This window comes from Gopherus flavomarginatus, chromosome 3, assembly GCF_025201925.1.
Source record: "Gopherus flavomarginatus isolate rGopFla2 chromosome 3, rGopFla2.mat.asm, whole genome shotgun sequence".
Lineage (NCBI taxonomy): Eukaryota > Metazoa > Chordata > Testudines > Testudinidae > Gopherus > Gopherus flavomarginatus.
In genome coordinates, this window is record NC_066619.1 from 125,669,862 (window position 1) to 125,958,219 (window position 288,358).

Sequence of the window (288,358 nt, forward strand, 5' to 3'; positions counted from 1 at the left end):
GTAGCAGAGCTGTTCTGAATATACTGTACTTGCTCCTATTCAGTAACTTGTACTGTTTGTGAACAGTTTCTCTTGCTTGCAAAATAAACATTTACTAAAGCAATTCAGTGCATTTTTTGAAAGGCGATAGGGTGCATTTTTTCTAAATGTTAAGTTCTATTCTATACTTCTAACAGAACCACATAGCTCTTTACTGCACCATTTGCTTCCAGTCCTAGCCACTGCTTCAACTTAATGAAATAAATTAAGATTCTCAAGTATTGCATCCCTTTTAGGGGTGAAAAAAAACCAGTCATTGACTGTTTGTTTATTTTTCTGAATCTCCTTTTTGCACACTGTATTTGCTAAGCTATTCTCACAGCTTTTGCCGATAAGTCTAGAGAAGGTGCTGGAGATCAGAGATGTGGCATCTGGTACACTACTGTATCTCCACTTCTATTAGATTGACTCGTCTGATGCAATCTACATAGCATACAATGCTGGCAATTAGAAAATTATGTATTTGAGTCTTGCCATAAAATGCATGTAACCCCAGGAAAGGCAACCAAAAAACCCTGTGCACGTTTATTCAGATTAATCTAATACCAAGAATAGGTATAAACATTTAAGTTGTTCACCAAGATGGGAGTAATAACTTAACAAAATTTAATCAGAAATATTTTGTAACAATCTTCCACAATGCCAATTTGTGTCCATCAGTATGTTTTGTAATATCCCATGTAATAGGAGGATATGTCTGAGTCAGTCCACTAATAGCTGAGTACTCTGCTTTTACTGATTTTCCTACTTCATTTTGATACTGAGCCCAGCCACGAATAATAATCCAGCTAGCTTGACAGCTTTGACTTCCCTGCTTTGGCACATCTATGAAAATGCAGCTTAAAGTCTAAGGAGGGTTCTCTTCTCCCATTCCCCTCAGTGCACCTTAATCCATGCTTCTGTTGTGGGTCATTTGACACACTTCTTCCTAGTGCAATCTAGCCTCTGCAGTAACTAGACTGAACTCCCTGGGAGCAGGGTTTGTGTAAACAAGTATGGTCCCACCACTCCCACACGTGCATCCAATTAGTGTTAAAATGGACAAAAACTATCTCCTTTTGTACTATTTATCTTACTGATACTTGGTACCCATCCCTGTTTAGTAAACTGCACATGCATGTTCCTCCAACTCATATGAAAATAGTAGTCTGGACCCACTCAAATACTAATTTGTTGCATTCTACCACTACCTACCTGTCCCCAGCTTGATACATTGTTTATCATTAAGCTTTGCCAAGAGACTTCAGTCCATCCAATAATCCTTATCAAGTCATTGGACTATAATTTCAGATACTACAGATGTTCATTAAACCCAAGATAGCTCATCTTTTGCATTCCCATTAACTTCACTGACAGCTCTCTTGTACCCAGAGTATAACCAAGTTGTATAATTCTGGTCAGAGGCATTTAGCCATGCCTGATGTCCTCTGAACTCCTGATACTCAGGAGGGAAAAGTTGAGAATGGAAGAGGCTCTTCCCTTGTGAAGTGGTGTATAGTAGCAAACCACCCTGAGGCCAAGCCCCACTGAATGTTCTGTTTTGAACTATAATTGCCAACACTTGCTTTGTTTGCTCCAACTTAGTTTTTTTTTTTTTCTTCAAGTGCCAGTAACAGAGTTAGGAAAAAAATACCTGCTACAAAAAACTAAGGCTAGGGAAACATTTACTTTTGTTTTATTCCATCAAGGAAAAGTTACAAAAACAATACACTGGTAAAATCAGATTCCACCAGTAAACATTCAACAGACAGTATATTTAAATCCATGTAATCACAACATTCAAAATATCAATGTGCTTTATTTGTGTCTGGCCATCTTTAACTGTGAAGCTTAGCTTAGTAGTATAGAGCAATAGATTACAAAAAAAAAGGACATACTTTTTGGGAGTAATTATTTAGGGGCAGTTATGCCAAGTGAACAACTGAAATGAGGTAAGAGGAAACCATAGGCATTTGAAAATTTAAGGATACATAAAAAAAAAGTAATGTTCATTCTAAAATTAAGAAAAAACCCATCCAAAGCCATTTCTGAAAGCTTTCATGTTCACCATAAAATATGAAAATACTTTATGAACCCTTTTTGCACAAAAATATACAAAAGTCATTTTTTATATGAAGACCACGAGTTTGGTCATCACACTTGTGTTCCTGCCCCCTTCTCCAAGGCCTTAAAGCACATCCACCTGAATACCAAGTACAACATTACTTTTGTTTAATATTTCAGAGTGTTTATCAACATGATTAAATGATCACAGAGAAACCCCGAAGCCCAGCGCTTGTATGGTCTTCCTCGCCATAGTATTGGAGTGCCTTTTCCACTACAGTGATATACCCTGAACAAGGTATAAAATGGAGGGTAGAGCAAGCTTCTGCTAAAAATACTGACTAACGTGATCAGTGACGCTACAACCTCACGTGAAGCAAGTAAAAATAGCTGCAAAAGGACATAAGTTACTTTAATACAACAAAAGCTGTCTACAAAGTACTTCGACTCCCATCAGTTTTCATACTACTGTACATTTTAATGTTGCAGAAACCACATCGTCTTTCTGGCACCATGCCTGTTTGCAACAAACTAAGCAGCACAGAAGACAAAATAAAATACTCCACGTTCACAAATAGGTGATATTGTAACATGAAGGACACTTTAAAGCTTTTTAGATAAAATTTGTTTCATTCCCTACCATCCAACTCCAACTGCCTGCTACTCCCTTTTCACATACGTACACATACCCCTACTTTGCACTGGATCAGCTTATGCTGAAGTTGAAAATGTAGGCTATGTCTATACTGTGTACCTTACAGCACCATAGCTGTGCCACTGTAAGGTCCCCAGTGTAGCCACTCTCCTACTGGCAAAATAAAACCACCTCCAACGAGGGGCAGTAGCTTTGTCTCCGGCCAACAAAGCACTGTCCACACCAGTGCTTTTTGTCAGTAAAAAACGCTTTAAAAAGTGCATTGTAGACATAGCCATAGTAGCTACCTTATGTTGCTTGACAAGATGGGATTCATATTAGGAGACCAGCTGGTAAAAATAATTCATGTAGGCTTTGTTGAATCTTAAGGCTTAGTTGAGAAGTAACACCATCCTCCTTAAAAGTTGGCAGTCTGGTTTCAAACTGTAAAGATACCTGGGAAACCTGAAACATTATGGGAGTTCAGAGTACTCTTACAACAACTGCATCAGGTACATAAGCCCTCCCAAGTTTACCAAGTAGGGAAACTAAATAGCTTTTGTCAGCCGCCCTCACTTCCATATTCCACAAAGTGCACAATCGAGCATAGTTTTGATCACCAGGAGTGTTAGGAAAGGTTGAGGGTGACCTGGAGTAAGTTTCTAAGCCAAAGCCAACATTTAAATAGAAAGTAAGTTTCAATTAGTTTATTCAGGTATGGCTGAATTCACCTTCCAGCATCTAAATACTTTAATAAAGAGAGCACTTTTGAACAAATCAATTTTTCTTAAATTAAGTTCTAGACACAATGCCAACATTCACTCCATAAAGACTGAAGACCATTAATAAGATTGAGTGTAATTACCTTTCAGACTAAGCAGGCACTGGTAAAACTTACTTCTCTCCCTACTGAAATGTAACCACCATTTTGCAATTAAACTCTTCAAATTTCAGTGTTATTCATGAACAGGTCTGATTATGACAAATTCAATCCTAGGAAATAAGTGATCTCAATGTGCCAATACCCAAAACTGAGCAGAGAGACTTCACAGAGGGTAACATTTTTCATAATAACTTAAGCAAGAATTCATATGTTGCATTGATTATGCCCCACGATATAATAGAGCGATGGTAATTCAGATGGGCTCCTCTGAAAAGATGTGTCAGTTTTCTATCACGTTCTAGCCAAATCTTCATGAACACTTTTGGAAGAGACTGGAATTCCCCACCAATTTGAGACTGCATGCGAGCTTTTACAACATTAATTGGGAAAAACAAGAATCCCAACATGGCACCCAACAGCCCTCCACAGATAAAGTCATTGACCAAATGAGCACTATAAGAAGTTGCTTCAGGCAGACACTGCTTGATGGGTCCTCGCAGACCAAAAAAGAGTACATTACTCGGTCCATTTCGGATCAGAATAGGTACCAGACCCCGATAATATTCTTTAATTCCATAGTCTTTTAGCACCTTGAAAGCCTGGTAAGTGTTTGTAAATCTGTCATGATGTTTGTAGTCCTGAAGCAAAGTCTGGACCCGCTCAAAAGGTGTAAGAAGAGCTTCTGAGGTTCCTGCAAGCACTGCTGCCACACTGCAAGTCACAAGTTCAGGTGCATTCGTGTGCCTCTGGAGCAGGGAGGAGAAATCCTCATACAAGCCAAACATCAGGGCAAGAGTTGTAGTTTTCTGCATTAGTGGAGGGAGGAGTCCACGGTACAGGTTTCGAATTCCATCTCTCTGTAACTGACATACTGCCTCCCTTAATCTCACTCCATATAGTTGTTGCCGAAAGAGGACCTTCTGGATGGGAAAGGTGATTGCTATATTGGTGAAGGCTGCACAATATCCACAAAAGTAATGTTTACCTGAGTTAACTTTTACAAAGTGATGAGCAATATCTTGCTTTGAACTTGTTATGACAAGATCTTCTGAATCCATCATACTGCTCTTTCTTTCTTCATACGAGTGTTGTCCTCTCCTACATCAAGAAGGTAAAGGAGAACATGAACAAAACTGCACAGAACCCCCACCCTTTTTTTTTTAATTCGTGTATATAAGTCCCTTGCATGCACAAGGTCTTCAAGCAATTCCATGAAAATTCAGTGGACTAGAACGATAAATGCCACATTTGACAGCTCACACATGTACAAGCGGTTTCAGTGGCTGTATTACAGCTCTCAAAGAACTGAAAGATTTATACATCGTTCAGCTAACTGATACAAAGCAGGAAACTTTTTTGTTGATTAAATGCAAAAAGTTATACACAGAAATAACTTAAATCAAAGCAGCATATTTAGTGCCATGTGAAAGCTGAAAATGTAAGTGGAAGTTAGTAAATTAGTAAATTCAGAAGTTAAGGTTCCTACGCTACGCATTAGTAATTTTGACAATTGTTAATACAAAACAAATCAACAAAAGCTTGTGTTTTTTAAAACTTGTTATTACAAGTCATCTTGACTATTCAGACTCATATTTTACATGACCCTGTAACAGACCAAACCTTATTTGTAAAGAACACATTTGCTATGGAGTAGAAAGTATAGATCACAAACTACAGAAAATATGGGTATAGTCTCTAAAGAACTGTCTACATTATAACAACTTAACTCAGGGAAAGTAAGCGGTTGGGCAGATGTCAATTAGCAACCTACATGATTTTATCCAAAGGCAGAACGTCACAAAAATATAATGGGATGGATAGGAAGGAATCCAAATCAGTGCTGATTGTACAATTTTGAAAGATATTTTTGGTAAGGGTGAGATTCATTAAGGGTTGGGAAATAAAAACCCACACAACCTGATTACACAGAGAAACAGCATTCTGTAAAATACTGAATACATCCTGAACATACAGTGGGTTTGGGGATGGGAGGGGAGAAGTTATCCCACTTAACCAAGCCATAAATTCAAATGTGGCTTGTCAAAATGGTAAGGTAATTTAAGTAACTATGTCTGCATACCTGGTATTATAGCACAGACAAGTAAGTATAAAAGAGCTGACTCCATAATTACAATTAATCAATCCTAGGCGCACACATTGTCCTGTTAAAGATTAGAGAAGAACTGGGACAACAAGTGAATTCTTAATACAAGTATTATCTACAGAGAGTTCTAAATAGCTGCAATTTCAAAGTTTTGTGAACCTGAGAAAAGCTAGGAAGTCTTAGACCCAAATATATTATTTGTGTTTGGTTTTAATATATTTTTTTCTTTTCTTTAACATCTGATCTTAGGCTATATTGTTTGGGAATCTCATTCAGTTCCATAATAGTTAAATATAGCTCAGACTTTTAAAAGGAGATATTTAAAGGTGTCTAAACTCTAAAACCTATCCTGCTTTGCATTCTCCATCAGAAGGCACGAGCATATGGGGTCATTTCCATAAGTGCAGTCACTGCCAGCCTGTGTGTGGTAGGCAGGATGCATGGGAAACCCTAAATAACCACAGCCAAGAACTGATCTGAACCTGATTTACATTTAAAAGTTTTACCAGTGTAATTACTGCGGTTAGGGCTGTGATTTTTTACAGTAGTTATACCAGTAAAAGCCCTACTGTGGATGCAGTTATACGGTACAGTTTACTCCCCTTCCTGTACAGAAATACTAACATCTAGCTCTTATATAAACACTTCACATCAGTAAATCTCAAAGCATTTTACAAAGGAGGTATGTATCTCACTACTATGTGAGCACTTTAATACTAGTATAACTACATCTATACCAGGGGCTGAATGGCTTTAACTATCCTGGTATAGTGTCTGTAGGTCAATTTAGTTAAATCTACATAAAGGTGCCTTATACCCATGTAGCTATTCCCATAAAGAAGGGGAATAAGCTATAACAGATACAACTGCATCCATAACTAGGGTTCTACCAATTTAACTATTTTAGTAGAAAAATTATACCCCTTCCTGAAATAATTAAACTGGAATAAAACTGTGTGTAGACAAGGCCTTAGGCAGCTTAACACCAAATGCACCATCAGTAGCAGTCTGTGGTTCAATAGTCATTTCAATCCTCATTTTCTATTGAAAAAAATCTAAACAACCAAATTTATATAGGCCACAAATTGCTGCCTGAAAAGCAGCTGAATTCATGAGGTAAGGAGCAGTGTAGAACTACCTGACCCTTGTTAAGTTTAACCAAAAAGCATCCCAGTTGTCTCTCAAGCACTTATTACCAAAGCCGGGCCTCTTGGGAAGAGGAGTTTCCTTTGAAGTCTTTATGATAAATCTCTGCCTGCAGCAGTACTTCATAGGGAACCTGCCACTTCCTCCAATAGTGCTCAGAAGTACCTAGGCTACTTTTCAGTTAAACTTTATTGCCAGGGATATAGTCCTCAAGGATTAGGGAGAAATATAAGCTTTGGTTTGCACCTTTGTTGCCAATGCCTGTAAATCCCTACAGCTGTTATACCACCACCCAACTCTTATAGAAAGCTTTTCTCATCAGTAGATCTTAAAGCACTTTAAAAAGGAGATAAGCATCATTATCATCATTCCCATTTTACAGATGGGGAACCAAGGTCACCCAGCAGGCCAGAACCAGCCCTCAGAATGTCAGCTCAGCACTCTACCCACTGGGCTACACAAACGACAGTAGGGTGAGGGAACCATGCAAAGAGGATACTTTGTATCTCATTGCCTTTTACCTTTTTGTACCTATTTAATGTGACAATGGTGAAAGATTAGGAATCTTCCTGACTTTTGGCGATGAGGTCCCTGCTCTGCACTACGGTAAGTTAGTAAGTGAACATCACATCACCAATCAGAAAGTGGGTTTTGATGACCTGTACCTAAAACATCTAATTAACAACCAAGGTAGTAGTACTGCAGACTTCCACGCACACCACCACGCCTCATTTCTAGAGGTGAAAGTGTAGTTCAGTCTCCATGTCTTTAGTCTTAGGTTATATGTCTACACAGGAAGCACATCACCAGTACAGGAATACCTGTAAACTATACAGGCAAAGTACTCCTACTGTGGACACAGCTTTACTGGCAGAGCGGCAACTTGTACCAGTATAGTTAAAAACACCCCCCTGAACAAAACAAGCTGTACTAGTAAAAGCACAGTTTTGATAGTATAACTGCATCTACACTAGGAGTGTCTGCCAGCATGTGTGTGTTATCGGGGTCACAGCTCTGACCAATTATAGCTATGCCAGCAGAAGTCTTTGCTGTAGATCTGGCCTTGGTCTCTCTGCTAAGACCAACTAAAACATTTCCAATTATAATGACAAGGGCTTTTTAATTTTTGTTTAAATTTGGCCGCATGTTCATTAGGAATTTGACTGAACCACCAAATCATTCCATATAGGTTACTCCGGAGCCACTTTGGTAACTTTCGGCTAATACCTGTTTGGGACTGATCTGAACTAGCTGATCTACAAGTAACATGCTCCCTAATTCCCTGCATCACGCACTTCTCCAGGTCTGAGGTCTTTAGGAACTTGTCCATAAAAGCAAAAAGGGTGCCTCCTTTAATCATTTTAGCTTAACATGACTGAAAAACCCTAGTAACATACATGTAGAAGCAGACTAAAACTTCTGAATTTGTGTTAGCTGGTTATATTGTAGCTTTTTTTTACCTGGGTAGTCGAGACCCTTGTGAGAAAATATATAGTCTATTCCAGGGGTCGGCAACCTTTCAGACGTGGTGTGCCAAGTCTTCATTTACTTATTCTAATTTAAGGTTTCGCGTGCCAGTAATACATTTTAACGTTTTTAGAAGATCTCTTTCTACAAGTCTATAATATATAACTAAACTATTGCTGTATGCAAAGTAAATAAGGTTTTAAAAATGTTTAAGAAGCTTCATTTAAAATTAAATTAAAATGCAAAGCCCCCTGGACTAATGGCCAGGACCCGGGCAGTGTGCGTGCCACTGAAAATCAGCTTGCGTGCCGCCTTCGGCACATGTGCCATAGGTTGCCTACTCCCAGTCTATTCCATTTATTATTTTGGTGCAAAGAGGACTAAGCCATGTAAAGGCAGGAAAGGCAGAGGTGGTAACACTGGGATTTGTTAGTTCAAATCCATATCAGGAGATAAAAATGTGTATATGTAAACAAGCAATCATACAGGGAGGATACTGCTGCAAATGGCTGATAAGAAACTCAACTAGTACATGACAGAACTTACATGAATGTTAAAGCCTGGTTCTACTCCAAAAACTGACTCTAAACATGGCATTGTCTCACTGATTTTTGTATCAAATTGCCTAAATTTGCAAACAACAGAACTGTTCTAAATGCCAACTGGATGTTTAATGGGGGTTAGGGGAGAGAAGAGAGAAATAAATGAAAAATCTTCTCAAAACCAAAATTCCACCCACTAAAGATGCTAAAATGGAATGCCACTCAGATTGGCTAGATCCCTTTACTTATTATATGCTTTGATCAAAGTGAAATAGTTAACTTGCATGTCATCATAGTTATCAGGCTTCAGAATTAAATCTCCCTTTAAACGACTAGACACAATTCAGACTTCCCTTACAACTGTTTCTGATCAGGCAGACTTAACTATACATTGGTTTACATTTGAAAATTACCTTCACAGCTACTAAAGGCTAAAGATTTTATTTTACATTCTGGAGCAAGAGATAGAATATCAGGGTTGGAAGAGACCTCAGGAGATCATCTAGTCCAACCCCCTGCTCAAAGCAGAATCAATCTCCAGGCACATTTTTACCCCAGTTCCCTAAACAGCCCCCTCAATGACTGAACTCACAACCCTGGGTTTAGCAGACCGAGGCCATGTCTACATCTAAAATTTTGCAGCGCTGGTTGTTACAGCTGTATTAGTACAGCTGTATAGGGCCAGCGCTGCAGAGTGGCCACACTTACAGCAACCAGCGCTGCAAGTGGTGTTAGATGTGGCCACACTGCAGCGCTGTTGGGCGGCTTCAAGGGGTTTTGGGGAAGGCGAGAGCAAACCGGGGAAGGAGACCAGCTTCGCCGCGGTTTGCTCTCGCGTTCCGCGAACCACCCTGCAAACCGCAGGGAAGGAGACCTGCTTGTTCGGGGAACGCGAGAGCAAACCGCGGCGAAGCTGGTCTCCTTCCCCGGTTTGCTCTCGCGTTCCGCGGACCACCCTGCAAACCGCAGGGAAGGAGACCTGCTTGCTCGGGGGTTCGGCGAACGCGAGAGCAAACTGGGGAAGGAGACCAGCTTCGCCGCGGTTTGCTCTCGCGTTCCCCGAGCAAGCAGGTCTCCTTCCCTGCGGTTTGCAGGGTGGTCCGCGGAACGCGAGAGCAAACCGCGGCGAAGCTGGTCTCCTTCCCCGGTTTGCTCTCGCGTTCGCCGAACCCCCGAGCAAGCAGGTCTCCTTCCCTGCGGTTTGCAGGGTGGTTCGCGGAACGCGAGAGCAAACCGCGGCGAAGCTGGTCTCCTTCCCCGGTTTGCTCTCGCCTTCCCGGAACCACCCAGCAAACCTCAGGGAAGGAGACCTGCTTGCTCGGGGTTCGGGGAACGCGAGAGCAAACCGGGAAAGGAGACCAGCTTCGCCGCGGTTTGCTCTCGCGTTCCGCGAACCACCCTGCAAACCGCAGGGAAGGAGACCTGCTTGTTCGGGGAACGCGAGAGCAAACCGGGAAAGGAGACCAGCTTCGCCGCGGTTTGCTCTCGCGTTCCCCGAACCACCCTGCAAACCGCAGGGAAGGAGACCTGCTTGCTCGGGGTTCAGGGAACGCGAGAGCAAGCCGGGGAAGGAGACCAGCTTGATTACCAGAGGCTTCCTCAGGTATGCTGGGATACCTGCTTATTCCACGGAGGTCAAGAAAAGCGCTGGTAAGTGACTATACTTGATTACCAGCGCTGGATCACCAGCGCTGGATCCTCTACACCCGAGACAAAACGGGAGTACGGCCAGCGCTGCAAACAGGGAGTTGCAGCGCTGGTGGTGCCCTGCAGATGTGTACACCTCCTAAGTTGCAGCGCTGTAACTCCCTCACCAGCGCTGCAACTTTCTGATGTAGACAAGCCCCAATGCTCAAACCATTGAGCTATTCCCCCTGAAAATCACTGGTTAACCAAGCCACTACAAGAAATCCCAATTCAGCATCAACAGCTAGCTCTGCAAACTCAGTCTGAAAGTCAAACTCAGCTCTCCCTAGCACACTCCTCAATAAAGATTCTGCAGTTTGAACTCGCTTAATTTTGTTGATAATGTGAAAACTGCAACAGAATCCAGAGAGAACTCTTTCAGAGCTCTATTGGTTCTGCAGAGCTAACAGAAGTAAAAAGTAGTAATACAATAGACAATTAAGCAGAAACAACAATGAATATACACAGAGAGCAAGTCCATTAATTAAGACATTCATAGAATATCAGGGTTGGAAGAGATCTCAGGAGGTCATCTAGTCCAACCCCATGCTCAAAGCAGGACCAATCCCTAACTAAATCATCCCAGCCAGGGCTTTGTCAAGCCTGACCTTAAAAACCTCTAAGGAAGGAGATTCAGCCACCTCCCTAAGGAACCCATTCCAGTGCTTCACCACCTCCTAATGAAAACGTTTTTCCTAATATCCAACCTAAACCTCCCCCACTGCAACTTGAGACCATTAGTCCTTGTTCTGTCATCTGGTACCACTGAGAACAGTCTAGATCCATCCTCTTTGGAAGCCCTTCTCATGTAGCTGAAGGCTGCTATCAAATCCCCCCTCATTCTTCTCTTCTGCAGACTAAAAAAGCCCAGTTCCCTCAGCCTCTCCTCAACGGTCATGTGCTCCAGCCCCCTAATCATTTTTGTTGCCCTCCACTGGACTCTTTCCAATTTTTCCACATCCTTCTTGTAGTGTGAGGCCCAAAACTGGACATAGTACTCCAGATGAGGCCTCACCAATGTTGAATAGAGGGGAATGATCACGTCCCTCGATCTGCTGGCAATGCCCCTACTTATACAGCCCAAAATGCCGTTAGCCTTCCTGGCAACAAGGGCACACTGTTAACTCATATCCAGCTTCTCGTCCACTGTAACCCCTAGGTCCTTTTCTGCAGAACTGCTTCCTAGCCATTCGGTCCCTAGTCTGTAACAGTGCATGGGATTCTTCCGTCCTAAGTGCAGGACTCTGCACTTGTCCTTGTTGAACCTCATCAGGTTTCTTTTGGCCGAATCCTCTCATTTTTCTATCATTGTTCTGAAAAGTAACTATGAAAAAACTGGTAAAGTCATACTTTACAGCTACCTTTCTCAGCCATACAGGTTTATTAAAATAAGCCTGCTCAGGATGAAAAATACTTCTGTGTTGTCAAAGAACATATCTGTTGACAGTCTAAAGCAGAAATTCTCACTCCATGAGGTATGACCTAAAGTGAGTTGGAAGGGAACACCAGCTGGGCCACACAACAATGGTGGAGAAACCTAAAGGAATTATTAAAACTATACAATCTCTCAGGGTAAGATTACTCCTGGGGAAATTCTGCACCACTGCGTGCATGCATAATTAATATGCCTTGCATAATTTTTTTTCCTCTGCAGAAAATAACTTCTGCTGGAAAGTTGCTGCAGTTATACCTTTTGTCGATGAGAAGATGGATGGGCACATGGGGGAAGGAGGGGCTGAGTGGGGGCACAGAGACACACGTGGTGCAGGGACACAGGGATGGGGGAGGGGGCTGGCTGAGGGGGCACAAGGACACATGGGGGTACAGGGGCAGATGTGCTTGACTGAATGGGAGAGGCTAGGGGTCAGCCAGGGTCTGCATCGGGGAGGCTCCCTAACAATCCCTTCCTGCCACCAAAAATAACCTGTTCCATACTTCTCCCACCTACACCCAACAACCCTCCAGGCTCGCTCCCAAGCTTCTTCCCTCTCCCTCAGCTCCTCCTTTACCCCTGGCTCCCCCAGGCCTTTGCATTGCTTCTGAGGGGGCAGCAAATACAGTTCTGTATTGCAGTTTAAATTAATTACTCAAAGTTCTGTATTTATATGCCTAATAAGGAATCTATTTGACAAAAACATTTCCTGAATCTTTGTCATTGACTGTATTGTTACAGATGTACTTGCTGACAGGTATTTTGAAACAAATTACCAACATAATTGAAACTTGTGTGATTATATTGTATTTTGACAAATTAAATATGCAGAATTTTAAAATATTATGTGCAGAATTTTTAATTTTTTTGGTGCAGAATTCCCCCAGGCGTAGGTAGGATCCATATGCTGCCTACTTCTCTACCGTTCCAACCCATGCAATGGGGCTCCTCAGTCTTCACCACCTATTAGCCCTCAGCTAGAGAAGGAGCACTTTTAAGAGGGTGCACAGCTGCTCACACAATCCCTTGAAGGAACTGTACTCCTCTAAGTGCTGGTACAAGGTGGAACACTGAAAGGAGATGTCCAACCACAACACACCCCAGTGCAATTCCTTGCAGTTACTATAATCCTTTACAACCTTTCGGTGGGTTGTCACATGAAACAGATAATTTTAGGGACCTGATGCAAAAAAAAACAACATTCGAGGACCACTGGTCTGAAGCACAGAAGCAGCTTAGAATAGGATCTAAATTTAGAACAGAAGTACCTCCCAGGGCGAAAAAAAGGCTGAGCCAACTCCTAAGCAGGTTTTTCCTGTGCTTATAATTTGCCTTTGCATTCACTCCCAGTTGAGAGCTTTTTAAAGTTCTCTACTTTCACCAACCAATAAGGATGTTTTCTTTTAATTACCTTGTTTTCTTTATGTTCATTCTTTAAAAGGGCACAATCAACATAAAAGTCATTTTAAAAGTCTGTGTTAACATTGCAGATTAAGTCATCAAAGAACTGTAAAAGTCCAATTTACTTTTCTGCAGGTATGCTGTTTGCTTTGTTACAATTCAATCAGCTAGAACAATAAAATGAGACTCATTCAGTTTCAGCTTTGTTCCCAAGACATTTTTACTTTCTATGGTATGTCTACCCTGCCCATGTTACAGCACAGCCACGCTGCGATGTGGGCAGTGTAGACATGCTTTAGCACCAGGGGAGAGTTCTCCTGACGATAAAAAAAAACCCAACCCAAACGAGCAGTGGTAGCTTTATCGCCAGGAATAAAGCACTGTCTATATGGGTTTGTCTACACATGAAAGTTTTGTCGACAACTTCACACTTTCACAGGTACTTAAAAAAGCCCCCCATGAAAGACAAAAGTTTCGCTGACACAAGTGGCAGCGTGAACACAGCTTTGTCAGCAGGAGCGCTCACATGTCCAGAGACAACATGCTTGTTAACAGCAAAAATGTTTTTAAATAAATATAGAGCTGAGAAATAACAGGCCTCAACCCTATTGTCCCTCTGCAAATTTGTGTACGCAGAGTCAATCCCTTACCTCTCTCTATAAAAGTGCAAAGTTTCAAAAAGTTCAGTGAATAGAAGATTGTTAGGGGGGGGACTAGATCTGGACAAAGAGAAGAAGTCTGGAGATAAATGTGAGAAGGGATGGACAGGCAGCAGAAACAAAAGTGAAACAGTTTGAGCAACATATTCCAGAAGTCTTGAAGTCTTTTCTGAGTGTAGCCTTCATTGATTTGAGAACCACCACACCATTCTCTCACTAGAAGGGAAAACTTATAATAGCAGCAGGCCATAAAAGAGACCCACTTTGGGTCTCATCTATCTCTGAGTTGTGAAGAATATGTATTAAGGTTATAACAACTAACAAGAATGTACTTTTATGTAGAAATCCATGATTAAATCGAGTCTTCCCAACTAGTGATTTAAATCAAATCCACTCTGTTCACTGCTAAAACTTTTGTCGCTTGGGGGGGGGGGAGGTGTTTCCAGACCCCTAACCAACTAAAGTTTTAGCGCTGAATGTGGCAGTGTGTAGACAGCCTGAGTTTCTCCACATAGAGTTTAAATGCCAGAAGAAACCACTAAATCACCTTGTCTGGCCTCCTGTATATCACAGGCCACCCACACACTATACTTACAACTGAAATCAGATCAAAGCAGGATGGATAAAAATTGAATTTTTTAAATTTAAATCAGATTTTTAAAAATTATATTATGATGTTTTTCTTTTTAAAAATAAAGCTGTTTAAAATTAAAGCTGAAGTTACTATAAGTCTCTCAAAACATGTAAACAAAATTGAGACTCTATCAAAAATTTGAGTTAAAGCAGGGGTCGGCAACCTTTCAGAAGTGGTGTGCCTAGTCTTCATTTATTCACTCTAATTTATGGTTTCGGGTGCTGGTAATACATTTTAATGTTTTTTAGAAGGTCTCTCACTATACGTCTATATATTATATAACTAAACTAGTGCTGTATTGTAAAGTAAACAAGGTTTTCAAAATGTTTAAGAAGCTTCATTTAAAATGAAATTAAAATGTTGATCTTACGCTGCCAGCCCGCTCAGTCCACTGCTGGTCTGGGGTTCTGTTCACCTAGGCTGGCAGCGAGCTGAGCGAGGCCTGTGGCCGGGACCCCGGCTGGCAAGGGTCCGTCAGCCAGAACCCAAGACCAGCACCAGCCTGTGCGGGGCCAGGACCCAGAGGGCTGAGGGCTGGAGTCAGGGCTGGAAATGTGAGGGGGTGTAGGTGTCAGGGCAGAGGGGGGCCTGGGTATGGGTGGCAGTGCCGCTGTCAGGGCTAGGGTTGGGGGAGGGATGAAGGAGTCAAGCAGAGAGCTGGGTGTGTATGAGGGAGGTACAGGGCTAAGGGCAGAGGCCTGGGAGGTGTGCGGGGCTCAGGGCAGAGGGCGTGGTGTATGTGTGGGGGTTTGGGCTCAGGGGAGAGGGCTGGGTGACTGTCCCCCTAAGAACTCCCAACCCCGCTGCTCCTTGTTCCCTGATTACGCCGTCCTGAGACCCCTGCCCCCAACTGCCTCTGAGGACCCCACCCCCTATCTAAGCCTCCCTGTTCCTTGTCCTCACACTGGACCCTATCCCCTACCTATCACCTGACTGCCCCGACCCTTATCCACACCCCAGCCCGCAGCCAGACCCCCGGGACTCCCATGCCTATCCAACCACTCCCCGCCCGACAGGACCCCCAGAACTCCCGACCCATCCAACCCCCCCCCCCGACTCCCTACCTGCGCCAACCCCCGTGCACACTCCTGCCTCCTGACAGGACCCCCAGAACTCATACAACCATCCCAGCTCCTTGTCCCCTGACCACGCCCTCCAGAGACCCCTCATCCTAACTGCCCTCCCCCAGGTCCCTCCTTGCTCCCGGTCCCCTGACTGCCCTGACCCCTATCCACCCCCTGCCCCCTCACAAACCCCAGGACTCCCATGCCACATCCAACCCCCCTTGCTCCCTGACTGCCCCCTCCAGAGACCCCTGCCCCTAAACCCCTCTGGAACCCCACCTCTCCATCCAACCCACCCTGCTCCCTGTCCCCTGACTGCCCCCACCCCTTATCCAACCCCCCCCAACCCTAGGCCCTTTACCTTGAGGCTCCATGCAGAGCCAGACATGCTTCCCCGCCAGAGAGCACAGCCACGGCCCTCAGAGCGCTGCGCGCAGCGGTGGCATGGCTCCAGTTGAGTAGGGAGTGTGTCTGCCTCCCCGCAGAGCCAAATGCTGCCCCGCAGGAGCGCGCAGCCCTGACTTCCCAGAGCACTGCACGCGGCGGCCCCGGGAGCGCGGACCCCGTGGCTTGCCGTGCTGGGAGAGTGGGGCCATTTGCCCACCCTGTACGCACGGCTATGCTTCTGCTCCCTGCTCCCACGGGGGGAGAGCGGAGGGCAGAGGAGAGCTGGCGAGGCTGAGCAGGATTTTTAATGGCATGCTGGAGTCCGGACAGGCTCCAGCGTGCCATTAAAAATTGGCTCATGTGCTGTCTTTGGCACGTGTGCCATAGGTTGCCGACCCCCAAGTTAAAGGCTGCTTTTCTATATAAAGGAAGATGTTTTTCCCCATTCTAACTTTTGAGGTCAAGCTTTATAAATATGGCACAATAGCTCAGTCTAAGTAACGTAGGAGATAGTCTCTTCTTCAAGACTAAGGCTAAGGCTACACAAGCACTTTGGTCAGTAAAATTTTACGTCGCTCGGCGGTGTGAAAAACACACTCCTTGGACTGACATACGTTACAATGACAGAAGTGCCACTGTGGACCGTGCTATGTTGGCAGGAGACACTCTCTCATAGCCTTAGGCTAGAAGGAACTTAAGCTCCAGTCACTTTTACTTAAGCATATTTGAAAGTTTTTGCAGGCTGGCCTGAAATAATCAGTTTAGTTCACTGACTACAGTTAATCCCTGTTTAATAAATCATTTAGCTGTAAATGTGAAACATGTTTTCATGAGAAATTTATGTATCCAAACACTTAAGGGGTTTTTTTGGTAATAAAAAATTAACTTGATATGCTTTTTGTGTATTTAAATTCCAGTTACCTGTCTACTCCAGCTTGACACAAACAATGTGAGGGAGTTAATTGTCTGGTAAATAAGCAATATATCCTTCACCATTTTCTAATATAGTAAAAATTTACAACATTTAAGACTCTGAAAATATTAAGCTATATAATAGCTTAAATAAGTGTACAATTATAGTGTACCCTCCGAGATGCAAAAAGATTTAACAAATCTAGTGTAAAGCCTCTATTTAGTGAAACTGAAGACCATTAAAACATGTTATCAACCAGTGAGAACATGCCTTTCTTTGGAAAATAAACTTATCCATTTGTACTTCAGTTTATTAAAAAAAAAATTTGTTTAAATTGAGGCTTTCCATTTGATCAGAGCACCCCAAATCAAAGTCATACAGCCCACGGGCTGTTACACGCCAACACTGAGAATAGGAGAGATGGAGGTGCACCCAGGGCCAACTTCAGGGGTTTTGCCGCCCCAAGCATCCCCTCCACCCCACCCCCCAAAAAAGCTGCAATCACCATCTGCAGCAATTCAGCGGGAGGTCCTTCGCTCCGAGCGGGAGCGAGGGACCCTCCGCCGAATTGCTGCGGAATAGCTGGACGTGCCGCCCCTCTCCACAGTGGCCGCCCCAAGCTCCTGCTTGCTAAGCTGGTGCCTGGAGCTGGCCCTGGGTGCACCCCTGCCCCAGACTGAGATCTAGCCACACCGTCCTGGCAAGTGGCTCGCACCCACTCGCTGGGAACAGGGTGACCAGACAGCAAGAGTGAAAAATCGGGATGGGGTGGGGGTAATAGGGACCTGCATAAGAATTACCCCCCCCCCAATCGGGACTGTCCCTATAAAATCGGGGCATCTGGTCCGCCTCGCTGGGGACAAAGGTGACGCTCCTCCCCCCCCCAAGAGTCCTGCCTGCCCCTCCCCCCGGCGCGCCAGGATGAAATCACTGACACTAAACACGTCACTGGTGCCAGGCTGCTCCCGCGCGCCCGGCCCCGCCCTGAGCAGCGGCTCCCTCCAGCGGGAGGGCGGGTCCCGCGCGCGGCCGCCAACGCTCCCCCCACCCGCGTGCCAAGGAACGGCGGCCCGGCGGGGGGGCGGGGCTCACCCAGCGCCCAGAGGCGCTAACCTACCCCCAGGGCAGGCCCGGCGCGGGGCGCTCGGCCACTCAGCGCCCCGGCCCCGCGGGGGGAGGGGCGGCGACTCACCCGCGCCGGCTCCATGGCCGCTCGCGCCCGCTGACAGGAGCCACCGCCGGCCCAGCCCGGCATCCCCCGCTCTGCGCCTGCGCGCGTGCTGGTCAGTAGCGGCACGTGACCTGGACGCCAGGGCCCCGCCTCATCCCCTCCCCGGGCGGTGGCTCGGCACAATCGCGCCACGTGACCCGGGCATGTGCCCTGCCCCCACCCCGACTCTCCAGTAGCTTCGAGCCCCCAGCCCCGACCCAATCAGCCGGAGAGCCGGCCTCTGCGTCGGCTCGGCCTCGCGCCAGGCCTGTGCGCGTGCGCGGAGCCCGGGGGTCAAGGGAGGGCGGCCGGGTGCGGGGAGCTCCTAGCACGGAGCTGCCCCTCCCCCCCGTGACGGTCTCGCAGATCCCCCAGCGCTGACAAGGGGAGCGGTGGGTCCTGCCCCCCTCCCCCAGCACAGCGTCCCCGGGACCCCACGGCCCCATAGCGCCTGGCCCCGTGTGGGGCAGCTGTGCCCTGGAGCACTAAGCGATGGGGCTGCTACAGCCAGGGTAGGCGGCTCCCACGGGCGGGCGCAGGTTCGCCACTCTCCCGGGCAGGCGCGCCTGCCGACACAGCACTGCCTACCCTGGGGTTAGGTCAGTATCAGACTGTCAGGGTTGGAAGGGACCTCAGGAGGTATCCAGTCCAGCCCCCTGCTCAGAGCAGGACCAACCCTGTTGGAGCAAAAGGGAGTGCCAATTCCTTGCTTTTGGCAACTTCTGCTTATCCGCCCAGTATCTTCCCAGCTAATCTTTGCATGTATGTAACCCTTCTTAATGCACATAGGCAAAATACGTAGGAGAAAGATGTTAAGCGGAACCAAGTTGTCTGTAAAAGGAACTTGAGAAATGGAAGCTCTGCACGAAAAGGATGTTTGTAACCTAGTGTTAGAGCAAGGGTTAACTATCTGAACTATCCGCTTATCATCTAGGCTGCTTCCTCCCCAGTACTCAGGATAGACGCTAGGCAGATGCATCCTGATTACCCCTAAAGAGGAATGTAAACAATGTATAGGCTAATGGAATGTATGCACGCTAACTTGTTTGTTACAGAGTATAAGAAGGCTGACTCTGAGCTTGTAAGGTGTGTCCTCTTCCTTTGGCATTAGCCGAGAAAGAGGCACCCGCTCAGCTGACCGAAAATAAAGGTCTGCTATCCGTCATCCTGTCTTCCGTGCCTCCTTGGGGTAATTGAGTAGCTCCAGGGGGAAACGAGCCTATTTGGCTAACAACCCCAACTAACAAGTATCAGAGGGGTAGCCGTGTTAGTCTGGATCTGTAAAAGCAGCAAAGAGTCCTGTGGCACCTTATAGACTAACAGATGTTTTGGAGCATGAGCTTTCGTGGGTGAATACCCACTTCATCAGATGCATGTAGTGGAAATTTCCAGGAGCAGGTATAGATATATGCTTGCAAGCAAGCTATAGATAACGAGGTCAGTTCAATCAGGGAGGATGAGGCCCTGTTCTAGCAGTTGAGGTGTGAAAACCAAGAGAGGAGAAACTGGTTCTGTAATTGGCAAGCCATTCACAGTCTTTGTTCAATCCTGAGCTGATGGTGTCAAATTTGCAGATGAACTGAAGCTCAGCAGTTTCTCTTTGAAGTCTGGTCCTGAAGTTTTTTTGCTGCAGGATGGCCACCTTAAGGTCTGCTATAGTGTGGCCAGGGAGGTTGAAGTGCTCTCCTACAGGTTTTTGTATATTGCCATTCCTAATATCTGATTTGTGTCCATTTATCCTTTTCCGTAGAGACTGTCCAGTTTGGCCGATGTACATAGCAGAGGGGCGTTGCTGGCATATGATGGCGTATATTACATTGGTGGATGTGCAGGTGAATGAACCAGTGATGGTGTGGCTGATCTGGTTAGGTCCTGTGATGGTGTCGCTGGTGTAGATATGTGGGCAGAGTTGGCATCGAGGTTTGTTGCATGGATTGGTTCCTGAGCTAGAGTTATTATGGTGCGGTGTGCAGTTACTGGTGAGAATATGTTTCAGGTTGGCAGGCTGTCTGTGGGCAAGGACTGGCCTGCCACCCAAGGCCTGTGAAAGTGTGGGATCATTGTCCAGGATGGGTTGTAGATCCCTGATGATGCGTTGGAGGGGTTTTAGCTGGTGGCTGTATGTGATGGCCAGTGGAGTCCTGTTGGTTTCTTTCTTGGGTTTGTCTTGCAGTAGGAGGCTTCTGGGTACACGTCTGGCTCTGTTGATCTGTTTCCTTATTTCCTCGTGCGGGTATTGTAGTTTTGAGAATGCTTGTTGGAGCTTTTGTAGGTGTTGGTCTCTGTCTGAGGGGTTAGAGCAGATGCGGTTGTACCTCAGTGCTTGGCTATAGATAATGGATCGTGTGATGTGTCCGGGATGGAAGCTGGAGGCAACTCACTCATCCTAGCCAGGACTTTGTCAAGCCCAACTTAAAAACCTCTAAGGACGGAGATTCCACCACCTCCTTGGGTAACCCATTCCAGTGCTTCACCACCCTCCTAGTGAAATAGTTTTTTCCTAATATCTAACCTAGACCTCCCCCACTGCAACTAGAGATTATTGCTCACTGTGTCACTCAGAGGTGTGAGTTTTGTAGTGTAGAGGAGAGCAAAATAGGTGTGAAGTGCTATAATTAGGGTGACCAGATGTTCTGATTTTATAGGGACAGTCCCAATTTTGCAGACTTTTTCTTATATAGGGTCCTATTACCCCCCACCTCCTGTCCCAATTTTTTACACTTGCTATCTGGTCACCCTAGCTGCAATTGACAGTAGAACCTAACTTGTGGCTGAGAGAAAGCTTTGCCACGAGCACCAATTCACTGCCCCATAACTTCCTTTCCATAGAGAAGAACACTCAGGGCACCTGTACTGAAAAGCACTATGTAAGTGGTAATATTATACTTAAACCTCTGATACAGAGTTAAATTATGTGTGACCTGTGCAACACAAGCTTACCTCTGCCCTCTTTGAGTGATGCCCCAGCATGCCAATAACATAGGTTAGTACTCTACCCTCCAAGATGCTAGTTAGAACACTTCAGGAACAGAATGCTTGAGCACTGTTGGACAGAGTCTAGCACCTTTTTGCTAAAGGAAAATTTGGGTTTAGGTTAGGCATAGTAAACAGGAGCTGTTGCATGCCTGGTCTACACTAAGGGTGACCAAATGTCCCAATTTTATAGGGACAGTCCCGATTTTTGGGTCTTTTTCTTATATGGGCTCCTATTACCCTCCATCCCCGTCCCGATTTTTTACACTTGCTATCTGGTCACCCTACCTACACTTAAACACTGAGCCTACTCCACACAAACCACCCTTGTCCAAAGGATTCTGTCTGAGACATTGTCTTTGCTTACTCCTTGCTAAGCCTCAGAAGCCAGTTGTATGCCACCAGACTGCTGACAATCCCCATGGCAAGAGGGCCTTGTTCATCTCAGCTGACAGAGCCTGCAGAACTCAGTGCTGGAATGAGTCAGACCTGATCCTTCAGGGTACACATGCACCGATCCTCAGATCACAGCAACAGGTCTGCCAACCGGTTCCAACTAATCCCTCCACCATATAATATACACTAAACAGTGAATGGCAGTTGCATGTACATAAATGCTGGATTTCAACTCTGTGGAACACAAAACAAACAATGACATATTCTTTTAGTCTTTAATCACATCTGCTTACTTTGGCAGCACCTCTGCTGAGGATTTCTTGCCAGCTCCAATGTGGAAAAGTTAGTTAACTCTTTATATCCTAGTTTTCAGAGGTTTAAGTGTAGGTGCGCTCAACCTTCTGGAAGAGTATGAGGCAATGCAACACAACTTGAACTTTGCATCAATGAAGTTTAAGAGCAATGAATTGCCCTCCACCTCATCAGGCTGGAGGGGCTACTACTGCTGGAAGAAAGGTGGTAGCCAAAGGACTGTGAGGAGCACATCTGCCACCAGGAGGTGCCGATGGGGAGTGGAGTGGAGCCCCAGACTCTATACTCCACTTAGGATCTAGTGTAGGGGAAAGGGACTTTGCACAACCCTCTGCAGCACAGGCAGACTGCAGGGGTAGGAAATAGACCATTCCTCTCAATAGGGTGTTCTAAGGATATGTCTTCAGTACCAATATTAAAACACTGCCACGGCAGTGCTTTAACGTGGCTGTGTAGTCGGGCACCAGCTCTGGGAGAACCCACCCTCACGAGGAGAGTAGCTACCAGCTACTGGTGCACTGTCTACACAGTCACTTTACAGTGCTGAAACTTGCATCGCTCAGGAGGGTGTTTTCCCCCAAAACACACTCTCTCTCTCCCACCACATACACACAACACACTCCCTGACACGCTCCACCCTGCCCCCATTTGAAAAGCACATTGCAGCCACTTGCACACTGGGATAGCACTGTTCTTTGTGGCGTCGCAAGACTGTTGCAGGCACAGAGGGTGCCTGAGGCAAGCAACAGTGGTTCGTTGCCCAGAGTGCGTAGCGCCAATAAGCACACCAGGGTGGAGAAGCAAGCAAAGTTTATTTGAGATCTCAAAGCAGTGCTGGGAGACTTAGCATGCCTCAGATCCAGCACCCTTACACAAGCGGCTTCCTCCTTTTATATCCCAGTTGCTTTCTGAGAACTATTTCTTGCTGACTAGCTGATCTCTCACTCCCCCATTCTTTCCCATCCAGCTGCAGTATCTTTTCTCACTCAATCTTTTGTCTTCCCCCTTCCTCCCCCCTTTCTGCTGCTGAGACATGTATACTGTATCTAAAAGCGACCTTGAAACTTGCTTCAATTTAGCTCCAGTGTGTTATAGCAGGGAACTGACTATTACAATCAGAAAACTAACTGCTGACATTACATTTTTGCAGCTATTAGTACATTAGGTTACACTAGGTTACACAAAGTGTTTAACATGGAGGAACATTGGTTCATTGAGGCCTACAACAGGACAGCTTCATTGACACTTGTGGTCTACCACCCTCCCGAGTTACCTAGGGTTATGCCTAGTGACACCAACAAGACCTGCTAATGTGGCCACACCAGTGCCCTTGCAGCTGTCAGTTTAAACACATGGCAGCATTTTCCCTACTGCAGTCTCCGAAGGCTGGTTTAACTCCCAGCGCTCTGCATCTGCAACCACAGCCATAGCCTGAGCTGCCAACAGCAGGACTCGACTTGACAGTGCCTGGGTGCCGTGCAGGTTCAATGGCTGTAGCATGTCACCTAGACTGAGCCACACGTACTCTGCCATCAGCCTGCCTCCAAATGCTCTGGCTTGTGACAGAGCCACAGTCTTGCTTCAGGAGCACAAATGACTTTTGTCAGCATGAGCCACGTTGTAGATCCAACTTCTACCAGGAATAACTCTTAAATGACCATTTTCTCCCAATGGGCAATAGGTGCCAGATGCAAGCCGAGATAAACCCTGACGGGGTGAGATCAGTTTGAGGAGTATCAGAGCCATCGTTTGAGCCCCAGTTGTACCCATCAAAAGCTGTAAGAACCATAAAAAAGTTGATGTCATTATTTTTGTAATGGGGTGGGTGCGTGTACATATCTCAGGCATCTCTAGCTTAAATTAACTCCAGTTTGAACCACTAACCCTCCATCAGAGCTCCGTGAGGCACAGCAGTTTTCAAGGAACTTGAAAGTAAGCATGTGGATTTTAGAACACTTAGAAAAATCAACTGTTAAACAATATGCTTATCTCAACCTTAACTACAGTGGGTGCTACTACCCCACTACCGTTTCCTTCATGCTCAGCAGATCTGAAGTCCACTAAACTGCACCAACATAAGGCAGGACTTTCATTACACTTCCCTGTAAGCGGAGTTTCAATATCTCTGAATTCACCATAGGCACTCTGCTGTATCTTGTTGCTTCAAACATCATTTTTGATTGATCTCAGAGAGGCCTGTTTCCAAATGAAGGAAAAAAGCCATGTGATCTTAGGACATAAATCTTGATATGTGCCACTGCAGTGTTCTGCCTAGTGGCAAAAACCACTCACTTGCTTTTGTGTTTTGCTGCTGCTGAACATGCCTCAAACACGGCATTGTGTTCTTGTAATGTCGATCTCTTCTCTGTTTAGATAGTGACACAGTGCTTGTAAACTGGATATCGGCATACATCATATACTGATTTGTGATGGTTATAATGGCAGTACCATTCTCCCTGACAGAATGAAAATTCTAGGATTTTCATGATTAAAACATATGAGTCATTGGTATATTTCCTCTCTAAATTCATCGTAATTGGAGATTGGCCACACAAAAATTTTAATCCGGGGACTGAACAAAGTTTTATAATTTTACTTTTTTGTAATTTCTGCTCCAGCCAGTGGCACAGTGAACACCTGTGATCCCTGAGAGCAGCTGTTAAGAAAATGTGTATTTGATTATGAATTGAAATTGCCCTGTGATCTGAACCAGCCCTCTCACTGAGGAGTGGGTAGGATGTGCCTTCTCCCTAGCTGCCTTGCACCACTGCCCCTGCAACCTCAGGGGTAGTTCTCATAGGACAAAGGGCGCCTGAGCCCAGGAGATGGGTTGGGACCTGAGTGAACATTGGTTTATTTTGTTTATTCTTGGACTCTTTGTTATACTCTGAAGGGGATTGATTACTTAGCCAGAGGGCCAAGTCAAACCCAATCCCCAGAGCTCTGCCAAGACACCAAATTGCCTAGCCAGACAAGGGGCACATTTAAGCTTTGATGGGGTAGAGGAACATAGGACTGGAAAGGACCTCCTGGGTCATTGAGTCCTTGGGCAGTGATGCTAGGTTTGAAGAGTTTCCCATACAGGAGCTGTGATGTTGGGGATGAGGGTCTCAGCACGCAAGTTTTGGTGCAAACAGGATGTGTACAATTAAGTTTTATTTTGAAATTTTTTAAAAAAGTGTTTCTGACTCATCTGGGCTACTGTATTTTTGGCTACTGGATCTGGTAGTGCTAGCAACTTCCAGAGTTTATCTTAGTGATGTCAGTAACTGGTAGAGATGGCATATCTGGATAAAAGTAGAAACAGCCAAGGAAGAGATCACTGTAATAAGACAGATTTTACAGAGGTGGGAATCTACAAGGGCAGAACTGAGTGGTCAAGATATTTACAAACCAGACACTCCATGCCACTCCTGGTTTAAGTACTTGAAGAAATGACAATTCCAAAGGAAAGACGGTGCCATTCAGAGTGTCTTATCAAAGCGGCACCAGACCCTGCCAGAACAACAAATGCAAAACTTGCAGCCATATCTCCACTGCTACAATGATCAATACTACCCACAACACACCTTTTGAGATCTCTGAGTCCTACACAAGCCTGTCACAACATGTGGTGTATGTCATTCAGTGCACTAAATGCTCCAATTACAACTATGTCAGTGAAACCACACAATCACTATGCTCTCGAATGAACTTACACAGAAAAATTATAAAAGACAAAAACACCCTATCACCCCATGGGCGAATGGTTTTCACAAAACGACCACTCCATTATCTGACCGCACAGTGTTCATCATCAAAGGAAACCTGCACACCACTTTCAAAACATGAGCCTGGGAGCTTAGATTCATAACTCTGGTACACACTAAAATCATGGTCTTAATAAAGACACTGGATTTATGGCTTATTACAGCAATCCGTAACTCACTAGCCCGTCTTTCATCCTATGACTGCAGGGGTGTTAACGGGCCACTTCATCTTGAATGGACCTCGTAGAATATGTGTTAACTCCTTATGCTAAACAATCTGTTGCACCTTGCATTTAGCTGTGACATTCTCAGTATCTTCTGCAGATCTGGAGGGTCTGTCTACACTGTAATAAATACCCACGGCTGGCCCTTGCCAGCTGACCTAGGCTTGCAGGGCTCAAACTGCAGATTTATCAAATTGCAGTGTAGAGGTCCAGACCCTCCATCCCAGAGTTCAGACTCTGGATATCTATACTGCAGTTTTATAACCTCGCAGCCCAAGTCCCATGAGCCTGAGTTTGTGGAAATGGGCCAGCTGAAGGTGTTTTATTGCAGTGTAGATATACATGAAAAAGAGCTCTGTGTGGCTTGAAAGCTTGTCTCTCTCACCAACAGAACTTGGTCCAATCAAAGAGATCACACACACACACCCCTCCACGTTGCCTCTGGAACAATTGGTCATTTTCTAAAATTGTGTAGCAGTTGTAACCAAATTACTGCAAAGTAGCTTTGACAGCAAGTCAACAGTAAAGAGCCAAGCCTGGAACACAATCTGGGGAATATTTTAGCAGGTCTGTGTGGAACAAAGGAGTATCAGAGGTATAAACAGAGGCTTAATTCCGAGCTACATTGCAGAAGAGTGTGTTACAGATTGTTACATTGTTGAAGAGTGTGGGCCTCATACGCAGATTCTTACTCTTAGTTGTGCACAGTATAATTGGCAGGGATTGTATAAACTGCTATTGTGGGCTAAACCAGATAGTCATAATGTACGGAATTGTATCCTTCACAGTTAATTACCGTGTTAGGCATTTTCATCACAGGTTTCATGCCATGCTGCACTTTTTTGGATGAAAAGAATGCTCCATCATCAGAGGAAGCAGAGCATTAATTTTGGAAGGTGGAAAATGCTACTCAGTCATATGTGATTTACCTTCTGCCTAGCAAGATTAAAAACCTGTACCTTAGAAAGCAGCAGCTTCAGCAACATTACTGTCAGACCCTGCAGTTCTAGGGGAACAGGACTAGAACCCAGGTCTGTGGGATAGTAGAGAGCACCACACCACCCATGGTAGGGCTGTGGGGCATTACCCACAGACTCTGTGGAGAGCAACATTGCAGGAAGTGCTACCTGGGGAGGCTGGACTGAGAGCTTCTTCATGGCCCCCAATTGGGCCAGACACCCTGGGCCCAAGAGAAGTTTCAGGAAGGACCTATGCAATGAGGTGGACTCCAATGGGAGCAGTAACGATGGACCTGCCTCTTAGCTCCATCTCTGACTCCGAGCCCCAGCTCAGACCCTCAGCTTCCACCCTTGAACTCTGACCCCTTCAGGACTTGGACTCTGGCTTTGCCCCCTAGCTTCAGTGTTGGGACTCCTACTTTTGGTACCTGGACTCTGACTTCAACCCCGACTTCAGCACTTGAACTCCTACTCTGGCTATGCTCCCTGGCTTTGCCCCTGGAACCCTGGCTCTGTTCTGTCCCCCAGCATCTTTACTAGGAACCCGACCCAGTTCCATGCTCAGGCTACCACTGTTAGGCTCCAACTCTGGTTCTGGCCCCCAACCCAGGCTCCTGGATGCTGGCATCAGCCCTGACCACTAGGTCTCTCCTCCCAAGCCCCAGTTGTGTGACAGATGGTGAAATGCCTGGGTACATTTTATGAGGTATAGACTTGCTTTCCCTCCAAGTATCTGTACAGCACCTAGCACAATGGGATCCTGGTCCATGAGTGGGCTCCATCATGCCACCACCACTATACAAATAAATAACAAGTATGCATGTTTGAATTATCTTTTTTCTACTATTAGACACCACCATTTGAAGGTCATGTCTATGAAGCAGATGCATAACCTTCCACGCAGGTGGAAGGAGAGATTTTGTAATGATTATAATTGCTCCATTGTTTGGCTTGGCAAGCAAACATGATTGTGCAGTTTTTGGCAGACAGTTTTGTAGTTTTAGCTACGTCTATCACCATAGACATCACTGCATGTGAGAGAGCAGCCCTTCATCTCTTTGGGCAAGAGATTTCTGCTAATCAAGAAATTGTCAAAGAAATCAGAGTGCTGGAACAAGGACCCATTGGGAGTGGGGCACAGGAGGCAGCTGAGAGGGGCGACTCGTTTTAGGAAATGTGTGGAAAGGGAGTTTTTGAATTTGAATTCAGAGCATCACCAGTGAAGAGCATTAAAGTGCTATCAGAATCTCCAGCTGATTGCAGAGAAGGAGCCTAATAATCCCGATTTATTAAACTCTAATTTTGGTGATACTTGTTATCCTCAATGAAGCTTGCACTGTTGAAGCCTGGTGTTTGCAAGAGTTGGCTCAGTGGTTTGATAATTCTATCAGGCTGGGTTAGCGTGACCAGATGTCCCGATTTTATAGGGACAGTCCCAATATTTGGGGCTTTTTTAATAAGGGCTCCTATTACCCCCCACCCCCTGTCCCGATTTTTCACACTTGCTATCTGGTCACACTAGTCTGGGTATTTAGCTGGCTACCATCACCATTGCATACAAGCACCTCACAATCCTTAGTTCTTCTTATCTGGTATCCTCACACCCCCTCAGGCAGCAGGGAAGTGCTGTGACCCACAGTTTAGAGCTAGGAACTGATCCACAGAGAAATGAATCAGCCCTGTTTCTTGAGTCACAGACCAGATGTTTTCTAACCATAAGCCCATCCTTCCTTACAACTGAGAGCCTACAATGCTGAGAGCCAAACTCCAGATGTCCTGGTTCTCCCGCAGTTGGGTATTTAAATTCTTGTTTTGGAAGTGTATAATGACTACAAGGCACAGTGTGATGCAGCCACACCCTAAACCCCATTGTAGGGGTGTGTGTCCAATGAAGTTCTCTTATGTTTCTGTCAGGGGAGTTGCTAAAGCAAGTTAGGTAGGAATATTCTTATATAGACACCATCATTGTGTCCTCAGGCTTGATAGAGATCTCGGGGGATTAACACATATGGAACGTTATACGAAGTCTACAAGTCCTTAAAAGCAGTGATGCCTTGTAATTATTATTTGCATTGCAGTAATGTCTCCTGGCCCTAATCCAGGATCTGTGCCTCATTGGGTAGCGAACCAACACAGAACCAAAAAAAAAATCCCTGCCCCAAAGGTGTTTACAGTCATGGATCTTACAGGACCTTAGTCCTCCAGGCTCCATGGATACACCAAACTCCAGCTGTAGCCTTTTCTCAATGCCATGTAAAGAATTTGCACAAGTGCAAATGTGGCTTTGCAGAAGGGCTTGTTTCTTTGTATGGCTCTAGCGCCACCTTGTGGCCAAATCTATTTTACTCCTAGGCCCTCCAACATAAACCGTACAGCTTAACCGAGGCATATTCTGCAATGCATGAGTGCTACCAACCTTAGTACTGCTAATTTACTAGTGCAACATAAACAGAGACCATAGCATACAGTAGGCTAAAAATCTGAATGCTAGCAAACTCCAGCGAGCCTGCACATTGGGACAAATTATCCAAAAGGCCAAAGGATCTGGAGGTTGCCTACACCCTTATAAACAGAGCTCAGGGGTTTGCTGTGGGGTTCTCACCCAGGATCAGACCCTTGCAGCGGGAATGATTTAATATGCTCATTCTAAAGAACCATCCACATGTTCGGCTTCTTGCTGAGCATTATGGGAAAGACAACATGTTCCCACACCAGGTCTGCCTGCTCCCTACGTGACTCAGCTTAGAAAACGTATTTGTAGCTGTGACTTAGAGAGCCCAGGTCAGCCCCATGTAGTGCTAGCCACATGCTTCTTCATTCCCTAACACTTTGGCCCTGATACTCAGGTCCGGCCAAGCTATACTCAATGCAAAACTGCGGAGGTTGGGGAAAGGACCTTACACCACATTTGTATTCCCCACACCTCAAACTACTGTGGGCCAGTTTCGTAAGTGGAATATTACATGCTAGCTTTATAGCTATTGTAGCTTATGGCCATCTCCAACAGACCAGTTCTTGGCTCTGTGCTATTTAACATTTTGATCAGTGATCTGGAAGAAAATATAAAATCATCACTGAGAAAGTTTACAGACGACACAAATATTGGGAGAGCAGTAAATAATGAAGAGGACGGGTCACTGATTCAGAGTGATCTGGATCGCTAGGTAAGCTGTGTGCAAGCAAACAATATGCATTTCAATACAGACAAATGTCCATGCATAGCTCTAGGAGCAAGGAATGTAAGCCATCCTTACAGGAGCGGGGACTCTATCCTGGGAAGCAGTGACTCTGAAAACAATTTGGAGGGTCTTAGTAGATAATCAGCTGAACATGAGCTCCCAGTGTGACCCTGTGGCCAAAAGGACTACTGCAATCCTGGGATGCGTAAACAGGGGAATCTCGAGTAGGAACAGAGGCAGGGCCAGCTCCAGCGTTTTTGCTGCCCCAAGCGGCAAAAACAAAAAACAAACAAAAACAATGGTTGAGCTCCCGGAGTGAAGAACCCGCCACCAAATTGCCACCGAAGACCGACATGGAGCACTTCATCAGCCACCAAAGTGCCGGACATGCTGCCCCAACACCGGATGGAGTGCTGCCCCCTATTGGCCACCCCAGGCACCTGCTTCCTTCGCTGGTGCCTGGAGCAGGCCCTGCAGAGACATTATTTTACCTCTGTATATTTAGCACTAATGCAACTGCTGCTGGAATACTGCGTCCAGTTCTGGTGCCCACAATTCAAGATGGATGTTGATAAATTGGGGAAGGTTCAGAGAAGAGCCCCGAGAATGATTATGGGATTAGAAAACCTGCTTTATAGTGATAAACTCTATGAGCTCAATCTATTTCACCCAACAAACAAAATGTTAAGGAGTGACTTGATCACAGTCTATAAATATCTACACGGGGAACAAATATTTAATAATGGGCTCTTCAGTCTAGCTGAGAAAGGCATAACATAATCCAGTGGGTGGAAATTGAAGCCACACAAAATCAGACTGGAAATAAGGCGTACATTTGTAACAGTGAGGGCCATTAACCATTGGAACATTTTACCAAGGGTCATGGTGGACTCTTCGTCAGTGGCAATTTTTAAATCAAGGTGGGATATTTTTCTAAAAGCTCTGCTCTAGTAATTATTTTGGGGCAGTTCCCTGGCCTGTGCTATGCAGGAGGTCAGAGCAAATGATCACAATGGTCCCTTCTGGCCTTGGAATCTATGAATCAAAGAATCACTGTGGAATGAAGCATGTTCTAGCTACGTGTCTTCTTCTGCAACATCCTCCTACACTCTGGGCAGTGAGGCGGGGCACAGAGCTGGCAAAACCCATCAACCCACCCCCATCCAAGGATCCCTTTGCTCCCGGAGAATCCAGAGGTAGGTCCTTTCAGCTAGCTCTACATTTAAAAATTAGGTCCATGTAGCTACGCCACTCAAAGCTGTGAATAACGTTGTGCCCTAAGCATCGTAGTTAGGTTAACCTAATCCCGATGCAGACACAGCTAGGTCAACTAAATGATTCTTCCATTGGCCTAGCTACCACCTGTCAGAGACATGACTTAGCGACACAGAGAACCCCCTTCAGTCAAGGTAGGAAGCGTCTATGCTATAGCAGCACAGCTGCATCAGATGTAGCGTATACATGGCCTCTGGGTAGGGCTGCCCAGCAAGCTGGAATGTGTCTGGACCAACAGCTTGGGACTAGCAGAGTGCGCTGAACGCAATAAACACAGAATCGTAGAATCTCAGAGTTGGAAGGGACCTCAGGAGGTCACCTAGTCCAACCTCCTGCTCAAAGCAGGACCAATCCCCAACTAAATTATCCCAGCCAGGGCTTTGTCAAGCCGGGCCTTAAAAACCTCTAAAGATGGAAATTCTACCACCTCCCCTAGGTAACCCATTCCAGTACTTCATCACCTTCCTAGGGGAATAGTGTTTCCTAATATCCAACCTAAATCTCCCCCACCTCAATGTTAGAGCATTAGTCCTTGTTCTGTCATCTGCCACCACTGAGAACAGCTGAGCTCCATCCTCTTTGGAACCCTCCTACAGGTAGTTCAAGGCTGCTATCAAATCCCCCCTTACTCTTCTCTTCTGCAGACTAAATAAGGCCAGTTCCCTCAGCCTCTCCTCATAAGTCATGTGCCCCAGCCCCCTGATCATTTTTGTTGCCCTCCACTGGATTCTCCACAATTTGTCCACATCCTTTCTGTAGTTGGGGGTGGAGCCCTAAACAGGATGCAATACTTCAGATGTGGCCTCATCAGTGCCAAATAGATGGGAATAATCACTTCCCTTGATCTGCTGGCAACACTCCTACTAATGCAGCCCAATATGCCATTAGCCTTCTTGGCAACAAGGGCACACTGCTGACTCATATCCAGCTTCTTATCTACTGTAACCCCCAAGTCTTTTTCTACAGAACTACCGCTTACTCAGCCAGTCTCCAGCCTGTAGCGGTGCATAGGATTCTTCCCTCCTAAGCACAGGACTCTGCACATTTCCTTGTTGAACTTCATCAGGTTTCTCTTGGCCCGATCCTCCAATTTGTCTAGGTCACTCTGGTCCCTGTCCCTCCCCTCCAGCGTACCTACCTCTCCCCCAGTTTAGTGCCACCTGCAAACTTGCTGAGGGTGCAGTCCATCCTATCATCTCAATCACTAATGAAGATGTTGAACAAAATCACCTTCAGGCTTCCAAGCTGTGGCACCACCCACACGCCCTCCCCTGGTTTCAGAGCCTGGGCTCCAGATCCTCCACACTCCTCTTTCTAAAGCCTCAGCTGTGGGCCGAGGTTGGGTCCCTGAGGCTGGCTGGACACCCCCTTCACCGGCAGCCACGCAAACAGCCTTATGGGCAAAGCGCTAGACCAGAGCTGGGCGTTATGATGAACGGGCCCGAGGCTCTGGCCCATGTCACTAGCGAGCTGTCCTGGTGCCTCGGTGCTAGGGCAGCCCCTGCACTGCCTGGGGAGCAGTCCCCGGCTCCCCCCGCGCCCCGCTCTCAGGGTGCAGAGCCCTGCACGGGCGCCAGGGAGTCTGCGGCGCGCGCCGAGCGCCCAGCAGCGGGGCCCGGGAAAGGCACGCGCAGCCCCCGCCCACGCGCCGCAGCGCCGCGAGCCCCGGGAAAGTCTCTCTCCTCCAGGCGCTCTATGGTCTGTGCGCTGGAGCGGGGGGGAGGGGCTCCCGGCCGGGGCGTTCGCTCCTCCCGGCTCTGCTGGGCGAGCAGCGCCCGCAGCAGGCTCGGCGCGGCCGCAGCCGGGATGTGGCGGCTCCGCGGCTGCATCTAAGGTAACGGGGGTGGGGGCGAGCTCTGCCCTCCCGCGCTGCAGGGCTGCTGCCCTGCAAACTTGCCCGGTGCATTTCCCGTGGGGCGCCTTGCGGACGGGAGCAGGAGCGGGGTTGGTTGTTCGGGGATGGGGGGGGCGATCGGCAGCCCTGCCCTGGCTAGGAGCCTGGCTTTTCTCCCCGTGCTCAGCCAGGGCTGCAGGCGAGCTGCTGCCCGGAGTTGTGCTTGCACGGGTACGGGTTACCCCTGTGCACGCTCGGTTTTGTGGCTGCAGCTGGGTGCCTGGTGAATGCTGCGGGGAGGCTAGTTTCATAACCATCGCCCTCGGCTGGGAAGGCAACTGGGAGCCCAAACTTGCCATTTCTCTGTAGCAAGGGGAATAACGTGTGTGAACACAGCCTCGAGGGGAGGCTGCTTTCAGGAGGGGGAACCATCTGTAATTTGTACTAATGGTCCCTTCCTTGAGGAAACCGAATTCTGTGGAAACTTGTATTCCGAAAACCGGGGAATTTACACACACTTGTGAGAGGACCGGAGTTATGTAATATTAGTGCTGTGTAGCGTGTGATGCTGCAACCGCTTTTTTACTACCGTGAGGCACCCATCAGAGTGTGTGTTCAGAACCATTTCAAGGCACAGCACGGAAAAGAAAACCAATTTCTTTTAAAGCTCACTTGCAAGTAGGGGGCTGTTGTGTTTTGAAATAGCTTTACAGTAGACATAGTACATTATCTACTTTGTTCTTTGGTTAGGTGTATTTGTCTAGCACATTTTACTCTTTGCTGCATTCTGCAATTTTTCTGCTGTTCATTCAGATATTTGGCCACCAGAGCTCTGCTGTTTCTTTGAATTTTGTTTTGATTTAATACATAGAACGTTTGTTGAAGTCAGTTACTTACCATAGGGGAATTGGGTTGTCTAATGTGTGGTTTTAAAGTTATTTCAGTGCTCTCCCTAGTTACTTGGGCAATATTTTTGCATAAGGGAATTGAATGTTAGTGGAGGTAGGATCAGTCTCTAGAATTACTTGCAAGTATGCTGAGCTAGGTCTCTAACCCATTTTGTGATTGGAAGGGTGGCTAAAAATGAGTGGTGGGACTTTTGGTTTGCTTTCCTCCCTAACAGCAGGATTTTGACATGAGGTGATCTTGGCCTAGGGTATTGTTTCAAAACAGAGTGACTGACCCATGGCAGAAGTAACAAAGGAGAGGAGAGGGCATCATGCAAGAGTCAGAACCTGGAACAGTGCAGTATCTTGGAGCTCTGCCAGTCTTTTGATCAAAACTGCTTGAAACCCCATTAGAATACAAGCAAAAGGGAAAAGTGGTGGTATCTTTCTAACATGGGCATCCAACCTGGTTTTCTGTACTGATGGGTTACTGTTGTAATCTGCTGCATTGTGTATACCAGATTAATATATTTCCTTACACCAAACCCGTTGGATCCGACTGCCACATGGCGTAGATACTTTTTTGGAATGTTATCACAGGGGAATACAAAGATCTACTTTCATGAATATATTTCAGGTTGGGCAGGAGGGAGGGGATACTGCCTGCCTACCAAGGCATTGTGCTTCTGAAACAGGATTCCTCTGGTCCTAGCATGGGCACTAATGGCACATTTAGTCCTGGCTATGGTGGGATTTTGAGACACTGTTCCTAAGGCAGGTCTGTGGGGCGAAGCGGCTCAGGGAGGTTGGGGGTGGGTCTGTGGGGAGAAGCGGCCCAGGGAGGCTGGGGGCCAGTCTGTGGGGAGAAGCGGCCCAGGGAGGTTGGGGGCGGGTCAGTGGGGAGAAGCGGCCCAGGGAGGTTGGGGGCGGGTCAGTGGGGAGAAGTGGGCCAGGGAGGTTGAAGGCAGGTCAGTGGGGAGAAGCGGCCCAGGGAGGCTGGAGATTTCGGACAGCTTTGTGGATCTAATTGTGTTGTGAGCTGTTCCATACCTTTGAGGAAATGCTGCTGTTGGGAAAAGTCTCTCCGCTGTCATGGGGAGTGTTTGTGTTGGTCTCCCTTCCTGCTCACACCATTTTCAATGGTTTCTTGCCATTCAGCTGCCCCATTGAACAGCCCTCATTGCTGCAGCCTGTATATAATGACCCCACCCATGAAACTCCAGACACCACCTGGCTGCTTTGTCCTCTGCAAAGGCACCCGGTAGAGTGCACCAGGAGTGGGATCTAGGGAGCTGTCTTCTTCCCCAGACTGGTTAATAAAGCGTGTCCGATCTCAGGTACTTATCTGAGCCCATCACCCTGGTATCTGAGCAGCTCACAGACTTTAATGCATTTATCCTCACGGTAACCTTGTGAGGTCGGGCAGTGTCATTCCTTCCCTTGTACAGATAGGGAACTGAAGCAGAAGGAAGCCCAGGGTGGATCAGGAATTGAACGCAGCTCTCTCAGCCAGCATCCTGATCAATGAGCCATTCTTCCTCTGCCCTCATCTGTCTGAGCTCCCCCTGGAGACATACTTTTGTAAACGGGTGGGTTGGCAGTAGGGTGACCAGACAGCAAGTGTAAAAAATTGGGATGTGGGAGAGGGGATAATAGTGCCTATATGAGAAAAAGCCCCCAAAATTGGGACTATCCCTATAAAATCGGGACATGTGGTCACCCTAGCTGGCAGGCTCCTGAAAGAATTTCCGGTTGTACCTGTTGTTTTTGCCCTTCTCCTATCTCTGCACTCCTCATTCGAGCCGTTTTTTTTCCAGTGCCCCTCTCCCCCTTCCTCCACACTCAGACGCCAGTGTCTGATCTCTCCTGTTAGGGGGTAGCCAGTTCCTGCTGTCAGGATGAGTCCATTGTGAGGCGTGTTGTTGTTCCAGCCCCTGATGTTCAGCCCCTGATGTATGTGGTTCTGTGTAACCCCTGCGCCTGGTGTCATAGAAGGGGCCGGTTACATAGTGTTTGCTACCTTGGAAAACATGAAATGTTTCCCGGGGAGGTGACCCTACTCATTTGAGAGGTTCCTGCCTATTCGCTGCTGGCTCAGGGGTCATTGGTATAAATGTGGGGACCCCAGGATAGTGGGGTGGGGAATGGGACAGCAGGGGACCAGCAGGAGACAGAGCCTGTATCTGCACTGCCAGAGTCTATCCCCTGTCACTTTATACCCAGGTCTACACTAGTGTGGGAGTCGACCTGAGATATGCAACTTCACGTAGCTGAAGTTGGCGTATCTTAGGTTGACTTACCTGGCTGTGAGGACAGCGGTGAGTAGACCGCTGCTGCTCCCCAGTCGACTCTGCTTCCACCTCTCGCGAGCTGGAGTTCTGGAGTCGACGGGGAGCACGATCGGGGATCGATTTTATCGCGTCTACACTAGACACGATAAATTGACCCCCAAAAGATTGATCACTACCTGCCTATCCGGTTCTAGAGATGGGGGTGAAGAACAGATTGATGGGCCAGGTTTCTGTGCAACTGTTTCTGACGGGGCAAAGACTCTGGAGGCCGCTGAGCTGCTGGCAATGGCTGAGGATGGATCTGTGCACTCTGAGGAGGAGGATAGCATTGTGGTGAGTGGTAGCTCTGTTGCCTGGAGCTCCCTGGCATGGGGAGTTCTCGAGCCACCGATCTTGCACGCTGTGGTGATGATGCTGGGTCCTGGCCTGGGGCTGTACCGCCTGCCCCCTTGGGACAATTGGTACGCAAGCTGCTTCCATTGAATCTCCCTCCTTCGGGAATGAGGAGACTGTTCCAGTGGTGGCTCGATATTCTTTTGGGCTGGTGGAGTCTGGGAGAGAAGCAGAGGACAATGAAGATCTCTGGGACGCTGCCCTGGTTCCGGATGTCCCCACCAGTCAGCAGATAGGAAGGGTGGGTACAGGGTGAAGGGAATCGGTGGCTTTTTGGCTAGCACTAAAGAGAGGTGTGCACAGTGTGAAAGTAGAATGAATTATATAGTAAGAATAGAAAGGATTAAAGAAATGTTGTCTGTACGTTTAAGCAAAGTTGTTGGAATGTTGCAACCAGGTGTCAGGAATACAGACATTAACATAGAACAATTGCACGGTTTAAGGGCAATTGGTGAAGCATTAGCCTTAGATCGATAACAGCTAGTAAGGAAATAGGATATGCATACTGTGCCCCAGGTGAATTTTACTGTTTTGATTTCTTTGTCCCTTTGTCTAATTCCCGCTCTTCTATCTGTATAAATAAGACTGTTTGGGCCTTGCATGGCCACTCACATATTCTGAATGTTATTGGCGGAGCGCTGCGCTAATAAACAGAGTGGTCTGACAAATTGTGAGTCCTGATTCTAACTTTGACAACAGTCCCACTGCCCTCTGGGAGAATTGCTCCTGTGCATGTGGGGGCAGGTTGTGACCCCAGAAGCTTGGGACTGTGTCTGATTGTGATTAGGAGCAGCCAGGCTAGTGCAGTTGTCAAAAGCATTTCTCTGGTGAGAGCTGGGAGGCTCTCTTTGCGCACTGGGAAAAGACTGAACACATGTGTGGTGTCTAATGCCTTTTACCCCAAAGTCCAGCTTCTCTAAAAGTCACTTGTGTCCCCTGATGATGGTGTATGCTGCCGAGTGCTCCTCCTGTTTAGTCAAGCCGCATTTTGCTGCTGCTGATGGAAGTCTATGATCGATATCTGTGAAATCTTTCAGAACCTGGACTGCTATTATCTTCTGTCTCATTTGGGTGGATTCATCCCATGAATACCTCTAATATCAGAGCTGTGAAAAGTAAATTGACCTTTACAAACCCGCTACACCTGCATCCTCTGAAGAAATGAGATTTTTAATTGAAGATTTCACAGGCAAAAGATTTGTTATAATGAAACAGAGCTATGACGCTGCCACACAGCCCCCTCCCCATGGTGTCAGTCATTATATAGACCTTAAGGCCAGAAGGGACCATCCAGAAGCAGTGAGATACACAAGGTGGTCCTTTTTTTACTGCATTTAGTACTGTGGGATATCTGCAGGGCCACGCGGGGGGGGGGGGGGGGGGTGTCAAGTGGGGCAATTTGCCCCGGGCTCTGCAGGGATCCTCAAGAGAACGGCTGAGGCTCCTTCCCCGGCCCCAGCCTGACCCCCGTCTCCGCCCCTCTCCCGGAGCCTCAGCCCATCCAGCAGCGCCCCAGACAGGTGCAACGTGGCTCCGGCAGGGCCCCTGAGCCCTGCCCCGCTCAGAACCCCGTAGTCAGGGGGCGGGGCTGCGAGCTCCAGCTGAGTGGAGGGAGCTGAGCTCCTGGAGTTCCCAGACCTGCACCTTTCCATGCGGCTCTGAGCAGGGTGGAGCTGAGGGGCCTCGCCGGAGCCACGCTGCAGCTGTCGAGTGAAGCGCCTGGATGGGCTGAGGCTCCGGGTGAGGAGGGAGCCTGGGGTAAGAGGCTGGGGCTGGGGAGGTTGGCTAAGGGGCAGGGAGTCCCGGGGACAGGGAAGGGGCAGAGGTTGAGGGGTGCGATCAGGGGACAGGAAATGGGGAGGGGGTTAGATTGTGGGCGTTCCGGGGGTCTGTCAGGACTCAGCAGGGGGGTGGATAGGGGTCGGGGCAGTCAGGGGACAGGGAGGGGGCAGAGGTTCGGGGGGGTGGACAGGGAATGGGGGAGGTTGGATTGTGGGCATTCCAGGGTTCTGTCAGGACTCAGCAGGGGGGTGGATAGGGGTCAGGGCAGTCAGGGGACAGGGAGCAGGGATGGGGTCCTAGGGTGGTGGTGGTGGGGTGGGGTCTCTGAGGGGCGGTGAAGGGACAAGGAGCAGAATGGGTAGGGGATTCTGAGGGGGGGGGTTGGGCAGGCGGGGGGCAGGAAGTGGGTGGGGGTCAGATAGGGGGCAGGGCCAGGCTGTTTGGGAGGCACAGCCTTCCCTACCCTAAAGCTCATTCAGCAGTTTGAGGCTTGCAGAAGAGCCAAGCTGTTAGCTTTTCCATTAGGGCTACCATCCCTTTCACTTCTCAAATGCCAAATTATAGTCTATATTTAAATTCAGTGCCATAGGGAGATTCACGTCAGGGGAGGGCAGCTTCCAGGAGCCGTGCACAGCAAGCCCCTGACCGTGCTACTTGACAGGAGCTCGAGGGACGGATTAAAACGTCTGAAGGGCTGGATGCAGCCCCCGGGCCGTAGTTTGCCCACCCCTGAACTAGGACATATAAAGTGCTATACAAGAGCTTATAGGTGATCTTTGTTATTGTTATGTAAATAATAACACCTGATCCTTAGCGGGCTCCATCCATAATCCCCAGTCTAAACAGACAAGGTGGACAATACAAAGAAGTAGGGCACGAACTGGCAACCTTTCAGAAGTGGTGTGCCGAGTCTTCATTTATTCACTCTAATTTAAGGTGTCGTGTGCCAGTAATACATTTTAATGTTTTTAGAAGGTCTCTTTCTATAAGTGTGTGATATATAACTAAACTATTGTTGTATGTAAATTAAATAAGGTTTTTAAAATGTTTAAGAAGCTTCCTTTAAAATTAAATTAAAATGCAGAGTCCCCCGGACCGGTGGCCAGGACCCGGGCAGCGTGAGTGCCACTGAAAATCAGCTCATGTGCCGCCTTCGGTACACATGCCATAGGTTGCCTACCCCTGAGGTAGGGCATCAGATTTTGCCACTATGACTTTATTCTCTGAGATATGGGGAAACTTCTCTGTAACTATAATGGATAGTAGCTGAATAACAGGGAGCTCAGGAGTAATAAATGTCCCATATAAAGCCCTGGGTAGAACTCTCCTCCTTTAACTATTGTACTTTAATAGTCTTAATCATGGCCGTCACAATAAAATAGCTATCAGAAACAAAAGACTGTAAGAATTCCAGGACCACATACCCTTCAGTCATAAGTGAGAGCTGCAAAGACTTCTTCCTGAATGACCTGGGGAATGGATTTCAGAACCTCCTGCTGCATATAAAGAATTAATCATTAGTTTTGTTAAGGCTAAAGTTTATTAGGTGACTTACACAAAATTGAAATTCTGGGTCTAAGAAATAGAAAATAAAACATGATTCTAAGCATTTTTTATAAAAATTTAATGCAGTTTCAATGCAAATTTGTGTTTGTTTTGCAACATACCCTAGTAGGGCTTGCACCCTTGTCCTAACACAAGAACCATGAAATGAAACTGACTAGAAAGAAAAGTGAAATGTATTCAGTTTGGACAAAGACAATAATCAAATTCAGGATAGTAAATAACTCAGGCTAGTAAATAACTAGGGCTGTTGATTAATCACAGTTAACTTGTGATTAACTAAAAAAAATTGTGATTAATCGCAAGTAACATTTATTAATATTTTTTGATGTTTTTCTACATTTTCAAATATATTGATTTCAGTTACAATGCAGAATAGAAAGTATACAGTGCTAACTTTATATTATTATTTTTATTACAAATATTTGCATTATAAAAGGTAAACAAAAGAAATAATAATTTTCAATTCACGTCATACAAGTACGGTAGTGCAATCTCTGTATTGTGAAAGTGCAACTTACAAATGTAGATTTTTTTGTTACATGACTGCACTCAAAACCAAAACAATGTAAAACTTTAGAGCCTACAAGTCCACTCAGTCCTACTTTTTGTTCAGCCAATTGCGAAGACAAACAAGTTTGTTTACATTTACAGGACATAATGCTGCCTGTTTATTATTTACAATGTCCTCTGAAAGTGAGAACAGACATTCCTATGGGACTTTTGTAGCTGGCATTGCAAAGTATTTACATGCAAGATATTCTAAACATTTGTATGCCCCTTCATGCTTCGGCCACCATTCCAGAGGACATACTTCCACGCTGATCACACTCATTAAAAAATAATGTGTTCATTAAATTTGTGACTAAACTCTTTGGGGGAGAATTGTATGTTTTCTGCTCTGTTTTACCCACATTTTGCCATATATTTCATGTTATAGCAGTCTCCGATGATGACCCAGCAAGTGTTTGTTTTAAGAACACTTTTTGTGCAGATTTGACAAAACACAAAGAAGGTACCAATGTGAGATTTCTAAAGATAGCTATGACACTCGACCCAAGGTGTAAGAATCTAAGGTGCCCTCCAAAATCTGAGAGGGATGAGATGTGAAGCATGCTATCAGAAGTCTTAAAGGAACAACACTCCAATGTGGAAACTATATAAGCCGAACCACCAAAAAAGAAAATCAACCTTCTGCTGGTGGCATCTGACTCAGACGATGAAAATGAACATGCATTGGTCCGCACTGCTTTGGGTCATTATTGAGCGGAACCCATCATCGGCTTGGACACATGTCCTCTGGAATGTTTGTTGAAGGGCATTTGGCATGTAAATACCTTATGGTGCTGGCTACAACAGTGCCATGTGAACACCTGTTCTCACTTTCAGGTGACATTGTAAACAAGAAGTGGGCAGCATTATCGCCCGCAAATGTAAACAAACTTGTTTGTCTGAGCGATTGGTTGAATAAAAAGAAGTAAGACTGAGTGGACTTGTAGACGCTAAAGTTTTACGTTGTTTTTTTTTGAGTGCAGGATTTTTTTACATAATTCTACATTTGTAATTTCAGCTATCATGATAAAGAGATTGCACTGCAGTGCTAGTAATGGGGGAATTGAAAAATATTATTTTTGTTTTTTATGGTGTAAATATTTGTAATAAAAATAAATATAAAGTGAACACTGTACACTGTATTCTGTGTTGTAATTGAAATCAATATATTTGAAAATGTAGAAAACATCCAAAAATATTGAAATAAATGGTATTCTATTATTGTTTAACAGTGCAATTAATCGCGATAGCCCTATGAATAACCAGTGTAAATGGTGAAAAGTAAATTAGATTTCCCAAGTGTTATTTTGAATAATCTAGATTCCTAGTAATAGGGCAGTAATTTGAGGGGTTTTTTTTTTCTGATTCATACATCATCACAAGTCATAAAAATTCTGCAGCCAATGACTTTAGTCTAATTAAAGTCACTGGGTGCAATCTGATATCCTGTGATCCACAGAAAGATGAGCTAGTGGTTCTTTCTGACTTCGAACTTTATGAAACATAGCCTGATTTTTCAAATAGCATGTTGAGCTCATGACTCAGCTGGTAAAGGGTGATTACATTCAAATAAGTAGGTCATTGGCAAAGAGTAAATACCAAACCATATGATGATGTGTTTAGAGCCATTGACCAGAACCACCACACTGTGTTTAAGGCTTTGTGGTCCGGTAGACTGAGCACTGGACTGGGCCTCAGGGCATCTGGGTTCTGTGCCTGCTCTGTCAAAATCCTTCTCCTGGATGTTGGGCAAACCTCTTCTGCTCTCTACCTTTGCTTGTCTTGTCTACTTACATTGTGAGTTCTCTGGGGGCAGGTGCTGTCTTTTACTGTGTTTGTGCAGCTCCTAGTACACTGGGGGCTTGATCTCAGCTGGGGTTTCTAGACACTTCTGTAACATACATCATTAATTCAACACTGTTGCTCTGCAATAAGGAGAGCATAGGTGGGAGATTCAGGACCCTGTTTTTCATTATAGGTTTCTTTCCTGGTCACCAGTAATGACATTTTCAGCCACAGAGCTAATATTAACAGGACAGGTGTTTTAAGCCATTTTCATTCTTGCTGAGAATAAATATTTGTGGGTTGAGAGCTATGGATAGTACAGCGTTATGAAATTATTGTGAGGATTGTGCTTGCAAGTCTCCAGTAGGAGAGAGATATATTGTGGCTTGCAATTTAAGGTAGAAAGTCAGGGTGAAATCCTGGCCCTGTTGAAATCAATGGGAGTTTTGCCACTGACTTGAGTGGAGTTAAGATTTGAGCCAGCCAGCTAGGTATACCTATCTCATAGAGCTGGAAGGGCCCCTGGAAAGTCATTGAGTCCAGCCTCCTGCCTTCACTAGGAGGGCCAAGTACTGATTTTGCCCCAGATCCCTAAGTGGCCCTCTCAAGAATTGAACTCACAACCCTGGTTTAGCAGGCCAATGCTCAAACCACAGAGCTATTGCCCCCCCGCTCCCTCTTATGTCCTATGTTGTTTTTGCACCCAGCCCTCCCATTGGAACAATGCAGAGTTGGGCCCAGTGGAGAAGGAGAACAATATTTAACAAATATAACAATGACCAAAAATAGAAAGAAATTATCTTAAATCTCTAGTGGAGACAGATTTGACATAATGCTTGGCCCCACTAATCCTTGAATGCTGATCTACGTTTGCAACAGTTAACTACTGTCCCTGTTTCTTTGCGACATTTGTGGGCTGTAAAGAGCCACTTCTGTATGTGTCCTGGGCATGATCCAAACCCCAGTGAAATCCCTGGAAAGGTGAATATGGGATGGTGCAAGATGTACTGGGCACATCATTATGGAAGAAATGGAGTCCTCTGGGTTAGCTTCATACAGCTGCCTCTTTATCATAAGAGAACCTGTGCGCATAGTTCAGCTGAGAATGCATCCTAAATCCCGTTCCCCGGGGTTCTTCATGGCTGATCTCTCATCTATTGATCAGGCTACAAATGTTCCATCACATTTAGAAGTGCCTCTTTTACAGGCTTATGATGTTATTTTAAAGTCTGTTTCAGCTCACAAGCCGGATTTCCCTGTCTCAGATCATGGAATCCAAACCGATGAAAGAATTACTCATTTTGTGAAATATGAAGCAGCACAGTTTTAAATTGTTTGAAGGACTGACTCCCCCTCATCCTTCCCCCGAAGAAAATATTGAGCTGATGAAATCAGCCTGCTGAGAATCTCCAAGCCCTTCTCGTTAGCCCTGTGTCCCAAATGAAGAATGAGAAGCAGAGACAAAAGCTCCAGAACTTCATCAGCCATTGCTGGCCCCACTTCTCCTGGGCTTGGCGTAGGGGTATCCAGCTGTTCAGAATCAGGAAGCTGGCTGTGACTGTCATGACTGGGGTGGATTCCAAGTAAATCCAAAAGGTCATGATGGGTTCTCCAAAGGCAAGGCCTGAAGCTGTCATTTGAGCGGCTAAGAGATCAGGCCCCAGAAAGGGAACATCAGTCTCATAAACCATAGTTCCTCATTTAATACAGTTGCCTGTTGAGAAACTTACCTTTGGCATACGCCTTGGCAAGTTCACCTTAGTGCACAGTTCTGCTGTGCCATGTGATCGTGGTTTGTTTGTGAGGTTCCCTGTTTGTTTTGTGTCCATGATGCTAGCCTTGCAAGCGTCTTATATTCTGAGGTCAGGCTGGGTCCTTTTCTCTTTGCACTTTATCTATAGTAATAAAGGCACTTGAGAAAGGCCAGATGCTACCCAGGCCTGTACCCACTCTTGTCTTCAAAGCGAGCCCTTACTGCCATGGTTCTGAACTGCGGCCCGGGGGCCACTTGCAGCCCAATCAGCACACAGCTGTGGTCCATGTGATTCCTCAGGGCCACACAGGTAGTGTATATATTGTTTGGATGTGACAGACACAATGCATAGAGAGCTGCAAATGCGGCCCTCAGTGGTAAATAGGTTGAGAACTACTGCCTTACTGGTACCAGCACAGCCCCAGTGCGTCTGCACCTGAGTAACTGATTAGAACCGAGTGACCCGTTTTGTGGACGATGCACAAGCTGGACTAGAATCCAGCTCACAGACCCATAGCTGCGTTAGGACCCTCAGGCCTCACAATGCAGCAAAAGCATTATTTCTGTTACTGGAGCCAGAACATCTGACTCTCGGTGCACACCAGAATATCTGTCCAGTCAGACGGTGTCATTTCACATCGTCACTTTGCAGAGTGCAGCTGCACTTCACACCAACGATTCAGTGTTCTCTTGATAAATACACTCTCGACAAGCCCTGGATTTCACTCCTTCCTTCAGTTGTCAGCTGTGACCTTCTGCAGACAGTGCCTTCCAGACAGAGATTTTCCTGCTTCCCTAAACCCAAACGCCTTTCATTTCTGAGTGTGATATGCAGTGTTACCTCTTCCTCTGGTTGATTTATTTTACAGCACAGGGGATTATTGTGCTGGCAGGATCTATAGAGCCAGATAGCCCTTTTTATCCCCCACCCTGCTTTCTTGGGAATCCTGAAGCTGCAGGATAGAAATGAAAAGCAATGCTTACCACCCTGGGCATCCTAGAGTGACCGAGGTGCATCTGAAGAATTTAATGAGTGTTACAGGCTACAAGGCTAAAATTCAGCCCTGTTTGTGTTGAGATTCTAAAAGCTGCCTGGATGTAACAGAACAGAGTCAGGCATCTCACACAACATCTCAAGAGCCGTCAAGCCACAGGGCTGCATAGCAGAGCCTTTAACCAGCCAGTAATTACTGTCTGCTTGCTAAAGAGGGATAACGGAAGCATGTTCTGTGCTTCCAGAACCCCTATAGGTCTCGGAGTAGCAGAGATTTATTTTTTAATTCTTGGGAGGGTTAAATGTCCAGTTCTGTTAGGTTCTTGCTGCTCACGAAGAGGCAGCTATATGGGGAAAGTTCTACTGTCTTCCCAAGCATGACAGCTGAGGGCCCAGACCAGAGGTGGGTAAACTATGGCCCGCAGGGTACATCTGGTCCGTGGGACCATCCTGCCGGGCCCCTGAGCTCCTGGCCAGGTGGGCTAGCCCCCGGCCCCTCCCTTGCTGTTCCTCCTCCCCCATAGCCTCACCTTATCACGCTGCCAGCGCTCTGGCCTGCCACTCCTGCTGGGCCGCGTAGTGGTGCGGCTGGATCCAGTATGGTAAGGGGGTGGGGAGCAGGAGGTCCTGGGGGCAGTCAGAGGACAGGGAGCAGGGGTCAGTTGGATTGGGCAGAGGTTCTGGGTGAGGTGGTCAGGGGATGGGGAATGGTGGCGGGATTGGATAGGTGTAGGCGTCCCAGGGGACCTGTCGGGGACAGGGGTGTGGATAGGGTTCGGGGCAGTCAGGGAGGAGGGGAGGTTGGATGGGGGTGAGGTTCCAGGGGGCAGTTAGGGGTGGAGGTTCATGGGGGAGCAGTCAGGGGACAAGGGGCAGTTGGATGGGGCAGAGGTTCAGGGGGCAGGAGATGGGGACCATGGGGGATTGGATATAGGGTGAGGTTCTGGGGGGCCTGTCAGGGGGAAGGGGTGTGGATAGGGGTCAGGGCAGTCAGGGAGCTGGGGATTGGATAGGGGATGGGGTCCCAAGGGGGCAGTTGGGGCGGGGGGCCTCAGGAGGAGGTGATCAGGGGACAAGGAGCAGGGGGGGTTGGATGGGGTGAGGGTTCTGAGGGGGGAAGTCGGAGATGGGAAGTGGGAGGGAGCCAGTCTGTTTGGGGAGGCACAGCCTTCCCTACCTGGCCCTCCATACGATTTTAAAACCCCGATGTGGCCCTCAGGCCAAAAAGTTTGTCCACCCCTGCCCCAGACTATGCCCTAAAGCAGCAGTCTTCAAAGCCCCACAGTCCTAAACACCCAGTCAACTTAACAAATTCAACCTTGTCCTTTGGCTAGCTGAGCAGCCGGCGGCCTGGGTAGCACAGGATCAGGAGGATGCAACCCGAGGCCGCCCTGATCCTCCTTTAGACTTATAAGGGCAAATTCATCACAGGGTCAGGTACAGCCTCTGGTACAGCCTGTCCTAACTTGTGCCTCCTCCTGCTCATAGCCTGTAGAGGATTCGCAGCAGCCCCCGATCTGCCTTCCAAAAGACCCATCTGCTGGAGACGCCCTGCGTCAGTGCTGTTCGGGTAGTTATGCCTGTCCTTATACTGGTGTAACGGCCATAGGGCAACACAGACTCTGGCTCAGGGAACAGGCGTACCTGACTGGCTCCTTGGTCTCCAGGTCACATGCACCAGGGGCCCATCGGCTGCTAGGTATTGACCCTGTTCTTCACATCAGTGCACAATTGCCATCGTTCTGGGCGGGTGGCAGCGGGCTCTGCCTTGGCACTGGTGTAGTTGCCCACATGAGGTGCAGGGCAGTGCTGAAGGAAGGCCCTGATGTGCACTGAATGAAGCCTTGACTCAGATTCTGCAGGGAGCGAGTTGTTGGTGCTCTGCACAGCCATCCAGGCAGGTTGGGTTCACCTTCCAGTCCTGGCCTCTCTCTCCCTGGGTCAGCAGGGGCCAGGAGAAGGGCAGAGGCAGCGCAGCCAGTCCCTGGGGTGGGGTGGAGCCAGTGGGCACAGAACAAACCCACTGGACATCTATGGGGAATGGAGTGAGACTGAGGCCACAGGAAGGGACTGTCACAGATCTAATCAATGCCTGCATTTGGTTGTCTAACGCCTGTCTTTGTGTCCCACTGTTGCTAGGTGACTATGGAGATCAGCGGTCTCCCGGTGGAGTTGTGGCGCCTGATTTTATCCTACCTGCGTCTGCCCGACCTTGGCCGCTGCAGTCTGGTTTGCAGAACTTGGTACGAGCTGATCCTCAGTCTGGATAATACCCGATGGCGCCAGCTGTGCCTAGGCTGCATGGAGTGCAGACACCCGAACTGGCCCAACCAGCCTGATGTGGAGCCCCAGTCCTGGCGGGAAGCCTTCAAACAGCACTACGTCGCTTCAAAAACCTGGACCAAAAACGCCCAGGACTTCGAGTCCTCCAACTGCTTCTACTTGTTCCGAAGGAAGAAGGACCGCCATGTCCTCTGCGTTGGGCAGGGCTGCGAGTTCGATACCCTCCGGGCTGCCTTGGCCTCGGCCGGCGTCTACGACCGGATTGTGCTGCTGCCAGGGGTGTACGAAGAGCAGAGCGAGATCATCCTCAAGGTGCCGGTGGAGATTGTGGGGCAGGGGAAGCTGGGAGATGTGGCCCTGCTGGTCAGCATTGATCAGCACTGCCCAACCACTCGCCTGTGCAATGTGGTCTTTATGCCAGCCTGGTTCACCCCCGTTGTGTACAAGGTGGGTCTGAAACTCTCACAGTATCCTCGTCCCTTGATGGCCCTGGCTGGAGATGGGACACGGGGTGGAGTGGGCCGATGCTCTGAGGCGGCGCTGAGCATTCTCTTCTTTTGAGAGCTGGTTTTTGCTCATGTGTTCAGGGTCTAACTGGTTTGTGGGGTGGGAAAGGAATTTCCCCCCTGGCTCAGGTTGACAGGGACTTGGAAGGGTTTTTGCCTTCCTCTGCAGCATGAGTGTGGGGCATCTGGGTGTATCTCACTAAATCAGTCCCCTGCCATTGCAGGGCTTTGGGCACTGGTGCATCTTGGTTCCTCCTGTTCTCTGCCTGTAGCTCACAGTACTTTAGTCTCCTGAGAGCTGTAATACTTTGGTCTATTTCTGGTTGTTGGGTTTAGTGTGCAGGTGTTGGGTGGTATTTGTGGCCTGTGAGATGCAGGTCAGACAGGTTCCTATGACATGCCTTCCTGGAGGATGCACACACATGATCTCATCATGCTCTTTTTTAGTAGTGTTATCTAGGGCTTAGAGAAGTCAGGACTCCTCGGTTCTGTTTTTGGCACGGTAGCTGACTAACTCTTTGACCTTGCCTATGTTACCTTGGGCCTGGTCCAGACATTTGTACTCCATGAAGCCAACCAGGCTACTTGAGGCACAGCCATGGGAGTAAAGGTTTGAAAATCTGACCTCTTGCCGCTCTTTGCCTCAATTTATCTGTCTGTAAAATGGAAACCTACCTTACAGGAGTTGTGGAACTCTGTTTCTTAAAATAATTTAATTATCTACTTCATTTAACCTAATTGCTTTTAAAATGCTCAGAGGAAAAGTGCTATACAAGTGTTAAAAGGAAAAACTGTCAGGGTAAAAAAAAAAATTGTATTTAAAAACAATAGATTTCCTGCTGTGTATTTATTTAGATTATTGAAACACGGATTCATTTACTCTTCACTGTTGCGTGCTGTTCAGTGACTTTGTACAAATTTCCTTCAGCCTCCACAATGAAAGTAGAAACATTTCCCTTCCATTGATCGTCAGTTTTGCTTTTTGGATCATAATCAGCTCAATGCTTCAGCCTTTGGGTTGCAGACAGTGAATGGAGAATGTTTCCTTCCAAACAAGCCCATTTCCCATTGGTGTTTTTTATTTTAAAAAGAAGATGGAGCCATGAAATTGATCTTAGATTTTGCAAAAGCTTTTACAAAATAATTTGTTTAGATTGAAATTGACTTGACAGTGTCCCTTTCAAGTAGCTTTAAAAAAAGTGAGAGGGGGGAAAGAGGAGGGGGAAAGATGTAGGTGTTAGATGTGTGACATAGCTGATCCCTCACTAAAATACTGCAGTGTTCTCCATTTGTTTATCTTAGCGTTTTGATTTGAAAGGCTGTTCCTATACCCCAGGAATGTGCAGTGTGTGGCTGACGAAGAAAAGGTCAAGTGTAAAAACTGGAGAGTTGTGCAAAATGATTCCTGTGGCCTGGGAGCTCCTGTCCCCAGTCACTGATCGTATCTTCTTATCAAAATCTCCCCCACAGTTTGGGGATCACTGTACCAGATCCCACTGGGTCATGGCTCAGATATGTTGTCAGGGCAAGGTGGGGACACTGTCACTGTCTGTGTCATGCTTGTTGTGGGGATAAGCAGAGAGCTTTGTAGGAGAGCCCTGTCTTTCCTCACCACAAGGTGTATAAAGATTACTGAGGCTGATCTCCAAGGCTTTCTGCACATAAGCTATGCTGCTTTGTGTCACAAAGCTTCCCAAGGCATGGAAGGGACAGCTGACGACATGATAGATGTCAGCGATCCAGTGCCACGTTCATGTGGACAACAGTGAAGAGTGAATGAACTTACCAGTGCTAAGGCAAATCCCTCTGCCTAATGCTGACCCATAGATGTCTGAGAGAAACATTTAACTTTCTTCCAGAATGCTTGAGACCTGGCATACAACAGATGCGTGACAGTATGTAGAGCAGATGCTGTGTGTGCTCCTGGTACATTAATAAATATTTAGGCAAAAAGAGGCCATTAGGATGTCTAGTCCGACCTCCTCTGTATCACTGGCTATTACATTTCACCCGCTTACGCCTGTACTGAGCCCAACAACTTGTGTATACAGGCTGACAACAACTAAAGCTGCCAAGGGAAGGATTCAACTCATAGTAGACGGATGTTGCCCAGTTCATTGGCCTCAGCAGGTCACGTTGAGCCACCTAGTTGTGGGATGCGGCAGCTGGAGCCTGCCATGCTATCTAGCATCATAAAGGTAACTGATAGAGGTTGGGGCAGTTAAATGCATGGACTCTTGGTGCAGAAGCCAATGGGTGTCAGTTACCCATGACACATGCCAGTTCCATGCCCCACTAGATGTGTGGGGGCGGGGGGTGAGGGGGTTGCTTTGAGAAGTGGAATGGGACATAATGGTATGGCCAGGAATGTGAGTTATTTTTGTATTTATTTTGTCTCATGATCGTTCTTCTCCAGACGACCTCTGGCCATGTCCAGTTCGACAACTGCAACTTTGAGAACGGGCAGCTGCAGATCCACGCCCCGGGGACATGCCAGGTGAAGTTCTGCACTTTCAATCAGTCCAGCGTCCATTTCCACAGCGTGGCCCTCGGGGTCCTGGAAAACTGTGAGTTCACTGGCAGCGAAAACGCCTCTGTCACCATAGAGGGTATCCCATCCTCTGAGAGGAACTGGGCCTGCAAACACCTAACCACGCTGGCCAAGTCCCACTGCGTGTTACAGGCGTCAGACCCTGCGCTTTGCAACGTGTCGAAGCGGGGAGGCTGGGGTGGCCCCCCTGCGAGGAACGTAAGAACCTGCAAGATCGTGGTGGGTGGGGACCAAAGTAATTTACTTCCTGCTTCCAAGACTCAGCTGGTGCTTGAAAAAGCAGGCGAGAAAGAGGCTGAAGTCAATAGCAGACTTTATACAGCAAAGGAGGGGGAAGCCATGACCCTGGAGACAGACTCTAGTGACAGCGAGCTGAGCACGAGCAGCGAGAATGAAGATGACGACCGGTCGATGTACAAACTGTCCTATCAGGCCCACAGTCTGAGCCACATGCTGGCCCAGGTGATCCACAGCAGGCCGCAAACCAGTGGGCTCACCGCCCTGCAGAGGAACCTGGAGCTCAAAACTCTGCAGCAGGAGCTGCAGAGGGACAAGGAGGCCCAGTCTCTCGCCAGCTCTCTGCAAGGATGCCTCATTCGGAAGTGCCTCTTCAGGGACGGGAAAGGTGGGGTCTTTGTCTGCTCGCAAGGGCGAGCCAAGCTGGAAGGGAGCGTCTTCAGGGAGCTGACCTATGCAGTGCGGTGCATACAGAACAGCAAGGTGCTGTACAGGCTGGTAATGAAACCCTCCCACGCTGCTAAGGCCACCCGCCTGGGGACTCAGTCAGCAGAGCCTATAGGCCATGTTGTTAACCAGCCTCCTACTTTGCACCTGCACTTAAAGTGTGGGTGCAAATGAAAGCACTTAGATGTCTCCTTGATTGTACCCTCAGATCAAGGTGTTAGACATCCAAGTGCTGTCAGTTCTGGAGGCATCTGACTCTCCCTGCAAAGTTAGAGGCTCGATGGAGACCCCTTTAAAAATGTGCCGCTACCTGTCAGCATTGCCAAGTACATCTGCGAACATGCTGAACATGCCAAGGGGTCACCCAGTTAGCAATGGAGGAACACAGGAATTGCCAGACTGGATCAGAGTGTGATCCGTCTAGCCCAGTGCCACCTGCTGCAAAGGAGTGTGCACGAAACTCTGCAGTAGGTAGCGAGGAAGTAACCTGCTCAAAGAGACCGTTCCTTCCTAGCCTCCAATAGCTGGAGACTGATGCACTTTATCAGCTTAGAGTTGTAAAGTGACCCAGTGCTCTATGAATGCAAAAGAATTCAGAATGTCGAAAAATTAATAGCCCTTCAGAAAGGGTGTAGCAAATGAAATTCACACCCCCAAACCAATTCAGACTATCAGACAGTGAGCTCTAGTGGAGCGATACTGGTGTAAAGGAGTGAAGGATCAGGTCTTGGTTTAGTATACTGGTAGTATAAGATTTCTGGTGCGCTTAACTATTCATGTCCTTGCTCTCAAGTGCCTGGTTCTCTCCCTGCTTTGATAGGTAAGCACACTGTTCTCCCTTAGCAACCGTAACTGTTTTTCTCAAAGGAAATGAGTTTGCCATGGTACCTGTGACCAGTTTTAAATCCTATCTGTTCCATCCAAAGCTGACTTGAAACTATATGGTCAAGATGGTTGTAGCGCTATAGACACCATGTGGAACAGACACCTCTCCCTACAGCAGCACACAGGAGAGGTGACTGTCTGACAGATAGCCCTCAGCTCTTGGCAGTTCACAATTTCTGGCAGGAACAAGAGGACGCACATGTCGTCTAGGCCACGGGCTTGAAAATGTTTGTTTGTTTCTTAGCAATAAGGATGTGGAAAGGGCACATGACCTGAACTGAACCATAGCATTAAACACTCAGAGGAGGACTACTGGAAGCTGATTGGCTGCACTAGAAAGAGAGGCACTAGGTTGGAGATTATATAATGAATGTAATGATGCTTCCCAGATGAAATGCTTTGCAATGGCACCCTGCCGTGCCCTCATCCTCCCTTCCAAGTCATTAATTCCACCCATCTGCTTATAGGGAAAGAGATTTTAGTTGTTTTTTAAGGCAACAGCTAGTTCTAACACCTACCCCCTTCACCACAAACACATTGTAATCCTGGTAGACCCTAAACAAGTAATCTTACAAATTAGGAGTGGGAAGGATCATTTATGTCACTTTTCCAGCCAGGAGAGCAGCATGTGCTGTAGCGAGCCATACATTAAATGTCTTTCATGTTATCGCTTCGATTACTTGAAGTCTGATAGATTAGTATCAAAACGTGGGAGATTTGCAGGAGAACCAAATCTCTGTATGGAAATGGAGAATGTGTATCGGGGCCTTCTCCAAAGGCAATTACAGCCTGTGAAGACTTTCCACAGACTTGAGAGGGCTGTGGTTCGGGTCCTGGTGTAGTAACTAGTGAAGCAAATGCTTACACGGCACATAACTGTGCTAACATGAGTAGCCCCATTGGGGCAGGGAATGGAAACAGAAAGGATGGAAATACCTAGGCTGGAGGTGGAGCTGTTCTGGTGAAAACTGGATGGAATTTAGCATTTGGATTAACACCCCCTGTGACACTTTCTCGCAGTGCCCAGGACTGAGGGGCAGGTTGGCTGAGTTGGAAAATGAAGGGGAGAGCCAGGCAGTAACAGAAGGGAAGAGTGGCTAGTTGTGCAAGAGAAGGGGAAGAGTCAGTGAAGATAGCAGAGTTCAGAGCCCCAGGAGGACAGAGGACAACTCTCAGAAGTTTGCAAGTGAGAACAGAAGATAAGAGGACTTGAAGTCAGAAAAAACAGAAGGCAGGAGAATCACACCATCACCAGGAAGAAGCAGGTCCATGTGATTGGAGATTCCTTGCTATGAAGAACAGGCTTGTCCCCAGAGCTGATGAGGAGAACAGAAAGGTGTGCTTGTAACCCACACACCTCCTGGGTGTGGTGTCCTCTCCCATCTAGTGGCACCAAGACCACTTAATGAGAGAGAGATAAAATGAGTCTGCTCTACAGCCTTAGCTAACAGCCAGTTGGCTTTTAGCTCATGTGGTAAAGGCTCATGCAGTAAGCTCCCAAGGCCCCAGGTTCAATCCTGCCCACCGGTTACCGGGAAGCTGAGATATGGGAGGCGGACCTGAGGCTGAAGATGATCTTAATGGGAGCTGGAAAGAATCCACTGATTGTCCTTCAGGCAGGAACAACTGATACTGCAGATTATTGCTGCAATGCATCAAGGGAGACTCTGCCAGGCTGGGGAAGATGCTTAAAGAAATGGAGGCTGAGATGATCTTCAGTGGGATTCTACTTGTCCCTGGAGGAGGAGAATGAAGGCGAGACAAGATGATGAAGATCAATAGATGGCTCAGGCAGTCGTGCCATAAGGAGGGCTTTGGGATGTTTGATCCCTGGGAGGCATTCACGGGCAGAGGACTGTTCTCATGGGATGGACTCCACCTGATAGGGAGAGAAATAGACTTCTGGGATGGATGGTGGTACAACTGATTAAAAGAGCTTTAAACTAGGAATTCAGGGGAGACAGTTGGGAGATGCTCACTTAATCTCCACGCCTGAGTCTAATATTGAGCGGGAGGAAAATCAAGTAAGAGAAAATATACCAGTGGAGACAGGAACAACAGAGGGTAGGAGAATGGACATGAAGAGGAAAGATAGTGCCACTACCACTAACAGTAACAGTCAGTAAGTGATCCTGGCAGTAGGATCACTCTGTCTAATCGGGTGAGGAATCTGGGCAAGGCCAAAGCAGAAACAACTAAGATGTGTGTACACCAGTGCAAGGGGTCTGGGTAACAAAATGCAGGAACTAGAGCTAGTGGCGCAAAAAGTGAAAGCAGATATTAGAGGGATAACAGAAGTATGGTGGAACAGTTGTCATGACTGGAGTACAGGGATTGAAGCTATGTGCTGTTCAGGAAAAAACAGAAATAAAGGTGAAGGTGGTGGAGTAGCATTGTATATTAATGATGAGGTAGTTAGAAGTGATGGACTGGATAAAACTGAATCTGTTTGGGTCAGAATCACTTTGGGGAAGAAAGGTAACAGAGGCTCCTCTGGGAGAGTGCTTAGGATCTGTTGTAGACTCGCAGGATCTGATTTGGATATGGATAGAGACCTCTTTAAAATATTTGTAATGAAATAAGCACTACTGGGAATTGTGTGATTATGGGAGATTTTAATTTCCCAGATGTAGACTGGAGGACAAGTGCTACTAAGAATGCTAGGGCCCAGACTTTTTCCGGTTACAATCGCTGAGAGATTTCTTCACTAAATAGTCACCAGACCAACAAGAGGTGATGCCATTTTAGAGGTAGGGTTGGTAAGTAGCTAGGACCTCATAGAAGACCTGGTTGTAGAAGACAGACTTGGTTCCAGTGATTTGAGTTAATTCAGTTTAAACTAAATGGAAGGATAAACAAAAATAGGTCTGCAACCAGGGTCCTTGATTTCAAAGGGAAAACTTTACAAAATTAGGGGAATTCGTTAAGAAAGTGGATTGGACTGATGAACTCAAGGATCTGAATGTGGAGGAGGCTTGGCATTAGTTTCTGAAGCTTTGATTTAAAGTATCTGAAGCCTGCATCCCAAGCGGCCGGGGGGAGGTGGGGGGTAGGAGGAATCCTAGGGAAGGGTTGCAGACCAAACTGGACAAACAAGCATCAAAGACAGGTGATTAAGGGAAAGCAGAACGCCTACAAAGAATGGACGATGGGTTGGATCAGCAAGGAAAGCTACCTCTGGGAGGTCAGACTGTGCAGGGAAAAAGTGAAAACTGCCAAAAGCCAAGCGGAGTTGTACCTTGCAAAGGGACTTCAATAGTGAAAAAAGAAAATAAGGAAAGAGAAATTGGGACCATTAAGCCCCAAGGATCAAGATTAAAGATAATCTAGGCATGGCCTAACACCTAACCAAATATTTTGCCTCAGTTTTTAATGAGGATAATGAGGTGAATGGACAGTGGCTAATGGGAACAAGGTTATAGAAATAGAAATTATTACATTTGAGGTGGAAGCCAAACTCAAGCAGTTTAATGGGACCAAATCAGGGACTACAGAAAATCTCCATCCAAAACTATTAAAGGAATGGGCATATGAAATTTTTAGGGAAAAAGGTGATCTAGGAAACTGACCTCAGTTATATGCAGGTCTTGGGACAAATGTTGAAAGAGAGAGTAGTTAAGGACATAGAGGTACACGGTAACTGGGATAAAATACAACATGGTTTTACAAAAGGATCTTTCTTTGAGAGGATAACAGATTTTTTAGACAAAGAAAATGCAGTAAATCTAATCTCCCTGGATTTCAGTAAAGCATTTGATACAGTTCCACGTGGGAAATTGTTTAATTGGAGAAGATGGGGATTAATATGAGAATTGAAAGGTGGATAAGGAATTGGTTGAAGGGGAGATCACAGTGGGTCATACTGAAAGGTGAACTGCCAAGCTAGAGCGAGGTTACTAGTGGAGATCTTCAATGATTGGTCTAGGAACGGATTTTAATTCTCATTTTCATTCATTATCTTGGCACAAAAAGTGGGAGTGTGCTAATAAAATCTGCAGGCGATACAAAGTTGGGACATATTGCCAATATGGATGTCAGCTCCCTAATGTCTCCAGCCTTTCAGCCACTCAAGTTTTCTTCTGAGGGCTATGCCAGCCCCTGCTCTGCCTTGCCGGGTGCACCCCAGTCCCCGAACTCCTTCGAAGCAGCCTCCTGAAGCATCCAGCCCCTGTCACTGGACACTCGCAGGAATTACCAGGGAAGCTGTCCCCAAAGAGACAACACACCCACAAGCTTGTTTGGTTCAGCAGCCCCAGTGTAACACCACAGCACTGCAATCTATTGATTGTGAAAACACATCTTGCCCTTTGTTACCAAGTATGTGTGTTTAAGAGACAGTGAGCAAGGATAAGAACGGGTTACAAAGAAAACAATGGGTATAACATGCTTCTTACAGTCCGAGCTTAACTTTAACAGGCTAAAATCCTTGTCTCACCTAAAGCACTAGCATCTCTGACTAGGATCCTGCTTTGAAGAATGCAAACGGCACTGTCCTTTGTGCTGCCTCAGTGAAGAATGAGAAAATGTCTTTTTGCTTCTCCATACATTTCCAAACTCACTGTTCCCTCTCTCTACCTCCCCCGCAAAAAGGCAGGATGACCCCTGTGGTTCCCTTCCTGGGGTGCTGGCTCCAAGGTGTCTTCCCCTCCTCCTGATTGTTTCACATCCCACCCTCTCGACTTGTTCTTCCTGTTGACTTTCACATGTAAATAGGCTTCCATTGTGTTGGTTTTACAATGCCTCCTTTAAGTGTGACAGAGAGGGAGGTGAATTGACGTATTTCATCTGACAGAAAGCCTGTTTGTCAACTCAGCCTAGTTACATAGTTTGAACCAGGGGTAGGCAACCTATGGCAGGGGTGCCGAAGGCTGCATGTGAGCTGATTTTCAGTGGCACTCACACTGCCCAGATCCTGGCCACTGGTCCGGGGGGCTCTGTATTTTTTAAATGAAGCTTAAACATTTAAAAAACCTTATTTACTTTACATACAACGATAGTTTAGTTATATATCACACACTTATAGAAAGAGACCTTCTAAAAACATTAAAATGTATTGCTGGCACGCGAAACCTTAAATCAGAGTGAATAAATGAAGACGCGGCACACCGCTTCTGAAAGGTTGCGGATCCCTGGTTTAAACCATATTTTAGTAGGAACACACAGCTTCTTACACGCCAACCATACATGCGTCCCACAATGCTTTTGATGATCTGTGTGTCACCAACTTTCATTTGATACTTGACACAACATCCTTTATAGATCTGTACTATGATAACAATGGGTTAGGTGTCGTGAGTTTGTCAGGCCCGATGGGAGTTGCTGATGCTGAGTGGTGAACCCTTTGCCAGCTGGCACCAATGAGCCTCTGGGTCACACACCTCTGCTTGGAAAAAGTCCCATTGTGTCTTTAGTAACAGCAGATGCACATCCCTTGCGCATTATGGTGCCTCAGATCACACGTATATTTAAGCTAGGGCCCATCAAAAGTTTTTCATCAAAACTTCAACAGAAAATTGGGTTTTTGATTAAACAACATTTTTTTTTTCAAAACGTGCCTGCTTTCTGTGGAAATATTTGACTTTGGGGTTTTTTTGGCCAAAACCCAAAATATTTTGATACAAAAATGCCACTGTGGTACCTAATGGGAGTTGTAGGTTGGTTGCTTCTTGTCTCCATTCTCCTCTATGCACCAGCCTTCCCAACAGGCTTCATTTCCCATAATTCACCACCTCTGCCGGCCAAGGGGGAGACCATAGTGTGTCATGGGAAATGTAGTCTGACCAGGGAGCCCACCAATAAAGGAGAATGGGAATATGAGGCACATTAACTACAACTCCCACGCAACAACGAAGTGTTATTTCAGAACTGAAATATTTTGGTTTTCAATTATTTGCCAAAAACTTGACATTTTCCATGGGGGGGAAGGGAGGAGGGGATTCCAACCATCCTAACTTCAAAACATTTTCTGACTAATCAAAACATGGTTGTTTCTGTCCACGCATAATAGTTGTAATGAACTCCTGCTGCCGTCCCTGAAGAGGGAGCACAAAACATTGATTTTATATGTCCTACAGAAACATCTGCTGTTTCTTGATGCTGGAGAGTAGCAGGTTGCTTTTTTGACAGGTATTTCAGAGATGTGGGGCTTTCTGCAACAGACCGTAACAAGTTTAAAGTAAATCAATACTTTCAATTAATTCAGATCAATCTTTTGTAATTTAGGTAACAGGGAGGAGCAAATCTAGGTGGAAAAGAATGAGAGAGACTTCCGTAAAGAGAGAAGTAAATAAGGTCCTGAAATTGTGGCTTATGTAGGAGAAGGTGAACTGTCAGGAGCTTTCACTGTCTCCTAAATTGTGGATTACATCCTGGGGTCCACCTTTTTACCCACTCACAAACATCCCTCTTACCAGCAAGCAAGAGCATTTCACATAGTCTCTTCCCAGTCTGAGCAGTCCAGGTACCTTTTCCCATAGGGTTGATATTGAGTAAACTAATTTGCTCTTGTGGATTTCTTCTCGGCCTGGCATTTGAGACCATTCACTTCCAGTTCATTTTCTGAGCTTGATTTGAATTGATTGCATAATCCCCATTCTGGGAGAGAACGTGCAAGGCTAGAAATCAGCCGGGCTGGCTCTTTGAAGTGGGTGAAATCTTTTTGCTTTAGAACTCGGAAGCTGTACAATAAAATCCCTGCCCCGTTTCCTCTTATTACAGAGCTACAATGACATGATTCTTGGCTAAAACAGGTTCCCTCTTATCCCCGTTGGAGCAGCTGGGCCATGTTATTTGCAGCTGAAAGCCTTCTATCACAGCTCCAGCAGGGCCCAGCCATACACAGAGTTATTAGTAACAGTAAGGGCTTGGCTCAAGGCAGGGAAATTCAGAGTTCAGACTGAAAATGCTTCTTTACAGTTTGTGCTTCGTTCATGCCTCTGTGCAGGTTGTGGGGAGGAAACTGGCTGTGTATAGGGAGGGGACAATGGGCCTCGCTCTTGGTTTGATGGTGTTTGCAAAGCAGGGAGCGTGCCCTGGGGGAATCTGGCCAGATTCTGTGCTGGAGTTAGTGCATGCAGCTCCATTGTGCTCAGTGGAGTCTTCTTCCATTTCTAGTAGCAGAGAATTTACCCAGTGGACTGAGGCCTGGGAGGGTAACCCCAGTGCACAGTCACAGATCCTGTGGTGAGGCCATCACTCTTGTGCCATTCCCCTCTCTGTCATAACGGGCGTGGCTGGAGGAAAGGGGCAGGCCAGCCACACAGCACTATCCCTACTTCAGTTTTGCCACTACAGCCTGTTAGCAGCTGATGTAAATTAGAGCATCCTCTGAGTGAGAACCAGTTGTACATCCAGCAGCCTCAGAGTCAGGGGAGCGTGGGGCTGAGCCAGAGGAAAGCCATGGCAGGCGACACAGGTCCAGGCCTGGCTAAGCTCTTCTGTGGCAACTGGCACTAGACAGGGCCCTTTCTGATGCCAGACTGGAAACTGGATTAGCAGTTCTTACTGCGGGCTCTGCTTAGCACACATTCCCCCCTGGCTCTGATTTGAAAGCAAAGACTCCAAGCTGAAGCTTCCCACTTTGCTATCGGTGCACATTACAGCACCTATGTACTGTACCATGCTGCATGGTGGGCTATACCGACGTGCTGTGTAGGGGTGAAGAGCACAGTATCCTCTGTACCTTGTCCTTGTCCTTTGTTGGATTAACGATTTCTTTGCTGTCCGTCACTATACCACGGAGGAACCTAGGGCCTGATCCAGTGGCCACTGGTGTCTGTGGAATCAGCTCCGTTGACTGTAATGGGCTTTGGATCAGAGCCCAGCCCAGCAAAGCCCTTGAACAAGGTGCGCAACTTTCAGCAGATGCCCGTCTCCCTGTTACCCTGCTCTGCTGAGCAGGGCTTGGCATTGCACGGTGAACTGGCCCTCCCCACCGTGGCAGTGGGGAGTGACTAACCTTGCCCGCCTAGCTCCATGTTTAGTTAACGGATTGAATGAAGCACCTTTTTGGAAAGAGCAAATGAAGGAAGTGTAATTTAATTACCTTCTGATCCATGTTGTTCATTGAAGTGGGACTATGTGAAAGCAATTTGTAGATTATTTCTCTCTAGTAATCAGACATGGAGCTAGGGGATTTTGACTGGAAAGAATTAAATACCGTAACTACAGGATATTAAACTACTTGTTTGCTTAAACAAAACAATGCAGCGATTAGATGGTAATTCGCCTTAACTGTGCTGGCTGGGCTGATTCCGCATCTAGATACCAGGTGTGTTTTGCCTTCTGTGCCCTCTTGCTCAGTACATGTGCTTTCACAGCATGCAAATAGTGCATTTGCTGGGCCAAATTCAGGACAGGTGTAAGCAGACACTGCTCTATTAGTGGAGCGGTGCCCGCTTCTACCAGGTCTGGATTTGGGTCTCTGACTTCAGGGTAGCTCTAAATAGCAGGGACACATGCAAGCATTGTTGTAAGTTCTGCTTTGTACCCTGACTTTGGAACCGCCTCACTCTGAGTGAGAAGCAGCTCGTTGAGTGATGCCCTGGTTTGCTGAGGTGTGTTTGGCTGCTTCTCATGAGATCAGTTACCATGGTGTGGCTCTGCTGTAGCTAACAATTATCCCACATGTGGTTAAGGTCCATGAAATGTAATCTGGAGCACTGAGCACGCACTAGAGGAAGGGTGTAGATGAGCAATACCAGTGAAGACACAGAGCACATTATATTCAAGGTTAGTCATCCCTGCGCTGGTTTGGCATGATGGAGGAGTCTGACCCCAGTGCTACTCCTGTTCCATCAGCTCCTCTCAGCCTTGAAGACTGGAGCCCCCAAGAAGCTGCCAGCTGAATGGAGTCACGAAGCTGGCACAGGAGAACCAAGGTTCCACCACCATGACCTTCGTGCAGGTCACCTCGCCTTGTTGCACCATATCTATGGAGACCTTGCTGAGCAACACCAGCACTTTGGTCAGGATTGCTTTGTGGCTCCACGGTCCTGTTCAGCACTCTGTCTCTCTCCTCTGGGTGTGGGGAGAGGGCATTTCTCCTCTCTGCCCCTCCCCTGGCGAGGTGCTGCTTCTGTTTGCTCCACGTTCTCCTCACAGCCTTGCTTTCAGGTCAGAGCTATGCTGGTCTGGGGCTGGTGGCCTCCAGCAGAGATGCACATGTTGCCCCCCTGCCACGTTGCCAGGTTTGGGGTGGGAGAGGATTCCATTCCCCCACCCCGAGCCTGATGCACGACCCTTGAGAATGATCCATTTACATGGGCATTGCAAGAGGTGTGAGGTGGGGGTGGGAGGCACAGGCTGTAGGAAAGACCTTAACAGACTCCATTTGGTGAGAGACTCAATAATCGTCCCCCACAGGGACCTAGCCCCTTTTATCGGCTGCTCTGGGTCTCCCAGCACCCTCGTTAGGCAGGGACGTGCTCTTACCCCGTTGTAGAGGGGAGCAGACTGAGGGGCAGAGATAATGGGGTGACCTCGCCCAGGGTCACACAGCAAAGTCCTGTCACAAGGACAGGGGGATGTTCTGCCAGATTAAAAGGTGGCAAATTCAACACTGATAAAAGGCACTGCTTTTCCACACAATGCTTAGACAGTGGAACTCACCACGACGGGAAGTGGCCAGAGCCAATAACTTAGCTTGGGGATTGGACTTTTGTGTGGCTAAAAAGAATATCCAGAGTTATAATTAACACTAAACATTTTGGAAGGGCTGTAAAACCTCCTGCTTCACTCTCACCAGTCTCTAACTATTTGCACTCAGACTGCAAGCTAATGTAGGGCAGTTTATCTCACATCTGCTACTGTGGGATTCTTACACCTTTGTCTGAAGCTTCTGGCACTGGCCATTGGCCGAGATGGATACTAAACTAGATGGACCTTGGCAATTCCTGTGTTCCTATGCCTTGCCAAAGGTGGGAATAGCTTCCAGAGTTCCCGAATGGGCGCTCTAACCACAAATCCTGCCTTTAAAATAAAGGGAGATTGTGGACAATGTACAAAAATCCCTCCAAACGAGACCTGACTTGACTGTTTTACAAACAACCCAAAATCTAGTTCTGGGTTTCTGCGTGTGGCAGAATTCCCTCGGCACTGTTTGTCATTCACACCCATCAGGCTTTATTTTAAACACTGTTATTGTTCCTAGGATGACTGTTTTGTGGGTGTTGGTTTGTTAACTCATCTCCAGAATTCTGCACTGCGTCTTGAGTAGAAAGGACCAGGATTGCTGCTCATTTGCTCTGGTGGCATAAAACGGCCTTAAAATGTGTGGGAACCCCCCCCCCCCCCATGGATGCAGCGTGTGCAGGCATTTCCCTGGTTGGTGTAAGGGCTCTATCTCTGCCCCACCCCCCGGCCCTGGCATAGAGAAATGACGTGGGCTGTGACCAGAGGGCACTACACTGTTGCTGTTCTGAGCCTCCTGGGCTGATAAAGAGCCTCGGGAAGCAGTGCACAAGTTAAAGCAGCCCTGAGGCCTTGTGCCCTGCATGGCCACAGAGCTTGGGAAGCAGCAAGGTGGCTTGAAACTACCAGCCAAGCACAGGAGTGGAATAACAGGATCAGGCCCAGGATTTTCCAGAAAGAGTCCATTAAAATATTATTTGTGTGTAAGAGAATATTAATAATATCCAGCTCTTCTCACCAATACTTCTCAAAGTGCTTTGCAATGGAGGCCAGTATCATTACCCCATTCTACAGGTGGGGGAAAAGTGACTTGCCCAAGGTCACCAGCAGAGCTGGGACTAGAACCCAGGTTTGCTGGGTCCCATGCCAGTGCTCTATCCACTAGGCTGCATTGACCATCTGTAGCCATCATGGAGCATCTCAGCTCTGCAGGGGACTGACTGGCAAGGACACTTAGTCAAACCCTAATCCTGCAGCTGTGGGATTTCTCTCAGTGGTATTGTGATGGCTGCTGCAGTGAAGTAGGGAGCAGCTGATAGAAACAAGAGAGACAGAGATGGACGAAGAGAAATTCATGGTAAGGATCTTAAAGTCCTGGCATGACAAGAAATGTTTAGCTCCGGAATGATAACCCAGGCAGTAAGCTGGTCTCTCTGCCATCAGAGCAGATATTGAGAGCTGCCCAAGGGAATCAGGTGTCCAAAGCCTAGTGAAAATGATGGCAGTGTTACTACCTCTTGTGATTTTATTGTGACTCTCACACTTGGGTGGTGTTTTCCTTAAAGTCTCGCCTCCTGGAGTCCCATGATTATGTGAGACTTGCTTTCATTTTAAAAATCTAATCCTCATAGTGATTGAGGGCTTGAAAATGTGACCTCCTAAAGGCTCTAAACACAACAGGAAAAGCAAAAGGATCCAAAACAGATCATTTTAAATAGCATGTGATTTTTAAGTCAATTTCATGATTTCTGAGGACCTTGTGCTTTTTGAACTCTTGGGGTCGGCAGTGCTCTGAGTGGGCAGGAGGATCCCAGTCCCAATAGCCTCCTATGCAAATCCCAGTTTTTTAAACCCGCCCCTCTCTGAATAGGGAATTGACTCTGCTTTCACACAATGAAACAGGCCCTGCTCCAAAGAGATTACACATCCAGTGGCCCTCTTCTGCCTAGGCTGCCAAGTCACGGGTATCTCTTGTGGGGCTGGGCAGATGTCACTGGGGAAAGTGCTGGGACCCACACATTCAGTTTGCAGAAACCTGAGCCAGGGCTCCAACGGTGAAACTGGAGTGGATTCAAGACAAAACTCGCCCCATGACGAACCCAGCCCCATGCACCAGCTGATCCCACTGACCTCCTGTTGGAGGGATTAAGTACGATTTAGCTTTGCATAGAGCTTGTGCTGGGGGAATGTCCCCCAAATGAGTGCAATATCTATCTCCCCCCACAGATGGCTGCACTTCTTGTATCGGAGTGTAAAGCATCTGCAGCCAAGTGTATTTGTTCCTTATAACATCAGGGCTTGTAAATAAGATATGGAAAAAGATAGCTGTGTTTTATCACTGTATGGATGGAGACTGTAGGCCAGGTCCAGAAGCCTTCTCTGGATTTATGCCCTGATCTTGCAAAGGGGCCATGCAGGTTCTGCCTCTTGCACCACAGAAAGGGTGTGTCGCTTTGGGAACACTAACTGCCATTGGTGAGCAGTCTGTCACGAGAGTGTGCCCACTGATATCAATGGGGCTAGGGCTGCAACTTACTGCTCACCAGTGTGAACGAGGGGCTTGCAGTCGGCCCTGCCTCCTGTGAAGCATCCAGGAAAGAAGAAGTCGGACCACTGAACCCAGAGGATGGGGTGAAGATTAAAGATAATCCAGGCATGGCCCAACACCTAAACAAATACTTTTGTCTCAGTTTTTAATCAGGGTAATGAGGAGCTCAGGGGTAGTGGCAGGGCGGCTAATGGAAATGAGGATTTGGAAGTAGAACTTACCACATCCAAGGTGGAAGTCAAACTCAAGCAGCTTAGTGGGACCAAATCAGGGGGTCTGGATAATCTCCATCCAAGAATATTAAAGGAACTGGCACGCGAGATGACAAGCCCAATAGCAAGGATTTTTAATGAATCCATAAACACAGGGTTGCACCCTATGAATGGAGAATTGCTAATATAGTTCCTATTTTTATGAAATGGGGAAAAAGTGCTTGAGGAAACTACAGGCCTGTTAGTTTGACCTCAGCTGTATGCAGGGTCTTGGAGCAAATGTTGAAAGAGAGAGTTGTTAAGGACATAGAGGTAAATGGTAATTGGGATAAAATACAACATGATTTTACAAAAGGTAGATTGTGCCAGTCCAATCTGATCTCCTTCTTTGAAAAAACAACTTTTTTGAGAAAGGAAATGCAGTAGAGCTAATCTCCCTGGATTTCAGGAAGGCATTTGATACAGTTCCACATGGGAAATATTAGTTAAATTGGAGAAGATGGGGATGAATATGAGAATCGAAAGGTGGATAAGGAACTAGTTAAAGGGGAGACTATAATGAGTCATGCTGAAAGGTGAACTGTCCAGCTGAAGAGGAAAGTTACCAGTGGAGTTCCTCTGGGACCAGTCTTGGGAGCAATCTTATTTAATGTTTTCATTCATGAACAAAAAGTGGGAATGTGCTAATAAAATTTGCAGATGACCATGAAAACTGGAGTAATGGAAATAGAATGAAAGTTAGTAGTACAAAGTGCAAGGTCATGCAGTTAGGGATTAACAACAAGAATTTTTGCTATAAACTGGGGACATATCCATTGGAAGACACTGAGGAGGAGAAAGACTTGAGTGTAATGGATGATTACGAGCCGCCAATATGATGCAGCTGTGAAAAAGGCTAATGCAATCCTAGGATTCCTCAGGCGAGGTATTTCCAGTAGAGACAGAGAAGTGTTAGTACTGTTGTACAAGGCACTGGTGAGACCTCATCTGGAATAGCATGTGCAGTTCTGGTCTCCCATGTTTAAGAAAGATGAATGCAATTGGACGGGTCACTTGCTGGTTTGAACTAGTGCAAAGGGTGGATTCTCTGTAATTTGACGTCTTTAAATGATGATTTGAGGAGTTCAATAACTCAGCCAGAGGTCAGGGGTCTGTTACAGGAGGGGGTGGGTGAGATTCTATGGCCTGCGATGGAGGTCAGGAGGTTGGACTAGATGAACATGATGGTCTCTTCTGGCCTTAAAGTCTGTGAATCTAATGAACTTTTTGGCATCATAACACAGAACATAACACTGCTAGTAGTTGAAGGCAATGGGAGTTTTCCATATACCAGGGACTCCTGAGGTGGCCGAAGGTTAAAGCTATGCTTTTCCTGCGAGGTTCCTTCCTCAGACACAGACTGACTAAAATTGCTTTTCCTCTGCCCTGTAGATCATCATGCTGAAGAATGACATTCACCACTGCAAAGCATCAGGGATATTTCTGCGCTTGGCAGCTGGAGGTCTGATTGCAGACAATAACATCCATTCAAACTGCGAGGCGGGGGTAGATATCCGGAAGGGAGCCAACCCCCTGATACTGGTAGGTACATTCCCTCTGCCTGGACCTGTCTGACGCTCCTTCTTTTTTGGGGCCAAAAAGGCACCAAACGTTCCTGTCTGACCTGCCCTGGAGAGTCACCCTGGCCTTTAAGAACTAAAGGATTTTGGCTTCTTGCCCCAAGTCTAACCTTTTTGGGTTCTTCGTTAGTGAATTCTGCCTCAAAATAATCTGCTTGATTCAGTGGGCCTCCTGTTGGACAAACATATTTCATTTGACATTGAAATGGTGACTCAAGGCAAACAGGGTATAGGGCTATTTAAATAATCCCCAAATGTCACCTACCTTGCAGTTGCTATGCTTAAGGAAAGAACAATTACCTACAGGGCATCAGGGCATTCTCCTCATTCTAAATAGCATATCAAATGGACATTGAAATATAGCAGTGAAGTCACCTGTGCAGTCATGCTGTAAATGATGCAGTCGTGATAAATTGCACCTTGCGCTTTGGATCAGCTCACCTGCCCTCTGCCCACCGTTCTATCTGCCCTGGGTTTAAATCTCTGAGCAGCAGCCACCAGTGGGGGGGAAAAAACCCAACCAGCCCCAATAACGTGTCCTCTTGCCCTTCTGATGTGGAATTTCCTCCCTAAGTTGCCACGTGCCGACTTCCAGGATGGGCAGTATTGTTACTATTTATTAAACATTGTTATTACAGTCGCATGCAAAGGTCTAAGTCATGACTGGGACCCCATTGTGCTGGGTGCTGTACAAACACTGCTTCTAATCTGAATTACCTCCCCAAGGCCGCGCTGGTCCAAGCCCCAGCATGGGTAATATTCAGCCCTGCGCCAGGGTCAGGTTTAAAATCCAGTATTTTGCAACTCTGCAGCACTTGAAACAGAAGCTTCCCATTGGGAAGAGCGAACAGCCAGCAGCTCCCATTGCTCTCAGCTGGGGAGAAGGGAATCCCCATTGCTCTCAGCGGGAGCTGTGGGGCACTGAGCATTTCTGAAAATCTATCCCATAGCACTTCTGTCCTTCCTCCCCTCAGCCCATCTGCCCCGGATCGGCTTAGGTTGGGCTCTTATGCTGTGTGTCAGCACTCTGTAACCACTCCCTTGGTTACAGGAAGCACTCAGATGACATAACGAGCTGAGTTGACGCAGGACCAAAGCAGCCTGACCTGGGCTGTGTTCCAGGGCTACCAAGAAGTATGATCTTGCGTAGAGCCCAGAGAGATCTTTATGTGGAGGAAACTGGAAGACTGAGTGTGACACACTCGCCGTCCTTGCTCTAAGCTTGCTCAGCAAGCTCTGTTTACCCCTCTGTTTCTGTCCCCTGAAAGAGCCGGGCCTGGTTGCGGTAAAGGCAGCGTGTTGCCATTTGAGTGCACCTAGCAGGACATTCACATGCGTCGAGATTAAGTGGCGGCCCCATGTATGTGTGTGAGAAGCATTGAGGTGTATCGCTCCACTCACAGATCATGCCCTCCGCGGACAAAACAAAATCCTTTCCATGTCAGCTGTACAGGACTCCTCTCTCCAGCAGCGGGGAGGGCTCCTGACTGGTTCGGGAGTGATAGAGCTTTCACTTCCATGGTGCTGCCCCCAATTCGTATCAGGGCTGACCAGTTTTTTTTTTCCTCCTCTGCCGGCAGTTCGGTGATGATAAACCTCTACCCAGCAGGCACATCACAGAGAGACACTGGCCAGCATGGCACCCTAGTTGGGTGTCAACTGTAGTTGGGTGTCCTCAGGCATGCCAGGGATTGAATGGGCATGAAGATCTCCGGCTCCAGACCTATCCAGGGTCAGGACCCATTGGCAGGGCAGGGTGGGGATGGGTGCAATGCTACTGTAGCAGCTGGGTACATAGAAGGGGGACTCCAGTCATGCCAGAGTTGTACATCCAGCATCTGTTTAATAGGCAACAGATTTAATACAAACAGGAGGAAGTGCTTTTTCACAAAATGCACAATTAACCTGTGGAACTCATTGCATGGGGATGTTGTGAAGGCCAAAAGTATAACTGGGCTCAAAAAAAGAATTAGATCAGTTCCTGGAGGATAGGTCCATTGTGGGCTATTAGCCAAGATGGTCAGGGATGTAACCCCATGCTCTGGGTGTCCCTAGCCTCTGATTGCCAGAAGCGGGGCATGAGAGATGGGGTGGCTCACTCAATGATTGCCTGTTCTGTTCATTCCCTCTGGGGCATCTGGCATTGGCCACTGTCAGAGGCAGGATGTTGGGCTAGGTGGACATTGGTCTGACCCAGTGTGGCAGTTTTAAAGTTATTTCAGTGCGCAATAAATTCATGCAGGAAAATTAAAAGTGCAACAAGACTTTGGTCCACTAAAGGGGTTTCTGTTTTTGTGACCCCTCCTGGCAACTGGGTCCATTGTCCACATCCCTCTCTATACAAGCTGTCCATCTCTCGCCTGCAATCTCCTGTCATGTACTCGTCTGAGTGATCTCTCTCCTGGTTTGCCTTTATTCTCTCCGCATGTGCATAAATGAAATCGCAGTGTAATAAGATACACAGTGGCCTTCGCTCCGGCATCGTTGTCCTTGGCAACGGAAAAGGCATCATCCGTAGCAATCAGATCTATGGGAATAAAGAAGCTGGCATTTATATTCTGTATAATGGGAACCCCATTGTGAGGTATGTTATTAAGCAATGACCTCTCCCACTCCCTCCTTTCATGTTTGTCTCCCTTCCCCCATCCCCTGTTTGTTTTTCATGTATTAACCTCCTTCCCCAGGTAAGGAGCAGAAATATCACTGTCATGGGGCTTTTCTGTGGCTGCCTCTGTCCCCCAAGAGCTCCCATGTGTAGTTCTCTAATGCTGACCTTTGATTTAAAAGGGAAATGGGCTTTGCTAGCGCTGCGTTGTTCAGAGAAGGTGGCTTCTGGACTCAGAGTCGGGGGGAGTGAAGCAATTGATCTTTAGACAAGTAATTGCCATTCTGGTTTGTCTTCCTGCTGAAAATCCTCCTAGCACCTTATTTCTTTTGGAGTTTGCTGACTACAGCCGATCCGTTGGAACAGAAGTGTCAGAGCCTGGCAGGTTTCCTTCAGACTAGCAGAATTCAGCTGACTTCATTCTTTGGCTGTGGTTCTTTGTGAACTCTTCCTACATGCAGCACATGTCCTGGTGAGGAGGGGGGCAGCATGTGCTGTTTTCCAGGGTGTCTCCTGGCTATAGAGAGCAGAGATTGGATCATGTGCTAATCCATGCTGGGACTGATCCAGACTCAGTGCAAAATCACCCCAAGCATGTCATAGGCTCCCCAAGGCCAGAAGGAACTGCTGTGATCATCTTGTCTGATGCTGATCATGTTCTAAAGCCTCTATGTATCCATCCCCCTCTGCCCCCTCATGCACACCCTGCCTGGCAACCCTGTCATGAAATCACAGCAGATGGGTAGTTTGATTAGTCATTGATGCTAGAATTGAAAAGTGAGCTCTGGCCTCCTCCCCTCAGGAGAGTAATCCTTTTAGCCTTGGTAAAATGGGTGGGACGTCTCCTTTGGGTCATATCCTGCCTTAGAATTGTGCACGCAACCCTGCTGGCATGGGAAGCAGAATGTTCCCCCTGAGGGCAGGGCATGGATCCTGCAGGGCACTGCCACCTGGACAGATGGTTTCGTGGTGTGGGAGTGAGAGGGTGCACTCCTCTGGTGCAGGTGACCCACGGTAAGCAAAGCGGCCTCTTCCTTAATCTTGACCTTGCTGCTCTCTCTGGTAAGAAGCGTTTCAATGCCTGGTGCGTTCCAAGGAGGGGCGGGGGATGGATCTATACTCTGCACCTGCCAGAGTCAGTGGGCAACAGGCAGCAAAAAGGCACGGCCTAATGGTACGTGCCAGCCGCCTCTCCTGAGGGGAAACGGAAAGCCATGCAGCTCACCGAGTCCTCTTCTCTTCTGATTTTAGTTCAGAGGTTTGCCCTGGTCATTTTGGTCAGAAATGGCCCTGCCCCTTGCTGTTGGGATGGTTGGTTGCTGCCCTCCCACTCCAGACATGGCTGCATTTAGTATTATTATTTATATTGCAGTAGAACCTAGAGATCCTAACTGAGATCAGGGCCCCACACTGTGCACACCGAGTGGCAGACAGTCCCTGCCCTGTGAAGCTTACAGTCCAAGTAAACAAAGGAAGAATGATCTTCCCAGGTGCAGAGGTCAGGATCAGAGGCAGAGAAACAAGTGTCTGTCTCTCTCTCTCTCTCTCTCTCTCTCACTCACACACACACACTCACACTCACACTCACACACTCACACTCACACTCACACACACACACACACACACACTCACACACACACACACACACTCTCTCTCTCTCTCTCTCTCTCTCTCTCTCTCTCTCTCTCCCCCCCCCCACCCCCCCCAGGATAGGAAAATGAATGCAGCTCACCTGTGTCTGAATCTATTGCCCTAATCATTAGGGAGCCCTTCCTCTCATTCTGTTCATATATATGGACTAGAGCTTGTAAAGCATGTTGGGATGAAAATTGCTGTATTAACATACAATATTAGAACACTTAATGTTGTGAAATAAGCTGCCATATTCCCTTCATTTGCCTCCCCCCACCATGATGCTCTTTTGTTTGACTTTTAAGTACTTTGAGTTTTGTATTTTAAATAGTAATAACCATACTGTGCATTTAGATAAAGTGACTTTCATCCTGAAGGAGCCCAAACTGCATCACAAAGTCTATTAAAGCCACTTCAGCCACTGTTGAAATGTAGCCCCCTCTGGGGTGGAATCTAGGATGAAATGCATGTAACAACTCACAGCAACACTACACACCAATTTAGGCAAGGAGAGAAGAAAAATCTGTGGAATTGTAACTGCAAGGGATGTGTAGTAGGCAGAATGTGATTATTCATGCTAAAAATATGTATAATTAAGCCCAAATCTTCCAGTCCTTATTTAAGTAAAACTCCCATTAACTTCTCATTAGTCCACATTCTGTGCTCAGTGCAGAGCTGAAAGTATTCTTGTATGCTACTTGTAAAAAGGCTTAAGTATCAGTTGCAGAACCACTTATTCCAGGATGGGAGCTAGGGTTGGCAAGTGCAAGACAGATTTACTGTGCTGTAAAACACCAGGGTCAAGAGGGGGGTCTCTTTTATAAAGGATTAAGGAAGTGCTCCATCAGACAAGTAGCAATTTCTGAAATGGACCGGTCTTCTTGGCGATATGGCTAATAAGTCTGGAGAAAGACAGGCTGAAGAGCAAGTGATTAGTTATGTAGCTTTCATTCTCTCCCTAGTCACAGTGTTGTTGACAGGTTGCCGAAGCAGGTTATAATCAAGAGTAATCAGGATCAGTTGTAGATGCAAGAGAGGAGGAAAGGCAAGGAAGAGGCAGGCATAATTTACTCTTGGGTTCCAGTAGGGGAAGAAATTTTATTCTGCCCAATCGTTGCTGAGCAGGCCATGGGAATTTAAAAGGACCCTTGCCTTCACTCCACTACCAGTCGCATGCCTGATTTCTCCTTGCATTCGGAAGCCCTCTTATTCCTTCCAACCACATTATTCTGGGCTGCTCTCACAACGCCGTGGGACAACAAGTCTTCCGTGGCTACTGCTGAAACCAAACCCACTGCCCTGGCTCTATCCCTGTTGTCCGATTCAGTGCCTGAGAAGGGAAACGGAGCTACCCCACCACAGTAAGAACTTCAAAAGCAGCTATGTGATTTAGGAGCATCAGTCCTATTTCCAAAAGCACCTTGACCATTTCGGACCCTAATCCTGGGAGTCCCTTTTGGCCTAGGAATCTATGGGGTGCTCTCTGCTGCCTGCCAGGTGGCTGCAATCTCAGGGTTTGTCTTCCCTACAGAGTTAACTTGAGTTAAAACTCGAGTGTTGCCCCATACCTGAGTCCCATCCACACATCCCCTTGACTCAAGTGCAGTGGTGCTTTTCCCTCGAGTCAGCTGGTCCATCGGCTACAGCTCGAGTTAGCACAACTCGTCAGCTGCTAACAGGGCCACCCTGCAGCGTGGATGCAGGCTAGCTCCACTTGAGAGTTACAAGTCCTCCAGTGCCTTTCCATAATTCCTCCGGTATGCCCAGACACAACAGACAAATTCTCCCATAATTTGCTGGGAAAGAGTGCAGTGCAAAGAACCAGGGGGTGGGCTCCCAGAAATCTCAGCAGCACACCTGAGTGAGGAGCCAGCAGCTCCAGTGTTCTCTTGCGGCCGGGCCATTCTCAGTCGAGCGAGGCTGACTAGAGAGGAGTCGCTTGAGTGAGGCTGACTCGCACTAACTCTGGTGCCGGAGGGGAGACTTTTAATACACTGTAAAGCTTGTAGCTTCTCACAGTAGATCATATGTCATGTTGGAGATGAAGTAACCCTTTCCCATTCCACAGCATTGCCAAAGGCCTCACACATCTTCACTGGCTGCAGGCGAAAGCTCTTTTCATCCTGGATGATGACCCATCGCTGTTAGGAGGCTATGGGATTTTGGCCCTGGTGGGAGATCCTTAATCACACTAGTGTGCAGATGCTCCAGGATGTCATGGTGCTGACATCAGTGAAACTGCTCCTTTGCAAAGAGGCTCTCGGGTGAGAATGCAGGGTCCCTATATCACAGGGCGGGGTTCCGTCTCCCTGGAGTCCTCGCGGCAAACAGGCCTCACGCACTCCTGCATAGGTCCAATGCTATGTGCGTCATTCCCAATGTGTTACACCCCAGAGCTAAAGCTTCTCCCTCAGTGCAAGGGGAGAGATCTGATCGCTCAGAGATCCAGGGCATCTCTGGCCCTTCCTCTCAGCCTCCCTTGTCTTGCGTTTAACTGTCCCCCACTGACAAGCTGAATCTCCTGGGCAAGTGTTTAATCATCCAGTGCAGTGACAAGTCAGCCATAGGTGACTCACAACCTACCAGCCCCTTGTTGGAACTTACTGGTACGGCACCCAGGGGCCTTGGCTTTCCCTGAGTGTTTCCCCTGGCTAGAGTGAAACGATCCCCAAGGGAATGACTCTTTTTGTCTCATCTGCATTCATTTTGAGCTGAGCTTGCTCTGCGGACTTGGAGGAGAAAGGGATATTGTATGCGCACTCTCGGTGCGGTACCAAAGCAGTGGTGGCACACGCTAATGTGTTTGCTGGCCAGCGATGTGATACGACACCGGTGTATTTCAAAGCACGATCCGGTAAGTTCATAACAACCTGGCGAGAGCAGCCCAGGCGGATGAAAGAAGCCCATTGGCAGTGCAGTGCGGTGCAGTTTGGCAGGTACTGAGTTCTTGGCAAATGCTGCGTGCACATCGCAAGCTCTGAGTGCTGCTAATTATGTTCTACCTCCGGCTGTTCGGCCAGGAAGCCCACGTGCTGATCCTGTGTGCAAATGGGAATGGAAGGGCTCTGCTTCTGTCGCTGCCTCCCAGCTCCACTCCCCAGCCCCTCTCCAACAGGGCTGATCCACCATCCCTGCAAACAGCCAGCCAGAAGCCCTTGCCTCCCCCTGAATGGGGAACCCTACGCTCAGTTTAAACCCTGTTGCCACTGAATAACCCCAATCGTTAGCACCACTCTGTGCCTCAGTTTCCCCACCTGTAAAATAGGAGTAATAGTCACCTCTGCAAATTGCTCTGCAATCCTCTGAGAGTAGGCACTGTCAGTGCAAAGGGTGCGTAGTCACACAGGAACCAGCCATCTCTTTTCATACAAAACTCCCATTAACCCCAATGACTGGTTTTTTTTTGTTTATTATAGTTGTATTGCAGTAGCAGCTAGAGGACTGACACCCCCCCCCCCCCGTGCTAGTCACTGTACAGACATTTACCAAAAAGACAGTCTTTGCCCCACAGAGTTTGTAATCTAAGTGTAAGGCAAGAGACATGGAACAATGGCAGGCCATGGCCCCTTAGTATAAAGACACAAGGTGGCACTGACAAAAGATTCAGCTGCCTGATCTTTGTCACAGAGCCTGCACCAGGAGGTCATCAATAAACAGCAGTAATGGTTTTAAAGGATACTATCACGCTGCCAAACAAAACATTTGGGCATAGTTATGTAAGCAGAGTCAGGATGAGCACTACCCTGACATCTGGTGGTGAATTGTAGGGAATGTGGAAAGAATTCCAAGAATTTCAAAGAATGGGTAAAGATTTGCATTGGCATCCACCCTCCACTTAGCATAAGCCCACAGCAGACTGGGATGGTTATTTTAACAGCTCTGGGATCCCCAATTTCTTTGTTATTGGGGCAGGAAAAAAAAAAGTTTGTCACCCTGATTGTGTGAATGGGGAGCTGTGGGACTGCTTTGTGACAGAGATGACTCAACCTCAGTTGGGTGGTACTTGCTAAACATGGGACATGGGTTCCAAAACCCCATGAAGTGAGAGAGGTTGGGGACTGGTGTGTGTAGCTGATGGTATGGGCCCCTTGTGAGGGCCCGGAACACCAATTGCACATCCTCCTCTCTCCACCGTGGAATGTCAGAGTTGATTTTTTTATTCCCTTAAGAATCTGGATACAGGTTACTGAGCTGAACTCACTTTTGGCTAATGGTGCACTAGCACTGGGGCTCCCCTGCTATGAGCCGAAATCACTAAAGAGCTGAAGTTACTGAGCTGAGAGCACTGAGTACTGTGCTAACTAGTGTGGGAGCCTGAAGCTATACTGTGGAACAGAGCAGCTGGCGGAATGAAGCAGTTTGTGGGGACGGCTGGAGCGGATCATGGGACAGCTGGTGGAGCAGAGCGGCTGGCAGAGCGGAGTAGCTGTGGGACGGGTGGAGCGGCCCACAGAGCGAGCGGAGCCGAGCAGTTTGCAGGGACAACTGGAGCAGCTCACGGGACAGCTGGTGGAGCAAAGCAGTTTGTGAGGATGGCTGGAGGAGCAGAGTGGAGCGGTTGGTAAAGTGGAGCAGTTTGTGGAGAAGGCGGGAGCAGAACCCATGGAGAGGCAGGGCAGTTGGCACCGGACCACGTAAGGTGCCCCTTTCTATCCAGGCTGGGGGGAGGGACCTCCGCAGATAGACGCTCGAACTTTGGGGCTGCACTGACCCAGGACAGAGACTTTTGGATTGTGGGACTTTTGGGATTGTGGGTGATTTGGGGGTTGCTGGACTCAAGAGCCCAGGAAAGAGGACACAGCCCAATTTCCTGGGGTGGGTCTTTGCTCACGGTTTGGTCTAGGAACTCTAGTTGAGGTGTTTTCCCAATTTAGTGTTTGTTGTTTATCTCATGTATTAAACCTTTTCTGCTACACCGAGACTCTGTGCTTGCGAGAGGGGAAGCATTACCTCTTTGAGGCGCCTAGGGGTGTGTGTAAGATTTTCCCAGGTCACTGAGTGTGGGCTCGAGCTGGTTTGGCATTGGGTTATTGAAACGGAACCCCTGGATACTGAACCCGGCCCTTGTTGCTGCCAACTCAGAGGGGCAGAAGGGTTACAGTTAGTTTCTCCAGTGCATTTTGAAGTGTGTTATACCTGTGAATGAGCTGCTATTGTCAGGGCCGGTGCAAGGATGTTTCACGCCCTAGGCGAAACTTCCACGTTGAGCCCTTCCCCATCCCCGATCCCCCACCCTGAGGCACCCCCCCCCGCGGCAGCTCCCCCCTTTTGCCCTGAGGCGTGCCCCCCCTCGCGGCAGCTCCCCACCCTCCGCCCTGAGGCACTCCCCCTCCCCCAGCTCACCCCTGCTCTGCCTTCTCCCCGAGCACACCATCACTGCTTCGCTTCTCCTGTCTCCCAGGCTTGCGGTGCCAATCAGCTTAGACGGGCGAAGTGAAGCAGCCATGGCGCGCTCAGGGAGGAGGCGGAGCAGGGGTGAGCTGAGTCGGGGAGTTCCCCTGTGTGCCGCCCTCCCCCCCTTACTTGCTGCAGGCGGCCCTCCCCGCACTCCCCTGCCCCAGCTCACTCCGCCTAAATGCCGGCAGCAACTGGGGTAGCCGAAGATCCGTCCACCACGGTCGCTGCCGAAAAAAATGCCACCTCCCAAATCCTAGCGCAGCCTAAATGGTTGCACCAGTCCTGGCTATTGTTCTAAATGTTTGCACCTCCTCACTGAATTGGGGCAGAACAGAAGATGCATTTTTGGAAAGTTAACTGAATTAAATAGTTGGGTGGATGTGTGTGTGCGTATTTGTGTGTGGGCAGAGGTGTGGTACGTTCTCCCTTTATTGTGTGGCAGCAGCTCTATATATAAATAGCTATTTCTAAATATTGCGTCTTTTGTGAGTACTGCATTGTATTTCAGGGACACAGAGATCCTAATGCATAATGCTGTAATATTATTAAGGCAGTTTTCTCAAAACACACTAGTAATAGAGAAAATGTGGATGTTTCTCTATATAGTACAAATACAATTGCAAATAGGAGTAAATGAACACATGCTCTGAGTGTGCACAAACTGAGACAGTCAATATATAATGACCAAATGCCCATATGATCATTCAGCACTTCCTGTGGCCTTGGACTGTCTGTTATAAAACACCGCCCATTTAGGGTGTAGAGGACCCTAATGATTTTTGGCCCAAATCTTCATAGATATTTAAATCAATGGAAATCAGGACCTTGCAAACCTCTGAGGATCTGGGCTTTTGCACTCTCCATGTTGCTTACTGCTTGAGCACAGTCCATGAACAGAGACGGTGCACTGCACGGAGACGTATCCCAAATGTCGACCACTCATTAATTTACAGTGAGAATAGGGGGAGCAAAAACTGCAGTGTGTTGCCTTTTATGCCCAACGTTGCAAAGATGTGAGACGTAGGGCCCCTTATTCTCGTGAGTAATCCTTGCTCGTGCAAGGGGTCCTGTTGAAATCATTGGGACAGCATGGGTAAGTGTCTGCAGGATCAGACTGCAATTGCTTTTCCAACAAACAACTCTGTGGTTTTTACCCTCTGGCTTACCCCACTGTTTATGACATAGCAAACTGAAAATAATTAAAGTGCAACTTACTGGGCCAAAATCCTCCCTTACTTACCCCTGTGCGACCACGGAAGTGTAAATAACAGTAAGATTTGTCCCCCTGTTCCAGAATAAACAGTGTGACATCTTGTCCCATGGTGCTTCTGAACCAAAATAATTAACTTTTATTTTTGCTTTGAAATAAAATGTGCACATTATGCTTTGATGTATCAGGCCAACTTTTTTGCCAGCTAGGACTAACCCATGTGGCTTCACTTGAATTGTGGATTTGCATTGGAAAGCAGAATCTGGCCTATTCTTTTCTGTTTACTTTGCCTTCCATTGATGCATTGATGTGCGTTATAGAGGTTCTCTCTGCATTGTGTTAATGGAGGATCATCCCATTTGATGCCCGTTACTCAGGTGTGAGGGTTATATTGATGATAATCTGTGAGCAGAGAGCATTTTTCAAACCTGCTGTTTCCTAATTTTGTGGCAGCTTCTTTATGTTTTATAACAAGTATATTAGTGGGACTTGCAATATGATGTACGTTTCCAAGAATAGCTGTCTCTAATGATAGGGTTGCTTCTGTTGCTTTGTATTTCAGCGTGTTTTCCTCATTTGATTGGCATTACAGTTCATATTTTGAATCACGTGAAAGTTATCCAAACTCCTGCAGCTCCATTGTCTTATCAGTTCTGCATGTATTGTCTCCTCTGTCTATTTTTCCCTGATTACACGTGACCATTTTATTGTCACTACAAAGCTTGATGCATTCTCATTAAAGAAGAAAAGGAAATGAACTGCAGCCTAGAACCAATCAAGCAGGCAGCACTTTGAACAGAAGCGCTCTCTGCTGGGTAATGAGTAAAGGATATAAGGGCTATTACGTCAGTTCGTTTAATCCACAAAGTCTAGTTAGGGCAAATGTGTGTGTGATGAACATATAATAAAAAGAGCAACCACGTTGGTAGATAACTTTTTCCTTTCTTTCTACTCTAGTGGGAACCATATATTCCAGGGGCTTGCAGCTGGGATAGCAGTGAATGAGAATGGAAGAGGCCAAATAATAGGTATATAATTTAAAACCAGCTTTGTTATGCATGATAGACGGTGCTTTCTAATGGGCATCAAGCTTCTAAGTCATGTTTAGATGCATCTTTCTTGCAAAGTTATTTTTGTTTTAGACTCAGTGGCTGGGTGCAAACTCCATTGGAATCAACCTTAGACTTAGGGTATGTCTTCACTATCCGCCAGATCGGCAGGTAGTGATCGATCTATCGGGGATCGATGTATTGCGTCTCATCTAAACGCGATACATCGATCCCCGAACGCGCTCCCCATCGACTCCGGAACTCAACCAGGGCGAGAGGAGGAAGTGGAGTCGACGGGGGAGTGGCGGCCGTCGCTCCCACGCCACGAGGACGCGAAGTAAGTCAATCTAAGTCGATCTAAGATACGTCAACTTCCGCTATGCTATTCTCATAGCTGAAGTTGCATATCTTAGATCGATTCCCTCCCCCACCCCAGTGTAGATCAGGTCTTAGATCATCAGACCACATGCCAGTAAGGGAGAATGCAGGCGTGTCTTTTCTATATTGTTTCGCTGGAATCCTTGATCTCTCCTTGGTGTTGTTTGTTCGTAGAGCTGTGCTATGGAAGCAGCATTCCAGATCAAGTGTATTTTTACTCATCCAGTATTTGGTTTTCATGGCAAGCTTGAGTCGTCAATGTGATTCTACTTCAGCGGCATCTTGGAGTTGTTTCCCCTAGGAATTGTTCTGCTGACCATATACGTGGGAAGGAGGGAGGCTAATTACGTAGAACTAGTGATACAACTAAGTGCAATTAAGCTGCTGAATACACTGCTGCCCTCCGTTTGCAGTTACAGACAGTAATTATACTTAATTGAATCTTTTCTGTTGTTCTGTAGGACAAGATGATAATTGTTGCCCTATTTTCCATCATAAAAAAAGTAAATACAGGCCCACCACTGTGGATTTTTTTAAAAAGATAATAGGTTTCTAAAGCTGAATTGCTCCCAAGAGACAGGGCAGGATAAATACTCACTAGACCATAGAAGATAGTAATAGTGTGGCTCATGCTAAAATTAAATCTTTTCTTTTGTTTCGAAACACAGCAGCCTTTTTAAACAGCAGTAATCAGCTTCTGCTGTAATCACGTGTCCTGTCTCCAGCCATTGTTCTTCTTGCATCTCCTTTGTCTTGTACTGCTGCTCTGTTGAGCTGGGATAAGGCCCCTCTGTGATTGGGTAAAAAACGGTGCTTATCCAGGGCCAATCCAGTAAAACTCCTGTTACCTTGGCCGAGAGCAAATTCAGCCCAGTTCTGTGGGATGTTTTGCAAACAAAAAGAGGTGAAATTTGCTAAATCAATGGTGGGTGAAATCCTGGTTCCATTATAGTCATTTTGCTGTTGACTTCAGGATAGAATTCGATATGTTTTGTGAATCTACTCAGCTCAGCTGTAGATGCATCATTTCCCCACTTCCCCAGCTGGGTTCTTCTGCCCCTGATACAAATAGGGACTTTGCTTTTCAGCTTCCTTGGGGGAATGCGGACTTCCCAGCAGTGTGTGACTGCCAGATGTGTAATTGTTTAGCAGCTACACCCTGGGGCGGATAGTGCGTAGGAACGCAGCACAGCCTCCTTTCTTTTCGTGGGGCTCTCAGATGATTTTTTTTTCTCTTCTGCTCTGTGTTAGAAAACGTCATTCGTGAAAACCAGTGGGGAGGGGCAGACATCCGGCGCGGGGGTGACCCTGTCCTCAGGAGCAACCTGATCTGCTGTGGCTACTCGGATGGAGTGGTGGTGGGAGAGAGAGGCAAGGGGCTGATCGAAGGAAACACCATTTATGGTAAGAAGCCAAAAATGTGGAAAATGCCTTGAGCTCTCCACGTCCTACAGTGCTCTCCCGCCTTTTGCTTAATCAAAGGTCCTGTGCAGCTTTAGCGTTGGATTCCATGCTGAGCAAGGGCTGGGGAGGTGGGAAGGAAGTCAGTTATGGCTCCCTGATTCTCCAACCCAGCACAAGTAAGAGCAGCCTGGATGCTGCTCCAACTTGTGTCAATTGGCTGTGGTCTCCAAGGGACCATACCCTAGCTGGGGATAGCCACTCCTCCTTCCCTTTCCCTGTCCCTAACACAGCCCTTGTGCCAGGGGAGGGGTCCCTGGTGATGGGGGGAGCTGGTGTGTGTCCACTGGACTCCTTTACACCAGAGGAATCCATGATTGGGGACTTGCAGCCAATCTCCACTCCCTTTGTTCTGCCTTAGTCTCACATTCTGTGGATTACCCAGACCAGTAAGAGGTTCTGTCATTATCTTCAGGGGCCTTGGTGCTGTGAAAGTTCCTCAACACCAGTAGCCAGCCCACAATCACAAGGTCTCACCTCAGCTTTCACCAGCCTAGCTTCTCCTGGCAGGTTGTTGCCAACAGCCCTTCCGGTCCCATCTCCTCAAACCCGGCCTGCCCAAGTTCTTAATTACCAGACCCTTGGCCCATTCCCCTCAGGTTCATTGTCTGTGCAGCCCTCCTGTTATCAGCTCACTTCAGCACAGATGTTCCATGCAGTTTGTGCAACAGAGACCTGCTTGGGGTGGAAAACAGCAACTGGAAGGGTTCTGCCATTACTGTAAGTTAATCCACCTCCCCGAGAGGTGGAGTCTAGGTTGACGGAAGAATTCTTCTGTCCATCTAGCGCTGTCTACACCAGGGGTTAGGTCGACGTAGCTACATTTCTCAGGGTGTGGGTTTTTAACATCCCTGAGAGACGTAGCTACACCAACGTATGTTTCCAGTATAGACCAGCCCTTCGTTCCTGAACACTGGGGTTTTCTTTGCAGCTTCGAACTATTTCTCTTTGCTTGGATGGTTCCTGGTGGTTTTATTCCTGGGCTGGACAATGGTTAGGTGCTTGGGGCCGCCCTTGTCTGGTTGTGAGGTGCTGCTGACGTTGCACCACATTTACAACTACAGTTTTCCACATGCATTCATAACCCGTGACCATAATGACTATTAAGTTTGGTGTATTACAAACTTTCATAAAGATCTTACTTGATATACTTCCATTGTACAATAACACAGCATGCAATCAGTTGGTTTAACTGCTTATTTGTTCTCCCCTTGGGGTGTCGAAACCCTGATTGTCATGCTTAGAGCCTGCCATGGGGTGTGTGTGTGTGTGTGTGTGTTGGACAGGGAATCTGTCCCTTTATGTATAATGATGTATCCTTAGGGATAGGTGTCTCCTGCAGGGGCTGCAAAACAGCCGCTAATGGCCATCTCTCACCTCACACCAGTGCTGCTGCCTTCACAGTCTTGGGAATACTTCTCTAGGAAAAGTCCCTGTCCACACAAAGCTGAGAGCTGTGGTTCAGTAGGGCAACAATTAGCCTGTTTTGGGCTACAGGGGGTCCAGAAACAAGTGTTATCTGGGATCAGTGGTGGGAATGATAGGAGGACATATGGATTAATAGGAGAAGAGGGGAATACAAATGAGAACAGCGGGTCCCTTTAGGTGAAAGAAAAGAGGAGAGAGTAAATATGCTTTTTAAAATTAAATGCTCAGGTTGGAGCAATAAATAAATCGCAGTTTCACAGGATCAGAATGAAACGGCTACACATGTGAAAAGCTGTTGGAACCCCCGGCGTGGGCTCCTGTGCCTTGCACCGAGTACATACGGCCTGACCCAAAGCCCTCTGAAGTCCGTGGGACTCACTGTGTTGAATGCAGTGTGCGTTGGATTGGTCCCTTACTGAGGTGGGAGGCAAGAGGTGGAACAGGAATGAGGGCTGAAGCAACAGGAAAGGAAGAGAAAAGACAAGAAGACCTGCATTAATCATGGTTTGGGGCAGTTAATTTCCCATGTTTCTTGAGGAAGAGGTGCTAGTGAGGGGCACAATTGGAGGGCACCTGTGAGAGGAGGATGATTTGCCACTTTAGCTACCAGCTCTACCCTCCTCCTGGCCCCACCATGCCCCCAGTAGGGAGGGAAGGGCCCTGGGAAGAAAGGAGGGTGGTAACTGATGGGCTGTGAGGAGCAGGTCCACCAGCTGGAGGCAGCAAGAGGAATAGCAGGGAGCCCCAGATTTTGTACCTACGTCAGGGAGCTAGTGCAAAGGAAGGGGCTCTGCACAGCCCTCTGCAGTACAGGAGTGCTGTTGATGTGTGGAATGGCCCATTCAGTGGGGTGTGCTCAGATGAATTAGGATGCTCCAAAGACACAATAGCTCTGGGCCGTGTGAAATGACCCATTCAGCTCAATGGGAGTTCCCCTCCACCTCCGTTTCAGTTGTGGAATATCACTGTTCAAGGTAATCTCCCTATGCATGTCAGTTCTATAGCAACTGGACTACGCCTCTACCCCGATATAATGCGGTCGTGGGGAGCCAAAAATCCCTACCGTGTTACAGGTGAAACGCCGTTAGATCAGGGTAGCGGTGGCAGGGCTGCAGCGGTGATATAAAGAACCTGGGGCTCCGGCCGTAGGGATCTCCAGGCCCTTTAAATTGCCGGTAGAGCCCCGGTGCTGCAGCCCCAGGGTAGCAGCAGCAGGGCTCCAGTGGTGATTTAAAGGGCCCTGGGCTCCCCACGGCAGCCGGAGCCACGGACCCTTTAAAGCGCTGCCGGAGCCCTGCTGCTACCACGCTATATGTGAACCCGTGTTATATCGGGTCCCGTTATAGCAGGGTAGAGGTGTATTACAATTTTCTTCTTATTGGGGAAGAATATACACCTGAACCAAATTATTCCAAACTCGCACCATTGGCCCTATTGTGACATACGAATATCCTCGATAATCTCATCATGCATGTGGATTTTAGAGTACTCTGAAAATTAAAAGAAGCTCCTAATAGGGGAGGACATGCATTGTAAGCAAGCACATTTATTTATTCTTAGGGTAAAAGCATTTCAGATAGAACATTAAAAACAATGGAAGAACCTAAACACATGATAAAAAGCTTACCAGAGGTCACTCCAACTCCTATCTCGGGCTCTGGGAACTGTCAGTACTTCAAAACCCACAAATGGGTTTTCCCCAGGGTTACCAGTTCAGAACTGTCCTACATTCAGAACCAGAACAACCATGAATAGTTCAGTCATTCTTTATACAGCTTGGGCTTTGATCATGGCCGCTTGTAACAGGCGATTAGCAGACAATGGCCTTCTCCTCAGGGCACAGCTTCCAAAGGCTGGGTTTTCACATAGCTAGAGGTGGGATTTTGCCTTCACCTCTGATTAGATGTTTCCCAGGAAAACCACTTCACACTTTTTGTTCCCAAAGTCCATTCTTATCTGGCACTTTGCTCAATATAGTTCTTCGAACCCCCAGGTCTCACATCTGTCATGTCTACCCCCTCAAGAGCTAACATACAGTCCCAGCCCAATCGATAAACCATTAATTAATACAGAGATACTTACATTTAATTCAATAAGGTCTCCCAAGGATATTGCAGGAAATTGCCAGATCAGACGCAGCAGGTACTGTTCTCCACAGAGTTTCCATGGCAGTATGTTTCATAGTGTCTTTCGAGCGACATTGGTTTGGAGTAACTCGGCTCAAGAGGGAATCATCAGTCATTAGCTTGGCAGCATCTAACAAGGAGAGCAGGAGCCTGGAATAAACCACCTAAATACCCATGGGGGGATTTATTTTCCAGCAGCAAACAAAGGAAAACAGACCAGTGGGAGACATCTATGTAGGTGTTTAATCTTGTAAATGGAAACAGCGGTGTGGGGACAAAGCAAGTAAGAGTGAGGATGACCACAGGGACAGGAATATATGTGCATATGCTGAATGTGACACATCACAGTATATGCTCCCAGGGAACATGAGGATCTGAATTATAAACCACATTTTAGCAATGGCAAAAGGGGATTTTATTACTGTTTGTATTTCACCAATGCCTAGTAGCCCCATTGTGCTAGGTGCTGCACAGGCACATTGTGAGAGACCTTTCCTGAAGCTGCAGTGTAAATAGACACAACAGAGAAAGGTAGTATTGGTATCCCCATTTTAGAGATGGGGAAACTGAGGCACGAGGTGATGATGTGTTCAAGATCACCCTGCAAATCAGTGGCAGATCCAGGAATTAACCCAGTTCTCCCAGATCCCAGTTCAGTGGGTCTTGGTTCCCCATCTGTAGAGCAAGCACAATGATACTTGCTCTCTCTGTCTGGTCTGTTTACACTGTAAACTCCATGGGGCAGGGGCTGTCTCGCACTAGGTGTCTGTGCTAAGAGCTGGGTGAATAACAGATTTTTCAGTTTGCTGGCAAGGCTGGGGGTGGGGCAGGGAGGAGAGGGAATGGTTTCAGGTTGAACCAGAAATGGAATTTTTCAAAATTTTCAGCGAGTCAAAAAGTGGAACAGAAAATCATTTCAGGTTGAATGAAGCATTTTGTTTCTGCCATGTGGCATTTTTTTTGTTTAAATTTTGACCATTTTCATGTGTTTTGTTTTGGTTTTTTTTTTTTTTTTCAAACGAAAGGAAATGTCAAAACACAAAGTCGTTTCAAAGTGAAAAATGGAAATGGTTTGATTTGTTTCATACTTTATTTTTAGGGTTTTTTTCTGACCGAAACCATTTGGTGAAACCGAGACAAATTCATGAAACGTTTTGGTGTCATCAAAGCTGCCTGGTTTGTTGAAAAAAAGTTTTGCCTGAAAAATTGCGCCCAGCTCTGGTGTGCACAGGACCTAGGTTGTGGTTGGAGCCTATAACAATGGCTGTCACACGTTGGTCTGACTCTGCATGTTGCAGGTAACAAGGGCTGTGGCGTGTGGATAATGTCCTCCAGCCTCCCTCACATCACAAACAACCGAATTGGCCACAACAGCATCTACGGGGTGGCCGTGTTTTGCCGCAAGGATGATGCCAACGACTATCTCGCCAACCAAGGCAGCAACGAGAACTTCAACGACGAGGGCGAAGCTGCCAGCTGGGAGAATGACTTGGACAGCGAGGACGAGCGCTTCACCTCCCGACGGCCCATCAGTGTGGCACTGGTGGAGTCCAACAGCATCAATCACAATGGAGGTGAACGTGGCCCCAGCTGGGCCTGCCCCAAACATGCTGTCCAGGGGCTGACTCTGTCCCCCCGCTAAGTTCCCGGAGAGATGTTCTAGGGGTCTCCTGGGGCCTGCGGAGATCACAATCACAGTAACCATGCAGCTCTGAGTATGATGGAGCCAGGCAAATGGAGGAGCACACTGGAGGGGAGTGAGGCCTAGCAGTGGTAGCGCCTGGCACTGCCTTGCAGAGGACAAATTCAGTCTCTAGACCAGGGACTGGATTTTGTCCAGTGCTGCAGCCATTGTATATAGGCTACAAAGGGAGTGGAAGCAACCACTGCAGGATTTCGGTCACTGGGTATTTCCTCTCTGGGCATATCCCAGTAGAACCATGTTACATCAGGCCCTGGCAGCCCCCAGGGTTGAAGGGTGGAAAGGAGTGTGCATTGTACTCTGGCTGTATATGAGCCCCGCAGAGAGAGTTCAGAGGGCCATTACAAGCTGGTGAGGCTTAGAGCAGCCATGGGGCTGCTCTGGGTTGTGCTGAAGCCAGAGAGGGCACTGGTCTGAGCAACAATTCAGGAAGCACAAAGATAGTTTAAAGCCACTCTCTTCACTCCCTGCAGAAAAGGAGCAGGTAGTCAGGGAGTGAACAGGCTGCAGGGTCTCCGTGATCATCCCTTTGGAAGGGAGATGGAGAAAAAGCTTTAATGTAGGGAGCAGCATTGAGCTCCAAAGTGAGCCCCACCCAGCATTCCTTGGATGGAAAGTTGATTCCTGCAAGAGGGTACTTGCTGGAGCTTGTATGTGGGGGGCAGGAGTAGTAACAGAAGATCAGGAAGACATGGGAAACCACAGCTGGGGTATGGAAAATCCCTCTCTCTACAGCCCTGAATAAAGAGTCAGCTAGAGTCTCAGGAAACCAGAGATGTGGCTCCATTAATGAACCCTTGGGCAGCGTCTGTATTACTCCTATGCCAACTGGTAGTTCTCAGTCTCTACCCCAGCTGTTGTTTCTATGTTCAGTGGTGTTGCCCTCTCCCATTCCAGCGTCTGCCCAGTTCAGTGCTGACACCCTGGAGTTTATCACGAAAGCCGGGCAAAATTTCTGTAGCTTATGAACTAGCCTGGCCTTGGGGCTGTATTACAAACGTCAAACCCACTCCGCTTTGTCCAAAGACAGCCTCAGAGTGGAGGCTTACCGATCCGTAGCACAAACCTGAGTGCTGGGTAGCCTGAGTTTTTCTTAGCATTTTGGGGGTTTATTCCTGTCCAGAACTCAGGGTATTGAATGGTTAAGCACATTCAGAGTTTCCCAATCACAGGCTAGTGAAAGACTTGTTTCTCTGGCGACCCAGCAGACCCAGTTGTCTCCCCTGCCCTGTTTCATTCACTCGAATGAGTTCACTGACTTCTTTCCCCGTCTTTTATAGCCGCAGGCTTGTACGTCAAGAGCAGCGAAGCACTTAACATCATAGCCAACGCCATCCACGCCAACCACGACAGCGGGGTTGCTGTGCTTCAGAGCAGCCAGCTCACACGCATCGCCAACAACAGCATCTCCTGCAACAGTCTCGGAGGGGTGCTGATTGAAAGCGAGGCCAGGGTGGAGCTCCGTGGCAATGGCATTTATGACAACAGCAGCCACGGCATCACCTCCAAGGGCGACGGGGTTATCGTTGAGAACGACATCGTAGGCAACCGGGGATGTGGCCTCCAGTTGTTACAGACGGCGGACATGAAGGTGGGTATTGAAACAAATCTTAGATTCCGAGACCAGAAGGGACCACTGTGAGCATCTACTCAGACCTTCCATGTAACACAGTCCGGTTTGCTCTATACTAGGGCCCATCTTAGGGGAAAACCATCCAATCTTCATTTCAAACTAGCCTATGATGGAGAATTCACCACCACCCTTGGTAAATTGGTACCATTGTTAATTACTCTCACTGTTTAAAAATGTGCCCTTTATTTCCAGTCTAAATTTCTCTCTCCTGAATTCATTAGGCTGAATGGATTGGTGCACTTGGAGGAAACCAGACCTGGGTTCAGCGCTGGTGTCTATCCCAGAAGAACGGTCAAAGTCCGTAGGTCTTAGCTTCTGTTCTTTGGATCTGTAGTGAAAGCTGCTAGTCATTTGCAGCATCACTAAGATAATCAAAGGGAAACAGCAGCAGCGAAAATTCCCCCTCCCTTCACAGGAGAGCAGAGCAGCACTGCTCATGTGCAGCAACTCTGTCGCTTAACGAACATGGATGTCGGAGAGGGTAGGAGATAGTGAACAAGAGAATTTCCATTCATGGAATACAGCTGTAATGATAGTAATAGTACTTAGCTCTTTTCATCAGCAGGTTGCAAAGCTCTTTACAAAGGAGGTGAGGATCATTATACTCATATTACAAAGGAGGAAACTGAGGCACAGAGTGGGCAGTGACTTGCCAGAAGTCACCCAGAATAGAGTCCAGCTCTCCAAAGTCTCTGTGCAGTGCTTGTAAAAAGAACCACACCGGATCAGACCCATCTCGCCCAGTATCCTGTCTTCTGACAGTGGCCAATGCCAGGTGCTTCACAGGAAATATACAGATCAGGGCAATTTTGAGTGATCCATCCCCCGTCATCCAGTCCCAGGTTCTGGCAGTCAGAAGCTAGACACACCCAGAGCACGGGACTGCGTCCATGACCATCTTGGCTAATAGCAATTGATGGACCTATCCTCCATGAACTTCTCTAATCCTTTTCTGAACCCTGTTATAGTCTTGGCCTTCACAACATCCTCTGGCAATGAGTTCCACAGATTGACTGTGCGTTGTTTGAAGAAATACTTCCTTTTGTGTTTTAAACCTGAAGCGTATTAATTTCATTGGGTGATTCCTGGTATTTGTGTTATGTGAAGGGGCAAATAACACTTCCTTATTCACTTTCTCCACACCAGTCATGATTTTATAGACCTCGATCGTATCCCCCCGTAGTCATTTCAGAGCTGAACAGTTCCAGTCTCTCTTAAATCTCTCCTCATATGGAAGCTGTTCCATACCCCTAATCATTTTTGTTGCCCTTTTCTGTACCTTTTCCTATTCTAATATATCTTTTTTGGAGATGATGACCAGAATTGCACACAGTATTCAAGGTGTGGGTGTACCATGGATTTATATAGTGACATTATGATATTTTCTGTCTTATTATCTATCCCTTTCTTATTGATTCCCCACATTCTGTTCATGTTTTTGCCTGCCGCTGCACATTGAGTGGATGTTTTCAGAGAACTGTCCACAGTGACTCCAAGATCTCTTCCTTGAGTGGTAACAGTTAATTTAGACCCCATCATTTTAGATGTATAGTTGGGATTATGTTTTCCAATGTGCATTACTTTGCATTTATCAGCATTGAATTTCATCTGCCAGTTTGTTGCCCAGTCTCCCAGTTCTGTGAGATCCCTTTGTAGCTCTTCGCAGTCTGCCTGGGACTTAACTATCTTGAGTAGTTTTGTATCATCTGCAACTTTTGCCACCTCATTGTTCACTCCCTTTTCCAGATCATTTATGAATATGTTGAATAGGACTGGTCCCGATACAGGTGCTTGGGGGACCCCACTATTTACCTCTCTTCATTCTGAAAACTGACCGTTATTCCTACCCCTTTGTTTCCTATCTTTTAACCAGGAGAGGATCTTCCCTCTGATCCCATGACTTTTTACTTTGCTTAAGAGCCTTTGGTGAGGGACCTTGTCAAAGACTTTCTGAAAGTCCAAGTACACTGTATCCCCTGGATCACCCTTGTACAGAAGTTTGTTGACTCACTTAAAAATGTTAATAGATTGGTGAGGCATGATTTTCCTTTATAAAAACCAACTTGATTCTTCCCCTACAAACGGTGTTCATCTAGCCACTAGGCCACACTTCTGATTAATAGCACATTTGTCACTCCAATGTTGATTTTTATTTTACTTTTCATACACTGTTGATCTGACTTTTCCCAGTGTAGGTAGCTCTGTGAGTATTCCTTGTGGGTGGATGGACAATTGTGGCTTCCATGTGGAACCTATTTGCCAAAAAGAGAGCAAAGGAGACAGCCAGAGACTGCAGTAGTCCCCTTGACTACAGTGGTCTCACTTTGCTTGTCTTTCTCCTACCCCACCTGCTTTATTGAGTTAGTTGCTCCACTGCCATTGTTGTATCTAACCCAACGGTAGCCAAAATCCTGCCCAAAAGCCAAATGCAGCCCAAGCAGTTCTGCACTATGGTCGACAGTTGTTTCATGTTTAGTGTATTGGTGTGGCTAGTGAGGACTACAGATCCCAGCATGCATTGCCCCATGTCCGCCTGAACAACCAAGCTACTTGGAGCAAGAGGGAGCATTGCACCTTGAGACCTCCAGAACCTGCAGGCTGCACCACTGCATTAAAAGCAGGAGTTGCTGCAGTTTGCTCCGATGTTTGCAAACTAGATGCTGCAATCCCACTCCTCGCGAGTTGCCAGTGTTACCCTAAGGGTAAAAGTCACCTTTGTTCTAGTCTTTGATGGGGTGAAGCCACAGTAAGGCACAATACTAGTCTGTTGCAATAATCTTCATTGAAAAGGCCCCGACAATGAACACGCAGAGAGCTCTGAGGTTACACTGTCGAGATGGGTGCTCTCTCCTCCGTTCTGTTCATGAACCACAAACTTCTTCTGAAAAACATTCTGATCAGAGAACTGTTGTCATCTGGGCCTAAGGCTAAACTAGACCTATGGAAACCCTAATCACACTGCTCCCTGGGCGCAAGTACCCCTGAGGGATTGAGGGAGAATTCAAATTGTCACAGGCCCCAGGGGACACTGATTGAAGCCCGGGCTACACTAGTTGGTGTTGTTGTTTCTCATGCAGATTCTAGCAAGGATCTATTACCTGTCCCAAGAGTCGCGTGAGAAGAAGTAAACAGTTTGCACTGTCCCTGGTGGCTCTGCCCAGGATAACAAGGACGATAGAGATTGGGACTGCTGCCCATGGGAGACGTTCAGCGGTGAGGGGATCCTAGTTCTCACTCAGAGATTCCAGGGCCAGAAGGGATCATCTAGTTTGACCTCCTATAACACAGGCCAGGGAACTTCCCCACAATAATTCCCACAGTGGATCTTTTAGAAAAACATATACTCTTGATTTATAAATTGTCACTGATGGAGACTCCACCACATCCCCTGGTAAATTTCTAGCAGAGAAAAAGTCTCACACGATCAAATGGCTGAAGGTAGCAGCTGGACAAATTCAGACTGGAAATAAGGTTTAAATGTTTAACAGCGAGAGTAATTAACCATTGGAACAACCAAGCCTCTGGGTTGCTGGATCTCTGGGTGTTTTAAGCTTCAGGAGCTTGAATGGAGGGTGGTCACTGCCCAGTCATAGGGTCCTGCGGCACACTTCTTTCTGAGACCTGTAACCCGCAGTCCAGCTGCCTAGCCCCACTGGGCACAGCACTGACCTTCAGCCAACACCATATTTAAACACACCTTCGCCCAGAACTCCGTCCCCAGATGTGAGCCTTCTGGATTACAAGGACACCTTAATAAAATAGAATTAACGGCCTTCTGAACATGACTCTTTCAAAGTTCTGTGACCACATGAGAAACCATCCTGGAACTCTGTAACCTCCCCAGCCGATCTCTCTCTGGTCCAGTCTGGCCTAAACATGGCCCCTTTGCTTAACTGTACTGGTCCTAGTTGGACATTTATCCCCCAGTTCATCAGTGCATTTAAGTCCATTTCTAAATCTGTGTCTACTCAGCAAAGCACTTCGGTCTGTGGTTACCGCTGAGCACGTGCTATGCTGAATAGGGACAGATTGCTGAATCAGGGCCCTAGACTTTAAGATCTTTGGGGTTTTGTTTGTATTGATCACGGGCAAATAGATATACTAAAGTACCATGTACAACTGCAGCACTTTATTTGACTAGATCATGGAAAAGGCCACGTGGCCCAATATTCTTGCCAGGTTCTGGTTGTGCCATGTTGGGATATTTCCCCCCCAGGTAACCAAGAACAGGATCCAGTCCTTTTGGGATTATGGGATTGTTATGCTTGACCAAACCAAAGGCCTGGTGCAGGAAAACCTGATTTTTCAAGGGAGGTCCAAGAAGACCATTTTGCAGCAGGTGTCGAATGCAGAAGATTGTATTGTGCAGAACAACAAACTTCTCACCTTCAAGAGCAAGTAAGCGCCTCGCGCTGCTCTTTACTGAGTCCCTTGGCCAAGAACAGCCCTTCTCAGAATGTGGGCAGTGACCCCGAGGAGAGGCCACAAGCTGGAGGCTTCAGGCCATGAGCCGGCTCCGCTTTTCTCACCCTCTTCTTCATTTGGGGCAGGTTTGCTCAGCTTCACCAGGCACCGGCTCCTGCAGGGCCAAGCTCTGTGAGGACCTGTGCAAAGGAGCCTGGGCTTCTGGAGACGGAGGCTGGAAGCATCTCACTCCTGACACTGGGAAAACCAGGCTCTCCACTGGGGAGAAGCAAGAGGCTTGATGCACCTGTTCTAATGCCGGCCCCCCCGAATGCTCTTCCATTGGCCCTCTCCTAGCAGGCTTGTTCTCATATGTGGGGGCGGCCTCCTTTTCCAGGGCCAATCAATTTCACCTGGCCTTTAAAGGGAGGTTGGAGAAGTGCTAATGGCTGCTTGTAGGGTGTTTTTTTCTGTTTCTTCAGGTCTGACGTTGCATGGACCCTGGAGAACCCTCCAGCACGACCTCACATTGAAGGATCCACCCGAGGAACCTCCACGGCAACGAACAGTCAGAAAGTTACCACCATGTCGACCAGGATAGCTGCACGGATGGACGGAGGCTGTCGCAACAACGGGAGCATCTTCTGCACTATTCTTTGACTCCCATGTGAGCTTCTTCACCTCTCTCTTAGGCTGGTGCCACTGCAGAGACCAAGCCAGGAAGGGTCTCTTGTGCCCATTCATTGGAAGAGGCTTTCAATGTGGGCTCTTCATTTTAATCCCCCCTTCTTTTACCACTTTGGGATACTGCCACTCCTGAAACATGTTACACACTAAATCAACAGTGGCAGGAGCACATTGCCATCTGCTTTTTGTTTCTTATTTGAGCCATTTGACCAATCTTATAGCAATTGCCAAGCAAATCAGTTGCCTTGGACAGATCACAATAATGCCAGTGTCTAGCCAGTTAGTGACCTAGGAAAGGAACTGGGAATGAATTTTACTTTCCTGCCAGGAACTGGAACTGTTTCAGCCCAGAGGAAAGGCACAGGCTTTGCCTGTTGCAGTGGCAAAATGAAAGGAGCATTGCAGTTACATGAAGCCGTAGACTCGCAGGGCAAAAAACTAAACAGCAACAAAAACGCCACTCAAAGTTCAGTCACAAGCAGGCAGAATGTCATGATGACTTAAAGAGGGCAAAAAATACTCCATAGTGGCTTGTTGGCGGCCACCTGTACGGGAAAAGTATGTAAAGAGTGGAGGATTTTAGAAGCTGATAATATGTCCTGTGTAATCTGGTTTATCTCCAGGAAATAATTGCTTGTAGCAATTCTAGCTTGCAGTGTAAGATTTGCTGCTGCACTCGTGATGCTCAAATGTCCAGGCCTCCTCTAAGTCCTAGTGTTGGAGACGATGCGTTAAGACCCAGTCTGCACTGGAGCTAAAATGGTCTTGAACAATGAGGAATAAATAGTAAAGTCAGAGTTCACACTGCAACTTTTAAATGCTAGGAGTTCATCTCCCCTCGCAAATTCATCCTTCCCTGACAACGGTCACCAGCGATTGGTCTTCCTGAACCAATGCCGTGACCAGGATGAGAGACAAACATTCAAGAACTCTTTAAGTGGCAGGAGGGAAACTTTTCAAGCAGTGGGTCAGGGTCCTGCTGTAGACAGACCCCGAAGTGCTGTTGCAAGGATGAACTGGGTACTGGGAGTTCAGCTGTGCAGGCAAGTGTGAAAGTCACAGTGTGCTGCACCACGTAGTGACTATAACATGAGAAATCAGGACAACTCCAAAACATTTTCTGCTGCTGAATCTTGGAGGCAAGTAAGAAATATGCAAAGGGCTCTTCTTTGCCCCTGATCCCGTGTGCAAACAGGGCCCACCTGCCTGATATACAGTTCTCCCATCTGTGCCCTTGAGGTATAGCATTGCGACTCCAGGCCCAGCAAGGCACCTATCTAGAGCTGGTACAGTTTGCCAATAATGGAAGCTGAAGCTTTTTCTGCCTTCTGCAGGATGTTGGAATTACAGGGCAAAGGAGAGTGTTGCTCTTTCACATTTCAGCCTTTCTCACTTGGGGACGGAGCCTCAGTTAGTCATGTTGACTTCAGTGGATTTATACCAGCTCGGGACCTGGATCTTTCTCTTCTTTTCAGGCAAGGTCTAGGCTGAATCTTCTCTCTCCACTTCACATTGTCTGTGACACACATCCTGGTCCAGACCCCTTGCTGGTAAAAATTGACATGACTCCACTGAAGAACCATTGACTCCATTAAAGTGAAAGTAGCGAGGCTGGTTTACACCCTATGTTTTTTTGTTTGTTTTTTTTAAAGAAAAACAATTGTTTTATGTGAAAACTTTTGTAATTAAAAACTGTATATGACAACAATAAAGTGCTATATTTTAAGGGGTTTTTTAAAAACTTTTATTTTGCAAACATAAGGCAAACATTAGAATTTACAGGTTGTCACTGGCATTTCTTGAAGGGTTAAAATCCATGTGCATTTTATATAACAACCTGGTCTATGGATTGTGCCAGCTCTTTTCCAGACCCAAAGTCCAGAGTTTGGTCAAGAAAGCAGAGGCCTAGCAAACAGCGATCGGGTAAGGGAAAGCTGGGTAAACAGATAATCTTGTTTTGCTAAAATAAGACTAATCAGCAAATTGCCAGATGTTGGAGCTAAGAACTAAATAATTGTCTTATTCAGAGTTGTAGATTGAACAAAGGATCCCTGTTCTTATTGTGTTAGTTTCTTCTGTAGGGAGACATTCTTCCCACTGATCCAACCTTGAGTTTATGAAAAGTTGGCACGTGTCAGTATAAGATATGGCATCCTCCCACATCCCCTTCCAAGAGGCCAGTGCTTGACCTCTACACGGTGTGGATTTATGTCCTTCAATTTTCCAGACATAAGCGGATAAGGGCCCAAATGTTTAAATGTGCCTTGTGATTTTGGGTGCCTGACCTGAGCTGCCTTAAAAGGGACCTGATTTTCAGAAAGTGCTGAGCATTTGTCCTTTGAAAATCACATCCCATTAAGGCATCTCAGGTTGAACACCCAAAAACAGTGTTCTGAAATCATTAGTCGCTTTGGCAAATATAACCAGTGTTACTGACTAGAGAGGATCTCCATACCCACCCACATGCCACAAAGAGGTACATGCACTCGAGATCCACGTGACCTGCTTTAAAACAATAATATGAAAGTAGAGAAATGATTGACCAGAATCATTTAATACTTAACTTCCTCAGAGCAGGAGCTTGCATGCAGGATCCCGTCTGCCTGTACCTGTGTGGCGATGTTCATTTCACACACATCAGGCTCTCAAGGGATTTTCTGAGCTGTAGTAACTTAGTCAGACTCTTCTGAAAACTTTCCTGATTTTTAACACCCTATTTAATTCTCAGGCTTCATTCACACTTGGGGCCAGATCCTCCACTGGTGTCAATGGGATTAGCACCCCTGGAGCGATCAACCAGTCAAATCAGCACTTGTGATAGGCATTGCAAGATCATGGGGCCAGATTTTCAAAGATGTTTAGAAGTCTTAAGATCCCAGGTTGGGACTCTGACTCAGTGTTGCAACAGGTTATGTCTCGGTGCTCTGCTGCCTGGTGGAATCCACATCCTGAATGAGGCTTCCAGGCACCCTGTACAAGGTCCGGGGAGAGCCAGGCCCTTGAAAATGAGATCCACAGAATCCAGCAACCTAAGCCACCTAAACCAACCAGTCGGAAATAATGAGGAGAGGGGTGTGGCCTAAGCCCAGCCCCTCCAAGGGCCTTCGGGGCCTAACTCTAGGCCAGAGGGAGTGCCCCCTTCAGTTCAGGATTCCCAGCCATGGACCCTCCCTGCAGCCAGGACAGCTGTTTTTCAAGAAAAACTGAGAAGGGGGCAGGAGGGGGCAATGCTGCCTCTGTTTCCCCACTAGCCCAGTGATGAGGAGAAAGGCCCTGTGCTTGGCTCTCCCATCTCACAGCTGAGGGCCATGACCACTGGGCTGGGAGGGGGTGTTTTTTTGGGGGGGACAGCGTTGTGTAAACACTTACATTCTGACCTGATGAATATGTGGATAGCTCAGTGATCAGGGCACTGACCTAGGCCAGAGCAGGCCATCTCAGACAGCGTGGGGCTTTGAAAACAGGGCTGTGACGTGCAAGGTGAGGCCTTAACCTCCGGGATAATGGGGCGGGGCATGTATAGGGTAGCCGGGCATGCGGCAATGTGTAATGCTGTTAGTGGTGCTAGCCCACTGTAAACAGGGCCAGTCCGGAGTGAAGCGCACCTGTTGTCAGAAGGACCTGAAAAAAGCTGCTGTCAATCACGGTGCCAAGCAGGTCACGCGCTTAATTCAATCAGCTCGAAGAGCTGGAGTGTTAGGGCACGAGAGGCTGGAGCCAGGCAGGCTTTCAGAGGCGCATTCAGTATAAATTCATTCCGATAGCAATGTTTGCAAAATGCATTTCTCCACCAATTACCAAGAACAGCTGCTTTGGGCAGGCGGAGAAGTGGGTCTGACAGGTTGTAATTTACAGATAACTTCTGCGTTCTAAATAACCAGGGAAACAGGCATGACAGATTGTGGGGGGGGGGCTGTCAGCTGGTAGAACAAAACACAGGTCAGTGTTGACACAGCCGAACTGAACACATTTATTTTTGCCTGGACATGAACAGACTCTGTAATGGGCTGGAGATGGCAGTGGCCACATTTGGGAGACCAGATTATTAGACCAGTGGTGAAGCTTGGTCTTCTGAAGATGTAGCCCTTGATAATCCCACATGAGAAACTGGACTCCCAACCCTACAAAGTGCTTTTGCAAGGTGAAATTTTGGCATGTTCGCTCTGTCGGTGGGCATCATATCACACAGAAGTGTTACAGTACGTATTCTAGCAGGACACACACATACATGCCTTGACCCCAATTATTCTCACTAGGGGGAGAGAGACAAACGTGCTTTAAGCCACTTTTGTGGCCCCATAGTCTGGGGCTGTGTAGGGCCCCGTCTGGCCCTTGTGTCATTTACAGTAGTTTCAGGGCTGCTCTAACTTACACACTGTTTCCGTGGCCCCTAGGCAGCTGTGAACGCTGACCCCTTCCCAGCCCTGGCTCACTCTCGGTGCCAGCAGCAGGGAGTTGGGCTGGTGTATAGCCAGCTTCATGCTGGTGGAAAGGCCCGTGTGCAGGGTCTGTTCTCAGGGCCCTGTTTCTGACCCCCTGCTGGCACCAGAACAGCATAACAGGGCCATAGTACAAGTGGGCACTACGCCCATTCTCTGTAATAGCTATGTGATAACGCTGCCTTTCCCAGATCACCCGGACTAGGTGCTCAGCTCCTCGGCCCCGCTGCCCTGCCAACACCAATAAGAAACAGGACACCGAAATCCTTCCAGTTCCCAGCTTCTTTGATGGGGGCTACGATCCAGCCCAGGGTCCCACCCTGGCTCTTCAGCTGAATTTTGTTCTTAGGGGGCTACATTGAGAGTCACACACATAGAATGTTCCTTGGCTGGGCTAAGCTGACACAGTCCGGGGGGGTGGGTGGGGAGGGGAGATACTTCAATTAGTTTGTATTGGGACCTAAATAACTCCTGCTATTTTGTTCTTAAGTGTTGCTGTCTCATTATCACAACATGCCCCAGGTAGAGTAGTTAAGGGCGGCTAATTAACCACTGCACCATCTTTAGACTAAAAATCTTCCAACTTTTCCCAATTAGATTTTCCACAGTAGCATTTACAGACCTTCAGTCAGAACCTCTGCCTTGATCAGCCCGTCTGTAATCTCTGTGGCATTAATTAGCAGCCTCTGCCCAGAAAGTTGGGTACGTTTTCTATCACTTTTAATGACTGACTGTCTGCTCACAGCACTTGCCAGAGTGTGCAAAAGGCTACATCGGCTCCTGAGAGAGTTTCTATGGGAGCCTCAGAGGCCCGAGTCACTCCCTGAAGTGAATGCACAACATAAAATAACAGGCGTTCACTCTAGCTGTTAAACACTTCCTGCTTCCTCCAGCTTACGCTGGCTTTCCTCCCTGGAGATGGGCTGCAGCCTTTGCCAGGATCGCCCCTCCTTGCTGAATAGAATGGGCTACGATTTTCCAAAATAAGTGCCCCCTCATAATTACTGAGGCTTCTAAGTCCATGTTATGCCTAAGGCCTGGGTCTACAATCTGTGGAAACCAATGGGAGTCTTTCCTTTGACTCCAATAGGCTTTGAATCAGGTCCTTAATAAGTTCCCCATTTACCTGAATAGGAGCTGCTGGGGACTCTGCGCTTCTGAACATATGAACGACCCTACTGGGTCAGACCAAAGGTCCATCTAGCCCAGTTTCCTGTCTTCCGACAGGGGCCAGTGCCAGGTGCCCCAGAGGGAATGAACAGACCAGGGAATCATCAAGTGATCCATCCTCTGTCGCCCATTCCCAGCTTCAGGCAAACAGAGACTAGGGCTGCCCATCCTGGCTAATAGCCGTTGATGGACCTATCCTCAATGAACTTATCTAGTTCTTTTTTTAACCCTGTTATAGTCTTGGCCAGTGGTGGGCAACCTGCGGCCCACATACAGCCCATCAGGGTAATCCATTTGCAGGCGCGAGACATTTTGCTGATGTTTACAGTCTGCAGGCATGCTTCCTGCAGCTCCCAGTGGCCATGGTTCGCTGATGGGCTGCATGCAGCTCGCAGGTTGCCCACCAGTGGTCTTGGCCTTCACAACATCCTCTGGCAATGAGTTCCACAGGTTGACTGTGCATTGTGCAAAAAAAAATACTTCCTTGTTTGTTTTAAAGCTGCTGCCTATTAAGTTCTTTGGTGACCCCCCTGCTTCTTGTGTTACAAGGAGTATTTAATTCTTAGTTACTGTCTCCACACATCATGATTTTATAGCTCTCCATCATATCCTCCCTCAGTTGTCTCTTTTCCAACCTGAAAAGTTTCAGTTTTATTAATCTCTCCTCATACAGAAACTGTTCCATACCCCTAATAATTTTTGTTGCCTTTTTCTGAACCTTTTTCTGTTCTAATATATCTTATTTGAGATGGGGCAACCACATCTGCATGCAGTATTCAAGATGTGGGCATACCACGGATTTATATAGAGGCAATACAATACACCTCTACCCCGCTATAACCCTGTCCTCGGGAGCCAAAAAATCTGACTGCATTATAGGTGAAACCACATTATATCGAACTTGCTTTGATCTGCCGGAGTGAGCAGCTCCCCCCGCACGCCCCAGAGCACTGCTTTACCGCGTTATATCCGAACTCATGTTACATGAGGTTGCGTTATATTGGGGTACAGGTGTATTTTCTATCTTATTATCCATCCCTTTCTTAATGATTCCCAATGTGCTGTTTGCTAAATTGGGTCGTTCATGTAGGTACCTGCCTATGGACTTAGGAGCCTGTGTGAGGACATCTGAATAAGCACATGGGGGCAAAAAACCCTGGAAAAGGTTTTGTTTTCTATGCTCCTGCATCTTCTATTCTAGCTGAGGCTGGAGTTGTGGTTCTAGCTTTCCCCTCACCTCCCTGCAGGAAACCTGTTCCTAAAAATAGGGTTAGTACCTACAAACCAGCTATTCATCCATCTTCATTCTGCTGCCTGCCTTGGACAGGAGAGAGCATTAACAGCACAGGCTAAGCATCCAGAAAAAGCCCAATCCAATTCTTCTTACTTTAGAATACCGTGTGCCAGCCATTAAACAGGCTCCAGGGAAAATGGTGCCTGGTTCCTACAGATGGCCAGCTTCTCCTGCTCTGGGCTGAGTTACATTGTGATTTTAGCTTATGGGATGGAAACAGGGCACAGGATGGGTATCAGGCCGTGCAGCATGACAATGTGAAGAAATGAGGATGTATAACTTTTGTTTTGATTTGCTCCCCACTCAGCTTCCCTCCCCCTCCCCTCCCTCCACATTTCAACAGCCTAGCTAGACCTCCACTTCCAGTAAGAACTGAGTGACTGGCTGGGTTCTGCGATGATGCTTAAAGGATTTCAGCAGAGCAAACAGCACTGCAGCTGTCTGGTTGGGTGACTGGCGTAAGTATGATGATAACCAACGGGCCAGCAGGACATCTTGCCGTGTATATGCTCCAGTCTCTTTTTGTCTGGTGTCCTCTCCTGTCTGTTTTCTGCAAAGCTGAAAATTTGACAGTGGGAAGAATAGGATGGAGAAAAGCTGCAACGTTTTTGCTGGGTGCTTTGGTGTAGAAGAATTAAATCAGCTCTATACGTAATTAGAAAAACGCTGAACCTCCACTGATTCCCTCATCACATTTGGCAATGATGGGAAATTGATGAAGTTCAGAAAGCCAGAGGCACGTGCAGGTTAGTAACAATATGCTCCAGTTAAAAACAACCGAAATAACCCAGCTAACGCTGTTGCCGAAGGTCACACAGCAAGTAAGGGTAGGAATCAAGGTTAGGAATCAAGATTAGGAGGAGTTCTCATTCCTTCATCTGACTAGTTAGAGGGTGAGAGCATCCTTTTCATGTGAATTACAATACTCTCCCAGAGGCACAGACAGCAAGCAAGGAAGAGGAGCTGATCAGCTTAGAAAGTCTGGACTCCTCTTTCCGGATGCATAGCCACAAACCACATTTGTTCAGCAACTTAGGTTAGCCACAGAGCATTCATTCCCCTGTCTTTCACAGACTTGATGGGGCCACAACTGATCCAGGACTAAGGGAAGTTTGTGAGGTCTGCATGGCCTCTCCTATCCTCTTGTCCCTCCTAGCCACCCCATATCACCTAAAAGCAGGGTGTAGCTGTGTTGAAAGAAGGAGAGGGTTTTGGTTTATTTTCAAAAAAGGACTGATTACAGAGACGCACATCAGCCCAAACCTATTCTCATGATCAGCCAAGGGCGTAAGTAAGTGCCACCATCTAGCACTACAGCCCTCCTTGGAGCTCAGATTTCCAAGTGGGATCAGGAAACCGGCGGCTGCTTTGTTCTTGCAGAGGCTCCTGCCCTGCCCTGTCAGCCGGCGTTCTCCTCCGAGGGACATGCACAGTAGTCTGTTATGTCATCTTCTTGCGCTTCCGCTGTCTCCCGGCTGGCTTGTACACAGGTAAGGGTAGAGAGAGGGTGGCCAACTTGTGGTCTTCATTGTCCGTGAGTCCTGAAGGCCCCTTGCTTTTGGAGATCTTCAGCCTCATGGCTTTAGCGATCTCCAGTATTCTGACAAAAATAAAAAAAACACTCGTATCAGTGAATACATTCCTATGTCAAATCACAGACACTCAGTAGCACAAGGCATCCCACTGGATCAGAGCAATTAGGCTTTCACCTCGGAGGTGCAAGAATCAGGTCAGAAGCAAGCAGGAACGTGGCTCTGGGGCTGTTCTCTGGAGCAGTGACTGGCAATATGCATCGCCTTGTGTGATAGCAGATCCAGTTCTAGAAAAGCCCACTGTGGAAACAGCAGGGGTGATTTTGATCAGGAGATAAGTTACAGCAACAGGACTTTGTGGAGAGGGTGGAAAACCATTGGGCTTGGCCTGCCCAGCTTTGAAAATAGCCTGTTGCTTTATTTTAGTGGCTCATTATCCCAAGTGCGTGAAAGTTAATCAGTCCATGCCAGGCTGGGGAGAGATGAAGTAAAAGCAATCTACATTTTGTAACAAGGTCACGGCTCAGGCATTTATTTATTGACAGCACTGCATGCTGCCCTGCAGGACAGCCCAGCTGATTTCCAGACACTCAGCACCTGGAGGAAAGAGAGAGGATGTCCTGTGGTGCTCAACTGCAAACCCTTTTGGCAGTCCAGGGGGCAGCATTGATGAGCTCTAAGAGACCTCCCAGGTTAAAGCAGTAACATGTCAGCAAGGAGAACCTGTAGAACTTTTTAATCAGGGATGCAAAATCCTTACTCAGAGAACTAAATCAGTCCTGAACATAACGATCGCAGCAATTTCTCATCCCTCCCGTGGCACATGGAGCATCTGAATGTGATTAACAATGCTGCCTGTTTCAGCAAAAGTCCTAGACTGTCACTTTAGAGTGTACAGTAACTCCTCACTAAACAGCCTCCTGCTTAATGTTGTTTCAAAGTTACGTCGCTGCTCCATTAGGGAGCATGCTCTTTTAAAGTTGTGCAATGCTCCTTATAATGTCGTTTGGCTGCCTGCTCTGTCCACTGCTTGTAAGATTCTGTGGAAGAGCAGCGACTTTACAAGGGAGCATTGCACAAGTTGTTCTTCTCCACCACCTCCCCGTCCCTCATAGCGCTTCCCCCGCCACCAGGGGTGAAAGTAACTTACAGGACTTATCGGTACTGCCGGAGTCCTGAGGGGGCGTGGCTTCAACCGGAAGAGGTGTGGCCTCAAGATTTAAAGGCCCTGGGGCACCGGCTGTGGCTGGGAGCCCCAGGGCCTTTAAATCAACCCGAGGCTCAGGGGCAAATTAAAGGGCCTGGGACTCTGGCTGCCGTGGAGCCCCAAGCCCTTTAAATCCCCCCTGCAGCTCCGGCAGCTGGGTTCAGGCATGGATTTAAAGGGCCCAGAGCTTCCATGGCTCCCCAAGCCCTTTAAATCCCAGCCCCAGCCTGGCTGCCGGAGCTGTGGGGCGGGATTTAAAGGGCTCTGCGCTCCCCGCAGATGTGGGGAGCTCTGAGCTCTTTAAATCATGGCCCCACCCTGGCTGCCAGAGCTGCAGGGGGGGGGATTTAAAGGGCTCTGGGCTCCCGGCAGCTGCGGGAGTTCCGCGCCCTTTAAATCCGGCCCCAGCCTGGCTGCCGAAGCTGTGGAGGGAAATTTAAAGGTCTCTGGAGCCCTTTAAATCCCTGCCGAGGAAGCTGGTGCAGTCTGGCATAGCATACTGGCTCTTGCCGGTATGCCGGACCGGACCGGCTTACTTTCACCTCTGCCTGCCACCAAACAGCTGTTTGGCAGCAGGGGAAACGCTGGGAGGGAGGGGGAGGAGTAGGGACATGGCATGCTCCGGGGAGAGGTGGAGTGGGGGTGAGAAGAGGCAGGCCTGGAGCATCCCCCAGCAAAGTCGGCACCGGTTCTTCTCCGGGGAAGCTGCCACTGCTGCTGCAAAGGTGCTTCCTAGCATCCTTGCCTGCAGCAGGCTGTGCCTGTGTGGGATAAGCCAGGGGCATCTCCCAGCCACAGTACATAATTTTTTGGGGCAGACAAAAGGCATTATCTTGGAACCTCATCCCCCGTATTTACATTAAATCTTACGGGAAAATTGGATTTGTTTAAGATTGTTTCACTTAAAGTTACATTTTTCAGGAACATAACTACAACGTTAAGTGAGGAGTTACTGTATTCTCACTGATCCCCAATGCAAGCTTTGCATCTGTGTTTCAAAGAATGCCATTTGCAAGGAGATTAAAGAAGTGGCTTTTTTCCAGTCTGAGTCTCACTCTGACTTTTGATTTTCAGGACTTTTCTGTGCTCAGTTTTTTTAGAATCCCCCAAAAAGACAGCTGAGCAAGTCAAGAATCCATCGTGCCTGATGCGGCTCCCAAAAGGCAGCGTGACCTTTCCAAAAGCCATTTACTTCATCTTTAAAAATGGGGTCGAATTGGCTTCAAACACTGCCATTAAAACCATTATTCACATCAGTCCCAAACAGCAAAATGACTGGAATCAGCAATAGCCTCCACTGCCACATGTACAATGGAGTCACCCTGCGAAAAGTCAGATCGGATCACTTCCATTTGCCGTTGGAATTTAACCTTTCTAGTCGAAAATCATTTCATTATTTTCTGCAGGATTTTGTTAGGGGGAATAATTGATTTCATGTTGGAGTTGTTAATTCTGCAGAACACAGATCTCAAGATGGATTTTTCATACCCTGCAATAGCATCTTTAGAGATCTTGTCAGGAAGGGTCATCCTTACCAACCAGGTCAAGCGACAAAGCACGTCCTTGGAGCTGCTATTTCTCCCACCAAGGTGCAGCAAGCCAAGCATGGTTGAACTCAAATTGCTGACCGGGGGCTAATACATTTCAATTCCAGATGGTATTATGCAGCTGCTTTCTGTGCTAACAGCCAGTCTCCCCAACCTGGAGGTCAAGGATTCCCCAAGCGAGTCCATTAGATTAAATCAAGAAATGATCATAATTGTATTCTCCAACGGCCTGAATCACACCCCTCTGAGGTCAGTGGAAAGAGCCCTCTGAGTTTTATGGACTCTGGATCAGGCCCTGATTAAGACGTGTTGATAAAGACAGACTTTACACTCAATACTCAGTATATATGGCACAGACATATTTCTTGTCCCATGGAAAATTAAGCGCTAGAAAGTAACTTCCCAATGAAAATACGAGCAAATGTTCTTCATTAAGGACCCGATCCTGCCCCCTCCAAATCACCACAGTTGTCCTTGGTAGGCCCAGTTAGCCAAACCCTCATTTCCTGAGGCTGGTGCAATTACCCTCCCCAAATTTCAGGAAAAGACGTCTCCTCTGCACCAGGCCCAGGCAAGGCATTTCGGGGGGGACTGGATTACTGGCTGGGCCAAGGGGGCATGTGCTCATGACTGGTTTTGTTTCAAAACCTGAGTTCCAAACTTTATGACAGAGACAGTTGCCTCCTGGCAATTAAATACGGATCATAGACCCAGCAGGGAGTCAGAATTCTGCTTCCCATTGTTGTGAGAAGGACAGAATAGACTGGAAAACACAGAGGCAGTGTTACTCAGTGGACAGAGCACTGGACTGAGACTCAGAGTTCTACTGGCTGTCACTGGCTTGCTGAGTGACCTCGGGCAAGTCACTGTCCCTCTGTGCCTCAGTTTCCCCATCTGTAAAAAGGGACAAGGATGCCAACCTCCTCTGTAAAGTGCTTTGAGATCGGCTGATGAAAAGTGTTTGACAAGAGCTCAGTATTATTTGTTATTTTAAAAATGACCCCAATTACACCCCAATCCTGCACTGAGCACTGCCTGGGTGCATCCCACTGACAAGAACGGGGGGAGCCTGCATGGTACTCAGGGCAGCATCTGGACTAAACATCCAACTGCTCAACTGAGGAACTGAACAAAACCCCCCCAGTGCTGCCTTCTTCCCCCTCCACCCCAATTTTTTTAAAATTACTGCATGGTGGGTGCTCCTACAATTAACAGGAACATCACTCACCTCTTCTCGCGGAGTTTCATGTCCCTCTGTAGCACAGTCAGGTCTGTTTGGAAGTTGTTAATGTGCAATGCTAAGGCTATGACATAGGCTGTAATTTTAGCCTTCATCGAAGCAGAAATTAAATTCTGGATACTGGAGAATAAGAGGGAACGGGAGAGAAACAAAATGTGACACTTTTTAACAGAGCCAAGGCATAACCCTTTGGCATAACATCCAAGACCTGGGATTATATTCCTAGTAAAAGGGATGGGGAATACTGGTGACAACAGCAGCACTATTTCCACTACCAGCCCTTTTGTGAAGGACTGAGAAACTCTGTGTGTCAAATCTGTGAAGTTTTGGGTCGACCAGAACTGCAATTTTCATCAAATAATCGAATGGGCTGAAAGATGTCACCCAGCTCTAGTTATAAATCAACACAGCTCGCAGGGCAGACGGGTTTAGAGGATTGTTTTTCATGCTGACGTGGCAAATTTATGTTCAAAACCGCCTGGCACTTCATAGTAACGCCGATAACATGAAGCTGTGAAGAGACAATGCCTGTAAAGCAAAAAAGTGTGGCCCTTCTGCGCACAGCCACCTAGGTGGAAGCCAACAAAATTCAATAAAACCACAAGCAGCTTCTTGTAAATATTATTTAACTAAAACAGCTCCACAGCTGACCACCCCCCCCCGGCAGATGCTTATTTTAATTACTTTCCGTGTGTCCACGTCCTTTGGACAGCCTTTCCTAAGTCAAACCTCTGCAGTTCTAAATGTGTGTATTCTGGCGCCTCCTGCTGGCAGTCACTCAACTGCTGAAAGGCTGATCGGTGGCCAGCAGGCAAAGAATCCAGTGCCCAAGAAGAGCAGAAGCCAGTGCCACAGCTCTGACCAGCGTCCAGAACTTTTCTTTTAATGCTGCAAACTGGAGAGATTGGTCAGAGGCAGGCCCAGCGGGGGGCTTTGGGGACCCCAACACAGGCACGTACCATGGGGAAGAGGTGAAGTCCTAAACGTGCTTTAGTTTAGTGTTCTGGGACCAGCCTACACCACGTTGGCACCACAGGGTCCTGGCCTGGGAGGTACAATGGCAGCTGGAGCTCCCTGGCAGTACCCTAGAAGGGTACAGTGTGCGCTCTCCTGTTTACCACTCAGAAGGGTCTTCTCCTGGCTAGCCCCGTCTAAGGCACAAGCCAGAACTCCTGGGTTCTAGTCCCAGCTTTACTGCTGCTGACACTGCACAATTCACTACACCTCCACTTATTGGGCTAGCTTCTCTGCTCTGCAACATCATGCTGAGAGGACCAAGGAGATTGGAGAGGAGCATCGCAGTCTGGCTATGCCTCCTGCTAGCCTGACATGCTCCCCGGGGTTGGGCATGGGGGAGGAGGGTGCACAGGGCCTGCACCACTCCCCAGCCAACGAGATATAGCAAGTCTTTCCTTCCACTGTGCTGCAGGAGTGGAGCAGAGAGTCTGCCCTGCCAAGGCAGCAATGATGATGCATTAATGTCGCAGGGCTGCTGGCAGGTTTCATTCACTGCTGCCTGTAAGATGCTTCAGAAAGAGAAGGCCCCAGGCAGATGTGGTATTGGCTACACACACACACACTTCATTAAATGGGGTTAGTTAAACTGACGCCCCTATACAGGCACCCGTAGGCTTAGTCTACACTGGAAAGGTTCTGCTGGCACAGCTACCCCAGCATCGTTATACCAGCAAACCCTCCAAGTGTGGACACAGCTCAGATCTGCATAAAGATCTGCCATCTTAGCTGACACTGGTTCTCCACGAGAGAGAAGCTACGCTGGCAGGGCTCTGACGCCAGTATAACTTCATCCATACTAGGGCTTGTTCCGGCATAGCTGTGTCAATTAAAAAATAAAATAAAGTCACATCCGTAACCAACATTGCTATACCAGTGTAAGATTTAAATCGGGTTCAAACTGGTTTTATCGGTTTAGCTCCCCCCTGAAATCTGACAGAAGCAAGATTTAAACTGACTGAAGAGCTGAGTACAAAGCTGCATTGACTTATTACCTCAGTTTCAAATCACAACTTTAGTTAAACTGGTGCAACCGTGTGTGTAGACAGGGTGGCATTTTCAGTAGTGCCCCAGTGACCTGGGAGCCCAAGCCCCCAGTGAGTTTCAATAGCACTTGAGCGCCCAAGTAGCATGATCTCTTAAACACAGGACTGGGTTCTTAAGTCACTCAGATGCCTGTGAGCATTTTACCCCTGGCCTTTGTACTATGTTAAATAAAATACCTGATTTTAAAATACAAGCCATCAGGTCAGAGTCTCCTCTCATACTGGTGTGACTCTAAACTGGGGGAAGAGGTAGATACGCTGGAGGGTGGGGATAGAATACAGAGGGATCTAGACAAATTAGAGGATTGGGCCAAAAGAAACCTGATGAGGTTCAACAGGGACAAGTGCAGAGTCCTGCACTTAGGACGGAAGAATCCCATTCATTGTTACAGACTAGGGACCGAATGGCTAGGAAGCAGTTCTGCAGAAAAGGACCTAGGGGTTACAGTGGACGAGAAGCTGGATATGAGTCAGCAGTGTGCCCTTGTTGCCAAGAAGGCTAACGGCATTTTGGGCTGTATAAGTAGGGGCATTGCCAGCAGATTGAGGGACATGATCATTCCCCTCTATTCAACATGGGTGAGTTTTGGGCCCCACACTACAAGAAGGATGTGGAAAAATTGGAAAGAGTCCAGCAGAGGGCAACAAAAATGATTAGGGGGCTGGAGCACATGACTTATGAGGAGAGGCTGAGGGAACTGGGATTGTTTAGTCTGCAGAAGAGAAGAAAGAGGTGGGATTTGATAGCTGCTTTCAACTACCTGAAAGGAGGTGCCAAAGAGGATGGATCTAGACTGTTCTCAGTGGTACCTGATGACAGAACAAGGAGCAAAGGTCTCAAGTTGCAGCACGGAAGGTTTAGGTTGGATATTAGGAAAAACTTTGACTAGGAGGGTGGTGAAGCACTGGACTGGGTTACCTAGGGAGGTGGTGGAATCTCCTTCCTTAGAGGTTTTTAAGGCCCGGCTTGACAGAGCCCTGGCTGGGATGATTTAGTTGGGATTGGTCCTGCTTTGAGCAGGGGGTTGAACTAGATAACCTCCTGAGGTCCCTTCCAACCCTAATATTCTATGATTCTATTCTATGATTCTATGACTCCACTGAACTTCAACAGAGCCACTCCTGATTTACACTGGCATAAGGCAGAGGAGAACGAGAGCCAGAGTTTCCACACCATCACCTCCTGAAGTACAGATGATTGCTCAGCATAGTGACAGCCCCTTCCATTTTCTCCACAGAAAAATCTCTGTACCAAAATCTCCAGGCATTAAGCAGGGAAGATGCCAATAATTTAGATTTCTTTATACGGCAGTTGAGAGGATTTCCTGATAACGTGGGGGCACAGTTCTGATCCCCTGATCTGAACTTTCCTGTGTCACGAACATCAATTTCAAAACAACAAACTATTCGCTACCTGCCGTTGTTGTATGTCAGGGCTGTGAAGTTTTTCATGAGTTTGCTGTTAATGACGTGTGGACAGTCAGGGCCCAGTGCATCTAAAAGAAAAAACTTTTTGCAATGAAATGATAAACACACATTCTGAACATCATGGGGCTTCATTCAAATTAACACTTAAGAACTATTATAACGCTGTGCTCGTTTTATACTGCTCCTCTGACATCTTTAAGGGAACAACTTAAAAATACATAAACCAGTATGTTGACAAACTACTGAGAGCATCTAGGGTAAGATTTTCAAACAGTGTCTGAATGATTGACAATCCTAAACCCCATTTTCAAAAGAGACTTAGGTGCTTACAAGCCTAAATCCCACTGACTTCAGTCAGAATTAGGCTCCTAATGACCTGTCACTTTTGAAAATTGGACTTAGAAGCTTTTGAAAATTATACCCCTAGAATGTAGGGCAAGCTTCTGTACCGTCTACGGACTGTCATTTTGTTCTTTGTTTGTCCAGAGCCTCGCACAGCGGAGTCCTGGTCCATAATTTGGACTCCTAAGCACTATTTTTGTATTATTATTAATAAATTAAATTACATTAAGTATTAATATGATACAATTCCTTCCTTATCTGTGTTTCCATTACCAGAAGGTTATTAAAATTTAAATAGTTTTTCAAAAAAACCTTGAATTTCCTTTTCACCACTTCGGGATTGTCTATACTGGAAATGCTCCTGCAGCTGTAGTGCTTCAGTGCAGACATTACCTGTGCTTACAAACAGGGTTCTCCCAACGGTATTGTTAATCCACCTCTCCAAGAGGCAGTAGCTACATCGATGGAAGAATTCTTCCATCAACCTCACGCTGTCTACACTAGGGGTTAGGTCAGCTAAACTACATCACACAGGAGTGTGGGGTTTTTCACACCCCTGAGCAATGTAGCTGGGTCGACCTAACTTTTGAGTGTAGATTGGGCCTTAGAATGGTGAGTTTCACTTTTATTTCACACCACTTTGACTTTTGGACTCCCATGCATCAGAATGTCTGGCTTCCCAATACGACAGGGGGATGTTTAAAGAAAGTTTTTTCTACAGAAAGTCTAAAGCTGAGATTTTCAAACCTGCCCATGGATTGAGAAGCACAATTTCTGCAGAAGACAATGGGAATTATGCATCCAAATCCCCTTTGAAAATCTACACCTAAATGTTTTGTGGGGAGCATTAAACAACTGTCATTACTGCACCTTTAAAAGATTGTTTTGGATGCAGAGTTCAAAAGAGCTTGTTAGTTGGAAGCAGCGGAGCTGAAGTTGGCTGGAGACTGAACGTACAAATAAAATAAGGCTGGATAAACTTGTAAATAAGGGATACCCCCAGTTCTGCAAGCTCTCATCAAGTGCCTTGTGATATTTGGCGTTTTTCTTAAATCTCCAGCTGCTGGAAACTTCATATTTCCACATGATTATTGATTATTTGCATTACAGTATCGGCCTGAAGGCCCGCTCAAGGACCAGGATTACTCCACTGAGCTGTACAAACAGAACCAAAGGATAGTCCCTGTCCCAAAGGGCTTCGATAGAGGCTGCCATGTGTTATTTCATGTAACAACTCAGAAATGCTAGAGTTGAAGAAATAAAAATCACTTTGTTCCTGGAAAAAAAACTGCTTTTTCATTTACTGTGTTTATCGGTTAAACAAACCAACCAAACAACCTGCAAAGACCTTCTTGATAACAGCATGAGAAAAAGCAACATATGAAAGACTATTTGGTTCAATGGCCGCGCCCCAATGGACTTCCCAGTAATCTGCTCAACATGCAGAGGATGGGAAAATTGTATGATAGCAGAAGGCTGCAATAACTTCATTATTAGAGCCAGCTGGGTACTGGAGTTTTTGCTTGGTGGGAAATTCAGGATTTCTAAATTGTTTCTGTCCAGAAACAAAACCAAACAAAAAAATTTCAAAATTTCTTACAACAAATTTCAAATAAAATTGTTTCAGGTTGAAACTTTTAGTTTGGCTAAAATCCGAAAAAAATCATTCTGAATTCTTACCTTTTAAACTGTCACATTATGTATAAAGTGAAAAAAACTGAAACCAAGTCATTTCAAAATAGGAAATCAAAATGTCCTGTTTTGAAAAATAAACTGGAACTTATTGGAATCTTGTTCCAGCCCTCCCCCGCAAATTTCATTGAAAGAGACATGCTTCCGCAAAACTGTGTCACTTTTGATGAACCGGCATTTCCTGATGGAAATATATTCAGTTGGAGCATTTCTGACAGGAGTTACTCTGGTCTTCGCAATACCCTGATTTAAAATGGCAAAGTCACTGATGAATTAAAATGGCAAGTTTACAATGTTGAATTATTGGGGTTTCTATAACTTCAAGAAAATATACATTTTACGGATAAGAAAATGCCATTTCTACTTCTAAATGGAAGATCGTTTGTGACACGAACGTATTGATTTGTTCTGCACCCTGTTCACTGTTGAGGCATTAACTGCACATGTTTCACTACTCTCCCTCCCGCCCCCAATGCAGATTCAGTATCAGGCTTTGTAGGGAAAAAGAGGGCTTCATTTTTCGTCAGTATTTTTAGATTGAGATTTTCATAGCATTCCAAAGAGCTCTGGATGCTGAACGTGTGCCTGACTGCCTTAGACTGCTTTAAAAATTTTTAATTTGGCCCAAAAGTGTACCTGGGGATCAAACTGTTACCGGTGTCTGTTAGCACTCATCTGTCATCTTGGTGGAATTTTTTGTTCTTTTTCTGGATTTAAGACTCCATTAGTTACAATACAAACCCCAGTCCACAGCTGAAAGGTAAGTAGGACAGAAAGATACTCCTGCTATTAACTTACATTTCTTCTTAATCACTTTCTGGAAACTGAACTTGATGAGGGTATCCAGAAACCACAGACACCGCGCCTTATGGTCCGCTCTGTCCTCACTTAGAGGCATGGACTTCAATTCTTCTAGAACGAAGGAGCAATGGCTAAAAGGAAGAGAGGGAACATCCCTTAGAGCAAAGGGCATAAAGAAATGAGGTTTGGGGTACAGCACACTAGGACAGGAGATGCCCGAGTGTAAGGAATACACAAATAAGGCCAATTCTGCAGCTAGTTTAAATTTACAGAGCTCCACTAACTTTGACATGGCAAAGACAATTTACGCCAGCAGAGGATCTGGCCTCGTGTGTATTCCTTTGTCAGAGCATCCACTAACCTATCGTGCTCTACCCAGAACCTTTAAATGCACTAATGCTTAATGATGAAAGGCAGGAGTAGTATTCTCTGACCAGACAGAAGAGAGTCACGAGAAGGACACTTCCACCCAGGGAAGATATTGCTCTGAAAAGGAATGCAGATGATCCTACAGTGTATTAATATGGTGGACAACAGCTGTCCAACCTGTGAGCCTGTCTACTCTAACCTCAAACCTCACCAGGGCACAACAGTCTGCATTCATCCGTGGTCTACACAGCTGCTCAGGCCTTTCATCTCCTCTTTATGGTTCCCCCTTGCCCAAACTCTCCAAACTTCAACATGTTCCCTGTTCAGCAGCTTGTCTAGAACAGTGCCCAGAATGATGACAGGTTTCAGAGGGGCAGCTGTGTTAGTCTTTATCAGCAAAAACAAGGAGCCCTTGTGGCACCTTAGAGACTAACAAATTTATTTGGGCGTAAGCTTTTGTGGGCTATAACTCACTTCATCAGATGCTTGAAGTGGAAAATACAGTAGGCAGAATATATATACACAGCACATGAAAAGATGGGAGTTGCCTACCAAGTGAGGGGTCAGTTCTAACGAGAAAATTCAATTAAAGTGGAAGTGAGCTATTATCAATAGGAGGAAAAATATCACTTTTGTTTTTGAAGTTTTTTTGTTGAAGAATTGCCACTTTTAGGTCTGTTATTGAGTGTTCAGGGAGGTTGACATATTCTCGGATTGTTTTTTGAATGTTATAATTCTTGACATCTGATTTGTGTCCATTTATTCTTTTGCGTACAAACTGTCCAGTTTGGCCAATATACCTGGCAGAGGGGCATTGCTGGCTCAAGATAGTATATACCCCATGCTAATTTACCCCTACTACTACTCACACCTTCTTGTCAACTGTTTGAAATGGGCCACCCTGATTACCGCTACAAAAATGATTTTTCCTCCTGTTGATAATAGTCCACTTCCACTTTAATTGAATTGTCTCATTAGAACTGACGCCCCACTTGATAGGCAACTCCCATCTTTTCATGTACTGTGTATATATATTCTGCCTACTGTATTTTCCACTCCATGCATCTCATGAAGTGGATTCTAGCCCACGAAAGCTTATGCCCAAATAAATGTGTTAGTCTCTAAGGTGCCACAAGGACTCCTCGTTTTTAGTGCCCAGAATGGGGCCATCTGCCCCCATGCTCAGAATCACCGTTTGCTTCCTGTTTGTTTTAATATCCTAGCTAGTCTTCAAACCCTGGGATTTCCCACCCAGCTCCCTCCTCTGGCCCCCAGCATTGTTCACATTTACCTATCCAGCCTCATCTCTTCCTGTTTGCTAGCCAGTTCCTTACACTTCTCTTATTCCCATTCCCCCAAACAGCAGCCATCCTGGCTGCACCTACACAAGCAGGCAGAGACACTGCTTTTGGCTTCAGGCTGTTTCCTAGATGCCCCAGCTCTCACTGTTATAAACTCTGCACACACAGATCCATGCCCCGAGTCATCCCTCAGCCTGCTTCCTAGATTGCAGCTCCTCCCACTGGGGCAGAGTTCACAGATCAGTTCAGGTTATATCTCACCTTGTGATAAAGAGCGTCGGAACCACAACTTTGAAGTCAGTATTAAGGGGCTGTTATTACATCAGGGAACATGTTATTTTAAGAAAGAAATGAGCCTTTTTGGAACAAACATAAACCTACCAGCCACAGTAGAAAATGGTCGTAAGAACATAAGAATGACCATCTAGCTCAGAATCCTGTTGGCCGATAGCAGCCAGTGCCAGATGCTTCAGAGGGAGTGAACAGAGCAGGGCAATTTATTGAGTGATTCTTCCTCTGTCTTTCAGTCCTGCTTCTGGCAGCCAAAGGCTTAGGTTGCATCCCTGACTATTTTGGACAATAGACACTGATGGACCTATCCTCCATGAATGTTAAATATCTAATTCTTCTATCTCACGATCTGGTTCCAATTGGCTAACAGAGTTTTGAAACAGCACTGAGCTTATGCATCTGCTGACTCCTGGGGCTACTGGTCCATCAGATGAAACAGCGGAATAATTCTAATGAAATCTGTCTTGAAAATCCACTAGGCATACACAGCTTCCTACAAGTCAACTAAGTTGTACAGGTGTTTTCCTTCATGCGAGGAGCTACTCGTTTTTTCAACTCATTTCATTACAAGGAACTGACCACTCTATTTGCCCCATCAATAAGCCTAGAGCATCCTTACCTTTTCTCTTCTGTCTTCTTAAGGATCTCCTCAGGGGTAATGCTAACGAAAGCTGCAGCTGGAGTCTGCAGCGCTTCATATTCAGCAGGGGAGAGGACTGAAGAGGTTTTAAGAAATAATAAAGAACACTTTGCTCGTTCAGTTGAGGCTCTAGAAGCCCTTAACGACCATTATGGGTCACAACAGCCTTGTACAGTAGGCAAGTCATGTAGATTTACATTACACAAAGGGCTCACTTCATCCATTGCGCGACTGCTCACAGCAAGAACCGCCACTAATATCTGAGAGCAGCAACTAATGCTGCACGGGGAGAGGTACTGTAGGAAGGCACATCAATCACAGGGACTGGAAGCCAGCCAGGATTAATGTCTCTGTAGGTTTTGATTCCATGATGAAGCATCTCTCCTGGTACAGGGTCAACAGTCCAAATTCCACCCTTTGCTTCCCCTTAATACCCTCCACAACACTTGCAGTTGACATCTACATCACATTCGCACAGGGGAACGCACAAAATCATCTCTTCTGGGAGAAGCCACTCAAAAGGCTGGAGTGTGACTTATAGGCCCAAAGCCCTCAGGCGCACTCTCAAATCCTCTCTCCCCAGCGTTTTGTTCAGGAACAGAAATTACTCCTCTCAAATGACACACAACTCTACTGCTCACCCGAGTCTGAACTTTTCCTTTAACTCTGTATTTTCAGCTGGGTAAAGTAGTGCTTTGCCCCATAAAGGATACTGTCCTCAAACCTGTAGATGTTCTCTGGTTTGTCAGCATCTTCCTGGCAGGGAGGTAGGAAGAGGGAGACATCTTGCAAATCATCCTGAGCGGCGTCACTGACTAAAGCTTTCAAAGCAAGCAGGAGAGGAGAGAGTGCTTGAGCCAATGCGAACGTGAATGGAGCCACAAAGCGAACACTTGTGTTTAGGGTCAGTCTATGCCAAGGGAATTCTTGGTTAAAAAAACGTAACTCTTCTGGCTAGAGTTTTAAAGCTCCAAATGCGAGGGGTGGGGGGGATCTTGGAAGCTTTTGAAATGACTAATAAATCAAACTCATGACAATGATTCTGCAAGTAGAGTTAGCTACGGTACGCAGAGCATCGTGTGTGTGCAGAACATAGTGCATTCTCCTACGGGGAGCTCTTTGGGATCATAGAAATGGAGGCCTGGAACAGACCTCAGGCGGTCACCTACTCCATGCCCCACACTGAGGCAGGAGTAAGTACACCAGACCATCTGACAGGCGTCTATGTAACCTCCAAGTGACAAGAGGGATGGGGACTGTCTTTTTATTGTCCATTTGTACAGCACCTAGCACAGTGGGGCCCCAATCTCCATGCAATACTGAAATAATATTACTATTAATAAAGAGCCTAATTCACCATTGTGGTTCTCCACAGTTTTATGCCACTGTCATCGCTTCATTGCTCACAACTCTGGGGACTCGCAAAACCCCATCTGGAGCATGAAAGAACACGGTGACACCATACTGTGGAACTGGAGCAAGAGCAGCCTTCGCTTCTGCTGCACGTCTGATCCAAAGCCCAGACCCGCAGGACTGACAGGGTGACTTAGCTTGTCGGTTTTAAAGCTCTGGGGTCAGCTGGTCCTTTATGCCGGCCTGATGTGGTATCATTCTTTAAAGAATAAAGTGTGACAGGTTCTGTAGACTAACATTCTACGCAAACAGCTCACAGGACTGATGGGGAGAATAACTTTTCAGGACCCTCTGCAACCAGAGAGTTGAGATGGCCGAGGAACAGAATGTATGATTCACCAATCTATAAGCAGCGTGATCAGAACTAGAAGATTTGATTTCAGCATGCTTGTAGCAGGGAGGGCTGCACGACTCTCTCCCAGACTGGTACACCTCTACCCTGATATAACGCGAACCGATGTAACACGAATTCGGATATAACGCGGTAAAGCAGTGCTCCGGAGGGGCAGGGTTGCGCATTCCAGTGGATTAAAGCAAGTTCGATATAACGCGGTTTCACCTATAACGTGGTAAGATTTTTTGGCTCCCAAGGACAGCGTTATATCAAGGTAGAGGTGTAATCTGTTAGTTTGTGGCTGCTCAAAATTCTCCAATGCCACTACGAGAGTTCACCACTCTGCTTCATTTAACACTCCAGGCAAATCCGCCTCTTCCTCCCTTAGTCCTTGAGGTGAGTGAATCCCCTGAATACATCAGAGGAGGGAACAGACACAATGAATTAGCAAGTCTCTAAAAACCCAACAGGGAGGCTTGCTGCTGCTCTTCTGCATCACTCTTGTTACTTACCAGCAACACCTTTTGTCTCTATGATGTTTTCTGCTGCTTTTGTCACAGCCACATTTAAAGTCTCACTGCCAACTTGGTGCATCCTTCGAGAGTTCAGGGCTCGCTTCTGCTTGTTGGTGCCAAAGGCTTCAATACACGAATCCATCTGCACAAGAAACCGGTCCAATTACTGCCCCTAGATACAGAGGTATGTCCCCTTTGGAAGGTGTTGGGGGGAAGCAGGATATAATGCACCCTGAATAGGAAGGGCTGCTATTGGATTCTACCTTTCAAAGGAAAGGAAATACATTTTATAGACCTGTAGGACCAAATTCCCTGCCCGGTTACAGGGGTGCTCCTCTACTGGTGTTAACCAGTATGAATGAAAGGAAAACTCAGCCTTTAAATTACGGTCCAGTCCAAGGCAGAGATTGCTTTTGCTATTTTTTTTAAAAAAGCCAACAAGTACAGAATAAACGAGTCACTAAAAACGAAAAGAGGGGATGCACGGTTTTCAGTATGGCAGAATGCAGCCCCCACAATGACCAAGTGCTAGTGAATCTGGACAGTAAGCTGCAAACTAAGACCATGATCCCGCAAATGGATCTACATGGGCAAATCTCTGAGTGTGTTCTGCTTTCAGACCCCATTCTGACAGTGGTGTCCGCCTGCCTGGATCTGACCACAGGATCATGGCCTAATGCCCATATGTACGTGGGCCATCATTGAATGGAACACTAGACAAGATCATAGACAGAGATTCTATTCAATGTACAGTAACTAAATACAGAGGGTTGGGAAAGCTAGAGCTCCCTTTTTAAAAATTGTAAATTTTACTTTTGCTTTGAGTGTCCAAAAGGGTTATCAGGTTATAACTACAAAGCAGTAACAACAGAGTTACATTGGAACAAAAATGTATTTCCTCCCTCTCCTATATAGTGATTAAGGCCCTGATTCCGCAAAGACTTATGCACGTGCTTAACTTTACACATTGCAGATAGTCGTCCTGTCTTCCATGAGACCATCCACCATGCATAAAATGAAGGACATGTGTAAGTCAGCACTGACCTGCCGTCTGTCTACATTTAAGGGTTAGAATAATAGAACTACGGGGCTGAAAGAGACCTCAGTAAGTCATCAACTCCAGCTCCCAAACGCTGAGCCAGGACCAAGTAAACCTAGACCATCCCTGGCAGGTGTTTGTCCAACCTGTTCTTAAAACCCTCCATTGCTGGGGATTCCACAACCTCCCTTGGAAGCCTGCTCCAGAGCTGACTGCCCTTAGAGTTAGACAGTTTTTCCTGCTACCTAACCTACAATCCCCTTCCTGCAGATTATTTTCTTGTTCTACCTACAGTGGACATGGAGAACAATTGATCACAGTCCTCTTTGTAACAGCCCTTCACATATTTGAAGATTGTTATCAGGGTCCCCCTCAGTCTTCTTTTCTTAAGAACAAACATGTTTTTAATCTTTCCTAAAAGTCAGGTTTCTAAATCTTCTATCATATTTGTTGCTGTCCTCTGAACTCTCCTCAATTTGTCCACATCTTTCCTAAACCATGCCCCCCTAGAACCGGACACAATACTCCAGCTGAGGCCTCACCAGTGCCGAGCAGAGCAGGACAATTACCTCCTCAGTCTTACATCTAACACTCCTTATACATCCCAGAGTAATAGTCTTTTTTGCAACTGCATCACACTGATGACTCATTCATTTTGCGATCTGTTATAGCCCCCAGTTCCTTTTCAGCAGTACTACCACCTCGCCACTTATTCCCCACTTTGTAGTTGTGCATTTGCTTTTATCTTCCTAAGTGAAGTACTCTGCACTTATCTCTATTTAATATCATGTTGTTGAATTCTGACCAATTCTCCAATTTGTCAAAGTCCTTTTGAAATCTAATCCTGTCCTCCAAAGTTCTTGCAACACCCCCCAATCCCCCTTTCGGTGTCATCCACAAATTGTATAAGCATATTACTCACTCCATTATCCAAGTCATTAATGACAATATTGAACAGTACTGGATCCAAGAATAAACCAGGTGGAAGCCCACTTGATACAGCCTCCTAGTCTGACAGCAAACCATTGATAACTACTCACTGAATAGGATTTTTCAACCAGTTATGCACCGACCCCCAATAGTAATTTCATCTATTCCTCATTTCCCTTGTTTGCTTATAAGAATGTCATGTGGGTCTGTGCCAAAACCCCTACTAAAAACCAAGATCGATCATGTCTGCCACGTCCCCCGCCAGGCCACTAACCCTGTCAAAGAACAATTAACATTAAACTTGTTCTTTGTGAACACGCTCTAGGTAAACTTAAAATAAATCAGTGAATACAGCCCAGCATTTTGGTAGCCATTACTCTGTTTAATATTTAGCAAGTGCATAGAACCACCACCAAAGCTTCAATAATGATAAAAATGCTGCTGTTACACCACTGAAAACCTATTGCCCAGCTTCAGAGCATATTAAAACAGTTGAACTACACCCATTAAAGGCAAAAGTGAACAAATCATTTCTAGACTAGTATCGTTTACTGAGGATAGCCCAGTGATTATGTTAGAAAAAAATGAAACTTACTTTCTCTCTGTAGGATTTATTTTGATAATCTGATGGGTCGTCATCTATTACATCATCTACAAAAAGAACAAAAATGAGTCCACTTAGGTATGACTGTGCTACTGCAGTCCATAATACGTATGTCTTCATTCGCCCTGTGCCAGAACCTGGCATGCAAGTTCTCAAGCTCTCATGCTTGATACTTGATAATTTAAAAAAGGATAAAGCGAAATGCTAGACAGCATTTAAGAGAGAGACTGGGCGGTCATGTTACTACAAAGGGCATTAATACTTTGGTTTGATACATCACAAAAGGGGTGTCTTGGATTATACCAATATCAGCATCACCTAGTGCACCAAGGAAACGTTTCATTGAGGATACTGAATATTTCCCTCTAAACTTGTGGCAATAAAAGCAGCCCTGCTGAAGAACTGTGCTGTTCGGGGATTATTTGATTTCCCAGAAAGTGGCGATTCAGTCTCCAGGCCTGTTTAGTTCTAGCCTTCTCCTAAGCAGAAGACACAAAAGACAATGAAACCAAAACACGACCTGAAACCGTTGATTGGGATTAAATTCAATCTAACTTCCCCCTGCCCCTTTCTTCCTAAATATCACCTCTCAGCGTGCAATGTGGAAAGCAGTAAAAGGGAGAGTTGTGGCTAGCTCCTTAAAGCACTGGAAAAAAGTGTTTTGTGGGGGCATTGTCCAATCATCTTGCGCTCTTTCATTCGGGGATCAATATCCGTGACGTTGGACTGATGGAAACAGGAGCCAAACTATAGGCAGCAGACTGAGTACAGATGTACCGTGATGTCGGTGGGAGAGTTCAGACTTTTACTTACCTGACAACAACGGCTGCATGTTGAATAATTCAGCATTATAGACTTCCATTTGCCCAGCGTCCTTGTCTAACACACCGACAAAGTACCTATGGAGAGCACAAAAAGGAATGATTAACCAGAGATGATGGTAAGTGAAATACGTTCACAATATTATATGGCATGGTACTCTTCATGTCCCTCCTCCTCCTCCTCCTCCTCCCTCCCTGCCTCAGCAGGGACCAATTTTTCCCAATCACAACAACTAGAATTTCACAGTAAAATGAATTCCATAAAAGTCACATGGGAGGCCTGATTTTTAACCCTGGAGTCTCAAATTAAGGCATCTAAATTAGCCCCCAGGCACACAAAACAGGCGTTGAGATGCTTAAGTGTCATCTTCTATTTTCTTTCTTGTTTCTGTTCCTCTTCTAAGGACCTCTTCTAAGCAGGATCGCATTAGGTGTGGTGTCTGGTTTCAGAAGCTTAAGAATGAAGTTTTTCTAGGGCTGCCTGGGCTCAGGATCAGTACTATCTGGAATTCAGAGGATATGGATATTTCAAACCCTGACTTGGTCCTCAGGCAAATAACTGTTTGCTGTAATTTGTTGGTTCTTTTCAAAGCTCAGATTCCATGTGACCATTTTCCGATTATTAATGGCCCCTGGAACCTACAGTTTGGGCTACACTTAAAACTAACAACAGATTAGCTGCGTTGGTCAGAGGTGTGAAAAAAATCACACCCCCAGCCAACATACCTACAACGACCAAACCCGCAGTGTAGATGCAGCTATGCCAACAGAAGAGTGCTTCTGTTTGGGGAAGCAGTGTTCCTACATTGAAAGAAAGACCCCTTCTCTTAGCGTAACCTGTGTCTGTGCTAGGAGGCTATGCCAGCATAGACATGTCTACACTAAAGCCTAAGTGTGACAGCTTCCCAGAAACTGACTCTACTTTCTCCGCTAGTGAGAAAACAGATATTTTTGCAGGACCAAAACAGTTACTTTTAAAGGGATCGAGCCCTCCCTTTCTTTCCAGCCAGCAGTTCAGAGGGAGAAGACGAGTGGTTAACTTTGCTGCTGCCAGACCCGCATGGCTTGAGAAAATGTGTGTTTCTCCCATATTTCGCATAACTCTGTGGAGCAGGCTGGATATTTCTCTCATCCACCGGGCAGCTGAGGATATTCTTTTTACGCTGCGTTTGGCAAGGTTTTCAGCCGTCTTGTGCTGGGTCCGCCCCTCTCTCTACCATTTTTAAAACTGGAACTGACTTGGTGAGGACCAAGTATGGCTACGCTATTACACCAGACATTCAGGTGTCCTGAGCTGAGGGAGGGATTCTCGTTACTGCCTTGTCTATTTCACGGGAGGACTTCAACTAAAGGCGTAATTTCAAACGGATGTAGTTCAACAGTGCATCATCGAGCTAAGCCAAATCGACACAAGCCAGCTTCAAATTGAATTCAGTGTCTCCACAGGGTTTAGACAGGGACTAAGAGCAAAAATACAAGTCTAGTAGCTAATAAAACTTGGAGGTCTCTTCAGGAACAACTATGGATGAGTAACTGCTAGAAGCTCTATGGAGGCCTTGTCTTCGGGTTGTGGAGAACAGCAACGCCATTGGTAGCTCCTTCAACCAGACAAAAAGAATGAGTCACACATTCAACTAAATTGAATGGAGAGGAAAGGAATTTTTTTTTTTTTAAAAAAAGAATGGGGTCTGAAGCCTCTAAACAAAGAAAAACCCTCAGAAAGAAAAAGAGCACTCTACTCAGACTAGCCAGGTGTCCTCACCTAGGTGCAGTGACCTTCACACCTAAGGAAGCTACGTTTCCACCCCTCCAGCTTCAAGAACTGGCATCACATTAGCCAGGCACATGTCTAGGACTCACAGCAGCTGTTCCAAGGATTGATTACATCATTCAAACAGTCTCTTAATCATGCCCAACGTTATGAGTGTTCCTACGAGATGGAGTCCTACGTTCGTACAAAATTGCATATCATTGATATTTGTAGCATAGATGTTCATTAGACTAATTGGGTCTCAATTTAATTCTCCAGACACAAGCATAAAACCTGCCCCTAGAGTCTTGTTGCAATGACCGTATTGTAAATTAAGTTCTGTCAAAATTAAAATCACAGCTCTCCTCATTTCATTTGAGACAGAGGAGAACAAAAAATACATGACCAGCATGTAATCAATCTCTTTCACCTTTTAGACGAGTTTAGTCCTGGATTTCCTGCAACAGCCACTCTTGGACGGCTTAACAAAGTGGTGAGTAGCAGAAAGGGACTTGATTTTAATCGAATCATTTAAAACCCAGGCACATCAAGAGCCTCAAGTTTAGAAGTAGCATCCCCCTGCTACACGCTCACATGATCCAAACCAAACACTGAGCTAATCTGTTCTCTTCCCACTCACATTGCCCATCAATATTTCAGATGTTAGGAGGCACAGAATCAGCAAATGTAGGTCAATGCAGCTGTTCCCAGTACAGATCTGACTAGGACTCAGACTTGACAGAGATTTCTGAAGTTCGCCTTTTTCACCCTCCATTTGTATATATTAAATTTGAGAGGCACATCAAGACAAATTTGACCCCAAAATGCAGGCTGTCTATTAAAACAAACTTCTCTCTAAATCTAAGACAAAACTAGCTGCAAAGTTCAAGTTGTGAGCACCAGAGGCAAATGTTTTAGCTGCATCTGCCGGAAAAAAATCAGTTTAGTTGGAGGAACAGAAATCCAGTTCTAGGTCTCCTGCACATTCCACATCTAAGGCAGGACTTTCACAGCCACCTTAGGGATCTGGACATCCAATTACCAACTGATTTCAATAGGATTCCTCACAGATAAGCATATGAATACGTTTTTGCAGGATCAGGGCCTTACATTATTTTATTATTCAGTTCCTATGGAAACAAACCTGGTTGTACTGTTAGGACTACTGCCTGAAGTCATGTAAAAAGCCTGTTTTGTTCTTTTTCTCTCACTATTTATATACACAACAAAACCTAAATTTAGGCTCGAATTGGACCCGACAGTGTCTCTCAGGGATACTCCTCCTTCCCACTGCACACACATTAAACTTCCCTTGATATTAATGGGAATGTCAGTGTGCCTCAAGGGAAGAACAGATACCCTTAATGGATTCAACAGGAAAGGATTATTTGCAGTTGACTTTTCCTGGATCCACTAATTCCAAAGGTTTCTATCAAAACCAGAAGTTCCCTTACTTACAGTTCCTAGATCAAGCAAGACTTGATAAAACAACATTATTATTAGTAACATTGGCCTGGATGCTCCAGCATCTGTTATCTTTCTCTTATTCTTCCCAATGAAAATACTATCACTTCATGTGTGTTTCCCTTTATGGTGTACGGCAGTGGTTCTCAACCAGGGGTATGCGTACCCCTGCAAATACGCAGAGGTCTTCCAAGGGGTACATCAACTTGTCTAGATATTTGCCTAGTTTTACAACAGGTACGTAAAAAACACTAGCGAAGTCAGTACATACTAAAATTTCATACAGACAGTGACTTGTTCATATTGCTCTATATACCATACACTGAAATGTAAGTACAACATTTATATTCCAATTGATTTATTTATAATTATATGGTAAAAATGAGACAGTCATCCATTTTTCAGTGATACTGTGCTGGGACACTTTTGTATTTTTATGTCTGATTTTGTAAGCAAGTCATTTAAGTGAATGAAACCTGGGAGTATGCAAGACAAATCAGGCTCCTGAAAGGGGTACAGAAGTCTGGAAAGGTTGAGAACCAGCCGTGTATGGAACAGTCAAATAGATCATCAAGCTGCTGACCTGCAACTGCTCAGTGATCATGCAAGACCAAGGAATCCTCTGCATAGATCATGTACAGATTCTGCCAAATTTGAAGGGTAGGTTATTAAATGGGATTCTGCAACATCAGTGTCTTTCCTCGGTGATTTTACTTACCATTTGTTTGTTTTTTAACCCAAATCTTCTTAACCTGATGTACACATAGACTGCATAGCCAGATTTTTCAGAAACACTCAGCACCTCTGATTGAGAGCAATGGGAGCTGCGAGGTGCTGAACTCTTGAAAATCTGATCTTCTTTCTTTCCGATCCTCAGCAGAAGCTGAGCTCATCTGAAAATCTGCCCCCGCATTTATAAACAGCATATATGAAAAGGCTAAGAGAAGAATCAAGTAAACAGAACAACTGCTTTCCCTCCTCCTTTGCACACATCCCATACCTGCATAGGGAGTTACATTTCAGGATACCTGAGCCGAAGTTTTTTCCCACATAAGAAAGCCTGTCTGTCTCCGTAGTCTAAAATACAAAGAAAAGTAACTTTAGTGAGGAGGTACTTGTGACACAAATTCTCCATGTGCACTGAACTTTCTAACTGAGCTATTAAGTCCTTTTTTCCTGGGTATCAGATACCAGTTCTCCAAACAAAAGAAATTTTTAACTTGTCTTATTTTAGGGAAATGTTCTCATCAATTCTACTAAAAACAACACACCAATATTTCCCAAAGAAAGTCTGAAAAGAAACAATATTTCTTACCACTGAAAGAGCCCAACCTCCACATTCACCTAAAGGAAGGTAAGACCCCTTTACGTGGAAGTTATTGCCTTCATAGTTCGAATAGTATTTGTGGTTAACTTCTGAGCATTCTTAGCACTGTTGTGAACTCTGGAATTTAAAAACAGAGCTAGAATGTCTTGTCCGCAATAGTTAAACCTAAATGTGATGTTTTGCAATAGAAATGCTGTAACTAGTTAGGGCTAAAAATGTATAAGAAATTAACCATCTTTGCTATTAAATTTGAAGTGTTATTTCAGATGCTTTAGTTAAAGTTACATCCAGCCTTTCATTGTAAGTTGCTCATAACTGCCTGAAAATTAATTCTCCTCCTGGACTGAAAACTGCTGTGCTTTGCCTCAGCTCCAAGGTTATTCCTGGGCCAGTGGCGGCACAAGTAAAATTAATTCAGCGATTTTTCAAAATGTAATTTTAATACACACGAGCACACACTATCACTATACACACACGCTTTTGAAAACCTGGACTTGTTTATGTGCCCTTGGACTCAAAAATAGCTGAACTTTAAAACTTCATTGCATCGTCAGTTTCCGTCCCCAGTCCCGAAAGCTGAGTGCGATGAAGCCACTCTGGAGAGTTTACAGGATTAGGGCCTATGTTGAAAAATGATTTAAATAAAGAACTTTCGTACATTTGCAGTACAAAATTTCTACCTAGTTTGTGGTTGACCACATGTATACTATTCAGTAGTACTAACTGCGTAACTCCACAATAACTCAGGTAAGGTTTTTCCTTTTCTGGCCTTTGGCTTGTTTCTCTTTCCACTAAAGCCAACACAAGCAAAACTTTCACACAAGAGAATTCAGTCAGAACAAAAACTACAGCGATGCAAATGTTAAGGTTAGAAATGTAAACATGAAAGAAATCAGAAAATGCAACATGATTTTTGCAGTCCTCTTAGCCTGCCTACTCTGCAGCTAATAGCTTTACATTTTTATTAGGTATGCTGTTAACCATATAGCCTAATACATACAGTATGTGCAACACGGGAAAGTCAATATTACTTTCAGAATCCATGACTTTGTGTGTTTAATTCGGTAAGCGTAACTATATTACTGCAATGGTATTTTGCATTTAACATATGAGCCAGAACTATTCAAACTTCAGGTGTACTGCATTATTGAACCCTGTTACCATCCCTTTATATAACTGGTATTAATATACTTGAAGCACATTGTTTGGTAAGCTATATGGTGCTAGGTTCATTCTGTCTGATCATGAATTGCTTTGACAAAACAAAATCATACCTGTCAACACACTAATACTCGGTACTACTTCTTAAGGTTACACTGACATCTTGTGGTTTTGTAGACTAAAGACTCCAGAACACACACTTTTTAGAGAATTGAGGAGCTCCAGGTATCAGTGCACAGACTATTCCTCATATTAACATGGCACACAGCAGGCTAACTCAAAGCTACAGGCAAACGCTCTTCCCCCTTTCCCCCACATCATTGTTCCAAGCAGCAGCTTTTTCTCAATTAAACTTCTGCTACCACTTTCCATCACTCCAATCTGATTTCTGCTGCTAAGAACAGTCTCTCAGCCCTGTAAGCTGAAATAAGGGTCTGGACATGTCCAGAATCTCATAAAATACCATAAAATTGAATGGTTTAATTTTGGGGTTTGTGTTTTGTTTTTAATTCATATGGATGGTTCATTGCCTCTTGAAAGAGAAAGTAGCCACCACCAATTTGAAATCTAGCCAATTTTGTTTCTAAGTTAGTTAAAAACTTTCAGTCACTACATCTGCTTAAACCCTTCTCCTAATTTATGATGTTTTACAATCACATTTGTCTTAATGTTTTCCTTTCCACTGCTGGGGGGGGGGGGGTCAGAACACCCACAAAACAATAGCCCAACTAAAGCCCTGCTCCTACCATCAGATCCATGCCAGCGGACCCTACTGGGAACAATGGGGCGCCATGCAGATCCAATTTCAGGACTGGGGCCTATCTCCTTTTACAAGAGAACCAGTGAAAATGACTGTCCATGATGAACAGGATGTCAAATGCACAAACAGAAACCTGACAAAAACAGAGATCTTCCTTCACCCCAGAACCATAGGAATTCACAGACTGGATCAGACCCAAAATTCATCCAGTCCAATATCTGTCTCCAAATGTGGTCAGTTTCATATATTTCAGAGGAAGGTACAAGAACTCCAAATTAGCAGATGAGGGATAATCTGCCACCACATTAGAGCTCATCTTGATGTCTAATTGCTTAAAAGATTTAATACATATGAACAAAAGATTTGATAATCTTCCAAAATGTGTTATTCACTATAACGCTACATTTTTTATATCCATACAATATCTTTCATTTCTTGTAATCTTAGGTGTTATACTTGTAACAGTAGCAGGTTACAAAAATATACAAAAGTAAGATTTTTAATTTCTGTGTCCCTTAACATATTTTTCAATACTTCTTGGCAAAAATCTCCTGATTGACAAAGACAAAAACATGGTAATAAACAGGGATCGGATAGTTCACTGCAGAACTCTTGTACAATAACAAACAAACTTACCAAGATTCTTTGGTGTTTTTTTCTGGGGTTAGTAGCATCTTTGCTTTTGTATAAAGTAAAATCCATGTTTTCGGAATTCCGCAGTTTTCCATTTGAAAATTGAACTGGAATAAATTTTCAAGGAGAAAGCATTTGAAACAGTACAGCTAAAGATTATTGATATGTTTAAAATAAAAACATTTATAACAATGCCAAGAAAGAGGCTGTTTTTAATGAGACTTTTGGGCAGCCTGAGTTATGTCAGAGTTAATTTCAGAATACAAGTGATTTTTTTTCCCCCAGAATAATTACTCCACTTTGGAAGCCAAGTAATTATTCGGGAATAAAGTGACTTTTCTTATGGCACAGTATCCACATAGGAAGCGAGTCTGGAATATCTACTGCAGAACAGTTTACTCTGCAGTGGTTATTCCACTCAATATCCGAGTATAGACAGGACCTCATATTGCGCTATGGGTGTAAAGCAGAGTGTCACTAATGCCCTACACCTGAGGCAGTAGTGATTTGTCCTGAGTAAGATGCCATAGAATCTCACTGGCAAGGCTAGACCAAGGCTTGACCCTAAAGAAGGATGTCATCAGACATGATCTGAAAGATTCTACTATTTTCCCCCAACTGAGATAAGGGCCGGCTGTCCTAGGAGTTGTACAAACAGTCACAAACAGGCCCTGAAGAGTGCACAATTCCTCCAGCAGTGGCAATTTTGAAATCAAGATGGGATGTTTTTTCAAAAAGCTCTGTTCTAGGAACTACTGTGTGGCAGGTCTCTGGCCTGTGTTATACAGGAGGTCAGACTAGATGATCACAATGGTCCCTTCTGGCCTTGGAATCTATGAATTTAAACAATGTTTTGGATGTACACAGCTCCCTGAATTTAACCTCAGCACTCAGAGACTATTTGTATAATGTTCCATTCATCTCTATGTTCATGAATCGATGCTGACTGCAGACTTCAAAGGGACCACCACATGCATGCAGTCATTTGCTTTCTTGGAGCAGGGCCGGAATACAGCACAGTGAAGGCGATGCAAAAAAACCACACTGTAATAAGAAGGCTGGTGTCAAAACACAGCAAAGAAGCAGCTTAGAGACAAGCAGCCTGCCCTCCAGAAAACTGCCTTCTAGCTTTGCCTTTCACTGACTTTAATTCAGGGTTGATTATTTTTAAGAATGTATTTAATAGCTACAATTCTGCATTTTTTTCTTGAAATCCCACAGGTTAATATTTTGTCACACCTCCAAAAACTGAGTACAGTTGCACAGTGGTGCATGCCAGGCCAGTGTAGCACCTCAGTCCTCATAGACATCAGGTACAGAACAACTCCAGGGTGAGGGCTTCACCCTCCACCCTTGAAGGCAGCAGAGCGATTCCCTTCACGGGCAAGCAGGAGGAAGGAGCAGCCAGCAGAAAGGACTCATCTGACCAAGGTGGGCTCTGCAGCCTGCCTGGGGAAAGAGCCCCCCAGAATTCGTCTCTACAAGGTTCAGGGTCGGGAGAACACAGGGGAGATCCAGCAGGCTGGCTGGGAAGGATGAAACGCCCCTAAATCCGAGCCAACAAACGTCCCTGCCCGAGATCAAAACCAGGCACCGGGCAGGCAGACCCCTGCCCACAGCTACACGCCCACCCCGAGCTCAGCGGACACCGCCGCCCCCCGAGACCCGTGCAGGGCAGAGAGCGGTGCCCCGACTCCCGGGCTCCTGGGGGCAGCCGGCCCCCGCGCACCGCGTGGCGCAGGAGGGCGCGCAGCCAGCGGCACGGACCGTGCGCCCGGGGGCGCAGCGGGGCGCAGCTCGGGGGAGAGCGGCCCTTGCTCCGCCCCAGCGTCAGGGGCGCGACTCTTACCGAGCGGGGCGCTCTGGGCCTCCTGGGGGTCCCCCCGGTAGCACCAGCTGGCGGCTGCGGCCATGGCGCGGCTCCTCGCGGCCGATTAGAGACCGCCTCCCGGCCGCGATCGCCACCTACAGCCAGCCGGCGCACGGCGCTGGACACGCCCCCCGGGCAATGGCCCGCTGCTGGGTCTGTGCGCCGGCCTCTGGGGTCTGCTCTGGTCCCACCCTGCCTGGGACTCCAAGCTGCCCTTTGCTCGCTTGCGGCGGGTACTGCGACCCCTCTGGCTGCAAGGAAAGATGGGTCCGGTGCCCTCTCCTTGCTGGGAGCGCCTCTGCATCTTCTGCTGAAAGTGGGTTTTTTCAAACCTTTTTATGCCTTGCCATGAGTCAATCCTAAGAGGACAAGAAGAATTGCAAGCAGTGCAGTGGGTATCGTCATTAAATACAGCAGGGTTGGAGCAAGCTTCTGGAGAACTTCCTAGGAATTATGTCTGCTTACCACCACATGGCAAATGTAGGGAGAATATTCCAATCAAACATAACGCACGGACCGACTAGATTGCTTAGAAATAGACCCGCCACCATCTGCTTCCTTTGGTCAATAACACTTCTGCAGGGAGACCCAGTCTGCTGTTTAATTTGTCAGAGTTTTGCCTGGTTTAATAAGAACTTAAGGAGTTGCCCCATTATATTTATTATTTGAATGGCTGAACTTTGAGTGTGACCCACAACTTAAAACCGTCCATCTTAAGCAAGAGATGAGGTGACACTCTCAGGAAGAAAGGCGGAGTGGGGGTGTGAGAGTTTGAGAGAAGGGGGACCCCCTTTCACCAGGGCTCATTTGAACTCTTGTTTCAAAAGCCTCTTTTATCATTGGGGCAGAATCATAGTTTAGTCCAGTCCAGAATATTAGTCCAGTTTTTGCCTTTTTTGCCACTTGTTCTTTAGTGAAACCACATCCCTGTTTGACAACTAATGATTCTTTCTGTTCCCAAATGTACATAAACAGTTGTCAATATTATCCTTAAGCACGCTGCTTCCAGTTGAGGTCTCCTCAAACACATATACCCCCTTTCTCTAGGGAGGGTTGTTGGTCTACTAACAACTATCACTTGGCTAACAGTCAACTTTAAACATTCTTCAAAAAACATCTTTGTGGCCAGTCTTTGTGTACATGTTAACTGAAGTATCTGTCCCCCAGACCAGCTTTCTAGACCAACAGTTTTCTGTCATGCCAACAGAAAAAAAGTAGTCTAGACAATGGATATTAGGTAGAATGTTGATATTAATAAGAGATAAGAGTTGTCTTTGGATATTAATACAAAACAATGATAGTTACCCGTATCTGGATATATTATTCCTTTCATAGATGTTGATGAGTCTCATTGGCTGCAGGCTGCTGATTCTCTAAGAAGTGAATTAAAACAGTCTGCATGGAGGGAGGGAAAAGTTGAATGATAGATGGTGCCCATAGCCATTGTCTCCTCGTGTTCTCACAGCCTGCGTCGGTCTGTCACTTTGGAGCCTATGGCTGAGGTAAGCTTATTTTAGATCACAGAAAAGCAGGACACTGCATTATTTCTGTTTTAAAATAAGCCACACTGTACAAGTACTTGAACTTAAGCTTGCAAAATCCTTTGGGAGCGACCACTGCTTCTCCTGGCCTATATTGCATGATGTCATTTGTGAAATTTCAGGCATCCATAGGAAGACAATGATACAGCACATTGCAACGAGGGATGGAAAGAAGAAAATCCTGCCTGCACTAGAATGTTAATTTTTCTTCCTCTCTCCTGGTTGGTTCATGCAAGAGGATCAAGTCTGCTGCTGCCAGCCAATGGAATTATTATTTTTTTCAGTTCAAATGATAAAAGCTCATTGCTTTAGTGCTGAAGTTCGAGATTCAGACCCGACTGAAGACCCAAATGGAGGAAGGAGAGGAGAGTGCTGTTACAAATTGGCATCCAACATGGCATGTGATTTTGTAAGGACCTGTCTACAGTAGCAAACTGGTTCATTGCTGACCGTGCATCTGTGTCCTAATAGCTGGGAATTAAGGTGATTTTTTGTGTTAGTTCTGTGCAGGGATTTCTAGCGATCTGGCTTATTCGTATTTTTGTATCTGTTCTTCCCAATGCATGTTTGATTTAAACTTTGGTCATTTGTAAACTGCTTTAGTGAAGATGGCTCTAGATGTTGTATTATTTTCTGTATATTAATGAGGGAAGAGAAGCTCATCCCTTGTTATTCTCTGCAGCCATTATTGGTGCTGGAGGAATGCCTGGTTCTGGGACAATCTGCACTCATTGCTATATTTGCTTTCCACAAGCTACTCCTAGTATAACTTTTTGTGAATGATGTACTCACAAATACAATAAATAAAATATTTGGATCCTAATATTTTAATGGTATTGTTAAATTTATTAACCTTAAATTGGGATTGTGCAGATTATATATAGTATAGATTATTAGGATTGGAAGGGACCTCAAGAGATCATCTAGTCCAGTGATCCCCAACCTTTTTCATCTGGTGGGTGCCAGATGATGAGCCATGGAGGACTGTGGTGGTGGACGAACATCCACTGAAATTCTGCTGACAAGTGACAATGTCAATAGGCGTCACCACCAATATGCTGCCTACAAGCAGTGTCATTGCTGCTGATATACCGCTGAAAATCGGTGGCATTTTGGCAGTGACACCTCTGGATGATGCAGCTTGTCGGTGGCATTTTGGCTGGTGCTCATCTGCTGGCCAGTATGCAGGCACACTTAGATGCCCCAGCAGGCACCATGACGCCTGTGGGCACCATGTTGGGGACCCCTGCTCTAGTCCAACCCCCTGCTCAAAGCAGGACCAATCCCCAAATGGCCCCCTCAAGGACTGAACTCACAACCCTGGCTTTAGCAGGCCAATGCTCAAACCACTGAGCTTTCCTTCCCCCCTGTAGTATGTTTTTATGTTTTATATTTTATGACTTTTAAACCAAACTTCATACTTCTATATAATTTAAGCATTATACTCAGCTGTATAAAACTGTTTTCTTAACATGTGTATTAGATAATTTTAACATTATTATCTTTAATAAAAATTTTAAATCTGTTCTTATTTGTTTTCTCTTGCGGTTTGTCCCAACTAGTACAGTTTTAGTAGTTACAGTCAGGCCTGAGAATTTTCTTCTGTTTTTAGAATGGGTTGGATTATGCTTCTGGAAGACTTTAACGATCATTTATGGATAGGTTTTTACTTATTTAGTGAAGTGTTGCCAACTCGTGTGATTTTTATCATGCATCTCACAATATTTGATGTTTCATTTCAAGCCCCAACTCTTGCAGGCATAGAATTATGTGAAAATCTCAGCTTTTGTTTTTATTAAAAAGTAAGTTTGTGGCCTTCACAAGTGCAGAGAAAAGCTTAGGAGCATGACTCAAGTGCACCCTAAAAGCACAAAAACCAGAATGCAAAGGAAAATAGTCCAATGTTATTTTTTTAAAAGAATCCCATGATTTCTAATACAGCTTCATCTTTTTGGAGCCTGACTCATGATTTTTGAACATCTGGGATTGGCAACAGTTCTCCTTTTATAGCCTGCTGGAAATGCCCTGGAGCATTGCTTTCCAAGCCAAGGTACCTATGCCTTAGATAAGGGTGTGCATAGTTTCCATTCTACTTTAACAGGCTTTGGGCTGTGATCAATGTTCCCTCTAATTTTTGACAGGCCATGTGCACAAAAAATCTGTGCACATTTTTAACAGGCTGTGTGTGCAAAAAATTTCTGTGCGAATTGTGCTTCTGTGCAAATTGTTGTGCATACGGTGTTTCGCCGCATGTGTGTGTGTGGATTAGGATCTGTGTGAGCGCCCACATGCACAGCTTAGAGGGAACAGTGGCTGTGGTGTGGGGCACTGACTGGTCCTGCAGGGTGGAGGGTGCACAGGGCCCCAGCTCAGGGTGAGATCAGGCCAATGAACATGGGGAACGGACGGGTGCCTGAGGCTCTTGGGAGGCTGCACTTCTACTTGAGAGGAAAGGGGGAGCGCCTGAGCCTCAGCCTTGATTGAATTCACATTCTGATTGGTTAATGGAGTGCAAGTCCAATCAGCGAACAGTTTATTGATAAACCCCTCGAAGCGCCGTGGTGGTATCAGCAAACTGGTGGCTAATTGGCTGAGGCTACGCCTTGAGGCGCCAAGGGCCGCGAATGGAGCCCTATGATTGGCTAGGAGTTTCGCATCCCGGGAGGCTACGGAGCCTTTTTTCGTCTCGTCCCCGCCCACCCCGCTGATTGGCCGCCATACGATGGCGTCACTTCCTGCTGCCGGCGAGGCGGTTGCAGTGTCCGGAGTGGAGGGGGGAGGAGAGCGGAGCGAGCTGGAGAGGAACCCGCCGGGGCCGAGAACGACGGGCCCTCCCCCGCCCGGAGACGCGGAGCCGCGGGAGGGGAGGGGACTGCACGGCGCAGGTGAGGCAGGCCTGGGGAGCCGGGCGGGCGGGCGGGCGGGAGAGGCTGCGCGCGCTGCGCCGGGGGCGCGCGTGAGACGGGGCGGGCGCGCGCTGTGTTTGGGGTGGTTTGGTCGCTTGTCAGCGCTTGTCTCGCCGATGCGCGCGAGGTGGGGGCGGTTGAGGAGTGAGGAGGGGACCGGCGTCCTGCGCATGCGCCGGGGCCTGGGAGACGGCGAGATTAGTGTCACCGACACTAGACAGGGTGAGCGGGAGGGGCGGGGCCTCGGCCGGCTGGTGAGTGACAGGGCGGCAGGGGGGGCCTCTGGCCAGGGCTCGGGCTGGCACCAGGCTCCCCATGCACGTCCCCCGGCTGCCCTCGTCTGCCCCCCCCGGGACAGCCTTGCCCGTAGGGCTCCAGTGCAGCCTTTGCTTATCCACCCCCACCCCCCGCGGGCACAGACAGACCCCAACCACCCCTACCCCGCAGGCTGCCCTTGTCTGCTCCTCCGGGACAGCCCTGCCCGTAGAGCCTCACTGCATCCTCCGCTCATCCACCCACCTACCCCCCCGCGGGCACAGACAGACCCCAACCACCCCTACCCCGCAGGCTGCCCTTGTCTGCCCCTCCGGGACAGCCCTGCCCGTAGAGCCTCACTGCATCCTCCGCTCATCCACCCACCTACCCCCCCGCGGGCACAGACAGACCCCAACCCACCCCTGTCGCCGCAGGCTGCCCTCTTCTGCCCCCCCGGGACAGCCCTGCCCGTAGGGCTCCAGTGCAGCCTTTGCTTATCCACCCCCACCCCCCGCGGGCACAGACAGACCCCAACCACCCCTACCCCGCAGGCTGCCCTTCTCTGTACGCCCCCGGACAGCCCTGCCCGTAGGGCTCCAGTGCAGCCTCCACTCATCCTCGCCCCCCCCCCGAGCACAGACAGACCCTAACCCACCCCTGTCACCGCAGGCTGCCCTTATCTGCCCCCACCCCCCGGGACAGCCCTGCCCGTAGGGCTCCAGTGCAGCCTCTGCTCATCCACTCATCCCCTCCCCCCCCGCAGGGACAGACAGACAGACCCCAACCGCCCCTATCCCCGCAGGCTGCCCTTATCTCCCCCCCCCGCCCCACATGCTTCCTTTGTCTCTCTGCACTGATGGCCATGACCATAGGCCCCCACTGCATCCTTCCCTCATCTACACATCCTTCTGCCGGGACAGGCATACCCCAGCCCCCCCCCCCCCCCCCACAGCTGCCCTCATCTCCCAGCCCCGGCTCTCCTGCAATGACAGATCTGCATGTAGGCCCCCCACTGCATCCTTCCCTCATCTGTCCATCCTGAGCTTTCCCTTCAGGCTCCCATGATCTCCAGACCCTGGTCCCCTCAGCACTCCATGGAGGTTCCCCTAATGTCCCGTTAGCTCTTCGTTACTTGTTGGGGAAAATCGAGTCCCAAAATTCTCAAGACTGGGGGTGGGGAGAGCTGTAGTGACATTCCCCCAGGTTGGGTACACATGAGCAAGTGTGTGCATTGGGGGGGATGTCTGTAGTGAAAACCACCTGGTCTGAGGATCTGTCTTGTGCATATGGGTGGAATTCATATGGGGAGTGGGTTGGCAGTCACTCCATTTGTGCTGCAAATTCTCCCGGAGTCCTCACATTCGTGCAACTTTGTAACAGGTGTTACAACCTGAAGGTTGTAGTAGACACATTAAAAAATAATTATAGGGCCAGGTCTGGTCATTCTGAAGTGAGCAAAGTCTTGCTGACTTCACTGTGGTGACTACCTGCGTGGGTGAAGGACTGCAATGCTGAACCCCTAGTCATTGGTTAGTGCTACTGAACCAATTGTGGTTGCTACTGGTTAATGTGTAATTTGCAGAAAACCAGTGGGGGCTTTCTTTAATACTTGTATCCACCTTTATACTCATGTTGCTATATAGATTTTCTCTTGGCAGATTCAAATTTTTGTCAGCTCACACAAATCTTTCACTTTCAAGACATCATTCATGCCACTGAGACTTCAAAGCCAGGAGGGAATGAGGCCTTCCAAAACTGCATTTGACATATTACAGAATCTAGTGAAATGGCATTTGATCTCTGCTGCAAGACTATGAAACACTTTTTTAAAAATGTGTGATTCTAAGCAAATCAAGTGTTACAAAATCACGTGACCAAGTATGTGAAGCAGAGTTTTCAAAAAAGAACTTTCTGCAGATTTTTTTTTAAACTTCTTGAATAATGAATGATAAAAACTGTGAAATGTAGGGGTAGAGTGGAAACCATTCTAAACCTGTACAACTGTGAGTGACTTGCTGTTCAAGTAGGTGTGAAACAAGTTTTGACATAGCTTAGTTCTTCAGTTTGACTCCAGGTTACCTTTCTAGTGTACCCAAACACTTATAACAACTATTTTCCCCTCCCCTCCCCTGCTTCTCTCCCCTCTCCCCCACTCCTGGGGGTTTGATTATTTGGAATTTTCAGAGAATAAAAATAATTGTAGGTGACTGTTTTAGAGCCTCTGTTGGCTTGCATTTATAACATTGAACGCGTTCTAGCAAGTGTAATGGAAGGTACAACAAATGGTGCAATCTCTTGCAAAACAAGCTGCCAAAGTACAAAGAGATAGTTGTCGTCTGTAGACTGTATGGAGGTCATTTGGCAACTGCATGTTGTGATTCCCTGTTCTGTTCATTCCCTCTGGGGCACCTGACATTGGCCACTGTCGGAAGACGGGATACTGGGCTAGATGGACCTTTGGTCTGATCCAGTATAGCCATTCTTACATTCTTATTTATATGTTTAGGATCTATGTTTTTTTTTTTTTTTTACACAATAGTACTGTCAAACTAGTAACCATGTGGCTACTATTACACTTTGATATAAAATTGAAATATGTAACAAAGCAAAGGGAGTGTGTATATATTGCTGCATTCTACATTTAGGCAGCCTGTTAGTTGCCACTTGTTTCTTTTAACTTTGTTGTGTCACTGAAATTATTCAGTTATTGTAACAGTTCATTATTTCCCATAACTAAAAGTAATTAGTTTAGACATAGCTACATTATTTGAACGTATGGTAAATAAACTTCTCTTTTAAAAAACAAATTTGTGGCTGAGGCTTTAGAAGAGTTAAGAATTACAAAATTATGGTTGTTACTTCAGCCAAAAATATTTTTATTAATTAGTACATACTAAAATGTCTGGAATCATATTATGGATTTGTATGAAAGATTGTACAACACAGACTTTCTGTTAATAGTGGTTCAAATTACACTGCCATGAGAAGATATATTCTTGAAATAATTTTAATGTGAATAGGTTTGGGGAGGCCAGAAGCAGGGGAATATGTCAAATCTCAGTGAAAATGCAGGATTGATTTGCTGGAGACATGCCTAATTCATAGATAAAATAATCTGCTTTGGAAGTTAAAATCATGAAGGAAATTGATTCAGCCCATGTATCATCTACAGTGGAGAAGGCACAAATGATATTTGTCACTTTAGCCTGGTTTAAATTTTTCTGGTAAAAATGTATTTCTCCATTCTGAGTTAAACTAAATCATCATTGGTTAGATGACTAGAATTAAAAAATAGCATGCAGAGATTTGTAGACTCCATGGCCAGCAGGAACCACTGTGATCATCTATTCTGACTTCCTATTTTACACAGGCCATAGAACTTCCCCAAAATATTTCCTAGAGCAGATCTTTTAGAAAAAACATCCAGTGTCAGTGATTGAGAATCCACCAAGACCCTTGGCAAATTATCCATTGGTTAATTACTCTCACTGTTAAAAACTTATGCTTTGTTTCCAGGCTGCTTCAGAATTAGCAAGGGTTGAGAAAAGTCATTAGAGTTCTTGAATTTCTAGTAAATGGTAAAGTGAGGTTGATGTGTTAGATTTAGAAGTTTAATGCCCTGTTGGGCAAGATAGTATCATGCTCAGGTATCCTTGGCTGCTCTTTCTCCTGGGATATTTAAATGCAGCTCTTTAGCTCCATATGGTATTTGAAGTTTGATTCATGGACAGAGGATTGCTTTTAAATGGGAAAGCTGGAAACTGAATTTTCTTTTTAAAGTTGGGGTTTCCATTTGAGAGGTAGGTGGCAGAGAAGCCACCCTATGGATCTGTTCAGCTTTTGCAGATGGAGATTGGAAATACAAGTGTCATGTTATGGTGCAGCGGTAGCAAGGCCATAAGAAAAGTTTCATTTTTACGGGAGTGTTAAAGCTTTATTTTTCAGAAATACTGTAAAACTGACAAAACAGAAATTAAAACTGGCATAGTATCTGAAGTTTTCATGGTGGTTCGGTGCCTGTCAGGCCGATACAAATGGAATAATAAGACAATAATAGAAATGTAGACATCTATATTTCTGTAGAAATATAGAAAGAGGCCACCTAGTTCCCCCTGACACACATCCCCGAAGCAGGGTTAAATATATCTAGACTGTCCCTGAGAGCTGTTTGTCAAACCTGTTTTTAAAAACCTCCATTGATGGGAATTCCACAGCCTCCCTACATAACTTGTTCCAGTGCTTAACTATCCTTTTATGGTTTTGTTATTACAAAAAACTTTCTATCTAAATATCCCTTGCTGCAAACTAAGCCGATTACTTCTTGTCCTACCCTTGATGGACTTGGGGAACAATTGATCACTGTCCTCTTTAAAACAGCCTTTTTCATATTTGAAAACTCTCTTTTCTAGACTAAGCATGTCCTATGAGGAAAGAGTGAAAGAATTAGACATTTTTTCCAAACATCTAATTATTTTTTGTTGCTCTGATCTTGACTCTTTGCAGTTTGTTTTTATCTTTCCTTAAAAAGTGATGCCCAGAACTGGACGCAGTACTGCAGTTGAGGCCTCACCAGTCACAAGTAGAGCTGAACAATTACCTCCTGTGTCTTATATATGACACTGCTGTTGATATGTCCTAGAATGATCCCTTTTGAATGAGGCGTCCCACATTTTTATCCCTTTAGACAAGTGTATAAACTCCTTGGATCTGATTTTTGCATCACGTTACCCCACATCTGCAGAGTAGGTAGGTATTTGTTTCTATTCTTCTTACATAATTTTCACCAGTGTCAGTTTTTATATATGCCAACATGAAGTGAACATATTGAGCACTTTTGAAAGTGAGCTGCCTGTGTAGAACTTAATATGACCTCATGTTTCTGCCACCCCCAGATGGTTCTGTAGCAGTTAGAGGAAGAGAGAGAGTGCCACTATACCAGTAGTTCAGAGAACAGTTCCCTGAGCTGAGAACCAGAGAACATGAGTTCAGATCTCTCACAGCACCTTTATTATCAACCAAGGCCATGACCCCAACCCTACGAGTCAGTCAAGTATAAGTTGTCACCTATACCCTACCCCCACACTTTCCCTTTAACAGGTAAGTGTTAAAAAAGGTAATTTCAGATGCACTAAGGCCAGGTCTACACTTGGACTGACCTAGCTAAATTGCTCAGAGCTGTAAAAAATTTCACATCCTGGGTGAAGTAGTTAAGTTGACCTAACCCGTACTGTAGACACAGCTAGGTATGTGGAAGAATGCTTCCATTGACCTAGTTACTGCCTCTCAGTGGAACAACTCCTGGCAACGCAGAAAGTGTCTATGCTACAGCAGCACAGTTGCAGCGCTGTAGCTGCTGTAACGTAGAACCCAGGTCTCTATTATCATAACCCAAATCTTATCCACTCAGCCATGATGCCTTTCAGATTGATTGTTCTGTGTTTTTTCTTATCCTATCTCTGAGTGTACCACACTGCTGCCTTGAAGTAAGGGATAGAATCCAGGACCCTGATCTCCAATTTTCTACCATGATTTAGCAAACCCACTGGGAAAGTGTGCGTCAAGTCCCCTTCTAGAGAGTATTCCCCTATAGGATAACAATTACATCTGGAAGCCCAGGTGGCAAAAGGTCTTGGCTAGGAATTTTCAGTGCTAGGGTTCAAACTGACGACCCAAATCGGTGATGTTATGGATGCATTGAGAAAATCTTTTAAAGATAATTTAATTTTCTTGGTGAAAAAACACCTTTTAATTTTTGTATTTAAACCATTAGAATCTGTAAACTTTGGTGTGATGGGCCAAAATACAAGTGTTTCACATTTCAATGATTTGTCATGCTTTCCCTTCAGGTGTCACATACTGCAGGTTTGAAAGCTGAAATACTCTTCACAGGGGCAGGGCAAGGGACCTAGAAAAAAGAGGAACACGCTATGTAGCCCTGCTGCCAGAGTCCAGGCTCGCACACACTCTGCTGCTACAGTTGCTTTTGGTTGTGTCAAACCTGGAGAAGTGTATGAGAGGCTATGTTGTGTTTCAGGAAGCAAGCGATGATGCTTACTCCATCACAGAGCTTCCCTTTGACTGATAAACTATGCATTGCTGTTAATTACAATAGAGTGCATTTGGAGTCCATACTTGCAGTAACTTTTTAAATGGTGATAAAATATTAGGGACAAAAGCTCTCCTGAGCCATGTCTCAGCCTTTTCTGGAGGGTCAAGGTGGCAGAGCAGCTTTGGCAGTGCAGCTTATCCCTCTGATTGCCAAGCAACTGCAGCTCACCCTCCCTGATACTGGGGAGTTAACCACTGAGCTACACCAACTACCAATCCTGTATTTAAAAAAAACCCTCAAACCACAACACCAACACCCTAAAACTCCCAGAAACTTCATTTAGTAATAAGGTTGTCATTTTTGGTTATGTTTGGGTATATATTGCTGCTTCTTATCTGTTGGAGGTGGAAGTGAAAACCTGATGAAGTGTGCCACTGACAGTGTTCTCGGCAGTGTGTGGTGACAGACAATACAGGAGATGATTTCCTTACCTTATTTCCATACTTTTAAGGTGTTTGGATGGATGGGATATGTGCAGATGCAACCTTAGCTGTCACTAAATTAAGATTTTGTGTGTGTTTAACCAGAATGTAACTTTAGAGCTAATGACCTGTTTAACTCTTTTGGTTAAAGAGTTAATTTACTGAAAATGTCATCTTCTTTAAGATTTTCTCCATGGCTTATTAAATACAATCCAGCTGCTGAAAGGGAAGAAAAGGAGAAAAAAGCATTCTTGATTTTTACGTGAATGACACTTTTACTATTTAAGTACCTGGATTAAGTGTCTGTTCTGGTCTCCAAAGGAGTTTTCTATGGGTTTTGATGTGTTTGGCACAACAGTTGAGCATAATACAAATACATTCTAATGTGGTGAAATACAACCTTGTTGCTTAAGTTCTTTAACATAATTTGGGCATCTTTTCATATGAATTGTGTGCTAGGAATCCTTACAGACACATCAAATATATTTTAAATATTGAAGGTTTAGGGAGGGAGGTAGTCCAAGTAGTAAACTGCCAGCTGTTGGCTGGCAAGCAAGAAGCAACCCAATTGTAATACTGATAATGACTTAGAGTGTTATTACTTGTGTGCCAAGCTCCCTTGGATATTCAGTTTAAATATGGCATATCTAAGACAGTTGACACTAGGGCCATGTCTACACTACCGCTTATGTCGGCAAAATGCATGTTGCTCAGGGGTGTGGATAAAAACACACCTCGAGGGACATACATTTTGCAGGCATAAGTGCCTGTGTGCACAGCACTGTGTCGATGGGAGACGCTCTCCTTCCAGCATAGCTACCGCTGCTCATTTAGGTGGTGGTTTTATTATGTTGATGGGGGAAGCTCTCTCCAATCAGCATAGAGCAGCTATACTAGCAATCTTACAATGGCACAGCTCTATTGGTACAGTTGTGCCACTGTAAGATTGCCAGTGTAGACACGGCCTCCCCTCTTATGATGCAAAACCATAGTCCATCACACTATAAATGCTTTCTTTAACCCATGTCAAATTGCAGGGGGGGACGGTAGGTTCAGTTTTTGTAATCTTTGTTTGGACCAGTACTTTCAGTTATGATTGGATATGTCCAAAAGGATAGTTGGCATAATAACTTTTTAATTCTCACATTGGCTTTGGACACCGCAGTAAAAGAAATAAATAGGTTTTAATCATAGTCTGTTAAGTTTTCAGCTTTTGGAAGAAGCTGTCCTTTTAAGTTGACATGAGTCATTCTTCTAAAAAACAAGCATAGATATATTAAAATGGAAAAAGTAATGTTTTTATGTGGTTTTTTTAAATTTGGCCCTGAAACAAGTATTCATCCGTTGGGAATCTTTCAGACTAGCATTGTTGTTTTTGTTTGTTTTTGTTTTTTATAAACTTCAGGTTTGTCTAATGAGGACAAATTCCTTTTACCCATCTTCAGTTTAGAAGTGAAGTCTGTAAAATTCATACCTGATATTTATTGCCTATATCAAAATAAATTGCTTTGTCTCATTTATATCATAATGCATGTATCTGGAATTCTGTACACGCATAATGAACTTAGTGCATGACTCTCTCTGTGCATATGAGACTATTCAGGTACGTGGTTTGAGTCTTGCATGACATTTTGAAGTAAGTGCATGGAACTGTAAGACAATGTAAACATTAACTCTTTAAATTAGGAGGCTCTCTCTTAATTTTGACTCCTTTCCCAAGACACATGTTTCTGTGATTTGCCAGTCCCATCTTAGCTGTTTCTATAGGGTCTGGTAATCTCTGTCATACAATACACTGCAATATTGGTCTGTTTGTTTAAAAAAGCCCTCCTGTTATCTTCTTAATCAGAAAGGTACAGATAGAAAGGCAATTTTTCACTAAGGCAACGGTCGGTCTATAACACACTGAAATATTGTTTAATTTTACAGTTGTATTAACGGAAACTTAAAACCCCAAACTTTAACCACACTTCTTGTTGAACAGTGTTCATGTTGCTAAGCATGCGACACAGTTTGGGTCCTGAGCTAACAGCACCAGAAGGATCAGTGGAAACAGTATTTACAGAGAAGACAGGACGTGTATGTGTATGTACATACATAACAGGCAAGACGCTCTGGTCTAAATAAGCAAGGCAGACAGCATAGGCAAAAGGAAATATTATCCCCATTTTACTGATGGAAAATTGGGGCATGGGGTTAAGTGAGTTGACCAAGTTGCACAAGAAATCTGTGGCAGAGCTGAGCGTTGACCCAGATCTCCTGAGTCATGATTCAGAGCCTTGACCACATGACCATCCTTCCTCTTCCTCAGTTTTTTACCTTGGGCATTGTAGGTGAATCTCCTTGTCCAATTTGATATAAATATATATTTGTGAGAAGGTTAAGGTTGCAAAGACAAGTACGTAAGTTAGGAAATGCTAGTATAAGCGTGTCTTTGCAACTTTAATTTGGCCCCCTTATGTGTATGCATTGATAACCTTTGACTACATGATCACATACTGTCCCCTCCTTGCTCCCCTTCTCCCCCCACCCCCCATGCCCCTGCTTTGTTCACTAGATGGGTAGTTATTCGGTATTTCTTTTATCTTCCACATTCAATGTAATATGAGTGTAACATATGGCATTCATGATATTGCAGACAAAATAGATCTTGTCAAAGTAACTTGATATCTTTTTTGGAGAGATTACAAGTTTGTTTTTGTTTTATAGTGGTTAGGAGCCGTAATCATAGACTCCATTGTGATAGGCACTGTACAAACACATGTAACAGACTTCTGTAAGGTATTGGACTTGGTACCATGTGATCTTTTGATTGAGGAACTAGAATTATACAAAATGAACACGGTACATGTTAAATAGATTAAAAACTGGCTAATGGATTGGTTCTCAGTCTTATGGTATCTAATATTTTTATGAATGACCTGGAAGTAAACATAAAATCATGACAGTTAAAGTTTGAAGATGACCCAAAGATTGAGGGAGTGGTAAATAATGGAGAGGAGATTGAAACAGAGCAATAAAGATCACTTGGTCATCTGGGTGTAAGCAAATGATATGTTTCAGTATGGCCAAATGTTAAGATCGCACATCTTGGAACAAAGGTATCCTGTGAAGCAGTGACTCTGAAAAACATTCGGGGGTTATGGTGAGCCCCCAGACCGACTCTGTCCAAAAGTGTGATTGTTGGGTGTATAAACAGGAGAGTATCAAGTAGGAGTAAGGAGGGTTTTGCTACCTCTGTATTTGGCTCTCGTGCAACTGCTACTGGAACACTCTGTCCAGTTCTGACATCTACAGTTCAAGAAGGATGTTAATAAATTGGAGAGGATGCAGGGAAGAACCACAGAATGATTAAAAGATGGGAAAATAATGCCTAAGATTAAAGTGAAATATTCAAGGTGCTCAATTTATTTTGTCTTTTCTAAGAGAAGGTTAACGGGTGACTTAACCACAGTTTATAAGTACCCTACATGGGGAGCAGAAATTTGATGGCAAAGGGCTCTTCAGTCTAACAGACATAATATAACAAGATCCAGTGACTGGAAGTGGGTGCTATACAAGCTTAGGCTAGAATAAAGGAACACGTTTTTAACAGTAAGGGTAACTAACCACTGGAATAGCTTACCAAGAGTTGTGGTGGAATCTCCAGCGTTGGCAACTTTAAAATCAAGATTAGGTGTTATTCCTAAGAGAGATGCTCTCAAACAGGAATTAATTTAGGGAAATCTTATGGCTTGAGTTATGCAGGAGGTTCTAGTCTGTGGTCCTAGTCTTCATTTAACAAACCCTGCACTTAATACAAAATTATCAGTTTCCTCTTGTGCATTTCTGTGGTGCTCTATAACCTCTGTGAACTTTACAAACATTAATATGTCTTCATAACACCCCTATGAGATAAAGGCCAACATTTTCAAGTGTCCATTATTTTTGGGTGCCCAGCTTGAAACCCTAGGGCTTTCAGAGTGTTCAGCACTTTTATTACACTTTATATGTTCAGAGCAGAGCTCCAGTTGACTATAGCTGCAGTTGTGAATGCTTAGCAAATCTGGTGGCAGAAATTTTTTTTTTTTTTTTGGGCATTCAGAAGATGTGGAACCCACAATTAGAAGACAGCAGTAAATATTTTGACTTACATGACTTGTCCAGCATCACACAGGAACTCTGTGGCAGAGGCAGGGATAGAATTCAATTATCTAGAGTGGCTTTTAGCATCCTTAACCATTAGAATAGCCTTTCTCTTCCTACAGTGCCCTGCCCCATTCACTGAACACCTTCCAACTTCTGCAACAAATGAAGCATGTTTCCCGCAGGCAACAGCCTGATTCAGTGTGCAACCCTGATTCATTCCCAGAGCACTGTCTTTCCAAACTATGCACTGAATGAAGTGGGGTCCTGTGGTAAAAGTGTAGTGTGTGATCATGTAATTAAAACCTCTCATAATGCATGTGCACACACAGGAGCTGAATTGTGCAACCTTGATTTGAGCATTTCCTAATTTTTTTGAGTGCTTTACATTTTTCTAATGTGGATCTTATGTGACTTCCAATTTTTTTTAATTTGGTTCCATCTGATACACATACACTGACCCTCAAATTAGGTCAGTAATAGGGTTTAGATTTTTATATCCACAGCACAGTCCTTTATCACTTGAGCTAATGGAGTAATCCCTAGTGGTAGTATGCTGTTATCTTTGCTGATAGCAGAGGAATGCAGGGACTGAAAACTCCTGGGTTAAATCCAGGTTTTGTAGGGGAGTGTTACCTAGTGGTTATAGATCTTCTGTCTGTCCCCCCTGCGTCTCTCTGCCCCCCCCCTTCTATCCAATCCACTCGGCTCTTGCCCCCACCACACACCCCTACCACCTTTCTGCCTTCTGATTTGGGCAACATCCCTCCTTATTCCTCACCCCTCTGCATTTTTGGTAGGCAACTTCTTCCTCCATGCTGCCTGGGTTCCAGTGGAGGGGCCATTGAGAACACAGGCAAGACAGGCTTCCTGCTCTCAGTTCTCTTGGCTGCTGGGAGGAGCAATTTCAAAGAGAGACATGGGCTGGAGCATGCTCAGTGAAGGTAGAATCTTCAATGAATTTAACTGCCACACTCTTAACAAGTCTTTATTGACCATGTGCTGAGCTTTTGTAGAGTGCGGCCATGCTTGGGTGAATTTTTACTGGGACTGCAAAAAGTACATCTCAAACCTCCTCACCCTCCTACCCCTGGTCAAACTTCACACCCTTTCTTCAACGTATGGAGGTGCTAGAACTTTTCACTGAAATGGTTGCAATAATTTTGTTTGTTTGTTTTAGTATGAGGAAACAACATGTTTTCTCCTAATTTCATTCTCAAACTGCTGAACTGTTTTAGCTAGTACTTTCCAGCAAAAAGTAGTCTAAGGGAGAGACCAGGCATGGGAATTTCAGCCTGAAGGGTTAAAGTTTGGTGAAGTTATAAGCAGCTGAAAGTAGGAAGATATTAGACACATTTAACTATAGGTTGTGTTATCAGCTCAGCCTGTAGTATGTTTGATACTTAGTTGGGAAGTACATTAGAGAAAATCCTGAAAAAAGAATGAATCTGTCAGAAGATGCAGTTTTTCTATGCTTCTTCACAAGGTTGCCAGCATAAGTGTTATAGTAATATGGTGGTGGTAAGTAAAAGATCAGTTATTGATAGTTTGCCTCTGAGCCACCTGCATTCAATATTAAACCCTGGTTCATTGTGATAAAAATAGAATGTCAGCCATTTTTGTCTTACATTTTCCTTTTTTTTTTAAATTTTGTAGGATCATGGATTTTCCAGGACATTTTGAGCAAATCTTTCAGCAGCTAAACTACCAGCGTCTTCATGGTCAACTTTGTGACTGTGTCATTGTGGTGGGGAACAGGCATTTCAAAGCCCATCGCTCTGTTTTGGCAGCATGCAGCACACATTTTCGAGCTCTCTTTACTGTAGCAGAGGGAGACCAGACCATGAACATGATCCAGCTGGACAGTGAGGTAGTGACAGCTGAGGCCTTTGCTGCTCTGATTGACATGATGTACACTTCCACACTCATGCTTGGAGAGAGCAATGTTATGGATGTCTTGCTGGCAGCTTCTCACTTACATCTGAACTCTGTTGTTAAAGCATGTAAACACTACCTTACTACGAGGACGCTGCCAATGTCACCACCTAGCGATAGAGTTCAAGAACAAAATGCACGTATGCAAAGATCTTTCATGCTTCAGCAGCTTGGACTGAGTATAGTGAGCTCTGCATTAAATTCCACCCAGAGCACAGAGGAACAACAAAATACTATGAGCTCATCAATGAGAAGTAACATAGAACAACGCACTACTTTTCCTATTCGGCGTCTCCACAAACGGAAACAGTCTTCTGAAGACCGGGCCAGACAGCGAATCAGGCCTACCATAGACGAGTCCATCATTTCAGATGTTGCCCCAGAGAGCGGGCAGTCGGTAGTTCATTCACGGGAAGAATTTTTTTCACCAGATTCACTGAAGATTGTGGACAATTCTAAAGCTGATGTTGTGACTGATAATCCAGAGGATAACACCATTATGTTTGATCAGTCTTTTGGTGCCCAAGAAGATGCCCAAGTGCCCAGTCAGTCTGACAACAGTGGAGGAAACATTTCGCAAATGTCCATGGCATCTCAAGCAACACAAGTGGAAACTAGCTTTGACCAAGAAGCTACTTCTGAGAAAAACAACTTTCAGTGTGAAAATCCAGAGATCAGTCTAAATGAAAAAGAACACATGAGGGTGGTGGTTAAATCCGAGCCCTTGAGTTCTCCAGAGCCTCAAGATGAAGTGAGTGATGTCACTTCCCAAGCAGAAGGCAGTGAGTCTGTTGAAGTGGAAGGAGGAGTAGTCAGTGCAGAAAAGATAGAACTGAGTCCGGAAAGTAGCGATCGCAGCTTTTCTGACCCACAATCTAGTACTGATAGGGTTGGTGACATCCATATTTTGGAGGTGTCAAATAACCTGGAACACAAGTCTACGTTCAGTATCTCAAATTTTCTGAATAAGAGCCGAGGTGGCAATTTTGGTGCTAATCAAAGTGATGACAACATTCCAAATACAACCAGTGACTGCAGAATGGATGGAGATGCCTCTTATTTAATGAGTCCAGAGTCTGGGCCTACTAATGGCCATTCCTCTGCTACTGTCTCTCATGTGGAGAATCCATTTAATGAACCTACAGACTCCCACTTTGTTAGACCTATGCAGGATGTAATGGGTCTTCCATGTGTACAGACTTCTGGATACCGGGCAGCAGAACAGTTTGGGATGGACTTTCCAAGGTCTGGCTTGGGACTACACTCTTTATCAAGGGCAATGATGGGCTCTCCAAGAGGTGGAGCCAGTAACTTTCCTGGCTACCGTCGCATAGCCCCCAAAATGCCTGTTGTGACCTCTGTTAGGAGCTCCCAAATGCAAGATAGTACACCTAATTCCCAGCTGATAATGAATGGGACCAGTTCCTCTTTTGAAAATGGGCATCCTTCCCAGCCTGGTCCACCACAGTTGACCAGGGCATCTGCTGATGTTCTTTCAAAATGTAAGAAGGCCTTATCTGAGCACAATGTTTTGGTTGTAGAAGGTGCTCGCAAATATGCCTGTAAAATCTGCTGCAAGACTTTCTTGACCTTAACAGACTGTAAGAAGCACATCCGTGTGCACACAGGAGAAAAGCCTTACGCCTGTTTAAAGTGTGGCAAACGATTCAGCCAGTCCAGCCATTTGTATAAACATTCCAAAACTACCTGCCTGCGGTGGCAGAGCAGCAACCTACCCAGCACTTTGCTTTAATCCTTACCCCCAAGCCAGTACAAATAATGCCAATACACATTGTAAGAATGTGAACTGTGTCTGGAATATTAACACTATTTTGTTCAAGACTGCAGGTTAAGAAGCTGCCGTTGTAGTAAACATTTAAGTGTGATCGTGTCCACCGCGACCCCCCCCCCGCCCAAAAAAAAAAAGTCTTGGTCCTGTAAAATGGGGATAATACCATACCTACCTCACAGGGGTGTTGTGAGGCTTAAACTGTTTGGAAGCGCTTTGAGATACTCTGAAGGAGGCATTATAGAAGTATTAAGTATTATTATTATTATTATTATTATTATTATTATTATTATGTGAATGCAGGTCTTGGGCTCATGGGGATACAAGCCCTAAAACCAAGTAGTTCCTTTGCTGTGGGGGGAGGTGGGAGAGAAGAAATAGGAGGGAATGGGTGAAAATGTAGCCAGCTCCTAATTATGTTAAAGTAGCGCGTTTCAAAGATGAGAAACTGAAGTGCAAATTTTTTTTAGGAATTTTGTAAAATTGTGAAAGTGTTTTAAATAAATAACTTGTAAAATAAGTTGATACATAATGTATATGAACAAAAATGCAAAGAGCTCTTTACTGTTACTAATGCAGATTGTTTTTCTTTAAGGATATGCAATCTTGGATACATACACCTGTCTACCACAAAATGCTTTAAAATGTTAATTATGAAAATAGTTGTAGGGGTTCTGAATGTATTTTTGGCTGTTTTCCTGTAATGGACACTGTAATGAAGGTGCTTACCTTGAGTCCAAGACAAGTAGCGTTTGGACTGTTAGATGTATATATAGTTTGAATACAGCAAGATCTCTTAGGTGTTTCACCATTTTTTCCTGTAAAAAGTTGTAATGAGTGATAAGTGACGTACTGTTTCTGTATGTGCTATTCTTAGCAGTATTTTAACCAACTTGTATTTCATATGTTAAAATTCCATATACATAGATGTCTGAAAAGAGCTTGTTATTGTCTACTTTATTTTAAATGGGAGATATGATTTGTGGTGGCTTTTTATTTGTGTAAGATAGTCTTACCCTTTCCAGATGCTGACAGTCAATCTGATCCAAGTTATTGTGTAAGCAGACTATCCTTTTCTGATGCTCTTATCTTCAGTCTTTTTAATTTCCTTCTCCATATACTTATTGTCCTCCCAACCATGGATTGCTTTGATCTGAGGAACAGTCAGGAATGAGAGCCTGTCTTGCGATATTCATATGCCTCTCTGTATAAATGTAGTGGTTGACTCTAATTCTTCAATTTAGAGAAGAATCATAAATGTACTTTCCCACAAGTAAAAATCCAACACATTTAATTTAAAAAATAGCACTGTATACCTTGTAAAACAAGTTCAGTAATCTCTGTGTCCCATGAATCTCACAGATCTTATTTTAATTTCCTCTTCTTTGCAGTTGGGGTTTTTTTGTTTGTTTAAGATGCACATGAACTAACTCCTGGAGTTCAACAAACTGGGTTTCTATTAACATTTTGGAGCACTTCTACTGACCAGTGTTACTCTGTTTATGCAGAGTCTCGGTTAGTGCTTCAGCACATCTGTCACATCTAAAAGAGACAGATCGTGAGCATCTAATATAGCTAATCTGCAGCAGCAGCAGTTGGGGCTTTTTTAATATAAAAAAAGCATTTGCAAATTTCCCAGCCTCCTCATCTTCAATCTGTTATGTAGCAAACTCATTCTTGTGGAGTTACTGTCTGACTTTGATTAAACCTTTGCTATTTTTTAATAGGGATGTTGGCCTCCTGAAAAATCTTGGATTTATTTGAAATGGAAGGTGAAAATTAAACCCTTATTTCTCAGTTCTGTAGCTAGTTTAGTCTTGAGTGACTGAGACAGTTGAAACATTGGAACTAAACAATCATGATCAGTACCGCAGAAACACGGGGATATGTATGAAATATCTGTCTGAGAGAGAAGTAAAATGTACTCTTCTCTCCTGCTTTGTGGTGAGAACTGCTTAAGGGCTGTTAACATTTGATTTGCAATGTCAGCTTCTAAGTTAAGCAGGAACTTGGAACTGTTATGACACGATTACTACTTTTAAAACCTCACAGTCCCAGGACTGGTTTTTAATGGCTACAGTTCTGGCTTTTTTTTATTTTTTTTTTATTTAAGGCACCAAGGAAATGTGCCAAGTTCATGAATAACGTTAGAAAATTCTGCATTTTATGTGGTAATCATGTTGATGTCAAGGGACTAACAGCATTGAACTACGTCAGTCTCGCTGCATCTCCATGAAAACTCGATCCACACTACAATGTGGTGTTCTCTAATTTAATTTTGTTGATGTGTTGCCTTACTGCTAATGTCTTGCCTAGCTTTTTAATCTCTTGCCTTTTTCCAGTTTTGTTCCAAAAACTATTTTCTATTTTCCAGCTGTATTCTTTATCTAGCATCTGTGTCTAAAACCCTCCCACTCACAGGAAGAAAGCAGAGAGTGGGCTGGGGCAATCAATGCACTTAATTTTAAGAATGAATATGAACATGTAAATGAAACCTATATTTAACTGTACGTCTGGATCAGTTTTTATAATATGTTTGTGGTTATGTGAAAGGCCATGGGTGGTAAGGGAGGGCTGCTCTCTTCAGAAACAACAACGAAGAAAAAAAACATTGGGAATCTTTTAGATGTAACAAACTTAATTTTCAGTATATCAAATGATAGTGTTTCTCGAAGGACATATTACTGCTTCAGTAACCCATGTCTAACTGCTGTTGCTTTCTTGGTCTTCCTATGTGAAGCAATATCTCAGAATTAAACACTCACTACTAAACTGACCCATCTTGTAAAATTATATATTGCTTATCTCCATACCTGACTATAATTACAAAAAGAGCCTCACCCCACTTCTGTTCAGACTTAACAGCTGAGCACTATAGTGCAGTCTCATCTGCAGCTCTCCGTATGTTGCTAGTGTTATGAGATACGTCTGACAATAAACACTACATTTTTCTGCTGATGTGTCTGATTTGATTTCATTATTCACTTAATCCTGACTGGAACACTGATAGGCTGCAGTGGGTCTACGAGTTGGTGTGTTGGTCTTGGTGGAGTTTATGACCTAAAAAGCCCTAAATAACATGAGACTGGCTTACCTGAGGGCTTGTCTCTCTTCCTGTACCATACTGCCACAGCTGCCCTTTCCAGGAATGTCTGAGCGTGAACCCTATTGTAATAAAGCAGAAAGGGCAGCTGGCAGGGCATTTGGTGTGTGGGTTTGAGGACTCTAAACTGTCCAAACTTGGTGACTTTTCAGGTATGCTGCAAAACACATCTGGGTATTTTTGGAGAAGGTTGACAGTATGATTCCTGAGTTCCTATTGAATTATTTTAAGTCAGTGGATTGCTAATGCTATGCAAGGGTACTGAGCTCCTTGCATAGGTATCTCTTGGTTATTTAAAGCTAAATAAAAAAAAACAAATACCATCCTGTAATATTACAAACAAGACCTTATTTATCTTGAAAAATGATGCCCCTTGTTGCCAAGTCTCCCTCTTAGGCAGAATGCTACATGGAAGTATCTGGCAAGGAGCCTATAGTGGAAGAAAAAGATTCTGAATCAGTTGTGACATTCCTCAGGCTGCAACCTGAATTGCTGGGCTCTTATGTCCCCTTAGTTCTCCAGCCTAGATTCCCTTTTATACTGCCTTACAGTCAGCATTGCAACCTTTCCAGGCTCTGTTCACCTCCAGCCCCTAGCATATAAAGTCATTTCCACATGACTGCTATGGCCAGCCAGCCATGAACAGATACAAGGTGACACCAGCATCTCCTGCAATCCCAGCCTTGTGTGCTCCTCCACCCCGCCTCCCCCAAAGTGTCCTGTACTATTCAGTGGCCTACTAGAATGTACTAACTCATAGTTTGTCACTCTAACAGTGGATAATGAATATGCACCACCCTTGTCTCAAGTGTAGGTTTCCCAAACACTTCAAACAAACACATTGGTTTAGATAAAACAATAAACCACATTTAACTAGAGAAAGCTAGATTTTAAGTGATTTACAGGTGCTAAGGTATAAGTCAGATTCAGTTACAAAAGAGAAAAATAAAACCACACTCTAATTTCTAGACTCTACCTAGGCTAACTCTAAAAGCAAAATCAGTTGTCTCACCATTAGATGCAATATATGTCTCAGGCTCCTGCTTTTTCCAGCCTAGAACCACTCCCTTTAGTTCAGTGTTCAGATATTTAGTGATAGCATGGGAGAGGTGAGGTGGCCAGAGGCGCCCTCCCTCACCTTTCTTATACACTAACCCTTGGTACTGGAAAAGTCTTTGCTGGGTCATGGGATCAGCAGTTCCATTGCATACATGTTCTGCCAGCTGTTCTGGGGAAATGTAAATAATTTGTTTACAACTTCCCTGCTGGTGAGTTTTCATCATTTAGCACCTAGCTGGTGTGCCTTTAGACTTTGAAAAAACCAGTCTGAGGGCATTACCCAGAATGTTCCTGAAATATACTGTCAATCACACAGTAAAATCTCATAGCTCCATATACAATGGTGATTGATAGATTACCAAGACAATGGCAGGCTGTAGCTTGAGTTTTCAAATGATACAAGGCATACTTCAAACAAAATATATCATGACCATACAAAAGTGGTGAACATGGGCTGCAGTTTGTCATATAGGGTACAGTATATCCTACCAATTTTAAAAGGTCCTTGGTGAAAGCTGTATGTGAATTTTACACCTATGTAAAACAAATTTGTGTTTTTAAAGATCTGCTGTTACTTAAACTTGCTCTCCTCTGTCATGGAAAAAGGTCTTGGAAAGCTTGATGCTAGGCTCAATACTGGAAAAGTTTGACAAGTTAGAACACATTTGTTGAGTTCTCTGTCAAACGGGATTAACACCACTGTTTGTCACTTGGTTTCTCTGGCTGTAGCTTCTCTACAGTGATATCAAGAGAGAGTCTTACATTTAGATCCATCTGCCAGTGTCAATGCAAACTTGGCTTAAGGGCAACAAAAACAAGCCACTGGTGCCTCTGTGCACTCCACACCAGGGTTGTGATGGTGGTTTAAACACCAAGAAATCCTTGGACATTTAATGTCTGTGATACTCCCACTTCTTATCTGATCAGCTGCCCCAGGGTGTCCAGATACCTACGAGCTAATTAAGTGAAATCTGCTAACTGCTGCGTACATACGTTTCAACCAGGAAATGTTGAGGCTAGCACAGCATAAAAATATCAGATTCACTTAGAGTTAATACCCTACTCATCCCACACCACTGGTTCCTTGATGTGTGGCAATTTTAAGTGTGCTTATAGCTTACTGGTTGAGGTACCAACCCCTTTCCGACAGACCCAATTTCTAAGACTTTGTTGCCTATCAAAACACAAGGACAAGAGATGGAGGGACTATTTCACTTCCTCTTCCATTTTCAGGGGGAGAGAAAGGCTTTAAAAAGAGCAGGAAGACAAAAAGATCAAGAAAGGACACTAGCTTCTCATCCCTAGGAAGGGCAATTTTCTGAATCTGAGCTAACGGCCCCAGAGGAGGAATCTTAAAGCAAGTTGTTTCAAAAGGAGTTTTGTTTTTATCCTGGCAAGTAGTGTCAGGCACTGAACCCCCACTGGAAGAACCTCAAAAAGAGGAGGCATCAAAAGGTAAGAAGTTACACAGAATAGATCTAGACAGAAAAGAGAGTGAAACCACTCAAGTACTTCCTCTCAGTTCAACATCTCAAACCTATCTCCCTCTCTGTGCAACACTGGAAAATGTAATTAGGGCTGAGTACAAACCCAGCAAGAGCTCAGAGGCTGGCCAAGATGCAGTATCATGTTCATAGATCCAATCCAGACCTAGTTACTCTACCAAATGTGGATGCAGCCCTTTCATCCCTTGTAAGGCAGGATGATCCCAGTTAAGGGTGATTTCTCCCCCCAGGGACCAGACAGAGAGAGGAATACAGATTGCTTAAGGAGGAATTCTGAAGCTTCTTCTGACCCCCTCTGGGTATCCACAGCCTCCACCTCTTCTACTTGAGTCATCCTGCCATGGACTGATTCCCTTTCAAAATCAGAAAATATTTCTGTGTCAGAGCCATTCTGAGAGATCTTGCCATAGCAGCAGCCTCTGTAGCAGGCACCTTCTGTGACAGCCTCAGATTCACTGTGAGGGCAATGGGATGTGACCCTGCCTCATGTCATCACTTATGGCTAAGGTCATGGAAAAGGCTGATGCTCATAGCAGACAGATGCTGGCCAAGACCCTTCAGTGAGCCTGTTGACAAATCCACAGGAGGATCCTCTAAATAAAACCAAAGATGACTTTTCTGACATCCAAGTCCTTGAAAAGAGAATGTAGGCCTTATTACAGACCACATTACTCCTTTTGTACCCCACTCTAAGTATCTGTAGAGGGACACTCAACCAGCCCGTGGCAGATGGAATAGGTCCAGGGGCAGTCATCATCACTCTGGAAAACCCCAATTTTTTAATCAAACATGACCTGAGGCTGACCCCATGACAAGGACACTCAGGGAGCAGGTGACAAAAATCTGCATCTGGCTGCATCCACACCATGTCAGACAAACGAGTCCTGGATGGAGTGTGCCTGGGTTATGCACTAAGAGTCAAAGGCGAGTCCCAAACCTAGGTTCTTGATCTCCCGAACTTCCCATAACTAGATGGGACACAGCTGCCTGAAGAAGGCTATAGATTACCATGCAACTACCCCCAGGCTATTTACCCAGGTGGTAGTTATCCCAGCCTCTCAGAGAGGAGGGTGCAGGCATATTGCTTCCTGGATGGTCTTCTGATCAGGTCCCACTCCTTGGAATGAGTACAACAGACAATTCTCTGCACAGCTAAGTTTAGAGCAGCATGGCTTTGTCATCCACCACACAGACAGCCAAATGAGTATAGTTCAGCCCAAGTTACACTTGGAAGTCATAAGAGATACTGAGCTACACTAAGTTTTTCTAACAGACAGGATATGCAGGGTGATAGATACTGTCCTCCAGCAATCACTCAACTTTATTACAAGGGTTCTGATATCATCACTCCATATGATGGTATCCTGCACAGATGTCCTGCAATGGGAAAGATTCTACCTGTATTCTCTAATTCCTGATTTCTCTGGATCCACAAAACCCATCAGCTCTATCTACCTTAATCTCATTGCCCAAAGCAGTATTGAAATCTCTATCCTGGTGGCTGCAAATCAGCTACGCATCAGACCACACAATGGCAGAGCTAGAGAGAACTGTGGTGACAGTACAGGTATTGAAGGCTATGTGCTGTTTAGGAAAGATAGAAATAAAGGCAAAGGTGGTGAAGTAGCATTGTACATCAGTGAGGAGGTTAACTGTAAAGAAATAAGAAGTGATGGAATGGACAAGACAGAGTCTGTCTGGGCAAAAATCACACTGGGAAAGAAAGCTACTAGAGCCTCCCCTGAGATAGTGCTTGGGGTGTTACAGACCACCGGGATCTGATTTGGATATGGATAGAGACCTCTTTAATGTTTTTAAGGAAGTAAACACTAATGGGAAATGTGTGATCATGGGAGACTTTAACTTCCCAGATATAGAGTGGAGTACAAGTGCTAGCAAGAATAGTAGAGATCAGATTTTTCTGGATGTGATAGCTGATGGATTCCTTCACCAAGTAGTTGAAGAACCGACAAGAGGGGATGCCATTTTAGATTTGGTTTTGGTGAGCAGTGAGGACCTCATAGAAGAAATGGTTGTAGGGGACAACCTTGGTTCGAGTGATCATGAGCTAATTCAGTTCAAACTAGATGGAAGGATAAACAAAGATAGATCTTGGACTAGGGTTTTTTATTTCAAAAGGGCTAACTTTAAGGAATTAAGGAAATTAGTTAGGGAAGTGGATTGGACTGAAGAATTTGTGGATCTAAATGCGGAAGAGGCCTGGAATTACTTTAAGTCGCAGCTAAAGAAACTATCGGAAGCCTGCATCCCAAGAAAGAGGAAAAAAACCATAGGCAGGAGTTGTAGACCAAGCTGGATGAGCAAGCATCTCAGAGAGGTGATTAAGAAAAAGCAGAAAGCCTACAAGGAGTGGAAGAAGGGTGGGATTAGCAAGGAAAGCTATCTTAGTGAGGTCAGAACATGTAGGGATAAAGTGAGAAAGGCTAAAAGCCAAGTAGAGTTGAACCTTGCAAAGGGAATTAAAACCAATAGTAAAAGGTTCTATAGCCATATAAATAAGAAGAAAACAAAGAAAGAAGAAGAAGTGGGACCGCTACACACTGAGGATGGAAAGGAGGTTAAGGATAACCTAGGCATGGCCCAATATCTAAATAAGTACTTTGCCTCAGTCTTTAATAAGGCTAATGAGGAGCTTAGGGATAATGGAAGGATGACAAACGGGAATGAGGATACGGAAGTGGATATTACCACATCTGCGGTAGAAGCCATACTTGAACAGCTTAATGGGACAAAATCGGAGGGCCCGAACAATCTTCATCTGAGAATATTAAAGGAACTGGCACATGAAACTGCAAGCCCGTTAGCGAGAATTTTTAATGAATCAGTAAACTCAAGGGTTGTACCGTACGACTGGAGAATTGCTAACGTAGTTCCTATCTTTAAGAAAGGGAGAAAGAGTGATCCGAGTAACTATAGGCCTGTTAGTTTGACATCTGTAGTATGTAAGGTCTTGGAAAAAATTTTGAAGGAGAAAGTAGTTAAGGACATTGAGGTCAATGGTAATTGGGACAAAGTACAACATGGTTTTACTAAAGGTAGATCGTGCCAAACCAACCTGCTCTCCTTCTTTGAGAAGGTGACAGATTATTTAGACAAAGGAAATGAAGTAGATCTAATTTACCTCAATTTCAGTAAGGCATTTGACACGGTTCCACATGCGGAATTATTAGTCAAATTGGAAAAGATGGGGATCAATATGAGAATTGAAAGGTGGATAAGGAACTGGTTAAAGGGGAGACTACAACGGGTCGTACTGAAGGGTGAACTGTCAGGCTGGAAGGAGGTTACTAGTGGAGTTCCTCTAGGATCGGTTCTGGGACCAATCTTATTTAACCTTTTTATTACCGACCTTGGCACAAAAAGCGGGAATGTGCTAATAAAGTTTGCGGATGACACAAAACTGGGGGGTATTGCTAACACGGAGAAGGACCGGGATATCATACAGGAAGATCTGGACGACCTTGTAAACTGGAGTCATAGTAATAGGATGAAATTTAATAGTGAAAAGTGCAAGGTCATACACTTAGGGATTAATAATAAGAACTTTAGATACAGATTGGGGATGCATCAGTTGGAAGCAACAGAGGAGAAGGACCTTGGGGTATTAGTAGATCACAGAATGACTATGAGCCACCAATGTGATATGGCCTTGAAAAAAAGCTAATGCGATTTTAGGATGCATCAGGTGAGGTATTTCCAGCAAAGATAAGGAGGTGTTAGTACCATTATATAAGGCGCTGGTGAGACCCCACCTGGAATACTGTGTGCAGTTCTGGTCTCCCATGTTTAAGGAGGATGAATTCAAACTGGAACAGGTTCAGAGACGGGCTACTAGGATGATCCGAGGAATGGAAAACCTGTCATATGAAAGGAGACTCAAAGAGCTTGGCTTGTTTAGTCTAGCCAAAAGAAGGCTCTTTATAAATATATCAGAGGGATTAATATTAGGGAGGGAGAGGAATTATTTAAGCTTAGTACCAATGTAGATACAAGAACGGATGGGTATAAACTGGACACTAGGAAGTTTAGACTTGAAATTAGACGAAGGTTTCTAACCATTAGAGGAGTGAAGTTCTGGAACAGCCTTCCAAGGGAAGTAGTGGGGGCAAAAGACATATCTGGCTTTAAGATTAAGCTTGACAAGTTTATGGAAGGGATGGTATGATGGGAGAGCCTAATTTTGGCAATTGATCTTTGATTATTGCCAGATAAGTATGCCCAGTGGTTGGTGATGGGATGTTGGATGGGATGGGATCTGAGTTACTGCAGAGAATTCTTTTCTGAGTGCTGGCTGGTGAGTCTTGCCCACATGCTCAGGGTTTAGCTGATCGCCATATTTGGGGTAGGGAGGGAATTTTCCTCCAGGGCAGATTGGCAGAGGCCCTGGAGGTTTTTCGCCTTCCCCTGCAGCGTGGGGCATGGGTCACTTGCTGGTGGATTCTCTGCAGCTTGAGGTCTTCAAACCACAATTTGAAGACTTCAATAACTCAGGGATAGGTTAGGGGTTTGTTATAGAAGTGGATGGGTAGGGTTCTGTGGCCTGCTTTGTGCAGGGGGTTGGACTAGATGATCACATTGGTCCCTTCTGACCCTAGAATCTATGAACCTATGACAACCAATGCTGGTCTCAAAGCATGGGGAGCCCATTCAGGGAACAAATACATCTAAGGATCATGAATGGAGGAGCTTCAACACTATCAAATGGCCTCAAACAATCAGGAATGCCTTTAAATAGTGATGTCTCACACCACAGTAGCTTCTGTCAAACAAGGATGCACCAGATCCACAGTCATCTTACAGGGATCCAACCTCCTACACCTATGGGCAGAAAACAACCTTTTGTCACTTTTTAGCTCTCTACATTAAAGGGGAGTTGAACACCCAGGCTGGGCAGACAGATGATAGAGCCAGGGGAATGGAATCTTCACCCAGGCCTTTGACTCAATAGTCAAAGCCCTGGGTCACTCATCATGAGACCTAGTTCCAGTTTCTTCTCTAGGAGGGATCTCTTAGCCAGAGCCAGGGATGCACTTTCCCTCGCAACAATCAGGACCTGCCTTTCCACTTTTTGCAACACTCCCCAAGGCAATTCAGAAGGTCAGAATCTAATTACACAATTGTATATAGTTAATTATATTATACCCACCCTGACTATGTGCCTCCATTTGACATCCCACTCTAAGGGATATGCAGACCTTCTCTAGGAAGAAGAAGAAAAACCTGCAGATCCCAGCCCATCCCATGTGCAGAAACTCATTCCTGGGAGACTTAATTTTCCTCTCACAACTATTCTGCGCACATGGGTTAAAGCAGAATTAATAGTTGCTGCATAGTAGGAAATGTTCTTATTGAGAATTTCATTGTGTTCAGCCACCTTTAGTTAATCCAGAGATTCAACTGTCTGAGCAGCCCCACTATGGAGGCATTTGACATATGCTAATATGATACCTGCCATCTGGGCTGACAACCTGGAGACTGAACTGGGGACCCTCGCCGCTAAAATCATGAGTCTCTACAACTTGAGCTACAGAGCTTTGCTCTCAAGTTGAGAGCGATAACAGACCCATATCTCTGTAGATTAGACACGGAGGGGGGCAGGTAACATGCCGGCCATTGGGTCACATCTGACGTTAAGTACGATTAAGTCTTGCTTTATCAGATCCATAAAGCATAAAGCCACCCATCTGATTAGGATTGTTGCCTTCTTGTGAAAATGGGCCCAACTGTTCCAGGAAAGGGAGTGATTCTCTTTGATCTCTTGAGTTTCCATCCACATACGGTTATGTGCTCTCCAGAGTCTCACAAGCATTCAATTTTTCTCTTAGAAATAGCACAATACACATACCGCTTCCACACAACCACCACACCACTGTGTGTTACTCAAGCCTGGTTTAATAAGTTCTACTTGCAGAACGACAGACACATACACCAACTTAACAGCAGGAATGAGTCAGGATCTATTCTGCTTCTCTGGGCTAAGAGAAAATGGTCATTTTTAAGGTATGACCTGGCCTAGCTAGCGATGTTCTGGGGATTCTCTTCTCGTCACAGCTGGAGTTCACTTGGCATACTTTCCCCTTTCAAGCCAGCCAGGAGGTTGTTAGCAGACAGCACAGCCATGGCGCTTCTGGTGGCATAGGTAGCACTTCCAATGTGAGGCAAAATCACTATACAGGGGGAGAGAAGACATACTTCAGAGATTGGTCTGTGCACCAAAGCAGTATGCTTGTTACCCTAGCATGTACACTTTGATTTTATGGTGGCTCTCTTGTGCCACTTCTCTGTAACTAGTCTCCATGTTGGATGGGTCTGAAAAGTTCAGTTGAGCTAATGCGCCAGCTATGAAGTAACACGGGAGAAGAGTTTTGTGGCTTTATCCTAGTCACCATGGGTGAAATCCTGGCCTCACTGATGCCAATGGCAGTTTTCCCCCTGACTTCAATGGGGCCAGGATTTTACCCCAGGTTTCCAGAATTACATCATCTCCACAAACTATGGTCTATTAGCAGTGCTGGCTGTAGCTTCATGAGTTAACAGAAGAGCAAGGAGTTTCCAGTCAGAGAGAGTGAAAGCTAACTCCAGAGTGTCCTTGCTTTTGTTGGTGTCACAGCTACATGCCAGATGGGTTTGGTATCCGAGCAGCTCTGTCAATGAAATTAATAATACATTGTAAAGCTTAATGCTTTTAAAGGGGAGATGGAAAGCATTTGTGATCTTGTACCCTTTATGTAGTATAAAAGCTACCTCTTTACAACTAATGGGGCATTCCCTTCTTCCCCATTCATCTATGTTAGGACCTCTTGTTCCTAACATAGAATCATAGGACTGGAAGAGACCTCAATAAGTTATCTAGACCAGTCCCCTACACTCACGGCAGGACTAAGTATTATCTAGACCATCCCTGACAGGTGTTTGGGGATTTTTAAGAGCAGGTTGGACAATGATGGAGATTCCACCACCCTGACAGTTAGGAAGTTTTTCCTAATGTCCAGCCTAAACTGCCCTTGCTGCAATTTAAGCCCATTGCTGCTGCTTCTATCCTCAGAGGTTCAGAAGAACAATTTTTGTCCCTTGTCCTTGTAACAACAGTTATGTCCCCTCTCAGTCTTCTCTTCTCCAGACTAAACAGACCCAATCTAACATCTCACTGTTTGACAAGAACACAGGACTGGAAGGGTCTTCCTGGTTCACTAACTCAGGTCCCCTGCTTGTATGAGGTGAATTAAAAAATACTATTTCTTTTGTTTTTCACAGTGCAAGTATTTATAATAAAAAAGAAATATAAAGTGAGCATGGTACACTTTCTAGTCTGTGCTGTAACTGCTATACTTGAAAATGTAGAAAACATCCACAAATATTTAAATAAATGGTATTCTATTATCACTTTAATCACACGATTAATCGCGATTAATTTTTTTTATTGGCTTGACAGCTCTACTAACATGCTCATCACCTTGGTATCTGAGCAGTAAGGTCCCAATCCATTGACGTTAAGGAGACTATTCGTGCTCAAAGCAGGGCAACGTGCTTAAGTCCCTTGCTGAAATGGAGTCTAAGTTCTCAGCGGATGGAGTACTGAGATCAGTCAGTGAGATGTTTGCAAATGAACAAAATTATTTGAATTCATTAAAATTTACTTAATTTAATTAACACACTCAGCTGACAAGGTTTTCCCTCCTCAATGCCCCTCTACCACATTGCCTTGCTATGGCTCAGTGCTATGAGCAGCTTACTTAAGCACACATGGTTTGGCTTTCTCTGCTGATGACTAATTAGCCCCTCATCTTAAACCCTTGCTAGACACGGACCATGCCAAGCTCACCAGGACTGAAATTCCTCGTCAGGTCAGTGTGGCAAACAGAATAGCAAGAATAACAGGAGCCCCCTGCTCTAGCCACTGGAAGCCACTGCCTCCCCATCAGAAGTGCAAGAAGTGGAATGTATGAGAAGGTGCAAACAGCCGCTGTTTGCAAAGATGGTGGCTTACCACAGTTCTTCAGGGAAAGGAGAGGGTGATCTGTAGGCAGCGGCTCTGGGGTTGCGACATCCAGACCAGCAGCTGCAATCTGGCCACTAACCAAAGCCTGGTACAGGTCTTCCTGGTTCACCACCGCTCCCCTAAGAAACACAGTTTAAGCTATACAAGAGCTAGGTATTGTTACTAGTAAGCCAGACAAGCATGGGACACAAACACTGCCATGTGCTTAACTTTACACATTCTAGTCATCCTACCGGCTTCAGTGGAACGACTCACCTGCCTGAGCGTTTGCCCCAACGGCCTTAGGCAGGAAAAGTCAGCTCTGTATGTCACTGTGTGCCCGTTGTTCACACCACTAACAAGCAGGTTCTGCTTAACAGCTCTCTCGATGCTCTGCAACGGGTTATCGTAACAGTCACTGTACCCAGGTACAAACCCAGCTGTGGTGTCCCATTGCATTGGAACCCCATTTGGGCACACATAATTTGAACTGTGCTTAAGCACAGTTTTAATCCTCAGCTGTAACATCCATGTAGATGGGACCGTAGCATCTGGCCAATTCCCAGGCAGCTCCTATCTTCCATGGTGACAGCCCGCGTACCCCTTCCTGGGAGAAAGGCCGTTTGATTATCACCAACACAAACAAAGCTTTTCCACCATGGAGAACGGCCACAGCCACTTCCTCCCATTAAAGAGAGAATCCAAGATGGCGCCCACTTTGCAGCTTTTAGACTGGCAATAATCCCATGATATTCCTAGACTCCACTCTAAGGGGGAGAAAAGTTACTTTCTGGTGTACATTAATATATAGTATCCGTTGAAAAAACAGTCGCAGCAGGCCAAGCTACACGGCTAGCAAGCCTGAGCTCAGAGTTGGTGCCACAAGCCAATACTTGCCCCTTATGGCTACTGCAATTTCAGCGTAATCCCTTGACATCCATAACACCCGTATATCAGTTACCTGAATATCACCACCTTTTCCTTTTTCACCACAATCTAGTCTTGTTTAAGAGGACAGTGAAGATTTTCACCTGCTTGTGTTGATGAACACAGACGTTTTCTTCATTCGGCTGAAGAAATCCTTGTTGCACATTCCTTTAGTGTCAGGAGTTAAGGAACAGGTAACAACAACAAAGTCTGACTCCTCTGCTAGCTTGGCAAGTGGGACTGGGGGAAAAAAAAACCAAAAACACCCATGTCATGAGTTTCCAGGGGGAGGTGGGGAGCAAAGGCGGGTCTCGTTTATTTTAACTAGTTTAGGAACTACCCAATGTCCATTAAATAGTCATCAGTGAAGGACTTCTGCTTCAGGAAGACCTTGCTAATCTTACCCCATGACTGGGTTACCAAACCCAAACAAAAACAACATATGAACAGCGTGCCATATTTTAAAGGACCTTTTAAAAAAAAAATAGACAAGGTTTCATCAATCAAAAGAGGAAATTTACCCATGCTTAGCAAGTCAGTCTTTCACCCCAGAAGTGTCTGCATTGTGCATTTCTGGGGTGGCACACATTAGTTAGCAAAATATTACCATAATATTTTAAACAAACATTTAGAAGTTCTGTAAGGCCTGAAGACAGATGTGACAACTCTTTCAGCTTTCACCCAAGGATGGAAGGCGAGGAATAGGTAGAGTTCACTGGATTTACAAACCAAAAGATTGACCCCCAATAGAAATTGATTTTTTTGGAACAGTTTATTTTCCAAACGCAAGTCACAGCTGGGCAACAGCTTAGGACTTTGCAGGCCAAAGTCTATCAATGAGTTTGAATATGCAGAAAGGCACAGTACAGAGCATGAGTATTATAGGAAGGAAAACAAATATTTGATGTAAATGTGACTATAGCTGAAGACAGTCTCATTTGGGAGTTGCTAGTTACTTCTAAGAGGTCTGAGATGAAATCCTGGCCCCACTGAAGTCAGTGGGCTCCGAATTTCACTCATGATATCGTCACCACTTTCAATCAACAACATACTAAATGTGCTTGCGCTCTACACTCAAACACCAGCCACTCTGTGGGATCTTAATAATAATTCAGCACCGCTACGCTATGCTTCAGGAAGCCTTCAAGTTTCCAATCACCACACCCGAGGACAAGATCTTCCCTGCGTCAACTCATTTGTACTGTTTGTTATTCTGCACTTACAAAGAAAGTTTTGTTTCCAGAGCTGTCTTTCCAGTTTCATTTATGTCTCTTACCAAAGTCGGCTTGAAACTCCACGGCACTCTCCGGTTTTGGGCGACTTCCCGTATACAAAAATTTCTTGACCCCAAATGGCTTTAAACGGCGTGCCACTGCCTGTCCTAAAAACAAGAAGAGGTCACGTCTCTGCACACTAAGGGTACGTCTACACTACCCACCCGGGATCTATCGGTGATCGATTTATCGCATCTAGTGTAGACGTGATAAAATCGATCCCCAATCACTCTGCCATTGACTCCCGAACTCCACATCGGCGAGAGACAGAAGCGGTGTCGATGGGGGAGCGGCAGCGGTTGACTTGCCGCCATCCTCACGGCCAGGTAAATCAACCTAAGATACGCTGACTTCAGCTACGCTATTCGCGTAGCTGAAGTTGCGTATCTTAGGTCGACCCCCACCCAATGTAGACCTAGCCTTACATCATGCACTGCAGGAAGTAAACCACTAACCCTGCAATCTGACAGCCCAAAACTGAGTGTATTACTCCTGCATCTTTCGACAAGGCCACAGAACGCATCCACTGTTCACTCAACTGCAATGAAACCTGCCACTTTCATTAAGAGATTACTCTGACTGCACCAGTTAGGATCGTTTCTGAGGTTTCACATTCATTTTGGAGGCAACGTGCTCTCATTCACTCCATGGGAAGTGAACGAATTTTCGATTGGTAAGGTGGCTGTAGCAAAGGGAATGATAGGACATCAAAATGTCACTTCAGATTTAGAGAGAAAATTTAAGGAAGGAAAAAAAAATCCATTGACCAACTCCACAAGCTAACAGACAAGTCAGCACTCCCGTGGCACCATGGACTTTGGGATATTTGCTTAACTGAAATAAAGCAAGAGAAAGTCCAGTTTGCTTTAGGAGCCCGATAAGGTGGAAATGTGAATGTTTTACAGCTTAAAGTCTAAGCCTGATTGCAATCGCACGCTGATTAGCAGGATGGAGAGATGGATTCCTGCTCAGTCAGCCTCTGGCTCTTGGGAGGGCAGGTGAATGGGGGAGTGTCCTCAGAATTTTTTGTCCTTTACAGTTCTCTATTTATTTTGCAATTTCTGTGAATGTGTCCAGCACCGCAAAGTTAAACACAAAGAATGAAGTAACTTGTGAATCCCCCACCTAACAAGTGAGAGCATAAATATCTGCTCAGCAAAAGCCTGAGTGAACATAGGGGCTGAAAGTTACATCCAGGATTCATCGATTCTCTAACTAACAAGAAAGACAACACTTGAATCCTGGGTTGTTCTCTGCAGGTAAGGGGGCTAGACACAAGTTCACATGCACACAAAAAACAGAGGCAAAGAGAAGAAACTTTCTGGCCGTGATAAAACTGAGAAAAATATTAAAGCTACAGAGAGTACACACTGGAGAGCTAAACATCTTCTCACTGATCACTGAGTTCATTATTTTAATCAACCGTTCTATTCCACGCAGATAGTTGTACCATGCTCATCACCATAGTATCTGAGCACCTTCCACTAGTGCATTAAGTAACGACAGCTGGCCTGTATCTGTTCTCTCATCCCCTCCCCAGAGGGAGGGGTGCGTGCAGTGTCTTCTTTTGGAAAATTATATCTTACACGCACACACATTGCTATGTCAGTCAACAGTGCTCCCAATATTGGAAGATAAATACTAGTATATAGCTACACAATACAATACACTCACCTATTCTTCCCAGCCCTATGATTCCTACAGTGCTATCGGACAGCCCGTACCCACACATCCACAGAGGCTTCCATGTTGTCCAACCACCACTACAAAAGGAAGTGAAATACAAACAGATGTTAGACTGATTCCATTTTCCAGGCTGGTTTGGAGTCTGGATACGTACCCGACGAATGGCACAAATACTTCACAACCCGTGTCACATATTTAGCACCCCAGAAACAGAAATGAACGGGTCTGAATGGTGCTAGCATGAAGCGACGGGCTCTATAATGCTCCTGCTTTAAGTCACCTTTAGCGTTACTTAGAGCAGCCTCAAGACTGATCTAACTTTTGTTCCACTCCCCACAGCCCCTTTGTGCAGTGTACTCTGGCCATAGCCCCAACGTCCTTCCCACATTGGGAGCAGGGCCAGCGCAGGGCCCTTCCAGTTGCTCTCTTCTGGCCAGGGAGACCCCATGAACAGTCTAGGAGACTCTTCAGGAGGCCACTTTCACGTCCTTTAAGGCCCCACACACGCTCTAGCTGGATCACTGTCCAAGCAGGCAGAGTTATGCCTTAGATTTAGGACTTAAAACAGCCTCTTTGTTAAGGTGCAAGATAATTGTACTTAAGTCACTGGGCTCATAGAACGATGTTGATCTCAGCTAGTCCAGTGCAAATCCAGAGTAACTGTAACTGCATCCATTGACACTTCTCAGGGCAGAACTGCCTTTACTGTGGTGTATTCGGGGCCAGGATAGATCAAGCACAGTCTGTGGAGTTACTCCAGACTCTCAATGACGTGGCACAGCTCAGAAGCCAGCCCTGAATTGTAAATACTCACTTCTTCACTTCCTCCACTGACTCCGGCAGCCTGCGACATGTAGCTAAGAGCAAAGCTACCGAGAGCTCGGCCGTGGCGTCCGTCAGGATGTCCGGGGTGTATCCCACACGGATCCCACTGCAATTCAAACATAGCATTCCGGTCCCCAAGCGTTAACACGTGAAATGCTAGTTTGCATGTTTGTTTACATGTGGACGAAATCCTGTTTGTATTACACTTCATTCTGCTGGGCATTTTTTCCATATAGGTTCTTCTATTACCATATTATCAGAGTACCAAGCAAATAATAATGAACCAATCATTGATCTCACAACCCCGCTGGGAGCTCAGGCAGTACTCTTATCCCCACTGTACAGATGGGGAACTGAGGCACAGAGAGAGACTGAGGGTCACGTTTTAAAAGCTATCTAGGGCCTGTGGTAGAACTGGGAACCGAACCAACGTTTCCCCCGAGTCCCAGTGCAATGCCTTACCCCCAAGCTGACCCATCCTCTGTTCCAGCTGGTTTCTCTCAATTAACAGTTCTCCATTTCTTGCACCCAAGAGAATGGCAGGGGACACAGCAAATAGCGGAAGAAAATGCCTTCCATAGTTAAGAGTTAGCACACAAAGGAGCAAACAATACCGCTTTTTAATTTCTTCTAGAGCCAGATGGTCAAAACCCGCAGACAATGTGCTGATTATTTTAAGGTTGGACCCTGCAAAACATGAAGACAGAACCCTCAAAACCTACAGGGCTTAAAAAGAACGAAAAACAACAATAGAACAACGGAAAAATGAAAGGATAAAAAAGTCTTACAATTACCGGCTTGTAATTGTCTGAATCTTTGGAATCTATTCTAATGATCAGAAACACTTAACAGGGCTGACACTAACGGAAGTCAGCAAAACCGAAATACTACTTTTTCAGCCAGCTGACTCTGGACATTTGACAGTGTCTTGTGCATAGTCAGTTTCACTGTTTCCCCTTCACAGCTGATCAGTTTTCTCCTTCACTGAGATTTCACAGAGTTAGGCCAGAGTGACCATTATGGCCATCTGAGCTGATCTCGTGTTAACACAGGCCAGGGAACATCGCCCAGTCATTTCTGCATCAAGCTCATAACTTCTGCTGGACTAGAACAGATTTTTTACAAGACACCTTGTAAACATTAACTGGGAAGGGAAGCAGAAAATCCCTTATAACTTTTAAAGGAACTGAAACCAAAATCAGGAGGATTTGGCAGAAATAGTATTTTTTTTAAATGCCAAAAACATCAAAGAAAGTTGACAGTGCCCTTTAGCTAAGGAAAAGTCTCTTTAAAGATGCTGCCTCTATATTCCTAGCTTCTTCTCTGTGACTGGGATGGGCACAAGTCTTTCTTTAGTGGTAATTTTCTGGGGAACTCTACGTTAGGCTGAGAAGTTTCTTCTTGCAGGGGAAAAAAACCACACACTCAAAAGGGACTGACAGTGAATTCTGGCTAGTGAGGTTCACTGGACCCTGAATTTCTGGCCAGTGAATATGAGGGACCTAGACACATCTCTTCGTGTCTTACAACTCCGTGCTGCCATGATGGAGGGACAGCGTGAGGTGGAATTGAAGCGGAGGATTCGTATTAATGCATGTCAGCAAAGGAAGGGTCAGCCAATCCGCTTCTCAGGGGTTGTGAAGGCGAGACACCAGGACAGAGATCTGGGCAGCAGATGAGCCATTCACAAGACAGCCGCCGTCCATACCCACCTGCTGCATCGAGGACCTCTTTGTCTATCCGGTCAGACAAGAGACAGAGCAGACCATGCTTCCCAGCCACCCCCGCCAGCAATTCTGACCGCGGGATAGGTTCATCTGAATCCCATTGCTGGATGCTGCAGCTACAAGGATACATGAAAGTCACAAATCACATTAAAGCACGAGAAAGAGGCCCTCTTCAAGCCAGCGTTGCATACTGCCTCAGTATTTGTACTGTGTTTGCCAAGGGAAGTCAACAAATTGGAGTGAGAAACACGCTCTTATTTTAGGCAGGCAGATTAGGATTCCCTCCTTTCCTCCCTTGCGGATTTTCCTTTCACAAGCCCAGGACAGTGGTAAACAGTTACTAAAATACAGCCACATGATGTCCTGTGTAGCACACGCAAGCCACCTGTGAACTGGCACATGAAAGGTCATAAGAACGTAAGAACGGCTTTACCAGGTCAGACCAAAGGTCCATCTAGCCCAGTATCTGTCTACCGACAGTGGCCAATGTCAGGTGCCCCAGAGGGAGTGAACCTAACAGGCAATGATCAAGTGATCTCTCTCCTGTCATCCATCTCCATCCTCTGACAAACAGAGGCTAGGAACACCATTCCTTACCCAGCCTGGCTAATAGCCATTAATGGACTTAACCTCCATGAATTTATCCAGTTCTCTTTTAAACACTGTTATAGTCCAGCCTTCACAACCTCCTCAGGTAAGGAGTTCCACAAGTTGACTGTGCGCTGTGTGAAGAACTTCCTTTTATCTGTTTTAAACCTGCTGCCCATTAATTTCATTTGGTGACCCCTAGTTCTTGTATTATGGGAATAAGTAAACAACTTTTCCTTATCCACTTTCTCCACATCACTCATGATTTGATATACCTCTATCATATCCGCCCTTAGTCTCCTCTTTTCCAAGCTGAAGAGTCCTAACCTCTTAAATCTCTCCTCATATGGGACCCTCTCCAAACCCTTAATCATTTTAGTTGCCCTTCTCTGAACCTTTTCTAGTGCCAGTGTATCTTTTTTCAGATGAGAAGACCACATCTGTACACAGTATTCGAGACGTGGGCGTACCATGGATTTACATAAGGGCAATAATATATTCTCAGTCTTATTCTCTATCCCCTTTTTAATTATTCCGTCGCCTTCTTGCAATAATGGCAGCAGCAGCAGGAGGAAGAATAGTGGCAGGATCTCTTCACGCGTAGAGCGAAGAACATTAGTCTGCAATGACCTGACAACACGGGCACGCTGCTCGTTTGGAACACCTTCTGACCTCTGGCATCACTGTCAGCTTGTTCAAACCTTGCCTCCAGCCTGCACCAGCTGGGATCACTGCGTACGGGTCTGGTGGTCTTTGCACGGGCTGTCTAACGTGGCAAACTTGTTTTTTAAAGCTTCAAATGGTACAGACACTAGGGCAGGTCAAGAACGTCCCCTTGGGCCTCAGCCTGGATGGTATCTGTGCTCAGAAGTGACCTGTCTTTCAGGGATCCCCCTCCGCAGGACTGCATCACCAGCCCTTACTGGGGAGAGTCCCCAGGTGCGGAACTGGCGTTCCCTTAACCTTTGCCCCAGTTCATCTTTCCACACTTTTAAATAGCAATGTAAACTTTTCCTGGGTAGCACTTGGCCTCTCTAGGTTCTTATAGGCTCCCCCATCACTGGAATATCTGAGCACCTCCTAATCAGCAATGAATTTATCGCCACAGCACCCCCATGAGGCAGGGAAGTATTATCATTGCCATTTTAAAGATGGGAAAATGAGTCACGGACAGACTAAGCGACTTTTCTGAGGTCACATAGGGAGTCTGCGCCCCTAGCCAGCCCCTGAATCACACAGACCTCATTGCCCACTCCTTTCTGAAGGCCTTGTTTTGGATGCTGGTCGATTTGCTCCTTTCATTTAAAGAGGGTGGTTTTTTACTGCTCTCGGGCAACCCGCGGTGCCCCAACAATGCTCTGTGAACACATTACTACAGATCAATTTGGGCGCCTACCACTTTACAGAAGGCCTGGAATGCCAATTTAAACAAAGACACCACACAGCCACTCACTGCCCATGCACTAGCATGTGTGTGTTGGGGGAGGGTCATTGCATTTCTGTAATGCCAGTAACTGGCATTTCGCAATGTGAAAGTTGCTGGTTTTCTTAAAGAACAAACATGGGCACAAAACACAACGAAACTCATTTTAGCACATTCGATGCATGAAACAACGCTGAGCTGTCAGAACCTGTGCACCAGGAGAAGGGAAATCCAGTGGCAGCCACACCACAGCTGGGACGGGGGAGGCGGGGGGAGAGGCTGATCGAAGGATAATGTACAATATCAAACTAAGGTTAAAAAATTCAAGCAACCCATAGCTGGAGAGAGGGAGGGAGGACATATAACAGGCCTCCATCTGCTCCCATTGATCTCCCTGGTACAAAACTTAGGTCCTGATCCTACCAACACATAGCATTGGCCTTAATTTTTTGCATCTGGCTAATCCAGTTGACATCAGTGGAATTACTCATGTGCATAAAATTAAGGATATACACAAGTGTTTACACAATTGGAACTGAGACCTTTGCTAGCTATATTCTATGCACAGCATATTTTAACATTTGCTTCTTGGAATCAAAGGCACCGACCAGCATCGGAGATCAATGGCTTACAAAATATTTCTGCATTTATTTATTTATTTATTTTAAAAGCAAAGTCTTTTCAAATCACAGGAAGGGAAAGAGGGGTTCTGGGAAAATTTTTCAAAAGTGCCACAAATCCCAACATCAAGGGGAGTTAGGCATCTATCTCAGTGGAGCTGGGGGTCTAAGTGATTTAGGAGCCTAAATCCTACTGAAAGTCAGTGGGACTTAGAGACTTCAAAAGGACAATATTTTCAGAAGTGCCTAAGACAAGAAGAGCACAGCAGTTTGTTTCTTTCCTTGTAAATAGACACCAGCTCTCGGTCCCCCAGGCCTCAGCCTCGGATGGATCATTTACAAGAAAAAAGAAACCACCACCCATCTACAAACACTTCTAAGCATCAAAGTTTGTCATGGAAATGGTCAGAAACAGAACTGCTGTTAAATAGGTGGCACCACAACAATCCACATTCTAAACACCTGCCCCTTGCCCCATGGGGCACAGAACACGCCACAGCGCAGGCTAGACAATCACTCTATGTCTGAAATAGGCTGTAAACTCTTCAGGGCTGGGTCTCTGTCTTTGAACCTGCAGCTGTAGTAAACTTACAGAGTGACAAGTGATGAAATCAGCAACAATATTTGTACCCAAAACCTTAATTTCCCTAGTGGATGCTTCTCTCTAGAGCAGCAGCAGAAGGTTCTTATTCTTAGGCCAGCAGCAACTGGGGGCAGAGGCGTCTTTCTGTGCAGTGTTTGTACAGCACCCAGCACCAGGGGCATGACTGGCGCTGCTGCGCACCATGGCAAAACACAGAACAAGGACCATTTGCCAAGATGTTGATAGAAGATCAGGGCTGGAAGAGACCTCAGGAAACCTAGTCCAACCTCCTGCTCAAAGCAGGACCAATCCCCAAATGGCCCCCTCAAGGATTGAACTCACAACCCCGGGTTTAGCAGGCCAATGCTGGAACCACTGAGCTATCCCTCCCTTACCCCGCTGTTGGTCTCAGCAATGGGAACAGGACCCCAGCGCATTTCAGGGGACCCTGTGCAGCCACTGGCATTGGTGAAGGACCCCTCGGCACCCAAGACACAGGCTTGGGACCTGCCTTTCCAGAAGCAGCGGCTAATTCTGGGTGCCCAGGCTGCCACTCCTCCGAGGAGCTGGGCGCTGCCCAGGCCTCCCAGCAGGGCCGGGGCTGCTCAGCACCGCTCAGGATCGAGCCCCGAGTCTGGCCCCCAACCCCAGCCCCCCCATGCGGGCAGCCCCCTGCCCCCGCAGAGTCCCACCGGCGCCCCCGCCGGGAACCCGCCCGGCCACCGAACCCGCCTGCTGCGAACGGGCCCGGCGGGCTCCCGGGGCGGCCGCACGTGGGGGGAGCCCAGCACCCGCCTGTCTCTGCGGTCCCCGCCCGGGGGGGTGGGGGGAACCGGGCCCCGCCGCTTGCAGCCCCCGCCCGGGGGAGGGGGGAACCGGGCCCCGCCGCTTGCAGCCCCCGCCCGGGGGAGGGGGGAACCGGGCCCCGCCGCTTGCGGTCCCCACTTACACGCCAGCCTGGCTCAGGGCCGCCAGCCCCTCGCGGGGGATCCGCCGGGTGACAAACACCTGCATCAGCCCGCAGCCACCGCGCCAAGCCGCCCCGACTTCCCCCGGCCCGGCTCTGGGCCGCGCCCCCCGCCCTGCAGCGCCGCCTCCTTCCCCGCCTGCGTGCAGCTGGCCCGGCCGGGCTGCCCGGGGAATGCCTGGAGCCGCGGGCGGGTGGTTTGGTGGGAGGGATCTGTGGGGACTTCGCCTCTGTCGGGATCGCGTGATGCACGCTCGGATCGCGAGCAGGAAGCGGCGAGGCTGGACGGGAGCAGCCCCCCGGGGAAGAGCTATTTGGGGGGGACTTCCGCGCAGCAAAGCACAAATGGGGCCTTCCATCCAAATTCTCTTTGCTGTTGTCAAAGATCCCCCCCCCCCCGAGAGGGGAAGCTTATTAAGATGCATCCCTGGTTCGCAGTAAATGAAAGCGATGAGCCCGCCAAAGGCGTAGCTGGAAGGGTGTGATGCCCCGCTTCAGAATGATCAAAGGAAGCGCGGTTGGACGCTGAGAATTGCAGGCTGACGAGCGATGCGTGGAGCGACTGCTCTAGCCTGTTTTAGGAAAGGGAGAGGAGGATCATCTGTTTACGTTCAAGAATAACATCGTGGGATGCAGAAACCAAGTCATCAAGTTACAAGGAATCCCGGTTCGATTGCTCCAGAGTCCAGAGCATGCACTGCTCGGCTGGGGGGGTTCAAAAAGACTCTCCCAGCACTACAAAGGATTGGTCAGTTGAATAGGAACATTAAGGGTTAGTTGTTTGTTCCTTCCTCTGAAACATCAGGTATAGGCCAGAGACAGGTTATCAGACCACTCCTGTGTTTCACACACTAAAGCTGCAAACAAGTCAAGAGGAGATAGTTGCATTTCTTTATGCCATCCTTATTTTCAGTAGCACACTGTGAAAGCTGGCCCAGCTCTCCTGCATGCAACAGTGATGGGTCAGCAGGTGGCACCTTGGCAGAACACAGCAGGGGTTTCTGAACCTTGCTTCTGGGGCAGCCCTGGGCAATGGTTCTGTGTGTGCATTAACTTGCATTTATGGTGTCTCTGCTGTTATGTGAGCAGCATGTGCTTCTTCAGCTGGAGTTTGAACCATGGCATGCCTGCCAGAACACTCATAGGCTGTCACGGGCCTCAGGAGGTCATCTTGTCCAACCCCCTGCTCAAAGCAGAACCAATTCCCAGACAGATTTTTGCCTCAGATCCTTAAATGGCCCCCTCAAGGATTGAATTTACAACCCTGGATTTAGCAGGCCAATGCTCAAACCACTGAGCTATCCCTTTGCCTGGAACACCGTGATAGGAACTAACTGACTAACTTCTGCCCTGAGAAACCCCACTGCTTACAGAGTGGGGGCCAGGGTTACAAAGCAGGGCAGAATTTGCTTCTACACAACTATCTAACGGATGAATTCTGCACTTAGCAGCAGCAAAATAACTTGAGTTGTCTCTAGTGGCTTCCATGGAGTTACTCTGGATTCACACTGTTGTCAGTGAGATCGGACTCGGTCCCCAATGAACCTATTTAACTAACCAGCAAACAAACAAGTAACAACAGGTTTTGCAGGTGGCCATTGCCTCATGATGTAGGGCCTCGGTGAGAGAGAGGTCTGATTGGATCGCTGAGCTGCCAGCTTAGATCCTGCACAATCTGGCCCAGTGCAGAGCCGGCTATTTCGTGGACCACGTTGGCGCTATCCTATTGATCAGCTGGCACCTCCAAAATCGCAGTCAGGAGCAGTATTTCAGTTGCCTATAGGGAAAGCAGAGCTCTGCACACCATCAATAAAGGGCAAAATACCAGAAAGAAAATACATCTGGTTGGGGAGAGGCAGGGGGCGTGAAACCACCTCAGCTGCTTTCAGCCCAGAGCTGTTTGAAGACACCAAAGCAGCGTGCCTTGAAAGTCAGTGGTGAGAGGATGCTGCTAAGAGAAGCAGGAGCTCCCTGGGGATTTCTCAGCTAACAGGGCCAGCCCTAGATAGATACCCTAGTTGTGCAGCCACACCGTGGCAGGCCTTTTTTTGTCAGCATTCATCCCAGCATGCAATGTAGTTCATCCCCCTCTCGATGGCCTGACTCCCCCTCCTTTGAACTGCGCAGTCCCAACCCCCTCCCAGGGGTTGAAATCTTCCCTGTCCATCTGCCCCTTGCTTGTGAGACTACCACAGATATGACAAGTGCCCTGTCCCCACCTCCTTCCCATCTCCCTAATGAGCATCCTCCTCCTGCCCAGTCCCAGTCTGCCCAAGGTTCCCTCACACTTTCCTTTGCACCGGGCTTTGCAAAGCTGGTATGCGAACATCATTGCTTCTCAGTGTCTAGGAGCTGCAATGCGCTCAGCACTGATAGCAGGGTGAGCCTGGGCCAGCGGGGTGTGAAGACATGGCATTCAGGGATGGAGACCTTCACAAATGCCAAAGGTTTGATTTCATCCATAAGAATATAAGAACAGCCATACTGGGTCAGACCAAAGGTCCATCTACCCCAATATCCTGTCTTCCGACAGTGGCCAATGCCAGGTGCCCCAGAGGGAATAAACAGAACAGGGAATCATCAAGTGATCCATCCCATCACCCATTCCCAGCTTCTGGCAAACAGAGGCTAGGGACACCATCCTGGCTAATAGCCATTGCTGGACCTATCTTCCATGAACTTATCGAGTTCTTTTTTTGAACTCTGTTATAGTCTTGGCCTTCACAACATCCTCTGGCAAGGAGTTCCAAGATTGACTGTGCATTTTGTGAAAAAATACTTCCTTTTGTTTGTTTTAAACCTGCTGCCTATTAATTTAATTTGGTGATCCTGTAGTTCTTGTGTTATGAGGAGTAAATAACACTTCCTTATTTACTTTCTCCACACCAGTCATGATTTTATAGACCTCTATCATATCCCTCCCTTAGTCGTCTCTTTTCCAGGCTGATAAGTCTCAGTCTTATTAATATCTCCTCCTATGGAAGCTGTTCCATAACCCTAATCATTTTTGTTGCCCTTTTATGAACCTTTTCCAATTCCAATATATCTTTTTTGAGATGGGGTGACCACATCTGCACGCAGTATTCAAGATGTGGGTGTACCATGGATTTATATAGGGGCAATCTGGTATTTTCTGTCTTATTATCTATCCCTTTCTTAATGATTCCCCACATTCTGTTCACATATTTGACTGCTACTGCACATTGAGTGGATGTTTTCAGAGGACTATCCACAGTGACTCCAAGATCTCTTTCTTCAGTGGTAACAGCTAATTTAGACTCCATCATTTTAGATGTATAGTTGGGATTCTGTGCATCAGAAGAAGTGGGCAGTAGCTCACGAAGCTCATGCTGAAATAAATGTGTTAGTCTCTAAGGTGCCACAAGTACTCCTGTTCTTTTTGCAGATACAGACTAACACGGCTGCTACTCTGAAAGTTGGGATAATGTTTTCCATTGTGCATTACTTTGCACTTATCAGCATTGAATTTCATCTGCCATTTTGTTGCCCAGTCCCCCAGTTTTGTGAGATCCTTTTGCAGCTCTTTGCAGTCTGCCTGGGACTTAACTATCTTGAGTAGTTTAGTATCATCTGCAAATTTTGCAACCTCATTTTTCACTCCCTTTTCCAGATCATTTATGAATATGTTGAATAAATAGGACTGGTCCCAGTACAGACCCATGGAGAACACCACTATTTACCTCTCTCCATTCTGAAAACTGACTATTTATTCCTACCCTTTGTTTCCAATCTTTTAACCAGTTACCGATCCATGAGAGGACCTTCCCTCTTATCCTATGACTGCTTACTTTGCTTAAGAGCCTTTGGTGAGGGACCTTGTCAAAGCTTTCTGAAAATCTAAGTACACTAAATCCACTGGATCCCCCTTGTCCACATGCTTGTTGACCCCCTCAAAGAATTCTAGTAGATTGGTGAGGCATGATTTCCCTTTTAAAAACCATGTTGACTCTTCCCCAACAAATTATGTTCATCTATGTGTCTGACAATTTTGTTCTTTACTATAGTTTCAACCAGATTACCCAGTACAGAAGTCATGCTTACCGGCCTGTAATTGCCATGGTCACCTCTGGAGCCCTTTTTAAAAATGGGCATCACATTAGCTATCCTCCAGTCACCTGGTACAGAAACGGATATAAATGGCAGGTTACAAACAACAGTTAGTTGTTCTGCAATTTCACATTTGAGTTCCTTTAGAACTCTTGAGTGAATACCATCTGGTTCTGGTGACTTCTTATTGTTTAGTTTATTAATGGGTTCCAAAATCTCCTCTAATGACACCTCAATCTGCAACAGTTCCTTAGATTTGTCACCTAAAAAGAATGGCTCAGGATTGGGCAGGGGAGGCTCTAGCTTTTTTGCTGGCCCAAGCATGGCAGTCAGGCTGCCTTCGGTGACTTGCATGCGGGAGGTCCCCGGTCCCACAGATTCGGCGAGAGGTCTGCTGGTCCTGTGGCTTCAGCGTACCTGCCGCCAAATTGCCTCAGAATCCACAGGACCGGCGGACCTCCCGCAGGTGCACCGCCGAAGGCAGCCTGACTGCCTCCCTTGCAGGAACTGGCAGGCCGCCCCCTGCGGTTTGCTGCCCCAGGCACGCGCTTGGAGTGCTGGTGCCTGGAGCTGCTGCTGGGTTTGGGAATCTCCTACACATCCTCAGCCATGAAGACGGATGCAAAGAACTTATTGAGTTTCTCTGCAATGGTCTTATCGTCCTTGAGTGCTTCTTTAGCATCGCGATTGTTCAGTGGCCCCACTGGTTGTTTAGCAGGGTTCCTGCTTCTGGTGTACTTAAAAAAATGTTTGCTATTACTTTTTGAGTCTTTGGCTAGCTGTTCTTCAAATTCTTTTTGTGGTCTTCCTAATTATATTTTCACACTTAATTTGCCAGAGTTTATGCTCATTTCTATTTTCCTTAATAGGATTTAACTTCCAGTTTTTAAAGGATGCCTGTTTGGCTCTCACTGCTTCTTTAACTTGGTTGTTTAGCCACAGTGGCTCTTTTTTGGTTCTCTTACTGTGTTTTTTAATTTGCTCCTATATAAGCATCCCCAGAATGAGCTGTGTCTCTGAAGCTTAGCCAGCCTTATCCCACTCCTGAGCTATGTCCCCGGCAAACCTTCTGGCTCCCTTTGCTCCATCCCCCAGCACAGTTCAGACTCTCTCCTGTGTTGACCTGTCTTTCTGCTGCTAGTTCCTCCCTCTCTCTAGCCTCAACAAGCTCCTACCAGACACCTGCCCATCCCACCGTGACCCGTCCTCGTCAGGGCCCAGACAGTGGAAGTAGGCTGTGAAGGTGCACCAAGACTAAGCTGTTGAGCATTAAATAAATCCACTGGACTTCTAGCTTTAGGCCAAGTGCTGCAGAAAGATGTATGTTGCCCTGCCTCTGATAATGTTCTGGCTACTACAAATGAACACCATAGCCTAATGGATGATGCTGTAGTTATGCTGGGAGGTTGGGTGAAACCTCACTGAAGCTGGTGGAAGTAACCGTTGCCCTTCTTTCGGGATAAATGTAAGACACAACAAAGCTCCTTTATGGAACCACGTTTCTGAAACAATAGGAGCCACCACCTAAAGCACAGGCACATGGCAAGGCTTGAGTAGAAGCTGAGCCATGTGGCTCAAGGGGTTTTCCCTAAAGACTGACATAGTGAATGCAGGGGTTGAGGCACTGGTTGGTGGAGGAAGGGAGGGAGAGTGTGTGTGCGTGTGTGTGCATATGTGTGAGCGAGCGAGACAGAGAAACAACCAACAGAAACACACACAAAGACCAAAGAAGCTCCAGACGCTGCCAGAGCAGTGGTAGAAAGATCAAGAGAAAAAGCTAAGAGAGAGCTTTTGGGCTGAGTGCTGACCAAAAGAGGCTTGTAACTATGTCATGCTGTTTGATTCTTGCTGTGTTCAGGGAAACAGGACTTTGTACGTAAACAGGATTGCATCAAAGAAGCACCTGACTCCACCAGCAGTTTCTCCCCCTAATGGAAATAACCAACTAGACCCTGAAAACTAGCTAACTGCTTGAATCAAAAAGAGGTAACACCATACATGCACCAATTTAACTAGTAGATGTCTCCATTTCACCCATCCCAGCCACTCTCTGTGGTGTCTCCTAGAACTGGTTGGAACATTTTTGACAACATGTAGCTGTTTCCATAAAGCTTTTGTCAGAGGCAGCGGGTGAGACTCATGCTTTACAGCTGTGGTTTGCAAACTTTTTTCATCTGTGGACCCCTACAAAATTTCATATGGAGGTTTCAACCAGAAAATGGACACTTTGACACCATTCCAATAAGTAAAAAATGTTCAGAAGTTTTCATCCCAACGTAGAGACCAACTTTCAAACCTTGAAAGTTGCTTCAAAAGAGAATTGTCATCCTCCCGCCAGCTCTCGTGTCTAAACTTTAGTGACCTAACATTTAATGTACTGATGGTGCGCAGACTGTGATGGACACAAACCAGGCAGGTGAATAATACATTATGTTGTCAGCAGACAACATAGGCGAAAACACAAGCGAATCCAAATCAACCTGCCTTTGTTCAGAAAGAACCTACGAAGAGGGAATGCACCAATGAGTAATGAGCCAAATTCAGTGCTGATTTATACACAGCTGAAGTTAACAGGAAGTCAGCAACTGTAAATCTGCACAGAATTAGCATTAGTTCACCTCAGACATGGCTGGACGTTTTAAATAACGAGCCAGGAACTGGGACGCGAAAATAAAAAATCCATCTTCTTTAGAAACTTCTTGCTGGTTCAGGCTGATCTGGGGTTAGGTTGCTGGCCTAGAAGCTGAGAGACCGAGGAGCATGTCTCTGCTGTGGGAGGGCCTTGGATCAGGCACTTAGGATCTCCGTGTTTCAATTCTCTATTTCTTCAATGGGGATAATGGCACTGCCCTGTCCCCCAGGGGTGCTGTGAGGTTAAATCATTACAGATTGTGAGGTGCTCAGAGACTACAATGATGGGAGCTGGATAAGTCCCTTAAACCAATAGTGAGTCTCACTCCAAATATTCCAGGAGCTCCTTTGGGGTCAGGCTTTTCAATGGCTGCTTTCCTTGCGTGAGCAGTTTCGTTGACGTCCAGGGAGATTCCTCTGGGTTAGCAAAATAGGCAAGAGCTCGGGATTTCTAATGGAACCTCAGGAAGTGCAGCCAATTGGGTTTGGGCACTTAACTCCTTTGAATGTTCCAGGCTATATCTCTTCAGATAGGTCTCCTTTATGGTGGTGTGTAGGGGACACACACTGCATGCCCAGCTAGCACGGGTATAAACAGCAGTGTAGTTGGTGGAGCACTGTGCAGGTGAGTACAGATATGCCAGAAGAATCCTAGGGTTTTGGCCAAAAGAGTTAGAGGACTTGTAAGGAATCTGAATCTCCCTACACGAGTGGTAAATTATTGAGACAACAGCCCATCGAAGGGTGTATCCTACTTGTGGACTGGTCAACAGTGGAACACATCCTGTTCCCTTACTCAAGTGAGTAGCCCCAGTGAAGACAGAGTGATCACTTGCACCAGGAAGGGGAAGGAGGAGTTGGCCACCATGCTCTGCTTCCAAGCACATGGCTTAGGAATAGAGCGGATTGACAAATTGATTTGCCTTGATTTAGCTGGTTGAGATGGGCTCTAGGTTCTCCTCTAGAATTCAGTAAAACTACAATTTGTCCAGTCCACCCTCACCTTAAAACCCCAGTGGAGGCATAGCCTGGGTGTGCACGAGACATTCATTTTGCACACACACTGAATGCCAGATTGACCCACTCATTTTCACCACTTTACTCCCTACACGTATTTTCCAGCACACTGAAATCACACATGTAAGTTACACCACTGTCTAAAGTCATTGATGCATTTGCTCCTCCCTCTCCCCTGCCCCTATGTGTTTCTCTTCCTCAGACAACACCATCACTTTAGTCCTTTTCACACGCTGTGACTGGGGAAATAGAAGACCTAGTAATAATTTCCAGTTGGAGTATGATGAATCACATCTACTGTCAGTAAAATAAATATGCAGCCACTGAGAAAATGCACATGGTGACTGGGGAGAAATGAAGCACATAGTATGAAAAATAAAACCCTTGAGAATCTTACTCTTGATGCAGCAGATGTAACGTGCTGCATTGAAATAAGACACTAAGATACGAGGAAGAAAATACAAGAGGTATGGGTATAAAGATTTCATTTTGGTTAATTAGGAACTTCAAAACTTTTGCAGTTTGGCAACCATCTTTTTTAACACAGTAGAAATGGAAAGGTCTTTTCATTTAGTTAACGGACAGTAGCTTTCAGAAGTTCCAGCGTAACAAAGAGAACATAATCTGAATTCACAAAGAAAATTAAACAAAAAAAAAAAAGTACCAAGGTTGATAACAATGTTATACATTTTATTTCTAGGAATGTGCCCATTCTAAAAATGCAAATTTCCTGGAGATCTTCCCTGCTGATTGCTTCATGCACAATAAGACTACAGACAATTTTAATGAACCCTCTCCCCCTTAGCAAATGCCAAGTTAGCTTTAAGAAAAAAGGTCACATTCGAAAGCGATTGCTTATCTCTTGGTGACATTCACGTCCAGCAACGAGCAGAACACACTCGCTGTAACCAACTGCTAATGTCGGGGGGGTTGTCCGTATACCCTCCAGCAGCACTGAATGCTGTGGGGAGACACAGCACAATATGTAATACATACACTGAACTGCAGCATGTTGGTAACGGGAGGAGAGGGAGATGGGCTGCTGGCTCCCAAGATCTGGACACAGGATATCTGAGACACCAGTAGAACTGGCCTATTCTTTCTCTCGGTGAAGAAAACAACGGTGCTTTCACCCCCCAACAGTTTGCCGTGGGACCTCTGCCAATCTAACAGCTCCCAGCAATGGCAGGCTGCATTTATCCAGGCCAGGGGCGGTTTGCAGGAGGGTGAGCACAAGGAGAGTAAGCGCTTTGCGTCCCCTGTCAGAGCGGCACCTCCTTGCCCATGGCTTTTCCCTGAAGGCCTGCCAGTAAATTGCTGGCAGCTAAGGCGGCCATGGCGTTCCGGGTAGCGACCGTAGCGCTGGCGATATGGGGAAGAATAACTGCAAACAGAAAGGGAACAAACTTCAGAGAGATCATTTCTTGGTGCTGGGACCTGCAATCGCAGTCAAAGGGCCTGCCCCGCTGTGAATTTATTTCACTCTCTCACCAGCATTCATCACCCACTGTGCAGATGTCCCCTGACAGCATTTGCCCTGGCCATGGGAGACGATCGGCTCCTGGGACAGACCGTACTCAGCTCCTGAGCAACAGCCCATTGAGGACACCAGGATTCCATTGACACTGGATCTTGTTAGGGCCCCCACCTGCACTGCTGCACTTTGCATGGGAATACACCAGGCTAAAATGATTCCAGGAGGACGTGTAAGGACAGGAGGGGGGAAATACAGACTGTTTGACAGAGGTGGGGAATTGTTCTCTTCACAGAGGCCTCTTCGCCCCTTGTAACTGAGCTGAATTTGCTAGGGGGGCTGCAAGCCCGGAGGATTGAAAGGGCACTGCCAGGAATGGCCAGCTTAAGACTAGACCTACTAGTTGTGTTTTGTCTGCATGCAAGTCACATCGACCCGCCGCTCTGCCTGCCTGCTCTGTCCGGGTGAGCTGGCAGGGGATTGAAATTTACACAAATCCTGCAGGGTTTTAAAAGGATTTTTAAAGTTAAGATGATGTTTTAGTCAAATCCTGCCGGATTCTTATAAATGTCACTCCCCTGGTGGCTCACAAGACCAGAACAGGCAAAGCGACCGGACGGATAATAACATAAGAACATAAGAACAGCCTTACTGGATCAGACCAGTATCCTGTCTTCTGACAGTGGCCAATGCCAGATGCCCCAGAGGGAATGAACAGAACAGACAATCATCAAGTGATCCATCCCCTGTCGCTCATTCCCAGCTTCTGGCAAACAGAGTCTAGGGACACCATCCCTGCCCATCCTGGCTAATAGCCATTGATGGACCTGTCCTCCATGAATTTATCTAGTTCTTTTCTGAACCCTGTTATGATCTTGGCCTTCACAACATCCCCTGGCGAGGAGTTCCCCAGTTTGATTGTGCATTGTGTGAAGAAATACTTCCTTTTGTTTGTTTTAAACCTGCTGCCTATTAATTTCATTTGGTGACCCCTAGTTCTCATGCTATGAGAAGTAGTAAACAACACTTCCTTATCTACTTTCTCTATACCAGAAATGATTTTATAGACCTCAATCATTTCTCCTTTTAGCCATCTCTTTTCCAAGCTGAAAAGTCCCCGTCTTATTAATCTCTCCTCATACATTAGCCTCATTACCACTACAAAAATGATTTTTCCTCCCTTGGTATTCTACTGTTGATAATAGCCCACTTCCACTTTAATTATATTGCCCCATTAGCACTGACCCCCCACTTGGTAAGGCAACTCCCATCTTTTCATGTACTGTGTATATATACCTGCCTACTGTATTTTCCGCTACATGCATCTGATGAAGTGGGTTTTAGCTCATGAAAGTTTATGCCCAAATAAATGTATTAGTCTCTAAGGTGCCACAAGGACTCCTCGTTGTTTTTGCTGATACAGACTAACATGGCTACCACTCTGAAACCAGACTACAGTTAGTAGTTCTGCAATTTCACACTTGAGTTCTTTCAGAACTCCTTCAGAACACCTGGTGCTGGTGACTTATTCCTGTTTAATTTATCAATTTGTTCCTAACCCTCCTCTAATGACACCTCAATCTGGGACAGTTCCTCAGATCTGTCGCCTAAAAAAAATGGCTCAGGTTTGGGAATCTCCCTCACATCCTGAGCCCTGAAGACCGATGCTAAGAACTCATTTAGTTTCTCCGCAATGGCCTTATCGTCCTTGAGTGCTCCTTTAGCACCTTGATCATCCAGTGGCCCTAGTGGTTGTTTAGCAGGCTTCCTGCTTCTGATGTATTTAACATTTTTTTTGCTATGGATGGTATAACATGCACAGGGACATTCCTGGGCCGCAGGCAGGTGCACATGCCGGTTGGGCTGCCCATAAGCCTGGCTCCTGGGGGTGTGCAGAGGAAGGAGACGGCACATGTGTGTTTATTTGTAATGCTCTTGGAAAGGAGAATACATGCCTCTGTTTAGCTACTGCCATGCCAGAAAAGGTTCCCATTCAGCTAGGAAGAGCTTTCAGTGAGTTCCACGGCCCAGCCTCTCCTTGGGCTCACTTCTGGGATGACCAGTGAAAATGCAAACTACTGTTCATTGTTATCATTATTTGTAATACTGTGGTGCCTAGGAGCCCAGCTGCAGACTAGGGCACCACGGTGCTAGGTGCTGTACAAACACAGGACAAAAAGACAGTCTGTGCCCCAAGAAGCTGACACCTGGCCGTTTGGTATGGTGTGAAGCTCTGTTCCCTGGACATGGCAAAGCTACTGTACTCTTCCTGAACAGGCCACCTAACTGTCACCATGTGGTAATGACTACCCAGCTGGGCTGGCTGTAAATTGGCAACCAAAGCCCGGCCTAGACTAAGGAAATAGGTCATCCTTGACACCGTGCGGGCCAATGCTTTTAGACATGACTTTACGTCTCATGTAGACAGAGTTCAACACCTTTAAAGATGGGTTGACAATAGCCAGTGCATGCTATTTGTCAAACATGATCTATAGACCCAGGGCCGGCTCTACTGTCTTCGCTGCCCCAAGCAGCACGCCGAATTGCCGCTGTGGACGGGGGGTTGGGAGGGGGAGTCCGTGTGCCGCTAAGGCGGCATGTGCGTTTCTGCCGGAAGACAGAAGCTGCACTGCCGCAGACAGCTGAACATAGTAGCTGCCGCCGAATTGCTGCTGCCACGGAAATGTGCCGGCTGCCCTAATGGCACACGGATTGCCCCCGTCATCTGCAGTGGCAATTTGGCACGCTGCTTGGGGGCAAAAACACAGGGACTGCCGCCCCTTGCAGATTGCCGCCACAAGCACCTGCTTGGAATGCTGGTGCCTGGAGTCGGCCCTGTACAGACCTGCCCAGCATAGGTCCCGGGGCTCGGTTTCCCACTGCCAGTCCAGACCCTAGCCCCCTGAATGTTAGCAGACGGAGCGGTAGCTGTTATTGCTGAAGGTAAGTTCATGTAGCAGTTTCCCTTCTAACACGGCATCTCCAGTCTCGCGTATCTCACTCAGAACTTACTGAAGCTTCTGGCTTTGGGGCTACGATGTTTTAGGTTTGGTCTCTTCTTGCATGTGATTTTTTGTTTTGGTAGTTTGAGCAAACCCAGTTCAGATATTTAAGGAGGAGAGTAAAGCAAATACATGTCCCCCACTATAAAAATATCCTTGCCACCCTTTTCAGCAAGGTTCCCACTGGAACATAGCGCAAAGGTGATGGAACATAGGGTGGGGACTAACTTCCTATAAGTTGCCATGAGGGTTAGCGAGCGCTCTGGCACTCTTTGTATAACACTGTTCTGATGGGCTTGTTGTACAGCTCCTGAGGTTGGTGGGACCAGAGTTCTGGCATGGGCCTTTTAAAGGCATGGGAGCTGTTTTTCTGGTGGTATCTTGCTAAATAGTTCCACAATATGGAATTTACATGTCATTACGAAATCTTTGCACTCCAGCAAAGATTGGCAGAGTGAAGCACTTGCTTTTGAATGTTTTTTTTCCCCTTTTTCCTCTTCTTTTTTCTTTTAAAAACCCACCAGAAATTCCAGAGAAAAATATGTCACTGGAACACGAGGGTTGCCCCACTGAGTCCTCTGACAGTTAAGGTGGTCCACGCAACCTCAATTGGAGAGGCAGTCTAGTCCAGCGGCTAGGGCCCTAGCTTGCACTTCTGCTAGACCCAAGTTCAATTCCTTGCTCTACCACAGATTTCTGGTCACTTAATCTCAGTTTCTCATCTTGACAATGGCACTTTCCTGTCGCTCAGGGATGTTCTCACAATAAATACACTGAGGCTGGGGATGGGGGATCTGTATCACAGCTAGTTAATTCAGCCTCCTTGCATGGATGCATTACAGTGTATCGATAATGAATATAGGCTATGCAATTTGTCAAAGAAATGCAATAGCCTAGAGTTTTAGATACACACTTTGTAGTGTTATGTTCTACTTTGTGTATGCCAGACAAGTGAGGCCCATGGAAATACACAGCAAGCCATACTTACACATCCAGTATCTGTCTTAGAGCAAGAGTGAAAATGTATGGCCACATCTAAGCCACCAAATTTGTAGTTAACTGCCTCCTTCCCTAATTTGCCCCTAAAGGACTTTCACTTCTGTTGATTGAAAAGAAAATACAGTACACTAGTATTGACCAAATGACTAAATGACAGGGAAGGTCAAAGGATCAAATCCTCATGTGATGTAATTAGCTGAGGATCTGACCCTAAGTCAGTACTGATTTACTGGCCCTTTATGACAATGAAATTAGTATTCATAGAAAAAGAATGGGGAAAATGATAAGATATACAAGGGTGTATATAGCACAAACATTGTGTATGATGATGTACTTATTATTAAGAAATAATGTGATCATGGAAATCAAGAGTGTTTTAATGCAGAGTTCAAGTTGTGTCTTTATCCATGCACCTTGAGGTAAACTGGTGCAGCACCATTGACTGCAGCGGAATTATACTGATTTATACCAGCTGAGGGTCTGATTTATTATTTTTTATTCCAGGATGCACATCTCTTAAAGGAGATTAACTGATATGCAGAATCCACAGGATTGTAAAGATCACTGGAAAAACAAACATGCAGAAATGAACCCCTGAGCTGGCTGGAAACTAGAATTTCTATTTTGTGGGAAATTCTGACATTTTGAAATTTGGTTTCATTCTGAATTGGTCAAAATTTAGAAATTCCGCCACAGAATATAAATTAAAAAAAATGTTAATTTGGAAACATCCAAACATTTTGTTTTGATAGAGTCAAAACATTATAATATAACACAAAATATTAATTAGTATACATAGTAGTAATTATGAGCTACAAATCTAATATAATATTACAATTGTGATTTGAATATAATATAAAAGTTTTACTGAAATGGATCAAAAAAATAAAGTCAAAATGAAACACTTTTACCTTGCTAAAATGAAACATTTTGACAATATTGAAATGAACTATAAAAAGTCTGAATTATTACTGTCAACTTCCTCCTGTTGTCAAAATTCACACGCTCTCCCAAAACATTTTCATATCAAGGCAGCTGCCGTGTCCGAAGGAATACTGTTCCGTTGAAACAACTACAAACCAGTGCAGTTATAGGCTGCCTGCTCTAGAAATCAGGCCATAGTTTTAAATTCCCAAATCACCATTTTCAGCCACCGCTCTTCAGACGGTGGTAGTAGCTGTCAACACAGACTCACCACAGTTTTTAAGTTTAAAAAGAGGATGATCTGTAGGCAGAGGCTCGGGCTCTGTGACATCCAGACCAGCAGCTGCAATCTGACCATTGACCAATGCCTGGTACAGGTCTTCCTGGTTCACTACACCGCCCCTGTTGGGAAAAGAAAAACAAAGTATCTATCAACTTCTGGACATCTTCTCTGTGTAGTTGTTCTAGCAGCTAAGAGCCTTAGTTATCTGGTGAAAGCTTTAACAACGGGGTTGGATGAAGTTGGAGTGCACAGCAGGCTGATCTTAGAGGCTGCTTTATAATAAACTCTGAGGCCAGAGGCTTACCGTTCTGTCCTCCGGCACGATTCATACTGTACTATGTGTGGGATCAGCTTATCTAATGAGACTGAATCCTCTGGATGGGATTTGCCTGTGTCATGATACATCTCCCTCAATCAGCGTGTTGTCGGATTACACCAACATAAGCCTTTTATTTTTAATAATTGTTTGAAAGTTGATTTTATTTTATTGAGCTGGGCTGCTGTCAGAGTTGGGAATATAAATCTTATCTCCCTCTATGATCACGGAAGGATTTGTGTCAGAAGTTTATGTCCTCCAGTGTGACATCTGTGTGTTTATCTTGCTGAGCCTTGGCTCTAAGCTGTTTCTTTCCCTCCTGTCCTATCTCACCTGCTGGTGTTGATAAAGATGGCAGTATCCTTCATTAGGGAGAAAAGGCCGTTGCCACAGATGCCCTGTGTTTCAGGCGTTAAGGCACAGCACACAACGATGAAGTCCGAATGCCGAGCCAATTCCTCCAGTGGCACTATTCAGAAGAAAGCAGAAAGGCTGCAGAGATTTAAAAAAAAAGGCACATACCATTGGAAAAAGCCTCAGATTTATCTTTGTGCTGCGTTGACCAGAGTCCACAGATAACAGACTGACCTAGAAAGAGGTTTCTGACCAGAGGAGCGAGGCTCTGGAACAGCCTTCCAATAGGAGCAGTGGGGCAGACAACTAAACTAGTTTTAAGATGGAGCTTGATAAGTTGGTAAATGGGATGATATACAGGGTTGCCATAGGAGGGATTGGACTTGATATCCCAGGAGGCCTCTTCCAATCCTATGGCCTTAGTCTGAATATTCTTGGGGGCCCAATATATTTGACATTTACTGTAAATTCATGTAAACAATTTCCTCCAAGGGGAACTGGTTAGTCCAGTTTAAGGTAGTTATTGACATCCGCCGAGTTCCACAGGCCTGCGGCTGTCTGACAAGCCCTCCCCATCTGCAATCAGTGTACCCAGAGATGATTTGTGGGGCTGTCAAGGTTTCTTTCCCCACTTTGAACTTTAGAGTACAAATGTGGGGACCTGCATGAATACTTCTAAGCTTAATTACTAGCTTAGATCTGGTAACACTGCCACCAGCCAGAAATTCAGTGTCTGGCGCACTCCCTGTCCCCCCCCCAAGACTTTCCCCTCCCTGGGTTGCCTTGGGAGGCTTCACCAATTCTCTAGTGAACACAGATTTAAACTCCTTGGATCTTAAAACAAGGAGGAATTAACTATCCCCCCTCCTTTCCCCTCACCAATCCCTGGAGAGTTCAGACCCAATCCCCTTGGATCTTAAAACAAGGAAAATCAATCAGATTCTTAAAAAGAAAGCTTTTAATTAAAGAAAGAAAAGGTAAAAATTATCTCTGTAAAATCAGGATGGAAAATGCTTTACAGGGTACTCAGATTCATATAGACCAGAGGGACCCCCCTCTATCCTTAGATTCAAAGTTACCGCAAACAGAGGTAAAAATCCTTCCAGCAAAAAGAAACATTCACAAGTTGAGAAAACAAACATAAGACTAATCCGCCTTGCCTGGCTATTCTTACAATTTTGAAACATGAAAGACTGATTCAGAAAGATTTGGAGAGCCTGGGTGTACGTCTGGTCCCTCTCAGTCCCAAGAGCGAACAACCCCCAAAACAGAAAGCACAAACAAAGACTTCTCTCCACCAAGATTTGAAAGTATCTTGTCCCCCTATTGGTCCTCTGGTCAGGTGTCAGCCAGGTTTACTGAGCTTCTTAATCCTTTACAGGTAATAGAGACATTAACCCTTAACTATCTGTTTATGACAGGGGCCCTGGGCCAGAGCACGTGTGGGCTCCTCCTCACCCCTTCGGCCTGCAGTATCCCCCACTCCTCCCCCCGGTGGATGTGGCTGATCAGCAGGTCACAGTTCAAAATGCCCAGCTGAGAATGGGCATGATGGCTAGTCTGGGAGACATACCTCGAGGCACAGAGCAAGTTACACCAATGAAATGCGTTAAAAGTACATTTGCAGAAAGAGCCATTTTACTGTTTTAGATTCTGCAGTCACAGTAGTTAGGGGCAAACTCTTTCTGTGTGTATTGTCTGGATAATACGGCATGCGGGTGATTGGTCGCACTTAATTACATCTGTGCTCAGTGACTTCCCTGGGCTTTGAATCAACCACGTCATCTGCAATATGCTGACATGATGGGCTGCCCCTTGGAAATGATACAAAAATGCTTGTGGCTAAATAAATAGGAGGGAAAAGCTTTTAAACCAAACTGCTTCTCTGGAGTTAAGAGACGTCATCAGCTCTCATGGTTTGATCTTGAGTCTTCCAAAATTGAGTGTTTTTCTTAAAGCCCCAGCTCCTGGAGTCATGTGTTTCCATGAGAATCTCAGCTTTCATTTAAAAATGTTATAAAAAAGCATATTTCCAGGTCTTGAAAGTGCGGAAAAACATGAAAAGGCGAGAGACCCTTACAGGCTCAGAAACCACAACGCAAATAAAAGGAATCCGTTACTTATGATTTTTAAAATCTCACCATTTCTATGCCAATCTCATGTTTTCTGGCAGGGGGGAGGCCATGGCTTTAAATGGGGGTGTTCTGAAAGGATGGCTGGGGGAACCGCAGTCTACCTCTATTTTTAATCTAAACTAAAGCCACCACTGCACAGCCCATACACATGCAAGGCAGGAAGCTCCCTAGCCAGGTAGTTAGGAAAACAGGCTTTCCAGCAGTTCAGGCTTTGCATTGGTGAGGTGGGATTCCAGCTGGACTTCTCCACTGTCTGAAAAATGGTCTGTTCCATCTTACCAAACTCGGCCGGGATCTTGGTGGCCATGTCAGGTCTCGGGCCAGTGTCGGCATAGAGGAATCTCTTGACTCCAAATGGCTTTAACCGGGCTGTGACAGCTGCTCCTATAAAGTGGGAATTACAGCCATGAGTTCCACCTTATCACTGCTTATCTGCTGTGCAAATTCTCCCCCTTGGCAGGAGAACCAGTGTGCAGGGTGCAGGAATCCCTAAGGTGAGTTTCCTTTACATCATCACGTTGTGGAGAGGGATTTTACTGCCCTGTGGGATAAGCAAGTGTCCACCTCCCTACACCTGTGAGGGGTGCCCCAAATCTGCATGGTCTCAGGACATCCATGGAGGCCCATAGCAGCAGTCCCTTCCAGAAACCACCCCTCAGCCCATTCCTAAGGGAAGAGGGACTTGCTGAGTGCAGAGGTCACTGTAGAACGACCGGCCCAGATTTCCTGAACACAGGGGAATAATCTGTTCAGTGTTGAGATGGGATGATGCCATGAAGAACAGGCATCCACATCCCAGTCTGGGACCTCTTCTCGCCTGAGTGTTTTGGCTGAGGGGCCTTCTGCGGGACTGATAGGAGATGAGAGCAAGCTGCTGAACCCCTACCATAACTTCCAGCCCTGTTTGCAAAGAACACCTCCTGTGTCTTGTTTAGTAACCAACTGGATTTGGTTAGTGCTGTTATTAAATAGTCTGGCAAGTAACCATGCCCCAGGAAGTGCATCCATTGTCCTACATTCTTGTGGTGACGGTAAAGAAACCTAATAACAATTGCCTTTCTTCCTCCATGCACTTTACAAACACCGACTCATTCTCATGACAACCTGATAGACTGCGTAAACAAACAGGATTAAGTCTGCTGTCCACAGTCCAGATGGGGAAACTGAGGCAAAGAGGCGACATTTTTAAATCTAGGGACATAACTCCATATTTAGGCACCTAAAAAGTGGCCCAATTTCAGAGATGCTGATCACCTGCTAATCCAATTGATGCCAATGTGCAAATACAGCAAATACTTTTATTGTAATCCTAACCTGCTCTACACTGTGCCGTGAGGGCAAAATTCACCCCTGTGGATTTAATAGCGCTTAAATGGAATTTAGTGGTTTTTGAAAGGATTTTAGCAGATCTAGGGATGAAATAGCGACAGAGGCTAAAAGGTTTTCCACTGCCCAACACTTTATGTTGTCACTTAGAAGCAGAGCTGAGTGAATAATTGATGTTTTGGTCGGGGGATGGGGGATCTGAAAAAAATTGGTTGGTTTCAAACCACAACTGATTTTTTTCAGTATTTCTCATTGTGTGGGAAAAAAAATCTGAAGAAAATAGTTTTGGGGTCACCAAAACATTTTATTTGACCTGAAACTATTTTTTACCAGTTTTCCATTTCATTTTGGGTCATTTTCAGGTGCTTTGAATCTTCCTTTTTGTTTTTATTTAATTAGCTACATTTCTAAATGAAACATTGCTTCAAACAAAAAGTCAAAACGTTTTGTTTCAAAATAGCCAAAAGGAACCATTTCAACTTTTTCAGGGGAAAAAAAAAAGATCATTTTTGGTTAAAACTATTTGCCAAATTTGACCACAATTCTCAAGTAGTTTCAGTGCCTTGTCAAAATTCATTTTCTGTGGCAAATGTATTATTTGCCAAGCAAATTTTACGTGGCTCTATTGACAAATGTGCAAAGTGTAGACTGCCACATAAGTATTCTTTATTTGTTTACACCAGCGGTACTGACATTGCACAGGTATAAATGAGGTCTTATGGTGCGAGGTAGTAAACTATCAGACCTATATAAAATTAGTACTTGAAATCTAGATCTATCCACCACTGTCGCATTAGAAATGTATAAGCAACAAAGTGGAAGCACTTAATGGTGTTTTTATTAGAATTGATCCAAAAAGGAAAAGTATTCATGAAAAGTTTTGTCAAAAGGTTTCCTTCATTCTCAAATGTTGAACACATTTGAGGAGGAACACTGGAAGAGGAGAATTTTGCAAAATGTGCCAATTTTTTAAAAATTGGCAAATTCTAAAACGTTGGCCAGATCTACTTTTTTATATCGATGGCGATAAAAACAGAAATGTAAAAAAAAGCAACCTCATGATTTTTTAAATTGTTGACACTTTTCAAAAATACTCAGATTTTGACTCTAACTCTGTTTGATTTTTTTGGTCTCTTTTCATCCATTTGATTTTTTAGCAAAAGAAATCAAAATACAGACCATTTTGGCCAGCTCTGTATGAAAACTCTACACGGATTTTGCAACTTACCTATTCTTCCAAGTCCTAGAATCCCCACAGTGCTGTCTGTCAGACCATAGCCACACATCCACAGAGGCTTCCAGGTTCCCCAGCCACCACTTTAAAATATCATTGGAAGCTATTTCAGGCATACACAGTACAGCATTCACCCTTCCCCAGCACTTTGGAATGTGGAGACTGTTTCTATTTAGCTCTGGTTGATCATTTAACAGGAACTGCCAGACTGGGTCAGACCAAGGCTTGAATTAAGCCAGTAGTCCTGTCTCCAACACTGTCCAGGAGGAAGTTGCAAGAATGCCTATAGCAGGCAGCTATGGGATAACCCACCCCCAGGGAAAGTTTCATCCTAACCCTCATTAGTCAGTGGTTGATTTTTCTTTGAAGCAATAATGGTTTATATCCCCCACAAATCTTAGATTAGCCATTGTTGAGAGACAAGGTGGGGGAGGTAATATCTTTGACTGAACCAACTTCTATTGGTGAGAGAGACAAGCATTCTAGCTCACACAGAGCCCTTCCTCAGCTCCCTGTAAGCTTGATCAACAGAAGATGGTCCAATCAAAGATATTACTTCCCCTGACTTGTCTCACTAAGGTCCTGGGACTGACACAGCTACAACAACACTGCATACATCATTAACTCTGAACAGTCTTGTTCTCCATATACATTGTGTGAATCCCGTGCTGCTGCTGTTGTTATTCAGACTAACTGAATCAAAGCTAGCTTGGGTATGTGTACACGTGCTGAAGTCACACATCTGAGTGACGCGCAGTCAGGGCCAGCTTTAGCAAGTGCGGGGCCCGATTTGAACAGTTTCAACGGGGCCCCAGAAGGGATAACTGAAAAAAAAAAACATAAAAAAACACGTGGGGCTTGTAATCACCAGGCGGAGCTCCGACTCTTCGGAGGCGGGTCCTTCACTCGCTCCGGGTCTTCGATGGCACTGAAGGACCTGCCGCTGAAGTGAAGACAAAGACCTGGAGCAAGTGAAGGACCCGATGACCAAGTGCTGCCGAAGACAGGGAGCACCACCAAGTGAGTAAAAATTAAAAAGGAGCCTCTAGACAGGGAAGGGATTCTCAGCCACTTGCCCACCCTGGCGGACCTGACCCTAACCCTAGCTCCAAGTGACCTACCCATAGGAACCTTAACCCTAGCTCCAAGTGCCCTATCCATAAGAACCCAAATCCTAGCTCCAAGAGCGCTACTCTTAGGAACCCTAACCCTAGGGCAAGAAGCCCTACCCATAGGAACCCTAATCCTAACTCCAAGTGCTCTACCCTTAGGAACCCTAAACCTAGGACTGGAAGCCCTACCCATATGAACCCTAACCCTAGATCCAAGTGCTGTACCCATAGGAAACCTAGTCCCAGGGCGGGGAGCCCTACCCATAGGAACCCTAACTTTAGCTCAGATTGCCCTACTCTTAGGAACGTTAACCCTAGGGCGGAAAGCCCTACCCATAGGAACCCTACCCCTAGCTCCAAGTGACCAACCCTTATGAACCCTAAACCTAGGGCGGAAAGCCCCACCCATAGGAAACCAAACCCTAGCTACAAGTGTCCTACTCATAGGAAAACTAACCCTACCTCCAAGTACCCTAACCTTAGGAACCCTAATCCTGGGGAGGGAAGCCCTAATGATAGGAACCATAAACCAAGCTCCAAGAGTCCTACCCAGAGAAACTCTAACCCTAGAGCAGAGCGCCCTACCCATAGGAGCCCTAAATCTAACTCTAAGTGCTCTACCCTTAGGAATTCTAACCCTAGGGCGGTGGGGGGTGCCCTACACATAAGAACCCTAACCCTAGCTCCAGGTGCCCTACACTTAGGAACCCTAACTCTTGGGCAGAAAGCCCTACCCATAGGAACCCTAACCTTAGCTCCAAATGCCCTACCGTAAGGAACCCTAACCCTAGGGCGGAAAGTCCTACCCATAGGAACCCTAATCATAGCTCCAAGTAGGAACCCTAACCCTAGGGCAGGGCGCCCTACTCACAGAAACCCTAACCCTAGCTCCAAGTGCCCTACTATAGGAACCCTAAAACAAGTTCCAAGTGCCGTATCCTTAGGAACGCTAACCCCAGCTCCAAGTGCCCTACCCATACGAACCCTAACCCTAGCTCCAAGTGCCCTACCATAGGAACCCTAGCCCTAGTTCCACGTGCCCAAACCTTAGGAACCCTAACCCTAGGGCAGGAAGCCCTACCCATAGGAACTCTAACCATAGCTCTAAGTACCCTACCCATAGGAACCCTAACCATAGCTTCAAGTGCGCTACCCGTAGGAACCCTAACCTTAGGGCGGGACCCTCTACAAATACAAACTCTTAACTGAAGTCCAAGTTCCCTATCCGTAAGAACTCTAAACCTAGAGTGTGAAGGTTACCTACCCATAGGAACCCTAACCTAACCCTAGGGGGAGAAGCTCTACTCTTAGGAACGATAACCCTAGCTCCAAGTATCCGAACCTTAAGAACCCTCACTTTAGGTGCCCTACCCATAGGAACCCTAACCCAAGCTTCAAGTGCCATACCCATAAGAACCCTAATCCTACCTCCAAGTGCCCTATCCATAGACACTCTTACCCTAGGGAGGGAATCCCTACCCATAGGAACCCTAATGGTAGCTCCAAGTGCCCTACCCATAAGAACCCTACCCTACGGTGGTAATCCCTAACCATAGGAACCCTAACCCTAGGGAGGTAATCCCTACCCATAAGAACTCTAACCCTAGGGAGAGAATACCTACCTATGGGAACCCTAACCCTACCTCCAAGAGCCCTTCTCATGGGAACACTAACACTAGGGAAGGAATCTCTACCCATAGGAACCTTAACTCTAGTTACAAGTGTCCAACACATAGGAACCCTAATCCTAGGGCGGGAATCCCTGCCCATAGTAACCCTAACTCTACTTCCAAGTGACCTACCCATAGGAACCATAACTCTAGCTCCAAGTGCCCTAACTATAGGAACCCTAACCCTGGGGCGGGAATCCCTACCCACAGGAGCCCTAACTATAGCTCCAACTGCCCAACTCATAGGAACCGTAACCCTAGGACGGGAATCCCTACCCATTGGAACCCTCACCCTAACTACAACTGCCCTACCCATAGGAACTGTAAGCCTAGGGCGGGAATCCCTACCCATAGGAACCCTAACCCTAAGTACAAGTGCCTTAACCATAGGAACCCTAACCAGAGCTCCAAGTGACCTACACATAGGAACCCTAACCCTAGCTCCAAGTGCCCTACCGATAGGAACTCTAACCCTAGCTCCAGGTGCCCTGCCCAGAGGAACCATAACCCAAGCTCCAAGTGCCCTACCCATAGGAACCCTAACCCTAGATCCATGTGCCCTACCCATAGGAAACCTAACACTAGGGTGGGAATCCCTACCTGTACGAACCCTAAACCTAGCTCCAAGTGCGCTACCTATAGGAACCCTAACCCCAGCTCCAAGAGACATACCCATAGGAACCCTAACCCTAGCACCAAGTGCCCTACCTACTGGAACCCTAACCTGAGCTCCAAGTGCTCTATCCATAGGAACCCTAACCCTAGTTCCAAGTGCCCTACCCATAGGAATCCTAACCCTAGGTTGGGAATCGCTACCAATATGAACTTTAACCCTAGCTCAAAGTGCACTACTCATGGGAACCCTAACCCTAGTTCAAAGTGCCCTACCATAGGAACCAAATCCTAGGACTGGAATCCTTAGCAATAGGAACCCTAACCCTAGCTCCAAGTGCCCGAACAATAGGAACTCTAACCCTAGGGCAGAAATCCCTACCCACAGGAACCCTAATCCTAGCTCCAAATGCCCTACACATAGGAACCTTAACCCTAAGGCAGGAATCCCTACCCATACGAACCCTAAATCTAGCTCCAAGTGCCCTACCTATAGGAACCCTAACCCCAGCTCCAAGAGACATACCAATAGGAACCCTAACCCTAGCTCCAAGTGCCCTACCTATAGGAACCCTAACCAGAGCTCCAAGTGCTCTACCCATAGGAACGCTAACCCTAGTTCCAAGTAGGCTATCCATCGGAACCCTAACCCTAGGGTGGGAATCCCTACCCATAGGAACTCAAAATCTAGCTCCAAGAGACCTACCCATAGGAACTCAAAATCTAGCTCCAAGTGCCCTACCGATAGGAACCCTAATCCCAGCTCCAAGTGCCCTACCCATAGGAACCCTAATCCTACTTTGAAATACCTTACCCATAGGAAACCTAACCCTAGGGCGGGAAATGCTACCAATAGGAACTCTAACCCTTACTACAAGTTCCCCACTCAAGGAACACTAACCCTAGCTCCAAGCGTCCTACACATAGGAACATTAGCCCTAGGGCGCGAATCCCTACCCATAGAAACCCAAACATTAGCCCCAGTTTCCCTATCCAGAGGAACCCTAACCCTAGCTCCAAGTGCCCAACCCATAGGAACACTAACCGTGTCTCGAAGTGCCCTACCCATAATAATGCTAACCCTATCTCCAAGTACCCTACCCATACAAACCCTAACTCTAGGGCGGGAATCCCTACCCATGGGATCCCTAACCCTAGCTCCAAGAGCCCTACCCATAGGAACGCTAACCCTAGGGTGGGAATCACTACCCACAGGAACCCTAACCCTACCCATAGAAACCCTAACCCTGGCTCCAAGTGCCCTACCCATAGGAACCCTAACCTTAGCTTCAAGTGCCCTAACCATAGGAACCCTAACCCCAGCTTCAAGTGCCTTACCCATAGGAACCCTAACCCTAGGGTGGAAATCACTACCCATAGGAACCCTAACCCTACCCATAGAAACCCTAACCCTGGCTCCAAGGGCCCTACCCATAGGAACCCTAACCTTAGCTTTAAGTGCCCTACCCATAGGAAACCCAACCTTAGCTTCAAGTGCCCTACCCATAGGAACCCTAACCCTGGCTCCAAGTGCCCTATCGATATAAACCCTAACCCTATCTCCCAGTGCCCTACCCATAGGAACCCTAAACCCTAGGGCGGGAATCCCTACCTCTACGAACTCTAAACCTAGCTCCATGTGCTCTACCTTTAGGAACCCTAACCCTAGCTTCCAGAGACCTACCAGTAGGAACCCTAACCCTAGCTCCGAGTGCTCTACCCATAGGAACCCTAAACCTAGTTCCAAGAGCCCTACGCATAGGAACCCTAAACCTAGCTCCAAGTGCCCTACCCATAGGAATCCTAAACCTAGCTCCAAGTGCCCTACCCATAGGAACCCTAACCGTATCTCCAAGTACCCCACCCATTGGAACCCTAATCCTAGCTCCAGTTGCCCTACCCATAGGAATCCTAACCCTAGCTCCAAGTGCCCGACCCATAGGAACCCTAACACTAGGGCGGGAATCCTTACCCCAAGGAAGCCTAACCCTAGGTCCAAGTGCCCTACCCATAGGAACCCTAACCCTACCTCCAAGTGCCCTACCCATAGGAACCCTAACCGTATCTCTAAGTGCCCTACCCATAGGAACCCAGCCGTATCTCTAAGTGCTCTACCCATAGGAACCCTAAGCCTAGCTCCAAGAGCCCTACGCATAGGAACCCTAACCCGAGCTCCAAGTACCCTACCCATAGGAACCCTAACTCTAGAACCAAGTGCCGTACCCATAGGAACCCTAAACCTAGCACCAAGTGCCCTACCCAAAGGAACCCTAACCATATCTCCAAGTGCCCTACACATAGGAACCCCGACCCTAGCTCCAAGTGCCCTACTCATAGGAACCCTCACTCTAGCTCCAAGTGCACTACCCTAAGGAACCTTAATCTTAGGGCAGGAGGCCCTACCCAGAGGAAATCTAACCCTAGCTCCTAGTGCCCTACACATAGGAACCCTAACCCTACTTCCAAGTGCCCTACTCATAGGAACCCTCACTCTAGCTCCAGGTGCCCTATCCTTAGGAACCCTAACCCTGGGGCGGGAAGACTTACCCATAGGAACCCTAACTCTAGCTTCAAGAGCCCTTCCAATTGGAACCCTAACCCTAGCTCCAAGTGCCCTATCCATACGAACCCTAACCCTAGCTCCAAGTGCCCTCCCCATATGAACCCTAAACCTAGGGCAGGAAGACTTATCCATAGGATCCCTAACCCTAGCTCCAAGTGGCCGACTCTTAGGAACCCTAACCATATAGCGGGAAGCCCTACCATTAGGAACTCTATCCCTGGCTCCAAGTGCCCTACCCTTAGGAACTCTAACACTAGGGTGGAAGCTCTATACATAGGATCCCTAACCTTAGGTCCATGTGCCCTACCCATAAGAACCCTAACCCTAGGGTGGGATGCCCTACTCATCGGAACCCTAACCCTAGCTCTAAATTCCCTACCCTTAGGAACCCTAACTGTAGGGCGGGAATCCCTACCCATGGGAACCCTAACCCTAGCTCCAAGTGCCCTACCCTTAGGAACCCTAACCCATGAGCGGGAATCCCTACATATAGGAACCCAAACCCTAGCTCCATGTGCCCTACGGTTAGCAACTCTAACCCTAGTGTGGGAAGCCCTAATCATAGGAACCCTAACCCTAGCTTCAATTGCCGTATCCATAGGAACCCTAACCCTAGCTCCAAGTGTCCTACCCTTAGGAACCCTAACCCTAGGGTGGGAATCCCTACCTATAGGAAGCCTAACCCTAGCTTGAAGTCCTCTACCCATAGTAATCCTAACCCTAGGGTGGGGTGTTCTACCCATAGGAACCCTAAACCTAGCTGCAACTGCCCTACCCATAGGAACCCTAACCATAGGGCGGGAAACCCTACCAGTAGGAACCCTAACCCTGACTACAAGTTCCCTACCCAAGGAATGCTAACCCTAGCTCAAAGTGCTCTACCCATAGGAACCCTAACCCTAGCTCCAAGCGTCCTACCCATAGGATCTCTAACCCTAAATTCAAGTGCCCTACCCATAAGAACCCTAACCCTAGGGAGGGAATCCCTACCCATACGAACTCTAACCCTAGATCCAAGTGCTCTACCCTTAGGAACCCTAACTCTTGTTCCAAGTATTCTACCCATAGGAACGCTAACCATAGGGTGGGAATCCCTACTCATAGGAACCCTAACCCTAGGGCAGAAATTCCTATGCATCGGAAACCTAACCCTAGCTCCAAATGCTCTACCTATAGGAAACCTAACCCTAGCTCCAAGCACCCCACCCATAGGAACCCTAAACCCATCTACAAGTGCCCTACCCATAGGAAACCTAACTCTAGGGCGGGAATCCCTACCCATAGGAACCCTAAACCTAGCTGCAACTGCCCTACCCATAGGAACTCTAACCATAGGGCGGGAATCCCTACTCATAGGAACCCTAACCCTACCTCCAAGAGCTATACGCATAGGAACCCGAACCCTTGCTCCAAGTGCCCTAATCATAGGAACACTCAACCTAGAGTAGGAAAACCTACCTATAGGAACCCTAAACCTAGCTACAAGTGCCCTAATCATAGGAACTCTAACCATAGCTCCAATTGCCCTATCCATAGGGACGGTAACTCTAGCTGCAATTGCCCTACCCATAGGAACCCTAACCCTAGCTCCAAGTGCCTGAACAATAGGAACCCTAACCCTAGGGCGGAAATCCCTACCCACAGGAACCCTTATCCTAGCTCCAAATGCCCTACACATAGGAACCTTAACCCTAAGGCAGGAATCCCTACCCATACAAACCCTAAATCTAGCTCCAAGTGCCCTACCTATAGGAACCCTAACCCCAGCTCCAAGAGACATACCAATAGGAACCCTAACCCTAGCTCCAAGTGCCCTACCTATAGGAACCCTAACCAGAGCTCCAAGTGCTCTACCCATAGGAACGCTAACCCTAGTTCCAAGTAGGCTATCCATCGGAACCCTAACCCTAGGGTGGGAATCCCTACCCATAGGAACTCAAAATCTAGCTCCAAGAGACCTACCCATAGGAACTCAAAATCTAGCTCCAAGTGCCCTACCGATAGGAACCCTAATCCCAGCTCCAAGTGCCCTACCCATAGGAACCCTAATCCTACTTTGAAATACCTTACCCATAGGAAACCTAACCCTAGCGCGGGAAATGCTACCAATAGGAACTCTAACCCTTACTACAAGTTCCCCACTCAGGGAACGCTAATCCTAGCTCCAAGGGTCCTACACATAGGAACATTAGCCCTAGGGCGCGAATCCCTACCCATAGAAACCCAAACATTAGCCCCAGTTTCCCTATCCAGAGGAACCCTAACCCTAGCTCCAAGTGCCCAACCCATAGGAACACTAACCGTGTCTCGAAGTGCCCTACCCATAATAATGCTAACCCTATCTCCAAGTACCCTACCCATACAAACCCTAACTCTAGGGCGGGAATCCCTACCCATGGGATCCCTAACCCTAGCTCCAAGAGCCCTACCCATAGGAACGCTAACCCTACCGATAGAAACCCTAACCTTGGCTCCAAGTGCCCTACCCATAGGAACCCTAACCTTAGCTTCAAGTGCCCTAACCATAGGAACCCTTACGCTAGCTTCCAGTGCCCTACCCATAAGAACCCAAACCCTAGGGTTGAAATCACTACCCATAGGAACCCTAACCCTACCCATAGACACCCTAACCCTGGCTCCAAGAGCCCTACCCATAGGAACCCTAACCTTAGCTTCAAGTGCCCTACCCATAGGAAACCCAACCTTAGCTTCAAGTGCCCTATCCATAGGAACCCTAACCCTAGCTTAAAGTGCCCTACCCATAGAAACACTAATCCTAGGGTGGAAATCCCTACCCATAGGAACCCTAACCCTAACTCCAAGTGCCCTATCCATAGGAACCCTAACCCTGGCTCCAAGTGCCCTACCGATATAAACCCTAACCCTATCTCCCAGTGCCCTACCCATAGGAACCCTAACCCTAGGGCGGGAATCCCTACCCATAGGAACCCTAACCCTAACTCCAAGTACCCTATCCATAGGAACCCTAACCCTGGCTCCAAGTGCCCTACCGATATAAACCTTAACCCTATCTCCCAGTGCCCTACCCATAGGAACCCTAGGGCGGGAATCCCTACCCATACAAACCCTAAATCTAGCTCCATGTGCTCTACCTTTAGGAACCCTAACCCTAGCTTCCAGAGACCTACCAATAGGAACCCTAACCCTACCTCCAAGTGCCCTACCCATAGGAACCCTAACCCTAGCTCCAAGCGCTCAACCCATAGGAACCCTAAACCTAGCTCCAAGAGCCCTACGCATAGGAACCCTAACTCGAGCTCCAAGTGCCCTACCCACAGGAACTCTAACCCTAGAACCAAGTGCCGTATCCATAGGAACCCTAAACCTAGCTCCAAGTGCCCTAACCATAGGAACCCTAAATCTAGCTCCAAGTGCCCTACCCATAGGAACCCTAACCATATCTCCAAGTGCCGTACACATAGGAACCCTAAACCTAGCACCAAGTACCCCACCCATTGGAACCCTAATCCTAGCTCCAATTGCCCTACCCATAGGAATCCTAACCCTAGCTCCAAGTGCCCAACCCATAGGAACCCTAACACTAGAGTGGGAATCCTTACCCAAAGGAACCCTAAACCAGCTCCAAGTGCCCTACCTATAGGAACCCTAACCCTAGCTCCAAGTGCCCTACCCATAGGAACCCTAACCCTACCTCCAAGTGCCCTAGCCATAGGAACCCTAACCCTACCTCCAAGTGCCCTAGCCATAGGAACCCTAACTGTATCTCTAAGTGCTCTACCCATAGGAACCCTAAACCTAGCTCCAAGAGCCCTACGCATAGGAACCCTAACCCGAGCTCCAAGTGCCCTACCCATAGGACCCCTAACCCTAGAACCAAGTGCCGTACCCATAGGAACCCTAAACCTAGCTCCAAGTGCCTTACCCATAGGAACCCTAACCATATCTCAAAGTGCCCTACACATAGGAACCCTAACCGTATCTCCAAGTGCCCTACCCATTGGAACCCTAACCCAAGCTCCAAGTGCCCTACCCATTGGAACCCTAACCCAAGCTCCAAGTGCCCTACCCATAGGAACCCTAACTTGAGCTCCAAATGCTCTACCCACAGGAACCCTAACCCTAGGGAGGGAATCCCTACCCATAGAAACCCGAACCCTAGCTCCAAGTACCCTACCCATAGCAACCCTAACCCTAGCTCCAAGTGCCCTACCCGTAGGAATTCAAATCCTAGCTCCAAGTGCCCTACCCATAGAAAGCCTAACCCTAGCTCCAACTGCGCTACGCATAGGAACCCCAACCCTAGCTCCAAGTGCCCTACTCATAGGAACCCTCACTCTAGCTCCAAGTGCACTACCCTTAGGAACCTTAACCTTAGGGGGGGAGGCCCTACCCAGAGGAAATCTAACCCTAGCTCCTAGTGCCCTACACATAGGAACCCTAACCCTACTTCCAAGTGCCCTACTCTAGGAACCCTCACTCTAGCTCCAGATGCCCTATCCTTAGGAACCCTAACTCTGGGGCGGGAAGTCCTACCGATAGGAACCCTAAGCCTAGGGTGGGAGGCCCTACCCAGAGGAACTCTAACCCTAGCTTCTAGTGCCCTACTGATAGGAACCCTTACCCTACTTCCAAGTGCCCTACTCATAGGAACCCTCACTCTAGCTCCAGGTGCCCTAACCTTAGGAAACCTAACCGTGGGGCGGGAAGCCTTACCCATAGGAACCCTAACTCTAGCTTCAAGAGCCCTTCCAATAGGAATCCTAACCCTAGCTCCAAGTGCCCTATCCATACGAACCCTAACCCTAGCTCCAAGTGCCCTCCCCATACGAACCCTAACCCTAGGGCAGGAAGACTTATCCATAGGAACCCTAACCCTAGCTCCAAGTGGCCGACTCTTAGGAACCCTAACCATATAGTGGGAAGCCCTACCATTAGGAACTCTATCCCTGGCTCCAAGTGCCCTACCCTTAGGAACTCTATTACTAGGGTGGAAGCTCTATACATAGGATCCCTAACCTTAGGTCCATGTGCCCTACCCATTGGAACCCTAACCCTAGGGCGGGATGCCCTACTCATCGGAACCCTAACCCTAGCTCTAAATTCCCTACCCTTAGGAATCCTAACTGTAGGGTGGGAATCCCTACCCATGGGAACCCTAACCCTAGCTCCAAGTGCCCTACCCTTAGGAACCCTAACCCGTGGGCGGGAATCCCTATGCATAGGAACCCAAACCCTAGCTCCATGTGCCCTATGGTTAGCAACTCTAACCCTAGTGCGGGAAGCCCTACTCATAGGAACCCTAACCCTAGTTCCAAGTGCCCTACCCTTAGAAACCCTAGCCCTAGGGTGGGAATCCCTACCTATAGGAAGCCTAACCCTAGCTTGAAGTCCTCTACCCATAGTAATCCTAACCCTAGGGCGGGGTGTTCTACCCATAGGAACCCTATCCCTAGCTCCAAGTGCCCTACCCATAGGAAGCCTAAGCCTAGCTCCAAGTGCTCTACCCTTAGGAACCCTAACCCTAGGGCGGGAAGCCCTACCCATCGGAACCCTAACCCTAACTCCAAGTGCCATACCCATAGGAACTCTAACCCTAGCTCCAAGTGCCCTACCCATAGGATCCCTAACCCTAGCGCACGGCTGTCATAAACAGATAGCTAAGGGTTAATGTCTCTTTCACCTGAAGCACCTGACCAGAGGACCAATCAGGAAACCGGATTTTTTCAACTTTGGGTGGAGGGAATTTTGTGTCTAAGGTCTTTGTTTTCTGGCTGCCTGCTTTCTCTGAGCTTTGGAGAAGTAGTTCTACTTTCTAGCCTTCTGTTTCCAAGTGTAAGGACAAAGAGATCAGATAGTAAGTTATATGGTTTCTTTTCTTTGGTATTTGCATGAATATAAGTGCTGGAGTGCTTTGATTTGTATTCTTTTGGAATAAGGCTGTTTATTCAATATTTTTTTAAGCAATTGACCCTGTGTTGTATCATCTTAATACAGAGAGAACATTTGTACTTATTTTTCTTTCTTTTTATATAAAGCTTTCTTTTAAGACCTGTTGGAGTTTTTCTTTACTTCAGGGAAATTGAGTCTGTACTCACCAGGGAATTGGTGGGAGGAAGGAATCGGGGAGATCTGTGTGTTGGATTGCTAGCCTGATGTTGCATTCCCTCTGGGGGAATAGGAAAGTACTTTTGTTTCCAGGATTGGGAACAGAGAGGGAGATTCACTCTGTTTGGATTCACAGAGCTGGTGTCTGTGTATCTCTCCAGGAGCACCTGGAGGGGGGAAGGGAAAAAGGATTATTTCCCTTTGTTGTGAGACTCAAGGGATTTGGGTCTTGGGGTCCCCAGGGAAGGTTTTTCAGAGGGACCAGAGTGCCCCAAAACACTCTAATTTTTTGGGTGGTGGCAGCAGGTACCAGGTCCAAGCTGGTAACTAAGCTTGGAGGTTTTCATGCTAACCCCCATATTTTGGACGCTAAGGTCCAAATCTGGGACTAAGGTTATTACAACGGCGTCCTACCCGGAGGAATGGCGCAGTCATACCCATACGCTATATTTTCTCATCTCAGGACATGTGAAGTATCATCTATAAAACTCCTAATCACAGAGAGGAGAATATGTTCCTAAAATACTTGTCCAACTCCCCAGCTTTTGATTGTTTACTCATCAAAACATTGGTCTTTCACTTCCTACCGACAGACTCAACATAAACAGTTTTCACGAGTTAGTTTGAATGAAAACAAAAAAAATTACTTCTTAGCTTCATGCACAGCTTCTAACAGTCGACGGGAGGTTGCCAGAAGAAGAGCAACTGTCAGTTCAGCAACTGCTTCAGTCAATACGTCTGGTGTGTATCCTAATCTGATTCCTCTGCATCAAAGGACACAAATAACAAATATACCATTACATCACTGGAGTCTTTTCAATGTAGGAACGGTCGCACCTGAAGTGTTTGTAGACCATTAGGATATGAAGGTTATGCCACATTTCCTCAGAAATAAATGTTTCTCTAGACTTACAGAAAGGTCTTGGATTGAAGCTATGATTAGAGCTGTGCGAAAGTTCAGTATGAAAACCCAGGACACCTGGTTGGGGGTTCGCAATGGACGGGGAACTCGCTGGAAGTCATTGAGCCTCTACATTGTATACAAAAATATTTTGGTGAACTTTGAGCATTATAGCTGGGATCACCACTGAGCCAAATTTTGGTATTGGTTTTTTTTTCCCAGGCCACACTTGAGACATCTCCAGGGGGTTGATTACCAGAGAGCGAGTGCTCCATGCTTTCTGAAAACTGAACCCTTCCCTCCCCCCAACGTGTCAAGACAGATACCCAAAATCATTAGCTGCTTCTGAAAATGGAGGCCTTCTAGTCATTCCACCTGAGGATATTTCGGGGTTTAAATATAACTCAACACTGGGGTGAGGCATCTATTGACTCCTATTGACTCTGTTTCAGGAATTGGGTTTTTCCAGGGAACGTTGCAACTGCATTAAAAAAAACCCTAAGAAGGGCCACTTGGGGCGACTGGGGATTGGCATCATGGCAGGGGAGAAGGTGAGGCTAGGGATTGCAAGCAGGGACAGGGTGGGTGGGGTGGCTGACTGTGAAGGAGGATGAGTGTGGTGCACAGCAGTTGCTGTGCAGTTCTGTTTAAGATAATATTAATGTGGCTCGTTTTTCATTTTTGTGCATTAGATAATCACACACTGAATGGTACTTTCTCTTATAAAACACATTTGTTGCTCCTGCGAAGTGCCAGTCTATTTAACCTTCAAGAAGGGGCTGGAGCTCCTGGGGAACTAGCAGTGACTTCCCCTTCAGGAGATGGGAGGGGTCACAAAGACACGGAGGTCACCTAAGTATGAGAGACAAACAAACGAGAGAGGGGCCATATCTGGGACTGAGGTTCTTCTTTCTACAATGACCAGGGACTGCACAGCTGCTTTCCTTGCTAACCTCCTATTGCTGATCTCGCTGAGACATCAGCCTCCAAACCCAGGACCTCCTTGGCTGTCTTGCTGACAAGGCCAGGAAGAGTGGGGATGGCGACAGAAGTTAGTGCTAAATGAGGTGGTTTCCGTGATGTCTGCTTTGGCATTGTTTATAATCTTGATGGATAGCACCATGCTCCTAACAAAGAAGGGAGTGACTGGGATTCCAATGTAACAAGGAGCTCCTAGGCCAGCCCAAGGGCAGACAGACCTTTAAACTACCCTCATTTCCCTTCTTGTGGAGACGGGGCTGCGGTGACTCCTGCATTTGTACAGCTTGTGACTAAACCACAACAGCACATTGTACCTCTTCTTCAGCTCCTCCAGAGACACGTGATCATAGCCAACTGACATCGTGCTGACCACCTGCAGGCTGGGCCCTGTGGTTGAAGGAGAGAACAAATGGATTGACATTCACATCCAACCAGAGCTTGGTTGTGTAACAACGTTGGCAGCCTCAGCTCCATGCTCGGTGAGAGCTAGGCCAGATCTACTACTGCACACATTCAATAGCTTGAGTCTTCAGAAAACTGAGTGGGGATCTGATAGTCTTCAGCTATGATAAGGGTGGTTGCAAAGAGGACGGGGATCAATTGTTCTCCATGTCCACTGAAGATAGGACAAGAAGCAATGGGCTTAATCTGCAGCAAAGGAGATTTAGGTTAGATACCAGGAAAAACTTTCTAACTCTAAGGGTAGTTCAGCTCAAGAGTAGTCCTCCAAGGGAGGTTGTGGCATCCCCATCACTGGACGTTTTAAAGAACAGGTGAGACAAACACCCGTTAGGACTGGTCTAGGTTTACTTGGTCCAGACTCAGCGCAAGGGGCTGGACTTGATGACTTCTTGAGGTCCTTTCCAGCCCTATAGTTCTAGTAACCTTCCATTACTCCTCTTGCAAACAACCACTACAGCGATCACTGGCTAGGGCATGGGTGCTTATCTTAGCTCCGTCATACCCTCCCCTGTCCCCTCGGCACACCATGTTCTGCAGATGGCTGTTTCACATTCCCACTGTGTTATACCTGTGCAGCGCTCCTCAGAGGGTAAGTTGCATCAGATTCTTGCAACGGAGGATAAAAGCCTACTACTGCTACTTGCTAATGAATTTACTCCTTTAGCTCACAGCATTGGATTACAACAAGATCCTCATTCTTTAAGTGATTTTAAAAATCATTCCTCAGCTACCCAAACAGACCCCCGGCTACCCCCTGGCCAAATAGCAGGGTGCATGCAGAACCCTAATTCAAATCAGGGAAATGGCCACTCAGAAAGAAACCTGCCTAATGGACTGATTCCAGCATAGATGCCTCTTTATCTGTACACACTGGGAAGTAGAAAGGCCTCTTCAAAGCCCCTTTCAGCTGCTGAGCTTCCACACCTGACCATCAATAACACTGGTCTACAATTTTTGAGAAGTCGTCTGCTTCAGAGATAAAATGTGGTAGTTATTATGTATTTTGATGTGCTGAATTCAAATATGGCAATTAAAACAACTGATTGGCTACTGTATCTAAGATATTTAAGTTTTTACATTTTATGTCTATGTATATTGTGTAGATAGTAGAGTTTTAATCATAAATTGTAAACCTAGGTCTTTTCATGTGTTTATGGTTGCTTTACATGATAATATTTCACCTGTCCTGTTTATGTAACACTTTAAAAATCAGCAAAAGGGTTATATAAATAAAATTTATTATGAAACAAAAGGCAAAAAACTATTATGTACATAGTTTAGTCCTATTCAGTGTCTACTCAGCGCTTCTTGGCTTGTCTCTTGTATTCATTAAATGGAGCATCTCTTGTCACTGTCCAGCAATAGTCTGCAAGCATTGATGGGCTCCATTTGCCCTGACAGCCTGCCAGGAGATTCCACTGCTGTAGTGTGGAGCCCAACAGCTCTGCCTTACTCTTGGGTAGTTCCAAATCCCTGACAAGGTCATTCAGTTCACCTTGTGTTAAGAGGTGTGGTTCAGAGGAGGAGGACGGGAGAAAATGTGGGTCCTGTGACATTGATGGTTCAGGACCAGAAGTTTCATTCTCTTCCTCGTCTGACTCAAGTGAGAATGATTCTGGTGCATCAGGAACCGGCAGTCCTTCTCTGTGGAGTACTGGGCGTATAGCTGATGGAATGTTTGGATAATGCACAGTCCACTTTTTCTTCTTTGACACACCTTTCCCAACTGGAGGCACCATGTAGAAGTAACAATTGCTGGTATGATCTGTTGGCTCTCTCCAAATCATTGGCACTGCAAAAGGCATAGATCTCCTTTTCCTGTTCTACTACTGGGGAAGATTTGTTGCACAAGTGTTGCAGCGTATGTGTGGGGCCCACCTCTTGTCCTGATCTCCAATTTTGCAGCCAAAATAAAGGTAATAGGCTTTCTTAACCATAGTGGTTATACTGCACTTTTGTGATGCAAAAGTCACTTCATCACAAACATAGCAGAAGTTATCTGCACTGTTCACACAAGTACGAGGCATCTCTGCTCACTTTGGCTAAACAGAAATGTGTCCCTTTGCAAAATCAAACACTGACAAATAAGAGAAAACGACACTGTATGATTTCTAGAGCTGATATAGAGCAATTTCTTCAGCAGAGTGATGTAAGCTTCGTTATGATTGCATCATCCATGACTTCTAGGAATAACATGATGCAATTCATATCATGTATGACGCAATACCAGCTTCAGATTGCAGCATTCATTGTTTTGCCTAAAAAGCAAGTACTGTCCAAACCCAGTCATAGATTTATTCATAGATCCAGTCAAAAATGTATTTTAGTCATTTCTGGTTTAAATTGAGATTCCTTCTATAACTCACTTATCCTCCGCCATTCCCAAGTCAAGGGTCGTATATACTGACCCAATAGCATATCTTGAAAACTAGAGCCAACCAACAATTTTAAGCATCATTTTCGTTCTCAGTGACCCAGAATTAGTAAATTTGGACTACATTTATTTCAGAAGCATTTTGGCTGTAGAGCAGTGTAATGTAAAAGGGGAACACGCTAGCACGAGTGGACATGAATGCACAATCGTTTGGGGGCATCTCATACCGACAAGTTCAAAGTACTTCTGCAGCATTCAGTGCCCTACCTGCCGCATCCAGCACTTCGGCGTCTATCTTCTCTGTCAGGAGGCAATACAGGCCTCGAATCCCAGCAACCTTTGCCAGGAGTTCTGAGCGTGGCACGGGCTCATCCGAATCCCACTGCTCAATGCTGCAGCTGCAAGAGGAGAGACGGGGAAAGGTATCAGGGCCATGGCTGTGGCTTGTAAAGCCCACAAGGCTAGTCTGCTACAGCCCTTACCAGGCAGCAAAGCCCTCTTGCCCTCCTGCTCCGATTGCAGCACCAGTGTCTGGCTAGTCTCCCAACTACCCCTGGGAGCAAGAGGCTAGAGGGAGACTGAGAGGAGACCTGGGTACTCACCTTGTTTGAAAATCAGAGCAGCTGGCTGGGCCCACGGACTGGGCGAGGGTAACTTGTGGTGATGTTTTACTCTAGAACATCCCAGATCCAGGGGAGAGCAGGGCAGTAAGCAATTGCTCTTGGAGGCACAGCGTGTTCTCTGGCCTGCTCCTGGACCAGTGAGCTCTGTGCCAAGTTACAATGGAGCCCTTTAGAAAGGAGAACGCGTCTCAGAAGTGCTAAGTATCTATTCAGTGTACTCTACTTGTGAACCATTTTTTCAGGGTAAGCAATATCTATTTCTCCAAACAGGATCAGAAAATGAAGAGAACCACTAAAATTAAAAGTTTGAGTTTATCAGATACCTAATTTGCCTATGAGGCAATTCCAGAAGAGCTACCATTACCATTGCAGTGTTTGGTGTCAAATCTTGAATGGTGTCCAGTGACAGGCTTCCTGTCATTGTACTGTAACCAGGTCTATGGTCCTCCTGGGACAATTGTCCTCTCAGTTACTTGGGTGTAAATACAGCGTAACTCTACTAAACTTCCTGGGTTCGGTCCAGCATTCCAGTGGAACTGGAAGCAGAGTGTGTCCCTGCGCGTTGAAAGAGGGACTTCGTTCAGTAACACAAGTGGGAAAGGTATAAAAAGACAATGCCATGGAGGGTGATGTCAGTTTCACGGGGACACTTTATATGGACAAACAGGATGAGCTCAGTAAAACTGAGATGTGTGGTCACTTTATGCACGTAAACCCATTAGCTTTGCTGGGGTTACTCCAGGATTAAACCGGGTCCTGCTTTGAGCAGGGGGTTGGACTAGATGACCTCCTGAGGCCCCTTCCAACCCTGATCTTCTATGATACTGGGAATCACCTGTCATTATTGTATTGTGTTTAACGGCTACACGAATTGAGACTAACCCCACTCTCCATCTGAGAGGCCAGATTCCTTCCTAGTGTGACTCCACAGGCGCCAGGGCACTTACTCCAGGGATGAGTTTGGCCCTTAATCCCTGCAGTAAGAGCAAGAATGCAGAACCCAGTTATCCTAGACAGAAGCATATTCCCCTCCTGGCTAGGTCACCAGCCCAGCCAGAGGCCAGGTTTTGAATTTAATTTTGTGTTGAGGGTTTGGTGCCTGTCATCAGTCTCAGTTTTGCATTGCTCAGGCATCTAGAGCATCAGACCCCACTCACAGCAGTGATTCGTTTCCTTTTGCAGGTTGCACCTCCAGAGATTTTACATGTGGATCATAAATTGGCATCATTGTTTCAGGTTTTGTGACACTCGGAGTCTATTAACCAGATGAAAGTCTGTGCTCACTGAAGTGCAAACACATGTATTTAGGCTGTTATAAAAATAATCTTGCAGTAACAGTCTAAGAATTCGAAGGTTTCCCGTAGGGGAGAAAACAACATATTTTCTCCATTAGGGATTTTAACCAGCCCAGTTTATTTAACCCTCCTTAAGGCATGGGATTTTGTAATTAGTTAGCTGCAACCAAAATCTTTGGGCAATTGTGTTCTAAGGAGCAGCATTTTAATTTTCCTTTATTAAAAGAGATAATGACTGTCTGCTTATTTTTAGTTTTAAAGCTTTGACAGGAAAAATTTCATAGTCAGACCAAGCGGATGGGTGCAACTGAAGAAATCACTTAACGTGCTTCTATTGCAGGATGCTAAGGAGCTCCAGCCAAGGCCCAGGACCCCATTGTACAGCTGCTGCACAGAGAAGCACAAGATGGTCTCTCCCCCAATACAATGTTCTTTAGAGTTCAGTGGTGTGATCTCATGGCAGATACTCATGGTTTGAGTCGTTCCAGACTGCACATTAACCAGTGGCAGTGAACCAATTAACTCCCTATTTGTCAAAGTGAGTGATTGCACTAAAAGTGTGAGGAAACGCCTCTTTCTTTAAGGGGAGGGGGCTGTGGTAATGGCTGTTTGTGAAGGGTGGGGTGAATTCAAAACACCACTGAACACATACAGCCCAATTCTTCACTTTGCTCCATCATTCTTAGACCAGTGTAATTCCACTGAGACCAGTAGCGGCGCCAGCTTAAAACCAGGGTCACTCCATAGGTATGGGAACTAGGGGTGTGGGGTGTGCTGCAGTACCCCCAGGTTTTGCACGAAATTCCGGCCGTCAGCCCAGCACCTGGAGCTCCGCTCCTGGCTCCGTGCCGGGATGCTAGCTGCAGGACCTGCCCCCGGGGCTCTGCTCCCGCCCCCAGCTGTGGTCCCAGTCTCAGACCCCTTACCCTTGTCTGTGTTCCCACCCGCCTCCCAGAGCCACGTCCCAGTCCTGGCCCCAGCTCTGGGGAGAGGCGGCACAGAGAGAGGCAGCACCCCCACTGCAAAATGCGTTCCAGGACCACTGGGTCACACAGTGGTGACTTGGGCAAAAACTTTAGTTTGACCTTGATGGCCACCTGCTGCCTCTCTAGCAGGGCTGGCTCTAACTTTTTTGCCGCCTCAAGCAGAAAAAAAGAGCGCCGCCCCACCGTAACATTCACCCCCCCGCGAGCGCTGCCTAACCCCCCCCAGCACCGCGCCGCAGAACGCCTCACTCCTCCCAGTGCTGCGCCGCAGAATGCCCCACCCTCCCATGTGCGGCGCCACTGAAGCCCCCACCCTGCCCAGTGACGCATCGCCGAAACCCGTCCCCCTTAGCGCTGAGCCAAAACCCCCGATCGCTGTGCCAAAGCCCCCGCCCCGAGCGCCACGCCGTCGAAACCCCCGCCCCTCCCAAGGGCCGCCCCGCTAAAAGCCCCGCCTACCCAAGTGCCACGCTGCCGAAGCCCCTGCCCCCCCCGAGAGCCACCCAAGCCCCTGCCCCCCTGAGTGCTGCGCCGCCGAACCCCCCCACCCCGAGCGCCGCCTGGCCAAAACAAAAAAACCCCAACCAAACAAAAAACCCCTCCAGCGCTGCCCTGCCGAACCAACCCCCCCCCCAAAACCAAGCGTCACCCCACCCTAAGGTGCTGCCCCAAGCATGTGTTTGGTCGGCTGGTGCCTGGAACTGGCCCTGTCTCTAGTTAAATCACTATGAACTCATTAGCAACCAAAGCAGCGTATGGGTGAGGCAAGCTGTACAATGCCACGCAGACTCATGACCCCGCCCCATTCAGTATTAGCCTGGCACCAAGGAGGCCAGTACTTCTGCCAAGACCTGTGCCTCTAGCAAACCATACCAGCTCTGTGGCACTGCGGGGAGGGCCGAGCTGCTCTCTGATCTGTTAGGAGAAGGCCTGGGTGAAGCCTGCCACCTCCAAGGGAAGGATTAGGAGGAATCTCTGCCAGGAAATTGTGCCAAACTTTCCTTTCCCCGGTCTGCGTCTATGGTAAATCATACGGCATAGCAGGGCATGCCTGCCTTGCAGCAGTCCCTGCTGGCTACCTATCGCTCTGCCTGCCTCAGTTTTCCTCAGCCAGATTTCAGTCTCTCCCAGGGTTCACATGGCTCTCAGATTTCAGTCTCCTGCCAGAGTCACAAATATGCAAACAACCGAAGAGTTCTTTCCCCACTGGGGCTCCTCCTAGCCCACCCGAGGGCTCCATTTAAGTGTCAGGGGGCAGAGCACTGAGTCTCAGGCATGTTCTCAGGAGTCCTTCCAGGCCCTCCACAACCCACCCCCTGCAATTTCTCTACCCAACTGTCTTTTCTCAGCCCCGATGTCAGACTGTCACCTGACTTCAATTAATCTGGCACGTTTAGGCTCGGAGGCAGCTAATCTGGCATGGACTGAGTTGACTGAAAAGGACTGGCTGGCCTGCCTGAGGCCATTTGCCATTACAGGGCAATTCCCACCATTTCCATATATGAGGGATTTGGATTGGAGGGGATTTGCAGGGGAGGAAAATCCATATCCATTTGTTTTAACTAAAAAAATGAGGATTTCCTATGGGAAACTTTAAAACTGAATGAAAACGTACTTGGCTTCAAAATGGTTTGGTTTATAAAGCCCTCCAAAATTCTGTTTTTAAAAACCTTTTCGGGTGTTTTCCCCAGCAGTTTGCCCCCTTCCCCCCATTTCCAAGGGAAAAAAGGACGGAAGTGGGGAGAAAACCCCTTTTTCACTCTTATTGTTTTTTAACTATAACAGTAAAGTGGCATGAAAAAGCAGGGGTTCTTTCCAACCTTTGGCTGTTGGAAAACAGTGTTGGGAAGTGTGTGTGTGTGGGGGCACACCCCTTAATTTTGAAATGAACAATTGGGTTTCGTTCCCAAAAATATTTCATTATGAAACACTTACGTCTAACAACTTTTTTTTTCTGCAGAAAAATACATTTTGACAAAGCCCTATTTTCCTATGAGAAAACGGTTTCACTGGAAAATCTTTGATTAGCTCTCCCAGCAATGGACAGGGGCTTTCCCAGGAGTCCCTTCCTCAGCTTGACGTGGGCACCTGCTTGGGACTAGGGCAACCCTGGCTGGGCAGCCCTACAGCCAGCTCAGGAGTGCAGGACATTGGCAGAGCCTGTGGGTTTGAGATGGCACCGTGCCTGCCTTTATTATGCCTGTCTTGCCAGCATAGCGAGGCTCTGGCTCTCAGGAATGATACGAAATTGCTTCATTTCCCCAAACATTACCGAATAATGGTGCTAAACCCTAGAGCTCCGCTGGGGCAGGATGAGACGCAGCACACTGTATGTGATCGCCGTGATCAGCAGGGGCAGGGACTATTGAAGTTTACTTACATATCACAGATATTGCTCGTTCCAATGTCAATATCACTTTATAATCTGGAACTGCTGCACAGATAGCTGTCTAGTGCCAACCAGGGCTGGACAATCCCACAGGGTCCCTGCAGTTCAGAGGGGGTGACAACAGGCCAAATTTGCACGTTTACTTAGAGGTTCAAGTTTTCACATGCTTTCTCCCCAGGACTCCTTCCCACTGCCCTTAGCTCTCCTTTGGTGTGTGTGGAGGGAAGGGAGGGGCCTGATTTCAGCCTGACTCTCTTCTGAGGCACCTCGTCTGCTTTCTCCAGAGCACTGAGTAGGGCCACTGGCTGCTGCTATCCAGTCACGGGCTTGGGATGGGTCAGGCAATGGTCTGAACTCCCCAGAGGTCAGCAAGAGACCCAGAAATACTCCCCCTCCCACAGCCACTGATGCTCTATTAGCAAGCGCAGTAGCAGCGTCTGAAGTTTAATGTGCAGGTATTAGTGACTCCACTGGCCACACAGGGGTCTGCGGTGACATTTCTGGGTTTGGCTAGAACTACAAACAGTGCTCCTAACTCACTTAGACAGTCTTGAAAATACCTCCCTTCACTGCTACCCTGTTCCATGATGAATTGTGTGGTGAGGTCTTTCTTTCTCCTTGCCGTTCAAACTCCATGTAGATTGTACCCATAGATGTGAACACATCTGATGTCAGAAGCATCTCACCACGTGTCCACTACGGATGCACTTGTTCATACTCATTAAATAGCTCCTTTAGCTTACCGTGCCTAGTTCCAACAGAGCTAGTCAAACAATGGTGACTTTTTTCAAGTTTTAAAAAATTGAATTTAAAAACCTCTTTAAACCTTCAAATTTTCAAAACACTTGGACCAGCTCAGAAAAAAAATTGATTTTCCACTTATCACCCCTCCCACCCGATTCTGTAACTCAAAAATTCCAACCAGCTTGGATTTCCAGATTCCACTCACGTTTTGCATAGATAATGCTTTCCTGGCACCACGCAGGGCTGGAATTTCTAGCCTCAGGGCTGGTTTTTTTGACTTCTTTGTGCCTCATGCTGACCTGGCCCCAGAACAGGTGGACCCAGTCCAGTCACCATTCATGGCCTTCTGGGTTTTGACCCCACTGAAGGCTGAGTAACTGTACAGAGTTCTGAACTAACTCTTTGACTGTTTTATTATTTAACTTTCCCCTACTAGGCACTCAGCCTGTTCATCCATTCAGCATCTAATTCCCACTTGGATCAAACGCTCTTTAATTAAGACTCGCTATTTTTTCTGCCCTCATTTAACTTGGGTTCTCAAAGCTCAATATTTTGTTTTAGAAAATCCAACAATATCTAATTTTTTCAGAGAGATTTGTCATGTAAAGTCAGGTGACTGTTGGGTTCTAGGCTTGACATGTATATTTGGTTAGAATATTAAAATTAGATTTGCAATCATTTGGAACACGGTCTGATTTTTACATTGTCAAGTGATACTGTTGCAGAAGAGAGCTTTACAAATGCCTTAGCCTTTCATTGGCTTAACTGTAAGGAATTTTATTGAAATCTTACATTTTTGTACTGTTTTCCCCAGCACATCTAATAAAAACAACAGTAGTCACACATTTTGGGATGCCTGTGAATTCCAGCAGGCATCCTGGTTAAAGGCTACTGCTAAAGACTATGGTAACATTTCCCTGGATTTCAATGGCAGAACAGTATCTTTACAATGCAGGCGAATCATTGCCAAAGCAAACTGAGCTCCCAATAAATTTTGTGATCCCATCTGTATCAAACCCAAACAGCAGCTTCACAGTGAGATGTCCAAGCCCACGAAATGACTCTATGTAATGATTTCATGGATACCGAACAACTTCTCATCTCACCTGGGCTGAAATCCTGGTCGCACTGAAATCAATGGCAAAGCCTCCATTGACTTCAGTGGAGCCAGGATTTCAGCCTCAGAGCCTGCTTCCAAGTCAGATGAGGGGGAGTCGGATGAACCTCAAGCATTCGAGAAATGCACCACGGACCTGTTGGAAATCTAGCACCTTCTTCTTCCTTGGAAGTTAATGATTCACTTAGTGCGACAGGCCACGTTCGACTCAGCTGGACAGACTTCAGAGACAGTGACATACTGGGGCAGGGGTTCCTTTCAGTTACTTCAGTTTTACGTTATTGTTATTGCAGTTTCAGACTGCAACGTTTGACAATGGTGTGTGAGGCGCGGGCTTTGCTCTGCCCTCCTTTTCCCAGGGGAGGCTTTGGATGTACATAAAAGGAATACTCACAGCCCTGACTGGCTCAGGATCTTCATCCCATCCAGTGGAATCCGCCGGGTCACGTAGATTCTAGGTAACTGCTTCCCAGCTGCATTTGGTGCTTGTAATTTACACCAGCTGTGGAACTCTGGCACCAGCGTCTTCTTCAGCCATCTCAAATGACCGAGCGTCCGCATTGCAGAGCAAAGGCACTGACAGCGTCCGAAAGCAGGACTTTGGATGAGATGTTTTTGTGCCAGTCAGTTCAGCGAGTTTGTGAGACCAGGGAGTGGGAGGTTGCTTGATAAGGTCCCTTGGACCAATGAGAGGTGAGGCTGGGTTCTCTTTACTGAGCTGACCTGTCACAGCTTATGTTTGCGCACTCTTCTTTAATCTAGCAGTTTAAATAAGACAAGGGCTTTGAGGAGGGAAAACCTGGTTAATAAGAAAACACGGCTCATGCCAACCTGTGTGACTTGGGGAAAAAAATTGAACTTCTGCAGAACAACTGCTGGTTTATGTTTCCTTTTGCATTAAAAAGAGCTTTGGGGGTTCTCCTCAGTCCTATTGGAAGTTGAGATCCCATAGATGTTTAAAAACAATCGTTTGTGAAGTAACAAAGATTGAGACTGGGGGTCTCAAATATTTACAGTGGGACTATGACAAAAAATATACTGGGTGAGGCATTTTCTCAGCAGTTCCCAAATTGTGGGTCGCAACCCCAAATGGGCTCGCACCATCAGCAGATCCCACGGGTCAGATTCGGCCCATGCGACGATGTTGTTTGCCCCCAGACGTGTCCAGACCTGCTCCACGGATGCTGTGCCAAGAGCACATGGTGCATGAGAAGTCACGTTGTGCAGAGGCTGATGTTTTGTAAAACGGCAGCCGCCTGGTGCAGTGTTTGTGGAGCAGCTCCAGACACGCCGGCTGTGCCACGGTGGCTGTGCGGATGCCAGTTTGCCATTTGTACCATCTGGCTGTGCAAGCATATAACTGAGAGACCGGAATGCAAAAGATCCTCCTCTCTGGGCAGCAGCTTTATCAACAGAGCATCCTCTCTGCTTGAGCTGGTAGGAGTCTGTGCTGGCCTCTTCTGAGCTGGGAATTAGCTGTGGCTTGTGAGGTCCTTGAGGCAGGGCCCACGTCTACTTTTATGCCCCCCAGAGAACCCCGTTGGCACTGAAGGACAAAGAATCATTGCAAGGCACCGTCTCCATGCTGCCCTGGTACCACACAGGGCCTTCCTCCATCCTGGCCTCATTTCTTACCAGTGAATTCCTCCCTCTGATGTGTGATCAGAGGTGCAATGGAGTTGTTTTTACACAGTCTCTGCTTCAGTGTCCAGCAGCGAGTCTCGCCCCGCAGTTATGAACGAAAAACAAGAGCGTAAGAAACCTGTTCACAAATATGACGAGGCTTCCCTTGTGCGTGGCTTCACCAGCGGGATTTTGTCAAGAATGAAGAAAGGCGGGAGTGCCTGATGTGTCGCAGTTAGCTAGAAGCAGCATGAAGCCTCATGCTCTTAAATCAGACTAGGAAACCCTTCACAAAGAACACCAAGGTCATTTTTCCAGCTCTGGAAAGAACTTCCACATCAACAAGTGCACTTCAAGAGATCCATGTCGGTGTCTGTCCACTCTTACAAGGTGACACCTCATCGGGCAGGCCAAGAAGCTTCACACCATTGGAGAGACTTTGATTTTTCCAGCTGCAATTGATAGACAAAGATAATGTGTGCGGAAACTGAGGCATGCGAACTCAAAGTCACACTACTCCCTGACCATAGCGAAGCGAAGGATTGTGGTGATGGCAGCAGATCAGGATAGTGCACTGATGGAGCACCTGAAATACATGGATGCTTTTGCTCTTCAAGCTGATGTTGATGATATTCTGTTCTGCCACCATTTCCTGAACATGAGATGGCACAAGGAATGTTTGATGTGCCACATGCAAGACAAACATATCCCGTGTGATTGCAGAGCGGGCTTTTGTGTAGATGGAGCACTGCCTATGACAGGCCACAAACCAGGTCTATGTGCTTTGGTAAAGAAAGTTGCTCCATCTGCTGTGTGGACTCACTGCATGATTCACAGACAAAGTTCTGAGTCCAGGTCTTGTCTATTGGGCAACAGTGTGTGGAAACCCAGGGTCCGTTCATCACTTGTTTTTGTTCCACAATGAAGCTCATTGGCCCTTGAAAGGAAAAATACTGGGATGATTTTCTGAACTGAGAGACGAGCTGGGTGCCTATGCAATGGATGGCACAAAGAGCGGATTCGCTGATTTCCTGTGTGACCAAAGGAAGAGGTGCCGTCTTGCCTATGTCACAGGCATATTTGGGAAAGTGAATGAATGGAATACAGGTCTCCAAGGAAAGAACACTCACATCCATCAGCTGAGTGATTGAATCACAGGATTCATGAAGGAAATTGATTTCTGGAAGACTAATCGATTCAAGACAACAAATGAATCCTTCCTGCAGCTCTGCAAATTCCTGGCTGACAGTGAAATTATTCAGCCTCCCACGCAGGTGATGGCTGAGCATCTCTGCCACACAAAGGAACAGTTTGCATCCTTTTACCCTGACTTGGACATGATGACAAAGTCTGATTGGGTGCAAAATCCCTTTCAGTGCGAGCCTGATGCCAAGGATTTGCCAGCAGCTGAAATTGAATAGCTCATCGAAATTTCCTGCAATCGATTCTTGTGAGGGACCTATGCCCAACTTTCTCTTCCAGAGTTCTGGTTCCCTGTCAAGAACGAATGTCCTGCACACTCAACATGCACCTTGAAACTGACGGGGCTATTTGTGAGCACGTATTTGTGCAAAGCTGGATTCAGCGCACTTGGGTCCATCAGTATCAATCTACTGCTGATGTCACATCAGAGATTAGATGTGTAATTTTTACCATAGAATATCAGGATTGGAAGGGACCTCAGGAGGTCATCTAGTCCAACCCCCTGCTCAAAGCAGGACCAATCCCCAGATTTTTACCCCAGTTCCCCAAATGGCCCCCTCAAGGATTGAACTCACAACCCTGGGTTTAGCAGACCAATGCTCAAACCACTGAGTTATCCCTCCCCCCAAGGGACTGTGAGACGCTGTGTTGCAATACACAAGTCCATGCGTCGCATCAGGGAGCATTAAATAATGAATCTAAACGCCTTAGATTCCTTGATCAGTATGTTGCTTTGTTGCTGTCTGAGGGTCACAGGAAACAGTTAGTCTCAAAATGGGGACGTGCAGGCAAAAAGTTTGGGAACACCTGTAATATCTTTTATTGGACCAACTTCTATTGGTGAAAGAGACAAGGGTTTGAGCTACACATGAATGCTTGTCCCTTCTACCAAAAGAATTTGGTCCAGTAAAAGACGTTACCTCACCCACCTTGTTGCGCTCATAGCCTGGGACCAGCATGACTACAATAACTCTGCAGACAAAATATTTCCTAGCAGTTCTGAAAAATCCTGTGCCTGATTCACTACTGTGCTGCTCTAATTTTAGGTAAGACTGACGTAAAATTGGGAAAATGCAGTGGTGGAATCAGACCCCTCCCCGCTCAGCTCTGGCATTTGGCTTCTATCCCTCCAGTCTTTACCCTCAGTTTGTTTCCTAGACTCTGCCCTCCCTGGACCCAGCTCTAACCACCAGGCCGCACTCTTGCTTCCACGACTAGGCCTCCATGGCCAGTGGGCTATAGTGACACACCAACCGCTGGTGATGTGGCAGCTGCATACGCTATTTCTCCTTTCTTCTCAAATGTGCCTGGAATTCTCTCTTCCTACTGTGATGCCAGCATATGACTATAGCCTGTTTGGCTTCAGTTGTTCCATCCTAGGAACACTATTTATTTTTGTCTTTGATTTAAATCTTCCCCTGTTGTTTTTTCTCATGTGCCCTGTTACCTACAGCTTAGAAAGGGGGTTAGTACCTTTCCTCTCTCCTACAAAGGATTAATTTGATCTTGCAACGTCAGATTAGAAATGGCCAAGTGCATCTTCATCCAGCTGTGTCTGTTCTCTCTCTCCTCCCCCTTTGGATGATTTTCTGATTGTAGTTTGGTTGCCTGGCCTTTCGCTTCTTCTCTAATGTGGGTCACGTGATCATATTGTAGGGCCAACAGTTTGCAACGTAGGAAGCTTCGAAAACAGATCTCAGAGCTCCAAGTCCTTGCTCAGCAGCTGACTGGCTAGCCCAGGTCTGTGTTTCACAAGGAAGTTTCAACCTGGAGGACTTACTTCATTAGTGTGGGTGATTCAGCTGTTCTGTGATCTCTGCCAGGACACTTGCCCGACTGGATTTGAGTTCTTATTGTGATTTAGCCTAACGCAAGTTTGTCGCTTGGTTTTAGTTCACTGAATCGGCTTTGACCTCACCCTGCTGTAAATTGGCAACAACTCCACGGAAGTCAATGTAGTAGCTACACTGATGTAGATGAGATGATCATTGGCTCCCACTGTAGGTGGCTGATCACGTGTGGGTATCTTCCCTTGTGTATGTTCCCTAACCCACCTTGCTTCACACTGACGCAGGAACTGGAATGGTATTATTGAAAGTAGGTTTCGATCTGCCCAGAGCAGGAATGAACCTGATTTGTGCAGCAGCAAGGTGTGGAGCAGGGCAGACAACCACTACACAGGGCAGGGAACATGCTCTGGGCTCAGCAACTCTGGGAGCTGGTCTCAGTGCTCATATGACCTTCTGTATGGATGCACAGTGCCCCAAAGGGGTGGAGCCTGGCCTCACGGTGCTGCAGCAAGATGAGCAGGTTTCTCGACTTCCACTCAGTTAATAATTTTCCATCCGAACTGTTTTTCAGCAGAAAACTGGAGTTTTCACCACATTACATTTTCCGTGGGAAGTGTCTGCTCGCTGTGGAAAAATGACTTGTCATCAAAAAACAGAGAGACCCTAAAACTTTTGAGATAAAAATGGATCTTTAGGGTTTCACGTGAAAATATCAAAAGTTTTTATGGTGTTAAAAAACATTTTCTGACTACTCTAGTGGAGCAAAGGCAGTAAGCCATGCAATTAAATGTAAAGGTTTATCTTCTGAGATCTTTTTTGTGCAACTCACCTGTAGGGTGACCAGATGTCCCGATTTTATAGGGACAGTCCCAATTTTTAGGTCTTTTTCTTACATAGGCTCCTATGACCCCCCACTCCCTGTCCCAATTTTTCACTTTGCTGTCTGGTCACCCTACCCACCTGTGAAATCTGTGGCCATCTTTCTTGCATGTGGCTGAGGGCCAGATTCTCTGCTGCTGTAAATCAGCACCACTCCAATGGAGTAACACCAATTTATTCCAGGAGTGGATCTGGCCTTAATTGTTTACGGGGCCAGGCAAACAATGTGAATACCAAACAACCTTAATAGGGCAGCTCTTATGTCTTCAGAGCTCCCTCTTCTGGCTTTTTGTCAGCAAGCGTCTCTGTTGTTCTGGTGAAAGGAACTCAACTGCTTTTTAAGACTTAGGGCATGTCTGCACTGGAGCTGGAGGTGTAATTTCCAGCTTGGAGAGCCAGACTTGCGTTTGCTTTTATTTAGCTCAGGGGGTTCTCAAATTGGGGGTCGCGAGGTTATTATGTGAGGGGTCGTGAACTCTCAGTCTCCGCCCCCAAGCCCTTCTTTGCCTCCCGTCTTTAAGAGTGTTAAATATAAAAAATGTGTTTTTTTAATTTATAAGGTGGGGGGTCACAGTCAGAGTCTTGCTGTGTGAAAGGGGTCACCGGGACAAAATTTGAGAACCACTGATTTCGCTAGTCGCTAAAAATAGCATAGCCATGGTGGCCCAGGGGCTGGATAGGTGAGCTACCTCCAGTCTGAAGCCCGAGGTCTGGCTAGCCCTGTCTGCTGCCTGCACTAAGGGCGGGCTCTGGCTTTTTTGCTGCCCCAAGCAAAGAAAAATCAACAAACAACAACAACAACAACAAAAAAACCCAACCAGGGTGCAGGGAGGCTGGAGCAGCAAACCAAACCCCTCCCTCAAAAACCGAGGGGACAAACTTTCAGTGCCACTTACGTGGCAGCTCATGGCTGCCTCCCCCGGCAGTAGATGATTATAATGGTCCCTTTTAGCCTGGGGATCTATGAACTAGCCCCAACTGTTCTAATTTATAGCTCAAACTCTAACATTGGGTATAGATCAAACAAATGTTGGCTTTCGAAAAGGAATAAATATCCATGCCATGTGGCTAAGCGCTGTTTGCTGTGTAAAGTGCCAGTTGCAAAAAACAAGCATTCCTACTTCTAATGCATTTTCAATATAAATGTAAGAGTGTGGGCTGTGTCAGCGCCCGCCACAGCACGACAGAAGTAGCTGGAACAAATGCAGCAGAGGAAAATAAGCCCCGGTTAACAATGGAGCATTTAAAGAAAGGAGAGAAAGGAAAGCAGATGGCATGAATATTAGTGCATGAAAATGACTAACACTGAGAATTTCCCAGTGTACTTCTCACTTGTTTTGCTTTGCTTCTATAATTAATTTATGGAAAGCGCCTAAATTGGGAATAAACACAATCTCGCAAATCCCTTCTAATCTCTGCCTGTATTGATATGAAATGATACCCTCAAGGTATAGTTTCTTACCGTGATTAAACTGTTTTCTTTGTAAAGAATTAACACGGTCTGATTTATTTCGTTTACACAATAGCACAAAGTGTCGGTGGTCAGGGCTGAGCTCGGCAAGCTCCTGTCACCAGCTGCCTGGATGGGGCATCGACGCGGTGGGCTGCTGGGTCGGGCAATATTTTTGTCTCGGATTCACATACCTGTTCGCAAAATGCGACATCGTGAGCAAAGCCACATAACGTGACAGCCCAGTTAGAGGCTGGCGTGTATGTGGACACTGCTTCATTTTTTAAAAGACATATTGGCTGTTTCCGCCAATCGAAAATAAAAGCAGAGGCTTTGTCCCTAGAGTTAGGCTTCTTTAGATAGGTTACGAAGGAAAAGCACAGGGGGCAGCTGTACTGCAGGAACAAAGAGAGCTCTGAATTTGCTCCCACTCCAGGTTAGCAATATGGAGACATATGTACAGCAAGCTGTTCCATGGAGTTTTCAACACTAGAACCGGCCTGTAAAAACCTGGGCTGAGCCCTGTATTTGTCTGTTACATTTGCATTGGAGAGAGTTTATCTGATTGCTTCAGCTGATGCCTGCTGGGACACTTGCTGCTGACACAGACCATATGTTCTCCCTGTGGAGGGGAAATGCATGAAGGGGGCAGATAACCGCAAAAGGGCCTGATCCAAAGCCCACTGGGAGTCTTTTCATTGGCCTCAATGGGCTTTGGATCAGGCCTTAAACTGGCACAGTATGTTGCTACAGAGCTTGCCACCCATTCCCCAGGGAAACGAAACTGGAGCAATCCACTGGAAAGAGCTATATGGACCTATGGATCCGTCTCTGGGAAGATGCACAGCACAGGGGACCTTCACATGTACTAACTGGCTTGGCAGCAGCACTGCTAATAAGGATCTGGGAGTTATAGTGGATCACCACCTCAGCAATGCCATGATGGTGCAAACAAAGCAAATGCAATGTTAGGTTGCATTAACAGAGACATAGCATGCAAGTCACAAAGGCGAGACTACCACTGGGTAGACCTCAGCTGCAGGAGCATATGACCCAGACTCACCGGGAGGTCTGTGGTCCCTCTGAAGGAAGAGCAATCAGCAAGAAGCAGCACTGGGCCAGGATGGATTTTTCTATAAAATTCTGCTCAGCTTGTCTCTAGTTCAAAGAGGAATTAATGTAGGGAAGTTCTACGGCCTGGGTTATGGAGGAGGCCAGACTCACTAGGTGACCACAATGGTCCCGTTTGGCTTTACTATCCGGGAAGCTATTCCTTGTGACTGAAAGGCAGGGCTTGGGGCTGGATCCCACGGAAGGTGCAAGAGAGCAGAGGTAAAGAAACAGGATTTTTATTATACCTCCTGTCACCGTGCAAAGTGGAAATCAAACTGGGAGTTGGTGGATGACACATGCCATCCCTATGTTTTATCCATTGTAGATCATGCATGTATAACAAAAAGCTTTGCCTTGTTTCCTTCCATGGCATCTTCTTGTAATGTCTGCGAGAGAAATATCACAGCAATGAATGCAATCTCTCTCTCTCCCCTTGTACAGACAGGGACAGAGCTACTGGCTCCAACTGCAGGGTATACGGGCTAGCTAGCCGGGCTGTTGTTCAGATGAATGCTTTCCATTTTGTTGGCAGCTTGCTTGTGTTTTATGAAGTTCAAGAGTGAGTCAGGGGGCTCCCGGTGTTTTGCAGGGAGAGGTGGTTACTTTGCTCAGAATGTCAAGCCAGGTCTCTGTTTGCAATGTCATCGGGGGGCAATGACCAGAAGAAACCCTCTCTCTCGTATTTTAGGAGTTAACTGAAATCGTGGCTGTCCTGACACAAATAGCCACATCAGTCATGAACACCAAGAGGTCAATAAAATGGAGGACTTGCTTGTGCTGGCAACGTTTGGGGGCCTATGATTTGCCCCTGCAGAATCTATGGTTCATAGTTCTATTCACAGTCGTAATTGTCCTTAAAATGGTAATTTTAACTTATGGGTGATCTCATGAGTGAGAGGGAACCTTGTTTTCCCTGGTATCATAGAAAAACTTGTAGGCTGATTTAAATCTCAGCGGGAATGGAGTAGAGGCTCCTTCTGCAGCCACAGTGCCCCTGGAACTAAGAATGACCTGCCAACATGTTAGTGGGGCATTAGGCAGCATTGGAAATCTCAGTCTCGGGAATCTGGGCACCCCAGTCCCATTTGATTTGAATAGTAATCAGGGCCCAGAGCCGCAAAAGTATTTAGGTGCCAAACTCCCATTGAAATCAAAGTGTCCAAAGGCCTTACGTAGCTTTGAAAATCTCAGCCTAACTTCTGTTTCACGTAGGTTTTTATATTGCTCTCCAGGTTATAGTGACATTGACGAAGCTTTAGGTAACTGACTGCTGGGCCCTAGGTATGCAATGGTTGAAAGTTAAACCGTGCCAGCAACAACTGCCATCACCCCTCTTCTTTGCTGGCAGTCTTCATGAGGGTGACTTGACTGCTCCATACAGGACAGTTTATTTTTGAGAGCTTTGTGATAACATGCTCTGGACTGTGTCTGGCAGTTCAGCTATAATGCAGACAAGTGCTGGAGTACATACTCAGGCAGCTGATTCTGAGGACAGCCAAGCCCAAGGCGAAGGGATCCCAGGGCAGCGCACACTTAGCTTGTCTACAGGCCTCTTGGGTTTAAAGAGAACGTCAAGAAGCAGCTTCAAGTTCTGCAGCTGATTTTCATTTCTCTCAGTCACGCCATTCAAGTTCTACGGAGTTCCACCGTAAACCTAGTAAAAAGGACAATCAGGTTCCTGGGCTGGCAATATTTTAATTCTCTTCCACGTGAGACTCGATTGCAGTGGGCAAACATATTGACTTCACCTGGGACACACATTCTTGTCCTGAAAAGGCTGAGATAGAAACAACCAGCACCATGAAAGAACATTCTGATACAGCTGAGCCCTGAATTCCAAGACCCAGCATAGGTGAAGAAAGTCATATTCATTTTGTATATTCAGATTAATGATTTTGATATTGATGCTGTGTTATGGGCAATTACTGATTACTTTGTTCCACCAGATGATACATTTTGTTTATTGCATTATATTGTAGATAAATTAAAAGCTGTAAGTTCCAGACCACATACATGTTTTTAATAAGCCTAACCTAGAGGACTTCTGAATCTCCTAGTTATAGAATCATAGACAGGTAGGGCTGGAAGGGACCTTAGGAGGTCACCCCCTTACATGCTGCGGCAGGATTAAGAATACCTAGGCTATCCCTGACAAGTGTTTTTCTAACCAGTACTTAAAAATCACCAGTGACAGGGATTCCACAACCGCTCTGGGTAGCCTGTTCCAGTTCTTCACTGTCCTTGTAGCTAGGAAATTTTAACTGATGCCTAACCTAAATTTCCTTTGCTGCAAACTTAATGGATTCCTTCTTGTCCTACCATTGGTGGACATGGAGATCAATTGATCACCATCTTCTTTATAAAAAACAGTACAGTCTGTTAGCTGTGTGGCTGCTCAGAAGTCTATAGATTCTGTTTTATTGATTTTTTCTCCCTTTTCAGATTGACTCAGCAGGTGTTAGGTTCATTTTTATATTGCTTGAAACAGACCGCTTCCATCTTTGTTTTTTTAGACTATAACATTCAAAGTAATTAAAACACTTTTGCAGATATTCTGTTCCTTTAAGTAATAAGTGGGTTTGAATGTTTTCTCTAATTAATTACACTATTCGTTAAATATGTATTTTGTATAACATGCATATTCACCCAACTACTTACTCAAACAGTTAAATGTACATTTAAATATGTATTATACACTTTAATGCATATTAATTATTTGGTAGTGAGAGAAAGCTCATTCTGAGATATTCTGTCTGGGGAATAGATATTTAAGCATAAAGTATATTACTGACTCGTTATACGATAGCTACTTCAGACTTCTTATGGTCTATCGTGCAAATAAATCCATATTTAGTATTGTGTTGATTTGTGCACCTCCACAACAGTGTTACAATGTGCAGTATATTGTGTGATATAACAAGAATGCACTGCACATGTGCCACACTCATTCCTTTTAAAGCCCTTTTAATTGATAAATATACAGTCACAGCTTAATAGCTCTATGGCCCGATCCAATGGCCACTGAAGTCAATCAGAGTAACATGTTAACACTGGATATTTAAATTCTTTACGTTTTAGAGGAAAGATGTGGCAGGATGTCCTAGTGGTTAATGCACTAGACTGGGATTCCAGAGATCTGGCTTCAGTCCTCCGCTCTGCTACAGACTTCCTGTGTGACGTGGGGCAAGTCACATCTCTCTGGCTTTGATTCTGTTAAGTATGTGCTTAAGTGCTCTGCTGGTCAGTGCCTAATGGAGAAATTAAGGAGGATAAGGACATTACGCAGAAACTAAATGATTTATTGGTACCAGACATTGCTACAGAGGAGATTGGGGCGATACTTATTATTTCCAGGTAAAAAAGAGGTGCTGGAATATCCATTAAAACCTCCTGGGCTAGAAGCTGTGCATCCAAGCGTTCTGAAGGAAACCTGAGTTGCCAAGTACAACACATGCCACCTCTCATTAAATCAGCTACAGCACTAATATCAGAGGACAGGAGGGGAACAAATGTTGCTCTATCCTTAAAAAGCTGCGAGGAAAGACCGGGTGAATTACAGACCAGGGAGTCTTTCTGTCAGCGCTAGCTAAGCTGATTGAAACAATTAAAAACAGAATTCTGCAACACCTCGATGAACGTGAGGTAAGAATGAACCAGCCATCTTCTGGCCAGCTCCCTAACTTACGCCAGTTCTTTGAGCATTCCCACACAATCGTTAATAACGGGCAACATTGTTTATTTGGCCTTTCAAAAAGCCTGGGACAAAGGCTCATCAGAGGCAGTTAAGCACTAAGTGGACGCGGGCTGAGAGGAAGCAGTCATGGCTCAGAACCTGCTGAGGCAGACAGCAAAGAGTAGGAATGAGGGGTCAGCTTTTCAGCACGGTAATGCAGTAACAAGGGGGTGTCCCAGGGCTCCATGCTTAGTAAATGGAGTTGTGACCTGGAGAAAGAGGTGAGCTGGCGGTGGTTACATTTGGAGATGACAGATGATTTGGGGCTGTCAAGATAAGGATGGTGATCCTCTGAGGAACCAGGCAAAACCAGGTGAAAATTTCCCACCCCCAGGTTCTTCTCCCCATATATTTAAACATGTGGCCTTCAAGCCATCATGGCCCTTTGTCTTACCTGCATCCCCTTCTGCAGTTCACAAGGGATCCTGCTCCCAGATGGCTGCAGCTCAGAGGGGCGGGGAGGGAATAGAGACCTGAGTCCTTCCTGTCAGCTTTGGTGCTTTGCACATCCACTGCACAGGCTCCATCCCAGCCTCCGCCATCCTTGGTCTCTGCTGCTAAGCCTGAGAGATTAGGCCTCTTCACTCTCCTTGCTCCCCTGCCCCGGTCCCTGCTGCTGCCACCAGCCTCCCAGCAATGGAGCTGGAGGAGAATTTTTTCTAGCCCTTCCTCCCGCTTCTCTGCAGCTGCCAGGCCCCACAGGAGCAGGTGCAGGGCAGGAACTGCCCCTTCTTCCAGGGAACAGGTCGGGAGAGAGGGAAACGACTGAGAGGTGTGTGTGAAATTCCCACAGTGGTGAACCTCCCCCATCAACTAGTCCTGACAGTGATCAGCACCAATAGGAGTTTGTGGAATGACCTGTCCATCAGGAACGTTTCTTCCTATTCCCAGGTATTTAGGAGTTGATTTATGCCTTGAAGCATGAGGGTTTATATCACTTACAAATATATTTTAACTTAATACAACTGTGGATGGTTCTTATTCATATAAGGATCTAATTCTCTTTTTCGTTGGGTGGTGAATTGTGATTACTGACTGGCTACGAATCATGTACTCAGCTAGTCCATGCTATGAAAACCTAGTTTTGTTACCCTGTCCTGTCTCACTGCCCTTCTCCACCCCCCACTCGGTTTTTCCCTCTGTCACTTATGTCTTGTCTTGTAGACATTCCTGGGATAGGAACTCCCATTTGCTACATGTTTATATAGTGTCCACCGCAATGATACCTGATCGAGGCCTTTAGGTGCTACTGAAATAGAAGTGATTAATAAGGTCCTGCTCAATTCATGCCTTCAATAACATCTCGTGGCAATGAGTTACACAGGCTTGAGGCTTTAAAAAGCCACTTGCCCAGGTTCTGGAAAGCAAGGGGACCTACCCATGAGATTCCTGCATCCATAGACTTTGAGTGTCTTGGTCTGGGCTAGGAACAGTTCTGATGGGCTTGGCTGAATGAGATGAAGTCTAGCTATGCCTGTTCTACATTTTTTAAACCGACCTAGAATTCAGTGCCAAGTATACTTAGTAGTCATGGCTCATGCTGGTGGTGAGTAATTCCTGTCATAAAAATTATTACCATAGAAATTTGTCATAGCTGAGCCTATTTAACGAGCAGGAGTCAAAGCCTTAAATTGAGACCAGATTGTTACTTAGTCCCCATTGAGCTTCTATTAAGCTGAGGTCTTGACTTGCCATCCTCTCTCTGGGAGCCCTGAGTCGCACTGCCAAGTCATGGCTGCCTATTTGCATGCTGGTGTTTAGCTTTGTTGTTAACAATGGATCTGGCTGCGGTCTTTTTAGAAACAATGCACTTTTACTGTACAGTACCAGATTGTACATCCAAACTATTATTCCAGCATCGCAGGCTTAATTATAAAAGTATAATTCAAATGACATTGGGGGGGGTTGCTGGAGTTAAATTTTAATGGCAAGCCAGTGCCCTTTTAATGGCATTTTAGACATTTAAATTGGGCATGATCCCTTTGGGAACAGTCATTTTATTCATGGAGATTATGTCTAATTTGAATATAAAAATACCAATCACAAGATACCGTATAGGCTATTTCTCACTTGCAGGAGCTCCACAGGCCAATCTTCCCAACTGATTGGGTGTCAGTGGATTAAAAAAAAAATCTTACTCAAGCAAAGCACACTATAGAAATTTATGTGCTCATAAATACGCCCCCAAATCTTTCAGTTTGTTCCCTAACCATTCTGGGTGTGGTATGCAAATGAGAACACCAAGCAACTTACTTCGCTGTGAAGATATCTGCTCTCCAGTATATTCTTTGCATGTAGCTTTGAACATTGGTAAAACAACTAGAGAGCTGTGGGAAATAAACAACAACTAGGAGTTGTCAGCCTTACTCTAAAACTCCCAGGCCAGTTCCTCAGCTGGTGCAGATCAGGGTTGCACCTCTGAATGCAATGCAGCTGAACCATTTCATACTAGTTGAGAATCTAGCCCCAAGTTTTTCTATTGCAATCCCAAATCTTACCGTTGATCACTGACAATGTGTATAACACAAGTATATCTGCCAGTGCATCCCCTTGCTTATAGATATATGGCGCATCTATAAAATTTGTAGCAAATATCTAGGGCCTGATCTTGCAAACACTTGTGGAGTGATTAACTTTACTCAGCGGTCTAACTCCATGAAACTCATTGCGCCGACATGTGAGTAAAGTGTTTGAAGGACTGGCTCTGCCTTTGCATCTCTTTAGGTTGAAGCTTTTGACCTGTCTATAAGAACCCTGAATTTTGGAAGTGGTACAGTCCTACCAAGGGTTGTGTAATCCATTCCTTGGTCCTGCTCCCGTTGAAGTCACTGGGAATGTTGCTACTGACTTGAACAACGCAATAAAGGAAATGGCTTGGGTCCTCTGGAGCCCCCTGTTGAGCTGCCATCCTACATCAAGCGCCGCCTATGAATCAATAACTGGCTGCGCAAGAGCTGTCTGGAAAGGAGACAGGCTTCTACCCATCCCCAGTCTTGTATCGAGGGCCCCTGCGCATGCCTGTTGCCCAGTTCTGACCCAGACCTCATGCAGATCGACACCACCAGGAGGTGCTCTACAGACCAAGAGCAGGAATACAGGTGCTGCATGGCCCCTGTCTGTACTGTGGAGAAGGTGGCCACTTCCCCTCAGGGCGCCCCACAAACCCAGATCCACTATGGTTACTGGAAACCACTCCATCCAGCTCTGGTAGAATGATTGTGGCTGGACATAACCTGGAGAGCAATCTCCCAGAAAAATCCTCTCACTACTCACATGTGCCTCTGCAAAGGCGGACGCCTGCCAACTGCACCTGCAATCCCGCCTCCAGCTCCGGGCCGCAGCCACAACTGAAGTAAGCTACACACCACTCGTTGATTGACTCTGGGGCGTCCAGCAACTTTATGGACTGGCCTTTGCCCAAGCCAACCAGTTGCCCATCCAGAGGAAGTTTGTCCCGGAGAGGCGGAGGCTATCAATGGCAGTATGCTGTCCTCCTGGCCAATTTCCCATGAGATAGCATCTCTCTAGGTCGTGATCTGAGAACACCAGGAGATTGTGCAGTTCGACCTGATCTCTGTGCCACTCTTTCACTTCAAACATTAAACAGTAATAAGTCACCAGGACCAGATGGCATTCACCCAAGAGTTCTGAAGGAACTCAAATGTGAAATTGCAGAACTACTAACTCTGGCATTCAACCTACTACTTAAATCAACTTTTGATGAATGGAGGATGGCTAATGTGATACCAATTTTTCAAAAAGGATCCAGAGGTGATGCTGGGATTTAGAGGACAGTAGGCCTAACTTTAGTACCAGGCAAACTGGTTGAAACTATAGTAAAGAACAGATTTACCAAACCCCTAAATCATAGAATCATAGACTATTAGGGTTGGAAGGGACCTCATGGAAATGAACATGATTTGTTAGGAAAGAGTCAACACAACTTTTGTAAAGGGAAATCATGCCTCACCAATCTACTAGAATTCTTTGAGGGGCTCAACAAACATGAGGACAGGGGTGACGCAGTGAATATATTGTACTTGGATTTTCAGAAAGCCTTTGATGAGGTCCCTCACCAAAGGCTCTTAAGCAAAGTAAGCAGTCATGGGATAAGAGGGAAGGTTCTCTCATGGACTGGTAATTGGTTAAAAGATGGGAAACAAAGGGTAGGAATAAATGGTCAGTTTTCAGAATAGAGAGAGGTAAATAGTGGTGTCTCCCAGAGGTCTGTACTAGGACCAATTCTATTCAACATATTCATAAATGATCTGGAAAAAAGGGTAAACAGTGAGGTGGCAAAATTTGCAGGTGATACAAAACTACTCAGGACAGTTAAGTCCCAGGCAGACTGCAAAGAGCTACAAAAGGATCTCACAAAACTGGGTGACTGGGCAACAAAATGGCAGATGAAATTCAATGTTGATAAATGCAAAGTAATGCACATTGGAAAACCTAATCCTGACTATATATATAAAATGATGGGGTCTAAATTAGCTGTTACCACTGAAGAAAGAGATCTTGGAGTCATTGTGGAGAGTTCTCTGAAAACATCCATTCAATGTGCAGCGGCAGTCAAAAAAGTGAACAGAATGTTGGGACTCATTACGAAAGGGATAGATAATAAGACAGAAAATATCATATTACCTCTATATAAATCCATGGTATGCCCACATCTTGAATACTGCGTGCAGATGAGGTCGCTCTATCTCAAAAAAGATATATTGGAATTGTAAAAGGTTCAGAAAAGGGCAAAAAAAAGATTAGAGGCATGGAATGGATGCTGTATGAGGAGAGATTAATAAGATGGGGACTTTTCAGCTAGGAAAAGAGACGACTAAGGGGGAATATGATAGAGGTCTATAAAACCTTGACTGGTGCAGGGCAGCCCAGAGGATTCAGGGGGCCTGGGATCTTCGACGGCGGGGGTCCTTCTGCTCCGGGTCTTTGGGGCACTTCAGCAGTGGGTCCCGGAGCGAGTGAAGGACCCGCCACCAAATTGCCGCCGAAGACCCAGAGCAGAAGAAGCTCCGGGTCTTCAGCAGCGGGTCCTTCACTTGCTCCGGGCATGTTTGGCAGCACTGAAGGACCTGCTGAAAACTCTCGTGGGGGCCCCTGTGGGGCCCCGGGCCTGGGGAAAATTGCCCCACTTGCCCCCCCCTCTGGTGTGCTCTGGACTGGTGTGGAGAACCAGGGGTTGCTCAATGAAATTAATAGGCAGCAGGTTTAAAACAAACAAAAGGAAGTATTTCTTCACACAATGCACAGTCAGCCTGTGGAACTTTTTGACAGAGGATGTTGTGAAGGCCAAGACTATAACAGGGTTCAAAAAAAGAACTCGATAAGTTCATGGAAGATAGGTCCAGCAATGGCTATTAGACAGGATGGGCAAGGATGGTGTCCCTAGCCTCTGTTTGCCAGAAGCTGGGAATGGGTGACGGGGGATGGATCACTTGATGATTGTCTGTTCTGTTCATTCCCTCTGGGGCACCTGACACTGGTCACTGTCAGAAGACAGGATATTGGGCTAGCAGGACCTTGGACCTTCTCATGTTCAAATTCACATAGCCCTGACTAGGCAGCAGTGGTTAAACAGGTGTATCCTAAATAAAGGAATGTGTATTTACCTCAGTACATATAAGTAGTAAACAGGGCCCTCGAGACAGCAAGAGGACAAGGCTAACCTGCTTGTCAGCATACATAGGAGAGAAGAAAGAGCATGGGCCCACTTTCACTCCCAGACTCTACACCACCTTCAACATCCATGTCCTCACTGTGAGTGCCACCAGTCCTATCCCCACAAACCCAGCCCGGGGACACCGGGGAGGCACCTGTGGGGAAGGTAACATGAGGCAAATCTGCAGCCAGACTAGGGCTGCTCAGTCAGCTGCCATGACTCACCCCTCCCTCAGAGCCTGCAGTGACTCATCCTCAGCTGCACTGACTCATTCTGAAAACAGAGCATGCAGCCCTCAGGCATTCTGCAACAACCTATCCCTGGCAGGGCCTGGCTCAGATGACCCCCAGGCACAGGTATTTCACTGACCCTGCTAGAGCTGGAAGAAATGCCTTGGCTGCACTAGAAAATTAGGTCAGCATAACTACATCTCTTAGGGCATAGTTAAACCAACCTCAACCCTCTGTAGGCAGCGCTAGGCTGACGCGACCTCCTCTCGGGGAGGTGGATTACCTGCGCTGATGGGAGAAGTGCTGCAGCTGTGCCACTAGAGCATTTTAAATGTAGACAAGCCCTTAGTCTGTGCAACGGGCACTACTCTGCCAGGAACTCTCCTACTGCCTGGCAGTGCTACAGGGTCTCTAGGCTTCCAGCTGGCCTTTGTGCCATGTCCTGTCCCAGCCAAACCCGACCCTTGCTCCCGACTTGTCCATGCCCATCTCTAACCTTGCTCCAGCCCTACCTGACTCCAATCCAGCTTCAACCATTAGCCTGCGTCCAGGCTCTGACTCCGACCCTGTCTATTGACTCTGACCTCGGGTCTGTCCCCCCAGCTCTGGTTTCAGCACTGCTTTTGGCCTGCTCCCAACGCTACAGCCAGCTTTGACCCTTGGGGACCTGTTCTCAATCCCGGCTCCAAGCCTGAACCCCTGGAACCTAAGCCTGACAAACAGAAGCATGATTAGGCCCTATGACTGATTTGCTAAGCATTAACACATTTCCTTTCACGTAGAATGCTAGTGTAATCATGCTTCGTTTTACTGGCTCCCTGGTTTGGGGTAGCTGTGCGACGTTTACAAAAAATATTGTCCACTTTCAGCAAAGGTGTTTCCTTTGTGTAAGGGCTGACTGGAGGGGACCAGTTCTGTCACATGGCAACTTTTAAGGTTTCAGAACTTGTTTGTGTTCCACACTGGCCTGGAAACAAAACCTTTCAAACCTTTTCACAACAATGGTCTTGTGTATGTCACACTCCATACCCTGGGGGCTAGGCCTGGCAGTGGGGAGAACCCCTGATCACTTCAAATCAGACAGATCCAGGCCTCAAACCCAGGCTAGTCCCTCTAGCCCTCAGCTATAGAGTCTCTCCCACTGTTGCTGCCTCTCTGTAAGGGACCAGCGCCTAGGCAGTCTGGCCTAGCAGTCACAGCTGGGCTGGTGTGCACAAGTCACTGAGCAGGGATGGGAGTAATCGCTAGGGCTGGGATCACTAAGCAAGAGACAGGGTCAGCATGAGGCTGGGTTGGAGACTGGAGATGGGAAAGTGAGGCATGGTCTGGAGTCACAGCAGGCCAGGAATCTGCATGGTTACCCACACAACAGCCTGGGCCACCCTCCAGGGTTAAATAGTGCGCATCGGCCAATTGGAGGCTGGCAGGGTGCTGCCATGCTGGAGCCTTTGGGAGGCTCTTCCTGCAGTGCCTAATCTCCACAGGGCACCTTGGATGGGGCTATGCATGGCTGCTGCGGGTGCTGTGAGAACATCAGCTGTCCAGGCTCTGCAGAGCTGGGCTCTCGTCCCAGGGATCCTCATGCTATCAATCTGCCTGATGGAGATTCGTGGAAACCAATACATCTCTGCCAATCACTTCAGCTTCGGAACAGCATATTTTGGCAAAAAATGTTCCAACCATCTCTAATGTTTATCTTTTTATTTTAGCTTGGTGACTGTATTTCACTCCCCTATGCTGGAAGGGAGACGATGCGTGAATATAATAGATACATGTATTGAGAACTGTCAGCGTGCTCAGTATGATACTGATCCCAGTGACTCAGATGCTGCTCCCAGGAGCTTATAACCTAAGGCCCAGATCTGCCAGGCAGTACACAATGGCAGACCTTTGGGCCTGGAGAACTCTGATGGGAGCCTTAGGCAGACAAACTAGTTATGTCTACTCCGTGGTCATTCATTGCTTGATGTTTGTTAAGCTGTCTAGAGTGGCTGAGGAGCAGGAGTACCAACCTCAGAGCACCAACCATAACCTGGCTGTCAGATTTTACCAACCAAGTATCAAGCGTAAGCTCCTCAGGTGCTATAAAAGACCAACCATGGAGTCACGGACAGTCCCCTTGGGTACTCCAGTCTAGCCTGCCAGCTAGGCAAGCCTGCCTTTGTTATAGATGGTCCCTTACACCAAAAATCACAACAATATTCAGTAAAAGCAGCAAAGAATCCTGTGGCACCTTATAGACTAACAGATGTTTTGGAGCATGAGCTTTCATGGGTGAATACCCACTTCGTCGGATGCATCTGACGAAGTGGGTATTCACCCACGAAAGCTCATGCTCCAAAATGTCTGTTAGTCTATAAGGTGCCACAGGACTCTTTGCTGCTTTTACAGATCCAGACTAACACAGCTACCCCTCTGATACTTAACAATATTCAGGTTACTCCCAATCCTAAAAGACCAGTCACTTACTCCAGGTCAATTACACTTTAGATCTTACACGAAAGACAACACTTGTAGCCAATCCTATAATAAACTATTTAAAGATGTATCAACTAAGAAGAAATAAGAGATTATTTACAAGGTTAAAGCAGGGAAACACACACACAGAAATGAGTTACAGTGTTAGGCTCCAAAAGGTGCTAAATGCTGCTATAATGTGCAAACTCTACATGTCTTTTAGGGCTAATCCAGGCTAGGCAGTTGAGGATCCCTTGCTTATGCTTAGAAATCTTGTCCTCCCAAAGTCCAAGCAGCACAGAGATACACGTTTCTTCTTGTTTCTACTACTTGGGCCTGCTTGGTAGGCAGGACCTAACACCTTCTTTAGGAAGCCAGCATTTTGCATTAATGAATGTTTCTTTCCTGTTTGATGACTTACACTGGATTGCACTGCACCAACACTTATCATCACCTTAAAGCATGGGGTGCAGATGTTCTAAGTGAGATTAATGCATGCAGGAACTTACAAGCATTCATAAGCATTGTCTACAGTACAGAGGTTTGTCAACAAAAGTTATGTGAATAAATAAGATCACTTTGCACAAAGTAGACAAGCCTCTGAACATGGCTCTGTTAATGTAACTCAGTCCTGGCCTAGACAGAGTGCCCTCTAGTGGGTTAAAGGGTATTGCCATCTTCACTTGAAAGAGCTCTTGACTTATTTTTTTACGCTGAAGTTTCAGTACATTGAACTGAGCTGTCTACCATATGAGGCTGTTAGCTATGGGTGAATTCTGGCCCTATGGAAGACAACGGCTAAACGCTCATTGAGTTTAACGGGACCAGGATTTAACCCTATTTTTCTAAAAAATGTAAACATTTACCCAAACTCCTGTAGTGATTCCCCCTGCCTCCCACCTCCAATATTTCTTTTCATGTTATTGTTGCTTTGCACATTAGGATTTTCTATCTGTACACTACTCTCAGCAGAATGTCACTAGCGGCTGAGAGATCCCTTGTGAATTACTGAATCGTGTGATTGGCAAATAAAGAGAACTCACACAATACAAAAAACTCCAAATATGCCTTGGTCAGTTTCAGTTTAGCTTTGATGATGATGATACTGCAGAGAATACAGTCCTGTCATACATTTGGTAATATTCATGAAATCTTAGTAAACAGCCCCAAACACTGTATCCGCTATAGAATCTGTGTTGAGAGTGAGAATGACCAAGTCTTTTGTGTGGCTTGTAAAGTGTGTCCTGTAGTTACATGACCCTTAATGAGATATAATCTGATCGATACGCCCTCTTTTTGCTGCCAAATTCTTTGTGACATAGGGGGTCACATTGCTTGTGCTGTATGCTAGGCCCCATCCACACAGCACCAATGCAGGATTTATGGGCTTGCAAAATGGACACTTCTGGCTTGCATATGCACCTAGCTAAGTAGCTGAGCATTTAGCCCTGGGAGTGAGGAGCTGGCCATTGGAATGCACACATCAAGCAATGCGTGCACAAGGACGCCTACATTTATTTGCAGAAAATCAGGCCCCGTAAGCACCACCACATGGCTTTGCCCTGACATGGGCAGAGAGAAGGTTGTTTAGGGATGAGAATGGCACATCTCAGTAACATCTCATTTTAAAATGAAACAGCAGCACTGCAAGGCCTCATTGTTGTTGGTGCTGCATGTACTCATACTGAGGAGTCCCGATCCCGAAGAGCTTACCGGCTAAGCAGACAAAGCAGTCATTAATATCCTCCCTTTACAGCTGGGTATCGGAGGCACAGAGAGCTGAAAACCCCAATTCTGTGCCCATTGGAATTACCGGGAGTTTTGACAAGATGTAAATGGGAACAAGAGCAGGGCCTCACAGACTTGACCAAGGTCACAGAGGGAGTCTGGTGCAGGTTCAGGAACTAAACGCAGATCTCCCGAATCCCAGCTAATGCCTTACGTACAACCCCACCCTTCCGCTCACTGCAAAGTGCACCCTAACCATTCATTTCCAGGCTAATGCTTTTCTTTTGAGAAAGCTGCACTTATCCCATGAGTTGAAATATTTTTTCCCTTAAGTGGCTGATTGAAATCTGCAAACTTAAATCCAGTTTACCTAAGTGTGTTTGGGTTTTTTGGCATCATAATGACACAGTGGGCATCGCTCGTCCGTCACTCCCTTTTGGTGCCAAACCTTGTTACCGGTGCTATAAAGGGAGAGGGACAGAGGCCACAACCAGCACAAACAGCAGATTTTCGGAACAGTTTAGCTTTCATTCAGGACTCTAAATGGAACAGACCGAGCGTCAACAATATTTAGGCCCAGATCCTTGAAGGGAGTTAGCCACCTCATTAGCTTTGCGGATTGGTACCAAGTGCTGATTGCATTTGTGGGCCACTTTAAAAGTGATGGAGAAGAGCTGAATTAGCTCTTGGGTTTTCCCTTTAACCCTCTCTGATCACAGCATCACACTCTCCAGCCCTGGTAGCTTGACAATGGTAATGGCACTGCTCTAGCCTTGTTTCCTAGTCAGGATAAACTATTTGGCCTGTGGACGAGATTATTTCTGTACGGAACAGGATTGTTATCACTTAATTGAAAATAATTATCCAATGCAAATTAACTTCAAGTTGCCTAGCTGAGCAGAACGAAGGGAGCATTTCAGATCAGTGTAAAGAGGGATCGAGGTGGATGTTTTAGGTATATGTAACAGCAGAGATAAAGGATGCGTTATAAGACAGAGGAGTATGAGGCCTTTCACAGTGTAACTATGGAAGAGAGCTGCGTGAAAGTGTTTATGTTATTGTAAGCGCTGAAAATAATTGTACACTCCAATGAAGCAAGCATGCATGTTAGAGAGATGGAGGACATAGCAGCAGCGAATAACCAGGCTCTAATGCAGCCAAAAGGATTTTAGTAATGACTGCGCTTGCAAATTCAAGCTCCAGAGGTCTGTGTGGTTGTTAGAGGCCCATCAGACAAGGTTCTGCTGTCTTAATTCTAGATGATACATAGAGCCCTCAGTGAAGGGGGTGAGTAGGGGACAGAATTCAGATTAGGGCTTCAGATTGGAGAAAGCTGCAGGCTCAAGGAAAAAGAGCAAACTGGCTGATTTCTCTTTGTCTAGCTCTTCCAGGAGCCACCTGCTCTAGCTGCCAGGGCATCCTCCAGGCCAGGAAGTGGCAGTAGAAGGTGCAGCACTGGCAAGATTTTGCTCCTTGCTGGGCTTTGCAGATTCCCTGCTTTCCCACAATGCTCCAGGGAGTTGCCAGGTAACATTGCCTCTGTGAACTATGGGCTGCTCCTTACATCCCCTGTAGATCAAAGCCAGCTGTTAGACCCTGTTCCTCCAGGGATTGTGAAAAAAGTTTTCCCCTCAAAAACACTTGTAGAATAATTTCACTGTGTATAAATGGGAGGGACCAATGACCCTGACCCAGTGCTGAGCTTAGTGCAAGGCTGGGCAGGGAGCAAAGGTGCCTTCACGCCTGCTTTATAGAATCAGAAAAACCTAGTGCTGGAAGGGGCTTTGCAAGGTCGTCAAATCCAGCCCCCGGTGCGAAGACAGGACCAAGTCAACCTAGGCCACCCTGGCAGGGGTTTGTCTAACTTGTTCTTAAATATCTCCCGTCCTGAGGCTTCCACAACCTCCCTCAGAAGCCTGTTCCAGAGCTGAATTACCCTTAGAGTGAGAAAGATTTTCCTAATATCTACTCTAAATCTCCCTTGCTTCAAACTAAGCCCATTACATCTTGCCCTACTGTCAGTGGACATGGAGAACAATTGCTCTAAGTCCTCTTTATAACAGTGCTTCACATATTTGAAGACTTATCAGGTCCCCTCCTCAGCCTTCTTTTCTCAAGACGAAACAAGCCCTTTTTTTTAACCTTTCCTTGTAAGTCAGATTTCCTAAATTCTTTATGCTCCTGTGATGCTGGTGCCCCGCTCGGGATCAACAGTTATCTGTGCAAGGAAGAGTAGCCTCTGGGCTGCTCTAAGTCATACTTAATTGCCCCATTCCATTGCTGGGGTGTGAGGATACCCTAGACACACCCACTCCCCCCCCAACACACACATTGTACACCAGTAGTTGGGGGCAGGGCTAGCATGAGAAATTTTGTGGCTGTTCAGTGCCACACAAGGGTTCCATCCACTTGGCACAAAGCAGCTGGATTGAGAGCTGGATCTGGCTGGGCATGGTGCAAGCAGGCGCTGTCACTGCCAGTGCTTTTCACCCTTGCCCTGATCTTCCATCCTTGAGCTCTCTGAAGCAGTAATGTCTGGTTTACCTGTGACTTGATCTAGCATGACATTCCCTTTCCAGACAGCAGTTCCCATTGTCCAACAAGATGTTAGAGGAAGCGAGGCTGGCCACAGACAGGTGTGAGCTCCTAAAATGGCAGCACTGGAAGCATCCAGCTTTGTAAAGGACGACATTATACACGGCAGTGGTAGTGCTTCCTCTCCTGGTGCATGAGCACTAAATAAGGGACAAGGAGCACGACTGTCTCGGCCAGTGCTTAATTAGTAATGAAAGAGGCTCAAGCAAATTGTTTACTTTAATAACTGATGCGCCAAGCCCAGAGGTGCTCGGGATATGACCTGCCAAGCCCAGAGGTCCTCAGGATACGAACTGCCAAGCCCAGAGGTGCTCGGGATACGACCTGCCAAGCCCAGAGGTGCTCAAGATACGACCTGCCAAGCCCAGAGGTGTTCGGGATACAATCTGCCAAGCCCAGAGGTGCTCGGGATACGACCTGCCAAGTCCAGAGGTCCTCGGGATACGACCTGCCAAGCCCAGAGGTCCTTGGGATATGACCTGCCAAGCCTTGAGGTGCTGGGGCTATGACCTGCCAAGCCTAGAAAGCCCTGATACAAGTTAAGCTCTGGTCTGGGTTATTGCCATTTGGATCACATCTAATTTGATACTAAATAGATAACAATTTTTCTAAGGTGGATATTTTTAGAGTGGCTGAAATTCCTTTTTCTGTCGCGCTTTTTACACCTGAAGGGGGAGCTGCTCAAAGTGCCAGTAGACAGCTGACTCCAAAGACCAATTCAGGGCCATTTGCACTCAGTGACCACCAGCTCCTTGGCAGTTTCTCTTTTCCCCCGTGCCTGATGGGTTTGGATTAGATGAGCCCTTCCTGAAATGTACACAGTAGCTCTGACAATGTTTTTACCCACAAATACACCAGAGACTGCTGAAACTTGAGTTTCTGAAACTTTTTTTTTTCATGTTTACCAGATTGGTATTAGGTTAATTTCTATTTTTAAAATGGTTTAAATACAGTCTCTTCAGAATAAATGTAGAACACCTTAGGAAGAATCTCTGTCAGTACTTTCCAGGAGATAGCATGCTTTACATGGCAAAGGACAATTAGACACAGTCAAATATTTTCCTGGTTAAAGACTATTAATTTTCCTCACATTTGTCATGAATTAATTTTTTCTGCCTGTATCAACAATATAGCCTTTATAAATGCAACTGGCTCCTCTACATGGAAAAATTAAATTTGCTTTGATAATGAACTGAGGGGCTAATAATCATTTTGCAATGCAAAAAAGCCCAATTACTGACTGTCAGGCAGCGCAGTGTCACACTCGGCTATAATTGTTTGAAAGGACGTTTAGCTGTGGGAGAAGGCGCTTGAGTGCTACGGGCAGGAACGTGGGGCGAGATCAGCAGTGGACGACACCCTGGGGTTTGTAATCCCTTTGTGGCAGATGGATTTCATGTAAACACAAGTATAAATGTTAAATTGGGTGGCAAAACAGAAACCTAAGGTTCCCAATCCACGGTGATCTTAAAGTTGCTCTAATGCCATGGGAGGCTAATATTGGTCTGCCACCTTTCATTTTGCTTCCTTTCAATCTGCTTGCTGTAGATGAGAGCTGTTTCTGCTATTGGCTTTTAGTGACATATCTTCTCCAACATTTGTCATGTCCTGGAGATTGTCACCCATAACGCAGATGCAGAACTTATGCATTTTCACTCCATGCGTCTGCCTCCTTAACTTTCATTACACGGTGGTACTTCTGCTCTTTGGCACTCTTGAGTTGACTAACCAAACATTTTTGCTATTATATTTCCTTCACACGAGTGGCCAACCTGCTGATGCACAGAACTGTTGATTCCTGACTGGAAGACTGAGGGAAAGTGCCACTGGGGCTAATCTGATTGGTTGAATATATCCATCGCCTTGCCATAGGCACGCAGAGCAAAGAACATGCAACATCTTTAGCAGAATAGCTACAGCTCTGTTAAGACACAGCAGAATAAGCAAATAGTCCACACAGCAAAAGGCAGGTATGGTCCCTCTCCCAGGCAGGGCAGCACATTGGATCTAATTAAACATGACACTGGGTGATCCTAGATCTCCTGCATTGGAGTCTGCACTAATTCAGTCCTCTAACCTCCCCAGGCTTGGCCAACTTACTCTGTTAAGAGTTAGTACCACCACTAAGCAATGCCTCGAAGGGTGGGCTTCTTAGCTCAGTGATGTAGATTATTCCCTTCACCTGGGGGGCTGTGAAGGGGTCACTCAACAGTTAGGGCCCCTCTCCTGACCAGGCATGGTCCAGCAGCCTCTTGGGCTCTGGTGCTTCCTGTCAACAGCCCCTTTCACAATGCCACCCCCCAGTCAGGTCACTTCTAGGACTCACCCCTTCCACGGGAGTGGAGAGTCCAATTAAAAAAAAGTTCAGTGAGCTTATGTCAGGTCTTCATCCTCCCCCAGGCTCCATAGTCCTTATCCACGGGCATCAGGAGGGCAGCAGCTTTGATTTGCTTCCTCAGACCCTCTGCTGTTTCCCTGAGCCACACTCTACCTTCATCTGCCTCCAGGAACCTTTTGCAGAGCAATTCCTTCCAGCACTTTCTCCCAGGAGGGTCCAGCTCCTTGGGCCGCTTCCTGCCATCTCATGGCTGATGCGGGTCCCCTCAGCAGTCCCCCCCTGCCTGGTCTGCAGGTTCTGATCCAGCTGTTGAAGATCCGCTAATTAGCCTCCGCTGAGGCGGTATCTACTGCCTCTTAACACCTTAGTAGCTGTGGCAGGATTAGGGTGGTCAGGTGCCCCGTTTTTCACTGGAAAGTCCGGTCAGATCTACTGACCGGACACCCAAAGTCCAGTTACTGTGGGCAGGGGAGGCGCTGGGTCATCACCTGTGCCAGCCTCTACTCAGCCGGGGCCGCCTCCTCCCTGCGTCGGGTGGGTGCAGCTCCCAGCTCCGGCGCCGCAGGCGAGTCCCTTCTGACCCAGGTGGGGGGTCGGGAAGTGGGAGGAGAAAAGCAGCAGGAGGGAGAGGGGAAGAGGAGTGGACGTGGGTCGGGGCCCCAGGGGAAGAGGCAGGGCTTTGGGGGGAAGAAACAGGAAGAGGTGAGGCCTCAGGGGGAAGATACAGTGCAGGAGAGATTCCAGCAGTCCTGTTGGAGTGTCTGGATTTTAAATATTGCCGAATTGGCAACCCAAGGCAGGATGGGCCTTATACCTCCCATCACAGGGACAATAACCCACTCCACTCCAAGTGATACCTACAATGGCTCTCCTTAATAATGACTCATCATGGATGCTGCTAATAGCTGCTTGGCTGCCATCCCATGAAGTCAACCCCTCCATGAAGACAGGACTTGGGGCCTGCTCCCAAACCTACCAAAGCCAATGGGAGTTTTTCCATTGACTTCAGTGGGCTTTGGGTCAGGCCTGGTTTCCAAAGACTAAATATTTCAGCAGAGGCGAACTCTGCCAGGGTACATCATCTCTGGTAACTGGGTCCGTCAGTGAAGGTACGGGTTTGCTAAAGCATTCTGCAATCCAAGTTCTTTCTGGGTCGGTTGTTGACCATGGAAGTGTTGGCTCCCTGTAGGTCTTTATTTAGAAATATGTTATAGTTGAGCAGAAGCCCTTTGAGCTTTGGTAAACAGGGAATAGATTGAACAAGAATAGCGCTGGCTGTCTTCTTACTAAACAGAGGCAACTTATCATTCTGAACAGTAGTGAAGGGAGAAACAGAACTTGGAATTCAGTGTTGTCCCACAGCTACACATATATACGTGCTTACATAAGGGGCAGTCTTACACCCAGGCACGGGTACTGAAGAACAGTGACAGACCATCGCTGTTAGAAATGGCCAGGAGACAGTTATATGACATAGAGCCCCGGGCAGCATTTTATAATGTCGCTGGCTCTTTTTGGTTAGAAAAATGAAGAGAATGAACACAAAAGCTCCCCATTTTTATGGGCTGAGTGACTGTTAGATTATAGCAATGAAACTTCAAAAAATCACCGTTTGAAAATTAGTGTATCAAATTCATTCAACCCCCTCTTCTGAGCCTGCCTTCTGTAGTGAATAAAGACATATCACTGAACGGCACAAGGAACCCTGGACTGCTTGTGTCAAGGATGAATTACAGCTGTAGTACTGAAATTCAAAGCACTGTTTCTGGAATTGTTACAACTATGTTATATATTCTAGTAGTTGCAGACAAGACAAGACAAGTGTTGAAAACAGGACAATTTGGAAAAGGTGAAACTCTGGAATATCTTATCAACTTTTACAATATTTTAAGTATTTACAAATTTTATGTAGATTTCCCCACTACTCTTCCCCTTCCCAGACAGTACCTTCTGGTTAATTCCACTCAAAACTGACTTTCTCTCAAGAACCCTAGTCTGCTCTCCTTAAAGGAGGAAAAATATAATAGCAAAGAAATGTTGGAATGATACAAAAATACTATTTAAAAATAACTTGATTAACCTTTTGGAACTGCCCTAAGAACTTATTTCCCCCCCAAATCAGTCTATTTGTATTGACTGGTTTAAGGAATTGTTTCTCACCATACTGAGTTGTTTTGAATACTACAGTGTACTGTACACACATACAGAGAAAATACTATTTTATAAAATAAAAATCTGTATCGTTGTAAAGGAGGTTGCACAGCATAGGCATAGGATAAGTGACAAAGCTGGATACAATCCAACAACTTCTGCCTCTTTGGTTCTCTTTTTACTAAAGGATACAGCTGAAAACAGAACTGGGTTCATTTTGGAGGCATTCGTTCAGTTGGGCTCACACACTCTGATACCTTTGTCTGTATGAATAGGTACAAGTTATACATTAGTCTAAAGTCTCCCCATTCTATAGCACCCACATGCCTTCTAAACACACGATAACCGCCAGATTTCAGATCAGCCATCTAAATAGATGAATACAGAGTGTCTGACTAATCTATACACAGGATGCAGTTTAGGTGGAAATTTCTAAGTTTAATTAATGCAGAATTTTGCTGAAGCTAATTTAAAATTTAACAACCCAATGTGTGTGAGGAGTTTTTTTAATTATTATTTTAAAGCTTTGTGGTTACTTTGCTCTTTTGTTAAAAGTAAGTCATTAAAGTCAAAATTAAAAGGCAAAATGAAAAACCACTGGGCATAGAAAATCCACCAAGAGTTCAAAAGAACCTCTTAAGACACAAGTTGAGTGGAGGAGGAGGAGCGAGATGTATCTAGGCTGCTCAGTCAGTGGCAAATTTTTCCATACACCAGGGTTCCTGGAGCTTACATTCTGTTTAAGCCTCGAACAACAGGATAAAAATGTACTTTTATGCAAGTGCCGCCAAGTTCTCAGGGTGATTAGGGAGTTGTAATGTTGGAGATTGGCCTTCACAGCATTGTTAGTCCTCATTAACTTTGTTTTAGAAAGTACACACAATGAGATTTCAAGTGGTAACAGTCCACAGAGCAGCGTCTTCAACCCAGGCAGCTTTCATGGCTAATTTAAAGCTGGAAATGTGAGTTTTTAAAAAAGAATTCTTATGCAGATAGATAGTCTCACCTGGCAAACCTGTGTGAAGGTCTCCATTGGGAAACTATGCTTGAGTCATCTGAGGCAAGCTGTCAGACATTACAAAAATCACAAGAGCTTTCCTAGTTTATCAAAAGAGCCGTGTTCATTCTGACATAGCACTTCAAACTTCCTCTGCAGTTAGCCCTCACAGGAGACCTCCGGATGCTTTGGATCAGGCCCTATGTGAATGTCACATATGGAGTCAATGACCATAGTGGTGAGAGCTGGGTGGGCGTCTGACAAATTGCATTAATATGTCAGGAAAGACAGGGAGAAAACAACGCTTATGGAAAAATGATAGTTAAGGCCGTACTTGAATTGCAGGATGATTGTCAAATAATTGCGGCTGAGTTGTGGACAAGACATGGAAAATTGCGGAAAAGTAATAGTGGACCTTTATTAATTGCAGCAACTTGGAAAAGCCAGAGAAGACCTGTTTGTTTAAGAAAAATTTGCTGGAACAATATAAACACTCAACTACTAGGTTATGCCTGCTAATTTTTTTGATACCCAGACATTTTGCTGCAGCTATATTACAGTCATTAATGCACGGGGCTGACAGCGGGAATCCCACCATGAACAGTCAGCCCTGAGTGGCTGACAAAATTGCGATGGAAACCTAATATTGCGGGATCTGCAATTTCCGCAATACTGTAAATTAAGTAAGGCCTTAATGATAATGTATTCTCCTCAGTGGGAGGTGGTGGGGGTGGAATGTTATTCTTTGGTGCTTTTTAAAAATCTGGCTTTATCAATGATGGAGTTTATTCATTAAAAAAATACACTCTGTTGAATGAATATTAAAATTCTGTCTTAAAATGTGGTTCTACTCTGGAAAATATCTTTGTACAAATGACATCTTCTGACAGAGCCAGCCCGAATCCGGTGTGTGTAAATACAGTTATAAAGTACCATCACCACTTTTTACACCTGCTAGCCCTGCAGAGCTAACACAGCTACAAGGGAGGGAGGTGGATCCTATTCCTTCTTGAGCATCAACAGCAGAACTGTTTACTTAATTCCAAACAGAAAGAGATTTGCAGCCTCATTGAAGAGATTTGCACAGGTGGCCCAGAGGGCACAGTTTGGCTTGCAGAATGTTTATCAGCTGGTGAAGGCAGGCGGAAGGAAAGAACCCAGACTGACTTTCATCTCCCAGGGTGTGAGGCTGTCCATTAGAAAAATATCTCTTTATCTGAAAACTGAGCATATTTGATATTGACTCATTGAGATTCAATTAACCTGGAATCCCACCATGCCAGTTGGTTTGGTGAGTTACAACCACACTTTAAACCTCCAGAGGAGTGAAACTCCTTTAAGATTTGAACTTCCAACATGCAGGACACAGGTAAATAGTAATAGTAGGGATAACATGTCATTGTGAGTAAATATGAGGGCTTAAAGGTACGATTTTAAAGTGGTGGTTTGTGTGATGAGGTCCTTTCCTAAGGGGCAATAGCGTAGATCCAAAATTTGACATTCTGCACCTAAATATTGTGGTTTGCAGAAGAGCTCTGTGTAAGCTCAAAAGCTTGTCGCTTTCTCCAACAGAAGTTGGTCCAATAAAAGATAACAGCTCACCAACTTGTCTCCTTAATATTGTTACAATTTGATAAGGAATATCTTCTGGATTGGTCCATGTGGGTTCTCTTCCTATCCCGCCCCAGCCCATCACAGAAAATGTTGGAATTAACCTATCTTGTTGCTCTTTCCCTTGCGACACGTGTATTCTTTGCTGCTGGGTGTAGTTTGTACAAGTTTTTGCATAAAGACTGCCCGACTGAATCATTCCTTGTATCGAAGCAAGCCATTGGAAAAACTTCTCTCCTCCCTAATGGAGGCCATACTTTGTCCATGCAGATCCAAGACAGAGTCTAACTAGGATTTGACACTTTTTTAGAAACAGTTCAATGAGTCTTTTGCGCCCTTAATCTTTTGAATAATTAATGAATGGCAGCAATCAGTCAGCAAGAAACAAGTTCTAGTGCCCTTGGGCACAGTTTTCAGAAGCATTTGTCTTTCCTTGAGACTTGTGCTGGTAAATCACTTATTCTTCAGGTATTCTTCAAAAATCCCATCCTTCATCTTGCCTATGAATCATAGCACCAGACCTGAACTGGCTACTAGGATTCTCTCTCCATCAACTACTTCACCAGGTTTTCTTCATAATGCAACAGTTGTGTCAATTCCTTTACTTATTAAGAATGTGGCCTTTGTTGCAATTTCCATAGCCTTTACTGTTGCTATTACCCTCAAAGATTCTACCTGATTATCCTAGTCTTCTGCAGGAAAAGGATATTTGGGAGTCTCTTCAACCAGACAGCTAAAGACCTAATATGAAAACTTGGCCCCATTGAAGTCAATGGAACTTTTGCCATTAAATTCAATGGGGCTAGGATTTGATCCCTAATGGGCAACAAGGATCCTTTGCTTCTATCTAAGATCTCCTGACAAGGTTTAAATTAATGGATTTTCCCCCCTTACAGACAGACATGGGCAGGAAAGGTGAAAGGAAATAGATCTCAAGGACACCCAATGAGGCAATGGATGGATTGCATTGAAGAAGATGGTAAGCAGTTAGATCTTAAGGGTTCCTCATGCACATGAAGATAGGGGATGCTTGCTTGACATCCTGAACCCTAGCTGATGGGATAAGAGGATGAAGAAAAAGGAGATGTAAGAGATACATAGATAGGAAGGATCAATTCACGGCTTTCTTTCTCATAAAGGACTATTGATTCTCTCACCCTGAACCTGGAACAGATTAAAGCTTTGAAGCACGTGTATATATCAGATATGGAATTAGGTTAACTATAGGAGAAAAGCTGGAGCCCTTCTATTGGCCTCTAGATCTCCACATGAAGAAGACCCAAAGGAACTAATGGACCTTCTGTCCAGCACAATGTTCTTTATCTTCAACCCCACAGGGATGGTGCCAAGGGCACATTTGTATCCATTCTCCTCTCCACAGGGGTTTCACACTGGCCTTCTTGGGATCCGCACAGTGAATGATCTTTAGCCCAGTACTGGACACTGAGGACATCTCATAGACTTTAAGGCCAGAAGGGACCATCATGATCATCTTGTCTGACCTCCTTCACATTGCAGGCCACAGAACCTCACCCACCCACTCCTGTCACAGACCCCTGATCTCTCGCTGAGTTACTGAAGTCCTCCAATCAAGATTTAAAGACTTCAAGTTACAGAGAATCCACCATTTACTCCAGTTCAAACCAGCAAGTGAAACCAAACCATGCTGAAGAGGAAGGCAAACCCCCTTCCCCACAGGGTCTCTGTCAATCTGACCTGGGGAGAAATTCCTTCCTGTCCCCATATATAGTGATCTGTTAGACCCTGAGCATGTGGGCAAGATTCACCAGTCAGACACCTGGGAAAGAATTCTCTGTAGTAACTCAGAGCCCTCCCCATCTAGTGTCCCATCACTGGCCACTGAAGATATTTGCTGCCAGCAGTCACCAGTGGGCTACATGCCATTGTAGGCAATCTCATCATACCCATCCCCCTCCATAAACGTATCAAGCTCAGTCTTGAAGCCAGTCAGGTTTTTGCCCCCACTGCTCCTTGTGGAAACCTGTTCCAGAATTTCACTCTTCTGATGGTTAGAAACCTTTGGCTAATTTAAAACCTAAACTTGTTGATGGCCAGTTTATATCCATTTGTTCTTGTGCCAGCATTGACTCTTAACTTAAATAAGTCCTCTCCCTCCCCCTGATATTTATCCCACTGATGTATTTATGGAGAAAAATCATGGTATTTCCCCTCTCCCTTTGTTTTGTTAGGCTAAATAAGCAAGCTCCTTGTGTCTCCTCTCATGAGGTAGGTTCTCCATTCCTCTGATCACACTAGTAGCCATTTTCTGCACCTGTGCCAGTTTGAATTAATCTTTCTTAAACATGGGAGACCAAAATTGCACAGATGAGGTCTCCTCAGTGTCTTGGATAACGGTACCAACACTTCCCTGTCTCTGCTGGAAATACCTCGCCTGATGCATCCTAGGATTGCATTAGCCTTTTTCACAGCTGCATCACACTGGTGGCTCATAGTCATCTGTGATCAACCAATACACTCACGTCTTTTTCCTCCTCTGTAGCTTCCAACTGACATGTCCCCAGCTTATAGAAAAAATTCTTGTTAGTCCCTAAGTGCACAACCTTGTACCTTTCACTGTTCAATTTCATCCTATTTCCGTTACTCCAGTTTTCAAGGTCATCCAGATCTTCTTGTATGATATTCCGGTCAGTGGCGTAGCCAGGTGGAGGGAAGAGGGAGAGTGAAAAAAAAATATGGTGCCACCCGCTGCAACGCTTTTACTGACAAGGCAGCGCTCCAGGTTTTCGGTGGTACCTCGGCGGTGGGACCTTCGCTTGCTCCGCAGGTCTTCAGCAGCATTTTGGCGATGAAGCTTCAGTGCCACCGAAGACACCCGAAGCGAGTGAAGATCCTGCTGCTGAAGTGCCATTGAAGACCCGGAGCGCCGCCCTGTCAGTAAAAGCACTGCAGTGCGTGGCGCCTTTTTTTTCTTTCTGGCTCCTGGGTGAGTAAAATTCTAAAAGGCACCACTTGTGCTTGATGGGGAAACGGCTGCTCCCTCCCCAGCTAGGCTACTGATTCCAGTCCTCCTCCATATTGGCAATACCTCCCAACTTTGTGCCATCTTCAAATTTTATTAGCACATGCCCACTTTTTGTGCCCAGGTCATTACTGACAATGTTAAATGAGACTTACCCCAAGATCAGTCCCTGAGGACCTCCACTAAGTAACCTCCTTCCAGTTTGACTGTTCACCATTCAGCATGACCCATTGGAGTCTCCCCTTTAATCAGTTCCTTATTCACCTTTCAGTCCTCATATTAATCCCCATCTTCTCCAATTTAACTAATAATTTCCCATGTGGACCTGTATCAAATGCTTTACTGAAATCCAGGGAGATTAGATCTACTGCATTTCCTTTGTCTAAAAAATGAGTTATCTTCTTAAAGATCAAACTTTTGTAAAACCATATTGTATTTTTCCCAATTACTGTGTACCTCTATGTCCTTAACTACTCTCTCTTTCAACGTTTGTTCCAAGACCTTGCATACAACTGAAGTCAAACTAACAAGCCTGTAGTTTCCTAGATCACTTTTCCCCCTTAAAAATAGGAACTATATTAGCAACTTTCCAGTCATAGGGTATGACCCCTGAGTTTACGGATTCATTCAAAATCCTTGCTATTGGCCTTTCCATTTCATGTGCCAGTTCCTTTAATATTTTTGGAGGGAGATTATCCAGGACCCTTGATTTGGTCCCATTAAGCTGTTTGAATTTGACTTCCATCTTGGTTTAGGTGTTGAGCCAGGCCTAGATTATCTTTAATCTTCATCCCATCCTCAGTGTTTAGCCATCCCACTTCTTCTTTCCTTGTTTTCTTATTTATATGGCTAAAAAACCCTTTTACTATTGGTTTTAATTTCTTTTGCAAGGTCCAACTACGCTTGGCTTTTGGCAGTTCTTACTCTTTCCCTATGCAGGCTGACCTCCCAGAGGTAGCTTCCCTTGCTGATCCCTCCCACCTTGCATTTCTTATAGGCTTTCTGCTTTTTCCTAATCACCTGTTGGAGATGCTTGCTCATCCCCTTTGCTCAACCCTTCCCTCTGAATTTCTTTCCCTTATTTGGGAGGCAGACTTCAGAGAGCTTCTGGAATAGAATGCCGCTCTCCTGAGGCCCAATCATCTTTCCACTAGGCCACACTGCACCTGGTCTTGGCTAAGGCCTTTACGTGCTTCTGGGATACCCAAGAATAACAGCTGACTCTTCTAGGAGGCCTGTAAAGCTGCTGGATGTGCCTTACCTCCCCAGAAGCATAGTGCTCCTGACAGGCAAATACAGCTGGACCGTCCACATGCTTCCAGCCTGAATGTCCTTTCTCCTCCAGAGGGATCGTTTCAGTGAGGGGCAGCCATCATGGGACTGACGGTGGATTATTTTATGCTTGTAACCTGGCCCAAGGCTGGGAGGGGTAAACAAACATCTCCATCAAGTGAAGGGAAGCGGCAGCTCTCACCTGCTCTAATACGAAGGCCTTTACACGCGTAGGACCCAGATCCTCAAGGCCATTTAGGCACCTAACTGCCACTGAAAGCAGTTTCAGTGGGACTTGGGTACCTACATACATTTGGGCCTAGATTCTTCCTAAGAGTGTGGTGGGGCACAATGGCCTCCCACTAGCTTGGTTTCACTTGGAATAGGAACATGGGTCAGATGCGGGGGCAGGAGGGTGCTTTTCGAGGGTGACACGGTGTAGCATCAGCCCCGGGAGGTGCTGAATGCTCCACAGCACACAGGGGCTGGTGCCCCTTGGGTGGGTGCAGTGTATTCCCCATCGGTGATGATCCCATGCAGGGGGGAGGGGATTCCTTGCAGCTCCTCCCCCTTAGCGAGCTGACCAGGCCCCAGCAAGTTTGCCAAAGAACCAAACAGCCTGCTAAGGGGCATATGGGGTTGTGTGACCTCACATGACCCTCCTCAGGCGCAGAGGGAGAAGGGAGGCCCAGTGAGCCTAAGGCTACATAGGGGAGGGTGGATGCAGCCTCTGGCCTTGGCCCTCTGCTTCCTGCTCTCCCACTCCACACAAGACCCCTGCACCTCTGGTACTGCCCCAACCCAGGGCCCCTCTGCTTGGGTCCCATCATCCCCATAGCGCTTGTGAAATGTAGGGAGGTCTCAGCAGGTCCTGCTTTAAGCCAGACACCGTGCAGGGAGGCCACAGCAAAGCCAAGGTTCCTAGATGCCCAGGCCACACAACCATCCCCCTCTTTACCGAACTCTACTTAATTCACTGCCCAGGCCTTCCTTTGTGTCTGTCTCATAGCACAGCCAAGCACACAGATCTGACCTAACCTTTCCGAGAGGCAGTGTGGCCAAGGGTTGGCTCTGCAGTAAGAGGGGGCTAAGTTCTATTCCTGGCCCTGGCAGAAATGACCTTGGGGAACTTCCCCCATCTGTACCCTACCCTGAGGGTAAAGGGAACCCAGTGCAAGCTGTGTGCCCTTCCCTACTGTCCAGTCCACAAAGGAGGACAAGAGCCTACTACTGCTGCCAAGGAAAGGAGTTAGGCTTGTTCTACACACGGCTTTGGTGATCGGGTAGGACGTGTGTGGGGGGTGATGATTCTTTTTACTGTTATAGTTGTACTGACACAAAGCAAAGAGTGGATGCTGTGATGCTATATGGGAATAGACTGTACAGACATCAGCTCCTTTACACTGGCATAAGAGCATCCATGTGGTGTGTTGTGTGAAGTGCTACTTCCTTTCGTATGTTTTAAAGCTGCTGCTTATTCATTTCACCAGGTGACACCTGTGGAGTGGTGGATACCACTTCCTTATTCACGCCACCCTGTTCGTGATTTTACAGACCTCTGTGGTAGACTCTAGGGAGCAGCTAGCTTTAAACAGAGGCTTGGCTGCAGCCTTTGCTGTGGAGAAGCCGGCACCTCCCCGGAGTTCTCCCCAACAGACCCCTTTCGTTCCTCTGAACACACACGCTGCTTTAGTCCCCCCATCCCCACAGTGTCTGCCCTGCAGTAGCTGCAACAAACGGAAGACTGAATTCTCTCTTCCTCCCTGCCCACTCTTGGGACATCTGCCCCCATATTAGCCAAGACTCTGTGCCTCCCACCCAGCCCCTGCACTGCCTCGCATGCTCAGGCTGAGCTAAAGCCCTTTGTTTATTCACCCACTGTAGGCTTCCTCATGCTGCTTCACCAATGCATATCAACTGTGACCTTGAGACACCATCCCCTCCTGGGATGAGCATGTTTTCCAGTCCCAGATATCTCTGGAGTGAAGCCTGACAGCTCTTTAAAAGAAGAAAAAATAGCAGGTGGGAGGGATGACATACTGACGTGCACTTTGGTTCAATAGGATAAAATTGAGATGGGTCAAAATTACTCAGGGCTGCAGTTCCCTTGGTCTAGCTGAGGATCTTACAGAGACACTGTCCTTTAATAAGGACATCGGCTGAGGCTATCTTTGCTAGTGGACAAGTCACTCAGTATTACTACTGGCACTGTTTGCTCTTGTCTAAGATTTCCCTGTTCCCTTCCTACCCTGTCTTTTGTCCTGTGTGAAAATGTTTTCAACTCTATTACTGTAATTCCTTCAAAAACTCTTTAGTGTTTGAAGCCACTCCCCGGGGCACTGATTGAAACGGTGAACCTTACAGTTAAATGCTCCTGATTTGATTTTGTCGAATGTAAGATGATGATATTATGCTTAGGGGCCAGGAATGGGGCAGGGAAGGGCTTGGTCCAAAGTCCAGCTCTGCCAAACTCTTCGTGCCCCAGTGCCCAGCTGTTGATGAAGAAATAATCCTTCCTTTGTCTTGTCTATTTCGACTGTAAATTCACTGGGATGAGGACTGCCTCTCACTATGGCCTGGTCTACACTACAGTCCTGTGTCGGTAGAACTACATCGCTCAGGGGTGTGAAAAATCCACACAGTTAGATCTACCTAACCCCGTAGCCAGCACTGGCAGTAGGAGAGTCTCTCCTGTCGGTATAGGAGCGTCTTCACTTAAGTGCCGCAGCAGCACCAATGCAAAGTTTTAAGTGTAGATCTGCCCTGAATGTATATACAGCAGCTAGCACATTGGAGCCCTGATCTCAAATGGGGATTTCCAGGGCCCGGATTCTCAAACATGCATAGCTGCCAGCTCCCACTGAGATCAATGGTGTTAGGTGGCTAAACATCTTTGGGGATCCAAGCCTAAGTGCTCCAGTAACACAGTGGATCCTACTAGATGGAGCACTGGACAGAGACTCAGGAGACTGGGTCCCATTCCTAGGCCTGCTGGGCAAACTTGGGCAAGTCACCTCCCTGCTCTATGACTCAGTTACCCCATCTGTGAAATGGGGCTAATGATGCTGACCTCCTATATTAAGCTTGTAGCAGATGGTGGAAAGGTGGGATATAACAGCTGTGATTGTTAATATTAACCTTTGCTACCTTTAATTACCCCAAAATAATGCCACCCAGAGGAGTTAAAACAGAACAAAAATGCTCATTACCCTGCAAGGCAAAAACTACAGCAGGGAAAAAGCCAGCAGCATTTGGCCACCAGGTCTGAGACAAAGGGATTGAAAAAACTTAAGCGAAGTTCATGTTTTAGATGTACAGACCTTAAGGTCAGAAGGGACCACTGTGATCATCTAGTCCAACCTCCTGCACATTGCAGGCTACAGAATCTCGCCCATCCACTCCTGTAACAGGCCCCTGAACTCTGGCTGGGCTACTGACGTCCTCAAATCATCATTTAAAGACTTCAAGTTGCAGAGAATCTACCATTGACACTAGTTCAAACCAGCAAGTGACCCGTGACCCATGCTGCAGAGGAAGGTGAAAAGCCCCCAGGGTCTCTGCCAATCTGACCTGGGGGAAAACTCCTTCCTGACCCCAAATATGGCGATCAGTTAAACCCTGAGCATGTGGGCGATACCCACCGGACGGACACCTGGGAAAGAATTCTCTGTTGTAACCCATCTAGTGTCGCATCACTGGCCGTTGGAGATATTTGCTGCTAGCAAGTGGCAGTTTGGCTCCATGCCATTGTAGGCTGTCCCATCACAAACGTATCAAGCTCAGTCTTGAAGCCAGTGAGGTTTTATGCCAGCGTGGATCAGACACTCAAAGAGCAACCAGTCGAACCGAGTCTCAGTGGCACTTCCTCCCCTACCCCGGCCCGTCAGCAAGTGCTCAGTTACACAGCTGGTAACACTGCTCTGTTGGAGGTTACTGAGCCCCAGAGCCACAAAGGGACTCAGGCATTGCAAACTTTTAGGCACTTGGAAAATCACTGCGAGACTGGGATCGACCAAGCCTGACTGAGGTGCCCCGGCTCCCTGTACAATGCATAAGGGGAGAGAGGTGCCTATGAATGGGATCTGCCAAAGCCAGCATGCTACGGCCACGGGGAAAAGTGGACGAGAGGGGTGTGTGCTGAGCCTCGCCCCTTGTGCGGACTTAGGTGCCTCTCTCTGATAGAGATCCATGGCCAGCACTCCCTCTCCTGGATGCGGGGGCTAGGCGACCAGGCTGCTTCTTGTAAGAATGAGTTACATGTCTGCCTCACTCCACACAAAAAGAACTCCCCTCTGGTAACCATTGGTCCTGTGATTACAGCACTTATCGGGGCTGTGGGAGACCCTGGCTCAATTCCCCCTCGGCCTAAGGGGGAAAAGGGATTTGAACAGGGGCTCCCCCCTGGGCCTGCCAGAGGATGGGTATGCTGCAGCTCTTTTCAGAAGGGTTCATCAAACTAAGAACTCAGCTGTGCCAGACCCAGTTTCCCCCACAGCCAGTGGACCCCATCCACAAGCCAAGTGAACAGTGCAGGGTCAAGGCTTGGAGCAGGTCACAATGGGCAAGTCTAGTGGCTAGAACACACCAAGCACCACTGAGTGTTCAGCTGACTGCAGAGTGGCCCAGGAGAGCATCCAAACTCACGTTCACCTTGTGGGAGGAGGAGGGATGCAATGAAGATCAGGAGTACGGGAGGTCAGATGGCCTAGCACCAGTGACAAGAACTGGAAGTTCAGTGCGGACATGTACCGGGACTGGGAACTATTGTTGAAGACTCTTAAAACTAGACAAGATAGGGTCCAGTAGAGTGTGAGGGATGATCCTGCACTGGCAGAGAGATGGACTCTTAGAGCCTACGAGGCCTTTTCAATCTCTCCATTCCAGCCCTGCACGGTACGCTACCTCCCCACCATGCTGGGGAGTTCCACTGACAATCGGTAGGAGCATGCTCTACACAGCAACGATGGGCCAGGGGACACACTGTGTCCAACACCCATCTGTTCCTTCCCATTCCTACTTCCTCTTTTCCTTCCCCTTACCCCCAATGTTCTGTTTCCTCTTGGTGCGTGTGGGTGCAAAGGGTGCTGTTTATTTGCCATCTGCACTGCCAGGTCTATTCCACACGCAGAGGGAGCTGAGCATCAGTCGGAGTCTAACGGCTGGGTAGAAGCAGCACTCTGATGTTCCTCAATTTAGTGGCAAAGGAAACTGCCTTAGTCCTTGGGTTGCACGTCCAGCGCAGTGGAGGGGATGGCTCTCTCTTACCACCAATCATTTCCTTCCCAGCCATGTGAGCCAGGGCTTGGGAGCAACACCACCACTGAGAGATAACAGACACATTTTTTACATTATGCGCCTGATGTTGGGCCCCAATCAGTATATTTAGACACCTAAATAAGTGGCCTGATTTTCACGTCCACAGCTCCCATTTACTTCCAAGACAAATCAGGCCATTTTGCAGTAAGGCACCAGAGACCCAAAGCTGAAAACGTGGCAGTAGAATCTAGGATACCACGAAGTTGGCGGATGCCACTGAGTCTCTGAGAAATCACTCAAATAGGCTTCCTCTATTGCTTTCAGGCCTCATCCATCTCCCATTAAAGTCAATGGAAAGCACCCCGATCTCACATCAGGCCCTTCCTCACTCCATAGCTAACACCCTTCCAACCCAGTTTATAAAGTCCAGACTAATGATCTGTACACTTGGTGCTTTAATAGGGCCAGTTCACAAAGCTGAAAACAATCATGAGCCACATTACCTGGAGGAAGGATTTAATCAGAAAAACGTGAATGATCATAGACTCATATAAATGTTGGGCGGGAAGGGATCTGAAGTCCAAGCCCCCTGGGCTGAGGCAAGCCCCAGTAAACCTAGACCACCCTGACAGGGGTTCATTCCACCTGTTATAAAAGCCTCCAGTGACGGGGATTCCACAAGCTCCCTTGGAAGCCTGTTCCAGAGCTTACCTGCCCTTAGATTTAGAAACCTGACATCTAACCTCAATCTCCCATGCTGTAGATTAAGCCCACTTCTCCGCTGTTTCGTTGTTACGTTGCTGATCAATTAGAGAACATGCTCGTTTAAAGTTGTGCAATGCTCCCTTCTAATGTCGTTTGGCAGCCGCCTGCTTTGTCCACTGCTTGCAGAAAGAGCAGCTTGTTGCAGCTAGCTGGTGGGGGCTTGAAACCAGGGTGGACTGGCAGCCCATCAGCTTCCCGCTCCCCTAAGTTCCCTGTGCAGCAGTTGCCCAGCAGGCTAGCAATTGCGGCTGTCCCTCCCCCAACTGCCGTGCACTGCTCCTGCTTTCTGCCTTGGAGCTGCTCCCCAAGACTCCTGCTTGCTGTGCGGGGGTTGGTGGGGGGAGGGGGCAGGGAAGGAAGAGGGGGGCTGATGTCAGAGTGTCCCCCTCCCCCCTGCTTACCCCATCTTCCATAGAGTAGGGGGAACATACCAGGGCTCAGGATAGAGGGAGCTTGCAGCAGATACAGTTTCAGCAAGCTGATCTAATTAACAAGGCCAGGGGCGGATCTAGGGATTTTGCCGCCCCAAGCACGGCAGGCAGGCTGCCTCCGGCGGTTTGCCTGCGGGAGGTCCGCCGAAGCCGCGGGACCAGTGGACCCTCCATAGGCAAACCACCAGAGACAGCCTGCCTGCCGCCCTCGCAACACTAGCAGAGCGCCCTCCGCAGCTTGCCGCCCCAAGCATGCGCTTGGCATGCTGGGGCCTGGAGCCGCCCCTGAACAAGGCAGTGTACTTAAAGGGGAAATGTGCATATCTCCCTCCATTCCTGCTGCCTTGCAGAGTGAGAGTTAACCCTTGAGGGCTCAGCCAATTGCTAGTTCATCATTTAGCAGTAAGGGAAATATCCCACCCTCTGACTCCTCCACCTCAACCAAGCTTCAGTCATCATCACTGTGTACCAGTATTAAACTCTGTGTGTGTGTGTGTGTGTGCGTGTGTGTGGGCGCGCGTGTGCACGCATTTTAAGTGAGGAGTTACTGCATCACTTTTCCAACAGCTCTCTGGGCAGTTAAAGTCCCCCATTACTACCAGGTCTTGTGTTCTGGGTATTTCTGTTACTTGTTCTAGAAATGCTTCATCTGTCTTCTCATCCTGGTCTGGTGGTCTATAGTAGAGCTCAACCTTGACATCACCCTCATTTTTAACACTTTTTATCTTACCCAGAGACTCTCAACTGGTCTGCCTCCCACATCCTGCAGCACCTCGGAACAAGTGTTTTTAATGATAATTGGGAATCACTGAAAAACACCTTATTAGACGCCCAAAAAGGAAATCGATGGCCAGCAGAGTTGAGGACAATAAAAAGGAATTTTATGAATATACTAGGAGCAAAAAGTACGTCGACAATAGTATTGGTCCATTACTAGATAGAAATGGTAGAATTATCAACAACAATACCGAAAAAGCAGAAGTGTTCAATAAATATGTCTGTTCTGTATCTGGAGAAAAACAGATGATATAGTCTTATCATATGGTGATAATATTCTTTCCATTCTATTAATATCTCTGGAATACGTTAAAGATAAGCTACTAAAGTTAGACATTTTAAAATCAGCAGGTCTTGATAACTTGCAACCAAGAGTTTTAAAAGAGCTGGCTGAAGAGCTTGCTGGACCATTAATGTTGACTTTCAATAAGTCTTCGAGCACTGGGAAAGTTCCAGAAGACAGGAAGAAAGCCAAAGTTGTGCTAAGTTTTAAAAAGGATAATTAGGATGACTTAGTTATTATAGGCCTCTCAACCTGAGATTGATCCTGAGCAAAACAACGGAGTAGCTGATATGGGACTCTATTGATAACGAATTAAAGAAGGGTAATGTAATTAATGCAAATCAACATGGATTGATAGGTTTTGTCAAACTAACTTTATACCTTTTTTGATCAGATTACACATTAGGCTGATAAAGGTCATTGTGCTGATATAAGGTACTTGTGTAAGGCCTTTGACCTGGTACTGCACGACATTTTGATTTAAAATCCAGAACGATATAGAATTAAGATGGCACAGATTAAATGGATTAAAAACTGGCTAACTGATAGGTCTCAAAATGTAACTGTAAATGGTGAATTGTCATTGAAAAGGTGTGTTTCCAGGGGGTCCTGCAGGGATCGTGCTTGGCCCTCCGCTAATTAACATTTTATCAATGACCTGGAAGAAAACATAAAATCATCACTAATAAAGTTTGCAGATGACACAAAAATTAGGAAAGTAGTAAATAATGAAGCGGACAGGTCACTGATTCAGCGTGATCTGGATCTCTTGGTAAGCTGGGTACAAGCAAACAATATGCATATCAGTACTGCTCAATATAGGATAAAAAAACACAGGCCATGCTTACAGAACGGGTGACTCTATCCTGGGAAGCAGTGACTCTGAAAAAAGATTTGCGGACCATGGTGGATAATCAGCTGAACATGAGCTCCCAATGTGATGCAGTGGCCAAAAAGATTAATGCAATGCTGGGATCCGTAACCAGGGGAATCACAAATAGGAGCAGAGAGGTGATTTTACCTCTGTATTTGGCACTGCTGCAACTGCTGCGTCCAGTTCTGGTGCTCAAAATTCAAGAAGGATGTTGATAAATTGGAGAGAGTTCAGAGAAGAGCCACAATAATGATAAAAAGATTAGAAAACCTGCCTTATAGTGACAGACTCAAGGAACTCCATCTATTTAGCTTAACAAAGAGGAGGTGAAGGAGTGACTTGATCACAGTTTGTAAGTACCTATGTGGGGAACAAATATTTAATAATGGGCTCCCTGATCTAGCAGAGAAAGGTAAATATAATATAATAAATAAATATAATATATGGAGATATACCTATCTCATAGAACTGGAAGGGACCTTGAAAGGTCATTGAGTCCAGCTCCCTGCCTTTACTAGCAGGACCAAATACTGATTTTGCTGCAGATCCCTAGGTGGCCCCCTCAAGGATTGAACTCACAACTCGGGGTTTAGCAGGCCAATATGCAAACCACTGAGCTATCCCCTCTGCAGCGCCCCAAATCCAGTGGCCATAAGTTGAAACCAGACAAATTCAGATGGGAAATAAGGCACACATTTTGAATAGTTGGGGTAATTAGACAGTGGAACAATGTACCATCGGTCATGGTGGATCCATCATCAATGAATTTTCAAATCAAGATTGGATGTTTTTCTAAATGATCTGCTCTAGAAATAATTTGGGGAAGTCTTATGTTATACAGGAGCTCAGACTAGAGGTCACAAGTGGTCCCATCTGATCTTGGATTTTATGAATCCCTATGGTTATTTAAAGGACACTTGTATTTACTAAGCACAATAATTGCTAGATTTTCTATAGCATTGCCTTATTACTATGGTAATGATAGTGATGCTGTAATTTGCTTTTTTGAGTATTTTTATTGTACTGTATATTTGTGGAATCCCTGTGTTACATGTCACTGGGCTATGCCATTACTTAAAGTTTACACATCTCCACATTGTGAATACTGAAGGATGGATGGGTGAGGAATGCACTGTGCCCTTTATTTCCTTGTGGGTGTCTTGAAAATGAGATACAATGCTGGATTCAGACTAACTGGAAGTGATGGACCTGAGGCAGGAATCACTGAATGAGGTTCCGTGGCCTGTGCTGGGCAGGTCAGGTTTGTTGATTGTAATGGTCACTGATGCCATAAGATCTATGAATTATCGCAGAGGTGGGCAAACTACGCCCTGCGGGACCCTCCTGCCCATCCCCTGAGCTCCTGGCCCGGGAGGCTAGCCCCCAGCCCCTCCCCCACTGTTCCTCCTTCCGCGCAGCCTCAGCTCACTCGGCCACCAGTGCAATTCTCTGGGCAGCGGAGCTGCAGAGTCCGGCCTGACCCGGTGCTCTGTGTGGCACGGTGGCGTGGCTGGGTCCACCCAGGCGGCGCAGCTGCCTGTCCTGGTGCTTTGGGCAGCACGGCTGTAGCACCGCCAGACACTGGTGCTTCAGACAGTGTGGTAAGGGGGCAGGGAGCAGGGGGATAGAGGACAGGGGAGTTTGGGGTGGTGGTCAGGGGGCAGGGGTGTGGATGGGGTGGGGCGGTCAGAGGGTAGGGAACATGGGGGCAGAGGTTCCAGGGGGGCAGTCAGGAAGGTGATGGTGAGTTGGATGGGGCGAAAGGGGGCAGTCAGGGGACAGGGAGGAAGGGGTGTTTGGATGGGGCAGGGGTCCAGGGGGGCAGTCAGGAATGAGAGGAGGGGTTGGATGGGGCAGCGAGGGGAGGTCAGGGGTGGAGGGTCTGTGGGCGGTCAGGGAACAGGGAGGGGTGGATGGGGCAGGGGTCCCAGAGGGGGCCATCAGGGGACAGGGAACAGGGGCAGTTAGATGGGGCAGGAGTCCCAGGGGGGCTGTCAAGGGGCAAGAAGCAGGGGGGTTGGCTAGGGGGTGGGGGCTGAGCCACACCTGGCTGTTTGGGGAGGCATAGCTTCCCCTAACCAGCCCTCCATAGAATTTCAGAAACCCACTGTGGCCCTCAGATCAAAAAGTTTGCCTGCCCTTGAATTATCGCATTCTAGCTTCTTTCGTTTATGACAGCCCACGTCACACTGGGGCCTTTTACTCATTGCTGGCTGCTGAGGTAATTCTGGATTCTCCCATTGCAGGGAGGGTCTCTGAGCCTGAACTTCTGCACTGCAATTAAACAGCCTTGTAGGCTGAGCCCCATGAGCTCAAATCAGCTGATACAGGCCAGAGGCAGGTGTTTACTTGCAGTGTAGATATACCCATGTAGTCCCCCTGCCAGGATGAATTCCATTCATGCAGGACTGCGTGTGTGCTTTGAATATGTTTGTTTTCCCATAAGATGGGAACAGCATCTCCAGTGCCTGGATTGCCCATTACTTGTGGAGAAGGAAGCCAGCACTGGAACGTACCCATTGTATATGGGTGCAAGCCTGAGGAATGGGCATGGCCATGCTGCTCCTTTGGGTGCTCACTTACACCTAATTATGCTGGGTGGTGTTTCCTGGGCTTTGGGAGCTGACTGCACGAGAGTGAAGAGCAGACCACTTCATACTGTGCAGAAAACTCTCCTCTTCTGAAGGAGCCCAGCTGCTTTGCCGTGGGCTACCTGGCCATACCCCCACACCAAGGAGACAGAACAGAGGCTAGGGGGTTGGCTGATGGATTCAATCCAAAGCAAGAAAAGCTCCGCAATTTGCTGTCCCACAAGGGCCTTTGGTCCAGACTGGATGGTCTGCTGAGAAGTGAAAAGGAACACGAAATGCACCAGATAGAGAAGGAGGCTCAGAATGGATATTAGGGAAAAGTCTTTTCAAGATTGAACTAAAGAAATTACATGTGATTAATTTTTTTCCAAGTGCCCCAAGAGAAGTGTCATTTAAGTACAGCACTGAGTTAAACAAAAATCAGTTTGAAATCACCTCTGAGGACACATCTTATGTGAAGTGGAATTGGGGCCTGAGATACATGAATTCATATTTGTCTATTTTTGCTCCAAATAATCTCTGATATGTAAGAATACAGCTACTGGAATCCTTATGTTCACCCAGGTGATCCCTTCAACCCAAAAGCCGATGAATTAGGGCTTTGTCTACATATGGAAAATTACCAGCATAATTATCCTGGAATAACAGTGTCCATATGTGGAATTGTACTGGCATAATTATATTGGTTTAGCTATAAAGGCAATCTTCCCTATGTAACTAAGGGCTTGCCTACACAGATTAACACACATCCTGTTCAGTTTCAAAATCCAACAGTTTTCAAAGCCAGCAGAACTCTCTCAAGGAGTACATACCACCTCTATGAAGCCATTATTGTTAGCTACTGTTTTGCTCAGGCTAGAAAAGGTGCTTAGAAGAGGGAATCTACATTATTCCATAGCAGAGAGCCTATTGGTCGGAACTGACATAATTTAATCTTGTTAACAAAAACCAGGTAGTGTTTTCTACTTCAAAAGAAAATGTATAACCAATGTATCTTTTCAAGTATCCTCAAGTAAAACTTTATTTGGTTGGTTCCTTTGATAAAGTATTTATCCTTACAAAGTTTTTAATTCTTTGAGTACAAAAAATACTTCCATCTCTTAAAAAACAAAACAAAACAAAAAGACCCATTAAGTCATTCATTAACCTTAGGCATTCTATTTCTGGAAGCAGGTAAATTGCTTGCAATTCTATAGCTTGGCTACATAATTTTATCTTTTAAGAAGCAGGACTTCCACGCTGTGGAAAACTATGGCATTTTTAATTTCAGATGTCAACCCAACTGCTTGTAATATTTTTTAATTGAACTTCTCTTGCTTACCAGTTAGCAAAGAGATGTGTTATTCAATCAAGGATTTGCGTCCTCGTAGTTCCTCTGCTCTTGATACTTAAACTTGCAATGCTGTGATTATGATGAATTTGTGACATCCCATGAGTTTCCACAGCAGAAGACTGTCATGTTGTAAGTACAATACAACAATTTCACTGTAGACTGGGTGAGAAGCAAGAAAATGCTTCACCAAAAAGACTTTTTTTTGTATTGCTGTTTACTTTCCCCTTCCCTGCCCCTTCTCCAAGTCTCCCCAGTGTGAAAGCCTCTCTTTAAAGTCAGGCTGCAAGGGAATCACATTTGCTTAACTACAGAACTTTGACAGATGTAGCATTCTTAAAAGGAACCGCTCAAAGGAAAGAAGGCCAAGCCTCTCCACTATGGACCTTTTCTCTCATTCATCCAAACAAAAAAACCCAAACAAAAATAAAAAGTTCGCAACCTTTCATCGACCTACAGAAAAAGAGGGACTGTCAAAAAATACAGTATGATTTTACTCGTGTACATTAACCACTTCCTACCTGTTGGCAAATACTCTCTTTAAGAAGCAGAGAATCACAAGGTCAGTATTCTTTCTCGTGCTGGTTTTACACGTCCAAGCCTGTATGCAAAGGTGGATTCAAATTCTACATCTTAGCACAGGGTCAGAAAAATACTATGGCAAAACGGTCATGAGTTACGCCCCCCTCCCACCGTAGCTTTCTGTTGACAGATTAGCTGCTGGATTCCTGTTTTGATTTCTTTTTCCTCTGTTTTATAAGGAATAAGCTCTCATCAATGGTGGAACTACTGTCTTTTTTGTTTCTCTGCCTTCTCTTTTTCTTCTTTTTAGCTGCATCCAGCAACTCCTGGCCAGTTTTTGCTTTCCTGCCATGAGGAGAGAAGGCAGAGCCGTGATGCTTTGTGCTGCCCTTTTTGCTGTCCTTAGGGGAATGTGTTCTACCCCCCCTAGGAAAGTCCTCCTCCTGGTCGTTATTCCTTTGGGCATCTTTCTTGTGTTTCTTCTCTTTGTGTTCCTCTGCCCAGGACTTCTTATTGGCCTTTTTGTGGCACTTTTCTTCTTTAGGACTCTTGACATGCTCTTTCCAAAGGTTTTTCTTTTTCTTAAGACACTGTCCCCTACGCTCTTCCTCCTTGCGCAGTCTCTTGAACTGCACTGGCAAAAGGCCAGCTTCTTGAAGTTCTGTAAAATAGAAGAGTTTCTTTTAATGGTCACTAAGAGGCCAGAACCACAACTCTGGACAACCACAGCTCTGTTTGCAGTTTGGGGGTCAGCAATTGACCTGGTATGTAAAAATCTGAGGACCTGGATAAAACTCAGACATTTTGGCAAACACTGGGTAAGCCAGAAGTTTAATGCCATGTCAATTTAAAGTGCAGTTACAGCCAGAAAAGTGATACTGTGGGTTTTCATAATTATTTTCTCTCAGTGACTTCATATGAAATTTGCTCAGTTTAAAAAACGATGATCTTTGGAAGACCCATATATTCAATCTGGAATTGGAAAGTCAAACGGTGCCATTTTACCTCGGACATTTCTATAGTTAAGATTCTGCAGTCCAAAAATTGCTGATCTGCCTGTGAAGTAGATACGCCTGTTCTACAGATGGGTTTTCAGAGATTTGGACAGAGTAACGACCAGACCCTGCCAGTTTTACTCACGTTGAGTAGTACCTCCCTCCACATGTGGTCTCATTGTAGAAAGTGGCCATGCATATATCTATATCTATATATTTTTTCATTATAATTGTTTTTGGTAACAGATTTTTAAAAAAACAATTTACAATTCAGAGAACACTCCCCATCAGTTTATAACCATTTTAAGGCCAGTGAAATTTCTGGGGTTAAAAGACTTCCTGGTGTCCTTTTAGAGGCTTGAAACAATGAATTTCAGGAACAGATTGAGGTTACTAAACTCATCAACGTTGCCCTGCTTGTTGATTGAGATAATCTCCATCATCATCTTCCACAACATGGAGAAAGCCAAGATTACAAAATGCCTAACAAAAAGCAGTAAGTATACCAATGTACCCTGATGAAAGACCACTTAAAAATGGAAGTATTTCACAAAATATACCATACCTTCAACCTTTCTCTTTGCCCTCTGAGCTCTCCTCTTGATGTCATACTCATCATCATAGTAGTAGATGAATGGGGAAGAAGGGAATGCCCCATTGTACATCCGCTTCTCTGAGCACTCCTGCAAATCACATTTTAGGTTACTACATGCTATGACAACTTGTTAAGCTTTGAATTATTGATTTCAGAGTTAAGGAAACAAACCAGATTCTCCAGGCCAGAATCTCAAAGGGTATAAATCAGGTTTATTCCACTGAAGTCTCAATGTTGATTTACACCAGCTGGGGATCTGGCCTTCAGTTCCTTAAATCCTGATAATTGTATACGTTTCCAATAGCCCTGTGTATATTTGTATCACAATTGTGCCTATGAAGCAACATTTATTTAAATGTTTATTTAACTTCTTTGTTACTCTCCTCTGCTAGCTAGGGGTGTGACAGATGGAATCCCACGTCTCCCATCGATTATTACAAACCTGCTCTTATTTTGATTTACAAAGTTATGTAGCAAATGTAGTACACACAGAAGTGAAGGGCTACAGTCAGGCACACCATAGGCAGGTGCTGTACCAAAAAATGAAGTGATTGATTGAGGGGATCTGGGCGAAATTAACTTTCTGAAAGATACTGAATCAAAACACGTTCTGCAGGAGACTTGGCCTGCAAATACATCAGACATGGTGTGAAGAAGAGATGAGATGGGAAAGTCTAGAATCTTGAGTCACAGAAACTGATTGGTTTAGTTGTACTCACAACCTCACAGATTGGGAAATACGAATCGTGCAGTCATACAAATTCCGTGTTATTGCTGTCTTGATAGCCAATTTGGCTAAACTTGTATTGCTTCCTATAACCCTGACTGCACTTATTCAGGGTGCCATGTGATACTAATTGTTGCTTTGTATTGCTTGTAAATTTCTTGGAGGTGTGATTCTTTTCCTCTCTGAACATTGCACAAACCTAATTAAGTCTATCTTGTAGCTCTCATGAAATTATCAGTAGCTTTCACTTTTCTGAAGTCCCCAGCAGATGCTGAGCAGCTTTCTTTCAAAGACTTTGGTACTGCCAACTCTACAATCCCTTCTTCCTATGCGACCTCATTCTTCCTCCTATACACTTTAGATCTACAACACACTAGAAATGTCTTCAGCAAGGATTTCCTTGGTCTTTGGGCCAAGATTAAATGAGGCATTATATCCCGAACTGGCAGCAGTGGACTTGGCAGCTGAATGCATTTTTAAAATTTCTAACTACTCTGGTTCCTATTCAGACAAAGAACTTGGCTGAAGTAAAGCTAAGGTTCAGAGAACACTTCAGTAACTTAAGAGTAAAAATACTTATTAGCACATTGCAGTTAGAAACACCCCCCCCCCAAAAAAAAAAAAAAAAAAACACATTAAAAATCAGGGAAGTTAAAAGATCAAACGTCCAAGAACCCCAAACACTCGAAAATATCCAAATTCACAATTAAGGAACTCAAACCACCCTTATTCTGCCATCTAAGTGATCTCATCTTCCAACCCTCCTTTCGTTATTCCTTTTGATAGATACTTTGCAAGTTGTGTTGGTCTTGGATCAGGGCCTTTGTATCAGGTCTTCAGGAAGTCTGCAGTCTATATCTTAAGCTTTCAATGTTATTAATGATCTGTTAAGGTTAAAATTTGCCCCCATACCCAACTTAAATCCCACTCAAGACTTGTGCTGGCCCTCTGCACAGCTAGCTGACAAAATATGCCAAAATGTTTCATCTTTGACTTTTTCTCTTTTTCCATTGAACAAATCAGAACACTAATACTGTCAAATATGCAGCAAAAGTCTAAAAAGCATAGTGTGTAGATATGACGTATCAACACTGATATCTCTGATATCCTTCCCCTCACCCTCACGATATTATCTTTGTGATATGTTCCCTGAAAGTTTGCAAACCTTGACACTATGTACAAGCATGAAAACTGACTAACAGGCAGGAGCTGGTGAACAAAGTGACCAACACAAAAAGCTCTCAGACTTTAGGGTTATGTGATCTCAGTTATGTGGGCTCTATCTCGAAGGACATTTAAAACGGTAGCTAGGGAAGCTTAGCCTTACTGCATTCAGTGCTCATGCAAATGGAAGGCAGTTTGGAAAGAAAAGCGTGCGGCAGTGAGAATGAAGATTAGACTAGTGTAAAAGTTTACTGGTCTACACTAAGCTGTTAGGTCAACCTAGTTATGTCGCTCAGGGGATGTGAAAAATCCACACGCCTGAGCAGTGTAGTTAAGATGACCTATCCTCAGGTGTAGCCAGTGCTAGGCTGATGAAAGGGTTCTTCCGTGAGCCCAGCCACCCCGCCTCTCAGGGAGGTAGATTACCTACATCGACAGGAGAATCATTCCCATCAGGATAGGTACTGTCTACACTGAAACACCACGGCACTGTTGTAGCATTTCAAATGTAGACAAGCCCTAAGACATATCGCTGTACGTGGTTGTAACAGTCTCAGATCAAGAGGTAAAGTAGGGAGTTATTTTAAGTGTAGTGCTATTATTGCATAGATTTACCAAGAAGAAATCTTGCCAAACCAGCTGGATTTCCTTCTTTGACAGGGTAACTGGTTTGGTGGATGAGGGAATGCAGTGGACATCATATACCTGGACTTCAGCATGGCTTCTGACACAGTCCCACAAGATATTCTGATGAGTAAGCTGAAGAAATACGGTCTCAGCAGAACTACCATTAAGCGGATACATCATTGGTTAAACAACCAGTCACTATTAATGAAATGAAGTCAGATTGGAAAGAGGTCTCGAGTGGGGTTCCACAGAGCTCTGTTCTGGATCCGGTATTATTTAACATCTTTATTATAGGGCTGTCAATTAATTACAGTTAACTCACACAATTAACTCAAAAAAATTAATCACGATTAATTGCACTATTAAACAATAGAATATCAATTGAAATTTATTAAATATTTTCTGATGCTTTTCTACATTTTCAAATATATTTATTTCGATTATAATACAAAATACAAAGTGTACAGTGCTCATTTTGTATTATTTTTATTACAAATATTTGCACTGTAAAAATGATAAAAAATAGTATTTTTCAATTCACCTCATACAAGTAGTGTGTGCAATCTCTCTATCATGAAAGTACAACTTACAAACATAGATTTTTTTTGTTACCTAATTGCTCTAAAAACCAACACAATGTAAAACTTTAGAACCTACAAGTCCATTCAGTCCTCCTCCTTGTTCAGCCAATCGCTAAGAGAAACAAGTTTGTTTACATTTACAGGAGATGCTGCTGCCTACTTCTTATTTACAATGTCACCTGAAAGTGAGAACAGGCTTTTGCAAGGCACTTTTGTAGCTGGTGTTCGAAGGTATTTACATGCCAGATATGCTAAACATTCACATGCCCCTTCATGCTTCAGCATGAAGGGGCATTATCAGCATGGAAGCATATCCACCATTCCAGAGGATATGCTTCCATGCTGATAATGCTCATTAAAAAATAGTGTGTTAATTAAATGTGTGACTGAACTCCTTGGGGGAGAACTGTATGTCTTCGTCTCTGTTCTACCCACATTCTGCCATATATTTCATGTTATAGCAGTCTTGGATGATGACCCGGCACACTGACGTTTTAAGAACACTTTCACAGCAGATTTGACAAAACACAAAGAAGGTACCAATGTGAGATTTTTAAAAATAGCAACAGCACTCAACCCAAAGTTTAAGATTCAGAAGTGCCTTCCAAAATCTGAGAGGGACGAGGTGTGGAGCATGCTTTCAGAAGTCTTAAAAGAGCAACACTCAGATGCGGAAACTACAGAACTCAAACCACCAAAAAAGAAAATCAACCTTCTGCTGATGGCCTGTGACTCAGATGATGAAAATGAACATGCATCAATCCAGACTACTTTGGATTGTTATCAAGCAGAACCCATCATCAGCATGGACGCATGTCCTCTGGAATGGTGCTTGAAGCATGAAGGGACATGTGAATCTTTAGCGCACCTGGCATGTAAATATCTTGTGACGCGAGGTACAACAGTGTCATCATGCATGTGCCTGTTCTCAATTTCAGGTGACATTGTAAACAAGAAGCAGGAAGCATTATCCCCTGCAAATTGCAGCCAAGTTTGTTTGAGCGATTAGCTGAAGTAGGACTGAGTGGACTTGTAGGCATGTTTTATTTTTCAATGCAGTTATTTTTTTTTCATAATTCTACATTTATAAGTTCAACTTTCATGATAAAGAGATTGCACTACAGTACTTGTATGAGGTGAATTGAAAAATACTATTTCTTTTGTTTTTTACAGTGCAAATATTTGTATTAAAAATAAATATAAAGTGAGCACTGTACACTTTGTATTCTGTGTTATAATTGAAATAGATATATTTGAAAATGCAGAAAACATCCAAAAATATTTAAATAGATGGTATTCCATTATTATTAAATAACGTGATTAATCGCGATTAATTTTTTTAATCGCATGACAGGCCTACTTTATTAATGACATAGATTTAGGAATACAGAGCCTACTGATCGAATGTGCAGATGACACAAAGCTAGGGGAGGGGGCTGCCAACACTTTGGAGGCTAGAGCTAAAATTCCAAAGGGTCTTGATAAATTGGAGAATTGGCCTATAGATAACAAAATGAATTTCAGTAAAGACAGATGTAAGGTGCTACATTTAGGGACGAAAAATCAAATGCACAAATACAGACGGGGGAAAACTGGCTTGGCAGCAGTGCTGCTGAGAAGGATCTAGGAGTTGTGGTAGATCACAGCCTCAACATGAGTCAGCAATGGGATGCTGTTGCAAACAAAGCAAATGCAATGTCAGGTTGCATTAACAGAGTCATAGGAGATGATAGTACCGCTCTACTCAGTGCTGGTTAGGCCTCACCTGGAGTAGTGCCCCAGTTTTAGTTACCAACATATAGAAAGGCTGCAGAGAAACTGGAAAGTATCCAGAGGCAAGTGTCAAAGATGTTCAAAGGGATGGAATGCAAGCCAGATGAGCAAAGGCTGAAGGAACTGGGTATGTTTGGTTTGGAAAAGAGGAGATTAAGGGGGTGGGACATGATAACGGTTTTCATATACTTGAAAGGCTGCCACAAAAAAAGATGGAGAAAAGTTGTCAAGAGACGATGGGTTCAAACTACAGCATAGAAGGTTTAGATTAAATCTCAGGGAAAACTTCCGAACTGTAAGAACAGTAGGGCAAAGGAAGGGACTGCAGCTGCTCCTTCACAGAACGTTTTCCAAAGGAGGCTGGATAGGATGGTCTGTCTTGGATGGTTTAGACACAACAAATCCTGCATCTTGGCAGGGGGTTAGACTACATGTCCACTGTGGTCCCTTCTAACTCTGTGGTTCTAGGATTCTATTACACAATAGGAATATCCAGGAAAGAGATGCATATTGGACCACAAGATTTCCATTCCAGGTCAAGCACTGATTTTTGGCACAATACATTTAGCAAGCTGTTTCCAGCAGTAATCAGTACCTGACATGTCAAGATCGTAACCCTCCTGCCAAACTCCTCAAAACACATATTAGCAGAATAAATATGGGGGCAAGGCGCTGCAGAATGGCTAATGAACTGGTTACTGCTGAAAAAGATCAAGAGGAGGAAACTGAAGTATTTTTTCAGCTATCTTTAAATAGGCCACTTGAAGGGAGTATGATGGGACAGACAGCAAAGACAAGAGAAATGCCTACAAACAAATCAGAACTACTTCTGAATTTTTCTACAGAATTCTAAAACAGTTTTCTTTTTTGAGACTGGGGGAGACATGTCCCCCAACCACAGAGCTGCTGGATAAGGACTCCAATATGGCTGTTCTCCAACAGAAATTTGTAGGTCTCAGAATCAATCTACTCCCTTTTCTGGCATGCAATATATATTGTTGCAATTTGTAATCTGTGTCTAACTACTGATAATTACAAATCCCAAACTTTTTCCTATTCTGGCCTCCAACATGGTGCTTTTACCACTTATTAGCTTCTTCTGAATATTGAAAAGTGCAAGGCAGCCCCTGAGAAAAGAGGATAAAGGACTCCTTATCATGTTAAGCAACTAATGCTCCTCCTCTTCCTATGAGGTCTGTTTGATACAATGCCTGTATGATGAAATGCTAAAACAAGTAGGAAAAAAAAAATCTTTTAAATCTGAGTGGCATGAGCCAGTCATCCTAATGCAATAATTCAATGTAAAACTAAGTGGTTTGAGTCTCTATAAAGCACTGGATTCTGCTCTTTGCATAATCCCAGCTCTCACATGCCCCGATTCCAGTTGCACCACTCAGGTATAAAGAGACAGAGAAGCATAACTGCATCTTTAGTACATAAAAACACTTCAAAGATGCATATTATACACTTGGCCAAGGTTTAAGATGAGAGAACCCTAGGAAGAGAGTAAGTGAAAGAAAACATTAAGCCAAAAAATCGCCAAATATTTACTCAAAAGCAGCGGTGATTCTGTTTTAGACAAGTAATGCAAAGACACAGTTATCTTCTTTGATGGCTGTGAAACACACTCCCTCAGGTCTGTTCTGAGATGCTGCACCAAGCCTAGGGCTTGTGTGGCAGACAGATGGCCCTTTCGTTAGTTTTCATGTTGTTACTACATTGACAGTAAAGCCCTAGTGGATGAAATGCACATGTCTCCAAAACCAGCACTGGTTCTTCCTCTTAACTTCCTCTTAACTTCACATTGAATAATCATCTCAACAGTGTACAGCAGGCACTCTCCCACACCCTTCTCTTTCAAATATACTGCCACACACTTTGTACCATTAAATACTCTGGGGGCATTTTTCAGCACTAGAGGTAACCCACATAGGACTGAAAGCACAGCCTGCTACTAACCCAATCGAGGTATTTTCTATTTGATTGACATATTTGGATGTGAATGCAAGGCACATCTGCAGACACTACCCAGTTCCTTAGTTTTGTTACATGCAAAACTTGCTGCAAAATCTGAATAATGCAATGGGTTGTCACTGATTAATGTGGGAAGTTGTTACACTTAATGGTGAGACCCTTAAAAATTAGTCCTCGTTATGCCTGTTCCAATGGATGGCTTGGATGTATAGATTGTAATGAAATGGAGCATTCTTGGAAGCGACAGTTAAAAAAAAAATGTAAACAGATAATATGGTAACTTAAGTCTATGGCAATTGTAACCTCAAGGCATTCATGCTGTATTAAGTATATGTCCAAGTATTTCCACATCTAAAAACAATGGAGGAAGTGTGTTGGCCTACGATGATCTTATAGATGGAAATGGTCCTGTTAACTCTAGCAATTAACTACCTTTTTGCTGTTGCTTCAGTTTTTGGGAATGGTGAAAGTCTAGTGAAACCCTAAATTTCTAGCAAGTACTGAGTATTTCAGATTTCATCAACTGGAGTAAGAGGTAGCTTAAAATATGATGGGTGATTGTGAAAAACGTTGGCTGAGACGGTTCTTTACAAAACCCTAATCTGAGCCGTCTCTCTCCTTAGTCACCTTGGTACACTTCAGCTTTAAAGGAAAGGAGCACTCTGCCGTGTGTCATTTACTTCTTGGGGTTTGGAAACAGCAAATTAAGGAAAACTATGCAGATCTAGTTATTTTGGCATTCCTGCAGCCTTTTTCTGTTCTAAAGACAGATTTTTTAAACCCAGGCAGAGATGTCCATTGCTTAGAACCCTGAGTTGAGAGCGGCAATGGTTTTTGTACTTACTTTATGAACCAGCTCTCTTTGTTGTGGGATTTGTAGATTTGAACTCTATCTACTGACTACATGTGTCTAGGTGCAACACTACCAAGATGTCTGCAAGGGCCACTATCCCTACTTTCAGCCACTTCTGAGCTGGAATTTTTACAATAGAGCAACTTAAGCCAAAGCGTGAATGACACACTCTTTAATTACAAAGGACTGAATTCTTAACTGCTCTGCTGATGCACAAGGCTGCAAACACAATACCCTTCGGCTGAGTTGGGGGCAAAATGTGTGGAAAACTATGCACGGGGATTCCACACCCTTACAATTGCCACAGAATTCACTTTTGCAGCAATCTTTCACAGGGAAATATGATTGCGGGTATATGTGTTACCCACAATGGGGTCAAGACGAGTGGGTAAAAAAACACAGAATGCATCCTCATGGCTCAGACCCTGCTAAATGGCTGCTAGTCTCCCATACACCTTGTTGCAGTTGGCTGTGGGTTGTCTACATGTGTTCAGGTCCTATAACAAGTCACAACTGAAGATTCCTTCTCAGAGTCCCACCTTGTTTGAACTCTATTTTAAGTGAACTAAGTCCTTTTCTTTGGGTTTTGCTAGCTTGCAGGACTGTGTCCCATGGAAGTTTACTCCTGCCAGGTGTTAGCTCTGTTTGTGGAATGGTAAAACTATCCTAGGTTTTGGGGTGTTCTATCAAGCTTTAAACAAAGGTAATAGATTCACAGATTATCAAGTCTGCGGGGACCACTGAGATATTCTCTGTTCCTGCCTAACAAAGGTCATAGGTCTTCCTGAATTAATTTCTGTTTGAACTAGAGCATCTTATTTACTAAAAACATCCAATCCCAATTTAAAAGTTTCCAGTGATGGAAAATCCAGCACGGACCTTGGTAAATTGTTCCAATGGATAATTACTCACACTGTTGAAAATTTGTGCCTTAATTCTAATCTGAAATGGTCTAGCTTCAACTTCCAGCCATTGGATCTTGTTATATCTTTGACAATTTAAAGAGTGCCATTTTAATTATGTATCATTCTAATTTCTTACTCAAAATGTTATTTGATGCCAAGTCAAACATCTTACAGAAGTCTATTGCATCAACACTATTACCTTTATCAGCCAAATTTGCAATCTCATCAGAAAAGGTATCAAGTTAATTTGACAAGATCTATTTGTAATAAAACCATGCTGATTGGCATTAATTATATCACTCTTCTTTAATTCTTTATTAATCAAGTCCCACATTCATTATTTTGCCTGGAATCAATGTCAGGCAGGTAGCTCGATAATTACCTGGATCACCCTGCTTACTCTTTTTAAAATTTTAGCTATCATTTTAGTCCTCTGGAACATCCACAGTGTTCCAAGATTTATTGAAAATCAACATTAATAGTTGAGATAGCTCCTTGGCCAGCTCTTTTAATACTCTTGGTTGCAAGTCAGTAGCCAGTTCTGCTAAGTTAAAAATGTCTAGCTTTAGTAGCTGCAGTTTAACAGCATCCTTAATTGCTGTTGGAAAGGAAATTATTTCATCATCATTATCTGATATGAATCTTTTATAAATATGTTTCGAACACTTCCATCTTTTATGCTTTATTATTGACAATTCTACCATTTCCATCTAATAATGGACCAATAACATTGTTAGTATTCATTTTGTTCCTAATATTCTTAAAAAACTACTTCTCTTTGTCCTGAATTCCGCTGGGCATAATTTTGTTCTTGTGTCCTTTTACTTCCCTTATCAATTTTCTACAATTCCCAATTTTCTGATTTACACATTGATTACTATTAATTTTCATTTCCTTGTTTACAGTGTTTTATTTTTTCACTTCCCCTCTAAGCCAGGTTATTTTTTTTAACCACTGTGGTCTTCTCTCTTGATTGTGACTTTTTGGGCATCAAGAACATTTTAACACTTCCGAATTATCATTCATGTTTTCTGTTTAAATTTTTTCTCCCAAATGTTTCGGCTCATAAGTATTTTCAACTTTGTGATATAAGCTCTTTTAAAGCACCAAGCATATATATATATGACTGGTTTGGACTTTATTCTGTTTATAGATAACAAATGTGACCAATAATTTCAACATTTCCTTTGTAGAAGGTTCTGATAATTAAAGTCTGAAATCCTAGATTGAGCAATGACAGAACAAACTATAGGAATAAATGTTGGTGTGTCATACTATCAGCAGATTTATCATTACTTCTTAAAGCAGATGACTTGCACCTTAGATCTATCATTAGGCAGACCGCTTTGTACCATCTGAGAACTACTGCCAAGCTTGTGACTGCTGCTCAATATGAATGACATAGGGCTGATGACTAATGCTCATATTTTATATAGACTGGATTATTGCAGCTGCCCATTTTCTGGGGTCCCTCCCCACTCCCAAGGACACACTTTATCCAAAGTGTAGCAGATTTCCTAACAGGTACATGTTTGTCACAATATAGCACTCCAATCTAGACATCTTTACACTGGCTCCAAGTAAAATTGTGCACCAATTTTAAAGTTCTTCATTTAACTTTTAAGTCTGCTGGGGGGTTGCCCTAATTAACCTGATTGACCTTTAACTGCCTTATGTCCCCAATACCATTTCATATGAGGACTGAAACTCCTTGAAAACAACATACCCTGTTCTGTTTGTGATGCTGAAAAACATGGCAAATGCTGTGCCTAAGTGGACATGTACAACAGTTAGGAGGGAAGGAAGGAGTGTTTGGGGGTCTGGGTGAATACTATCCATAGGCTTTAGAAAAGCATGAACCTAAAGCTTTCAAGACACTAGAAATGTGGATTTTCTATCAATACTGTTTCTCACTGTAAAATTTCCCCTTGACATATTTCACAGCAAAGTTAAGATGACAGCACCTGTTTTGTGTGTCTACAGGTGCAGAGCTCCACCTGTTGTGTAAGGATACTGACAATCAAAATATATATCAAGGAACTGATCATGTAAGGTGCTAAATGCCCTCATCTCCTGCAAAATTTGTTCCCTAATAAAGAAATTATATGAAACTCAATAAGAGACATTAAGTTACAGGTTAGAAACCATCCATTTTTTCTGTATGAAAACTGATGGTTAAATGGCCTGGAAAGTTGGCTGGGCAGGGGGAATTTCTAATCAGATGGGGCCCCTTCTATGATACTTTAATATATACCTATCCCAATGTCAGAACAATTGGGAGTACCAAATCCTGCCAATTTGAAATAGTCTGGCTGACTAAAGTGGAGAGACTGAATATTTCAACAATATTCCACCCCACGAGAACTTAAGGTTAAATCCTTAGAGCAACTATCCATTTCTTCCATATATATGCTCTCTCTCTGTAACACACACATGCATGCACACGTTTTTAAAAATTAGCCTAAGGTGTTTCTTCTTTTATCTGTTCCAGATCATTTTACAGTGGCGTGATCCAATTATTTTTAACAATGCTGCAAGATCACAAATATTTAATTACCGTTGTTCTGTCTACAGTGCTGGCATGAGTCTTTCAGCTCATTCCTCCAACCACACACCCTAGTTAAGATAAGCATATGTATAAGACGGATACATTTCACATTTAGCCAGAGACTACTGAGACTTACATATCCATAATGTCCTTTCTGGGAGCAGTTGTAGCAGTACACCAATGCAGAATGCTCAGAATACGAACTGGACTTCTTGATTGATCCTGGTCTGGTCTGCAATATGGAAAACAGGTGAGATTTAGGACTGGTGAATTCCAAATGCTGAATTACAATTAAAATAACCTTAACAAAACGTTGTCTAAATCAACAACGTTCCAGCTGCAAGCAAGAAGTTTGGAAAAAGGGGCAAGTTGCTCATGTTACTGTAATATTACAGAGCAAATTAAACCTTGATCACCAAAATCAAATGGGACAGGAAACTTCAATGTCAATTCCATAAAGCCATTTTATTTCGACTCTCAATACAGGAAAGCAGGCTGCTGATTTCTCTTTCTCTTTTTTGCAGATGTCTCACTATCCTCAGGGAACAACCAGGGCCATCAGATATTACATCCACCAGCTGTAATATGGGGAAGGTCTTCTGAGAGAGATACACAGTCTAAATCTACCACACTCATATTTCCTCTCAACCTCCACCTCCCCTACTCCCTCCCCTCAGTCACTGAACAGAATCTGCCAATGTCAATTTTCAAGTCAATCTAGTGGATCTGAATCTCCATCAAACACCAAATTAAATTATTGGGTTTAGCTGTTTGAAGTCAGAACAATTTTTTAATGCAAAGAAAGATTTGGAACACTAAACTGAACTCAATGGGTCAGGCAGCTTTATTTTTTAAATCCAGAGCCAATAAATAATAACTTTGCTCAGAGTACCACCACATATGTTTTCAAGGGTGTGCATGAGCACACATGTATATGTTCTAGGTTATAAACACACACTTATTCAATAGAAAACAATAAAACCTTTGTTCAATCAGAGTTGGCATATCTGCCAAGGAAGGGGGATGGAATAAAGGTTCTATGAAAACTGGTCAAAACAGAATCCAATTAACTTAAAGCTCCACATATTTTCCTTTATTATTAGTTCTAGTGCGATTTCAAAGAACTCACCAATATTTTTTTATTGCAAGGGATGCTTTTTTCTTTCAGACCTCTCATTGTGTTTACCTCCCATTAATACTTCTAATGCCACTGTATATTCTTTCTTTACAGAGGAATTATAGTGATGTTTGTAAAATAGATAGAAACTACAGGATTATTCCTTCATCATCTTTTATGCATCTGACCACATTTTTGTAGGACAGGACAAGCTTGTTTCACCACATTTTGAACCCACGTGGCTTTAAAAGCGCGCTTCAGATTCATCTAACTCAGTTCACATTTCATTTACTACACACTGTGAATAAAGAATCAGAGAAGGGATATGTCCAATGAAAAACAGTATAAACATGGAGCACACATCAGAGAGAATGAAAACCAGTGTTTGTGACAAAAGGAGCACAAAGACAAAAAGAGAAAATCTTACATAAAACAACAAATATATAGTCTGTCGCTCTCTGTAGATAAGATATAGAGCTAGCAATAATGTGTTCAGGCCATGCACTTGTGCCAGCCCAGCTTTTTAGATATTCTGTCTACTACATAGAACAGGCTAAAAAACCCTCCCCAGATTTAATTTACAGGGAAAAAAAACATTCATAAATTCGAACTGTTTTTGAACAGGTGGTGTGCAAAGCCTTCAACCCTAGTAGGTTTGGCCAGCTCCAGTTTTTGGATCCCATATCCTGCCACTCATGGGAAATAAAGTTCCATGGGTTCTAATACAGAGTTCCTTAGAAGCAGAAATACATTAAATAACCTGGATCCTTCTCCCTCCACCGTCATACAGAATTTTATGTGTATGAAATCCATTTACAAGGCTTATGTCAATTGACGCTCACATTGTGATGCGACCAAGAAACTGCAACAGGTCACTATCTCTGGTTACTGCAGTCACCACTTGTCTACTAGAGAGAACTCTTCATCTAGAATATCTGTGGAGTGTATCTGTCAAGGGAAGATCAACTGCATTGTATTACCAAATGACTCTATATTTCTATTACTGGTAAGCCTTAAAAGGGTTATATTTCAATTAGAGAAATTTAATTAAATGGTCTTACTCTTATAATTTGTGATGTATTTGGAATGTGAAATTGCAACTGTGACACATCAGAGACACATATATGTTAATCTCAAAGCATCTGTTACAGTGTTAGTGGGGTTTTACACCTTGAACTGTCAAATGGTGTTACACGGATTTAGCCAATAAAACAATTTAGACTACTGTTGTTGTATGTATTTAAAATCTCTATTAAAATTTACAGGAAGCTTAAAACAACATAACTTTCTTTTGAAAAAGAAAAATCAAGGTTTCTTCTTTCTTGAGATATGATTTAGTAAATAAACACCAGAATTAAGGATCAGAATGATACTGCTAGCATAGAATTTAGCATGTCTGCCAGTGATAATGCTAGTAATTTATATGACTAAATGAATAAATAAAAAGTACTTATAGACTCCTTCACTCTAATCCAGTAGTTAAATCTTACAGTTCAAGATAAAAGTAATCCTCCCAGCTCATAAATTATGTGTGTACTTCTGTAGTTTGTGTCTTTTCTTCTATGTAAAGATGGGTCAACACTAGCACTTGAAGTTCTTAGCAGTTACAGCCTCTGACAGCTCTCCTCAGAAGTTCATGTTCTGCTGATCTAACTGATAAACGTCTGGCTGTTAATCTGAACAACACTTTGAGCTGAAAACTTTAATTACTATGATAAATGTTATCTGCATGCTATCTTTTAACCAACTATAGTACACCATGCTACTAAGAAAAGAGGATGGCACTCTGAATAGGTCTTACTCACTAGAAAACAATTATACATCAGAACTCAGCGGTGGAAAGAGAGGGCTGTTAAGCTTTTCTTATTATACTGTACAAGGTCTAACAAGAATCCTTGAGAGTATTCACTGCATTAGGAATGTATGCTCATGTGACACGAAAAAAGCTCCATACAACATTCCCTTGTGTTTAGTAAACAGAAAAGGTCAGATTTAAGGAGACAAATTAAACCGAATACTTACAGTTCAGATTACAACTATACACATCTCTACGGCTTTCCAAAAGCCAAACACAAGGGGAACCTGTATGTTTTTAAGCCCTCTATTTTCTTATTATTTAAGGTTTTAAAGAGCATCTAAGGACTCCAATCCAATGGGTACAAAATAAAGCATTCATGAAAGTAGCTCCTCTATGTTATTTTTTTGTTACAAACATTTAAATAATCTATATTTGTAGGGTGATATCTAGGAGATTACTTCACTATCAATATATAGAAGTAATAACCTGGTAGATAGTATTACCTATGAAAGGTCCATCCCATCTGCTATTCTTGCTGAAAGCTTTTCATGCACCAGTAAACTCAGTAAATATCAGAAGATAAACCATAAGCCTACCACGCCACGGATTTACTCCTAATGTCTCCTCAAAGTGCAGCCCGATGCAACGATTACAAATGATTTTTCTTCTAATGTCATTTTACATAACCCTTTTTTCTGCATGAGTAGTTAGTACGGAATGAATGAATGAATGCCATTAAAACAGTTAATCATTATCTGGGACACTGGCCTTCCTCTCTTCTCAACCAGGAATCTCCATGACAAAGGCCAAGAGATCAAAATGCCAGGGCTGCCTCAGTGGCCTATTTCTGACAGTAATTTTTTATGCAAATTGGCCTGTTGGGCAGCTCCCTCTGTGACCTTGAGCTGCCCTTATCTAAACTGACTTTGATCCAATGAGGGTTTGCTTATATGAAGCTCATTACTACCCAGGATATGCAATCTGACTAAATCTCACTAATTAAAGAGAATCTTCCAGTCTCAGTTTTATATTAATGCATGTGTGTGATTACACACACAGAAACCAAACTACACTAGAATATGCTATGTGAATTAAACATTGGATTTTTGACAAGTTTATTCATTTCACAGTCAAGCACATAATGTCACTTTTAAAGGAAAATACAGTGCTTAACTGCATACTCCATAACTCAAATTTATACACACACATATATCCAACTTGAATAATGCATAGAACTGCAATGATTAAATAAAGTTTAGACCTGACACTTACAAAGTCCTTCCAAGCCACATTATTCTCTAATAAACTGCATGAAAACATAATTTAAGATATCGGATTCCCACTTGATTATCAGAGAGAACCCCATTCAAAGAACCAAGTCTACTATGATCCACAAATACCTAATGGAATGATTTTGACAGTTGAGTAAAATGTGAAAAGTTTCAATTGCCTATTAATAACTTTAGCTGAAACCAAGGTCACTGTCTTCTTACACAGATCAGTTTTTAACAGCCACCATTCTGCCTCTGTTTTAAGGCTAAAGCCTATTTTCCTGAGTACACCAAACAACATTGTAGGTAGAGTCCACTTTAGCACCCAACACACAAACTCTCTGGAAACTATCTATATAGCTTATCCTATATAACTGCCCACTGCAAGATTTCTTGTACCACCACTAAAGCATCTGGCTCTGGCCTCTGCTGGTCAAAAAATATTGGGACTAGATGGGATGATCCGGTATGGCAATTGTTATGTTTCCATCTCACTGGTAGATTCCATTTTCTGCTGCTATTTCTTACTTCATTCTACTGAGATAGTATTTTCTCTCTCTAGTGCTCAACAATTAAACTGCTAATTAATGAGAAAAAAACCTTCATCTAGGCAACACGGATGATCCTGCAGTCCTTACTCAGGCAAACCTCCCATCGAAGTCAATGGGTGTGTTCTGAATGAGGATTGCAGCTGTAGGCCCTAAATGTGCTACTCAAAAAGACAAGTAAGGAAATGTGAAACTGAGAGTGAAACTCACTCACATCAGTGCTGCTACGTCTGCTTTCTGAGACCAAGGCACGAGGGTCTGACTGTATCATGACATACTACAGATGTCACTACAATTGGGCGAAACGCGGCAAGGGAAGTGACACAACAACTGCATTACTGCAAAAGCATATTTCATTTCTCTTTAAAAACAGATCATAATCTATTTATACTTTAGTAGAAGCAATAGCAACTATAGCTCATTCCCCTGCATTCAAAACTGCCAGTAACAGCTAACATGTAATGTCGTAATTATACTAAGATTTTTTTTTAAACCATGTCATGTACCCAACAGACTTCCACTCCACTGGGTAATTCCTTAATTAGGCAGATTTTTGAAACGTGTATTATGTACACAACAGACCGGAACGTCGTCTTTAGAGTATTCCTAGTCTATCGCGCGATTGCATCATTAAGTCACACATGCTACGTAGTAAAAATCCTTATGAAAACTCATGAAAAAAAAATGTACAGAGCATGTTTAGTATGCAGGTGAAGTACATAACTTAAATATTTTGGCTTAAAAATCTCACAACCACCAAAGCAATTAGACTATTTTAGTGGACCAATTCCTTGTCAAATTTATTTCTTCCATTTTAGCCACTTTAAAACTGTACACATCCAAAAATTCGTTGTTCAAATCCACCAACCATTTTTTGTTTTAAATTGCACCTGGCTTGTGACCTCTTATTCACAAGGTATAACTTTGTAAATGAGTATATTTAGGTGTGTTTATAAACCTCAGAAAAATAGGCTACATAGCAGAAACAATGAAATAAGTGTTACTAAAGCAGAGTGAATTATGCAGTTACATTTTCTGTAAATGATACCTAGTAACAAACAAATCAATGACTAGATTTTTTTTTTAATTGGATAGTCTGGAAAAGCAAACACTTGCAAATAACCACAAGGAGAAATATAACTTGTTCAATCCACAATACAAGGGGTAACACAGGATAGTCTTCTCCAGAAGTAGACATTTATATAATGCATTTTAAATAGATGCAAACGGCAGCTACAATTCACTGTGTGAAAAAATGAAACCAAGAGACAAAAACTAGACAATTATACATATGAAAGAAATGAATGTAATCTTTTGATACTCTTACGAATAGGGAAAAGCACTAAAATATTAATTTAGGATGTCGCTTCTGTAAAATGGACAAAAAAAATCTTCAGTAAGTTCAGAACAATGAATATATGCAAGACAGTATGGATAACAGCAATTCACCCCCTGAATGCTCCAAAATCTTCCTGACTTAAAAAGCATCCCAATTTTCTCCAAAGGTGGTGGCATTTATTCACTGGTCCATGCCTAATTTTACATGGAATACAAAACGGTATTTAAATAGGGTGGTGCATTACATTTCAACTATTTCCTATGTAGCTCTCAATCTACAGACCTATCTTTCCTCTATTTTAATTTTAAAGTAAGTTAGCAAAGGCTTCCTTCTTAATCCCCAGAGACTACCTATACAGTGACACAAATGCACAAATTTATGACAGTAACATAAATGCTCCTCTGAAGTAATGTGCAACATTAAGTGAAATCGTTTCCTGGAAGATATTATAGGGATCTATATTTTATTTGCCATCTTAAACACATCTGGGTCTTTATGACCTTATTTTTAAAATGTATTTCCTTTTTATATTTCTTGGTGCAAATGGACTGCATAAATAAGCAATGTGCTATGAGGCTTCAGACTAGCCGATAAACCCTTTCAATTTTCATGCCAGCTTCTTCTTTTGTAATTCAAATCTGGCTGGAAACTGGCAGCTCTGAAAACTGAAACAAGCACTGCCACAAATACCTTGTAATGCTATCGACCTTGTCTGCCCATGCAGTGAGAAAGGGGGATGCATATGTGTCTGCAGTCACCCAGATAACACAACTCATTTTTTTGGGGGGGGGGGGGGGGGGGGGAGGGGAGGGGATAACAGAAGCCAGCCCCGGACTGTGCACCAAAAGCAGTCATTACCAGGCAAGCTGGAGAATAAGTCTCTTCAAAATACACAGTGCATTTAAAAACCATATACAGGGCTCAGCCACTGCTTTCATTACCAATTTTAATTTAGCTTCTTCAGTTTGCCAGCCAGATAAACTCTTTAGTGCTGTTTTTTAATCTATTTGCCACATTTTCTGTTTAAGATTATAGTAATATGGGGCAGGAGAAGGAATCACTCTTAGAGGAAATAAAGAAATAGATCCGCTTATCAGCACCCATCAGAAAGTTCATTAATCAGCCAGGCTTTGTGCCCCCTAAATTGAAAGGTTAAATAATCCTCTCAGGAATATTTCTAGGCACCTCCGCCAATTGTCCGGAGAGAAGCTGCCATTCACAGCACTCTGGATCGGTGACAGGGTATTTTACTACTGTTTGGACCCCAAACAATGACGGACAAATGGCCTGGCTTACAAAGAAACCTTTTAGTACAAGGATGGAAAAGGACCACAAGCTTTGATGTGGGGTGGGGGTGGAGGGAGGAAAGAGTGAGTTGAAGGAGGGGGAGGAGACATATATGGATCCCTGTATATTTTATTTGAATGTTTATTAGCGTAGCTATCAAATGTATTTACATATGCATGCGCACACACACTATATAGACACATACATAATATGCACTCACACTATTAAGAATATGCATGTTTACACAAGCATTTATACATTAATCTGAACACAAACATTTCCAGTGCTTGTAAAATTAGGAGTTGAACAGAACTGAAGCTTGGTTATATTTATTAGCTAATACACTGAGGAGCTAAACAAACCCCAAGATTTTAATTTTTACTGTCATTCTAAATGATTTACAGCTTCCTCCCCCGCCCCCCCCTCTAAACTATATCTGGTCTACTGGAACACCCTTAACCACAAGTAACGCTTTTTTCAGAAAAGGAATTATTTCTTTAAAATACGGCAGAATATGAAAACCAGGCGTATTATAGTAGTACTTGAACACAACTGATTCTGAGAGAATGTGTTTCAGTCCCTTCTAGCTGTGCTTTTGGAGTGTTATCTCAGGAGGAACAAATTATAACTAAAAATTCCTATGTTAATGATATACAAACTAGCTGTCAATCTGTATTGCCTTTGCTTGTATTGATGTGTGAAGGCATACAGTGCATTTAAATAATCAGACTATTAAAAAGACAAGGTCATTTCCTTATAACTTTGGCACTGGCACATGACCAATATGATTACTAACTATCCAAGTTAACATTCATTTGGCAGGAAGCAGCATCTACAATTTGATAGCTACGTACCTTAGGCATCCCCCCTTTAAAGATACCACATATATCCCAGACAGAAACTTTGTACTTATTTTCATTTGCCTATGCAATGAGCTCCTGGTAACTATAAACTGCCTTTAAGGAAATATTTGATACATGTAGCGAAGATGATCACGGATCAAACAAATTCAAACCAATCTGTAAATTAACTTCTTTGAAACTTCATATGGTGTTTAAATGTCTTTCCCATATACCCATTTCTATCGAAGAAGTCTTAATACCTGTTGCTAGATTTTACTTTGCAACATGATTTGGGGCACTTTGACTAGCTAGTCTGAAGTTTCTTAGAACAAAGCAGAAAATACTTTAATTTCCTCTGACACCAATTAAATCAATACCTTACTGACAGTAATCATGTCCCCAAATCATCCTTCTGAAAACTTCTATGCCCTCTGCCCCCCTCTCTAAAACCCCTGTACCACCTCAGAAAAGCAGCATCAGTGGGATCTCGTTTAACCAGGTTCTCTGGGCTGCCCATCAAAAAGTCAAACCGAAACCGTATACCACTGTCAAATCCAGTATATCTAAATAAATACAATAATTTAAATTCAATCTCTTTACAGACAGAAAATAATATAAACCCTAACATTTTAGAGCCATTATGGCAAGCTGCTGTTTCTGAGAAATCCTATGCTTTATCGCTGGTTATTTAAAATGCCAGGGCAACAATTTACTAATAGAATGAACAGCACTGTCAAGAGCAAAAACAAAGCAAGACACCATGTGTAGTCAGCACTGTCAGCTAAATAACTACAGTATGAGAACTTATCGTAGGTACAGTTATATAACAAAGCAATTAGAATCTACTGCAGATGCACAGATAAGGCACTAATGGAGAATATCCCATTCAAGTAGATATACACCGAACTGCAAAATCAAACGAGTAATTAAAAAGACGTTTGTCTGGTGGTGGCGGAAACAAACCGCCAATGGCAGTAATGTCATGGGCTGTTTAAACTTGAAGCACTGCCCAAGCAAAGGAAAATATATTGTATATCTATGCACATTTGAGAGTTATAGTCATGGCTTTTTGGAATAAATTTACTATACATTACAAACAAAATTAACATACTAAAATAAGTTAAAAGTTGAAGGTCTAACTTCAATCCACAGAAGCCAAAAAATTCAGAGCCAAGAGACTTCTTACTTTGTCATACATATTTATTTTAACACGTGATCAATCAGATCACCCACTGTTCTGAGACTTCGCTAATACTGTAATAAAATGGTGCTCAGTCAGCCTGGAACTAAGCTCTTTGACACTTAATATATGGAGTTTGGGGTTATATTTTAATCACTTTTTAATTAAAACAAAACCAAGGTAAATCTGTCAGAGATAGTAACTTCTTCATTGACATAACAGGCCATACCTAGATGTGTTGCTGTTATTATTGACATGACAGACCGCTCGGAAATAAGTCAATGAATATTTTTAGGGAATCAATCTGTAGATGATTAACATGAGCCAGCATAACTTAAAAAGTTATGATCTAATGTGTTTGAGTTCACTGACAAGATAAACTCTCAGCTCCTAAACAGCAATAATGTTCTACACATGTCTACTAAAAGAGTTATATACACACATTAATTGGTGTAACACACCATATTCTCTCCTCCCAGGTAAGTGAATATTCACAGACTTTTTAACATACAGATTATTTATATGACATAGTGCAGTAATTTTAAATGATACTAAAGCATACCAGTTACAGACCATTACTCAGTGGACAACTGACAAGCAACGGAGCCATTATTATTATGACTCAAAATTCTTATGAATCAGAACATGATGTCCATGTCTGAGTTAGCAGTTTACATATTTAAACTGTTTTTTAAATTTTGCAATATTCAAAGGCATTTATCCACTTAAAACAGCAAAATGCAAATATTTTAAATTAAAAATATTTATATCTAGATTTTATATAAAGATGTTAAACCACAACATAATTTTTTGTTTTTTCATACAGCAACCTTAGACACAACCTCACATATTTTAACAAAATGCAGTAAACTTTGTTCCTGCACTCACAGCTTGTATGTCAAGATTCAATGAACAGCAATAATTTACAGTAAAAAGCATGAAAATGTACTATACTCTACTGTAGGTGAACTGCACAGAATTATTACATACTCTCTCAGACTAAAGGCTGTAAACACAAAATGCAGCAAATCTGACGCTAATCTTCCACCTATTTATTTTACTGTTCAAATTGTTAATACTTGTCAGCATAGAAATTAGCGAAATGAATGCTTATATGTATCTTTTTTATTTTTTAAAAAAACAAAACAAGTCAAAGTAGTCGCCAGCACCATAAACATTACAGAAATGATAGCACATGTGAATCCTTTTAGCTAAATGAAGCTGGTGGTGATTATATGAGGGAGAAGGCCTTTTGATAAGATCTAAACATTAATCATTCTTTTTTCTACTTAAGTAACTATTTATCCAATCATTCCAGTGCATCACAAAAATAATGTGTGATGAAGAGAGATTAATACAGGGCAGTTTAGACATTAAGAACACAGAGATTCATACTCCAGTTCTTAGTAAATATTTGGGGTAATTGTCATCCTTTCCCAGTTGTATGAATGCCCTGCCATTGGGATCACTGACAGTTACATGCGTTGTACAACAGCCTTCAGAATAAAAAGGTGTTATTGTTAATTGAAATAAAAATACATTAATTTCACCGCCCATAAAGCCAGGGTCCTAGTCTCCCACCCCGCAGAAAGTACAGAGTTCCTTAAATATCTTTATTATGCATTCAGAAGACCCATGGAAGTCACAGATGTACTGAAGGATGGATCTTAACAAATGGAAATAGTTCAAGGGGCGACTGTACATAGGTGCGCAGAAGTTGGAAATGAAAACAGTCTGATGAGATCAGTCCATCCATCTCTTCCCGGTGTAAGACTGTTTCCAACGGCACATCAAACCACAACTTATAATCAAGGCTTAAGCTGTACCACATCACTCCCCTGCCCTAATACGTACAATCACCTAGTTTCAGCATAAAATATTATAGAAAATATTCAGAAAATAACTATTATGATTAAATGGTTCAAATAAATGACAGTTCATTGTTGTGCCACTTGCAGATTCATATTCCAACAAGGCTAACTTTCACAGGCTCTAACAACAGCACAGAATTCTCAGAGTGCTTTAGTGGTGGACATAGCATACGGCTAAGGGCCAGATCCTCAGCTGCTGAAATCTGACAGTGCTCCACTGAACAGCTAGGACAATTTACATGAGCTGAAGATCCAGCCCTAGGTATAGAAAGACATTAAGAACAGCATCAGTAGCAAAGCCTCAAACAAACATAGTAACATGGGCGACACTTAAAAATATCTGCAATTGGAATTTTCTACTCTGTCTTTATTAGTAAAAACCAAAACCTGATTATTGCGTACTTCAATGATTTCCCCTTATAAGCGGTTAGCTGCATCTAGTTCTAAAATTGTATTTTCCTGAGAAGGTAAGTATGCATAGAGTACATGTTTGTAGACATTCAAAAGTTTAACATGATCTTTTTTATTATTTATGAAGATCGTTCATTTTACCTATACTACTTTAAAGGCAGTTTAAAGTAAAAACTGGAAAACAATCATTTTAACAATCAATCTCACTCATACCTGTAGTATATATTTTGGACTCATTATACAGTTAAAGTTACTATGTGTAGAATGATCTAACTGCTAATTTATATCTCAAAGCTATCAGGGCAGCCTTTTGTATACTTTGGCTATTTGGAAATAGGACCAGCCCTAAGAGTTCCCTATGGTGACAGCAGTAAAAGTACTCTGAATTAACCTTGCAAAGAAGTCACAAGTAAGGAAGAAATAGCCATCAATAGGAAAACAATACTATATACTGCAAAACAAAAACTAAATGAAAAAAGTTT

The 288,358-nt window shown here is 45.5% G+C and overlaps 7 protein-coding genes across 13 annotated transcripts in view; 2 read left to right on the forward strand and 5 right to left on the reverse strand.

Moving 5' to 3' along the window:
• Positions 1-1,698: 1,698 nt before the first annotated feature.
• SLC25A51 (solute carrier family 25 member 51) lies at positions 1,699-18,296 on the reverse strand. The gene is made up of 2 exons (XM_050943204.1): positions 18,227-18,296; positions 1,699-4,697 (listed from the first exon to the last, which is right to left on the reverse strand). The coding sequence occupies exon 2, from the start codon at positions 4,658-4,660 to the stop codon at positions 3,782-3,784; it is 879 nt and encodes a 292-aa protein (XP_050799161.1). The 5' UTR covers positions 4,661-4,697; positions 18,227-18,296; the 3' UTR covers positions 1,699-3,781.
• Positions 18,297-33,079: 14,783 nt separating this feature from the next.
• FBXO10 (F-box protein 10) lies at positions 33,080-93,505 on the forward strand. 2 transcript variants are annotated; one of them, XM_050943059.1, is made up of 11 exons: positions 33,080-33,145; positions 47,285-47,875; positions 50,351-51,205; positions 65,876-66,025; positions 68,511-68,647; positions 77,865-77,935; positions 79,586-79,738; positions 84,648-84,923; positions 86,332-86,642; positions 90,901-91,082; positions 91,571-93,505. In XM_050943059.1, the coding sequence occupies exons 2-11, from the start codon at positions 47,291-47,293 to the stop codon at positions 91,746-91,748; spliced, it is 2,898 nt and encodes a 965-aa protein (XP_050799016.1). In that variant the 5' UTR covers positions 33,080-33,145; positions 47,285-47,290; the 3' UTR covers positions 91,749-93,505. The 2 variants fall into 2 exon arrangements, with proteins under 2 accessions (XP_050799016.1, XP_050799017.1); XM_050943060.1 differs by lacking the exon at positions 50,351-51,205.
• A 6,367-nt stretch (positions 93,506-99,872) lies between these two features.
• POLR1E (RNA polymerase I subunit E) lies at positions 99,873-127,828 on the reverse strand. 2 transcript variants are annotated; one of them, XM_050943152.1, is made up of 12 exons: positions 127,729-127,828; positions 125,883-125,986; positions 122,999-123,075; positions 118,777-118,862; positions 117,955-118,010; positions 115,388-115,532; positions 113,842-113,949; positions 113,108-113,204; positions 110,525-110,658; positions 107,679-107,760; positions 104,193-104,324; positions 99,873-100,278 (listed from the first exon to the last, which is right to left on the reverse strand). In XM_050943152.1, exons 1-12 carry the CDS (start codon positions 127,790-127,792, stop codon positions 100,119-100,121), a joined length of 1,245 nt encoding a protein of 414 aa, XP_050799109.1. In that variant the 5' UTR covers positions 127,793-127,828; the 3' UTR covers positions 99,873-100,118. The 2 variants fall into 2 exon arrangements, with proteins under 2 accessions (XP_050799109.1, XP_050799110.1); XM_050943153.1 differs by lacking the exon at positions 99,873-100,278 and adding an exon at positions 100,402-100,807.
• Positions 127,829-132,023: 4,195 nt separating this feature from the next.
• Positions 132,024-147,771, forward strand: ZBTB5 (zinc finger and BTB domain containing 5). The gene is made up of 2 exons (XM_050943096.1): positions 132,024-132,175; positions 144,764-147,771. Exon 2 carries the CDS (start codon positions 144,768-144,770, stop codon positions 146,793-146,795), a length of 2,028 nt encoding a protein of 675 aa, XP_050799053.1. The 5' UTR covers positions 132,024-132,175; positions 144,764-144,767; the 3' UTR covers positions 146,796-147,771.
• Positions 147,772-158,393: 10,622 nt separating this feature from the next.
• Positions 158,394-171,491, reverse strand: GRHPR (glyoxylate and hydroxypyruvate reductase). Of its 3 annotated transcripts, none has more exons than XM_050943145.1 (9): positions 171,163-171,491; positions 166,922-167,052; positions 165,824-165,896; positions 165,199-165,315; positions 164,373-164,461; positions 162,701-162,805; positions 161,529-161,664; positions 160,507-160,637; positions 158,394-158,686 (listed from the first exon to the last, which is right to left on the reverse strand). In XM_050943145.1, exons 1-9 carry the CDS (start codon positions 171,474-171,476, stop codon positions 158,565-158,567), a joined length of 1,218 nt encoding a protein of 405 aa, XP_050799102.1. In that variant the 5' UTR covers positions 171,477-171,491; the 3' UTR covers positions 158,394-158,564. The 3 variants fall into 3 exon arrangements, with proteins under 3 accessions (XP_050799102.1, XP_050799101.1, XP_050799103.1); XM_050943144.1 differs by having other exon boundaries at positions 171,100-171,217; XM_050943146.1 differs by lacking the exon at positions 162,701-162,805 and having other exon boundaries at positions 171,100-171,218.
• An 8,213-nt stretch (positions 171,492-179,704) lies between these two features.
• LOC127046348 (glyoxylate reductase/hydroxypyruvate reductase-like) lies at positions 179,705-215,357 on the reverse strand. The gene is made up of 9 exons (XM_050943260.1): positions 215,191-215,357; positions 207,910-208,040; positions 205,121-205,193; positions 203,572-203,688; positions 190,875-190,963; positions 188,600-188,704; positions 186,165-186,300; positions 185,504-185,634; positions 179,705-180,217 (listed from the first exon to the last, which is right to left on the reverse strand). The coding sequence occupies exons 1-9, from the start codon at positions 215,355-215,357 to the stop codon at positions 180,096-180,098; spliced, it is 1,071 nt and encodes a 356-aa protein (XP_050799217.1). The 3' UTR covers positions 179,705-180,095.
• A 47,252-nt stretch (positions 215,358-262,609) lies between these two features.
• The window catches only part of ZCCHC7 (zinc finger CCHC-type containing 7), a 158,955-nt gene continuing 133,206 nt past the window's right edge, over positions 262,610-288,358 (reverse strand). For all 3 annotated transcript variants that reach the window (XM_050943112.1, XM_050943111.1, XM_050943110.1), the window contains 3 exons: positions 276,349-276,444; positions 265,031-265,148; positions 262,610-264,131 (listed from right to left, as the gene is read on the reverse strand). In XM_050943112.1, the coding sequence (XP_050799069.1) occupies positions 263,662-264,131; positions 265,031-265,148; positions 276,349-276,444 (684 nt within the window). In that variant the 3' untranslated portion in view covers positions 262,610-263,661. The remainder of the gene's footprint in view (positions 264,132-265,030; positions 265,149-276,348; positions 276,445-288,358) is intronic.

Coding starts and splice junctions, on each gene's coding strand:
- ZBTB5 (XM_050943096.1), top strand. CDS start 144,768: ATGGATTTTCCAGGACATTTTGAGCAAATCTTTCAGCAGCTAAACTAC.
- SLC25A51 (XM_050943204.1), bottom strand. CDS start 4,660: ATGATGGATTCAGAAGATCTTGTCATAACAAGTTCAAAGCAAGATATT.
- FBXO10 (XM_050943059.1), top strand. CDS start 47,291: ATGGAGATCAGCGGTCTCCCGGTGGAGTTGTGGCGCCTGATTTTATCC. Junction 47,876..50,350: donor TCACCCCCGTTGTGTACAAG/GTGGGTCTGAAA, acceptor GTTCTTCTCCAG/ACGACCTCTGGCCATGTCCA. Junction 51,206..65,875: donor GGTGCATACAGAACAGCAAG/GTGCTGTACAGG, acceptor TCTGCCCTGTAG/ATCATCATGCTGAAGAATGA.
- LOC127046348 (XM_050943260.1), bottom strand. CDS start 215,357: ATGCGGACGCTCGGTCATTTGAGATGGCTGAAGAAGACGCTGGTGCCA. Junction 208,041..215,190: donor ATCCTGAGCCAGTCAGGGCT/GTGAGTATTCCT, acceptor CTCCTCTTGCAG/CTGCAGCATTGAGCAGTGGG. Junction 180,218..185,503: donor TTTTAAACTTAAAAACTGTG/GTGAGTCTGTGT, acceptor TTCTGTTTGCAG/TTATTCTTCCCCATATCGCC.
- GRHPR (XM_050943145.1), bottom strand. CDS start 171,476: ATGGAAGGCCCCATTTGTGCTTTGCTGCGCGGAAGTCCCCCCCAAATA. Junction 165,316..165,823: donor CTAGAAGAAATTAAAAAGCG/GTATTGTTTGCT, acceptor TTTGAATTGCAG/TGGGATCCGTGTGGGATACA. Junction 158,687..160,506: donor CCTTTCCCTGAAGAACTGTG/GTAAGCCACCAT, acceptor CCCCCTGTATAG/TGATTTTGCCTCACATTGGA.
- POLR1E (XM_050943152.1), bottom strand. CDS start 127,792: ATGGCCGCAGCCGCCAGCTGGTGCTACCGGGGGGACCCCCAGGAGGCC. Junction 115,533..117,954: donor ATAAATCCTACAGAGAGAAA/GTAAGTTTCATT, acceptor TTTCTTGTGCAG/ATGGATTCGTGTATTGAAGC. Junction 104,325..107,678: donor CTGACATACAACAACGGCAG/GTAGCGAATAGT, acceptor CTTATTCTCCAG/TATCCAGAATTTAATTTCTG.